Source organism: Oncorhynchus nerka, linkage group LG1, assembly GCF_034236695.1.
Source record: "Oncorhynchus nerka isolate Pitt River linkage group LG1, Oner_Uvic_2.0, whole genome shotgun sequence".
Taxonomy (NCBI): Eukaryota; Metazoa; Chordata; class Actinopteri; order Salmoniformes; family Salmonidae; genus Oncorhynchus; species Oncorhynchus nerka.
Window position 1 is genome coordinate 14,032,892 of NC_088396.1, and position 243,793 is coordinate 14,276,684.

The following is a 243,793-nucleotide window of genomic DNA, read 5'->3' on the forward strand; positions in this document are numbered from 1 at the left end:
GCTGTGAACTGGCAAAAATGAAGCAAAGCAGTGTGACACATGGAATAAGCAAATGTACAGTCAATAACACAATATAAAAATCTATATACAGTGTGTGCAAATGTAGTAAGATTAGTGAGGTAAGGCAATAAATAGGCCATAGTGGCAAAATAATTACAATTTAGCATTAACACTGGAGTGATAGATGTGCAGAAGATGATGTGCAAGTAGAGATACTGGGGTGCAAAGGAGCAAAAAATTAATAACAATATAGGGATTAGGTAGTTGGGAGGGCTATTACAAATGGGCTGTGTACAGGTGCAATGATCGATAAACTGCTCTGACAGCTGATGCTTAAAGTTAGTGAGGGAGATATGAGTCTCCAGCTTCAGTGATTTTTGCAATTCGCTCCAGTCATTGGCAGCAGAGAACTGGAAGGAAAGGTGTAGTTGGCTTTGGGGATGACCTGTGAAATATACCTGATGGTGCGTGTGCTACGGTTGGGTGTTGTTATGGTGACCAGTGAGTCGAGATAAGGTGTGGAATTACCTAGCGTATAGATGTATGGATGACCTGGAGCCAGTGGGTTTGGCAACGAATATGAAGCGAGGGACAGCCGACTAGAGCATACAGGTCGCAGTGGTGGGTAGTATATGGGGCTTTGGTGACAAAACAGATGGCACTGTGATAGACTGCATCCAATTTGCTGAGTAGAGTGTTGGAGGCTATTTTGTAAATGACATCACCGAAGTCAAGGATCGGTAGGATAGTCAGTTTTACGAGGGTATGTTTAGCAGCAAAGGTGAAGGAGGCTTTGTTGCGAAATAGGAAGCCGATTCTAGATTTAATTTTGGATTAGAGATGCTTAATGTGAGTCTGGAAGGAGAGTTTACAGTCTAACCAGGCACCTAGGTATTTGTAGTTGTCCATATATTCTAAGTCAGAACCGTCCAGAGTGGTGATGCTAGATGGGCGGGTGTAAGCAGCAATCGGTTGAAGAGCATGCATCTAGTTTTACTTGCATTTAAGAGCAGTTGGAGGCAGTGTTGAATAGCATTGAAGCTCGTCTGGAGGTTTGTTAACAGTGTCCAAAGTGCCAGAAGTATACAGAATGGTGTTGTCTGCTACAACACAGACACCATATAGTCCTTTGAGGAATCTACCCATCTTGAGGCATACAAAAATTGTGTGTTCACTACTCGATAAAAAAGGGGAAACCTAGTTTGTTTTTCTCCTCGTTGATTTTTCTTCTGTGGTTTTTATTTGATGGTTGGCAACCAACTTTAAGGTGCATTACCGCCACCAACTGGACTTGAGTGTTGACCTCGTTCATCTTTCAATCACCCACGTGGATATATGCTCCTTAAATCCAGTGAGGATATGGGAGAAGCAGTTTGGATGAACTTAATGAGTAACATATGTGTACATTTATTTTGCAATGCTCACGCACCCAACGCGGGCTGTCTGGTCAGCATGTAAGAGAACAACTGGAGCCTACCACAACAATCACTTCCACATCCCCTCATTGGCAGTACCACTGCTTCTCATTGTGAACCTCCAGAACTCACAGACTCAGCACAAGAGGTCAGTAACTAGACCTAGTACAACTCCTACACCTGCACTGACTAGACCTCCCCAAGATCCTCACATCCTAGCCCCAGAGCACCAGTGCCAGCAGAGCCATTCTGGGAAACTGCTATTTCCTGGCATTTCCATCAGAAAGCAAGTGCCTTGAAAAGTCTGTCAAGCAACAAATTAAATGGGGCCAAAGATATTATAATTCACACAGGTAATAATGATTTGATGGCAATGGGAGGACATGTAACCCCTGCAATGCAGCAAGTGGCAGCCAGAGCTGCCGAAAGATTTCCTAACACCAAAATCACTATGTCCACCCTATTGCCACATGGCGATGTGCCCTTCCACATTATTCAGAGCAAGAGCTATGTAGAGGCTTTGCTCTCTTGAACAATGTTTACCTAGCGAACCACCATGACCCCCCCCCAGCTGATGTACAACCTAGTACACTAGTACAAGCAGGGAGGCAAGGTGTTTGCTATGAAAGTGAAAGAAACTGCGCTAGGAAAAAGTAAATTATAACATTTTTAAATAAGAGGAACCCTTCCATATATCCTCCAAGATCCCGACCACTAGCTCCCACCCAGAGAGACCAGCACCATCCTACACCACATCCAGAGGCCAGCTCTACCCTGCACCACCAGGCCCTATGCAGAGAGGCCAGCTCCACCCTACACCATCAGGCCCTAACCAGAGAGACCAGCTCCACCCTGCACCACCAGGCCCCTTCCAGAGAGGCCAGGTCCACCCTACACCACCAGGCCCTATCCAGAGAGGCCAGCTCCACCCTACACCACCAGGCCCTATCCAGAGAGGCCAGCTCCACCTTACACCATCGGGCCCCACTCAGAAGAGGCCAGCTCCACCCTACACCAGCAGGCCCTATCCAGAGAGGCCAGGTCCACCCTACACCATCGGGCCCCATCCAGAAGAGGCCCAGCTCCACCCTACACCACCCTGAACCATCGGGCCCCTTCCAGAGTGGGCAGCACCCCCCACCCCCTCCCATGCTAACAGGACAACACCCCAATCAGAAGAGACCAACAGTCAAACAAGACAGCTATGCAGAAGTGACATGAATAGAGCACCCTACTGCAGCCGAGCTAAACCAGATAAGGCATCTGCTGAACATAATATGCTAAAAATCTGTAATTATCAGAAATAGAATGATTAGAAATACAACCTATTTACATTAAGAGTTCAGTTTTATATAAACTACCCAGGAAAGGGTTCATATACAGTAAGTAGATTCAGAAACTAAATTCATCAGATTAGTAATTTGCTAATCTTAAATAATATTAATATATTACCCATTACTGAGACTCACTTAGACAGCACATTTGATGTTACAGGAATACAAGGATATGACATCTATAGAAAAGACAAGAATGTCTACAGGGGAGGTGTTGCTGTATATATATATATATATATATATATATATACATATATATATATACAGTTTGTCACAGCCGTTGAATGAAGTGGACCAAGGTGCATCGTGGTGAGCGTACGTGTTCTCTTTACTAAAAGCAAGACGCAGAACAAAACAATAAACACTACAAAAACAAACCGTGAAGCTAAAGGCTATGTTCCATAAACAGTCAACTTCCCACAAACACAGGTGGGAAAAAGGGCAGCCTAAGTATGGTTCTCAATCAGAGACAACGATAGACAGCTGTCTCTGATTGAGAAACCTACCCAGCCAAAACATAGAACTACACAACAAAGAACATAGAATACCCACCCCAACTCACACCCTGACCAAACCAAAATAGAGACATAAAAAGGACAGCAAAAATCTGATTTTGTCACTTGTAACATGTTGTTTGGACAGTCAGTATTCCAAAATTTGAAAAACAAACCCGATTTGAGCATTAAGGCCTGCAGTGTGAACAACGCTTAAGAAATGCTAGCAACCTTGACTAAATTCAAACAGGATTTTGTTTTAGGATGTGGTTTGACGTCGATGTCTCCTCTGTGTGTTTGCCTGGGAAAAGAGTTAGCCAAATGATTTCGCCAATTAGCTTCAGCCGGCTGGTGCCTGCCCAGGGTTGAGAAGCTTACTTTCAAAATGTAATCTGTTACGGTTACAGGTTACCTGACCAAAATTGTAATCAGTAACATATATTTTGGATTAAGGTAATCAGACTACTTTCAGTTACTTTTAGATTACTTTCCCCCTAAGAAACATTAGAAGAAGATAAATCAATGTTAGAATTTACATAGGTGGCCATAAATGGATTTTGCATTTTACTTTATGGGTTGGTTTTATGTGGGTTTCTTCTAAACCGTTGCTTTCTACTTCAATACAGATACTAATACTATTAGGCTATATCTTTACATTAAAAACCAAAGTTTGTCAGATTTCTAGTCATTCCAATTAATCGAATAACCCTTGATCTTCAAGAATAGGACTTGTAAATATGGAGAGAAAAAAATTATCTGAGCATGACTGGCCTCCCAAGTGGCGCAGCGGTCTAAAGCACTGCATTGCTTACTACAGACCCTGGTTTGTTCCCAGGCTGTCACAGCTGGCTGTAATTGGGAGTCCCATAAGGTGGTGCACAATTGTCCCAGCATTGTTAAGGTAGGGGGTAGGATGTCATTGTAAATAAGAATTTGTTCTTAACTGACTTACCTAGGTAAATAAAGGTTCATGAAAAAAGGACTTCTCTGTTGTTTATTTTGTTATTGTCATGGGGGACTGATTGGGCTAATTGCTTTGAGTTGAAAAATAAATGCTGCTCTCATGGAATGGAATGCTTTGAGCACTACTATTTGCATGTGAAAGATGGATGCCACATGCTGCATTTGCTATAGGCCTGTTTTTTAAATTTCTGTTGGTGACACTTTGATATCTTGATCATTTGCAGCTGTTTAAGTCTATCAAAAGTCTGTGAGTTTGAGCCTTTGTGCATTAAACCTATGGACAATAAAATCCCCACTCGTGGTCTTCTTAAATTTAAACTTGTTTTTGACAGTATGTGGAGCACAATACCATGGAGGCGTTTAGAAGGGAGGAACTCCCTCAAACTTCTATTCCATAGGCTGGGATCCGCACTATGCAGCTTTTGTAAAAACAATGATTCATAAGCAGCTTAAACTTCTTCAATTCAACCATTATCAGGTTAAAATACACAAACAAATTGTGAACAGCCATCCACACAAACCACAATCCATCAGGCGCAAATGGCTAAATGAGAAAGCAGCAGTGTGATTCACATCATTGCGTTATGTAAATATCAATAATAAGTGATTTAGGGTTAGGGTTAGATAGCGGGAACCCGGTTACCGAGATTTACTGGGATTTACCGCCAAAACCAGTCCCTTTTCCCGGGATAAATAACTGTGAGAAACTGGTAAATTATAATAAATGATTTATATGAACAGCATGACGTGAAATGGAACTGTTCCATTATATGTGATGTCTAAATCTGGCCTCTCTAAGGCCTCTCTGCATGATGAATCATCAACGCACAGGGTGGGGACAGACAGCCCATCTCAGTATGGAGCACAGTTCACAATGCATGTAGACCTATCATCTCATCATGGTAACTTTATTTCTTGTGACCGGTAGGCCTGCATTTGCTGCAGCATAGTCTATGCTACAGTAATATGAAGACTGAATGTGTGTCTAATTTACCCCTCTCCAGCTGGCTTTTGGGGGTCACCTTATTTTTTTATTGTAAAGATTATTATCTTTTTAATTGCAGCTGCAGTATTAAAACAGCCTATCACTCGAATATTGCTGCTTTAAATCAGTGCACGAGCGAGCGCTCTCTTGCACTCTCCATTCATACTGCATCCAAAATAGATAATCTTGTTGTAGATTGATATATAGCCCTAAATATAGATGTCCTAGCCTACCTCTTTCAGGTAAAACGTTCAATTCAGTATTAGCCTTATATTTAGCGAATTTATGATGGGTTATGCATAATAAGCTTCTAACTTTTAGCCTCTGTCTCTTGAGCAATGCACACGCACATGTGCTCAGCTGCCCTCTTCTTAAAAAATGCTGCTTAGCTCTTGGAGTCCCATGCAGGACATTTGTTTTGTACTTATACCAATAGACTATTCGAAGAGGGATGTAAGCTTTTGTGTGTTGAATGCTAAATACAGCAGCCAATAGAACTCACGGGTAGTTTGAAAGAAGAGTCAATGCGCAATGGCGGTAGGTTTAAGTAGTTATTTATTCAGACCCATAATGATTCAATCTTCTTGAAGAGAAGTAAAAGCCTTCTGCATCTAATTCTAGTCCTATATTATTCAAGGATGTCATTAGAATTATAAAGATAAGGACAACTAATCTTATTTCATTTAGCCTAACTGCTGAAAGCGAGGAAGGAATGAAGCAACAATAGAGAGAGAAAGCGGATGTAGGCTAATAACATTATGGGAAATATTATGAAAGGTATATATGTGTCAGTCTACTATTTCTACAAAAATGTAAATAACATTTGTTAGCCGAAACTTGTAACTTTGTAGGCCGCATGTGCTGCTCCAGAATCGCATGTTCTCTCCCTGCTTTATCATGTTTTGAACAATGTGTAAAATTCCAGTACATATAGTGCAGTATAATACAATACAGCATAGTAATACAGTTCACATTAAAACATTATATTCCCCTGGAGATAGTTAAATGTATTTAATCAAGAGACCATATACAGTAGCTAGCTACATCTATGGGCTTTTATGTTTTTCTATCATGCGTAATGTGCAGTACCCTATATCATATAGGTAGAATTGCGTTGTTTGTAACTTATTTTTTTACTTATTTTGTACATAATGTTGCTGCTACCGTCTCTTGTGACCAAAATAACTTCTGGACATCAGGACAGCGATTACTCACCAAGAACTGGTAGAAGCTTTTTCCTTTAACGAGTCCGACCAGTCCGATGTGAAGGATATACTGCTTTCCCGGGAATAGGCCCAAATCCCCGTCATTTGCATGAAGAGAAGACGGAGAAACAGGGGGCGGAGGTCGGGCTGCCTTCTGAGAATTCCACTGCCTTCCATTCTATTAGCAAACATACAATTATTGAAAAATAAAATCACTGACCTATGAACAAGATTAAACTACCAACGGGACATTAAAAACTGTACTATCTTATGTTTCACTGAGTCGTGGCTTAACAACGACATGAACAACATACAGCTGGCGTGTTTTACACTGTATCGGCAGGATACAGAGACGGTGCTCCTAGTGGCCAGGGACTTTAATGCAGGGAAACTTACGTCTTACCAAATTTCCACCAGCATGTTAAATGTGCAAACAGAGTGGGAAAAAACTCCACCTTTACTCCACACACGGAGACACGTACAAAGCTCTCCCTCACCCTTAATTTGGCAAATCTGACAAATTCTATCCTCCTGATTCCTGCTTACAAGCAAAAACTTAAGCAGGAAGCACCAGTGACTCGGTCAATAAAAAAGTGAAGCTGATTCTAAGCTACAGGACAGCTTTGCTAGCACAGACTGGAATATGTTCCGGGATTCTTTTGATGGCATTGAGGAGTATATCACATCAGTCACTGGCTTCATCAATAAGTGCATTGACGACGTCGTCCCCACGACGTCCAGAAGCCATGGATTACAGGCAACATCCGCACTGAGCTAAAGGGTAGAGCTGCTGCTTTCAAGGAGCGGGAGTCTAACCCCTAAGCTTATAAGAAATCCCGCTATGCCCTCCAACGAACCATCAAACAGGCAAAGTGTCAATACAGGGCTAAGATCGAATCGTACTACACTGGCTCTGACACTTGTCGGATGTGGCAGGGCTCGCAAACTATTACAGACTATAAAGGGAAGCAGAGGCGAGAGCTGCCAAGTGACACGCGCCTACCAGACGAGCTAAATTAATTCTATGCTCACTTTGAGCAAGTAACACTGAAACATGCATGAGAGCATCAGTTGTTCCGGACGACTGTGTGATCACGCTCTCCACAGCCGACGTGAGTAAGACCATTCAACAGGTCAACATTCACAAGGCCGCAGGGCCAGATGTATTACCAGGACCTGTACTCCGAGCATGTACTAAGCCAACTGGCAAGTGTCTTCACTGACATTTTCAACCTCTCCCTGTCTGAGTCTGTAATACCAACATGTTTCAAGCAGACCACCATAGTCCCTGTGCCCAAGAACACTAAGGTAACCTGCCTAAATGACTACCACCCCGTAGCACTCACGTCTGTAGCCATAAAGTGCTTTGAAAGGTTGTTCATGGCTCACATCAACACCATTATCCCAGAAACCCTAGACCCACTCCAATTTGAATACCGCCCTGACAGATCCACAGATGATGTAATCTCTGTTGCACTCGACACTGCCCTTTCCCACCTGGACAAAAGGAACACCTATGTGAGAATGTTATTCATTGACTACAGCTCAGCGTTCAACACCCTTGTGCACTCAAAGCTCATCACTAAGCTAAGGACCCTGGCACTAAACACTTCCCTTTGGAAATGGATCCCAGGTGGTAAGGGTAGGTAACAACACATCCGCCACGCTGATCCTCAGGGGCCCCTCAGGGGTGTGTGCTCAGTCCCGACTATTTGCATTGCCCCCCCCCTTTACACTGCTGCTACTCTCTGTTATTGTCTAGGCATAGTCACTTTAATAACTCTACCTAGATGTACATATTAACTCAATTACCTTGTCTAACCGATGCCCCTGCACATTGTCTCTGTACCGGTACCCCCTGTATATAGCCACGCTGTTGTTATTTTACTGCTGCTCTTTATTTAATTATTAGTTACATTTATTTCTTATTCTTGTCTTTTTGTAGGTATTTCTTAATACATTTTTTAAAACTGCATTGTTGTTTAGGGCTTGTAAGTAAGCATTTCACTGTAAGGTCTACACCTGTTGTAACATTTGATTTGATATCTAGGTTATTGGATAATGGCACAGTCATTTGGGATTTTTGGGGTTTGGGCTCATTAAATGTCTTTAATGTAGGGCTCAGAAAATGTATATGGCTCATCAGGCTCAGGTAGCATCAGGCTTGATTTAAAAAAAAATCAAAGCTCTAATCAAATCCAGACATAGGCCTATTTACAGTACATGCTTTACAATGCTCTTGAATGACACTTCCGGTTTTGGCAGGAAATACCGGGTTAGGCGGGAGAAAAGTGATTTATTCTCGGGAGGGAACATTTGTGAAATACATACATATCGCTCATAGGCTACACCACTGCTGTCGTCATTACCTCCAAGCGTTTATTCAAATTGAATAAATAATCTTTGGATCCCAACAGCAGTCGCACCATTGGAAGACATAGCTTGAACTGTAGCCTACACAATCTTATTTGTGCTCTTTTCCCAGGATCCATCAAATGCATTTGGTGTGTCATCATAGTGGTCTCTGACTTGTGGTCAGACTCCCTTAGGCAGAACAAACTTAAACTTGTGCCTTTTTTCAATGCTGATTTCAATGTCAGAAAACAAAAAGGTGTCAACAACAACAAAATCTTAAACATCCTTTCTGAACTTAAAAGTAATCCTAGAAGTAATCAACTAGTTTTTCAAAAGTATCTGCAATCTGATTACAATATTTTGGCTGCTGATGTAACAGATTGCAGTTACAGTTTTCTTTTAATCAGTACTCCCAACCCTGTGTGCAACTGTGACAAAATTGGTTTGACTTTGGATAGACTATCCCCGGAGCTAGTTAGGAACCTTCAACACAATGTAAATTAGACAATATTTTCATGTTGCACACCTTTTAGTTTTCTTATTAAATGCTTTCAATATTTGTATATGAATTTCTACCATTTAAAGTTAGTTTTAGGTTTTTAAGCATTGCAATTTGAAGCTATTGGAAGTTTTACATATTGTCCCATGTACTGTGTAAATTACCGATGGTCCCTACCTAGCACCATAGGGATATCCAAAGTAAACCAAAATGTATCATGGACATTACGATTGGGTCACGTGCATCTGCACTCTGAATTGATGATTACTTGTCTGCTGCCAGCTGTGGGCATGTGGGCAGGATTGAAACAAACCCAACCTTCATTTACGTTGTGATGCAGTCATGACCACAAGTCTCACAAAACTTTTGGACTGTTTTGGACAAGACTGACTTTATGATCAAGATTATCATATCTACACGTTGTAGTCCATTTTGAAAGTAGAATCAAAGTTTCTGACTCATATCGAAATGAGAAGCATGTCAAGCAAACACACTTTGGGGCAATTTTAGGGGCAATTGCTCTTATAGACTAACTACTAGTGAGAACCTAAAGTCAAGGCTGGCATATTAACATCTTTGGCAAATAGTGATTTTTGCATGATTTCCTTTGCAGGAAAGCAATATTCTGCAGATTAAGTTGTCACGTCACTCAGAGCAGAAACTGTGTTTGCTTGGCATTTCCGGAGTGATTGTCATAATGTTGACATTTCCAGGAAGATTAATATTTGCATAATATCTTGATAGCATACATTTGTCAACAACCTTCGAGCTGTGATGTGTTATTGCACAGGAAATCATTTGGCCATGATGTACATTTCCCCACTCACATTTGAGCCATGCTCATTTAGACAAACATTCAGCTCATGATATCTTGACTTGGGTCCGTGGGTAGGCTAATGCATATTAGCGAAATTGAGCTTGAAAAACAATAAACAAAGGGCTCTATAAAATGCCACTCATGAATACCAATGTTACACCACAAGCCTGGACAATAAATATAAACTACAGTATTTCTATATGCATTCTGTATTATGTGTCTAGATCTTGTTCACTTCCCTGAATTGAGACACTAGAAGCATGTTGTGTCCAATGCCTTTTATGATGCTTTGTACTTGCTCTTACTCATGTCCAACACTCATCTTCAACCCTACTGAGCCAGCCATCTGTAATAGAATACCAATAATGGGTTTAGTTTCACTTTGGCAGTACTGTCCCTGAAGATAACATAGCAATTAATGTGCAGGAAGAGAGAGAACCAGGGATTCCGTTCTCTCCTCATCCGAAAGCTGTCAGCTTCTGACAGATGTCGTTTACGCCAATTACATTTCAAAAGAGAATTTATTGCGCTCATTTGCAACGGCATCTGTAGTTGTTTGTGTACGGTAGGATGTTTTTCCCCTCCTCAGAATAGGGGAACCATAACCATTCTCAGACATGGTACATGGGCATTTACTGCAGCAGCTGCTGTCTCCCATACACCAGGGTCAATACATTCCTGTCATGGTAGGTTCACTCCAGAGGATTGACTGATTAGCATAGTTTGATGGAGTTCTGAAACCAGGGTTTGTCTCCTGATTTTCCATATTTTAGATAACAAGTAATACAAGTTTGGCAGGCATCACCTGGGCTGACACCTCAGAACAAATTAGTTTGTCGTGACATAACTGTGTTTTAGGAATCATTTGCAAGGCTAGTAGCTAGGCTTGCAAAAAACTCCCCTATCTTTATTTAAATTTGATCTGTTCCCTCTTTTCAGAAATAGCAATTATGGGGACAGCCGGAGAACCTAAGAGCAGATTAACTGAAAGTAGAAAGAAAAGTCTCTATTAATCTAATTCATAAGTAACTACACCATCCTCTTTCTAAAACGAACACCTCCTAGCTAATGATTACCACTATCTCAGTGTGTCAGCAACTCAGCCTGCCTCAGACATGAAAGGCTTGGCTAGATTGATCTGAATAACTTTACCTCCCCAACGAGGTAAATTCCTTGCCATTCTTCCGCCCTAGGCAAGACCAGAAAATGACAAACCTTCAAAACTAGAGTGGTAAGCAAAATTATGTTGAAAAGACATCTATCTACAAGACGTATTTTCCAGATGTTGAAATCATGTTCATTTTCGGTGCTGAATGAAAGTTGAAAATACATATTTTCCGGATGTTGAAAATACTATTTTCCAGACGTTGAAATCAGGCTCATTTTTGGTTCTGAATGAAAGTTGAAAATAAGTCATTTATGGTCATCTTAAGGCCAAATCAAGGCTGGTCCAAACCGGATAAAATCTGAACCGAACATAGTGTTGCCTGAAATTGAATTTTATGAATGCCCATCCAATATGTGGTAAGCCTACTGTTTGTAAAACTCCATAAAAAGACGTCCAATCCGGACAGCGCTCCAAAAGACATTGGCTCATGCTTACTGGCGTGTAGCCTACCATGTCAACCCGCAATGTAATTTTATGAATACCCATCCACGTGGTAGGCCCGCAGTTTGTAAAACAGGTCATTGCATTGGCTTTGTTATTTCTGATTCTTGTGACTAATCAATTTGGAAGTTTAAGCTCTGCATATCAGCTACCCAAATTTATCAGGAGTTTTCATTAGCCTATTTGCAATATGTTTACATGGCGCACGTGAATTGCAGAAGTATTTTCTTTTTCGCTATGATCAGCTTGTCAGAAATTGACAGATACAAACTTGAAACCACTGATCGTGACAATGGGGTGAAACTCCAGAACAACAGTTGTGATTGTCCATTCCATATTGTCAATTTTACTTTGACCTGTCCTGTTTTTAGGATATGTCAATCTTGGTGGGGCAAACGTTTTTAAAAAATGTGGGGGATGCATGCCAGCAAAGCCACAACACGACACTAAACAATACATTAATTGCACTATAATGGTGACAAGCAGTGCCCGCAAACTGGTAGGGACTACATAAAGCTGTCCCAACAGTAGAGCTTTATTTTCAGCACCATGGAGTGATTCCTTACCACTTCTACACCTGGCTATCATCGTAGACTTGTCTGGCAGCGAAACACTTAATTCAGCCTCATTTACTGCCTTTAAAAAAAGCATAGATGATATGGCTGACTTGCTTAAACAAATGTAGTTTCTACTGAACATGCTCGTTCTTACAGTATTCTCACTGTACACCAAGTCAGAAACGTAGGATAAATAAAGGGGGCATATATTCTTTGCATATACTGCAAAGAATGAAAGCTCTTACAATATTCAATGGTTACATTTCTCTAAAACAGGCTATAGGCTACATGTGCACCACCAAGTCAGAATAGTAGACCAAATTAGGAGGGGGAAAGGGACCAAATTGTTATGGTGAGGCACATGTGCTACTAACAGCTTACTACACAACATACACTTATAGTATTACTTTCTTAGCTACAGTACAGTATACATATCTCCCTGACATATTACAAAATGTATGCAGACTCACCTTGTTGTGTTGTGCTCACTTGAACAGGAAGGTGACACGGCGGTCCTTTGTGGGCAAATTTTGTCATCAAAGTCTGGCATTCTCTGGATTTGTGGTGCTATCAAAACAACTGGGAACTCGGAAAAAACACGGTTGAATCATGATGTCAGTGATTTTCAGGTCAGAGCTCTAGAAAGAGGCCAAAGTTCCCGACTTGGAATTCCAAGTTGGATCATCGTATTTTCCCAGCCGGGAGCTAGTTTTTTTCCTGAGTTTCCAGTTGTCTTGAACTCACTGGCATCTGAGATTTCCCAGTTCCGAGTTTCCAGTTGTTTTGAATGCGACAGAAGTCATGCTGGATTGACAGCCAATGTTGAATGTTTATGCTTTTAAGCTTGGAAAGGAGACCCTTAAACCCAGACTTGGACCACACACCCACTCAACTGAAAAGTAGACTAGTGATTGCTTTTCAATGCTTACAGTTAACCACTGATTCCTTCCAAACCACTCATTGTTGAATTTGCGATTTCCAACTTGTTGTGTAATATTTGTGTCCAATGGCCGATGAGCACCGATACGTTTTATCTATAATTTCTCTTAAGAATGTCTCTTCATATGACAAGGATTGAAAAGGATTTGCCAGTAAATTGTCTTGATTCATGATGATGAATGCTAGCTTGCTAGCTAAGATTTTGGATCAGTCCAATCAAAGCTACTGTAGATATAACATGATTTGACAATTTTATCTGTGGCCAATGAATTTGAGCCTTCTTGGATGGGGACTTCTAATGTAAATCTATGCCAGCATCCAAGGGGCTTGACTTTGAGCTCTACCCATAGACCATGAGTGACAGAACACTGAGCCAATCACAGCGCAACTAGAGAACTTGACCAATCCATATTTTTCACTGGCTGCCCCACCACCACAGAAAGCACTGAGCTAGGCTGAAACACCTGCATTTTGGAGCTGCCTTACTCAATAAAGCAAAAAAAGAGACCATAACTCTAAGATTATTTTGTTTTACATTATTTGCAAACTGATATGTGCCTGGGCTTACCTCCGCTGTACCCACACCCCACCATACCCCTGTCTGCGCATTATGCCCTGAATATATTCTACCATGCCCAGAAATCTGCTCCTTTTATTCTTTGTCCCCAACGCTCTAGGCGACCAGTTTTGATAGCCTTTAGCCGCACCCTCATACTACTCCACCTGCATGTCCCCAGGCACCCTCATTTGTTGACTACTGTGATCGAAAAAGCCTTGGTTTCATGCATGTCAACATCAGAAGCCTCCTCCCTAAGTTTGTTTTACTCACTGCTTTAGCACACTCTGCTAACCCTGATGTCCTTGCCGTGTCTGAATCCTGGCTCAGGAAGGCCACCAAAAATTCTGAGATTTCCATACCCAACTATAACATTTTCCGTCAAGATAGAACTGCCAAAGGGGGAGGAGTTGCAGTCTACTGCAGAGATAGCCTGCAAAGTAATGTCATACTTTCCAGGTCCATACCCAAACAGTTCGAACTACTAATTTAAAAAATTACTCTCTCCAGAAATAAGTATCTGTTACCGCCTGCTACCGACCCCCCTCAGCTCCCAGCTGTGCCCTGGACACCATTTGTGAATTGATTGCCCCCCATCTAGCTTCAGAGTTTGTTCTGTTAGGTGACCTAAACTGGGATATGCTTAACACCCCGACAGTCCTACAATCTAAGCTAGATGCCCTCAATCTCACACAAATCATCAAGGAACCCACCAGGTACAACCCTAAATCTGTAAACAATGGCACCCTCATAGACGTCATCCTGACCAACTGGCCCTCCAAATACACCTCTGCTGTCTTCAACCAGGATCTCAGCAATCACTGCCTCATTGCCTGTATCCGCTACGAATCCGCAGTCAAACGACCACCCCTCATCACTGTCAAACGCTCCCTAAAACACTTCTGTGAGCAGGCCTTTCTAATCGACCTGGCCCAGGTATCCTGGAAGAACATTGACCTCATCCCGTCAGTTGAGGATGCCTGGTCATTCTTTAAAAGTAACTTCCTCACCATTTTAGATAAGCATGCTCCGTTCAAAAAATGCAAAACTAAGAACAGATATAGCCCTTGGTTCACTCCAGACCTGACTGCCCTCGACCAGCACAAAAACATCCTGTGGCGGACTGCAATAGCATCGAATAGTCCCCGCGATATGCAACTGTTCAGGGAAGTCAGGAATACACACAGTCAGTCAGGAAAGCAAAGGCCAGCTTCTTCAAGCAGAAATTTGCATCCTGTAGCTCTAACTCCAAAACCTTCTGTGACACTGTGAAGTCCATGGAGAACAAGAGCACCTCCTCCCAGCTGCCCACTGCACTGAGGCTAGGTAACATGGTCACCACCGCAGCTACTCGCCCAAGCCTCTCCAGGTTCTCCTTTACCCAAATCCAGATAGCAGATGTTCTGAAAGAGCTGCAAAACCTGGACCCAGCTGGGCTTGACAATCTGGACCCTCTATTTCTGAAACTATCCGCCGCCATTGTCGCAACCCCTATTACCAGCCTGTTCAACCTCTCTTTCATATCGTCTGAGATCCCCAAGGATTGGAAAGCTGCCGCAGTCATCCCCCTCTTCAAAGGGGGAGACACCCTGGACCCAAACTGTTACATACCTATATCCATCCTGCCCTGCCTATCTAAGGTCTTCGAAAGCCAAGTCAACAAACAGATCACTGACCATCTCGAATCCCACCGTACCTTCTCCGCTGTGCAATCTGGTTTCCGAGCCGGTCACGGGTGCACCTCAGCCACGCTCAAGGTACTAAACGATATCTTAACCACCATCGATAGAAGACAGTACTGTGCAGCCGTCTTCATCGACCTTGCCAGGGCTTTCGACTCTGTCAATCACCATATTCTTATCGGCAGACTCAGTAGCCTCGGTTTTTCTGATGACTGCCTTGCCTGGTTCACCAATTACTTTGCAGACAGAGTTCAGTGTGTCAAATCGGAGGGCATGCTGTCCGATGCTCTGGCAGTCTCTATGGGGGTTCCACAGGGTTCAATTCTCGGGCCGACTCTTTTCCCTGTATATAACAATGATGTTGCTCTTGCTGCGGGCGATTCCCTGATCCACCTCTACGCAGACGACACCATTCTGTATACTTCCGGCCCGTCCTTGGACACTGTGCTATCTAACCTCCAAACGAGCTTCAATGCCATACAACACTCCTTCCGTGGCCTCCAACTGCTCTTAAACGCTAGTAAAACCAAATGCATGCTTTTCAACCGTTCGCTGCCTGCACCCGCACGCCCGACTAGCATGACCACCCTGGATGGTTCCGACCTAGAATATGTGGACATCTATAAGTACCTAGGTGTCTGGCTAGACTGTAAACTCTCCTTCCAGACTCATATCAAACATCTCCAATCTAAAATCAAATCTAGAGTCGGCTTTCTATTCCGCAACAAAGCCTCCTTCACTCACGCTGCCAAGCTTACCCTAGTAAAACTGACTATCCTACCGATCCTCGACTTCGGCGATGTCATCTACAAAATAGCTATCAACACTCTACTCATCTAACTGGATGCAGTTTATCACAGTGCCATCCGTTTTGTTACTAAAGCACCTTATATACCACCCACCACTGCGACCTGTATGCTCTAGTCGGCTGGCCCTCGCTACATATTCATCGCCAGACCCACTGGCTCCAGGTCATCTACAAGTCCATGCTAGGTAAAGCTCCGCCTTATCTCAGTTCACTGGTCACGATGGCAACACCCACCCGTAGCACGCCCTCCAGCAGGTGTATCTCACTGATCATCCCTAAAGCCAACACCTCATTTGGCCGCCTTTCGTTCCAGTTCTCTGCTGCCTGTGACTGGAACGAATTGCAAAAATCGCTGAAGATGGAGACTTTTATCTCCCTCACCAACTTCAAACATCTGCTATCTGAGCAGCTAAACGATCGCTGCAGTTGTACATAGTCTATCGGTAAATAGCCCACCCAATTTTTACCTACCTCATCCCCATACTGTTTATATTTATTTACTTTTCTGCTTTTTTGCACACCAATATCTCTACCTGTACATGACCATCTGATCATTTATCACTCCAGTGTTAATCTGCAAAATTGTAATTATTCGCCTACCTCCTCATGCCTTTTGCACACAATGTATATAGACTCTCTTTTTTTCTACAGTGTTATTGACTTGTTAATTGTTTACTCCATGTGTAACTCTGTGTTGTCTGTTCACACTGCTATGCTTTATCTTGGCCAGGTCGCAGTTGCAAATGAGAACTTGTTCTCAACTAGCCTACCTGGTTAAATAAAGGTTAAATAAAATAAAAAAAAATATTAATCCCAAAATAACATGCAAAACAGGCACCAAAAAAATATATATATATATATTTTTGCTAAACAGGTGGTGCTCAAAACAGCCTGAATGACTGGTCGCCAATGGAGATGTGTCTTAGTCAGTTTTGCTCAGAAAATGCCTCCCTCAACAATCTGTCGCCTAATCCTGTAATTTACCATGCGCTAGTATACACGAACTGTAAATCAAATCAAATCAAATCAAATTTTATTTGTCACATACACATGGTTAGCAGATGTTAATGCGAGTGTAGCGAAATGCTTGTGCTTCTAGTTCCGACAATGCAGTGATAACCAACAAGTAATCTAACTAACCATTCCAAAACTACTGTCTTATACACAGTGTAAGGGGATAAGGAATATGTACATAAGGATATATGAATGAGTGATGGTACAGAGCAGCATAGAGTAGATGGTATCGAGTACAGTATATACATATGAGATGAGTATGTAGACAAAGTAAACAAAGTGGCATAGTTAAAGTGGCTAGTGACATAAGGATGCAGTCAATGATCTAGAGTACAGTATATACGTATGCATATGAGATGAATAATGTAGGGTAAGTAACATTATATAAGGTAGCATTGTTTAAAGTGGCTAGTGATATATTTACATAATTTCCCATCAATTCCCATTATTAAAGTGGCTGGAGTTGGGTCAGTGTCAATGACAGTGTGTTGGCAGCAGCCACTCAATGTTAGTGGTGGTTGTTTAACAGTCTGATGGCCTTGAGATAGAAGCTGTTTTTCAGTCTCTCGGTCCCAGCTTTGATGCACCTGTACTGACCTCGCCTTCTGGATGATAGCGGGGTGAACAGGCAGTGGTTCGGGTGGTTGATGTCCTTGATGATCTTTATGGCCTTCCTGTAACATCGGGTGGTGTAGGTGTCCTGGAGGGCAGGTAGTTTGCCCCCGGTGATGCGTTGTGCAGACCTCACTACCCTCTGGAGAGCCTTACGGTTGAGGGCGGAGCAGTTGCCGTACCAGGCGGTGATACAGCCTGCCAGGATGCTCTCGATTGTGCATCTGTAGAAGTTTGTGAGTGCTTTTGGTGACAAGCCGAATTTCTTCAGCCTCCTGAGGTTGAAGAGGCGCTGCTGCGCCTTCTTCACGACGCTGTCAGAGTGAGTGGACCAATTCAGTTTGTCTGTGATGTGTATGCCGAGGAACTTAAAACTTGCTACCCTCTCCACTACTGATCCATCGATGTGGATAGGGGGGTGTTCCCTCTGCTTTTTCCTGAAGTCCACAATCATCTCCTTAGTTTTGTTGACGTTGAGTGTGAGGTTATTTTCCTGACACCACACTCCGAGGGCCCTCACCTCCTCCCTGTAGGCCGTCTCGTCGTTGTTGGTAATCAAGCCTACCACTGTTGTGTCGCCCGCAAACTTGATGATTGAGTTGGAGGCGTGCATGGCCACGCAGTCGTGGGTGAACAGGGAGTACAGGAGAGGGCTCAGAACGCACCCTTGTGGGGCCCCCGTGTTGAGGATCAGCGGGGAGGAGATGTTGTTGCCTACCCTCACTACCCTCACCTATACACGAACTGTAATGAGCGGGCAGGCCGTGAGTCTGGCCTCATTTAGACATCCATCATCAGCGATGGGATAGAGCATAAAATGAACAACCGCCACCCACCAAATGCTGTTAAGAATGTCTATTTTAACCAGCCACATTGGGGGTGGTCAATTTATAGGGCTCTAGCAAGCGTTACATTCACTAATGAAAATAGTCACAAGTCAAGTATGAACACGTGCGGTTACGGTTAGAAAAGTATTTCTGCTGTTTTGTTTTTTAACTACTAATCGCAAAAAGAAATATGAATCCTATATCCCACCTTACGTAGGAAGACTGTCTAGCAAGTGAGTGGTGTGCACAGAGTGGTGCTGATGATAGATTCATTTTTGGAGGCACTGCTCACAGGAAAGAAAGTTGGTCGAATTTAGTCTAAAGTCTACAAAGTGAGACTTTGTCCTCGTGTTTCTTGGCAATTCACACTGCCTTCGGGAAGTATTCAGACCCTTTCACTTTTAGCACATTGTGTTACGTTACAACGTTCTTCTAAAATGGATTAAATAAAAAAATTAACAAATCTGTCAACACACAATACCCCATAATGACAAAGTGAAAACAGCACCTTTGCCAATGATTACAGCCTCGAGTCGTCCTGGATATGACGCTACAAGCTTGGCACACCTGTATTAGTGGAGTTTCTCCCATTCTTCTCTGCATATCCTCTCAAACTCTGTCAGGTTGTTTCATCAGACCAGAGAATCTTGTTCTTATGGTCTGAGAGTCCTTTAGTTGCCTTTTGGCAAATTCCAAGCTGGCTGTTATGTGCCTTTTACTAAGGAGTGGCTTCCGTCTGGCCACTCTACCATAAAGGTCTGATTGGTGGAGGGCTGCAGAGATTCTCCCATCTCAACAGAGGAACTCTGGAGCTCTGTCAGAGTGACCATTGGGTTCTTGGTCAGAGTGGCCATCGGGTTCTTCGTCACCTCCCTGACCAAGGTCCTTCTCCCCCGGTTGCTCAGTTTGGCCGTGTGTCCAGCACTAAGAAGAGGTGGTTCCAAACTTCTTCCATTTAAGAATGATGAAGGCCACTCTGTTCTTGGGGACCTTCAATGCTGTGGACGTTTTTTCGTAACCTTCCCTAAATCTGTCCCTCGACACAATCCTTTCTCGGGGCTCTACAAACAATTCCCTTGATCTCATGACTGGGTTTTTGCTCTGACATGCACTGTCAACTGTGGGACCTTATATAGACAGGTGTGTGCCTTTCCAAATCATGTCCAATCAATTGAATTTACCACAGGTGGACTTCAACCAAGTTTTAGAAACATCTCAAGGACATCTCAATGAAAACAAGATGCACTTGAGCTCAATTCTGAGTCTCATAGCGAAGGTCCTGAATACTTATGTATTCAGTTTTTTTTTTATTTGATAAATTTGCTAACATTTCTAAAAACCTGTTTTCTCTTTGTCATTATGGGGTATTGTATGTAGATTGATGAGGAAATGTTTTATTTGATCCATTTTAGAATAAGGCTGTAACGTAACAAAATGTGCTAAAAGTGAAGGGGTCTGAATACTTTCCGAATGCATTGTATATTTTCATCTACCTGCCAGAGTGGCTGGTGGACCAAACAGTTAAATAACATCCTGAGAACATGTTTTGATAAGACTTTTAATAGCACTGCTAGCTTAGTTTGGGTTAAGTGTTTTGAACTCTAAGCACATATAGAAATTAATTTGCTTGGGCATTAATCATGCAAACACAATGTGTTTTTATTGTGACACGGCATCAGTGATATTAGAACCTAGGATCTTCTGTTCCCTATCCATGAAATGAGTCTACTGCACCACCAGGATGGAGCTAGCATGCCATGTTTTTTAACTCATACAAAGTTGTTAATTTTAGTCTATTCAAAAAGACCCCATTTCAAAAGAAACAAGCACTCATTAAGATCAGGTGTGGCCAATTAGTGGGCACGGCCAACACACCTGAACACACTTAACAAGATAGAGGATAGAGAGAGTTTTGTTGATGCTGAGTATAGAATGTACAATATATGTGTTTAAATAACATTCTGAGAATGTTCTTCAAACATAACTGATGTTTTTTTGTGGTATTTATGGAAAGTTTTCTAAATGTTCTGAGAACATGACTTTAAACAGAATCATGAGGAAATCTGCAAAAAAGTACTGAAATTCCCACAGAAGTACGTTGTATAACATTTTCTGAACAATTTGAGAACATTACTTTAAATAGAACCAAGGGGAAATCTGTAGGAAACGTTATGCTGAAGTACTGAAATTCCCACCTAAGAAACATATGGTTCTCAGAACGTTATGTGTTAGCTGGGTAATGTCTTCACATATAACCATCTGTCATCATCCTGTTGTAATTATAGAAATGTAGTTATTATGGCGTACAGTGCTTGTCTCTTCATTAAGTTGAGCAGTGCATGGTGGGTAATTGCACAGTGCACTAGTAATGATGAAAAACTTAGCTGTTCATTTCTCTAGCATGCTGTTGTTTTCCCTTGGAGTAATATGCTACAGTTCCCTGCAGTGGTCTGGGCTTCCTCTTGTCAAGCCAGTGGTGCATTACGCTGAAACAATACTCTACATAGGCCTACACTGCTACACGCAGCCTTCACCAGAGTCCTGTTATTTTAAAGTAAGATCAAATTAAAGTATGATATGTGCCACATAAATGTTCACTTGTGGTAAGGCCATTCAGGGCAGACAGAAGAGAGAGGTGGAGTGGAGAGGTGTACTGTCAAGGTGAGCTCTACTATTAATAAATAGGATGTCCATGACGCCTTCTCTTTTGGCTCAGTGCATTTTTGGACACATTAGGCCCTGGGGGAGGAGAACAAAGATCAGTGGGCAGCAGCACAAGTGTTGGCTTCATCCCGGCAGGGATCCAAGCTCTGTGTTTGGAAACAGGTCTTCACAGAGCAGCTCAACCCTGGTGGAAGGAGAACAGCAGATACAATATGTCACAGGCATCTGATACCAGAGGGTTAGGTGGGTTGATAAAGGGTTTATAGGTTCTCTTAAGCCAGAAGCATACCACCCTGCATCCCACTGCTGGCTTGCTTCTGAAGCTAAGCAGGGTTGGTCCTGGTCAGTCCTTGGATGGGAGACCAGATTCTGTTGGAAGTGGTTTTGGAGGGTCAGTATGAGGCACTCTTTTCTAACAAAAAAAATAATATCCCATTTTCCCAGGGCAGTGATTGGGGACATTGCTCTGTGTAGGGTGCTGTCTTTCGGGTGGGACGTTAAACAGGTGTCCTGACTCTCTGTGGTCACTAAAGATCCCATGGCACTTATCTTAAGTGTAGGGGTGTTAACCCCAGGTGTCCTGGCTAAATTCCCAATCTGGCTCGTTCTTCCCCACTCCACTGTAACTATTCCCCAGGTTGTTGCTGTAAATGAGAATGTGTTCTTAGTCAAGTTACCGGGTAAAATCAAAAGGTCTGGGAGTTAGGATCTTTGACTCATCTCTCCAGACAGACAGAGCGGTCTCCAGCACACAGCTCGACACCACCACCTGTCCCACGGTGCAGCCTGAGAGATGAGCCTTATTGTTTCAGACGTGCCTAATGATTTATTTACAGCCTCTGCTGTGCCATGCTTAAAATTAGCAACAACAGCTTTCCCACCAAGTGGGCCTTGATAGGATCTGCATGTTCTGCCTAGCATCGGGGCTGAATAAGTGATGCTGCTGGGGAGGGAATTTAATAGCCCCACTCATTCCACAGGATCCTATCTGTGGGTCCTTTGTAGTTGTGTGTAGAAGCTTATATATTAAGAGGATTAAGATTTATTCACAGTGGTGCATCGAAGAACTAACTGACAGACTTTGATTTAAGCCAAGCCATGCCCCTGCTCTGGGTGTATTTTGAAATATGTCAATAAAAAGGGCAAGTATGTCCAATACTGTAGACTTATCTGTTATGCACTGCAGTCAGATGGTACCTGATCCCCAAACTGTTCAGACATGTTTTTATGTTTCACTCTTGAATAACTTTGAAGACCTGACTTATGCAAGGTGACCCTAAAGAACAGACCTTCTGATAGGTGTGTTTCTGGGCATGCTCGGCCAATTAAATCTTCTCTAGATGTTGTGTCCAACTATTAGATTGCTGAGGCTGTGAATTGGCTGCTGTACTCGGCTCTTAAGTGAACATATTCAATTATATTATATTATAGTCTCTCTTTGTGTGGTTGGTCTTAGCCTCCTGCTGCTTGTCAGCATGGGTAGTGGAGGTGGTTCAACATAAGTAACCTGATACCTGAAGATGAGTTACCTTGGCTGAGACCTAGGCTTTAACTCGATGTGCTAACCTGGTCTCAGTATTTTATTACTCTTCCTGGGATCCACACAAAGCATAAAACATGACATAATAGAAAACATTGATAGACAATAACAGTTCAAGGACTGAACTATACAAATATATACAGTACACAGTTAATGTCGGAAGTTTACATACACTTAGGTTGGAGTCAGTAAAACTCGTTTTTCAACCACTCCACAAATTTCTTGTTAACAAACTATAGTTTTGGCAAGTCGGTGAGGACATCTACTTTGTGCATGACACAAGTCATTTTTCCAACAATTGTTTACAGACAGATTATTTCACTTATAATTCACTGTATCACAATTCCAGTGGGTCAGAAGTTTACATACACGAAGTTGACTGTGCCTTTAAACAGCTTGGAAAATTCCAGAAAATTATGTCATGGCTTTAGAAGCTTCTGATAGGCTAATTGATATAATTTGAGTCAATTGGAGGTGTACCTGTGGATGTTTTTCAAGGCCTACCTTCAAACTCAGTGCCTCTTTGCTTGATGTCATGGGAAAATCAAAAGAAATCAGCAAAGACCTCAGAAAAAAAGATGTAGACCTCCACAAGTCTGATTCATTCTTTCCAAATGCCTGAAGGTACCACGTTCATCTGTACAAACAATAGTACCCAAGTATAAACACCATGGGACCACGCAACCATCATACCGCTCAAGAAGGAGACGCGTTCTGTCTCCTAGAGATGAACGTACTTTGGTGCGAAAAGTGCAAATCAATCCCAGAACAACAGCAAAGCACCTTGTGAAGATGCTGGAGGAAACAGGTACAACATTATCTATATCCACAGTAAAATGAGTCCTATATTGACATAACCTGAAAGGCCGCTCAGCAAGGAAGAAGCCACTGCTCCAAAAATCGCCATAAAAAAGCCAGACTACGGTTTGCAACTGCACATGGGGACAAAGATCGTACTGTTTGGCCAGAATGACCATCGTTATGTTTAGAGGAAAAAGGGGGAGGCTTGCAAGCAGAAGAACACGATCCCAACCATGAAGCACAGGGGTGGCAGCATCATGTTGTGGGGGTGCTTTTCTGCAGTAGGGACTGGTGCACTTCACAAAATAGATGGCAACATGAGGCAGGAAAATTACGTGGATATTTTGAAGCAACATCTCAAGACATCAGTCAGGAAGTTAAAGCTTGGTGGCAAATGAGTCTTCCAAATGGAAAATGACCCCGATCATACTTCCAAAGTTGTGGCGAAATGGCCTAAGGACAACAAAGTCAAGTTATTGGAGTGGCCATCACAAAGCCCTGACCTCAGTCCTATAGAAAATGTGTGGGCAGAACTTTAAAAGCATGTGCGAGGAAGGAGGCCAACAAACCTGACTCAGTTACACCAGCTCTGTCAGGAGGAATGGGCCAAAATTCCCCCAACTTATTGTGGGAAGCTTGTGGAAGGTTACTGAAATGTTTGACCCAAGTTAAACAATTTAAAGGCAATGCTACCAAATACTAATTGAGTGTATGTACACTTCTGACCCACTGGGAATGTGATGAAAGAAATAAAATATGAAATAAATAATTCTCTCTACTATTACTCTGACATTTCACATTCATAAAATAAAGTGGTGATCCTAACTGACCTTTAGCAGGGAATTTTTACTAGGATTAAATGACAGGAATTGTGAAAAACGGAGTATAAATGTATTTGGCTAAGGTGTATGTAAACTTCCGACTTCAACTGTATATTTTTATTTTTTTAAGTTCCCACTGACAGTTACACTCATTGGTGACAGTTACCCAAACATCAGTACATACACATCTACCTAAGAGTTATTTAGGTGAGAAAGGGGAGAAGCGTTGTGCTGTTGCATTTGTTTTTAAAGCTAATTCTGCTGTTTACTTGAGTAATTTCAGATCTGTTCATGGCTCTGTATAATACCATGACTTGCCTTGAATTCATTCTGGATTTGGGGACTGTCTTGAGTCACGCAGATGGTTAGGTTGGTGCTTGTGACTCCCATCACCGAGTTGATGTGTATCAGCAGCTGGGGTGGCTGAAGGGAGGAGAAGGTCACTGACAGGAGTGTAAGTGTGGTGGAGATATTTGAAACCAGGTCAGTAAGTTACACATTTCCTCCCTTGGTTTCCTTTTCCATTTAGAGGTTCTAGTTGACCTTACACTTGCTAATTGATACGGTTGTCCTGTTTTTGCACTTCATTATACAGAAACATACAAGCAGTGGTTGAAATGCGCCGGTGCTCACGTGTAGAGTACATAAAACTGGCACCTCATATTTTTTACTACTTGAGTACCGTCATTTATAGAATACTGGCTCTAAAATAGGAACCAACCCTGGTGGGGTAGAATCACAGTGAGTATCGGTACCTTTTCCATTACGCTTCAAGCAGTGCTTAAGTCACATAACAAGCATGTTGATGGGTTTGTTATTAGTTCAGACTAATAGCCGTTGTTATGGCAGGCCTTTGAGCATGAATATTGTACCATAAAAGAGGGGTTCCATTCTGGAGTGTACCAGCCTCAACTGAACGCTGACTAATTCACCTCAGGGCTTTACAGTAGAGGTGGCAGAGATGCAGCACAGCGGAGTGCCAAGCTTTTAAACTGTCATAAACTCTCCTCCAAGATGAATATTGCCTGTGAGACTTGAATTATCTCTGTGTGGAATAATGTAACAGTGATTCCAATTTTATGAGCTTGTTTTTCTCAGTCTTTTGCGATCAATTTCATTTAGCTTTATGTGGCTTCGCTAGTTTAATTGCCTGGTATATTTTCCCTCGTGTTTTCCGTGCTGTAAGCATAAAATATGTAAATTATAATATTTCCCTAATATAAAAGTGATAGAGCAACAAATAAGAAAGGAGGGTTTATTTTTGAAGACAGTGATATTGATCATTTGATTCACATCGTATCTGAATGTCATTAGTTTTGCATCCCTTCCTCTGAGTGCATGGTAGAGGTCTTCTCGGGTCCACAAAGTTGGACCCATACCTGAACTGACCCGGACCCAAACAGATCTGATCATTTAAACAAAGGGGGATCTGGACCCGAACGGACCAGATAACAATCAAACCCGATTGGACCCGAGTGACAGAAATTATTCTTATCAGCAAAGTTGCTCTTCTGTTTAATGAACAGGTGGGTTGGTTCTTCAGCAACAAAACTGACATATGCGCAACTATGGGGCAATCTGCTTAGATTGTTGACAACATGTAAGCTATAGTTCGTCTCCAATATTTATTGAAAACACACATTTGCACAGTGAGCACATGTTGTCTTTCAAATATGTCATTACAGTTGGTGGTTAGCTGGCTAGAGAATCTTTATCATATTAGCATTGACATGAAATCCGTCAAAACACCCTCAAAACAAGAGATGGTATCAAGAACAAGATGAAACGAGCTGAAACGAGCCACTTGCTATTCTCCACATGGCAGCTTCTCGTCATTCTTGCTGGCAATCTGGCCTTCCAGAATCACAACAACATGCTGTCTTCTGCCCCATGAAAGCGTGTACATCGTTTTCATGACGTTGTCAGCTAATATGTTGGCTAGGCCTTCTATTAGTCAATAGATTCACCTTATTAGCGTCAAATAAATCTGCTATAGGATATGCAGGCCGTGGTCTGTTAGTCAGCTGGGTCTATCAGCTGTAGTTACATAGACCCAAAACCCGATGACGATTAAACAGGACCCTACCCGGACACAAGGGAAAAGTTTGGATCCTGGGTCGGGTCTCGGGTATTCGGGTTCGTGTGGACCCTTGAAAACCTCTAGTGCATGGAGAGGGCGAACAGAGAGATCATCATCTTACCCAGGTGTGTAGTGTAATATGACACAGTGGAACATGGAGCGAGATGTCATTTGAAACATTATGCATATTTTTCGAGATGTCCATGTACACTCAAGAAAACACAAACCACTACCTGCTCTATTGATACCCTTAAACTTCACGTTTCGGAAGTTTGATGACAAATAACCTGCCGTCCAGTCCATTGTCAGAACGTACAACACACTGACAGATGCACAGAGATAAAGCTACCATCATCATTTCATGACTGCTGAAAGTTCAAATTTGCAGCTCAACGCACCAGTCAGCTGTGTCACTTTCTTCAGAACCACGTTCAGCTGTCTGACAAAAATGTATTCCACACCAAAGCCATTTGTCACACCAGGAACAATAGATTTCACAAGGTCTGTCTATTGGAACATTTGTAGACTGTGATGGAATAGGCTGTGGAATCAGTTCTATTCTGACCCCTTGACTTTTTCCTCATTTTGATACCTTTCCACATTTTGTTGCTGAGCTCAGTTTTCGAGTCTCATAGCAAAGGGTCTGAACACTTATGTAAATAAGGTATTTCGGTTTTTTATTTTGAATACATTTGCATTATGGGATATTGTGTGTAGATTGATGAGGAAAACAATTAATTGAATCAATTTAAGAATAAGGCTGTACATAACAAAATTTGGGAAAAGGGAAGGGGTCTGAATATTTTCAAAATGCACTGTATGTGACGCAGCACGAGATTTTCGGGGACCACCTTTGCCTTGTGGGCCCTACTTTCAGAACTACTGGCTAAAAAGTGTACAAAAGTACCAGAGAATCTCCTTAAAACTCACCACATGCTGTGCTGCACCTTGTCAACTTCCATATAGTTTTTTATCACATCTCTTCTCTGCCAGGCTGTTTCGCCATCGATATTTCATACCAGTAATCATCCAATTATGTGTTATCATGAGAAAACACAGAGCCATGTAATCATGCCAGTAGTCTTATCAACACAAAATATATTCAAACTTCTGAAGAAGAATTATAAATACTGTAGGAATCCAACCCTGAGAAAGACCTTCATACATCATGTTGTATCGGGAGAGCTGGTATAAGGCTTTGATGTGTAAATGTAAAGCAACAGCCAGGCTCACGTGGAATTATGATACACAATGATAGAGTGGAGGACAGAGAAATAGCTGGGTAACATACTCACGAAAACAGGTCCTGTGTATAATGGACAGTCTGGTTCGATCGACAAAAGTACTTGGACTCGTCTTTCAGGTTAAGAAAGAACTGTTTCTGTCGGTCCATTGGGGGAAAAAAAAGGCGATTGTGAGAAGAAAGGTGTTGAAGAAAGATTTAGGTGCAACCTTTCCCTGTAATGTGTGTATCTGTTAATAGAATCTGGCACCTATTAGAGAGAGACGTGGTTATTGCAAAAACATTTGAAAGTTGTGTCCATAAATCTGCATGGGGCTATAAATCAAGTAATGACTTGTTGTGTACAGAGGAACTGTATAATAGCCCTTCTTACAAACCAGCGTTCAAAACACTCCACCTGCAGCCTGGGAGAAAGGCATGTCACTTTGTGATGAATGGTCCCCTTTGTACTGCACTCCTAACACAGATTTACCCCTTGTTGTAAAATAAATCTTGATAAATTGAGTCTATTTTCATTGCTTTGACTAATTATTTCACAATGTTGCTTGAGTCTGTGAGGTGTCGCCTACCGGCTCCATTCCAGCTCAGTGTGGTTAAAGCGCCTGCAGCAATGTGTGTGTCTGTGTCTAAACAGGAAAGAGTTGTCTTTTTCTTATAGTGTCCTCTCTGACAGACAGTCAGCCGCCTGGTCCAGTCATATAGCAGACATTATGATTGGCTCTCTGCGTGACATCCAGCATTATGGAGATGGATTGGAGTAATAAACTCTGGCTGGCTGCCCACGCTACACAACAGAGACTAATACACCGACACAGACCGGACAAATATACAGCGGCAGAAAACATACCAATGCATACAAACAGGGGAAAATGCAATGCCAGAGAATCTACTATACAAGCTGTTCTGTTATTCGTTTTATTCCCTGCAAAGTCGTATTGATTCCTGAAATGGTGATGGATGCAACATTGTCCATGTTTTGGATGACTTGAAATGCTATAATGAAAACCCCTGTTAAGAAATCTCGAATGAGATGACAGACTCTGATCTACCAGCAGATCTATCTGGCTCAGATCTGGTTGAAGAAATACTATTGCCACAGGAATTGGCATAAGTTTTGCTAGGTTTTCACAGTCCAGAAAGTTCTTCCATGGTCATTTCCCAAAAAATGCTGGTAAGGCACATTTACTTACTTTTTCCATTTTGGCCCCCAGTCTCCAAACACTTAGGAGAGTCAATGACTGAGCCATGAATGTAAAAGAGCAACCTTTTATTGCCACTTTACTTAATCAACTTAAAATGGCAATGTGTCACCGGTAGGCATTGCTTAGTGAAGTGCAGTGGCGCTGGAACACATAATTACACTGTAGGACTGTTAAAGTGAGTCTTTAAGAGCTGTTCGGATCATTCTGTATAAGTGCTGCTGGGTAGTCTCTCTCAGATTCATGCTCCCTAGCTTACCCCCTTTTTGCTGTTGACTTTCAGCATGCTGCCATGGCAACTAACAGCCTCTGTCTCTCAATCAAGCTGGATTTGATTTTAAACATTCTAAATGTGTATAGATCCCTTCAATTGTAGAAATGATGTGTGTATTCAAAAACACTCTATCGTGGCTAATATTATGAACACAATGTAATTTGCCTGCTGAGTCATGTGCATCACGCTTGGAAGTTGGCATGAGTATGGGCTGTAGTCACTCAGGCTCTCTACATCTGCGAGCAAGGAACTATATCATGGCTGGACTACTAATGCGACCCTGCACAGTTCAGCCTGAGATGCATTGGATTTTACTCTCATTGAATTAGGTCTAGTGTTACACATTGTAGTGCCATCTTACTGTAACTAAGCAAATCGATCTGTGAATTATTACCTAATTGAAAAGACAATAGTTTTGCTGTTGCAACTAGTCACTGACAGCAGATTCAGGGACAATTCAATGATTTTTAATGCACAGGGGCCGAATGTATATGGGAATTTTTGAAACCTAACTTTAAAAATGGTTCAGTGTGTGGGTGTGTGTCGGGGAGCAGGCAGACCTTGTGCTACTGGGATGTCTTTGTCCAGAACATTCTTTGCGTTAACTTTTCAGGTTGACGAGAGATGAGATGTACTTCTATGTTTTATAGCCAAGAAAGAATGGAATTTTCAAGATGAAAATAATTGGGTCCGTAACTACATGTGAAGACACCGAGGTCCAGACCTCTGACATGTTTCATAATAAAATATGTATACTGTATATTGTATACATTAAAGAAAATCAATTACGGGTCAACATCTAAATATTGCTTCCAGAGTTGACCAAAGCTCAGAACGCTTATATTCTTGATCTGACTAATCGCCTATTTGCAAACGATTGGAATCGTGAACAGTGGTTTGTTGGTTATGTTCACCTGCGTCCCCTGGATTTGCCTCCCGGACGTGAAACAAACTACCCGTCTGCTCAAGTGGAAACGCTGCTGACAGTGTGTTTGCGAGATGCCGGGCAGAAGGCAATTCTAAAACCTCCCCGCGACTCCTGACGTGTCTATCCCCCAAACAAACAAAAACCGCGCGCTCAACTGGTAATACAGTAAATACACTACATGGCCAACAGTGTGTGGACACCTGTTTGTCAAATATCTCATTCCAAAATCATGGGCATTAATATGGAGTTGGTCCCCCTTTGCTGCTATAACAGCTTCCATTCTGTCACAAGAGCATTTGTGAGGTCGGGCACTGATGATAGGCGGTTAGGCCTGGCCCGCAGTTGGCAATCCAATGCATCCCAAAGATATTCGATGGGGTTGTGGTCAGGGCTCTGTCCAGGCCAGTCAAGTTCTTCCACACTGATCTTGAATAACCATTTCTGTGTGGACCTCGCTTTGTGCATGAGGGCATTGTCATGTTGAAACAGGAAAGGGCCTTCTCCAAACTGTTGCCACAAAGTTGGAAACACAGAATAGTCTACAATGTCATTGTATGCTGTAGCGTTAAGATTTCCCTTCACTGGAACTAAGGGGCCATGAAACAACCAACAAACAAAGCCCCAGAATATTATTACTCCTCCACCAAACTGTACAGGTGGCAATATGCATTCGGGCAGGTAGCATTCTCCTGACATCTGCCAAAGCCAGATTCATACGTCGGACCTCCAGATGGTGAAGCATGATTCATCAATTCAGAGAACGCGTTTCCACTGCTCCAGAGTCTAATGGCGGCAAGCTTTACATCACTCTAGCCAAAGCTTGGCATTGCTCATGTTGATCTTAGGCTTGAGTGCGGCTGTTTGGCCATGGAAAACCATTTCATGAAGCGCCTGACGAAAAGTGCTGAAGTTGCTTCCAGAGGAAGTTTGGAACTCGGTAGTGAGTGTTGCAGCCAAGGACAGAGGATTTTTTTACGCACTACGTGCTTCAGCACTCGACGGTCCCACTCTGTGGGCTTGTGTGACCTACCACATCACGGCTGAGCCATTGTTACACATAGACATTTCCACTTCACAATAACAGCACTTACAGTTGACCAGGGCAGCTCTAGCAGGGCAGAAATTTGACGAACTGACTTGTTGAAAAGGTGGTATTCTATGACTGTGCCATGTTAAAACTCACTGAGCTCTTCAGTAAGGCCGTTCTACTGTCAATGTTTGTCTATGGAGATTGCATGGCTGTGTGCTCAATTGTATACAGCTGTCAGCAACGGGTGTGGCTGAAATAGCCAAATCCACTAATTTGAAGGGTTGTCTACATACTTTTGTATATATAGTGTATGTCAGTCAGATAGCAAGCTGCCAGCAGAAACTTATATTACAGTAATGTTGAAGGACTCTAGTATTAGGCTACTCATTCAGCAAGAAGGATGAAGAAGGATGAAGTAAGAAGCTAACGTTATACGGAGCTTACCTCAGCAGGAGCAAAACATTGGCTACTAATTCTCATAATAACTTTTAATTACAGAGAGTAGGCTACTGAGAGACAGTAAAGTGGCGCTCAGTGGTGAGACTGAGGCAGGCTGCAATGCATGCAGGAGGAAGCAGAGATTCTGAAAATCAACCTGCAATAGAGAATTATGGGAAATATTATAATACTGGGCGTGGTTTTGAGCAAAGATACATTTGTAATTTTACTCAACAAGCTAGTTCAAATTCAGCTCACTTTGAGCGGAGTTTGTTGAGTAAACAAACGTTAACACACAGGCTCAAATTCTTGTCCTTTTGAAGTCCACTCAACTCGCAGAATAACGCTGATTAAGCAAGTGGTTCAGTTGTCTTTTTAAACATTGAAGGTCACTTTATTCAATAAATAGGATGTATGGAATGGAAGCAGGCTGAAGAACTCAGTTAATAGAATAGTGTCTCCACAGAGAAATGACACATTTGCAACACACTGTGCCTTAGACTGATGCTTTGTTACTGCTAGCTTTCTCAATCTCAAGAAAATCATCAGCAGACAGCTAGACAAAAGGAAATCAGGGGGACAGAGGGAGATTCAGGGTGTATTTTTCACAGTGGAAGAAGAGAATGAGAAATGATTTAGGGAAAAGAATGGAGGTGCAGTAATGACTTTGTGATGGAGGGATAGTGAGGATAAGGCCGATATAGAATAGAAAGATTGAGATTGAGGGGTTTTTCTGACGGTCATGGCTGCCAAAAAAGGAAATATATACTGTCTGGGGTTCTACCAGTGGTGTGACCAATTAGAAACAAATTGTCTTTAACAGACAGGGAGGACAAGGAGTATATTGAAGAGCATGCACAGTACATTATATGTGAACACACTCCATCCACTGGTTTTAGTCAACGTCACTATCTACTGATATGAATCAGCGTTTATTCTCACAAGAGGCTAAAGTTGACCATCATTTTGATGTGAATTCTAAAATAAGTTTGGAATGTTTTTACAGTACCTATTGTACTTTCTACATGGAATCGGTTGTTTTACAGTTTGAAAACAGTTTAAACCAGTTTTCACAGACTTGCTTTAGTAGAATAAAATATATTTCTAATTGTGTGATAAAGCTGTTGATTCCCGGTGCCTATGATAGAATACTGCAATACCAACGACTGTAAAGGAGCACACTACCAGTAATTGGATACTATGAAAAAGGGGGTAAAATTCAAACAAATAAAAGAGAGCACACCACAATCTCACCATCTTCCACCATCTTGTGTGTTTTATTTTATTCCTCATGTAAATCTGCATTGTTGAGGAAGGGCTTGTGAGCAAGCATTTCACGGTAAAGTTGATTCGATTTAAAAAATGTTATTTAGTTAGGTCAATATGTTTGTCTGGTAGGCTGGACTCTGTTTTATAGGCAGAAATACTCAAGATGTCAGAATACCTATCACACAGGTTTGGATCTGCCTGAATTAAGCCAACCTGTGACCAACCTGTGGTTCTAAAGCATTGATAACACCTTGATATGCTATCACTTATGACTCCCAGTGTGGGTTGGAAAAAATATCACAAATGTAAGATCAATAACCTAAGATAAACCCTTATGCGCTATAGCACCAACCACCTGTTCTAAATGCATAGATACAAAAGGACACCACAGTCTAGTACCTCCACACCGTCTAGACATCTCTGAATTGTCCCAAAATATGAGGGTGTTATACAGTACATGGATGTGAGATTTCAGTAGGCTCAGTAATAGCACCATGATAGCAGTCTATTATTCCCCCCATAGATGATAGCATTTCCTCTCCAGGAGAAAATCTTATTACTGAGCGATGTTCCCCTTCACCAGCATATCTGTGTCATAGAGTGCAGTCAGACCGAGCACTGCCAAAACCAGAGCTGCTCTGGACCCGGGGAGACAGAGAGCTCACACATTCAGTACCTCTGTTCTACTTGTCATATTATTTTCCACCAACCTGTCTTATCTTTAAAGGGACGTTTGTCCATGCAAGTTTAATGTGGAGGATTAGTGTGGACACATGGTGGACTGAGATAAATCTGTTCTCAAACAGTAGGTATAGGCCAGACATTTAAATTGATTCCATAAATGTGGAGCCCTGTAGTAAGCTGTTGTAGTAGCTTCTTCTACATGCAGCTCTATACAGCGCATTCAGAAAGTATTCAGACCCCTTTTTCCTCATTTTGTTACATTACAGCCTTATTCTAAAATGGATTACAAATTTTTAAAATCCCTCATCAATCTTCACACAATACCTCATAATGACAAAGCAAAAACAGGTTTTTAGAAATGTGTTATTAACATAATTATTCAGACCCTTTGCTATGAGACTCCAAAATGAGCTCAGGTGCATCCTGTTTCTATTGATCATCCTTGAGATGTTTCTACAACTTGATTGGCATCCACCTGGGGTAAATTAAATTGATTGGACATGATTTGGAAAGGCACACACCTGTCTATATATGGTTGACAGTGCATGTCAGAACAAAACAAAGCCATGAGGTCGAAGGAATTATCCGTAGAGCTCCGAGACAGGATTGTGCCGAGGCACAGATCTGGGGAAGGGCACCAAAACATTTCTGCAGCAATGAAGGTCCCCAAGAACACAGTGGCCTCCATCATTCTTAAATGGAAGAAGTTTGGAACCACCAAGACTCTTCCTAGAGCTGGCTGCTCCCAGCCAAACTGAGCAATCGGGGGAGAAGGTGCCTTGGTCAGGGAGGTGACCAAGAACCCGATGATCACTCTGACAGAGCTCCAGAGTTCCTCTGTTGAGATGGGAGAACCTTCCAGAGGGACAACCACCTCAGCAGCGTTCCACCAAACAGACCTTTATGGTAGAGTGGCCAGATGGAAGACACTCCTCAGTAAAAGGCACATGACAGCCCACTTGGAGTTTGCCAAAAGACACCTAAAGGACTCTCAGACCATGAGAAACAAGATTCTCTGGTCTGATGAAACCAAGATTGAACTCTTTGGCCTGAATGCCTAGCGTCGCTTCTTGAGGAAACCTGGCACCATCCCTACGGTGAAGCATGGTGGTGGCAGCATCATGCTGTGGGGATGTTTTTTATTGGCAGGGACTGGGAGACTAGTCAGGATCGAGGGAAAGATGAACTGAGAAAAGTACAGAGAGATCCTTGATGAAAACCTGCTCCAGAGCGCTCAGGACCTCAGACTGGGGTGAAGGTTTACCTTCCAAGAGGTCTAACCTTCCAAGAGGTCTAACATCTCTGGAGAAAACTGAAAAAAGCTGCGCAGCGACGCTCCTCGTCCAACCTGACAGATCTTGAGAGGATCTACAGAGAATAATGGGAGAAACTCCCAAGAAGATTTGAGGCTGTAATCACTGCTAAAGGTGCTTCAACAAAGTACTGAGTAAAGGGTCTGAATAAGTAGCAAGTCGCCGAATGGTTAGAGCGTTGGGCCAGTAACCGAAAGGTTGCTAGATCGAATCCCCAAGCTGACAAGGTAAAAATCTGTTGTTCTGCCTCTGAACAAGGCAGTTAATCCACTGTTCCTAGGCCTTAACTGACTTGCCTAGTTAAATAAAGGTTCAAATAAATGCATTTATTATATATAGATCTTTCTTCATACATTTGCAAACATTTCTAAAAACCTGTTTTTGCTTTGTCATTATGGGGTATTGTGTGTAGATTGATGAGAAAAGATAAACAATTTCATACATTTTAGAATAAGGCTGTAACGTCAAGGGGTCTGAATACTTTCCGAATGCACTGTAGATGCTGTTGACTTACACTGTAGTCATTTAATTAGTTTGATTCCAAATGGGCTTTTTAACCCCAGGTTTTGATTCCATGGAGAATAACCAAAGAAGCAAATTGTGAGGGGCTCATTCTGGAGCATTTGCTGTCATCAATAGCATGCAGAGATGTGTCCTCAGCTCACTGCAGTGTCATTCAACAGGTGCTTGCCAAGGTCGCTTATCATATGCAGGAGCATAACAAAGAGCCTGTAATGTCTCTGTCTGAGTTAAAGATTTACATTAAGGATTACACAAACAAGCAGTTTGATGTAAACACCTTCCTTATACCACCTCAGTGCAGCTCTGAAGTAATGAACAGTTATGTCAGGAGATCTTTGTTCTGGTTCTTTTTTTTCTCTCTCCCTTTTGCTTTTTGATGGATACAAAATAGACCAGACAAAATCATTAAAACGCTATGCTTGGATAAATGGAGCTTGTAAAAGGTTTTTTTAGTGACAGGTGGACAAAAATATAAAGTCAGATCAATTATGTTTATTCTGCTTTCTCTTTTGTTGCTTCCGTGTCCCCAGTATAGTACAGTACTCTAATAATGATATGTCCTTTTAATGTGCCACGTTCATTGTCACTACTTTAATACGCCTCTGTGCTGCAGATTTCATTTCAGAATGTGCATCTCAGTTATTGTTATAGCTACCATAGCCATTAAGTATCCTATCTGGTCTTGTTAAATAGATAGTCCATTATGTTAATTAGATTGAAATTGGAAATGTGTGCAGCAGAGTCTTACCATTTACTACCTCTGGCCCGTCATTGCAGTGTTTTCTAAAGCATAAGGGTCTATAAAGTGGGTAGCTGTACAGTATGCCAAGTATGCTGTGTGTAGCCAAAGCACTAGCAACATGCACTTTGTTAGCACAAGCAACATGCACTTTGTTTTTGTCTGTAATAGACAGTAATTGCCCAATTATTCCATTCCAGAGATTTCTAAATGTATCACTACCACTAATTAATAAGTATATTATCTTTATTACTGTACCAACAATATGTAGTGTCATTTTTTTGTGTGTTTGGTGAAGGTATTACAGGCTTGGTGTCAGAGTTATATTAATACACTGAATGGGGATGCCCTCTTTCTAGGACCTATAGGGGAAGATTATGGCACTTTGTGGTTGGCAGCATTTAGCCATTTCCTAAAAGCATTAGTCTGAGTCTAAGGCCTTGTGTGAGAGACAATAATTACATCAGATTACCGTACAATCTGAGTAGATTCTCTCACAGGACTTCTGATACTTTTCAATTATCCAAAATATCAAAATACTTTTTCAATGTCACCCGAGCTGGGTTTTTGAACAGCTGAGAACTCATACAATTCTGTATTAGCATTTTATTTTATGGTGCACCCTACTCTGTGAAAGCTAAGCTTAGTCTAGAGGCAGTACAAAGATAACTCTTATCAAAAGCTGTTGGTTGTAACTGCTGAGTCCTGATTTTAGAGAAACTCTAACACTACTTGATAAAACTTTGTATTATTTTATTTAGCAGACGGGTGTGCTTGCTGAACCTATTAAGATCTATCTTTTTGTTCTGGCGTTAACATGTTATTTATCTTTTTTTCAGATGTAAATGGAGAAGCACAAGTGTCAAGAAGAAAAACAGGACATCTGCACAGTTTCAAACCGGATTTTCATTAAAAGGCAAACAACGACATCCCATCACTTTCCTCTAAAACAATCCATTACTGACAATTAATGTCAAGCAGCACATCAGTGCAGCATTATGCTGCCTTGCTGGAAGGAACACTGCTAATGGAAAGAAAGCCTTTTAAGATTCAATACATTAAATACAAATAAATGCACCAGAATGCCTTCAAAAGTCTCATGCTTGTACGTGTTGACGGTCGTTTGCTGGGCAAGTGCTCTTTGGTACTTGGGTATATCCCGGCCGACATCCTCCTATGTCAGTGGGCAGATGTCTTTGCCGATCCGGAAGACTGTGAAAACCCTTAAGAACACTACGTTCAGCAACATCCGGACGCGAACGCTGAACCCACACGCCTTCGACTTTGTCATCAACGAGCCTAAGAAATGTGAGAGCAACACGCCCTTCCTGGTCATCCTGATCAGCACCACACACAAAGAGTTCGATGCCCGTCAGGCCATCCGGGAGACCTGGGGCGATGAGAGCACCTACAGCGACATCCGCATCATCACCCTCTTCCTGCTGGGCCGCAACACGGACGCCGTCCTCAACCAGATGGTGGAACAGGAGAGCCAGATCTTCCACGACATTGTGGTGGAGGACTTCATAGACTCGTACCACAACCTCACCCTCAAGACCCTGATGGGCATGCGCTGGGTGGCCACCTTCTGCTCCCAGGCCCAGTACGTCATGAAGACAGACAGTGACATTTTCGTCAACATGGACAATCTGGTCTACAAGCTTCTGAAGCCCACCACCAAGCCCAAGAGGAGGTACTTCACGGGCTACGTCATCAACGGCGGTCCCATCAGAGACATGCGCAGTAAGTGGTACATGCCCAGAGACCTGTACCCCGAGGCTAAGTACCCCCCCTTCTGCTCGGGCACAGGGTACGTGTTCTCAGTGGACGTGGCTGAGCTGATCTATAAGACCTCTCTGCACACCAGACTGCTCCACCTGGAGGATGTGTACGTGGGACTGTGTCTGAGGAAGCTGGGCATCCACCCCTATCAGAACAGTGGCTTCAATCACTGGAAAATGGCCTACAGCCTGTGTAGGTACCGTCGTGTTATCACTGTCCACCAGATTTCACCGGAAGAAATGCACCGGATCTGGAACGACATGTCCAGCAAGAAACACCTCCGATGCTAGCACCTGGGGACAACTTGGACCCTTCTTCTGTTTTTTTGTTGTTTTTTTACCTCTCAACCTGGTGTTCTAACAAAGTTGTTTTAATTTTCTGACAACATTAGTTCTCTATAGGCTACTAGTATACTTCTACTGAATCCAATGTAGCTGTTGGGTGCATGAGGCTTGTAAAGTGCATGTTCTCATTCAAATACACACTAAGATAGTGTTGTTACCAGTCATCTCTGGTCTAGAGCTGTAGACTTCAACAACTCATTTTGATTAACATTTACTCTGTACATTTACAAGTGAAACCAGAGAGGTATTATTGAAAGACAAAATGCTGTATATGTCAGTGCAAGTGTCTATCTACTTCCTGACAAGTTCTCATGCTGTTTTGGGGATGGTACTTCCTTACAGCAGGAGAAAGCCTCCCCCACACCATGTCTCATCCCTCCTACCAGGCTTATGGATGGTCAACAGTTGTAGGCTACACCATAGTAAATACACATTGAAATAGAAAATAATGCTGCAACAATGACAACAACAATATCTATATTCTGCAAACGTAGAACAAGTTGGAATGTTAATTGGTCTTTTCTATTGTTGCGATTTAATAAAAAATGAATACATCTCTACTGGATGTACTTTATCACTATTGGTAGTGATGTTCACTATTCACTATTGTTCAAAACTACATGTGTGGGTCAAACAGATGTTTTAAATGTGATCCCCCCCCCCCCCCGGATATCTTTGTTTACATATTGGTGTAAATGTAACTGCCTCTTCATCTGGGAAGAGACAGGAAAATGCTTTTTACATTTAGATGTCATTGATCATTTCTACTCAAATTATTTTCTTACAGTGTACTTGAAGTATTTCATGGTGTCATGCTACCTGCTTCTGATAAAACTGGCTACTATTACTGTAGGTCGGATTCACGACCACGACCAAGTATCAACAGACGTTACATATCATCTTGTGCACGTGACAATTTACATAGTAACTTTTATCTAAATTCCCAAGTGAATCTATTATAATGTGTTATTTGGCATATCTTTACTGAATCACTGCTATTGAAATAATGGGAAATAATTCCATTTTCTGGAACTTGGGATAGCTGTTATGGCCCAAATGTCATTTTCAAATGTTTATTATAATTTTTTAAGTATTTAGTATTATAAGCTATTGTGACATTTGACTGTGAAAGTATAAAGATATATCCCGAAGGAGGTTGTTGTGTTATAAAGTATGTTTTTTTACATAAAAAAATAAGTAATGAAACCTATTCAATGCCCTGTATACTTGGTGACCCTTAAGAGAAAGGGGATACCTACTCAATTGCACAATTGAATACATTCAACTGAAATGTGTCTTCTGCATTTCACCCTACCACTCTGAATCAGAGAGGTGTGTTAATCGACATCATCGGCGCCCAGTTGTTGTTGGGGGTTAACTGCCTTGCAAAAGGGTAGAATCGCAGATTTTCGCCACCATGAGGGTTCAAACCAGCAACCTTTTGGTTAGTGGCCCAATGCTCTTAACCACTAGGCTATCTGCCACATTCATGTTGATTACATTTGTTTAGAGGTTAGATTTGTTGAATTAATGCTGCTTGTATGGATTTTCATGTTCATCTAATTTTATATTAATCAACAAACTCGAGTACCATACACAAAATTGACATCCAGCAGAAAATATTTTCATAGTTTCATGTGAAAGAGGGCATTTGTAACATTTAGGATTTTCAGTGGATCTAGGCAGTTCAATTCACCTTAGGTATCTTCCAAACATCAACATGCCAAATACTGCATGTAATAAATGGAGACACTATTTGGCTGAAAGGACACCTTTTACATACATACTTGGGAGAATTGACCTTGACAAGGTTGCTTAACCTGTTCTAATTCACATGAGCACATTGTAATGTTAACATTTACAGTTTAGTAATTTAGCAGACACTTATCGAGAGCGACTTACAAGAGCAATTTACATTAAGTGGCAGATTTTTCACCTCGTTGGCTCGGGGTTCGCGACCCAACGCTCTTCTTAACCACTAAACTACCTGCCACCCATGTTTTGTATTATGACACTCCGCTTTGTACAGAATGACTTCAGTTAGGTAACGTTTATGAAAATCAACACCAAATCAACTCAACACAGCTTTAGTTTTAATAATAGCAATTCATTTGTTGCTCCTCTGCAGAAATGTTTTTAATCAGCCGATTACAGAACAAAGATAATATGCGTAAATGGTACAACTACTGTACATAGAAAACACAATAACTTACCTATTGAAATAAAGTATTTAGAACAAGTTAATATTTGTTTACCACTTTCAATACTTTAGAAAATAATTTAGAGCTACTGTACTTGTTTTGGACAAATGAATGGCTCATCAACATTTCAATCATTTCCTTTGGGTTTCGTTTGCGGATGCATTGTTATACAGTACATTTCAGAGAATAATATGTCGGAAAAAACATCTTGTAGTGCAGTAAGTCAGAGCAAGAAACTGAGTTTTTCAAGATTTTATCAATTAATTTGGCTTCGGGAAAACACATTAACTGAAGCATATTACAGAATTAAGGTTTGGGTTATGGTTCAAATCACCATTATGTAATGACAAAGAATACAGGTTAAATTCTCATTACAATTCATAACACAAGTCTCCCAGGGCTAAGCATTGTTTTGTCAGGTGCATATAATCTGCCCCAAAAGTGCATTGTAGCTTGTCCTTAACTATTGACTTGAGAAAATACTACCATTGAGTTGTATCACTGCTGGAATATAGGCATGTATGTTTGTGAAATGGTCCAAACAAACAAAGTTCTGCTGTTCGCGGTCTCACACATTACCTACGTTCTTAGGCACAGATCAATGAACAAGGCACCTCTAGCATTTTTAAGCATCAACACTGTCTTATGAAGAAGCAGCACATTTTACACGTCAGCAGGCTTCCATCACTTTCACCGAAAATGGGTCCCATAAATGTATTGGTTTACTATCATCTATACACAGTACAGTTAATTCCTTTTAAAACATTCATTATGTTTATCACGAAAATGTGCTTTTTTTTCTCCGTCAATAAAATAAATCGTACATTCTGAACAGGGACTACAATACAGACCGCTGAGGAACATTTCTTTATCTCAAATGAGTGGTCTGAAATGGAAGTTGAAGAATATATTTTTCACTGTGAAAACACAACAGTGAGAAACAAATAAAAGGCATTCTCAATGTAATAAATAATAGTAAGAGTTTCGCTGAAAGCAGAGGTACCATGATAAAAAAAACAACAACTCCTAAGCCACTTTGTTTTATCCTCAGCTACTACCGCCTGTGTACATCTTTAGTTTCCTGGGCTGAATCCTGGTCCGTCCGCTCGTCTGGCCTGGGTGGGGGTTCTTGGCGGTGGAATGTCGTCGGGGAGGGGGGGCTAGCTGAACTGTGACAGAGCTGGGCATCAGGGCAGGGAGGGGAGAATGGAAGAAAGGGAGAAAGGGGTGTGTCTGGTGCTTCTCGGTCTGTCTGTCTGTCTGCTCTGACCCACCTCCTCCATCTCAACCGCTTTGGCCATGATGAGGGGGGCATCAGCTAACACTCAGCTGGGCGAAGCCGATCAGCTTCACGTCATCTGCGATCTCCGTGTCATCACAGCCAGAAACCTGATGGAGGAACAGATTAAAAGGGTTGGCTGGGGACCATAAGATCCTATCAGCCACCTACACAGCAAGATTACCAGACATAATCCAACACCCAGTGAACAGCTGTACCCTAACAATAAGGATCGGTTTTGTCACTGATCCTACTTTAAGTAGTAAGCTACTGTTTAACGGATTCATATAATTTGCGACGTGTTTGGTCTTAAATCCTTTACAGCCAAGAAAAAAAGTTGAGCACAGATTTGTCCTCTCGTAACAGGGCACGAGAGCACGGTAGAGGAATTACAGTCCTTCAAAAGATGAAACGCCAAGGAAACATTTATGGAGAGAGCTTTCGCAGATATCGAGTATTTTTCCCTACAGCCAAGGTAGAACAATGTTATTCATCCATTTAATAATAGAACACGCCTCATATCCTCAGAGATGGCGTCTTAACAGCCCTTTCAATTACTACATCAAGTTATTTCCCATTACTGTTGTGACTAGAACCATGTCTCTAGACATCATGTGGAACAAACGACGCAAAACGCACAACGATCATTTGCCTTCAGGTATTCATTTCATCGATTAATTAATAATAGTATGATGCGACAGCTTTCCACTGTGACTGGTTGCAGAGCAACCCACAGCACTCTTCTGTGTTATGTGCGTTGTACTGAAAAATAATGGTCTTTGTTAAAAGCTCTATGACCATGTGGCACAGGTCTCTGTTGCGTTTAATTAGGACGATATAGGCAGTCCTTTAAAACAAGGCTTTTTATATGTACAGGACTTCTAAAAAGATGGTTTCAGCAGGCATGCCTTTCTTTTTTTAAGAAACACATACAGTGCCTTGCGAAAGTATTCGGCCCCCTTGAACTTTGCAACCTTTTGACACATTTCAGGCTTCAAACATAAAGATATAAAACTGTATTTTTTTGTGAAGAATCAACAAGTGGGACACAATCATGAAGTGGAACGACATTTATTGGATATTTCAAACTTTTTTAACAAATCAAAAACTGAAAAATTGGGCGTGCAAAATTATTCAGCCCCTTTACTTTCAGTGCAGCAAACTCTCTCCAGAAGTTCAGTGAGGATCTCTGAATGATCCAATGTTGACCTAAATGACTAATGATGATAAATACAATCCACCTGTGTGTAATCAAGTCTCCGTATAAATGCACCTGCACTGTGATAGTCTCAGAGGTCCGTTAAAAGCGCAGAGAGCATCATGAAGAACAAGGAACACACCAGGCAGGTCCGAGATACTGTTGTGAAGAAGTTTAAAGCCGGATTTGGATACAAAAAGATTTCCCAAGCTTTAAACATCCCAAGGAGCACTGTGCAAGCGATAATATTGAAATGGAAGGAGTATCAGACCACTGCAAATCTACCAAGACCTGGCCGTCCCTCTAAACTTTCAGCTCATACAAGGAGAAGACTGATCAGAGATGCAGCCAAGAGGCCCATGATCACTCTGGATGAACTACAGAGATCTACAGCTGAGGTGGGAGACTCTGTCCATAGGACAACAATCAGTCGTATATTGCACAAATCTGGCCTTTATGGAAGAGTGGCAAGAAGAAAGCCATTTCTTAAAGATATCCATAAAAAGTGTTGTTTAAAGTTTGCCACAAGCCACCTGGGAGACACACCAAACATGTGTAAGAAGGTGCTCTGGTCAGATGAAACCAAAATTGAACTTTTTGGCAACAATGCAAAACATAATGTTTGGCGTAAAAGCAACACAGCTCATCACCCTGAACACACCATCCCCACTGTCAAACATGGTGGTGGCAGCATCATGGTTTGGGCCTGCTTTTCTTCAGCAGGGACAGGGAAGATGGTTAAAATTGATGGGAAGATGGATGGAGCCAAATACAGGACCATTCTGGAAGAAAACCTGATGGAGTCTGCAAAAGACCTGAGACTGGGACGGAGATTTGTCTTCCAACAAGACAATGATCCAAAACATAAAGCAAAATCTACAATGGAATGGTTCAAAAATAAACATATCCAGGTGTTAGAATGGCCAAGTCAAAGTCCAGACCTGAATCCAATCGAGAATCTGTGGAAAGAACTGAAAACTGCTGTTCACAAATGCTCTCCATCCAACCTCACTGAGCTCGAGCTGTTTTGCAAGGAGGAATGGGGAAAAAATTCAGTCTCTCGATGTGCAAAACTGATAGAGACATACCCCAAGCGACTTACAGCTGTAATCGCAGCAAAAGGTGGCGCTACAAAGTATTAACTTAAGGAGGCTGAATCATTTTGCACGCCCAATTTTTCAGTTTTTGATTTGTTAAAAAAGTTTGAAATATCCAATAAATGTCGTTCCACTTCATGATTGTGTCCCACTTGTTGTTGATTCGTCACAAAAAAAGACAGTTTTATATCTTTATGTTTGAAGCAAATGTGGCAAAAGGTCGCAAAGTTCAAGGGGGCCGAATACTTTCGCAAGGCACTGTAATTACTTTGTCCGCACTTGCGTCACTGGCACTGATTACTCCACTAAAGGCCTCCAAAAAACTAGAGAAAAGCCCTGATGAAATACAAGTTGTATTTTATCGACAGGTTCACTTGAGAGTGAGAGTTTCTACTGCTAAATTCTAAACTAATTATGCTCCTATGCCTGCCCCACAAGTAGACCTTATTACTGGCAACATGCATTCAGATTGCATTCAGATTGGTTTGAGTGGAGTCCCTGTGAGCCAATCGATATCCCTTTTTCACTTCACTATCCCCCCTGGAAGTGGTACAGTGTGAGTCAGTGGCCCAATATCTGCCTGCCTCCAGCAATTTACAGCAGAGCATGGAGAGGGGCTCTGTCTCTCCCGGGCGTCTGTGGCTGCAGCTGTCTGTGTAGAGGCCGCAAACATAATTCAGTGTTTCTGGTCGATATTTGGAGTTGAGTGGCTCTGTGTGACTTTGTGCCGCCTGGACTAGAGCAGTGTGTTAACAAATAGAAGTGGGAAAGTGCTCTGGCCAATATATATATATACACACCCGGGCCAGGCCCCAGCCAGCAGCACAGTCTGCCTGCTGCCCCACTAAGTCCTCTGATGCAGTTCTGCACTCCAGAGAGTCTCCAGCGACATTCACCATCTGCCGATAAGACATGGCAGAAAGGGCGGACAGTGATGTACTGTGACCCACCGCACAGATGTTGTTTACCTCATCCGCGCCATTTAAAAGGGCGCTAGAAAATAGCCCTAACACTACGGCAAACCACCCGGGATTGTCATTAATTGCTTCCTTTTAATTATTCTCCGTAGAGAAATTGAATTGTTTTGCTCGGTGTGGATCAATGTAAATCCCATCGCGCCGTGCACGGGGGGGAAGCATACGTGCAGATTAGGAGCGTCACCCATCAGTTACCCCACTTAAAAGGACAAAGCCAGTGCTGCGACACGCCTGTCATCACAGATTTCTCCCATTCTCTAGCACCACCGCTCATTTGGGATTTGAACGGTGTGTCTATTTCCAGACATCACAACCCTAGAGCATTGTCCTTTAACATACATATTATGACAGTACATTTTCTCAAGTCAATCCGTCGGTGTGATGTAACGTTGTGTGTTTTTTTGGGGGGAAGCATCCCGCTCTTATTTCGCATAGCTATCTTGAGACATGAGGTGGTGTGACATTTACCGTCTGGGTACTCACCAGTTTAAAGGTCAACACTTTGTAGGTGGTCGGGTCATCTACAATCTTCTGAAGGTTAGCCGCAACTGCAAGGTAATGTTATATATATAAAGAATGCACGCGTTAATAGTGTTGTTACAATGTCACATCAGATAATCACAGATCACATTCATTAATCAAGACCGTATGGAGCTGCTCTTATGCTTCATATTGACTTTGAGAGGGATATGATTATTTTGAAAATACCAGACCGGGGTCAAATACATTTGTCAAATCCGTTCCTAAATACTTTAACTGTGCTTGATTTTGTTTGCCCAGTAAAATAGCCCCAGACGTACAAACTCCAAGCTAAATCAAGCACACCTCACGCGGAAAATACACCCTAAGCCCCGCAGTATAACAGAAAAACAAGGATGAGACATTTACCGGCAGCAACATCGTGACCATTGACAAGACCAGCTGAGAACAGTTCCTGGGAAACCCCAGTAGCCGTGTCTACGGAGAGACACACAGTATTACAACCAGGTGAGAAGTAAACATGTGACCAACGGTACTACAGTACACTTCAATACCAAATACAATAACGGGCGCTAATAACAACATTATAACACGAGCTTCTTCACTTTGTGCAGCTTTTACCTCGGCCAGGAGTGAACTCAAAGCGGATGTCATTCAGCTCCTTCCTGGAGTTCCTAAGAAGAGAGATGAGAAGCTGATTAGTATAAGATGTGCCACGTGTAAGATGTGCCCAACAGGCTGTCCTCCATAGGAACAGACAGGAGGTCCAGGACCTAGTTAGTCTGGTCCCAGATCTGTTTGTGCTTTAAGACAACGATGGCATGACAATAGTCAGATGAGTTGGCTACTACAGCGCAAACAAATCTGGGACCAGGCCAAGACTCCCTGAACGGTCTATTTCATTTAGACTGTCTGAGAAAGGCTCCTGACAAGCGGACCCCAAGGAATAGTGGAATGGAAAAAGACAGCCTGGCTGCCACATCCACACTTTAACACTACAAGTCTCTAGGCTTAACACACTGGGTCATGTTAAGCAGATCAGATTTTCTTACTAACTGCTTAAGTCAGTGTTACTACTAGCTACTCTAATATCATCCTGTATTTACTGACAACACAGTTGGTGAAGAATTAGTGTGGAAATGTTCATCTTTGCATGTGTCTTGTGCATATGAAATAGGCAGCATTGTAAGCTCAATAAATACATGCTTTTATGATGCATTGTAAGTCTTGTGTAGGGTTCCAAAGAACAGCTGACTGATGGCTACAGTAAACGCCATGTTTATAGTGCATCGGCCAAACCCTCACTCTGCTCTGTGTACCAGTGGGGCATATACAGTATACAGCCTTTTGCGGTGACAACATGTATGTAGAAGTTCTCTCTGCACAGACAATAGAAGGCTAACATGAGTATGCAAAATATATATATATATATATGTATGTATATATATATCAGCAGGAAGAGAGTCCATTACAGAGAATCTCAATGGGTTCCATGAAGTAGATATTGTAACTGTGCTAATGCAATCACGTACTTGCGGCTGTGGAAGATTGACAGATTTGGAAATTTGATTTGGATTTGAAGTGTTCTTGCAGTGGAATGACCAGAATAAGGAAATACATATTTCCAGCAATATCTCATGCCCATTTGAATCACTATGGTTACATGTACTATGTTTAAAATCCCGCAAACAGTGTAATTATTGTTGTCCGTCGAAATACAAAAGTAGTCCGAACATATTTTAAATGACCGTTAATGACAAACATGTTCACAAGCCTCATTTGAATTAAACCATAATTACATTTTCACAAGGACTTTAAGTCATTTGGTAAAGCTAAAATGAGTTATAATTAATAAAAGCATGTCTGAGTTATACTACTGCCTGAAGTGTTTCCACAATCTCAATGTCCTTGACCTTTTTATATAGTTCTGGTTTAGGAGAAGAAAACAGATGAATTCCTACATGAATGCAATCTGGGGGATTTTCATATTTGTCACCTGTACATGATTGATCCTTTACGGAGGTCAGATGAAGTGTCGGAACGCAGCTGAAACAGGGAATATTGAAGCTCAGTTGCAATTGTATTATTGGTCTTATGTAAAACGTGTAGAATCTTTTCTTCTTCCAGAGGGTGATAGAAGCAAAACAGCAGAAGGTTGGCTGAGGATAATGGTGTAAAAAGGGCTTTAGTAGTTCCGCATTTTAATGTAGGGCTCACATATGTCTCAGAACTACCGCAGCCTATTCATTTATACAGCTTTCTTATGCAGCAAATTCAATCCAGCAAGACAAGACAATGCCTCTCCTAAGAAAATGCATGATAGGCCACATTAAGTGAAAGTCCATCCGCATGTCTACCCTATGTTAATTTTACGCTGTGCAACCCCGGGTAAATTCTCTCTAACATTTCCATTAATACAGTACATGGTGAATTTAGTCCTAAAAACTACTCCCTACACAGTGGCTGATGGGTGTGATTAAGATGCATAAATCACATCCATCTAAGCCCACCTGCTAGCCCCCGATTCACATTTCACAGGACATGTTGCATGTAAGTAACATGCTCCGATACATCATTGAGGGCTGATTTAGTTCTGAGAGAGAGAGCGAGAAAGAGAGAGAGAGCGAGAGAGAGAGAGGATTTCCATCAGCTGCCTGTGAGTCAACTTTACTCGTCCAATTCTGCAGATTCGCAGCTAGAGAGAGGAAGTCAGGGGCGAAACCTGAACTTAGCAGATGGATGTAGGATGCCTGCAATCTCTCCATTTCAGCCACGGACAGTGTGAGAGCATGCTGTAAAGGGATGCTGTAACCACACCTGTGTCAGAGGGCCTGAGCCCGGCGTCTCTATTTGCCTCCTTAGTCCTGCTCCAGAGAGATGGGCAGCAGATGCCTGGAAAGTCTCTGTCAGCTTATATTGTGGGAGGTAAATAAACCGCACACACAGATTGAGAAACAGTTTAGAAGTTTTCTTTTTTCTTTTAAAACTTCAGTATTCCAGAGTCTTGCTACCAGTGTTAAGATTTTCCTAAATAACTGTGTAAAGTTTTAAGTTTCATGTTTTATCAGCACAGGGACAGAATAAGACCATGATTTTGCTCAGTCATCTTCAAATCCCAGCATACCACAACCTCCAAATGAATCACCAGAGATGCCAGTGGGCACTAGCAAGCATTAGGGAGATAGGAGTGTTTACTCGGTAAAGCATGAACTACAATAACTCTTGGGTGTATAGAGGGGTGTTCTATCTGCTAAAACAGATTTCCCCTGGTAGGCAATGGGAGCTCAGGCAAACACTTGACTGGCAAACACTGGGACTAAGGACTTTCTCAGACTAAAAGAGAAGTGACAAGTTCGCAAGTTTACATTACAGTAACAGGCCTAGCCGAGGGTACTTTCGCGAAATCTCTAGGCAATCTCTCATAGTGAAAAAAGGCTCTGAGAGAAACTGCCAGTCTCAGGTCCCTTGAGTACCTCAGGTAATGTTAGTCTAAAGAAGACATTAACACTTCTGAACTGCACTCTGTAACTGAAGCTGTTTACTGTCTGTCCTGACCAGAATTATGATTGGTATGTTGGGGAAAGTTAGGTGTAAAGCTCTGAGTATTTACCGCAGTTCAAGACCGAGGCCAGGTAAAACAGACGGTCTGTTGTGTATCGACTACACAAGAGTCCTCTAAATCCTGTGTAGCAGTGACAGGGGGGTCATTTCTTAACACACCAACAAACACAATCAATACACACAACTGGGGGTAAACTGGGGAGTGTTTGGAGTCCGATGAAAAGTACTTCAGCGCTTTAGCCTAGAAAATGCCTACATGAATGGGCCCACAATGTGAGAGGAGACAGTGTTAATGTGCCAGTAATTCATTTGGGATGGATTGTGCTGGCATGTAATTTTGCGTTCTCATATTTTGGCTTCCTGGAGAAGGAAAGTATAGCTCATAGTTCTCTCTATATATATGACTCATTGAAAGGGGTTTAATTGAGCAATAAGGCCTGAGGGGGTGTGGTATATGGCCAATATACCATGGCAAAGGGCTGTTCTTATGCACAGCGCAATGCAGAGTGCCTGGATACAGGCCTTAACTGAGTTATATTGGCCATATACCACAAACTTCTGCGGTGCCTTATTGCCGTTATCAACTGGTTACCAATGTAATTAGAGCAGTAAAAATAAATGTTTTGTCATACCCGTGGTATGTGGTCTGATATAACACAGCTGTCAGCCAATCAGCATTCAGGGCTCGAACCACCCGGTTTATAATTCAGTTTAAACACTACAAAGCACAATAGCCACATATGCCTGGAGCACTGTTGGTTCATTGGTTGACTTCTGTCCTCCCATCATTACATATACAGTGCAATCAATCAGCAAAACAATTGCCAGTGAAGATGACGTGTCAAATGTACAAAATAACATTTTTCAACACCCAGGTCATTCAAAAATGTCCTGTTGTTCTTATTGTCTTTTCATTTCAGGTTCCTGACGGTTCAAGTCCCTCAGTGTGTCTGAGATCCTTTTTCTGTTTCAGACATACATCAACATCCCATCTGAATACAGTTCTCTAAAGAGCCTTCATCAACGGGTTCACAATAGCATAAATCCTTTTCTAATCAGCCTTAACACCCTCATCAGTTTTGGGAAGAGAATTGATTGTGCTGTGTTGTTCTTTCAGATGCAATTAAGTTTTCCAATTAGCTTTTTATTTTTCCCAAGAGAGCCACCACCCCAATACCACCAGAACTCTGTTCATGATTTTAGTCTTCGGCGAGGCAATTGTTGAATTAAACCATAATTACGTTTTAATCTGCATTGATTATCGTGATTACAAAGCGGAAAACTTTGGAAAAGCAACAAGATAAATCTTATAATCATTGTATGGAGGAGTATTAGTAACATGCTGCAGATCAATCACAGATTAAAATATTAAGATGTATCCATAAGAGAGTGATTACTGTAATGCCATTGTGACTGGAGACTTCTACTCTGCCCCCACCCCAACAACATTCATCACTGTTGCAGTTGTCATTATTATTTTATTATTAAAACGTGTGTTGTTTTTATTTCACTCTGTTCATGCTGCTGCTTCCCCTATGGTCATTCCACCCCAACCCCTCAACAGTCTTTATCCTGCCTCTACCCCAATGGATATGCATCACTGCTACAGTTGTTATGATATATATAGTGCTATTTCTATTTCAGTCTTTTTATGACAAATGTTCATTATTTCACTTCACTTAGTCCTGCATGTAGGAAGCCTAAGATTCCCCACTGTACCCTGCAATCCCACCTGCAACCCTGTATTAAACACGCTGGATCTCGTTCCCCATCTGTTTTCCCACAACACAAATGGGATTTGAATGGAAATTAACTCCAGTGACGTCACTTGTCCTCCCATTATGTTAACTAGATAGCAAGCAAAGACTTGAGTAAGAATTGTAAGAATTCCCAAGCTCCGTTGGGATACCCTATAAAATACGCAAAATAACATTCATTTCTGTGATTCCTTTGCTCCCCCTAACATGCATATTCAGTAACCTCAGCATGTTTTCTACACTTAGCCCTTTGTACTTCTTCCTCTCTCAAACTCTTGACTTTTCTTCAGTTTAGCCTTAATCCTGCTGTCAAGCGCTCAATAAATCCAGACTTAAAGAATCTGTCCTCACAAGTATGGTTGCATCACAAATAGCACGCTTCAAAAGTAGCGCACTAGGGAATAGGGTGCCATTTACCTCCCTGCACTGTATCTGCTAATAAGGACCTACTGTTTGTCACACATATATGAAGCCAGTAAATGTGACCAGTGACCATGTCATCTCCTGATCCTCTGGGGACCGTGTACCAGCAGACCTCTTTAGGCTGGTGTATTACAAACTGTAGTGACACGGAGGTTTTCTGTCACGTGAAACGAGACGATGAGTGCACATGATAGTGTTATAATGTAACGCCGTTGTATCACTGCCCAGATTACAGCACATTCACAGAGCTGTGAAATGTGACCAATATTATTCACCCCTGTACAAAGGTACTGTATCTTCCCAGCGTATCGAATGTAATGTAATGCTCTGTCAAGTGCTTCCAGGACTACTTTTACAGTTTGTGGACTAAACAGGGCTATAGAGAAACCTCTATGCAAATACATCGACGTCGTATTTCTCCATAATGCGTGTCAAAACCGATTGCAATAGAGCCCCATTCATTATCGCTCTATGGGAGATTGGGAGTTGCATTTGAGTTTATCTGAAGTCCTTCGGGCTAAAAGAGGGCTTGAAATTGAGAGGCCTGATAAATGAGCTGCTCTCTGTTGGCTGCTGCCAGACAGGGGCTGGCTGTTTCAGCACGGATCAGAGGTGTGGATCTTGTCAGTTGACTTTTGAATTAATCTACCAAGACACGTCACTGAAATCCATTTGCTGTGGAGAGGCTGCCCTCAGCGCAGAGCAGGATAGGTTTAATACATAACACATACAACTAGCCACTTTATCTCTCTGAGTTTGGGCTGATTCTACAGTACATCGCTCCCCATACGCGGCAAAGAAAAACAGGCTCAAACGCCTGCAATGAATGGAACTCTGGTCACTGAGAAATAGCTACAGCCCCACTGCTCACAGAAGCGTCCATTTATTTACATGTCAGGGTTAGAATAATTACACTTCTCTCGTAGCCAACCCTCTAGTTGGCCTGCTGGTGTGCAGTGGAGGGGAAGGCTTTGTGTTGCGCAGGGGGCCTGGGGAGGCCACTTCAGATGCTGACTTATCTCATCGACCCAGAGTCTACTCTGCACCCAGCGCGGCATTCGGCCCATCAGGGAGCAGAAGGCAGACTTTAAAATGTCCAGAAACATTTCATTCTCTATGTCTGGGGCAGACATCTTAACGCGCACGCGCACAGTTTTGCACATTTGCATTGCATATTCTGCTTTTAGACAATGGGTTTAAATCTGCTTCCATTTTGCTGAGGGGGAACTAAAAAGGATCTCAATTCAATGCAATAAATATAAGCTACGTTCTTCTTGGGAAAGGATTTGAGTGCTTAGAGGAGTGTTGAGGCCAAATCAACACTAATTATCATATCATAAAAAAGACCACATATATAAACAGTGATAAGTCTGAGCCGAAATCTAATCCTAAACCTATTCCATATTGGTCACAAGTCTTGCTACAGCCTTTAATTGTGTTCTAGCAATAGGTCTTTAACCTGGCCAGGTCAGTGTTGGTAAGTCTGGTGGCAGCGCAGGTCATTAGCAGGTCATTAACAGCCCTCTAATTCAGGGATGGGCAACTGGTGACCCGCGGATCTATTCCCCCCCACCCCCCCAACAAAATATATACACTATACAAAACATTAAGAACACCTTGCTCTTTCCATGACAGACTGACCAGGTGAATCCAGGTAAACGGATTAATTCATTTGTTAAATCCACTTCAATCAATGTAGATGAAGGGGAGGAGACAGGTTAAAGAAGCCTTGAGACAATTGAGACTCAGAGGGTGAATGTGCAAGACAAAAAATGTAAGTGCCTTTGAACGGGGTATAGCACACCGGTTTGTGGTTTGTGTCAAGAACTACAACGCTGCTGGATTTTTCATGCTCAACAGTTTCGTGTGTATCAACAATGTATCAATGTATCAATCAACAATCTAGCCAACTTTACACAACTGTGGGAAGCATTGGAGTCAAATTGGGCCAGAATCTCTGTGGAGCGCTTTCAACACCTTGTACAGTCCATTCCCTGACGAATTGAGGCTGTTCTGAAAGCAAAAGAGGGAGCTGCTGCTCAATATTCCTAATGTTTGGTATACTCAGTACTGAACAAAAATATAAACACAACATATAAAGCGTTGGTCACATGTTCTATGAGCCAAAACATTTTTTTTGAAGATGAAATGTTCTATATGCACAAAAAACGTATTTCTCTCAATGCACAAATGTGTTTACATCCCTGTTAATGAGCATTTCTCCTTTGCCAAGATAATCCATCCCCCTGACAGGTATGGCATATCAAGAAGCTGATTAAACAGCATACTCATTACACAGGTGCACCTTGTGCTGGGGACAATAAAAGGCCACTCACTCTATGTGCAGTTTTGACTAACAGCACAGTACCACAGATGCTTCAAGTTTTTAGGGAGAGTGTTTTGGCATGCTGACTGCAGGAATGTCCACCAGAGCGGTTGCCAGAGAATATAACATTCATTTCTCTACCATAAGCTGCCTCCAATGTCGTTTTAGAGAATTTGGCAGTAAGTCCAACCTGCCTCACAACCGCAGACCACGTGTAACCACACCACACCAGCCCAGGACATCCACATCTGGCTTCTTCACCTGCGGGATCGTCTGAGGGGGGGTGGAGGGTGCTGAGGAGTATTTCTGTCTGTAATAAAGCCCTTTTGTGGGGAAAAACAAATTATATTTGGCTGAGTCTGGCTTCCCAGTGGGTAGGCCTGGCTGCCAAGTGGGTGGGCCTATGCCCTCCAAGGACTACCCATGGCTACACCCCTGCCTAGTCGTGAAATCCATAGATTAGGGCCTAATGAATGTATTTCAATTGACTCCAACTCAGTAAAATCTTTGAAATTGTTGTTCGGTATATATATAAACTCAACAAAAAAAGAAATGTCCTCTCACTGTCAACTGCGTTTATTTTCAGCAAACTTGACATGTGTAAATATTTGTAATAACATAACAAGAATCAACAACTGAGACATAAACTGAACAAGTTCCAGAGACATGTGACTAACAGAAATGGAATAATGTGTCCCTGAACAAATGGAGGGTCAAAATTAAAAGTAAGTCAGTATCTGGTGTGGCCACCAGCTGCATTAAGTACTGCAGTGCATTTCCTCCTCATGGACTGCACCATTTGCCAGTTCTTGCTGTGAAATGTTACCCCACTCTTCCATCAAGGCACCTGCAAGTTCCCAGACATTTCTGGGGGGAACGGGCCCTAGCCCTCACCCTCCGATTCAAAAGGTCCCAAACGTGCTCAATAGATTGAGATCCGGGCTCTTCGCTGGCCATGGCAGAACACTGACATTCCTGTCTTGCAGGATATCAGGCACAGAATGAGCAGTATGGCTGGTGGCATTGTCATGCTGGAGGGTCATGTCAGAATGAGCCTGCAGGAAGGGTACCACATGAGGGAGGAGGATGTCTTCCCTGTAATGCACAGCGTTGAGATTGCCTGCAATGACAACAAGCTCAGTCCGATGATGCTGTGACACACCACCCCAGACCATGACGGACCCTCCACCTCCAAATTGATCCCGCTCCAGAGTACAGGCCTCGGAGTAACACTCATTCCTTCGACGATAAACGCAAATCCGACCATCACCCCTGGTGAGACAAAACTACGACTTCAGTGAAGAGCACTTTTTGCCAGTCCTGTCTGGTCCAGCGACAGTGGATTTGTGCCCATAGGCAGCATTGTTGCCGGTGATGTCTGGTGAGGACCTGCCTTACTACAACAGGCCTACAAGCCCTCAGTCCAGCCTCTCGCAGCCTATTGCAAACAGTCTGAGCACTGATTGAGGGATTGTGCATTCCTGGTGTAACTCAAGCAGTTATTGTTGCCATCCTGTACCTGTCCCGCAGGTGTGATGTTTGGATGTACTGATCCTGTGCAGGTGTTTTTACATGTGGTCTGCCACTGCGAGGACGATCAGCAGTTTCTCTCTTGTTAGGTCAGTCACTGATAGTCAATGAAATAGCTCATTTCAGCAAAATTAATTTAGATTGCTAAATTAGTTTAGCAGCCAGCTATCTAAACTTTTTATCATGGTTTTATTACCGGCCAGGGTCCCCCATTGATTTGATTTTAGTAATTCTCACTCCCATATCATAGTCAAAACTGTAAACATTCTCTCCGCCCTATGGCAAAATGTGTATAATTGCAGGAAAATAGTTCTGGGGGGGGGATGTGACTACGCAGACCTGCCAGCAACTGCAGCCCCTCATGATGAATTCAGAATTTTTTTGTGGCCCCCACCCCCATCAAAGTTGTCCATCCCTGCTCTAATTCAATCCCTGAGAACACAGATATGCAGAGCGGAGCAAATGGAGAGTCAATGGAGTGTAACACTCTCCTCCCTCCAACACAACCGCTCAGCCAGATTAGAGAGAAACGGCCCTTGGTTCTGTCAGATGATCCCATTAGAGGGCCAAGACATCATTAGGTCATCATTAGGTCTATTAGCAGCAGGACAAATTCAAACTCTGCTTACCTTAGCCTTAGGACCATATTCAGAGCAACTTGAATATAGGGCCCTGTGTTCTTCTCAAACGGTTGCACCTATAAGTAAAGAGTAAGTCTGGTGAGTCAATAAAGCCAGCAAGTCCTCAATATCTCCTGGAGTATAGAACATATATATATGTATCTTGCACTATGCTGAAATTATTAAACTACAAAACCAACAGAAGTATACATGAATTAATTCACACAAAATACATTCAATATCTACAGTGTATATACTTCTATTGATGAACTCTGACAAGATTATTCTGTTTATGAGGAGGCACAATCAGTAAAAAAACATTTTTTATTTAACCTCTATTTAACTAGGCAAGCCAGTTAAGAATAAATGTGTATTTACAATGACGGCCTACACCGGCCAAACCATAACCCCGGGCGACGTGGGCCAATTGTGTGCCACCCTATGAGACTCCCAATCACTGCCGGTTGGGATACAGCCCAGGATCGTATCAGGGTCTGTAGTGATGCCTCTAGCACTGAGATGCAGTGCCTTAGACCGCTGCGCCACCCGGGACCCTTGACGCTGACTAGATCCTGACTCAACAAAGTAAGAACCGCAGTAGCACTTATGGCCTCTATCATTGTCGGACACGGGGGATGAACCTCAAACTACTCTGGCTCATTTCTGAAATGACAATGGCCAGTGAGAGAATGACACGGGGCCTTTTAGATGACTTTAGAGCTGGCAGTATCAGCAGGATGTCCATTTACTCAGAGTTATTACCTGCTGAAAGGGCCCCTCCAGGAGCCACTGGGAGACTGGCACATACTCACACATAATCAGTGGGGCATCAAGGTCACTGAATCATGACAAATTAACGTCTGCCTCTGCTGCTGGTGGTGATGATACTGAAACCCTCACCTGGGGATGCTGAATGGATAGCCCTTCAATGGGAACACTATTGGCATTCTCCTCATCCTGTGGCACAAAATGAAAGGCATTTAGTAAACTATATATTTTTGTGTGCTATGGAAAGGGTGTTTAGTGGGTGAACATTGTTAAGAATAGCAAATATTTGCCCAAGATCAAGGTCATGGTCAAGGTCATTGCTCAACTCAGTCAGCAAATAGAGAAGAGTCAATAGAAAACAATTAATATGTAAAACATTTTGTTGTTTTGTTTATGAACATTCAAAAAGAGAAAGCATCTACAGTTGAAGTCGGAAGTTTACATACACCTTACCTAAATTCATTTAAACTCAGTTTTCCACAATTCCTGACATTTAATTCAAGTAAAAATTCCCTGTCTCAGGTCAGTTAGGATCACCACTTTATTTTAAGAAAGTGAAATGTCAGAATAATAGTAGAGAGAATTATTTATTTCAGCTTTTATTTCTTTCATCACATTCCCAGTGGTTCAGAAGTTAACATACACTCAATTAATATTTGGTAGCATTGCTTTTAAATTGTTTACCTTGGGTCAAACGTTTCAGGTAGCCTTTCACAAGCTTCCAACAATGAGTTGGGTGAATTTTGGCCCATTCCTCCTGACAGAGCTGGTGTAACTGAGTCAGGTTTGTAGGCCTCCTTGCTCGCACACGCTTTTTCAGTTCTGCCCACAAATGTTCTATGGGATTGGGGTCAAGGCTTTGTGATGGCCACTCCAATACCTTGACTTTGTTGTCCTTAAGCCATTTTGCCACAACTTTGGAAGTATGCTTGGGGTCTATGTCCATTTGGAAAACCCATTTGCAACCAAGCTTTAACTTCCTGACTGATGTCTTGAGATGTTGCTTCAATATATCCACAATATTGTCCTGCCTCATGATGCCATCTATTTTGTGAAGTGCACCAGTCCCTCCTGCAGCAAAGCACCCCCACAACATGATGCTGCCACCCCTGTACTTCACGGTTGGGATGGTGTTCTTCAGCTTGCAAGCCTCCCCCTATTTCCTCCAAACATAAGGATGGTCATTATGGCCAAACAGTTATATTTTTGTTTGATCAGACCAGAGGAGAAAAAAAAGTACGATCTTTGTCCCTATGTGCAGTTGCAAACTGTAGTCTGGCTTTTTTGCGGCTGTTTTGGAGCAGTGGCTTCTTCCTTGCTGAGCTGCCTTTCAGGTGATGTCGATATAGGACTTGTTTTACTGTGGATATAGATACTTTTGTACCCGTTTCCTCCAGCATCTTCACAAGGTCCTTTGCTGTTGTTCTGGGATTGATTTGCACTTTTCACACCAAAGTACGTTCATCTCTAGGAGACAGAACGCGTCTCCTTCCTGAGCGATATGACGGCTGCGTGGTCCCATGGCGTACTATAGTTAGTACAGATGAACATGGTACCCTCAGGCGTTTGGAAATTGCTCCCAAGGATGAACCAGACTTGAGGAAGTCTACAATTTTTTTCTGAGGTCTTGGCTGATTTCTTTAGATTTTCCCATGATATTAAGCAAAGAGGCACTGAGTTTGAAGGTAGGCCTTGAAATACATCCACAGGTAAACCTCCAATTGACTCAAGTTATGTCAATTAGCCTATCAGAAGCTTCTAAAGCCATGACATCATTTTCTGGAATTTTCCAAGCTGTTTAAAGGCACAGTCAACTTAGTGTATGTAAACTTCTGACCCACTGGAATTGTGATACAGTGAATTAGAAGTGAAATAATCTTACTTGTGTCATGCACAATGTAGATGTCCTAGCCGACTTGCCAAAACTAACGTTTGTTAACAAGAAGTTGTGGAGTGGATGAAAAACGAGTTTTAATGACTCCAACCTAAGTTTATGTAAACTTTCGACTTCAACTGTATATACGTTCGACCTTGCTAAAAATCCATGAGTCAGAGAAACTGTGGGGTAAGATGTACTAGGTTTATTTGAGATTTCATAACGGATACATAACCTGCTCCCTGTTGAGGCAGACAATTAGATTTTCCAATGAAGCCCTTTGTAAAGTAATCAAATTACACAGAAACAGACAGAGGCAAAGTAAGTCAATTATTCTAGTCAATGTGCAGGTTTACACACAACAATCTGACTTCACCCACATTACACCTAAGCGTCTGTCTCTATGATATTAAAAATACTTTAACAATGACATATCATGTACTCCATATTTGTTTATAGAACAGAAAAGAGCTAACTTACATCTTCGCCCTCGTCTTCGTTGTCCTCTCTGAGCCTTCGCGACTGGAAGGTAATATCAAACACAAACAATATTATATTCTCAGTCTTGACAAATCTAAATACGACTGGCAGATGTAGAGCTCAAACACCTAAGAACACAATAGTGTAGTGTAGCGTAGAGGAGAAAAACAAACAATTAAAACTGACCCAAGTAGAATATCATTATCAGCATTTTATTTGTTGTATCTTTGCTTTGTGTAATTTTCCCTGTAAGAGACATCAGGTAAGGCATCTTGTCAAAGAACCTTTTGATATTTGATCATAGCTGGCTCCCCGCTCCATCCTCAGCCCCCTACAGCTATCTTCAAACCCTTACCAATTACCTTTAGCGACATGTCACAGGCCCCTCTCTGAAACAAAGCTTGCTCGCTGCATTCACAGAAATACATTCAGCTAGAGAATGACTGTAGAAAGGCAAAACAAAAAGGAAGGATCAAGCTAACCAAAGTGCAGGTAAAAAGCATAGAGAATTGCCCTCAACATTAGTTGTTGCTTTTTCCCCCAGCCCCTGTGGCCAAGTTTTGATGTGCATCTCTTGTCATGGTCTCACCTACCCTGCCTTGATTGACAGCAGCCTTGCCCTCCTCACTCCCTACATCGAGCTCGTCATCGCTCCACTCCCAGTCTCCGTCCTCCATCTTGTGCAGGTGGCCGCTGGACCCTGGAACTCTCCTCACCTAAGCCAAACACAGCACAACCGTTTAGACATCCCATCAAACACATTTAGTAGCCCACACACCTTCTAATGTTCTCTCAGTAATGTTAAAACCAACACAACATTAAATGGCATTTACTTGGCCTATATGAGCTGATGAGTTTTTTGAAATATTTCATAAAATGCGCAGGTGGATACCAGTAAGCATTTCACAAACACTTAAGCTCGGATTCCTCTCAGAGAGTTTCTAAGGTCTACAAAATGGCTGCTATGAGCTAGCAGAGAACAAAAGAACAAAATAAAACAAAAATGAAACGAAGAAAAGGAAACACACACAACTCCTTAAGCAGCTAACTCTGGATGAATCTAAGTGGAAGCCCCAGCATTCTAGGGCTAAGTCAAAGAACATGTACCCTTCTGATGGCATCAAGTTCTTTCGCTGAACCTGACACAGAGCCCATGCTCCTGGAATTCTGCTCTGGCTCCTTGAGCAAAAAGAAAAGCATCAGTCCACTGTGTGTGGATGCATGTAACAGTTCAGTGGCCTGTATGTCTCTTTACACACAAACACGGTACCGTCAAGCTGCCAAAGCATGTGAACAACTACATTTAGTATTTAATATTAATAGGAACATTTATGAGCATGCACACTTAGAGAAATGCACAAAGGGAAAATATGGGATGAAGGAGTACATACAGGCAAATTACAGGAGCAATCTATAAATGCTCTGAATCGATACTGTATCCTCTGTGTACTGGCGTAGCAAATCAATCTCAGTATTATATCAGTATTATTTTCCAACTTTCAATTACGTAACACATCAATGACTGCTGCATCGCACCGTAATCTTTGATCAATACCTCCTGCAGGTCGCCCTATGAAGAGATCAACTAAGGAGCAGGGCTGCCCTCTTCTGGCCAATGAACAACTGCATTAATTCTGTCATTTGCCTAGAGATACATGTCTAGAATATTGCTATTGTGTATTAACTCTGGTTGAATTAATACACCTGCAGAGGAGGTGGGAGTCTCCGGGAGGAAGGGAGATAGACAGAATGAGGAAGGTAGGCCGGATGGGAGGGAGAGTGAGGGAGAGGGTAGTAGACAGACAGACTGAGTAAGGGGGTCAAAGGGGAGAGAGTCTGATCTGGTCGGTGATGTGGACAGGTTACAGAGTACTGAGATGACCATGTTTCTGCAAGGATGCCTCTCTGTGCAGGCTAGCCTGTGTCTGCTGAGTGGATCATGTGGGTGATTCTCCATAGGTCAGAACAGTACACCAACAGTTCTAGTGGTGAAACAGGACCAGAAGACAGACAGGATCGGAGGATCAGGGTTGGCTGCAGAGGGTATCATGATTACATCGCAGCCTCAGAATGGAATACTAATCATTCTACAATCAACCATAATCTCTCATTAAAGCTGCAATATGTAACTTTTTGGGAAACCCGACCAAATTCACATAGAAATGTGAGTTATCGATCTGTCATTCTCATTGAAAGCAAGTCTAATATGTGGTAGATCTGTTGTTCTATGTGAGCTATTTCTACGCTTCCCATCTTTTACTTTTGATTTTGTACACCAGCTGCAAACAGCTGAAAATACAATCTTTTTGGTTAGGGAAAATATATTTAACAGCGGTTTAGATGGTACATTGATTCTCTACAATATACTTGCTTGTTTTGTCACATATACTGAAATTAGGCAACTATTAGAATTTTACCAACCAGGAAATGGCAGAGCGATTTCTGCATAGTGCACCTTTAAACCATGTTTACCAAATTAGTCAACCCACCCACACACGATCTGAATGATTGTGACTGTTCTGACCAGCATACTGTTCTCCCCTCTGTCTGACAACTCTGTCACGAGTCACTTCCATCTCTATTGACATTATGCTCTGCTAAATGACTTGGTCATGCGACACCTCCACAATCCCCCATGTCCTCCAGTCACCCATGTCCTGCAGTCACCCATGCCATGTCAGTGAATTTCCATCCAACTCGATCACCCTGGCCTTTTTGCCTTCTGGCAATAGGGTCTTCGCACCCATTACTTCAGTAATCCACATGTAGGACGATGGCGATCCAATATCAACCTTTCCTGCCACACTGATGCACTCATGCCCAGTTCACTGTGACCGCAAGGCAAACTGAGCATGCAAATGGTATGTTTAAGTGCACCTCCCCGTTACCTAACCACTCACATTAAATTCCATTTGTCTTTGTCCGCCACTTGCAGTGAGCGTCTGAGCAACGTTACGGACCACTAATGCAAGAGTTGTAAGCACATCTATTCTGCATGACTGATATTGCTCCAGGAGTGGCCCATATTTGCAGCCTCACAGAACAGTTTGATCACAAAGTGAATGACGTGTTGATCAGTAAGAGAGAGAGGGAGAGGACACTCAATGTCTGTTGACTGGCGGAGTGTGCTGCCAACCCCTATCATCTTACCATACTTTGTTCAGTCAATATTGGGTCTGCTTTACTGGGAAGGATGTTTGTTTAGACATTACCCTTTTGGCTCTCTGGGTTATGTTCGGGGCTCTGCATAGCAGCTTTTCGATCAGATATTCTCTGTTCTGCAGATGAAAATCACAACCCATGTTAAGCAAATCTACATACAAATTCTTTAAGCCTCAAAAAAACAATAAAGAACAGGTCAAATCCTGGAGGTAAAATCATACCTTGGCTTTCTGGAAAAATTTACATTTCAAAAGTTCTGCTGCTGTAGGCCTGAAGAGAAGGAAAATACATGGAGATATAAGAACACATTCCAATCATTGGCCTAGAACTGAATGTACAATTCCTCGAATCTGTCTGTGTGAGAATAGATATTCTTGGGTGGGTGGGTATGAGTGAGCCCACTAAACATGAAGACTATATTTCAGGACTCTCCTGAAATGTGTCTGACATTCTACAGAGACTCGATCAACTCCCAAGGCCATCAGATTTACTTCATCATCAACCAGTGACAGACTCTACAGATTTAGAGAATAGGCTTAATGCAGTTCACAGAATGGCAGACATGTACAAACCTCTTGGCAGGCTCCTTCTGAAGGCACAGGGTTATTAGCTTCCTAAACGATTTCCCATATTTTTTCAGCATCTCTTTGTCCTCCACACCCGTGTCTAGGGTGGGAGGATCGTTCTGTAAGGTCAGCATTAAGACCTGGGAAGAGAAGAGGAAGGGTCAAAGACATTCAAGTGTTCTCTCAGAGGTTACATAGACATTGGGTAGTAATTTGCCTTTTCATGGTTCATTAGTTAAGATGTAGGCCTATTTCGCTTCCTGTCTGGGATCTAGATATGCAGTGATCAGGCTCACCTTCATGGGTGGGTATCGGTGGTAAGGTGCAGACCCTGTGGCCAACTCTATGGCAGTGATTCCAAAACTCCAAATGTCTGCTTTGAAGTCATAGCCTCGTACCTGTGGACATGGCAGAGCTACTGTTAGTGTTGTACAGTCTAGGTGAAAACAGATAGTAGATGTTACTAAAACTGGCCACAAGATAGTCTCACCTGTTCCATCACCTCAGGGGCCATCCAACATGGTGTGCCCACAAAAGTCTTCCGTACTTTGTTTCTGGTCATATCTCCTCCAGTGGCCAAAAAGGCACTAACTCCAAAATCTAGGAAGAAATATGGATAATTCAGATGACATGTATGGATGTAAATGTTATACCTCATTAACATCTGATAGAAAGGGATAATAATGTTATGCGGTATTTGCTCAAATATACTCAAACGACTAAGAGGTCTTTCACAAGTATTTCATGTTATACACCTTATACAAACTGTGCACACTCCAGCTCTTCAGTTGCATTCGTGTTAGAATGGTTCTCCTTGCTGTGTTTGTAGGCTAAAGGTCGTCCAAGTACATGAAAGACTGTAGGCCTCCAGTGATTTATGTTGGGGGACCTGTTTGACTACCTTTATGTTATTCAGTATAAATGGGTCGTTCCACCAATTCGGTGCACTTTGAGATGTGTAACTTTGTGGGGAAAACAATGTCACCTAATTGTAGCATTCTGTCATAAAGAGCACATGCTAAACTTAATAAAAAACTTGTTTTCCCATCTCAAGAGGTTAAATTACAAAAGATACTATAGTAAGTGTATATTAAGTGCCAAATAAAGTAACAGGGTTGACTGTAACATGCTTGAATGCAAGCTTCACAAAACAAATTGAATAGTTCAAACTTTTCTAGCCAAGTTATTATTGATCCACCAGTTTTCCACCACAAAACTCAAAAAATGGCAAAAAAAAGAGTGCTTTTAAGCTATGATTTTACTGTTAGATGTTCATAGCCTCTTTTGAAAGAAGTATTTAAAAGGAATAGTTTTACCATATTAAAACAACAGTTCAGTTCATGTAACAGGGTTGACCTTAAAATGAGGGACAGGTTTTGACCTTGAAATGAATCAATAGTCATATGAAATAAAAATCATCTTCAGAAATTACTTTGTCAGAGCAACACAATAACTATGGCCTTACAATGTTGGTGAAAACCTGCAGAAATGTTGGGGTTAGGAGGATTAAAATATTCCTAGAATTCACCGAGGCGGGTAATGTCAACATGCTGAAATTTGGCACTTTAGCAAGACTTTATATTAAAAATCTGATTTATTGAATTCTCCATGTGGTCTATATTAAAAGCTACATCATTGAATATAACAGGGTCAAAATTGGTGCTCAATTTAAAAAAAAATATATATAAAAAGGATGAAAACGGCACTCATTCTGTGGAAAGACCCAAATATTGTCAACCCCATGTTGTAGAAATACAAGAAATGTCTGTTTCGTGCAGAACATACTGAGTTTAACTAAATGCACTTATGAACTGGTACAGTTGAAGTTGGAAGTTTACATACACCTTAGCCAAATACATTTAAACTCAGTTTTTCACAATTCCTCTTTAAGGTCAGTTAGGATTACCACTTTATTTTCAGAAAGTGAAATGTCAGAATAATAGTAGAGAGAATGATTCACTTCAGCTTTTATTTCTGTCATCACATTCCCAGTGGGTCAGAAGTTTACATACACTCAATTAGTATTTGGCAGCATTGCCTTTAAATTGTTTAACTTGGAACAAATGTTTCAGGTGGCTTTCCACAAGTTTCCCACAATATCTTGGGTGAATTTTGGCCCATTCCTCCTGACAGAGCTGGTGTAACTGAGTCAGGTTTATAGGCCTCCTTGCTCGCACATGCTTTTTCAGTTCAGCCCACAAATGTTCTACAGGATTGAGGTCAGGGCTTTGTGATGACCACTCCAATACCTTGACTTTGTTGTCCATAAGCCATTTTGCCACAACTTTGGAAGTATGCCTGGGGGGTCACTATCCATTTGGAAGACCCATTTGCGACCATGCCTTAACTTCCTGACAGATGTCTTGAGATGTTGCTTCAATATATCCACATAATTTTCCTGCCTCATGATGCCATTTATTTTGTGAAGTGCACCAGTCCCTCCAACAGCAAAGCACCCCCACAACATGATGCTGCCACCCCCGTGCTTCACGGTTGGGATGGTGTTCTTCGGCTTGCAAGCAATCCCCTTTTTCCTCCAAACATAACGATGGTCATTATGGCCAAACAGTTATATTTTTGTTTCATCAGACCAGAGGATATTTCTCCAAAAAGTATGATCTTCGTCCCCATGTGCAGTTGCAAACCTTAGTCTGGCTTTTTTATGGCGGTTTTGGAGCAGTGGCTTCTTCCTTGCTGAGCGGCCTTTCAGGTTATGTCGATATAGGACTTGTTTTACTGTGGATACTTTTGTACCTGTTTCCTCCAGCATCTTCACAAGGTCCTTTGCTTTTGTTCTGGGATTGATTTGCACTTTTCACACCAAAGTACATTCATCTCTAGGAGACAGAACGCGTCTCCTTCCTGAGCGGTATGGCGGCTGCGTGGTCCCATGGTGTTTATACTTGCATACTATTGTTTGTACAGATGAACATGGTACCTTCAGGCATTTGGAAATTGCTACCAAGGATGAACCAGACTTGTGGAGGTCTATAAAAAAATTCTGAGATCTTGGCTGATTTCTTTTCAATTTCCCATGATGTCAAGCGAAGAGGCACTGAGTTTGAAGGTATGCTTTGAAATACATCCACAGGTACACCTCCAATTGACTCAAATGATGTCAATTGGCCTATCAGAAGCTTCTAAAGCCATGACATCATTTTCTGGAATTTTCCAAGCTGTTTAAAGGCACAGTCAACTTAGTGTATGTAAACTTCTGACCCACAGTGAATTATAAGTGAAATAATCTGTCTGTAAACAATTGTTGGAAAAAATACTTTGTTTCATGCACAAAGTAGATGTCCTAATCGACTTGCCAACAATAAATTTGTGGAGTGGTTGAAAAACAAGCTTTAATGACTCCAACCTAAGTGTATGTAAACTTCCGACTTCAACTGTATATCTACATTCATGTTGTATTCCTAGCAAATAAATAAAACACTTATAAAATACTAACTTTTTAATCTCAATATTTTGAGTGGGGCTGAAAGGTCTTCAGGACAGGAAAGAGAAACACGCAGTCAATATGTAAACTACTGCGTATTCGCTAGCTTCAAAAATATATGAATCTTTGCCATTTTACAAGTATATTCCTACTTTTGATTGGTGAAGTCTGGCATTATGTTGATTAGGCTGTTGAATTAACTGAATGTGTGGAAGCATCATTCAAAAAGTACTATCTTTGTGGCAGTCAGTGAGCTGTGAGAATACAATTTAACAGGTGAAGATGAGGTGAGGGAGTGACATTACTCACACACCTGCAATCTGAACAGATCCATCCTCTCCCAACAGAATGTTCCCAGCCTTCACATCCCTGAGGTCACACACACACAGCAAAAACACCCCAGTCAGGCCCAAACAGTATCTATCGACCTAAGTGGAGCAGGATCAATTGCATCCATGTGTACAAATTAGTTTTGCAGCCTACTGTCATTTGGAACACTGCCCAAGGGGGTAATAGTGGTTTACTTCTTTATGCCCTTGACATCCAGGCAAGTTCAAAGAACACAATCTGTCAATACATTACATTGAAACGGTAGATAATGTCATCACAATTTAACTAATACCATGTAACTCTTAGATTAATACTATGTAACTTTTAAATACACTCTTTTAAGGAAGACCCTGTGCAAAGAATTAATGTTTAAAACTCCAGACAGTAGAGGCTCCTCCGAGGAGGGAGGGGAGGATCATCCTCCTCAGTGAATTTCATAAAAATAAAAATAGTTAAACATTAAAAAAGTTACTTTTTTTAGATAAAACTATACTAAATATATTCAGGTCACCAAATAATTGATTAAAACACAAGGTTTTGCAGTGAAGGTCCACAGTAGCCTCAACAGCCCTCTGTAGGGTAGAACCATGGTGTAGCCGGAGGACAGCTAGCTTCTGTCCTCCTCTGTGTACATTGACTTAAATACAAAACTCAGGAGGCTCATGGTTCTCACCGCCTTCCATAGACTTGCGGAGGATGTCCTCCAACCTATCAGAGCTCTTGCAGCATGAACTGACATGTTGTCCACCCAATCAAAGAATCAGACAATTAATCTAGTACTGAAAGCATAAGCTACAGCTAGCTAGCAATGCAGTGCATTACACATTGTGAGTAGTTGAGTCAAAGAGAGAGAAAGACAATAGTTGAACAGTTTTGAACAAATTAATATTTTTAAAAATGAAGGACAAGCGAGAGAGAGAGAGAGAGAGAGAGAGAGAGAGAGACTTATATTTTGTTGTATTTTTTTCAGTTTCACTTACTTAGCTAGGCAATGCAGCTAGTTTAGCCTACTCAAACACCCGGATCAAATAGAGTGGAAAGCTATGTTAGCTAGCTGGCTATGGCTATCCAACTCTGGAACTCTTTCAAGTTAAGGTAAGCTTTTGGTTGTATTAATTTATTGCCACAGCGGCCCGCCGGTGTAACTGCTACACTGGTTGCTGCTGACTGTACACTGCGCTGCATGATTGTAGGGGGTTTACTAATGTGTTAGTTCTTGCTGCTATGTTGACTATGACGTTAATATGGTGACAATGATGTAGGCTGTGTGTAGCGGTTAGCGGTTATGATATGAAGGTTTGGCTTGGAAGGGTTTTTTCGCCTGGTCACAGAAAACTGATGTGTTGTGCACTGAAGTCCACAAGCAAAGGGAAAAGGTGAGAGGAGAACATGTAGTTTCGGAGAAAGAATAAAACTATCAAAGGGATCATGATTTTTTTATGTGGCTGCTATGAAAGTGAACTGTGTTTGAGTGTGATCAGGGGTGTATTCATTCCGGCGATTCTGTTGGAAAAACGTTTCTTAAACGGATTAACATACTGGAATTTGTCCAACATAACCTCTCGTTTGCAACTGTTGGACATATGATTACCCCCTAGATCAGCTAGATGCAGGCAGGAGTGTGCAAGGCAGTATTGAATGTGTCAATGTCTGTCACCTTGATTACTCAAATTTAGGGCTGACCCCATTTAGTCGACTGGTGGATAGGCGGAGAATTTTTTAATTGAGCAGACCGAGATTTTTTTAGTCTAGCATTCTAAAAAATATTTTTGGGCACATGAGACACCCGTCTGACTCACGGGGATGGCACACCAGTATCACCAGTAGAACATTTACCGTTAATTTCCATAATTTCTAATCTACAATGTTAGTTTTGTTATGGTCAATTCTGTTAATGCATTAAATATATTATTATTACAGTCTTTTACCGTTCTCATTGTCAGAGTGGACATGTTGTTTGCTGACCGCACAACCTAGGCTACACTTGTGAGAAACAAGTTTTGTTTTTTTCATTCCATTTAGGAGTTGTCAATTTGTTAATTGTGGTTTGTTTTGTAGCGCTCCTGTAAATGTTGAGTAAGGACACGCACCTGATTATACATAGAAGTAGGCCTAGGCTACCTGGCCTGCGCGCAAATGCAGGCCTATAAATGTACACATTTGGGGATCTGGTAGTATTTCTGATTGTCTTAACTCACCACCACTGTGGAACTTAATTTTTTCTTCACCTCAAACACCAAGTAAACAAAGTCTGTTTTTACATCCATTGAGAATGACAATAGTTCCTCAATGTAGCCTATTTCAAAATTCTTTCCAGCGCTCTTTTGATATCCGCTCAGCGTGAAAGGGGGGGAAAAATGTCATGATCAGGTGGAGGAAACATCATAAAATAGGCCTACCTGATTACTTCTTATCCCTTGTGCAAATATCCTACAGCTATGTCTTTCTGGGGCTCACTGGATCTGGAAACTCTTGAGGTCCCAGAATATTTGATACAATGTTGCAAGTTTAAGCTTCAGGCTGGACCCAAGTTAATAGCTTATACAATGTTTCTAGTTCCTTGCAGACAGGCTATGAGTAGCCAATGTGATTAATAGGATATTCATTTTTATCAGTATATTTTCTAACTGCAGGCTGCAATGTTTTTATTTGTTGGCTTTATGTAGGCTAATTTGACATAGTTGGCAATGGCAATATAAGTTACTTTTAGAATTGTTATTAACCATATGATAATGATTTTGAGATACATAGACTTTATTATAAATTAAACTTGCCCACGAAAATGTGCATATAAAAATCATAACTGGCACACAGATCGGTAGAAATGGTAAGATAAATTGGCACTCCAGATGGAAAAGGTTGCCGACCCCTGGTGTAGCCTATTAGGAGCGTAACAGCAGGAGTGTAACAGCAGAATCTGTGAATGCCAGCAGAAGCAGGAGGAAGAGGGTCGGGAACAGGTTTCTTTTTCTTCTGGTTAGGCTATCTTGATCTCTGTCTCTCTCGAGTCATTTGTGTGTCTTATTATTTAATCCCAGTGTGCTTAAAGCATCAGACAAGCTCAGTAGCATACATACAGTATAGTTGATTTTATTAAAACACATAGGGTGTGTCTATGTAGGGAAAGATACACATTTCAAAATGTCTACCAATCAATTGGTCGAAAGAACAGACGACTTTAGATCTAACAAGATTTTTTTTAGTCGGGGACAGCCCTACTAAAATGTCTCTCGACCTGTGCACCTATGTTGTAAACTTTCATTAATAGCCTAGGTTGTAGCAACCTCATGATAGGTATAGGGGAAAAATGTGAGTATCATATTGTAGCCTAAACCTATCGATGTTACGATGAGCTGGGTGAAGGGAATATGAATGACAGTCATCAAATATGCTGTAATAGAAATAAGGCTATGCTCATAAAAATAATAATCGTCCTCCCTTTTCTTAAACGGCACCGACCATCACTGACTCCAGGGTATCTTACCTGTGAATCTGTCCGTTTCTATGCAGGTAGTCCAGCCCCTCAAGGACCTCTTTTAGTATGGTTGCAATGATGAGCTCATCTAGAACTCCATTTTTGTGCTCTCCTCTGCTAAAGGTATGCTTTATTATATCCAACATGGATCCTAAAAAGAGGAAGCAGACAGACAAACAGTGCCCACAATGCCCAATGCTGATATGTCAATTTCTACATAAGATCCTTCCATGTCAACTGTTCTATTGACCCCATTCTATGTTAAGCAAGTTTGTTACAATGTTCGATATTCTTCCCAGCCATATACTGTACCTGGTGTGATAACACTTCACTTTTAATGCCACTGCACATAGGTCTACAGTAAACTGATCAAAAGGATGGACAATTGCTCGTTACATGTCGTGATGTTGAAATTGTATGAGATCAATGTCATGACTTTGCAGTTCTATTTTGCTAGGTTGGTGAAGGTCAACGCTTACCTCCACTCAGAAGTTTCATGACTAACCAAAGTTCATCCTTTACCACAAATGAGGTGTAGTAGGTGACAACATTTGGATGGTTGCATTGGCTCATGGCTTGAATTTCTTTCTATTGTATGAGAGGAAAGAGGCTCATATGAGAAACAAATTAAAGTTAACATCTTTTGACAACCTTTCTTATAACAAGGATTGTTCATAGGTCATTTGCGTCTCTAAAAATGAAGTGAACAAACACTGTAACTTATGGCTAATTTATTTTTCAAATGGACACTTGAGTGTAGCACAGCCCTCCTACTCAGCCTCTAATAGACATACACAAGAGAGAACAGCAAAGTCGAATTACAGCCCAATCAGGAAAGTATGGGCCAGAGAGAGCCTGAGGCACTGTGGTCACACACAATGAAAATATAGCCTTTATTTATTGTTGCTCTCACCAATAGCTCATCCATGCTGGTCTGGCATTTTTCCAAGTTGATTCTCTTTATGGCCACGCGTTCCTGTCTGGGGGTGCAGAGGGCAGCCTGCACTACGGCTGTGGCCCCACTGCCTGGTATCACAGACAAATAGAGGTGCAATTATAAAACAGGGCAGGAGACAGTACAGTAACATTAAATGTGACCAAGGTGAACAGCATAAGAGATCATTGAAACATGCAGTATCATTGTGTGTCTGTTCGGAATATTCAATGTTTTTTGTGACATTTAAATAATAACTAATGTATGTTCCATGACAGTTCAGAACAGAATTGAACAAATACAGTATGTGCAAACATATTTTCCAATGACATGTTAATTCCTCTGCATAACAGTCAGTGTATCCAAAGACAAAGCTGTGAAGAGGGGTTTATTTAAGAACCAGGCCATGCTAAGCTATAGTTGTCTTGTACTAAGAATGTGACACAGTACACACCATGCCAACTGCCGGTGACAGATAAGATGAGAGGAGATGGGACTGCTCAACAGTTGATTATAAGCACAAAAAAAGATGACTGACTAGCCACAGCAGCTCGTGGTTGTAGTGCTATCCCTTATCAGCACTGATATGGCTTTCTTTAGCTGTCAGTGTCAGCTCAAATGTCTCTCACCGTTCACAGGTGCCAAAATTCTTAAATGAGCAGAAAACGTTGAGCATTTGGGGAATTACTGTGAATAACTGCATTATAGGCCTACCAAACGAGGTCTGGCGTTATTAGCAGTAGGGGAAGTGGAGAGTGACACTCAGTATTGTTACAATGTAACCGGTTCTATAACTCCTTGATGTAACCTAATAGAAGTGAAAATAAACCTTGATGACCTATGAAACTTGACTGACCTGCTGAAACAATAAACTAAACATTCTTATCCACTGTAATGTTTCATCTATGGATTACAAAATAAAGACGATACATTGCTTACAGTGAGGCAAAGCAACATCTTAAAATGTATATCATTATTTTTTACAACTATACATTAATTATAATACATTGACAGAAGGCGGCTTATAAATTATGTCTATAGGCTATTTGCCTTTCCTTTTCCAGAGACAATTAAATCATCTGTGACAACATTCTTACAAAGTAGACCATTTTTTGCATAGCCTAATACCCATCATAATCATAATAGGCATAATAACGTTGGACTGTTATTAAAACTGAATGTTACTCGTGTTTATTTTGTTTCGTGTAGCCTAACAGTAGATCCTCTTACTAACTTCAGAGTGGCATGCAATTCAATATCCCTTCTCTATCGAAGGATAACATGCCATTCCCGTGAGGACTGCATCCATGCATAGGCTCATCTATTTCAATATTAGCCTACTGGACATGTGCCATAAATGAGCATCGTTCAGGGTTGCATTAAAAACGCATTTACATTAAATTCCTATCCATACGAATACAACTTTACAATGAGTATAAATATCTCTCAATATGATGAAATAAGTGGTTTCGTCTTACAAGAGCAAGCGGATAGAGGTTGTTATTAACATCCGCAATGCAAAGCATTAAAGAGACGCCGTTCAATATGAAAAAGCCGGTAGGCCCTCGTCGTCATTCACCGCTGATAACCGCCCGAGCCATATCCATGATAAAACATTATATCATTACACTATAGAAATGTAGCCTACTAACCTATGACTTCCTGTAACTCGTACGACTCCCTGGTAATTGGCCAGCTCGTTGTCAGCACTGGTTGCGGATTCTGGACAGGAGCCGGAGATTCGCCTTGCTCCGCCATGATGCTACTGCTGCTGAGCTAGCTACTTAGCGACCACAGACTGTAAAATGTGCATTCACTCCCGACTACAGAAGTGTCAGTTGCTGCAGAGCGTTACTACGGTTAGTGCTATCCTGAATCCTTGGGACGTCCCTAAACCCTAACCTTAACCCCTACCCTAACCCTAACCATACGAATGGCCCTTACCATTACCATTACCATTACCATAACCCTTACCAAACCTTAACCCTACCTTAACTCGTACATTAAGCGTTTAAAACGTCAACTTCAACAGGGTGACGTCAGAGTTGGGACGTCCCAATGATCCCATTTAGACTTTTCCGCATTACTACCGCTTGCGATGAAAACATCAGGAAAATAAAGGGCCACATTCATTGTGCAACTTTCACCACAACGGCAATGTGTCATTTGACTTTATTATAACCCATTATATTAAAATGTCTACCCTATATGGTTTTAAACAACAACCAATAGGCTAAATATTAAAATAAATTATGTTCATATTTAAGATTGCCTATTCTATTTCTCTAGATTATTCGTTTAATAGGCTGAATTCAAATAATCATGCTGAAAAAAAACACTTGAAATGTTGTGATAGGCCTATTAAAGTTGCAATTTTAAAAACAAATGTAAATTCCAACTCTGAAAGTTGTCTTTGTTAGTTGCCAAATCAAATATAATCAAATGAATTGCCTATTATTTGATTAATAAATAAATTAAACTTAACTTGAACAAATGAATTCGTTTTAGGCCTATGGCGTTGGTTACAGTTTAGCCTGGATATTTTGAATGACGCAGTGATGAACTGTCGTTGTGGTGAAAGTTGCACAATGAATGTGGCCCTTTATTTTGTATATTACATTGTACCCTGTATGATAAAAGTTGCTACAAAGTATCACAGGGCGCAAAAAAAAAAAAAAAATCCACTAGATGGCAATATTACACCTTCAATCATATACCAACATTTGTGAGGCCCTACAATACATAATGCCTATTAGGTGTCTCTTGGTGAAAGTACATTACTGATTACAACAATATAAAAAGGTGTCCTTTTATTAAATTAATACATTCACATTCTGTATTTACACAAATATATTAATTTCTAATCTCTTGTGGAAAGATTCGTCTGCCTAGGCTACAATTACGTGAGACTAGTTCTGGGTAAACCGAGATTGATTAATTAATTAATGCTATAATTTCCTCGACAAAAACATTATACAGGAGCTCTTCTGCTATGTGCTGGTAAGTAGGGTGGCATGATTGACTAAGTATTCATGTTGATACAGTGCGTTTTCCATGTATTTATTTTTTGCTTTCAATGGCTATGGGACATTTGCCTAACCAAAATGTGTCAGGAACAGTCAGGACAGGAAGTCGGGAACATATTATTCAATAAGTATTTCAGACTAACAACAATGTAATCGTATTATTCTGCATTCTATTGAGGAGAAAAAATATCAACAGTCAAGGTACACTCAGCCTATTCCATAAATTAAGCTAAAATCTTAATTTAAGATACATTGCTATTGCCATACACCACTTATGCGTGAATACCTTTGTATAGTGACTGCATGTGTGACATTTCAATGCACCAATCACTTGCGGAGGAGTAGATGCCTGATTCATTCTACTTCCCTACACTGGAAAGAGCGAGGGAGAAAATAGACCAGTGTGTTGTGGACAACAGCGTGAGCATCAACAGTAGATCGGAGGTTCGCATCATAATAAAAGTCCGTCATTGAAACTGACGCAAACGGATAAAAATAATGGAATCATGCCACAATTTAAACAAGTTTGGAATGTTGTTAAATAAATTCAACAAAAGACAATTATTAGTTCATTTTAAAAATCAGTTGATTGCACTCTGGACGTATTTGAATTCAGAATTGCATTGGAGGCATACTTAAATGTACAGCCTAACCTATTTTTATTTTTATTTTTTATTTCACCTTTATTTAACCAGGTAGGCTAGTTGAGAACAAGTTCTCATTTGCAACTGCGACCTGGCCAAGATAAAGCATAGCAGTGTGAACAGACAACACAGAGTTACACATGGAGTAAACAATTAACAAGTCAATAACACAGTAGAAAAAAAGGGGGAGTCTATATACAATGTGTGCAAAAGGCATGAGGAGGTAGGCGAATAATTACAATATTGCAGATTAACACTGGAGTGATAAATGATCAGATGATCATGTACAGGTAGAGATATTGGTGTGCAAAAGAGCAGAAAAGTAAATAAATAAAAACTGTGGGGATGAGGTAGGTGAAAATGGGTGGGCTGTTTACCAATAGATTATGTACAGCTGCAGCGATCGGTTAGCTGCTCAGATAGCAGATGTTTGAAGTTGGTGAGGGAGATAAAAGTCTCCAACTTCAGCGATTTTTGCAATTGTTCCAGTCACAGGCAGCAGAGTACTGGAACGAAAGGCGGCCGAATGAGGTGTTGGCTTTAGGGATGATCAGTGAGATACACCTGCTGGAGCGCGTGCTACGGATGGGTGTTGCCATCGTGACCAGTGAACTGAGATAAGGCGGAGCTTTACCTAGCATGGCCTTGTAGATGACCTGGAGCCAGTGGGTCTGGCGACGAATATGTAGCGAGGGCCAGCCGACTAGAGCATACAAGTCGCAGTGGTGGGTAGTATAAGGTGCTTTAGTGACAAAACGGATGGCACTGTGATAAACTGCATCCAGTTTGCTGAGTAGAGTGTTGGAAGCAATTTTGTAGATGACATCGCCGAAGTCGAGGATCGGTAGGATAGTCAGTTTTACTAGGGTAAGCTTGGCAGCGTGAGTGAAGGAGGCTTTGTTGCGGAATAGAAAGCCGACTCTTGATTTGATTTTCGATTGGAGATGTTTGATATGGGTCTGGAAGGAGAGTTTGCAGTCTAGCCAGACACCTAGGTACTTATAGGTGTCCACATATTCAAGGTCGGAACCATCCAGTGTGGTGATGCTAGTCGGGCATGCGGGTGCAGGCAGCGATCGGTTGAAAAGCATGCATTTGGTTTTACTAGCGTTTAAGAGCAGTTGGAGGCCACGGAAGGAGTGTTGTATGGCATTGAAGCTCGTTTGGAGGTTAGATAGCACAGTGTCCAATGACGGGCCGAAAGTATATAGAATGGTGTCGTCTGCGTAGAGGTGGATCAGGGAATCGCCCGCAGCAAGAGCAACATCATTGATATATACAGAGAAAAGAGTCGGCCCGAGAATTGAACCCTGTGACACCCCCATAGAGACTGCCAGAGGACCGGACAGCATGCCCTCCGATTTGACACACTGAACTCTGTCTGCAAAGTAATTGGTGAACCAGGCAAGGCAGTCATCCGAAAAACCGAGACTACTGAGTCTTCCGATAAGAATATGGTGATTGACAGAGTCGAAAGCCTTGGCAAGGTCGATGAAGACGGCTGCACAGTACTGTCTTTTATCGATGGCGGTTATGATGTCGTTTAGTACCTTGAGTGTGGCTGAGGTGCACCCGTGACCGGCTCGGAAACCAGATTGCACAGCGGAGAAGGTACGGTGGGATTCGAGATGGTCAGTGACCTGTTTGTTGACCTGGCTTTCGAAGACCTTAGATAGGCAGGGCAGAATGGATATAGGTCTGTAACAGTTTGGGTCCAGGGTATCTCCCCCTTTGAAGAGGGGGATGACTGCGGCAGCTTTCCAATCCTTGGGGATCTCAGACGATATGAAAGAGAGGTTGAACAGGCTGGTAATAGGGGTTGCGACAATGGCGGCGGATAGTTTCAGAAATAGAGGGTCCAGATTGTCAAGCCCAGCTGATTTATACGGGTCCAGGTTTTGCAGCTCTTTCAGAACATCTGCTATCTGGATTTGGGTAAAGGAGAACCTGGAGAGGCTTGGGCGAGGAGCTGCGGGGGGGCCGGAGCTGTTGGCCGAGGTAGGAGTAGCCAGGCGGAAGGCATGGCCAGCCGTTGAGAAATGCTTGTTGAAGTTTTCGATAATCATGGATTTGTCGGATTTGTAATGGGATTGTGCACCCATTAAATGGGGTATCAGCCTACTCAGTGACACTCACAGAACACAACAATGTAGAGTTTACACAAATATTAGCGTCTTAGCTCTTATTGCCGGACTTTGATTGTGGGAAATCACCTCTCCATTCGGTTTATTGTGTGCATGTATACTGGACATTAATATTGCACTGTACAGCCTAACCTATGGATTGTACTTCCATGAAATGCGGTACCAGCCTACTCAGTGACACTCACAGAGCACAACCATGTGGAATTTACTAAGATGCTAATACTGTATCTGCTAATACTGTATTCACTATTTTAATATGTTGGTAACCCGAGTATGTTGGTAACCCTCGAAGCAGGTGTTTGAAGGATATATTGGCACGTGTGTTGTTCATCTCGGGCCAGCAAACCATGCCAATATATCCTCCAAACACCGGCATTGAGGGTTACCAACATATTCGGGTTACGAGGGTTACCAACATAAACATTCCATGTTTAGCATTATCTAGTCCAATTGTTGCATGATTCCACTATTTTTACCTGTTTCATGTTTCAATAGAGGACTTTTATTTTGAAGGCAACCCGCTTTCACTATTGTTGCTCACACTAATGTCGTTCACGACACACACGTGGGAAATAGACGGGCGGCGCGTACACTGATCCCATCACACTAAAAACCTGGGAAGATCGAGCGTGAGACTGCTGCAACTACGCAATAGGCCATTGATATCGCATTCATTTCTGGTCCATTGGTAAAGTGGACAACGCGTACACAATACAAGGAAATGGCTGGTATTTTGGCATGGTTTTGGAACGAGAGATTTTGGCTCCCTCACAATGTAACCTGGGCTGATTTAAAAAACACAGATGAGGCAACCTTCCCGCAAGCCGAGGATTTGTATGTGGCTTGTCCTTTAGCCTTCTGCATCTTTATGATTCGACTGGTTTTCGAAAGGTGGGTGCATTCAGAAGTGATAACCTTATGTTGGTATAACTGGAGATGATGTTGGATTCGTTTAATTGACATGTAGCCTAAAGAAAGCCTGTTTTAAAAAAACATTGTCTCGGGTAGGCTAATGAAGCATGTATCGCTCACACTGAATTTCTAGACAATGACATGCACATGATGCGATGTATCAAGGTAACATTGTAACGTTAGCTTCACTATAGGCCTGTCTGTTACATTGTAACAAAGCTTCTTCTATATATTAATAATATGTCAGAGCAAAAGAGCTGCATTTGGATATTAATTGTTTTCTCCATAATAAGATGCATGCTGGCCTTGCATCCAAGTTGCAAGTTGCAGCTGTCAATAAGAGGCAAGGACATTATTCGAGTCATGCTCGTATAATGTAGCCTACTATTGACCTTGCAAGGGTCTGTGCTGCATATGTCGTGATGGTGATCAGTGTTGAGCTTCGTGTTATTGTTGAAAGCCTGCCTATCCCATTTGTACATAGCCTACCAGGCTAAGTGTTGACGCTAGACCGGTACACCACTCATACACATGGGATGCTCTGTACAATATAGACCACAGACATCAGTAGGAAACAGACAGATCCCCTCAGCAGTGTCTCAACATTGCCTAATACTAGACTCTTTATATCGGCTCATCATGATATAGCATGTAGGTGTCTGATTTAGATGTGTGTGCATTCGTCAGTAGGCTACAGTTGAACTATATTTTAGTGTAGGCTACATACATGTCACTGATTGGCTGCTGTCACCGCCACCACCGTGACACCTCACTAGCCAGCCCACCACTCCTTCTGTAATCATTCACAATGGAACTTTTTCTTGGAAATATGTGTGCTGTATACGTCTTCATGGGACAGTTGAGAGGCTTGTTGTTAAATGTAAATGTCTTTGATTACGGATGATATGACCTAATAAAATATGGTCGCACTAATAGGCCAAACAAAATAGTGAAGACTGTGGTTCCTGCTGTGAAGTGTTTCTAGACCGAGATGTTTGCTTTTTAGTGGTAGATTATACACGCAGCTTGCTTATGCCTACACGAGCCTCACATGTACTATTATCGGACAAGGGTATCTATGATACTATTTGCTACTACTACACGTTGTTTTACTGGATTAGTGTCCATTGAATCTGCCAACAACTGCTGTTGCTCTTATGTTCCCTCTCACTGAAGACAACACTACCTCTGTAGGATTCTAAATGACATTTATACTGAGTCAGTGTTCAGATTTTCTGATTGCTGACAACACACTTCATTTGCAGAGTAAGGACTTTTTAATGAATAGACCACTACACTGCTAATATCTCTCTCTCACTCTCTATCTCTTGTTGTCTGTCTCTCTCAGCTGTCTGAACATGGACATTTTATCTTGATCTTGGCGTACACTTTCGGCAGATTAATCTTCCATAACCCTTTGTCCATTAATGTGACTGTTAGTCAATCATATAGCTCCATGATGCCATCTTTCATTTATACAGTTGTCAAATTTAGCCAAATTCTTATATTGTGAATATAACGATGCACACTGACATAATAATTTAGCAATTCACACATTGTACTTATAGTTGGATAAGATTTTTAACCATTAAGATTTATTTTTAACAACCTGTTGTCAATATTGTCAATGTGTCTGCCACGATTGTCCCCATTTACCACCAGCAAAAACACTTTTCTGAGTAACAACAATTAGTTGATGATGATACAGTACCCACTGTGAGAATATTCTGATATTGTTTTTTTTTAATTCTTTGTAGGTTTATTGCCAGACCATGTGCCTTGGGTCTCAAGATACAAGCCAATGGACCACAGAAAGCCCAGCCCAATGCCATTTTGGAGAAGGTGTTCACTGCTATCACCAAGGTAAATAAAATTAAAAATAGTTCCTGTGTTTCCATCTTTTGTTTGCATTTTTTAGTGCTGATAACATACTGCATATTAAAATCTGTCTCTTGGCTAAAGGCATTGGATTCAGTTTGAGTCTAGAAAGCCAGACATCATGTTTGAAAGTATTTGTACCTCGTTCTATTGATGCACCATGGTTATTATTAGCTCAGAAAGGGATGAAGGTCCTTTAACAAATGCTCAGATTCACATACTGAGAAACTTGGCAGACTATCTCCACACAAGGTAGACATCCTCAGTCATAGTGCATCCTCAGAGATGGAAACGAAGGTGTGTCTTCTCAGCTTCTTTTCAGGTGATCACAGTTTCACTTAGTGATGGGGGGGGGGGGGGGGGGACCGATAGTTACATATCGGGATATTATTTTTGACTATGTATCATATCGTTTTGATAATACCTCAATATTATTTTTGCGCTAGTTGGCTGTAGTTGCACCAAAACTCATAGCTTGTTCTTCATCTTCTTTTTAAATATGGAGCCAATTTGTTTTCAGCACTTTTATTTCCATGCCTGATCAAGACTTGTTTACTCATGACTCTCTCTTTTCCCTCTGAAGCAGACATATGGTGAGCAATATGTTTGGAACACGGAATCGCAATAAAATCGTAGTATCGAATCGCAATACATATCGTATCGGCACCTAAGTATTGTGATAATGTCGTATTGTGAGGTCCCTGGCAATTCCCCAGCCCTAGTTTCACTACCCCATAGTGCATCATGCTGATGAAATGTTGAGACATTGATTGCCTTTTGATTTCAGCGAATATCAAGACTGTTTTAACTTCCGACAATAATGACAGCCTTGTTAACAGTCAGGTGTCTGGATCATGTGTTTCCTAGCACCCAGATGAGAAGAGGTTGGAGGGCCTGTCCAAACAGCTGGACTGGGATGTGCGGACCATCCAGCGCTGGTTCCGACAGCGCAGGAACCAGGAGAAGCCCAGCACGTTGGCTCGCTTTTGTGAGAGCATGTAAGAGGTCTCGACAGCTTCAGAATGCCACGTATTATCACTAATATAAACCCATACAGTCTGTGACAAAGTATTTGCCATTTTCTCTACTTCTGCATATTTTTGATACCGAATGTAATCAGATCTTCAACCAAAAAGGATTGCAGTGTTTGATTTTCGCCAGGCATAATGGGACCTATGTTGTCCAAATACAGGAAGCGTTTGGTTGCAGTCATTGCAGCTAAAGCTGGCACAACCAGTTATTGAGTGTACGGGGGCAATTCGTTTTTCACACAGGGGAATTGTTTTTTGGGGGTTGAAGATCGGATAACATTCAGTATCTAAAATAGAGCAAATCAGAAAGGGGGCCAATACTTTTTTTTTTACGGCACTGTATGTGCACATTTGTTCAGTGGAAACAGATTTAAGGGGTTGGATACCTAGAGTTTCCTGTCTGGAGGGATATCTACTAGATGAACAAGCCTGTCAGATTGGGCTCATGCCTGACACCAGTGTAGCCAGGCTGGCAGTGGGAGAAGCAGCGAGGCACAGAGTGGGTCTCTGATGCCCTGGGGCTGCTCACTCAAGGAGCTCACTGTTAAAGGGACTCACTGCTTTGACAATTGGCACAGTCATTATTTGATCTTCAAAGAGAAATATCAAATTCAGTTTGTCAGAGTGAAAACACCATGATTCAGTTACTTTGGCGGAATAACAAAAGAAAGACGTCTCACGAAAGCATAGCCTCTATGTAACTAGAGCAAATCTGTTTTCTCAATATTTCCTGCTAAAATTAAATCAAGGAAGCCCCTACATTTGAAATATATGCAGTGTTGTGTCTGTCGGCAGAGTGGAGTGGACAGACTCAATATGGATTGGACGCCTGATTGGTTTCTCTGTTGTCTCAGTAGCTTGCAATTCCCTAAACTGAACCAGCCACATTCATCTCAGCAGCAATCCTACTGTAATTAGGGCCTTGTATACAGCTGTTTGGGTTTGATAGGACACTATGTTCTCAGACATTTCAGGATGGCCAAAGGTGAGGCCACTGTTCCCTTTTTCATTATGCTAACAAAGAGAGATCCATTTAGACTGGAGACAGCAGAGTCCAACGACACGGCACACCGTTATTTATTTTGCAGCTAGTTATATCGGGTCTGTCTGGTCCCCAGTCCCCAGTGGGGCAGGGGCTTTGTTTTAGACCACAGTGCTGGTAGTCTGAACCGATCTGCCTCCATCCCTCCATGGTCCTCAGTGGTTCAATTCTGTCAAGAGGGGGAAAAAACAAAGGTAGTAGATTCTAATCCGCTGAGGTATAAAAGACAAAGCTCATAGTTGTGTTTGGTGAGATGGAATGTCAGGAACTTCCTAATACAGACATTTTGAGGGACATAAATATTTGCATTAATTTGTGACAATATTTATGGTAAAGCAGCGAGGATCAATGTGACAACTCACTCTGCAGCTTTCTGCTCTATGTTGACCACCGAACACAATGGAACCGGGCCGTGATTGATAACGTCTAAGCGTATCGTCATGTTTTAAAACGACAGGACCATGTACCATCTGGTATGCGGTCACCAGCAAAAACGATATTTAGAGAAAGTAGTTGTGAGTCATAGTAATTGTACATAAATGGCACCAGGCCCGGTCCTGTCCGTGGTGCCGCCCTAGGGGAGACAAATTGCCGTGTAGAATATAGTGTCAGACTATTTGAATAGAGATCATGCATGATTTTCTTTTTTTTTCTTTTTTCAAGTATCTGTCTCATAACATTTCCATGAGAATCATCTCCAGTTTTGTAGGCTTCAGAAAAACCACATAGGCTATGACTCTTTCTACTATAGGCTACATGATTTATGTTAACTTGAGCATTGTTGGAGCGCTGCATCTCTCCAACAGCACCCTGGAGAGGCACACTGGGCATGGACAAGATACATATTTTGCACCCCTGACTTTGGCAAAGTAGGCACTGCTTATCATGGGGCGGCATCAGCGGTCACCTAAATAGCCCAAGTGATATACTGTATATACGTTTGAATTGCTTTTGGGTGGAATTATGTGCGTCTTGGTCAGTTTAGCTTTCTAATGGTAGGGCCTGCCCTGAATAGCACACTCTTTTACAGTGTTTGACTAACCAGTTGCCAAGCAACCATCTTCTTGACCTATCATTAGGTAAATGAGTCCACCTCATTTGTTTTTACAATTACTCAAGCAGCACAGAGAGCAAAATAACTTGTGGCTTGATTATTTGAATTCCATGAATGACGGCCTTTCTTCTCATTCAAATGTAAAAATATGTTCTGTTTGTAACCAGAGCACAGGTAAGGTCTCTATGTACTGTGATCACTGACATTTGATGCGTCAGAAAAAGGACTTAACATGGATTTACTGTAGTGTATTAATCATTACATAGGCTACCATGTTGTGTTTTCTGTCTTTGGCTGTCAAAAAGACTTACAAGAAGTAAGGCCAGCTAAAGCTACCCACACTAAAACCACCTGGATGTAAGCAAAACTCCCAGTGTCACAGCATGATCAGCATTTGTAAAATTCCCCCTCTGAGGCCAGTCAGTGACAGAGTATGTGAGCGGAGCTTGCCCAATTTGACTGGAGCGTGGAGCGAAATCCCCGAAGGCTGGCGCGTCGGCCTTCTTGCCCGTTCCAATTTAGCTCCAGTAGTGCTCACTTCACGAGCTCAGGGCGTGCCCGGCCCAGCATGCGTCTGTAGTCTCCTTGTGTGCTGCTATAGCCACTTACTTTAGCTACTGTCATGGAGTTCGCTAAATATTTTCATAAAGAAACTGATAAAACACACAAGTGCAAAATCAAGGTGACTTAAAAAGATGAGGAGCAAGAGAGGGCGTGCGGTGATGTAGTGTCCACAACTAAAGAATTATTGTGGAATCTGAAAAAAAACAAATATCCAAAAGCATGATATGTACTCACTACGTGCACATGCCTACAGAAAGGAATGAGATTGGTAGCTAATTAAGTGTGTCATGGTAGCAAAGTATTTATAAACAAAAAATCTGATCTCTTAAAAGTTTCCTTCACTTATGTTATATTATCTATACAATAGGCCATAATTGATTTTGGCCCAATAGGCCTGGCATATTCCAACTTTCAAGGAGCTTTCTGTTTTGATTGGGTTATTTTTGCAGAAAAACCTTTAGGCCTACCTATAGAATAAAATATATACATTACAACTCTGCATCCAAAAAAAGGTGTTTAGGGTATTCTCTGCTGCTGACCTGCTCTCCAGGCACTATCACATGAGCCTGAAGCTACAGACTCTGGCCAAATTTGTGTTTCTAAAAATGTATTCAAAGGCACCGTAGACTCATTTAATTTGTATTTTATTCCAAGTAAGTCACAGCCCATTTGTGCAATTTATAGACTATAATGATTTAATAAAACAAAATGTTGTTTAAATGCTGAGCGCTTAATGTCCCTAACTCCCTACCAGCCTAGTGTGTCACACTCGCAAATGCTTCACAATGTATTACTTTGTAGGCTACAACCTCAAAATAATATAGCCTAAATAAATCATTTTCGTTCCTTCTTAGGAACGAAAAGTGTTTATATGCTGTTTCATATAACATGTAGCCTATTTGAAATGATAAGCGCTTCTTACATTCATCTTTTCATGTTTATTAAAATACTTTTCATTCAAGTCACATGGTTTGGTTCCAATACTTCAAAACCAAATTGTAGATCCAGGTAGTCACAAAAATGGATGGGTGTTGGTTAAATAGTGATTTTTAATGAAAGGGGTGAATTTGGATATGCAGATTTTTTTTTTTCCCTGTGAGCTCGGAGCATTTTTTTTTTTTGCGCAATCAGTGGGATTCCCGGCCTGTCAACTCCGCTCACATACTCTGAGTCAGTGACTATTCGGTTCATACAACATCCCTGTCGCATCATGCTAGTCAGAGTTGGAACTTCCTGTCTCTGATACATGATGAGTATTCCTGTATACTGCTGTGACTGTGTTGAAACCAGAGTACACCTGCAGCTGACAGGCTGTTTCACCCGTGAGAGGCCATATTAATGGAATGACTCAGTCTTGAATTATTGATGCAATTTGTCATCGTTACGGACCAGAACAAAAGAATCAGTCTTAGTCAAGTGTTTCTTTAAATAATTCATTTTTTTGTGAGAAAAATAAAAAGAATCTCATTACGAAACCCGTCTTGTAATCTGACAAGGACGTGTGTTAGTTATTGGCTAGCTCTCAGCTCGTTCTCAGTGCAGTAATTAGTTGATTGTTTTGGGCTGTGCAGCAACAGCGTGGCTTTGATCTCTGAAGTGTCAACTGGAAATGTCTCCGTCTCTGCTCTGCCGAGAGCTGTAGAAGCCCACGATCACAGGAGACCCTTTCCTATTCCATCAATTTGCAGCAGTCGTGGGTACGTGCTGGCTTATGTAAGACCAGAGGTTGGGACTGGGAGTGCCTGCCTCCCTCTGCCATGCAGCAGTGCGGTGGCGTCCGGGCTCCAGTGGAAGTGACTCACCCTGGAATGCAGACTCTGGGATGTGAGAGCCCTGGCGCTCTGGCCACTTCTCTGACAGGCTAGCAGGTCTCAGGACAGGCTAGCGTGTACTGTAACATAGTTCTAGAATATAACCTAGTCTCTGCCAGTGGTTGAATTCACCCTTGGTATTCTTCTGTTGGGTTGAAAACTGAGTAGCTGATCAAGATGACGCACGTGTCCACAGGCCTTTCCTTTCCGAAAGCTATTTTAATTTCCTTCTGTGACTTTTTAAAATGATTTCGAATATGATACGTCTACTGTGTTCACCACTAATTGGTCTAAGAAGTAAAAGCTCTGTATATGAAAACCATCAGTGACTCAGTGCTTACAATGAAAGGAACTGTAGTCCGATGAATAGGGGAAAATAAGAGACTGTTTGTTGAGACGTGCAAGTGCGATTTGAGTGCTGTGTGCTGTCACGGTATTGAACAAAGAGCCTGGACAGACGGTGGCTTTCTTGGCTGTCCTTGGATTGACCTCCCTCACAGGAGCTCAAACATGGCCTCTCGTTGACATTCCACAGAGGATGCATCCAAACCCATAATTGTGTTACTGACTGACGCTCTGTCCTTTGTTTTCTTCACAGGTGGAGATTTACATTTTACCTCTATATATTTACATACGGAGTGCGTTTCCTTAAAAAGGTGAGTGGGCTACTTCCCAAAATCATTTCATTGATGAATGCCGACATCTTTGTTCAGCACTTTCCGTATTGAGGACACGTTCTTCAAAGAGGAGCTATAACAGAACCTTGCACTCAAGGATGTGTGGATGCGGTTAGATTTGATGCACCGTGCTGTGCAAGAAGTACCAACTGAAAAAGGATGCACCTCTCAAGTACTCCAACCAGTGATCACTGGAAAATAATTGATAGATTTGCTCTCTGCACAGTATTTATTATGCAGATATTAGTGTCTGTGAGCACATTATCAGTTGAGAAACTAGTCCCTGTCAACTACCACCTTCAGTCTAATGCTGTTGTTACTCTATGTTGATATATAGAGGAAATAATTGGAAATCACATCCTCATTACTCTCTGAGGGTATCACTTGTCTTTTCATGTGTCTGTCTGACTCTGTGCTATTGTGTAATGTACTGAGGCCAGAAGACTATTGAGTGTCTATAGTAATTGAATGCTGCTGATGCTGCCATTAATTTAGAATAATGATTAAGGGTGAATAAGAGACATTGCTGCGATGAGAATGTCTCATTGCAACAGCTTGCATGACGAAGCACTTTGTGGAATGAGTTCATTCCCTTCAGCTGAGCCTAGTGAGTCTCCCGGAGGGTATTAATAGCACAGGTCTACAGGGGAGGAGATGCAAACTCAACTGACTTCCCTATAAGTCGCCGTTTCTGTTTGATATAAGTCTCAGTGTGACGCAAAACTCGCCAGAACGGCTGTATTTCTCCCTGCTTGAACGGCAATAGCTCAGATATACAGTACCAGTCAAAAGGTTGGACACATTTACTCATTCAAGGGTTTTCCTTTATCTTTACTATTTTCTACATTGTATAATAATAGTGAACACATCAAAACTATTAAATAACACATTTGGAATAACCCAAAAAGTATTATATATTTAATATTTGAGATTCTTCAAACTAGCCACCCTTTGCCTTAATGACAGCTTTGCACACTCTTAGCATTCTCTCAACCAGCTTCATGAGGTAGCCAGCTGGAGTGCTTTTTCAACAGTCTTGAAGGAGTTCCCACATATGCTGAGCACTTGTTGGCTGCTTTTCCTTCACTCTGCGGTCCAACTCATCCCAAACCATCTCAATTAGGTTGAGGTTGTGTGATTGTGGAGGCCAGGTCATTTGAAGCAACACTCCATCACTCTCCTTCTTGGTCAAATAGCCCTTACACAGCCTGGAGGTGTGTTTTGGGTCATTTGTCCTGTTGAAAAACTAATGATAGTCCCACTAAGCATAAACCAGATGGGATGGCGTATCGCTGCAGAATGCTGTGGTAGCCATGCTGGTTAAGTGTGCCTTAAATTCTAAATAAATCACAAGTGTCACCAGCAAAGCACCCCCACACCATCACATCTCCTCCTCCATGCTTCACGGTGGGAACCACACATGCGGTGATCATCCGTTCACATACTCTGCATCTCAAAAAGACACTGACCAAAGGACAGATTTCCACAGTCTAATGTCCATTGCTCATGTTTCTTGGCCCAAGCAAGTCTATTCTTCTTATTGGTGTCCTTTAGTAGTGGTTTCTTTGCAGCAATTTGATCATGAAGGCCCCATTTCACGCAGTCTCCTCTGAACAGTTGATGTTGAGATGTCTGTTACTTGAACTCTGTGAAGCATTTATTTGGGCTGCAATCTGAGGTGCAGTTAAATGCAGATTTCTGAAGCTGGTAACTCTAATGAACTTATCATCTGCAGCAGAGGTAACTCTGGGCCTTCCTTTCCTGTTGCGGTCCTTATGAGAGCCAGTTTCATCATAGCGCTTGATGGTTTTTGCGACTGCACTTGAAGAAACTTTACAAGTTCTTGACATTTTCCAGATTTACCTGACCCTCAAGTCTTAAAGTAATGATGGACTGTCGTTCCTCTTTGCTTATTTGAGCTGTTCTTGCCATAATATGGACTTGGTATTTTACCAAATAGGGCTATCTTGTGTATACCAACCCTACCTTGTCACAACAGAACTGATTGACTCAAATGCCTTTTAACAAGGCACACCTCTTAATTGAAATGCATTCCAGGTAACTACCTCATGATGCTGGTTGAGAGAATGCCAAGAGTGTGCAATGCTGTCATCAAGGCAAAGGGTGTCTACTTTGAAGAATCTCAAATATAAAATATATTTTGATTTGTTAAAAAAAAATAGGTTACTACATGATTCCATGTGTGTTTTTTAATGGTTTTAATGTCTTCACTGTTATTCTACAATGTAGAAAATAGTAAAAAATAAAGAAAAACCCTTGAATGAGTATCTGTGTCCAAACTTTTGACTGGCACTGTGCATGAAGACAGAACATTGCTAAATGATGCACAAAAATGATAAAACATTCAACATGGGTGAACCTTTCCTTCAAGTCTCTGTCTTACCAAGGTGAACCTTTAACTGTGTCCTAGCCCTTATCATCTCTCCTAAACTCAAAGTTGATATAGTATGGGTGATGATTGAGTGACGACTCTGTAATGTAGCTCGGTTAGCTTACTGGTCCTATTCTGTATTTCTTTCCACCAGACAACTCTTGCTATGTTCCACCCTAATGTAAGAGTGTGAGTTTGCATGTCAACTAAAGCGGAGTTAGCATTTGTAAGTAGGTTACATTTTGTTATGGTCAGGAATCATCTCTCGTTGAAGGCAAACGTCTCCTGTGAGAGATAATGATGATAAGCAGCTCATTACCCTGCCTCTGTAGTCTAGGTCTCTCTTGTGGCAAGACATAAGACAGTCTTAACCACATCCCCCAGGTCTCTAGAGCATTCATCATGTGGCCTGGGACCAGAATGAACATTCGCAGTCATCCCCAGGCTAACACGCCTGCGATTTACTTTGCACTACTAGCGTACAGCAAACGCTTGCTTTGATTCAATTAAGTTTCCCTTTGATGAAAATGCAATCTGACACGGCTACGGTCCCAAGGTTATTGATGTGCTGGATCTTCATCAAACATTTAGTGTTGAGCCAGAGGCAGCATAGCATTCAGGTGTCGGGATCAATAGCACTTTATGAATGTAAATCCACTTTTAATTTGGGAACAGCATAACGGCACATTAATATTCTGTCCGTGTGTCGTCTCTGTAGACCACATGGCTATGGAACACAAGAGAGTGCTGGTATAACTACCCTTATCAGGTAAATCTCCCATGTTTTCTCTGTTTTTCCATTTGTGCTAAGCGACTTCTTCGCACTTGTAACAGTTATTGTATTTGAAAGGGCTGTTATGCCTAGGTTTGAGATAGCTTTCGTGATCTCTGTGTGTCTTTTTCACAGCCACTGACGGTGGACATCCACTATTACTATATACTGGAGCTGTCGTTCTACCTGTCCCTGCTCTTCTCCCAGTTCACAGATATCAGGAGGAAGGTAAGGATACCAGTTAAGTCAATACATTAATAGGAATGATATATTTGACTGTTTGTTTATCACATTGCTTCCTCCATAGATATGTGTGCATATGATTTAACAGCCATTTCCTTTCAACCAAGGTAATTATGTTAATAATAATAATGCCAAATAAAATGAATAATAGTTATCTTTAACAATAAAGACAATATTAAGTCAAGGAAAAGACTTCACAACTGGTTTTAGAACATTCAGACACCAAAATGTGTTTATTCTCCATTATAATCCTTTCTATTGTGCACCTCCAGCTTTGATTTACAGAGTAGTAATTTCGGAGGGAAGTGCTAATTAATGTTTGTCTGCACTTGCATTCAGGCCTCCCCCGATTTGTCTGTTCCATGACTTAGCTCTATTTAATCTATGTCCCTGGAAGTGGTGCATTTGCCTTGATGTGGTCTAGTCTCTGTTCTGTGAAATCACAGGTCACTGAGAGGAGGAGATGGATTAGCATTTGCTCCAAACTTTTATGAGTAGAATTTTCTGCCAGCCATTCTAAATTGTTTTCCCCTCATTTGTTTTGGAGTGAGTCCTATTTCAGTATTCAGTTCCTAGAATCTGCCAATTTTCATCACATTTCACCTTTATTTATTTTTTCATTTCAGTATAATGTTTGTTGTTTTAGCCACTGATCAAAACTGTCATTAAAAATGTAAAATATTAAATTAATTGTTTCATATTGAATACGAATGGTTTCATGTTGCTGTTGATATCAGCGTGTGTTTTAGCCCTGGTTTATCTGAGGTGATTTTGTTAGTAGCTCATGGTGGTTATATCACCTTTGTAGCCTAGCTTCCCTCTCCACTTCATCTTGAACGATGGTTAAACACTAATTGAGGGTCAAATAAACAGCTGGGATGACATCAGGCCCAGTTTGCTCACTCACGCTTAATGGCCAGACTAAAGATCAATAACCCATGGAGCACGCGCGCACAGCCACTATGGAAGAGAGTGCTGCAGAATTGCTGAATATGCAGACAGACATATATCTGTTCACATATTTAAGACACTCACGTACACTGCATATACCAAACATTAGGAACACCTTCCTAGTATCTCCTTTTGCCCTAAGAACAGACTAATTCATCTGGGGCTTGGGCTCTACAAGGTGTCGAAAGTGTTCCACAGTTGTGTCAAGTTGGCTAGATGTCCTTTGGGTGGTTGACCATTCTTGATACACACGGGAAACTGTTGAGCGTGGTAAAACCCAGCAACGTTGCAGTTCTTGACACAAACCGATACGCCTGGCATCTACTACCATACCCCGTTCAAAGGCACTTAAATCTTTTATCTTGCCATTCACCCTCTGAAAGGCACACATACACAATCCATTTCTCAATTGTCTCAAGCCTTCATCTACACTGATTTGAAGTGGATTTAACAAATGATATCAATAAGGGATCATAGCTTTTACCTGGATTCACCTGGTCAGTCTATGTCATGGAAATAGTTTTTAATGTTTTGTATAGTCCGTGTATACTCTTTCTAACACATCGCATACTCAAGCTGTAATACTTATTTTACAGGTCAGGGCTCCTCCATGTTTGAGCTGTCAATATTGTCTCTGCTTACTTTTCAATGAGCTATGCTATGCTATCTTCTTTAACACTGTTGAGAGGTGTCAAGAACAAAGGTTACAATATGGGGGGGGTGTAATTGAAAACACAGCATGTGTATAAGCTTTACGATTTGAATCATCAATCAACCTTTTCAGTATTTTTTCAAATCAGCATCAACAGCCATTCGTTGACATTAACACGTGTCATTGTTTATGGTCTCTTCCAGAGTTCTTGTTGTTCACAGCCAATCTGCATGCTTCCCACCCCAGACATGTGCCTGACTCTTCCTCCTCTCTCTGCCCCACCCCGTCCACTCCACAGCACACCTAACACTCACTCAATCGCAAACTCACAGCTGTCCCATGATGCCATAGTATTTATGCCCTCACCTCTCATCTCCGTGTTGACTGTTGGCATGTTGTCTGTTTTTGTTTCTCCTTCCAGTTTTTTCATGCACAAAACCACGCATTGAGGAGGTCCTCTGCACCCCCCTGCCAATTCCAGTATGTTCCCTGCACTCTATTTTTGCCATGCTTCCATTCTGCATTTCACACCACTGCTCCTCCTCCTCCTCATCCTCCTGCGCTGGGCCAGTTGCTCTGCTGTTGTCCTGCTGTACTGATTCCCTTCAACCTCGTGGTGGACAAGGGAGGCTCTCCCATGTCATCCACATCCTCCCACAGCCTCACTCATCATGACATTGCAACCAGGCTAGCTTGAAATAGATTAGACTGATCTAAACAGGCTGATCTAGACTGACTAAAGGCAACTTTTTTAGTTGTAGTACATATAGACTCCCCTCTATTTTAGTACTTTTTCGTCTAGACGTGATTCTCACACTCAATAAAGTGTCAGTCTGACGTACAGTGCTGTGAACAAGTATTTGCCCCCTTTCTGATTTTCTCTACTTTTGCATATTTTTGATACTGAACGGTATCAGATCTTCAACCAAAACCTAATATTAGATAAAGGGAACCTGAGTGCACAAATAACACAACAGTTACATACTTACTTCATTTATTTCATGAACAAAGTTATGCAACACCCAATGCCCCCGTGTGAAAAAGTCATTGCCTGGTTTTCGCCAGGCATAATGGGACCCATGTCGCCCAACAAGTTATACTTTTCACTCATCTGTCCATTGAACATTCCTCCAAGAGTCTTAATGATCATCCAGGTGCGTTTTGGCCAATTTTTAGTCAACATTTTTGTATGAGATGGTTCCCATTATGCCTGGTGAAAACCAAACACTGCATTCCACAGTAAGAAACTCATACCAACGGTCAAGCATTGTGATTGTTTCAGGATGCTTTGCTGCCTCAGGACCTGGACGACTTGCCATCATTGAAGGAACCATGCATTCTGTTCTGTATCAGAGAATTCTACAGGAGAATGTCAGGCCATCCGTCTGTGAGCTGAAGCTGAAACGCAGCTGGGTCATGCAGCAAGACAATGATCCAAAACACACAAGCAAGTCTACATCAGAATTTTTTTTAAAGTCAATGTCCAGACCTAATCCCAATTGAGATGATGTGGCAGGACTTAAAACGAGCAGTTCATATGCTTGACAAGCCACAAATGTCGCTGAGTTAAAGCAGTTCTGCATTGAAGAGTGGGCCAATATTCCTACACAGCGATGTGAGAGACTGATCAACAACTACAGGAAGCGTTTGGTTGGAGTCATGCAGCTAAAGGTGACACAACCAGTTATTGAGTGTTGGGGGGCAATTACTTTTTCACACAGGGGCATTGGGTGTTGCATAACTTTTCAAATAAATATGTATAAATTGTCTTTGTTATTTGTAAACTCAGGTTCCCTTTATCTAATATTAGGTTTTGGTTGAAGATCTGATAACATTCGGTATCAGAAATATGCACAAATTGAAGAAATCTGAAAGGGGGCAAATACTTGTTCATGGCACTGTAGATGAGACATGAAGGTGAGTCCTGCATTCAGAGAAACAACAGAATTGTTGACACAAATCAAAAGCAGATGGGAGGGATGTTGAATTGCACAGCAAATGTTCTGATTAGTGTGCAGCCAGAAAGTGTACAAGGGGCTGAGGAGTCCACTTACCCCTGTGAACACAAGGAATACAGCTGCAGTCATACTCTCTGCATGACGCAGAGGATTTCATAAAACCCATATGCTCTACAAGTCCCCTTGCTATGAGTCACATGGTGGAGAGCTGTGAATGCTTTCTCTCTCTGCCATTGTGTGACATGACTATGACGCATGTGTGTGTGTGTGTGTGTGTGTCCACACAGGACTTCCTGATCATGTTTCTGCACCACCTGGCGACAATCACCCTCATCACCTTCTCCTACGTCAACAACATGGCTAGAGTGGGCACGCTGGTCATGTGTCTCCACGACGCCGCCGACGTCCTGATGGAGGTGAGTAGAGACACGGGACTCGTTCAGCGAGGCACAACGTTGTGGAACGTTCAGATGGAAATATGTTTTGTAGAACAAACATGTCATTTCTTTTCGATACTTTTCTGTCTGCAGAAAAGTTCCAAAACGTTTGGCTACTGAACGTGGCCCTGAAGTGTGTTCTTCACACCCCACGGACATGGGGGAGGCTCCTGTGGTCTTTTGTGGTTGTTTTAGAATCGCACAGTAGCTATCAGGGGAAATCGGCCATCTGTAGATTTTAACTATGTACTGCTAAAAAAATTATTTCGGTGTATAAAAAAAGATGCGGTGGATGATAAAAAGCTATGTTTATTTTTGTATTGTGCGTTATGCCATTTGTAATAATTTTTCAGGTGAACATGCATCTGTGACGTCTGTTTCAGGTTGCCAAAATGGCCAACTATGCCAAGTGCCAGAGACTTTGCAACCTCCTGTTTGTCATGTTTGCCATGGTCTTCATCAGCTCCAGGTTGGGTGCCTATCCTGTCTGGTAAGGATGCTTTGTCTCTACCTCGAATGGATGCATCCCAAATGGCACCCTATTCCCTATTAGCCACTGGTCAAAAGTAGTGCACTATGTTGGGAATAGGGTGTCTTTTGGGACGCAGATTGGCGTCATTATGAAAAAATACAGCTCAATTGAAATGATGGGCTCGAGTGTCTGTGTGCGGTCAGTTAACACATCACTTTTTCTGAGAATGTTTGTTTATATGCATCTTATCTGTCTCTGTGTGCAGGAGGCATGAATGTACTGTAGATCTCAGAATACTGACACTCCAAATGGGCTTTGCAATTTTTCCATGAAGGTTTTCATTTTATACAGGTCTTGGTGAGTTTTGTTGCTTTGTAGTAGTTACTGTGGATACTACAGTGACAATATGGACATACAGTGCCTTCGGGAAAGTATTCAGACCTCTTGACTTTTTCCACATTTTGTTACGTTACAGCCTTGTTCTAAAATTGAATAAATCATTTTATTTCCTCATCAATCTACACACAATACCTCATAATGACAAAGCAAAAACCGTGTTTTAGAACATTTTCCTAATTCATAAAAAATGTAAAATAAAAAAAATATTACATTTACATAAGTATTCAGGCCCTTTACTCAGTACTTTGTTGAAGTAACTTTGGCAGCGATTACAGCATCAAGTCTTGGGTATGACGCTACAAGCTTGGCACACCTGTATTTGGGAAGTTTCACCCATTCTCTGCAGATACTCTCATGCTCTGTCATGTTGCATGGGGAGCGTCGCTGCACAGCTATTTTCAGGTCTCTTCAGAAATGTTTGAACGGGTTCAAGTCCGGGCTCTGGCTGGGCCACTCAAGGACATCCAGAGACTTGTCCCAAAGCCACTCCTGCGTTGTCTTGGCTGTGTGCTTAGGGCCGTTGCCCTGTTGGAAGGTGAACATTCGCCCCAGTCTGAGGTCTGGAGCGCTCTGGAGTAGGTTTTCATCAAGGATCTCTCTGTACTTTTCTCCGTTCATCTTTCCCTCGATGCTGACTAGTCTCCCAGTCCCTGCCACTGAAAAACATCCCCACAGCATGATGCTGCCACCACCATGCTTCACCATAGGGATGGTTCCAGATTTCCTCCAGACGTGACACTTGGCATTCAGACCAAAGAGACAGAGTCCTTTAGGTGCCTTTTGGCAAACTCCAGGTGGGCTGTCATATGCCTTTTACAGAGGGGTGGCTTCCGTCTGGCCACTCTACCATAAAGGCATGATTGGTGGTGCTCAAGAGAGGAACTCTGGAGCTCTATCAGAGTGACCATCGGGTTCTTGGTCACCTCCCTGACCAAGGCCCTTCTCCCCCGATTGCTCAGTTTGGCTGAGCGGCCAGCTCTAGTAAGAGTCATGGTGGTTCCAAACATATTCCATTTAAGAATGATGGAGTCCACTGTGTTCTTGGATACCTTCTTCAATGCTGCAGAAATGTTTTTGTACCCTTCCCCAGATCTGTACCTCGACACAATCCTGTCTCTGAGCTCTATAGACAATTCCTTCGTCCTCGTGGCTTGGTTTTTGCACTGGCATGCACTGTCAACTGTGGGACCTTATATAGACAGGTGTGTGCCTTTCTAAATCATGTCCAATCAATTGAATTTACCACAGGTGGACTCCAATCAAGTTGTAGAAACATCTCAAAGATGATCAATGGAAACAGGAAGCACCTGAGCTCAATTTTCGAGTCTCATAGCAAAGGGTCTGAATACCTTTGTAAATAAGGTATTTTTGTTTTTTATTTTTAATACATTTGCAAAAAATTCTAAACTTGTCTTCGCTTTGTCAGTATGGGGTATTGTGTGTAGATTGCTGAAATTTCTATTTATTTAATCCATTTTAGAATAAGGCTGTAATGTAACAAAATGTGGAAAAAGTCAACTTTCCGAAAGCACTATCTTCTCCAGTAAAGAGAGAGCGGATACAAAATGAGAGACGGGCCATTATTTTTAGATCAATTATTTGAGATACATTTTAGACTGGCGTCTAAAATGACACATTTTAATTTACGTGTCGGAAAACATAATTTTACTTCCTCTTTGTAACGGTTCTCTTCTCCTGGTGAAGGAGAGTCGGACCAAAATGCAGCGTGTAGATTGCGATCCATGTTTATTTAACAAACGTAACACGAATCTATATTAAACACTACAAAACAATAACGTAACGAAAACCGAAACAGCCTAATACTGGTGCACATACACACAGAACAAGGACATCAAGACACTAAGGACAATCACCCACGAAACACTCAAAGAATATGGCTGCCTAAATATGGTTCCCAATCAGAGACAACGATAAACACCTGCCTCTGATTGAGAACCACTTCAGACAGCCATAGACCTAACTAGAACACCCCACTAAGCTACAATCCCAATACATACACACCACATACAAAAACCCATGCCACACCCTGGCCTGACCAAATAAATGAAGATAAACACAAAATACTTAGACCAGGGCGTGACAGAACCCCCCCCCTAAGGTGCGGACTCCCGAACGCACCTCAAAACACTAGGGAGGGTCCGGGTGGGCGTCTGTCCATGGTGGCGGCTCCGGCGCGGGACATGGACCCCACTCACTCAATGTCTTAGTCCCCTCTCCTCGCGTCCTTGGATAGTCCACCCTCGCCGCCAACCATGGTCTAGTAGTCCTCACCCAGAACCCCACTGGACTGAGGGGCAGATCGGGACTGAGGGGCAGATCGGGAGTGAGAGGAAGCTCGGGAGTGAGAGGAAGCTCAGGCACGTTGATGGATCTACCAGATCCTGGCTGGCTGGTGGTTTCGGCAGATCCTGGCTGACTGGCAGATCCTGGCGGATCCTGGCGGATCTGGCAGATCCTGGCTGACTGGCGGATCCTGGCCGACTGGCAGTTCTGGCAGATCCCGGCTGACTGGCGGATCTGGAAGAGTCTGGTTGACTGGTGGATCTGTAAGAGTCTGGTTGACTGGCGGATCTGGAAGAGTCTGGTTGACTGGCGGATCTGGAAGAGTCTGGTTGACTGGCGGATCTGGAAGAGTCTGGCTGACTGGCGGATCTGGAAGAGTCTGGCTGACTGGCGGATCTGGAAGAGTCTGGCTGACTGGCGGATCTGGAAGAGTCTGGCTGACTGGCGGATCTGGAAGAGTCTGGCTGACTGGCGGATCTGGAAGAGTCTGGCTGACTGGCGGATCTGGAAGAGTCTGGCTGACTGGCGGATCTGGAAGAGTCTGGCTGACTGGCGGATCTGGAAGAGTCTGGCTGACTGGCGGATCTGGAAGAGTCTGGCTGACTGGCGGATCTGGAAGAGTCTGGCTGACTGGCGGATCTGGAAGAGTCTGGCTGACTGGCGGATCTGGAAGAGTCTGGCTGACTGGCGGATCTGGAAGAGTCTGGCAGACTGGCGGATCTAGAAGAGTCTGGCTGACTGGCGGATCCTGGCAGACTGAAAGATCTGGCTGCTCCATGCTGACTGGCGGCTCTGGCTGCTCCACGCTGACTGGCGGCTCTGGCTGCTCCATGTAGGCTGACAGCTCTGGCGGCTTCTTACAGACTGGCAGCTCTGGCGGCTCCGTGCAGACTGGCAGCTCCTTGCAGACTGACAGCTCCTTACAGACTGGCAGCTCCTTGCAGACTGGCAGCTCCTTGCAGACTGGCAGCTCTGGCTGCTCCATGTAGACTGACAGCTCTGGCTGCTCCATGCAGACTGACAGCTCTGGCTGCTTCATGCAGACTGGCAGCTCTGGCTGCTTCATGCAGACTGGCTTCTTGCAGACTGACAGCTCTGGCTGCTCCATGCAGACTGACAGCTCTGGCTGCTCCATGCAGACTGACAGCTCTGGCTGCTCCATGCAGACTGACAGCTCTGGCTGCTTCATGCAGACTGACATCTCTGGCTGCTTCATGCAGACTGACAGCTCTGGCTGCTTCATGCAGACTGGCAGCTCTGGCTGCTTCATGCAGACTGGAAGCTCTGGCTGCTTCATGCAGACTGGCAGCTCTGGCTGCTTCATGCAGACTGGCAGCTCTGGCTGCTTCATGCAGACTGGCAGCTCTGGCTGCTTCATGCAGACTGGCAGGTCTGGCTGCTCCATGCAGACTGACAGCTCTGGCTGCTCCATGCAGACTGACAGCTCTGGCTGCTTCATGCAGACTGGAAGCTCTGGCTGCTTCATGCAGACTGGCAGCTCTGGCTGCTTCATGCAGACTGGCAGCTCTGGCTGCTTCATGCAGACTGGCAGCTCTGGCTGCTTCATGCAGACTGGCAGGTCTGGCTGCTCCATGCAGACTGACAGCTCTGGCTGCTCCATGCAGACTGACAGCTCTGGCTGCTCCATGCAGACTGACATCTCTGGCTGCTCCATGCAGACTGGCAGCTCTGGCTGCTCCATGCAGACTGGCAGCTCTGGCTGCTTCATGCAGGCTGGCAGCTCTGGCTGCTTCATGCAGGCTGGCAGCTCTGGCTGCTTCATGCAGGCTGGCAGCTCTGGCTGCGCTGAACAGGCAGGAGACTCCAGCAGCGCAGTAGAGGAGGAAGGCTCTGGCTGCGCTGAACAGGCGGGAGACTCCAGCAGCGCAGTAGAGGAGGAAGGCTCTGGCTGCGCTGAACAGGCGGGAGACTCCAGCAGCGCAGGAGAGGAGAAAGGCTCCGACAGCGCTGGAGAGGCGAGGCGCACTGTAGGCCTGATGCGTGGTGCTGGTACTGGTGGTACTAGACCGAGGACACGCACAGGAAGCCTGGTGCGGGGAGCTGCTACCGGAGGGCTGGGGTGTGGAGGTGGTACTGGATAGACCGGACCGTGCAGGCGCACTGGAGCTCTTGAGCACCGAGCCTGCCCAACCTTACCTGGCTCGATGCCCACTCTAGCCCGGCCGATACGAGGAGCTGGAATATACCGCACCGGGCTATGCACCCGCACTGGGGACACCGTACGCACCATTGCATAACACAGTGCCTGCCCGGTCTCTCTAGCCCCCCGGTAAACACAGGGAGTTTGCGCAGGTCTCCTACCTGGCGTAGCCCTACTCCCTGTGAGCCACCCCCCCAAGAAAATTTTGGGGCTGACTCTCGGGCTTCCGTCCGCGCCGCCGTGCTTGCTTCGCCAACCTCATTCTCCTGTAACCTTCCGCGCACTGCTCCATCGAATCCCAGGCGGGCTCCGGCACTGTCCCTGGGTCGACCGCCCACCTGTCTATCTCCTCCCAAGAAGTATAGTCCATACTGTACTCCTCTTTGGGCTGCTCCTGTTGCCTCTTCTCCTGCTGCACCTTTGGGCGGCTACACTCCCCTGGTTTAGCCCAGGGTCCTCTCCGGTCGAGGATTTCCTCCCATGTCCAGAAATCCTTCTTACGCATCTCCTCTTTGGGCTGCTCCTGCCTGTTGACACGCTGCTTGGTCCGTTTGTGGTGGGTGATTCTGTAACGGTTCTCTTGTGGTGAAGGAGAGTCGGACCAAAATGCAGCGTGTAGATTGCGATCCATGTTTATTTAACAAACGTAACACGAATCTATATTAAACACTACAAAACAATAATGTAACGAAAACCGAAACAGCCTAATACTGGTGCACATACACACAGCACAAGGACATCAAGACACTAAGGACAATCACCCACGAAACACTCAAAGAATATGGCTGCCTAAATATGGTTCCCAATCAGAGACAACGATAAACACCTGCCTCTGATTGAGAACCACTTCAGACAGCCATAGACCTAACTAGAACACCCCACTAAGCTACAATCCCAATACATACACACCACATACAAAAACCCATGCCACACCCTGGCCTGACCAAATAAATGAAGATAAACACAAAATACTTCGACCAGGGCGTGACCCTCTTGATGTTATTATGGTCTGTCTTTTGGTATCAATACCAGCTGGTTTTGCATTTTCACATTGGACTTCCAATTTAGATGGATGAATTTGTATTGTACTGGGATGTTTTTGATGTCATCAGTGACGGGACATCCTACCTTGAGAGAGAGAAGCAGTAGAAAACCAGTCGAAGTCCTTGAATACGTGCTCACCATCTTACTGTGTGATGTCCTTGTCACACTCGCAACAGTAACGTCGATGTAAGAAGGCAAAAGGGACATGATTTACTATCCTGCTCTGAGACGACACCCCCAAAACATTATCACCCTAAAAATATATTTCCTTTGAGACCACACTTGAGGATAGAGCTGTTGATAACCAGGTCCAAATGACAAATGACTCTCTCTTCTGGAAATATTAAACCATAAACCTCTACTGTGCAGTGCTCTCGCTGTCTAAAGGTTTCTTTTGAATTGTGCAAGTAAATCCTTTAGAAATGTCTTATTCAGTGATTTCCTCTTCTTTTTTTCCCCTCCTTGTCATGTGGGTTATACAGTATATCACAGTGCAGGCAGAGTGCACCACAAGGCCAGAAAGCTGTTGCCATGGCTTCAGTATCAGCATGATTCATACCATGTAGAATTTTTGGTCCAGCAATATCTCTACCTTCACTGAAATAGCTCAATTATATCAAGCAATACTTTGTGTGCTACCTCACTAATTTGGTGTACAGCGCATTCGGGAAGTATTCAGACCCCTTGACTTTTTCCAAATTTTGCTACGTTACAGGCTTATTCTAAAAATGCATTAAATAAATCCTCATCGATCTACTCACAATACCCCTTAACGACAAATGGAAAACAGGCTATGAGACTAGAAAATTGAGCTCCGGTGCATCCTGTTTCTATTGATCATCCCTGAGATGTTTCTACAACTTGGTTGGAGTCCACCTGTGGTACATTCAATTGATTGGACATGATTTGGAAAGGCACACACCTGTCTATATAAGGTCCCACAGTCGACAGTGCATGTCAGAGCAAAAACCAAGCCATCGGTCATTATGGGATGGATTTGTGTGTGGATTGAGGAGAATTTTATTTTCATGTTATTTTCATCCATTTTAGAAGTCATGGGGTCTGAATACTTTCCAAATGCACTGTATGTATTCCATCGGACACGTGAATGAAGGGCGTCACACGTTTAAAGTAGGTCTAGTAGTGTGTACAGTATATTACAGATTGACTTCATAAAGTAAATGCACATTCTCTGCTAGAACCCTTTCCACACAGTGTAGCAGTGAGAAAGTTACAGTTCTGTCTGTATGTGCCGGGTGATGATTATCCTTGGCTGTTACGAGTGTGTGTGTCTGTGATGTGGAGGATGGAGAGTGGCTAGGGGCTGAAGGCTCTGAGCGTTAGCGTCTTATGTCGTCCCTGAGGGTCTCTCTCAGCCACCTGCCTATTCCTCCACCCTACCTTTTTTTAGAGCACCAATAACACTTGAATTCTCTTCTGTTCACCTAGCATTCTAAGGGCTGTCTCTTTACACAAATGATTTGGTGACAGCTGCCTCAGGTTTCCTGACGTGTACTTCAGTTGACAGGTTTTTGTTGATGTCAAAGAGAGAGAGACTCATATTAAAATCCAAGTCTATTACCCAATTCCCAATAGTGTACTTCCGGCGCCGACTGAGATGGCCGCCTCGCTTCGCGTTCCTAGGAAACTATGCAGTTTTTTGTTTTTTTACGTGTTATTTCTTACATTAGTACCCCAGGTCATCTTAGGTTTCATTACATACAGTCGAGAAGAACTACTGAATATAAGATCAGCGTCAACTCACCATCAGTACGACCAAGAATATGTTTTCCGCGACGCGGATCCTGTGTTCTGCCTTACAAACAGGACAACGGAATGGATCGCATGCAGCGACCCAAGGAAACGACTCCGAAAAAGAGGGAAACGAGGCGGTGTTCTGGTCAGACTCCGAAAAAGGGCACATCGCGCACCACTCCCCAGCATTCTTCTTGCCAATGTCCAGTCTCTTGACAACAAGGTTGACGAAATCCGAGCAAGGGTAGCATTCCAGAGGGACATCAGAGACTGCAACGTTCTCTGCTTCACGGAAACATGGCTTACTGGGAAGACGCTATCCGATGCGGTGCAGCCAACGGGTTTCTCCACGCATCGCGCGGACAGAAACAAACATCTTTCTGGTAAGAAGAGTGGCGGGGGCGTATGCCTCATGACTAACGAGACATGGTGTGATGAAGGAAACATACAGGAACTCAAATCCTTCTGTTCACCTGATTTAGAATTCCTCACAATCAAATGTAGACCGCATTATCTTCCAAGAGAATTCTCTTCGATTATAATCACAGCCGTATATATCCCCCCCAAGCAGACACATCGATGGCTCTGAACGAACTTTATTTAACTCTTTGCAAACTGGAAACCATTTATCCGGAGGCTGCATTCATTGTAGCTGGGGATTTTAACAAAGCTAATCTGAAAACAAGACTCCCTAAAATTTTATCAGCATATCGATTGCGCAACCAGGGGTGGTAAAACCTTGGATCATTGTTACTCTAACTTCCGCGACGCATATAAGGCCCTGCCCCGCCCCCCTTTCGGGAAAGCTGACCACGACTCCATTTTGCTGATCCCTGCCTACAGGCAGAAACTAAAACAAGAGGCTCCCACGCTGAGGTCTGTCCAACGCTGGTCAGACCAAGCTGACTCCACACTCCAAGACTGCTTCCATCACGTGGACTGGGACATGTTTTGTATTGCGTCAGATGAAAATATTGACGAATACGCTGATTCGGTGTGCGAGTTCATTAGAACGTGCGTCGAAGATGTCGTTCCCATAGCAACGATAAAAACATTCCCAAACCAGAAACCGTGGATTGATGGCAGCATTCGCGTGAAACTGAAAGCGCGAACCACTGCTTTTAATCAGGGAAAGGTGTCTGGTAACATGTCCGAATATAAACAATGCAGCTATTCCCTCCGCAAGGCTATTAAACAAGCTAAGCGTCAGTACAGAGACAAAGTGGAATCTCAATTCAATGGCTCAGACACAAGAGGCATGTGGCAGGGTCTACAGTCAATCACGGACTACAAGAAGAAACCCAGCCCAGTCACGGACCAGGATGTCTTGCTGCAACGAAAACATGCGGTCTCTCCTTCACTGCAGCCGAGGTGAGTAAGACATTTAAACGTGTTAACCCTCGCAAGGCTGCAGGCCCAGACGGCATTCCCCAGCCGCGCCCTCAGAGCATGCGCAGACCAGCTGGCCGGTGTGTTTACGGACATATTCAATCAATCCCTATACCAGTCTGCTGTTCCCACATGCTTCAAGAGGGCCACCATTGTTCCTGTTCCCAAGAAAGCTAAGGTAACTGAGCTAAACGACTACCGCCCCGTAGCACTCACTTCCGTCATCATGAAGTGCTTTGAGAGACTAGTCAAGGACCATATCACCTCCACCCTACCTGACACCCTAGACCCACTCCAATTTGCTTACCGCCCAAATAGGTCCACAGACGATGCAATCTCAACCACACTGCACACTGCCCTAACCCACCTGGACAAGAGGAATACCTATGTGAGAATGCTGTTCATCGACTACAGCTCGGCATTCAACACCATAGTACCCTCCAAGCTCGTCATCAAGCTCGAGACCCTGGGTCTCGACCCCGCCCTGTGCAACTGGGTACTGGACTTCCTGACGGGCCGCCCCCAGGTGGTGAGGGTAGGCAACAACATCTCCTCCCCTCTGATCCTCAACACGGGGGCCCCACAAGGGTGCGTTCTGAGCCCTCTCCTGTACTCCCTGTTCACCCACGACTGCGTGGCCACGCACGCCTCCAACTCAATCATCAAGTTTGCGGACGACACAACAGTGGTAGGCTTGATTACCAACAACGACGAGACGGCCTACAGGGAGGAGGTGAGGGCCCTCGGAGTGTGGTGTCAACAAAACTAAGGAGATGATTGTGGACTTCAGGAAACAGCAGAGGGAACACCCCCCTATCCACATCGATGGAACAGTAGTGGAGAGGGTAGCAAGTTTTAAGTTCCTCGGCATACACATCACAGACAAACTGAATTCGCCTCCCTGCGGACCTGACATCCTTTCACTTCCTCCTCTCTACATTTTCCTCTTCTCTCTCTGCTGCTAAAGCCACTTTCTACCACTCTAAATTCCAAGCATCTGCCTCTAACCCTAGGAAGCTCTTTGCAACCTTCTCCTCCCTCCTGAATCCTCCTCCCCCTCCCCCCCCCTCCTCCCTCTCTGCAGATGACTTCGTCAACCATTTTGAAAAGAAGGTCGACGACATCCGATCCTCGTTTGCTAAGTCAAACGACACCGCTGGTTCTGCTCACACTGCCCTACCCTGTGCTCTGACCTCTTTCTCCCCTCTCTCTCCAGATGAAATCTCGCGTCTTGTGACGGCCGGCCGCCCAACAACCTGCCCGCTTGACCCTATCCCCTCCTCTCTTCTCCAGACCATTTCCGGAGACCTTCTCCCTTACCTCACCTCGCTCATCAACTCATCCCTGACCGCTGGCTACGTCCCTTCCGTCTTCAAGAGAGCGAGAGTTGCACCCCTTCTGAAAAAACCTACACTCGATCCCTCCGATGTCAACAACTACAGACCAGTATCCCTTCTTTCTTTTCTCTCCAAAACTCTTGAACGTGCCGTCCTTGGCCAGCTCTCCCGCTTTCTCTCTCAGAATGACCTTCTTGATCCAAATCAGTCAGGTTTCAAGACTAGTCATTCAACTGAGACTGCTCTTCTCTGTATCACGGAGGCGCTCCGCACTGCTAAAGCTAACTCTCTCTCCTCTGCTCTCATCCTTCTAGACCTATCGGCTGCCTTCGATACTGTGAACCATCAGATCCTCCTCTCCACCCTCTCCGAGTTGGGCATCTCCGGCGCGGCCCACGCTTGGATTGCGTCCTACCTGACATGTCGCTCCTACCAGGTGGCGTGGCGAGAATCCGTCTCCACACCACGTGCTCTCACCGCTGGTGTCCCCCAGGGCTCTGTTCTAGGCCCTCTCCTATTCTCGCTATACACCAAGTCACTTGGCTCTGTCATAACCTCACATGGTCTCTCCTATCATTGCTATGCAGACGACACACAATTAATCTTCTCCTTTCCCCCTTCTGATGACCAGGTGGCGAATCGCATCTCTGCATGTCTGGCAGACATATCAGTGTGGATGACGGATCACCACCTCAAGCTGAACCTCGGCAAGACGGAGCTGCTCTTCCTCCCGGGGAAGGACTGCCCGTTCCATGATCTCACCATCACGGTTGACAACTCCATTGTGTCCTCCTCCCAGAGCGCTAAGAACCTTGGCGTGATCCTGGACAACACCCTGTCGTTCTCAACTAACATCAAGGCGGTGGCCCGTTCCTGTAGGTTCATGCTCTACAACATCCGCAGAGTACGACCCTGCCTCACACAGGAAGCGGCGCAGGTCCTAATCCAGGCACTTGTCATCTCCCGTCTGGATTACTGCAACTCGCTGTTGGCTGGGCTCCCTGCCTGTGCCATTAAACCCCTACAACTCATCCAGAACGCCGCAGCCCGTCTGGTGTTCAACCTTCCCAAGTTCTCTCACGTCACCCCGCTCTTCCGCTCTCTCCATTGGCTTCCAGTTGAAGCTCGCATCCGCTACAAGACCATGGTGCTTGCCTACGGAGCTGTGAGGGGAACGGCACCTCAGTACCTCCAGGCTCTGATCAGGCCCTACACCCAAACAATGGCACTGCGTTCATCCACCTCTGACCTGCTCGCCTCCCTACCACTGAGGAAGTACAGTTCCCGCTCAGCCCAGTCAAAACTGTTCGCTGCTCTGGCCCCCCAATGGTGGAACAAACTCCCTCACGACGCCAGGACAGCGGAGTCAATCACCACCTTCCGGAGACACCTGAAACCCCACCTCTTTAAGGAATACCTAGGATAGGATAAAGTAATCCCTCTCACCTCCCCCCCCCCTTAAAAGATTTAGATGCACTACTGTTCCACTGGATGTCATAAGGTGAATGCACCAATTTGTAAGTCGCTCTGGATAAGAGCGTCTGCTAAATGACTTAAATGTAAATGTAAATGGTCCACTCACACTGACAGCGTCGTGAAGAAGGCGCAGCAGCGCCTCTTCAACCTCAGGAGGCTGAAGAAATTCGGCTTGTCACCAAAAGCACTCACAAACTTCTACAGATGCACAATCGAGAGCATCCTGGCGGGCTGTATCACCGCCTGGTACGGCAACTGCTCCGCCCTCAACCGTAAGGCTCTCCAGAGGGTAGTGAGGTCTGCACAACGCATCACCGGGGCAAACTACCTGCCCTCCAGGACACCTACACCACCCGATGTTACAGGAAGGCCATAAAGATCATCAAGGACATCAACCACCCAAACCACTGCCTGTTCACCCCGCTATCATCCAGAAGGCGAGGTCAGTACAGGTGCATCAAAGCTGGGACCGAGAGACTGAAAAACAGCTTCTATCTCAAGGCCATCAGACTGTTAAACAGCCACCACTAACATTGAGTGGCTGCTGCCAACACACTGTCATTGACACTGACCCAACTCCAGCCACTTTAATAATGGGAATTGATGGGAAATGATGTAAATATAGCACTAGCCACTTTAAACAATGCTACCTTATATAATGTTACTTACCCTACATTATTCATCTCATATGCATACGTATATACTGTACTCTACATCATCGACTGCATCCTTATGTAATACATGTATCACTAGCCACTTTAACTATGCCACTTTGTTTACTTTGTCTACATACTCATCTCATATGTATATACTGTACTCGATACCATCTACTGTATGCTGCTCTGTACCATCACTCATTCATATATCCTTATGTACATATTCCTTATCCCCTTACACTGTGTATAAGACAGTAGTTTTGGAATTGTTAGTTAGATTACTTGTTGGTTATCACTGCATTGTCGGAACTAGAAGCACAAGCATTTCGCTACACTCGCATTAACATCTGCTAACCATGTGTATGTGACAAATAAAATTTCATTTGATTTGATAGAGATGTTGTCTCTTCAGGAATAAATTGATCAACTCATTACTACATCCTGTAGCTATGAGCTACACTGAATACTGAATGTATTTTGTGTGGTTCACTTATCAAATAAATTGCCTAACCCCCCCCCCCCTTTCTCTGGTAGGATTTTAAACACTACCTTGTTTGAGAGCTGGGAGATCGTGGGGCCATACCCCTCCTGGTGGGTGTTCAACTTGCTGCTGATCCTGCTGCAGTTCCTGCACTCCTTCTGGTCCTACCTCATAGTGAAGATAGCCTGCCGAGCCATCTCTAGAGGAAAGGTGAGAGACAAGTCAGAGGTCCCTCCTCTCGGACCTTCTCCTCCAATGGCTTTTAAGAAAGAGGCGAGAAGAGAGGACGTGAGGAGTCAAGGACATGCAATTAAGTTTCTCCCTCAGGTCACATTGTTAGGGTCCCAAATGGCACTCTAGTCCCTATGTAGTGCACTACTTTTGATCAGTAGGGTGGAATTTGGGAGGCAGACATTGTCATACAGTAATGTTTTGCGAGAGGACCATCTTTACGTAGTTAAAGTAATTCTCATTACACATAGAATTTAGTACTACCGTGTTACTTTTTGTAATTGTAGATGCAAAGCATTGGGAAACTCTTCACCCTCAAGCTGTAATGTACTGTACCACAGGAGCTAATCACTAAACTGTTTTGTTGTCAATAGCCTTCATTGATTTTACTTTTCTATCCCTTATGCTAACCTTTCCACCAAGGTGGGGAAGTGGAATCCTTTACATGTAAGTAGTAGAATAGAAAGCGATGTATTTGTGTATTATTGTCACATGCTATCTCACTAACAAATCACAAATCACAATTACAGATTGTTACAGACTGACCCACAAGCCATCCCTTTTTGTTTTTGACGTTTTCATCTTATTTGTAAAATGGGGAAACCAATAGCAATGGTTGTACTTCCTCTGTCATGACATAAGATTGTATATGAGCTGTTCTGACAGCCCCTGCAACTCTCCGCAGGTGTCGAAAGACGACCGCAGTGACATTGAATCCAGCTCTGACGAGGACAACGGTCCTCCGCCCGCTCCTGTTCAGAAGCACTACAACAGCACCACCAACGGGACCAATAAAGCCCACGGGACCAACGGGTACTTGTCAGCAGGGGCCCCGTGTCCAGACGAACACTGACTGCCACTATGAGACATTTATAAGCACTGGAGCAAAGCTGCAAACACCATTCATAGATACTACATGTGTGTGACATGAACAACATTGCCTGTCTGGTACTGGAAGTACTTAATAGAAATCTGTGAATGCAGTTCCGTTTTCTGTTTGATTATTTCCATGTTTCCCGTCTCATTTTATTCTCTTTCTCTATATTTGCATCAAACTGCACTCAGTGAAATATCAAAGCACTCCTGTTGGTACAGCCCACTCTCTGTTTAGCCAATGAATGAAAGCATTCCACTATTATGGTGAAAGCATGCTGTTTTAAAAGTAGTCTTGACTGGCATACTGGGGGGTGGTTAATTATGTTAGTGTCTTTGTTCTTTTTTTTTTATGGATATGTTGACAATAATTTGAAAACATGTCTCGAACTACTTTGTCAGTGTTAAGGTTAGTTAATTATGGACCAATCCATAATGCTTATCAGTCCACTATTCCATCAACAGGTAGACACATTACAGTATGAGTCTTTTCACTTGCAAAATGCTAAACACCTGGATTTGCTTTCAATGCTGCAATACCAACACATGCCAAAACTGTTACTGAATTTGTTTTGCTCACAAAGGAATAGTAATGTGGTCCCACAACAATGCATTATGGGAAATACAAACATTCTCCTTCCATAAGCTGTAAATGAGATGTCAGTAAAATAATCATGTATGTGTGTGTAAAAATAGGGCCATGCTATATTTTAAATTAAAGCATTTTGTTATAAGTATTCTTCAATATTTCTGGTAAGTATTTTTATTAAATGTTCATGGCCCTCTTGGAAGACCGATATAAGGTATTAAGCGATGACTCAATTATAACCCATGACGATATTAAAGATTGCAAGTCAGAAAGTATGTTTGTCGATCTGATTCATTTCAATTAGCAGATAGTTGCTTGTCACAAGGATAAGTATGTACACAGTAATATTGGTAGATTACATTGACTATGAATGTAAAAATATTTTAAAAATCTACCTCTTGAAACTTTGATAACCACTCAAGGTTAAGCGGATAATGAATTGCATCTCATAAATTAATCATGACTGAATCCTTGCCATTAATATTCATTCAACAATACTTCTGGTACAATGCCATTGTTTTAAAAAGAAATGTGTCATTCATCTTGCTCATCCAGTCTCATACTTTATCATTGAAATATAACTAGGTAGTGTATATTCAACTTTAAAGTAGCATTTGTTTTTTTCAGAGAAATAGCTCTTCAGGTGCCCATGTCATTTCTCTATTTCCTTGTATTGACAAATATGAATTATCCAAGGACACATGCATAGACTAGGAAGTGTATTATGTAAGTCTAATGCAGTATCATCTTTATGCTGAGCATTGTGGCAATGTATTTACCACCGTCTCTTCTTGATGTGAAGCGATTACATAATACTTTATTGGCAGTATTATAAACGCCTGGGTTTACTCTGCCTGCGAGAAAGGGAACGTTTTGAAGAGGTGAGGGACTGTACGTTATTTACACTGAACAAAAATATAAACGCAACATGTAAAGTATTGGTCCCATGTTTCATGAGCTGAAAAATCCAAGAAATGTTCAATACGCACAATTTTTTTTTTGTATTTCTCTCAAATGTTGTGCACACATTTGTTTACACCCAACCAACCTCACAACAGCAGACCACGTCTATGGCGTCGTGCGGTCGAGCGGGTGGCTGATGTGAACATAGTGCCCCGTGGTGGCGGTGGGGTCATGGTACGGGCAGGCATAAACTAAGTACAACGAACACCATTGCATTTTAACGATGGCAATTTGAATGCACAAAAATACGGTGACGAGCTCCCGAGGCGCATTGACATTGAGAGACCCATTTTTTAAAAAGATATCTGTAAACCAACAGATGCATATCTGTTCTCCCAGTCATGTGAAATCCATAGATTAGGGCCTCATTTATTTATTTCAATTGACTGATTTCCTAGCATGAACTGTAACTCAGGAAAATCAATTAAATAGTAGCATGTTGCGTTTATATTTGTGTTCATTATATGAGGGATACATGGTGAAAATCGGACTTCTTTGAAATGAAAATGGGTGGCCCTCCCTTCCCCATATATTTTTACACGCTTGTAAAATAAAATAATAACAATTAAAACATAAAGTGGATAGCAGAGAACATGCCTACAATTTACCCTCACTCTTAAGACAGACCAGAGCCATAGATATGCAGTTTCAAAATTAACAAACAAAATAGGTATGTGTAGCTCACCACATGACCTTCAAACCAGACTGGCCAACTCCTGTTTCTAAAAGTCCATTCAAAGGCACTATAGCCTAATAACGCATTTTTTGTTTTTGTATTATTTAATTAAAAGTAATAACATTTTTATTTCATTTTATACAGCCTACATGCAAAATGTATAGGCCATAAATTATTTTTGTATTTTACAATATCCATCTTGTCTCATCGCTGCAACTACCCAACTACCCGTGAGGCAAATCGAGTTATGCGTCCTCCAAATCATGACCCAAACCGCACTTATTAACACCCACCCGCATAACCTGGAAGCCAACCGCACCAATGTGTCGGAGGAAACACTGTTCAACTGACAACCGGTGTCAGCCTGCAGGCTGCCTGGCCGCCACAAGGAGGCGCTAGAGTGCGAAGAGACAAGTAAAGCTAAACCCTCGCCTAACCCGGACGACACTGGGCCCATTCTGCACCGCCCTATGAGACTCCCGATATAAAACCAGTTGTGACACAGCCCAGGAACGAACCCGGGTCTGTAGTGACGCCTCTAGCACATTGATGCAGTGCCTTTGACCGCTGCGCCACTCTGTAGGCCCCACAATTGATTACTTAAATGGTAGGCTATAGCCTGAAAGTAATAATATAATAATACACTTAGGCTACCTTGCTTGCTCCTGACTGATTTAGAGTTAGTATGTTTAAAACCAGTTGAGCTGACAGCCATTGTGCACATGTTTCACTGTGGTTTTAGTCAATCTAGCAAGAGGGCAATATTTATTAACGTAGTAGTGATTCCCCACCCTAGAAAGCTATGACCTTTGGCTTTCACCTGAAATGGTTTATTTAGGTCTGAGAAATAAATAAAAAACGTTTCAACCAATATGATCTAGTACATGATAAAGGTAGAATAAAACTTATACAAATATAACGGTATGATAAAAAAACAAATGTGAATGACTACGCCTTTTCATGCTTTATTATATGTCCATATACATACCCAAAATATTTCACCGTCTTTATTACCTTACCAAATATACTGTATCATGACATTAGTGATAGTCCAAATCTGTACAATTTGTGACATCTAAACAACATTTGAGCCATTTAAACAGCGTGCGTCTGTTACGCGGAGTGGAACAGGGGAACCCAAGAGCAGACTCAGACGAGGTAACTGGGATGAAGTAATCAAGGTATTTATTGGAGCAGGGGAAGATGGAGTGCAGGTCAGGGGAAGCTCGGGCGTTTGCTGGAGACCAGGTGCGGAGGCTGAGGCTGGAGCGAGAGGAATGGAGAAAGGGTAAGCAGGTCCAGGGGGCAATCAAAGGGAATAGTAGAGTAGGGGATCCAGGACAGAGTAACAGGATGACGAGACGTGGGACTGGAGACAGGGACCAGAGTCAGAGTGGGCAGAACTGTAGCGGAGTGGAAAATAGCATCAGGCAGGGTAACCGGATCTGAATAGTAACAAAAGCTAGACGCGTAGACTGACTGAGCAGAGATTACGATCTGGCAGTGTGGAAGAGGCAGGACTGAGTATTTGTAGAGGTCTTGATTATGGAGCGGGTTGCAGCTGGTGGGGATCTGCTCTGACTCCAGCACACCTGTCTCCACCCAAACAATCACACACACACACAGGGGGAGAGGGAGAGAGCACAGGGGAAGTGGCGGCAGGTTAGAGAGCCACCGGATGGGCACTAGAGGGCGTGGCAGGAGCAGATGTGACAGCATCCATACTTTAGACAAGAGAGAACGGCTATGTAAAGGGCTGAATTTTGTCGTTCTGAGCATATACAATGTGTCTGCTTCCGATGTAAAACAAATGTTTGACATCCACACAAAATGACTTAACTTATTTCAGGAAGTGTGTAGGTCGCATTCTTTATCGTAGAGCTATAATCTGATTGTTCGCGACAAATTCAGCGATTGCTCTGCCATGTCTGTAAGGTGAAGCAGTTGAGCTGAATACCTTTTTTTCTAAGGCCCGCCCCTTTGACATAACTTTGCACTAGTGATATAAATGGATGCAATGATGCAGCTGACCAACAGAGGGAGGCAAATACACGTTTATTCGACAGAGGACCTTGACATGGTCCTAGGAAGGATAGCTGCCTTCTGACTTATAAAACGGTGGGAAATCAATTAAATAAGTCATGTAAACATTTACATATTTTCTTAAGTAATTCTAGTGCCCAATTTTGGGGAGGAAGTTTTAACCTGTTGAAATATCAAATGTCAATTGATAGTGAGAGAATCACACATTATTTCCCAAGCAAAGACATTTTTTTGCCTCCTATAAAAGGTTGCAGCGTAGCCTCTGAATATCATAGAGACAAACCAAAGTTATACCATATGCATCAGTGTCACGTCTTTTCCCGGAATTGTACAGCTTATTTCTAGCATTGCTTACTAAAGCGACATTATAGATCGCTTTAAGTAATCAGTTCCATTAAATGTTTTAAAAATCTTAAGCTAACATGGGGTAGGCCTATGCTTTTAGCCTTTACCTTTAACAAAAGCCACAATACCCTTACACGCCCCCTCAATTCGAGCCCTGGTTTTAACTTAACACGCCAAGCTCTTCACTGACACTGATATACAGTGTCTAAGGAGTGCATGGTGACTGATGTAATTGGCTGAGAAAATCTATGGATAGTAGACTATAGTTTAGTCTGTCAAACAGGTAGGCCTTCCTCTTATTTCTTGAATAGGGCGGGAATAGGCCCCAAAACAAAGCCCTCTTGTTATTAGTAACCTAAAGTCAAATTAAAATGAAGCCTCCTCTACTTTCAGCACCCATGCGCTGTCCATATCCGTGCCTGCTACATCATAGTAATGTAAGTTAAGTATATTACTCGAATAGGGCTGTTGTGAGGTCAATAACTCTGATACATAGCGTCATTATGGACAACGAAACGTATTGTTTTTATTCAAATGAATTATAGCAGTAGCAAGCTTACCTCCGTTCCTCCTTTTCATCTTTGCGCTCTCCCTCTCAAACTGAACAGGACATCAGTTGTCCTAGTCCGCACGCACATATATTGCATTTCTTCAGGCACACATCGAGATACTATAAAAAGCAACTAATTCCCAAACCCTCCTGAGCAATATGACATTTTTTTTTTATTTTATTTTTTTTTAAATTTTACCTTTATTTAACCAGGCAAGTCAGTTAAGAACAAATTCTTATTTTCAATGACGGCCTAGGAACAGTGGGTTAACTGCCTGTTCAGGGGCAGAACGACAGATTTGTACCTTGTCAGCTCGGGGGTTTGAACTCGCAACCTTCCGGTTATTAGTCCAACGCTCTAACCACTAGGCTACGCTGCCGCCCCATTTAATCAATGAAAAATTGCATGACCCTCCCCTGGACTAAATCAAAAATACCAAACTCTCCCCATGACTGAAATTTAAAATTAAATCAAATTAAAATAAAAAAAAGGGGTTTCATGAATTTTGAATAACTTTGGAAAAATGAAGCAATTTGTTGACATGAACTATCATTTGAACTCCCTTGCACAAAGTGACAGTGGATGGTTGCGGACATAAATGGTTAAATATTCCAATGGAATTTTCCTTGTGCACTGGTTATATGAGCGCAGGTGATTTCCGCATGAATGACTTTAGGAGGAGCGTGTTCAAAGTGCAAAGTCAATAAACCCTCTTAGACTGAAAATGGCGGACCCTGTGAGCACCTGTGCTGTGAGTACTAACTCTTAACTCTTTTCAAAGATTACTTTTAGTCAAAAGTACAAATAAAATCATTACTTCTCCTTTATAAGTTTGTACCATAGGTCGAAACGTTAATGGCTTTTCTTCATAGCTGTGTGTATCACTGTTACTAGAAATAGCCAGTTTGACAACACCATGACTTGTTGAATGTGTTATAGTACAACCTGTTGTACCAAGATCTGAAGAAGTTCTCAAAAAATGGGGAGCATTTCTGTAAGGAGCTCATGACAGTATTTCAGCAAAGGTATGGTCAATGTCAACTCCTTGAGAATATCGTTTAGTGAGGTCATTTATTTGAAATTGTTATTATGCTATCTAGGATTGGGAAAGTAAAACCCTTTTCAACCTGGACTGCACATATTTCTATTTCATAAAATGTCCAATCATTTAAATGTATGGACTATACCAACTCGGTCATTCACAATTGCATGCTAAGGTCCTAACTTCTGGATTGATTTTTAATTAGCTGTAGTTACTGTTTCACCTCAGTGTGACAAAAGTAGCATCCCTTGATGACACTTATTTGTGACTAGGGCTGAGCTGGAGAACAGTTATGCCAAGGGACTTCAGAAGCTTGCTGGAAAACTCATGAAGGCATCCAAAGGAATGAATGACAAGTGAGTTGGCTCTATCTTCACATTTCTATCACGCAATCTGTAATGCTTCAGCAATCCAGATTGAATAGAGGCCATTACTGTAGTATTCTAAACTCTCTGGATGTTGTTTTTATTGCCATGAAGTTCCACATACCGAGCATGGTGCCATGTATCTGATGACATGTATTCTACAGCAGACACACACAGGTATTACAGGCATGACTTTATGACGTTTTTAATCATATTATGACCTTATCTGTAGCAGAGATGTTGCTTGGATATTTTCTATGACTGAGTCTGAGGAATGATACTATTATGGTTTGTTTTTCAGAGCACTAGGAAGTGCTTTTCAGGCAGAGGCAATTTTAGAAATTCGACAAGTCATTGAGGAGCACAACAAGAGGAAGAGACCTGTGAGTAATTTGGATAATTTATTCCTACCAACACATCATTCTACACAATTATACATTGAGACATATTGTTTTTTATCCCTTTCTTGAATAGCTTGATAATGTTGTTGAAAGAAATGCTAAACTTGTTGTGACGAACTGGAGTGAACAAATCAAGGTAAGTCTTCCTTAAATTCTTGTTTGGTAAATAGTGTTTGGTTGATTACATCATTCAAAGAAAATGATTGATTAAGAATATTGTTCAAACATTTTCCCTCACAGATGAAGAAGAAATTGGTTGGATTGACAAGAGAGCATGAGGCCCTGTTCAACTTTGTTGAAAAGAATACACACATTTGCACAGAAAAAGAAAAACAGAAGGTACTGCACTGCAATATTTACTGTAATACTGTCATTGAGAAGGAAAACAGAAGGTACTGCACTGCAATATTTACTGTAATACTGTCATTGTCACCTTTTGATATGTACGATTAGGAAACCGTTGAAATTCTCAATGTAATAAAGTTCAAAAAGATGCCATTTCCAACCCCTGAATAAGATTAGGATGATGACTTGTTCTGTCGTTAACTAGATGCTGACCAGACTGACAAAGTCTGCTGAGGCCCAGACCAGAACAGATGAGGAGTACTTCACCATCAACATGGATGGCCATGAAATCAGACTGAAGTGGGAAAACACACTGAAAAACTGCTACCAGGTTCTAACCAATCCCCACAGTACATTTCCTCCAAAATCATTTTTATTTTAAAGATATGTACCTTCTCTGACTGTACTGTTGATCTGAAGAGAAGGGGTCAAGACAGGTCACCCAAGAAGTTTCGATGTGCAGAGTTCAGTTGTATTGCACGTCTCCTCTCATGCTGATGTTTGGTTAGACCAATTTAGAGATAGTCAGGTTTGACTGTTGCAGCATCCATATCGTGTGCCTTATAGTGATACAGTAACTTCATCATTTCAGATAATCCAGGAGGTTGAGAAACAGCGGATAGAAGTTCTGTGCAACATATTGAGTAAATACAACCTCCACATGGCAAGCTTCAGACACACCCTTGTACATGTGAGCGTTCTCCCCAAAATTACTCTTAATTACAACCCTGTGACAAAAATGGTATCGTTGATTTCTCTTCTATTACTTACAGAGACAGAAACAAATAGAACAAGCCATCCAGAAAGTTGATGTGGAAAAGGATATCCAAAATCTGGTGGAGGAGACCAGTGTAACAGCAGAGGATAACAAGGCTAAGTTTCTGATGACTGATTATTTTGTAAGGGTCCATTTTGTTCACATAATTGTACAGTACATTTGTATCTGTAAATACATCTGGTATTAGTTTGATTTTGACCTAAGACATTATACTGTGCCTGACCCTCAATGACTTATGTTAAGGAGGAGGACAGTAAGTCATTGATGGAAAAAGACAGGAGAAGAGATGCCATCAAGTCCAAACTCCAGCGGCTGGGGGACAGTATCGCAAAAACAAAGAAAGACTGTGAAGGTAAGTGTTGAAAAATGAAGCATAGAATTTGACTGGAAATAATACATTTCTGAGTGACACCTTTTCGTTTCATGTCTTCCAACATCCTATTAATAATAGGTCTTGAGAGACTGGTGAAGACTTACTCTGAAAACCCATCGTTCTCAAACAAAAAGAACCTGGAAGAAACGGAACAGTTGATTGATGAGGTTTGTTTTTCATACAGCAATAGATCCATTTTGAAAATATTATTTGATATTTTTCTGTATACATTTCCTAGCATTGTGTTAAATGCATTTTCCCTATTGGATGTCTACAGACCACTCTGAAACTGAACCTTCTTGAAGCAACTCATTGCAAACTCTCCAGCACATTGGCTGAATTGGAGGGAAAACCTAAGACTTTGCATCGATTCAGTGCCAGTATAACAACATGGAAAGAAAAAGTAGGTCCATAATCAAAGTGCATTTTTCCAGGCTTTGCACAAGTTCATTGTAGCCTAGATTAATTTACTCACATACAGTTTACTGTTTAATCCATATTGTGCATGTTCAATTAGATTCAGACAGCACAAACACATCATGGCATATCCTTTTTGATGACACAAAATAGATCAACGTAAGTATGTGTGTATGTTACTATACATCCTAACCAGATTACGATTTGTTTTCCAAGGATTGCGAGCACAGTATTGTTCAGCTGTCCCGTCCAGTCAAAATCAAAAAGACACCGTTCAGATCACGTTTGAGGAGCTCCATCATTTACAAAGGACCCCCTCAGAGTGTGACATCAGCAGAGGCCTCATCAGTAGAAGTAAACCAAGTCTACACTGCTGTCATCCAAGATACTGCAGCCCCAGGGGAATGTGGCTCTGTCAATGGAGCCATGTCATTGACTGATGACAAGGAAGGAGAAGGTGACACCCATTCACATATATATAATTACAAAGATATACCATTCTGATCTTGCCTATGCGTCATAACAAGATTTGTAAGTCGCTCTGGATAAGAGCGTCTGCTAAATGACTTAAATGTAAATGTAAATGTAAGAAACACTAATACATAGAAACTTCTCCTTAAGGTGCAGAGTGGTGTAGCATTGGGAAATGCAGAGCTGTTTACGATTTCACATCAGACAGAGATGATGAGTTGAATATGAAAGAAGGTAATGGACAATAAAAACAGATATGGGAAAAAAAATATGAAATCCATGACTATACTTACAAAATAATTTGTTACAGGAGACCTTCTTGACATCTATCAAAAAGAAGACAGCGGTTGGTGGTATGGGATATTGAATGGACAGATAGGCCATTTTCCATCAACCTACATTGAGGAGCTGCCCATGTTAAGTGTTGTAGAAACATCAGATGTATGAGTCAGTGTTGGCGCAAATGGACAGGGTAAAGCATTTATCCTGTTACAAGATTAAACTAATAAGTCAATCAACTGTGGGGGGGTGTGTGTACAAAAAGCGTTTATTTAATTAAACCAATTCCAAAATGCCTGATCAAATCTTTGGGCCACTGAAGAACCCCACCAACTTGAAAATTGCAACCTAGCCTTTTAAAACGGACGTCATATAATAAAAACATTAATATTACAAACAATGTTGGAGACAAAACACACAGGATGTGACTAAAATATGTTAAAATATAAACAGATCCACATTTTTTTTTTTAACTATTCAGGTTTTAGAGCGAGAAATTCTCTCCGGACATTTGCAAGGAAGGCAGAGAAGTTGTTGGTCTCCTGGAGTCTCTGCTCCAAGTGAGCCATGCAGTCCAGTGGTGGGTCACTAGACACAACTGTGGACCAAAAATATGGTTATGTGACATTTCCAACCATTCATGATAACACTCCTAGTTTCCAAAACCATTTGTTACTGTTCTGTTCTATTTACTGTACTCACTCTGGTATAATCCTCCTTCGCTGATCCTCAGCATGAAGGTGTATACACATTCCGAGTCTTTTTGGTTGATGTCTCGGAAGATAAACTGCAATTTCTCTCCTTGAATAAAATAATAACAATTCCTTTTAATTCTGTGGTTTAACACTTGGTCAACACTAAAATGTTCAAACGGTAAAATATTACTGCCATTGCCAACAGACTTATTCCAGATTTACCGTGAATTTTTCTAATTTCCAATCCCAGCCGACTCTGAAACACCTGCTTGGCTTTGTTAAGATTTTTCAGTCTGTCCTTGTTGGCTTTGTTTTGGGACACAATCACTTAAAAGAAAGGGAAAAACAAGGGGACATGTTTGTTTTGGATACTAATCTATTTTAGAACAATGAATAGATGTTTGCGAAGGACAAAATCTATTTTCCATTTACTGAAAATAGCCTACATTCTTTTTTCTTGGCTTGTTCCACTCGGATCATCTCAATCTTTTCAATGATCTTGCTTTTCTGTTCGTTCTTCCCTTCCACTTCAGACAGTCTCTTCGCAATGGCATTTCTCTTCTCCACCAATGAGACATTTTTATTTTCCAAGTCTGGGGGTAGGGGGGACATGGTCTTCAATAATAAAGTATGAGTAGGCCAGTGCCAAGGTTAAGGTCAAACACTTCACAGGATGTCATGTCCGGCACAATCTTACCTGTTTTGTATGAGTCTATCGTTTCAAATATTATTTCATCATCCTTGGATTTCTTTGAACACGTATCTGCAGAAAGAGAAGGGAGATTATTATAGCTGTGAATAGACACATTTTAAGCATCCTTGACTCAGTAATCATGACGACAGCATCCAACTCATACCGAGAACAGATCTGACGGTCTTTCGGTGGGTTTGAACCCAATCCACGCCGGTCTCCGTCATCTCGGCCGTTCCCTGAAAAAGCATTTTGTTGCGAATGTCTTCCATTGTGCTACTAAACCAATTCCCAATGTTTGCATCTGTAATGCAGTTCATGATGATCTAGGTGACGGAAATACAAAACACTGATTAGGTCAGTCAACATTTTGGCAAAATACAGGATGGTTTGTTAAACGGGCAATCTGCAATTCAAAAAACAACGTGACACCACTCCACTGTTTTGGTAAACCGCTGAGGGATGGGGCTGGATTTGTTTTACCACTTCCAAATTCATAGGCAGAACTATGCATACATACAAGGGCTAACAATTTTTTGAGGCTATACACAGTGTGTTCCCAAAGTAGTTTATATTTTGGGGTTCTAATGGAGTTGAATTAAGTTGAATTAAGCTCAAGGCATGTATAGGTTATATTCTTCAAGAATCAAATCAAAGTTTATTTGTCACATGCACCGAATACAACAGTGAAATGCTAACTTACAAGCACTTAACCAACAATGCAGGTTTAAGAAAAATAAGTGTTAAGTAAAATACAGACAAGTAAAACAAAAAATGTATAACAAATAATTAAAGAGAAGCAGTAAAATAATAATAGCGAGGCTATATACGGAGTCAATGCACCGGTTAGTCAAAGTAATGTGTACATGTAGGTAGAATTAAAGTGACTATGCATAGATAATAAACAGAGTAGCAGCAGCGTAAAAGAGGTGGGGGGGAAGCAATGCAAATAGTCTGGGTAGCTATTTGATTAGCTGTTCAGGAGTCTTATGGCTTGGGGGTAGAAGCCGTTTGGACCTAGACATGGCACTTCGGTACCGCTTGCCAGTCTATGACTAGGGTGGCTTGGGTCTTCAACAATTTTTAGAGCCTTCCTCTGACAACGCCTGGTGTAGAGGTCCTGGATGGCAGGAAGCTTGGTCCCAGTGATGTACTGGGTTGTACGCACTACCCTCTGCAGTGCCTTGCGGTCAGAGGCTGAGCAGTTGGCATACCAGGCAGTGATGCAACCAGTCAGGATACTCTCGATGGTGCAGCTGCAGAATTTGAGGATCTCAGGACACATGCCCAATCTTTTCAGTCTCCTGAGGAGAAATAGCCTTTGTCGTGCCCTCTTCACAACTTTCTTGGTGTGCTTGGACCATGTTAGCTTGTTGGTGATGTGGACACCAAGGAACTTGAAGCCCTCAACCTGCTCCACTACAGCCTGTCGATGAGAATGGGGCGGTGCTCGGTCCTCCATCTCCTTTGTCTTGATCACGTTGAGGGAGAGGTTGTTGTCCCGGCACCACACGGCCAGGTCTCTGACCTTTTCCCTAAAGGCTGTCTCATCGTGTCGGTGATCCGGTCTACCACTGCTGTGTCATCAGCTAACTTGATGGTGTTGGAGTCGTGCTGGCCATGCAGTCATGAGTGAACAAGGAGTACAGGAGGGGGCTGAGCACGCACCCGAGGGACCCCAGTGTTGAGGATCATTGTGGCTGATGTGTTGTTCCCTACCTGGGGGCGACCCGTCAGGAAGTCCAGGATTCAGTTGCAGAGGGAGGTGTTCAGTCCCAGGGTCCTTAGCTTAGTGATGAGCTTTGAGGCCACTAGGGTGTTGAACGCTGAGCTGTAGTCAATGAATAGCATTCTCTGATAGGTGTTCCTTTTGTCCAGGTAGGAAAGGGCATTAGAAGGTTTAGCCCACATTTCCCTAGGTGTCTATGAATATTAGAAGGTTTAGCCCACATTTCCCTAGGTGTCTATGAATATTAGAAGGTTTAGCCCACATTTCCCTAGGTGTCTATGAATATTAGAAGGTTAAGCCCACATTTCCCTAGGTGTCTATGAATATTAGAAGGTTTAGCCCACATTTCCCTAGGTGTCTATGAATATTAGAGGTCAGCCCACATTTCCCCAGCACCGCATCCCTCAGCTGTCAATCTCAAAAATGTCGTGTCTGCCATTTCCAGAATGTAGTTTTAAACAGAAACTCACGGTTGACCACTGTTTGTGACAAGGATTTCCCTAAAAACAGGCCAATGGATACAGCTACGACCGGAAGTTACTTTTTCGTAGGATAATTTACGCAGCAGGTTAGGTTAAGGTTGGGAAAGGGGTTTGCGAAAATGCTCTCTAAATTCTTAAGAAAGGTATCTTCGTTGCTGTATCGAAATGGCGTGTTTTTAGTAAATATCATGTGACGTTAGTTATTGCCATAAAACAACACGGCTCATGACCAAACGGGGCCATTGCGATTCATGTAAACATATTTGTGACTATATTAAATACTATGACAACCGATTATCAAATAAGGTGAATTTTGTTTACTTACCTTGGCAATTTTCGGACGATCCTCGACCAAAGCTTTCGGCAGCTGTTCGCTGTTGTTTTCAAAATTCCGCGCTCACGGAAACAAGGATGGGCCTGTGACGCCACACCGGAAATTGAGTTTTTATCCACATTTAAAGTAGTAATTTAAGAAATAAACTCCTGCGATAAAAATTACAATATACCGTGTTTATATAATGTACGATATTTTTCACTTATGTTCCGCCTAAAACCATATTAAAATAAAAAGGATATCAGACACGTTTTTCCTGGTCTCCCACAATGCAAAGTTTTATTCAGTCTCTTGAATTTGCGCCAGGCTGTGATGAATCGATGTCTGTCACTCTGTTTAAATAAATAAAACATGTTAACATTTATTTAATTAGGAAAGTAATTTAAGAACAAATTCTTATTTACAATGACCCTGGCCAAACCCGGACGACGCAGGGCCAATTGTGCGCCGCCCTATGGAACTCACGGCTGGATGTGATACAGCCTGGACTCGTATCAGGGACTGTAGTGGCGCCTCTTGCACTGAGATGCAGTGCCTTTAGACCACTGGGCCACTCGGGAGCGCATTAAAAAATAAATCGACCTCTGTAGGGCAGGCAAAGCCTGTATCAACATTATCAAGAAAAAAAGTTTATATCAAATCAAATGTTATTATTATTGGTCACGTACACATATTTCGCAATGTTACATTTCGCAGATGTTACCTCGAGTGTAGCGAAATGCTTATGTTCCTAGCTATGCAGTAATAGCTCCCTAGCAATACAAAAAAACTACACGCAAATCCCAAAATTAAAAAGAAAGAAATTAAGAAATGTTTGAACAAGCAGTGCCAGAGTCCGAAATATATATATGTATATGATGGTGTGCATAGACATTATAGACAGTATATGGATAGAAAAGCAGTAGTTATATAGGATGAGCATTTACTAGAATACAGTATGTAGTGTGTAAAACAGTATGTAAACATTATTCAAGTGTTCAATGACTATGTACATAGGGCAGCAGTCTTTAAGGTGCAGGGTTTAGTAGCAGGATAGTAACAGTGACTAAAGTTCAGGGCAGGGTACTTGGCAGAAGCTGGCTAGTGGTGACTACTTAACAGTCTGATGACCTGGAGATAGAAGCTCTTTTTCACTCTCTCGGTCCCAGCTTTGATGCACCAATGCTGCTTCCTCCTAGACGGTAGCAGGGAAAAAGGCAGTGGCTTGGTTGGTTAAGGTCATATCTGCATCAACATACATGTTAAGAAATCATGGTTTATTTTTTTATTTAACCTTTATTTAACTAGGCAAGTCCGTTAAGAACAAATTCTTATTCATAATGACGGCCTACCAAAACGCAAAAGGCCTCCTTTGGGGACGGGGGATTAAAAATAAAAATATAGGACAAAACACACATCACGACAAGAGAGACACCACAACACTACATAAAGAGAAACCTAAGACAACAACATAGCAGCAGCTCAACATGGTAGCAGCACAATACATGGTACAAACATTATTTGTCACAGACAACAGCACAAAGGCAAGAAGGTGGAGACAACAATACATCACACAAAGCAGCCACAACTGTCAGTAAGTGTGTCCATGATTGAGTCTATGAATGAAGAGATGGAGATAAAACTGTCCAGTTTGAGTGTTTTTTGCAGCTCATTCCAGTCACTAGCTGCAGCAAACTGAAAAGAGGAGCGACCCAGGGATGTGTGTGCTTTGGGGACCTTAACATAATGTGACTGGTTTATCATAGTACCAGCTATGTCCCTGGAGGTTGACTGTAAAAAAGGGCCTGTTAACTATTTTCCATTTTCATTAGGTATCCCAGTGCTTTTATTGGAGCGTCTGGTTGATATTTTTTCAGTTGGTAAAAATAAGAGCAACATTTTTACTTTTGGGCACCCGAGCCAAAAAGTGTTTGATCTATTTCAGACCTCATTCCGGATTCAACTGGTCAACTACTCGATTAGTTAATTGGGTGTGACAGTTCAGAGCTACAAAATAATTGTGAAATTACCACTTATCTTAGGGTTATGGTTAGAATCCAAAATTACTTTTAATAATAAACAATAATAATAATACATCTAGTAATGTTTTACTTTACTATTAGAAACCCATTGTTGTTGCAATGTTCAATTAACCCACCAGAGAATCACTGAATGGGAAAATTATGTAATAAATCAGTAAATGGATCCCGGTAGTTCGACTTGTGCATTTGCGGGAGAACACTATCCTCAGAGGTGGATAGAATGGCTGATATTTAACCAATACAAGTAATAGCCTGTGGAAAATGTACACACAATCGTCCTGTAAATACTTTGTGTAACATGCCTTCAATGCTGCCTGAGGAAGACTCTACAGTATAAGTTTAAATGTGTTGCAGTTGTGCATCCTGATGTACAATGCTGCTCTGTTCCTATGTATTCTTTTGTAAATATTTTCTGTTAATAATTCACAAAAGTTTATTGCAGCGTTTAATTCACTCGTTGCCGTAGCAGTTGAATGATTTATGACGGTATTTCAAAGACATCTCTCTGTCTGTCTGTCTGTCTGTCTGTCTGTCTGTCTGTCTGTCTGTCTGTCTGTCTGTGTCTCTCTCTCTCTCTCTCTCTCTGTGTCTGTGTCTCTCTCTCTCTCTCACCTTCTCACTCACTCTCTAACTCACTCTCTAACTCACTCACACACACTCGGTGCTGTAGTTATGGCCGAGGGAGCAGCTGTTCCTGTTGTTCCAGATAGACCTCATCCACAGCAGTGCGGTGCTGGTGATCCAGCACCTCCAAAGCAACTACAGTTCCTTGACTTAATGACCTCTGTGGATGACCCTCGTCACATATTTTCTCTCGATTTCCCTCTGTGGTTCCAACTTAGCCAGATTGTCTGCACCAAGATGATATTTTGGGCAGTTATTGGAGACTGTTTCCACCTAATTTTTTACACTTGTGCTGCCATAAATAGTAAAGGAGGGAGAGAATGCATGCAAGTTATGTAACAGTATCCTTATAGATGCTTATAAAATCATCATTTATTTTCTGTTTAGGGGACACGTCTTGTTATATAAATGTTAATCTGACTGTCTCTTGTTTATAGGATTCTGTTTGGCCAGTGGCCATACTAGTGGGTGCAGGAAACTGTCTTTTACCGGAATAATTCACTTCCTCAGCTGTAGCAGTTCCACATTACCTGTGAAACAGGAACAGGTCAGTGAAATTTCCAGTCTGTCAATCATTACGATAATAAATTCTAGAGATTGAAGGAAACTCAATCATTACATTTTCAGTTATTAGATAGTTCTAAGTAATGGCTTACAAAATGGCACAACTGTCTGAAATATTGTTGTGTGAACTTGAATTTTATCTTCGTGAATGTCCTGCTTGTATGATAGATAAACAGTGTTTATTTGTATTTATACGATGGGTGGGTCTAAACCTGAATGCTGATTGGTTAAAAGCGTATTCCAGCTGGTGTCTATTCCACAAGTTACCACCGGCGAAATCTATGAATGCCTGTTTACTCTGTTCCATCTGACTCCGCAATCCACTGTCTCATCAGCCCAGCCAAGCAATTTATTATCTTGATCTCCACTATAAAAAGCATCTAGATGTTACGGTAAATGAGTGAAGAGGTGTGGAGTCAGGCGCAGAGAGCAAAAGATGTGGGAAAAACAACACGCTTTAATGTCCCGGAAACATAACATGTACAAAAGTGGAAACACAAATGAACAGAAATATAAACGGACAGCGTGAAACCCAAATGCCAACAAAAATACACTCAAACAACAAAACAGACGAACAAGCCCGCACGAAACAGAAGCGGGCTGAACAGACTATATATAACCCTACCTAACAACCAAACAAGAAACAGGTGCTACCAATTAGACAGAACTAAAGGAACACAGAACAACGGATCGGTGATAGCTAGTAGACCGGCGACGACGACCGCCGAGCGCCACCCGAACAAGAAGGGGAGTCACCTTCGGTAATATTCGTGACACTAGACATTATCTCACATTACTTTTAGACTAACATTTAGTTTTCAACAGCGGAGATTTGTATAAACCTTGCTGTCAGTCTCTCCGACATTTGCAAAACTGTTTTCAATATTCAAATTTGATCTCCAGCTGTCCCATAGTAATGAACGTGAAGGGGTCGGAATGAGACAGACAGGCAGGCAGCGTTTCTCAGCCAGTCGAAATCATGAATTGTTTCAATCATTTTTATGGATATATACAAAGAAATGTCAATTGAAAAAAGGTACAACGAAACACAGTGCAGCTAGTTTGCAGTCTTTACAGCTTAGAAAAATGCAAATGCAGATACTGTTGTTATTCTGGCTGCACTGTTTGACGTGACTGTAAGTTAGCCGTAGTTGGCTAGCTAGCAAGCAAGGGATAAGAAACGTTGCCAGCCAGTATGGAACATTTAGAACAAACGACTGGGTCGTTTCCATTTCCAAAATGTTGGTAACCCGTTGTATAAAAGTGATAATGCCCTCGAAGCCAGTGTTTGGAGGATATTGACTTCGTCTCGGGCCTAACAAACACCCGTGCCAATATTTCCTCCAAACACCAGCTTCTCAGACATTATCACTTAAAGGCAGTCCTCCCAGTCATGCCATGAGCTCTTCGATTGTCTGGTATATAATGATCACATCAGCACTCAACTTTACCAGAGGCCTTTATGGCAGCTCAACTCTGGGATGCCAGAGGTAGGCACATCTATAAGCATGTTATTTTTATATTGCCTTGTGAAAGAACGTACACTGTGTGTATAAAACTCATGCTCTTTCTATGACGTAGACTCACTAGGTGAATCCAGGTGAAAGCCACAATCCCTTATTGAGGTCACTTGTTCAATCCACTTCAATCAGTGTAAATGAAGGGGAGGAGACAAGTTATAGAATGATTTTTAAGCCTAGACAATTGAGACATGGATTGTGTATGTCTCCTGTATATATTGAGATTTAAATGGTTTTTAGAGTGAAGTACATCGAAAAAATCAAGAGAAAACTGCAAGACTCAATTAGAAGACAAAACAAGGAACAAACCAAAAAGACAGGCTTTTGAAGAAGTAACTATTTTTCATAAAATTGTACAGTTATCTTAGCTAGCTGAATTGCTAGCTGAATTGTTTACTTGTTGCTAAGCAGTTGCTAGGGACTCTCCTGGAAGAAGCTAGCTAGCTTACAAAGAATAACAACAAAAAATATCTAGTTAACAGAAGAAAGGAAGACAAAATAAGGACAGAAGAAAAAGGAAAAGAAAAAGGACAACAAAGTGAAACCTCTAAAGAAACAAGAGACCATAATACAAGAAACAGCACTATAGAGAGATAGAACAACAACAACGCAGCCACTGCCAGCTAGCCTACTTCAGCAGTACTGTATCATTTGAATTATTTTAGTCAATAAGATTCCTGCTACGTAAGCTTAACTTTCTGAACATTCGAGACGTGTAGTCCATTTGTCATTCCAATCTCCTTTGCATTAGCGTAGCCTCTTCTGTAGCCTGTCAACTATGTGTCTGTCTATCCCTGTTCTCTCCTCTCTGCACAGACCATACAAACGCTCCACACCGCGTGGCCGCGGCCACTCTAATCTGGTGGTCCCAGCGCGCACGACCCACGTGGAGTTCCAGGTCTCCGGTAGCCTCTGGAACTGCCGATCTGCGGCCAACAAGGCAGAGTTCATCTCAGCCTATGCCTCCCTCCAGTCCTCGACTTCTTGGCACTGACGGAAACATGGATCACCACAGATAACACTGCTACTCCTACTGCTCTCTCTTCGTCCGCCCACGTGTTCTCGCACACCCCGAGAGCTTCTGGTCAGCGGGTGGTGGCACCGGCTCTGATCCTCATCTCTCCCAAGTGGTCATTCTCTCTTTCTCCCCTTACCCATCTGTCTATCGCCTCCTTTGAATTCCATGCTGTCACAGTTACCAGCCCTTTCAGGCTTAACATCCTTATCATTTATCGCCCTCCAGGTTCCCTCGGAGAGATTCATCAATGAGCTTGATGCCTTGATAAGCTCCTTTCCTGAGGATGGCTCACCTCTCACAGTTCTGGGCGACTTTAACCTCCCCACGTCTACCTTTGACTCATTCCTCTCTGCCTCCTTCTTTCCACTCCTCTCCTCTTTTGACCTCACCCTCTCACCTTCCCCCTCTACTCACAAGGCAGGCAATACGCTCGACCTCATCTTTACTAGATGCTGTTCTTCCACTAACCTCACTGCAACTCCCCTCCAAGTCTCCGACCACTACCTTGTATCCTTTTCCCTCTTGCTCTCATCCAACACTTCCCACACTGCCCCTACTCGGATGGTATCCGCGCCATGTCCCAATCTTCGCTCTCTCTCCCCCGCTACTCTCTCCTCTTCCATCCTATCATCTCTTCCTCTGCTCAAACCTTCTCCAACCTATCTCCTGATTCTGCCTCCTCAACCCTCCTCTCCTCCGTTTCTGCATCCCTTGATTCTCTATGTCCCCTATCCTCCAGGCCGGCTCGGTCCTCCCCTCCTGCTCCGTGGCTCGACGACTCATTGCGAGCTCACAGAACAGGGCTCCGGGCAGCCGAGCGGAAATGGAGGAAAACTCGCCTCCCTGCGGACCTGGCATCCTTTCACTCCCTCCTCTCTACATTTTCCTCTTCTGTCTCTGCTGCTAAAGCCACTTTCTACCACTCTAAAGTCCAAGCATCTGCCTCTAACCCTAGGAAGCTCTTTGCCACCTTCTCCTCCCTCCTGAATCCTCCTCCCCTCCCCCTCCTCCCTCTCTGCAGATGACTTCGTCAACCATTTTGAAAAGAAGGTCGACGACATCCGATCCTCGTTTGCTATGTCAAACGACACCGCTGGTTCTGCTCACACTGCCCTACCCTGTGCTCTGACCTCTTTCTCCCCTCTCTCTCCAGATGAAATCTCGCGTCTTGTGACGGCCGGCCGCCCAACAACCTGCCCGCTTGACCCTATTCCCTCCTCTCTTCTCCAGACCATTTCCGGAGACCTTCTCCCTTACCTCACCTCGCTCATCAACTCATCCCTGACCGCTGGCTACGTCCCTTCTGTCTTCAAGAGAGCGAGAGTTGCACCCCTTCTGAAAAAACCTACACTCGATCCCTCCGATGTCAACAACTACAGACCAGTATCCCTTCTTTCTTTTCTCTCCAAAACTCTTGAACGTGCCGTCCTTGGCCAGCTCTCCCGCTATCTCTCTCAGAATGACCTTCTTGATCCAAATCAGTCAGGTTTCAAGACTAGTCATTCAACTGAGACTGCTCTTCTCTGTATCACGGAGGCCCTCCGCACTGCTAAAGCTAACTCTCTCTCCTCTGCTCTCATCCTTCTAGACCTATCGGCTGCCTTCGATACTGTGAACCATCAGATCCTCCTCTCCACCCTCTCCGAGTTGGGCATCTCCCGGCGCGGCCCACGCTTGGATTGCGTCCTACCTGACAGGTCGCTCCTACCAGGTGGCGTGGCGAGAATCTGTCTCCTCACCACGCGCTCTCACCACTGGCGTCCCCAGGGCTCTGTTCTAGGCCCTCTCCTATTCTCGCTATACACCAAGTCACTTGGCTCTGTCATAACCTCACATGGTCTCTCCTATCATTGCTATGCAGACGACACACAATTAATTTTCTCCTTTCCCCCTTCTGATGACCAGGTGGCGAATCGCATCTCTGCATGTCTGGCAGACATATCAGTGTGGATGACGGATCACCACCTCAAGCTGAACCTCGGCAAGACGGAGCTGCTCTTCCTCCCGGGGAAGGACTGCCCGTTCCATGATCTCGCCATCACGGTTGACAACTCCATTGTGTCCTCCTCCCAGAGCGCTAAAACCTTGGCGTGATCCTGGACAACACCCTGTCGTTCTCAACTAACATCAAGGCGGTGGCCCGTTCTTGTAGGTTCATGCTCTACAACATCCGCAGAGTACGACCCTGCCTCACACAGGAAGCAGCGCAGGTCCTAATCCAGGCACTTGTCATCTCCGTCTGGATTACTGCAACTCGCTGTTGGCTGGGCTCCCTGCCTGTGCCATTAAACCCCTACAACTCATCCAGAACGCCGCAGCCCGTCTGGTGTTCAACCTTCCCAAGTTCTCTCACGTCACCCCGCTCCTCCGCTCTCTCCACTGGCTTCCAGTTGAAGCTCGCATCTGCTACAAGACCATGGTGCTTGCCTACGGAGCTGTGAGGGGAACGGCACCTCAGTACCTCCAGGCTCTGATCAGGCCCTACACCCAAACAAGGGCACTGCGTTCATCCACCTCTGGCCTGCTCGCCTCCCTACCACTGAGGAAGTACAGTTCCCGCGCAGCCCAGTCAAAACTGTTCGCTGCTCTGGCCCCCCAATGGTGGAACAAACTCCCTCACGACGCCAGGACAGCGGAGTCAATCACCACCTTCCGGAGACACCTGAAACCCCACCTCTTTCAGGAATACCTAGGATAGGATAAAGTAATCCTTCTCACCCCCTTAAAAGATTTAGATGCACTATTGTAAAGTGGCTGTTCCACTGGATGTCTTAAGGTGAACGCACCAATTTGTAAGTCGCTCTGGATAAGAGCGTCTGCTAAATGACTTAAATGTAAAATGTAAATGTGTGCCATTAAGAGAGTGGAAGGGTATAATGTTTTTTACACTCATTGTATATGGCCATAGAGATCAATTAGGTATACTCAGCCTTGTCTAAGCGTAGTAAGTTGGTGGTCTGTGGATATCCCTATAGTGGTGTGGGGGCTGTGGTTTGGGTGGGGTTATAGCCTGCCTGGTTGGCCCTGTCTGGGGGTATTGTCGGACAGGGCCACAGTGTCCCCTGACCCACCCCTGTCTCAGTCTCCAGTATCTATGCTGCAATAGTCTATGTGCCGGGGGGCTAGGGTCAGTCTGTTATATCTGGTGTAATTATCCTGTCTTATCTGGTGTCCTGTGTGAATTTAAGTATGCTCCCTCTAATTCTCTCTCTCTCCCTCCCCTCCCAGAGGACCTGAGCCCTAGGATCATACCTCAGGACTACCTAGCTTGATGACTCCTGGCTGTCCATAGTCCACCTGGTTGTACTGCTGCTCCAGTTTCAACTGTTCTGCCTGCGGCTAGGGAACCCTGACCTGTTCATCGGACGTACTGTTTTCAACTCTCTCTCTCTCTACCGCACCTGCTGTTTCGACCTCTGAATGCTCAGCTATGAAAAGACAACTCACATTTACTCCCGAGGTACTGACCTGTTGCACCCTCTATCACCCCTGTGATTATTATTTGACCCTGCTGGTCATCTATGAACATTTGATCATCTTGAAAAACAATCTGGCCTTAAATGGCCATAATCACCCCCCGGCACAGCCAGAAGAGGCTCTGAAGCCATCCCTCAGAGCCTGGTTCCTCTCTAGGTTTCTTCCCAGGTTCTTGCCTTTCTAGGGAGTATTTCCTAGCCACCGTGCTTCTGCATCTGGATTTCTTGCTTTTTGGGGTTTTAGGCTGGGTTTCTGTATAAGCACTTTGTAACATCTGCTAATGTGAAAAGTGCTTTATAAATACATTTGATTGACTAATCTCTTGGCAATTGGAGTTTGTGGAGTACATTGTTTGTGAAAGATCCTGGTTCTACTTTAGGCCTACTTATACCAAACAGTATGTACAATGACCTGGTAGTTTGTGAAGGGCGCGTCAGCACTTAGTACACAATTGTGTTCGGCATTTCAAGACGGCAGATTCATGATAAACTACAGCTTCATCCAGAGGTCACATAAGAAATATTTCAGGGAGAATTCAGACTCCAGAGAATTGTACCTTATACATACAATTCATCCTTCATGTATTCTGTTAGATATCCATCAAGTAGATGGTTCAATGTCTTTTTTTTCATCAAGGAAAAGGACAGAAATAAATTAGATGCAACAAAGGGCAACAGAAAAAAACATTGCCTGACGTTATCCGTCGTTTAGGGTTGCAGCACACCCTATCAGCATTACACTATCACTTTCTCAAGGACGACACTAGTTACGTTCCCCAGTGTACGTAGCTTTCCTTTCAAAGAACTGCATTTTTAAACTGATGGATCTGTATGAATGAAATAAAATGAATCATCCGTTCTGAAATGGATTTTTTTATTTGACAAAAGATCAAGCATCAAACACTAAACATTCAGTTTGTCAAAGGTTAATAAGAGAAAATATATTTTTCTGTAAACAAATTAATGCAAATAAATATTTAAATCTGCGACAGATCATATGATTCATACCAATAATTGTAACCTTCTTGAGCAAAAACATACATTGGACTACAAATTACTTCAATGAATTACTTTAAAGGTTCCATCTGTTTTGCAAAAATAAAACCTAATTGATCTCTATGGCCATATACAACGAGAGTAAAAAACATTATGCCCTTCCACCCTCTTAACGGCACACATGCACAATCCATGTCTCAATTGTCTAAAGGCTTAAAAATCCTTCTTTAACCTGACTCCTCCCCTTCATCTACACTGATTGAAGTGGATTTAACAGGTGACATCAATAAAGGATTATAGCTTTCACCTGGATTCACCTGGTCAGTCTACGACATGGAAAGAGCATGTGTTCCTAATGTTTTGTACACTCAGTGTATAATATCATATAAAAAAACTCAAGAGACATTAAGTAAATAAATAGTATATCAAGCAAATATAGCCTTTCCCCCCCCCCCCCATGGACTTTTATGTTTTTTTCCATAGTTACTCTTTCAAAAATGTCACATTTATGCACTTTGGTTAGTGACAAACTCCATTTCCTCATAAAGCATCCCCTCTATAGAAAATGTGCATCTACTCAGGTTTAGCTGATCGGAGCCCCTGTTGTGACTAGTTTGTAGTAGGCAGCCCTCTTAGCCATGAGCTCCTCATGTGTCCCCCTTTCTATGACAGCACCTTGGGACATGACGGCTATGATATCTGCCGTCTGGATGGTAGACAGTCTGTGGGCAATGACAATGCAGGTGCGTCCACGTCTGGCCTCATCCAAAGCCGCCTGCACTGTCTGTAGTTGGAAAACACAATGTTAAAAATAAGTTCAGTTGAGTGTGTTTGTTTTCATCATAAGGACATCCTATATTCTCTCTGATGTAATACAGTACATGGCATGCTAAGAAAATATCTAAGCAAATGCATCATTGTGCTGTGGATAGAGTGATTCATCTGATAGAAAGGATAATCAAGAGGTGATATATATATATATATATATATATATATACTGAACAAAAATAAAATTGCAACATGTAAAGTGTCTCATGAGCTGAAATAAAAGATCCCAGAAATCTTCCATATGCACAGAAAGTGTATTTCTCTCAAATGTTGTGCAAAAATTAGTTGACATCCCTTTTAGTGAGCATTTCTCCTTTGCCAAGATTATCCATCCATCCACCTTACATGTGTGGCAATGTGCAATTTTGTCACACAACACAATGCCACAGACATCTCAAGTTGAGGGAGCGTGCAATTGCTAAACTGATTGCAGGAAGGTCCACCAGAGCTGTTGCCAGATAATTTAGTGTTCATTTCTCCACCAGTGGCCTCCTCCAATGTTGTTTTAGAGAATTTGGCAGTACATCCAACCGGACTCACAACTGCTGACCACGTGTAACCATGCCAGCCCATGACCTCCAAATCCGGCTTCTTCACCTGCGGAATTGTATGAGACCAGCCACCCGGGCAGCTGATGAAACTGTGGGTTTGCACAACCGAAGAATTTCTGCACAAACTGTCAGAAACCCAGAAGCTCGTCTGCTCGCTCGTCTTCCTCACCAGGGTCTTGACCTGACTGCATTTGGCATCGTAACCGACTTCAGTGGGCAAATGCTCACCTTCGATGGCCACTAGAATGCTGGAAAAGTGTGCTCTTCACAGATTAATCTCGGTTTCAACTGTACCGGGCAGATGGCAGACAGTGTGTATGGTGTTGTGGGTGAGCGGTTTGCTGATGTCAACGTTGTGAACATAGTGCCCCAAGGTGGCGGTGGGGTTATGGTATGGGCAGGCATAAACTATGGACAACGAACACAATTGCATTTTATCGATGGAAATTTCAATGCACGAGATCCCATGACAATACCATGACGAGATCCTGAGACCCATTGTCGTGCCATCCATCTGCCGCCATTACCTTATGTTTCAGCATGATAATGCACGGCCCCATGTTGCAAGGATCTGTACACAATTCTGACTCACCAGACATGTCACCCATTTAGCATGTTTGAGATAGTCTGGATCGATGTGTATGACAGCGTGCTCCAGTTCCTACCCATATCCAACAACTTTGCACAGCCATTGAAGATGAGTAGGAAAACATTCCAGAATCAACAGACTGATCAACTCTATGCGAAAGGAGATGTGACATGCTGCATGAGGCAAATGGTTGTCACACCAGATACGGACTGGTTTTCTCATCCACGCCCCCTACCTTTTTTTTAGGTATATGTGACCAACAGATGCATATCTGTATTCCTAGTAATGTGAAATCCATAAATTAGGGCCTAATGAATGTATTTAAATGTATGTTTATGAACTGTAACTCAATAAAACCTTTGCAATTGTGGCATGTTGCGTTTATATTTTTGTTCAGTGTACATTGGTCTGGTCTATGGGTACCTTTTCACTCTCTGTGTCCAACGCAGAGGTGGCCTCATCCAGAAGCAGGATCTTAGGGTTCCTGACTATTGCCCGAGCGATGGCGATGCGTTGTTTTTGCCCTCTGGAGAGCTGGGAGCCCTGGGCGCCAACCGGAGTCTCATATTTCTGCCAGAGTCAAAGATAACACAGGAATGTCTAGTACACTACTTACAATATGAAGAGAACAGTACCAGGAAGAAAATATCATGTTCCACCACAATAACATGTTTCATTGTTTGACATTCTTCACAGTATAAAGGGTAGTGGGATGGTATGACATAGAAGTATTACAAAGATAGTACAATTTCAGTTCCTTTACTCACATCTGGCAGAGTCATCACAAAGTCATGGAGATAAGCCTTCTTTGCAGCATCAACAATCTCCTCCATGCTCATCCTCCTGGTGTTATCACCATACTGTATGTTTTCAGCAATACTGCAGTCAAACAGCACGGGCTCTTGGGAGACGATGCCAATCTGAGCCCTCAGGAAGGGCACGTTGACAGTGTGTGATGGACGGCCATCGATCAACTGAAATGGGAACAAGGAAGTGTTTATTTTAATTACAAAGAATAGTAATAGACTATGGCAGGCAGTGTGGGTATACTTGATAAATTGTACCTGTGATTCCATCTACACTGAGCGTACAAAACATTAAGAACACCTGCTCTTTCCATGACATAGGCTGACCAGGTGAATCCAGGTGAAAGCTATGTCACTTCAATCAGTGTAGATGAAGGGGAGGAGACAGGTTAAAGAAGGATTTTTAAGGCTTTTTAAGGCTTGAGGCAATTGAGACATGGATTGTGTATGTGTGCCATTCAGATGGTGAATGTGCAAGACAAAAAATGTAAGTGCCTTTGAACGGGGTATAGTAGTAGGTGCCAGGCGCACAGGTTTGTGTGAAGAACTGCAACGCTACTGGGTTTTCCACACTCAACAGTTTCCTGTGTGTATCAAGGTGTTCCTAATGTTCGATATACTCAGTGTACATGGCAGATAAGGTAAAGCACAGGAGGTTGGTGGAACCTTAATTGGGGTGGACGGGCTTGTGGTAACGGCTGGAGCGGAATTAGTGGAATGGTATCAAATACATCAAACACATGGTTTCCATTTTATTTATTTTTTTACGCCATTTCATTTGCTCCGCTCAAGCCATTGTTATGAGCCATCCTCCCATCAGCAGCCTCCACTGAGGTCATGGAAATGAAGTTGGGTCTGCTCTGGGGACTCACCACTCTGCCCTCATCTGGATCATAGAACCTCTCCAACAGCTGCACACTAGTGCTCTTCCCGCAGCCGCTACAGCCCACAAAGGCCAGGGTCTGGCCCGGTTTCACAGACACCAGTAGTCCATTTAGCACCTGGATGTCAGGCCGGGTTGGGTATGTGAACTTGCAGTTGATGAATTCTAACTCCCCTTTGAAATCATCCTGGAAAGAGGGCATTATTACACACCAACATGTTTGATCATTTTCCACTTGTACTAAAAATGTCTGATTGAATAAACAATCATGTTTTTCTCACCCATTTCTCCCCGTCTATCTGACTCATGTTGATTTTGGGGACTCGGTCCAACAGTTTAAAGAACTGGGCAGCTGCAATCTTGGCTTTGGCATAATCTGGGGTGAATGAGGAAGCTTTTCCCAGTGCCGTCCCACTGATCACAATGGCAGAGATCACTCTGGGGATATGCACAACACATTGGCATTTGCTTGACAACACAGTAGGCTTTTAGGACAGTTTACAGCTTAAATGGGTATGGTTTTGAAAATGTACAGTAAACATGATGATGACCTACATGCAGTATTGTCATTCGCAGGTTTTCTGTACGTCACTGGAAATACTACACGCACAACATTCAGAAAAAACAAACAAATGTACCTGAAGACCACCAGGTAGTGTAATCCTTCAGAGCTGACCAGATAGCCTCCATATCTAAAGGAGGCGGCGTACGCCATAAAGATAACACACTGGGCAAAGGCAAAACAGATGCCGTAGATGTTTGCCTTCTTCTTGGCAGACTTATACGGAGCCTCCAGCTGCTGTTCATAGGCCTCCACAAATGTGCTCTCCTTGCACAGCCCTGCGATGGTCCTGATGTTGGCTAGAGCCTCGCTGGACACCTGTGCGAGAGAAGGCAGATTGTCAAGTCTCTAAATCACTATACAGTGAATAGCACTCTCTGGACCAGCGGCCTCGGACGAGGTCCGTTCATTTGACAGAAATGTTCTAACAACCCATTTAGGGACCATTATTGAATTATCTTTAAATCAAACCAAATGCTTACTTACAAGCCCTTAACCAACAATGCAGTTTTAAGAAAAATAAGTGTTAAGTAAAATACAGACAAGTAAAACATTTTTTCAAAAGTAACAAATAGTTAAAGAGCAGCAGTAAAATAACAATATTGAGGCTATATACAAGGGGTACCAGTACAGAGTCAGTGTCCGGGGGCACAGGTTAGTCGAGGTAATTCAGGCAATATGTACATGTAGATAGAGTTAAAGTGACTATGCATAGATAATAAACAGAGAGTAGCAGCAGCGTAAAAGGGGGGGGGGATGCATATATTCTGGGTAGCCATTTGACTAGCAGCTCAGGAGTCTTATGGCTTGGGGGTAGAAGCTGTTAAGAATCTTTTTGGACCTAGACTTAGCGCGGTACTGACGGTACTGCTTGCCGTGCGGTAGCAGAGAGAACAGTCTATGACTGCCAATTTTTAGTGCCTTCCTGTGACACCACCTGGTATAGAGGTTCTGGATGGCAGGTAGCTTGGCCCCAGTCAGAATGCTCTTGATGGTGCAGCTGTAGAACCTTTTGAGGATCTGAGGACCCATGCTAAATTTTTTCAGTTTCCTGAGGGGGAATAGGCTTTGTCATGCATTCTTCACGACTGTGTTGGTGTGTTTGGACCATGATCATTTGTTGGTGATGTGGACACCAAGGAACTTGATGCGCTCAACCTGCTCCACTACTGCCCCATCGATGAGAATGGGGGCATGCTCGGTCCTCCTTTTCCTGTAGTCCACAATAATCTCCTTTCTCTTGATCATGTTGAGGGAGAGGTTGTTGTCCTGGCACCACATGGCCAGCTCTCTGACCTCCTCCCTATAGGCTGTCTCATCATTGTCGGTGATCAGGCCTACCACTGTTGTGTCATCTGCAAACTTAATGATGGTATTGGAATCGTGCCTAGCCATGCAGTCATGAGTGGACAGGGAGTACAGGAGGGGACTGAGCACACACCCCTGAAGGGCCCCCGTTTTGAGGATCAGCACGGCGGATGTGTTGTTACCTACCCTTACCACCTGGGAGTGGCCCATCAGAAATCCAGGAATCAGTTGCAGAGGGAGGTGTTTAGTCCCAGGGTCCTTAGCTTAGTGATGAGCTCTGAGGGCACTATGGTGTTGAACGATGAGCTGTCAATGAATTGAATTCTCACGTAGATGTTCCTTTTGTCCAGGTGGAAAAGGGAAGTGTGGAGTGCAATAGAGATATGCAAATTGGAGTGGGTCTAGGGTTTCTGGGATAATGGTGTTGAAAAGCACTTCATGGATACAGACGTGAGTGTTACGAGTCGCTAGTCATTTAGGAAGGTTACCTTGGTGTTCTTGGACACAGGGACTATGGTGGTCTGCTTGAAACATGTTGGTATTACAGACTCAGTCAGGGACAGATTGAAAATGTCATTGAAGACACTTGCCAGTAGACATCCTGGTAATCCATCTGGCCCTGCGGCCTTGTGTATATTGACCTGTTTAAAGGTCTTTCTCACATTGGCTACGGAGAGCGTGATCACACAGTTGTCCGGAACAGATGATGCTCTCATGCATGTTTCAGTGTTACTTGCCTTGAAGAGAGCATATAATTAATTGATCTTGTCTGGTAGGCTTGTGTCACTGCGTAGCTCGTGGTTGTGCTTCTCTTTGTAGTCTGTAATAGTTTTCATGCCCTGCCACATCCGACAAGCGTTGAGCCGGTGTAGTATAATTCAATCTTAGTCCTGTACTGACGCTTTGCCGGTTTGATGGTTCGTCACAGGGCATAGCGGGATCTCTTATAAGCTTCCCGAGGGGCTCAGTGGTCTAAGGCACTTTATCTCAGTGCTTGAGGCGGCACTACAGACACCCTAGTTCAAATCCAGGCTGTATCACAACCGGCCATGATTGGGAGTCCCATAGGGCAGCACACAATTGGCCCAGTGTCGTCCCGGTTTGGCTGGTGTAGACTGTCATTGTAAACAAGACTTTATTTTTAACTGACTTGCCTGGTTAAATAAAGATTAAATATATATATTTTTTCAGTCCCACTCTTTGAAAGCGGCAGCTCTACCCTTTAGCTCAGTGCATATGTTGCCTGTAATCCATGGCTTCTGGTTTGGGTATGTACATACTGTCACGCACTGATCTGTTTCACCTCTCCTTGTGGTTGTCTCCACCCCCTCCAGGTGTCGCTTATTTTCCCCAGTGTATTTATCCCTGTGTTTCCTGTCTCTCTGTGCCAGTTTGTCTTGTATTTTTGTCAAGTCAACCAGAGTGGTTTTCACCATACTCCTTTTGCTATTCTCTTTTTGGGTCTGCCTACCCATGTCAGAGACGCAAACTCGGTCTCAACCTTTAAGTCTTTACTGAAGACTCATCTCTTCAGTGGGTCATATGATTGAGTGTAGTCTGGCCCAGGAGTGGGAAGGTGAACGGAAAGGCTCTGGAGCAACGAACCGCCCTTGCTGTCTCTGCCTGGCCGGTTCCCCTCTTTCCACTGGATTTCTCTGCCTCTTACCCTATTACAGGGGCTGAGTCACTGGCTTACTGAGGCTCTCTCATGCCGTCCCTGGAAGGGGTGCGTCACCTGAGTGGGTTGATTCACTGATGTGGTCATCCTGTCTGGGTTGGCGCCCCCCCCTTGGGTTGTGCCATGGCAGAGATCTTTGTGGGCTATACTCAGCCTTGTCTCAGGACGGTAAGTTGGTGGTTGAAGATATCCCTCTAGTGGTGTGGGGGCTGTGCTTTGGCAAAGTGGGTGGGGTTATATCCTTCCTGTTTGGCCCTGTCTGGGGGTGTCCTCGGATGGGGCCACAGTGTCTCCTGACCCCTCCTGTCTCAGCCTCCAGTATTTATGCTGCAGTAGTTTGTGTCGGGGGACTAGGGTCAGTTTGTTATATCTGGAGTACTTCTCCTGCCCTATTCGGTGTCCTGTGTGAATCTAAGTGCGCGTTCTCTAATTCTCTCCTTCTCTCTCCCGGAGGACCTGAGCCCTAGGACCATGCCCCAGGACTACCTGACATGATGACTCCTTGCTGTCCCCAGTCCACCTGACCGTGCTGCTGCTCCAGTTTCAACTGTTCTGCCTTATTATTATTCGACCATGCTGGTCATTTATGAACATTTGAACATCTTGGCCATGTTCTGTTATAATCTCCACCCGGCACAGCCAGAAGAGGACTGGCCACCCCACATAGCCTGGTTCCTCTCTAGGTTTCTTCCTAGGTTTTGGCCTTTCTAGGGAGTTTTTCCTAGCCACCGTGCTTCTACACCTGCATTGCTTGCTGTTTGGGGTTTTAGGCTGGGTTTCTGTACAGCACTTTGAGATACCAGCTGATGTACGAAGGGCTATATAAATACATTTGATTTGATTTTGATTTGATAGTCTTCCCGGTTTTGACCCCTGCCTGACTCTGGACTACTTTCCTGTCTGCCTGATCATCCTGCCTGCCCTCTGACCTTGATTCTGCCAGCCCTTTGGTACCTTTGAACTCTGAACTGGTTTTGACCCTTTTTCCTGTCCACGACATTCTCTTGCCTTACCCTATTGGATTATTAAATATTGTAAGACTCCAACCATCTGCCTCCTGTGTCTGCATCTGGGTCTCGCCTTGTGTCATGATACATAGAGTCACTGTGGGGACGGCGTCATTGATGCACTTATTGATGAAGCCAGTGACTGATGTGATGTACTCCTCCTCAATGCCATCGGAAAAATCCCAGAACATATTCCAGTCCTGTAGCTTAGCATTTGCTTCAGCTGACCACTTTTTTATTGACCGAGTCACTGGTGCTTCCTGCTTTAGTTTTTGCTTGTAAACAGAAATATAATTATGGTCAGATTTGACAAATGGAGGGCGAGGGAAAGCTTTGTACGCGTCTCTGTGTGTGGAGTAAAGGTGGTCTAGAGTGTTTTTCCCCTCTGAGTGCACATTTAACATACTGGTGGAAATGAGGTAAAATGGATTTTAGTTTCCCTGCATTAAAATCTCCGGCCACTAGGAGTGCCGACTCTCCACTAGGAGCGTTTTCCTGTTTGCTTATGGCTGTATACAGCTCATTGAGTGCGGTTTTAGTGCCAGCATCGGTTTGTGGTGTTACCGATAATGGAGTGTTTAACTCACCTGTCCTGCTGCTTCCATTGCCTTCTTATCCTCGTTTGCAAAACCTGTCAGCATTTTGGCTTGGAAGACCCCTGACAAGCCAATAAGTGGTAAAAAGCAAACCACTACCAAGCTTAACTTCCAGCTAAAGGAGAACGCAATGATGAAAGACGCTCCGATGTTGGTCAAGGAGTTCACAATCATCCCAATCTGCGATCCAGTTGCCTGCAGTGAAAATACTATTAATTCTCCAAGCTCATTTCATAAACAGAAATATATACAGTGTGGCACAAGGAAATATTTCAAAACTACCCCTTTGGATCATCTCATAATTTGTTAGAAATGGTTCTAATGGGTACCACGGTATGTGTCCCTGACACTCACCCCCTGGACCATGGAGGCGTCGGTGGCCAGCCTGGTGGTGAGAGCTCCAGGGCTGTTCCTGGGGTCATCAAACCAGCCTACCTCCTGTTTCAACATGGCCTGGAAGCCCACCTTCCTTAGCCTGCGGGTCAGGAGCTCCCCAGACTTCCCAAATGCATAGCCCTTAAACAGAACAACAGTGTTCACACACATTACTAGGGCCAATCGTCTGAATCACAGGAGGCTGCTGAGGGGAGAATGGCTCATAAGAATGGCCGGAACGGAGCAAATGGAAAGGCATCAAACATCTGAAAACCATGTATTTGGCACCATTCCACTCATACCGCTCCGGGTCATTACCACAAGCCCGTTCTCCCCAATTAAGGTGCCACCAACCCCCTGTGGTCTGAATGTTAGCATCTTGCGATGGAATGTAACAGCTTGATGTGCAGTACAATATAGCCACCTGTAAGAACTGAGAGAAGAAACTTGTCACCGCCACAGCGCAGAACAGGATACATATTCCATTGATCTGCGCTCTCTGTTCATCCAAGTCACGTATAGAGAACGTCTGCAAATCAAAACAGCGATATGGATAGAATGAAATACATGTAATGGAACAGCAACACCTATAAGTAATCACTACCAGCCCAGTTAATAAGAAACTACATTATAAACATAGGCTTGATATGTACATAATCCATAGCCTCTCACCCCAAGGATCTGGCTGAATAAAATAGCATAGATTGGATTGACGGAGCCGTTGATGGCAGCTCCTATAGATCCCAATAGCATGTAGGGCCACTCTGACTTGTTGTACTTCAGGATTCGAGCCACTGGTGCTGGCTCCACACGTTCCTCTGCTTCCTCCTTGGAATGCTGTGGGAATATACTGTATGAGGGACACTCATTTCTCGCAGAAATTAGAAGCAGGGGAAATTGAATGCAGTGCATTAATACAAAACTGATAATACAAGGCTGCTTATAGAATGACCTCAATACCTTTGACCTTTGAGGTTCCATCTCGTTTTCCATTATGGCAAGGAATTTGTCTGATTTAATTCGGATACTGCCAGTTATGGCATCAGGGATGAGTTCGTTTGACAGCTGGGTGTGAGATCGCAGGCGAAGAGATTGCCTTTAGGAGAAAGAGTGAATTACAAAGGCTTTACAAATGAGCTTTGCTGAATCATTGTTAATCATAAGCAGTGTCACAAGCCTGTTCTGACACGTCCTTTAGTTTTACCTCAACCCAGATTCGTAGCTTCCTCGACTGAAACTCTGAAGGATTTCTTCCTCAATGGTTTCATTGTCCGGACCTAAAATTGAAAATGAACATGATATTTTTATCCATACAGATAGAGTCTATCAAACGTGAACAATGAATCATTAGGGAATTGCTCTTTATGTCAGACCTACCTGTGTTTGTTTTGACACTGGGCATGTCATTTCCTTGGTTCTGAAGGGTAACGAGAGTAAAGTAGACCCCCTTCTTTTCTAGAAGATCATTGTGTGTACCGCTTTCCACTGCCCTTCCGTGCTCAAAGCCAATAATGACATCAGCATTGCGGATAGTGGAGAGGCGGTGGGCGATGGTAATGGTTGTCCTGCCCATCCGAGCCTTCAATCACAAGACATGATCCGTTTTGTAGTTGAAGTAAACATTACAACATGGGAAGACCATGATTTAAAATTGGAACAAATATTCAAAGCACTGACTTTGTGGTGATATCATGATTGATCCATTTCGTCTAGGAGTCACCCACCTTGTCAAGCGCCTCTTGTACAATGGCCTCACTCTCGTTGTCCAGAGCCGAGGTAGCCATGTCCAGCAGCAGGATCCTGGGGTTGCGGATCAGAGCTCGGGCAATAGCGATCCTCTGCTTCTGTCCTCCACTCATCTGACCACCACCCTCACCCACCAGCGTGTCAAACCTCTGTATAACCACAGACAAACATTTTCTCATTTTGAAGTTTCAATGTGTTTCTTGTATGAGACAGTATCAGAGTGATGCACCATATTTATTTGCTAAAGGTGTTGCCTGTGGTACCTGCGGGAGGTCCATGATAAAGTTATAGGCGTTAGCCTCCTTGGTGGCCTGGATGATGTCGTCCATGGTGACCCCGGGTCGCCCGTAGCAGATGTTGTCAGCGATAGTCGTGGCGAACAGCACCGGCTCCTGCTCTACTATACCAATCAGAGAGCGAAGCCACTGGATGTTCAGGCTGCGGATGTCATGGCCATCCAAAGTCAACTATAAATGAGAAGCATTATGTGCATCAAACACAATAGCATCTTGTCCTGGGCTTTAGTCATGTGTCTTGTGTCCCAACCATATTGCTGTAATAATGTGATAGGAAACATAGGTGCATCTTCTGAGCCTTATTACCATTCCTTCCTTGGGGTTGTAGAATCGCTGAAAGAGTTGAACTGTGGTGCTCTTCCCTGATCCGCTTGGCCCAACAAAAGCTGTGGTTTCTCCTGCTCTGATCAGCATGCTCAAAGAATCTAAAATCTAAGTGAACAGATGGTGGTTGTACATTGAGATATCTTTTGGGGATGATTTGAAGTTAAAGAAAGTGAGCGAAGAGTGTTTACCTTCACATCTGGCCTAGAGGGGTAGTTAAATGTGACGTTGTGGAATTCAATGTCACCCGTGACCTTGTCTAGTTTGTGGCCCTTCTCTGAGAAACAATCAATTTCTGGCTCCTGAAAGGGAACAGATTTTTAAAACTGAAATGTAATTGTTCTTAGTTCATATATTTCCAAAAATTCTGGCCTTACTCGGTCAATGGTATCGAAGATGGTCTTGGCTGCAGCTCGACCTGAGGCGAAGGCTTCCAGGCATGGTGAGGCCTGACCCAGGTTCATAGCTGCCATGAGAACTCCAAAGAATACCTGGAGGCAAAAATACAAAGACATCCGTACATTTTCACCACGTATTGGATACATATTTATTGGTTGATCATGTGAGTTGCCATACCTGGATGAGAGTACCAGGGGATAGCTCTTTGGTTTCGATGACCAGTTTTGAGCCATACCAGAATGCCAAAGCATAGCAGAGGAAGATGATACACCACAGGTATCCTTGAAACACTCCAATGATCGTCCCCTTTTTCACACCCCAGTTCTGAGCCTCAATAAGGTTTTTGTCATACCTGTTCAAATGTGAAATGCATATTTATAACACAAGTCAGCAGGGAAGGGAATGTTAATTTGACCAGTGTCTCACAGCAAGAAAATGATGCTGCGGCAACAGGAAATGTGAATTATTGTGTGCATTATAATTAATGGACATTTTTGTAAGGGTTGTTTTAAAGTGGAAATTACTTTTTGAAACCTTCAATACACTACAAGTTTGCATTTCCTGCTACGCAGCATATTTTCTGCAACAGGGTGATTAAATTAAGATCCCACATCTGTACAGTATTTCAAGTTACCTTTCAACCTCCTTGTCCTCCCCTCCAAAGGCTGCCACTGTTCTGATGGATGACAGTACCTCATCAGCTACTGACCCTGCCTTGGCATAAGCCTGGAGCTCCCGACCTGTCAGTCTGGCAACAGCCTGAGGAGTGAATGAGTGGAGATGACAGACTGGTTTGTCTGGTTTATCTATAGTACCTTTCACACATCACAACATCACAGAGAATACAGAGGTGGTGTGAGACCTCGCTAACAGACTCAGAAGCTGTTACAACAGAATGAGTGATCACCATCAAATAAAGTGATTTAATACATTGACTTCAACCCATCTCACCATGGCCATTAGTCCAGCAGCAAGTCCTATTAGTGGGCTTACTGCGATGACCACCAGGGTCAACTTCCATCCTCCGATGAACCCCACCATGAAGCCGAAGATGAAAGTGGAGATCCTCTCAATGAAGATAGACACCTGGTCAGCTATCGCATTGTTGATCTTGTTGATGTCGCTGAGGTGAGAGAACAAGTTCAATCACACAATTGTTGTGGTCCAGTTAGAATGTGTCAAACCCAAAATGTAAGGGTTATTTATAGAAACATCTTCCAAACATGCCCTTAATCATTCACACATCTCTGTAGAAAACAATCCATGGGTTTCGGTCTTACTCTGATATCCTGGTGTTTAATTCTCCAACTGAATTGCAGTCAAACCAGCCTATCTCCATTCGCATCACCTTCCTAAAGTAAGTCTTCCTGATTCTCTGGATCTGTCTGGCAGCAGCAGACACCCAGAGGGCAATCTACACAGAGCAGGATTGAATGCATGTTTAGAAATACCGGTTATAGATTAAGAAGGTTAAGAAGGATGCAAGACTCAATGGAGAGAAAGCACTTTGAGCAGGAAGTTTAACCCACTTACTTGGAAATAACTAACAATCAAGACTCCTAATCCAATACCAACATAGTAATATGCAAACATGGTCATCTGTGCTTCAATATCCACCCTGTAAAAAAAATGGATGCTTAGCTATAGCATGGACAGTAATGTGAATAGATCGACATAGAAAACCTTGACGCATGAGTCAAATATAGTCCACAATAGAAAAGTGTCAACTCACCCACAGAAGACCGTTGTGTTCTCTGCTATTTCAAATATGGAGCCATTGATCCAGGTGATGGTGTTGTTAATGCAGGTTTTGTTGGGGTCTGCCAGTTCTTGGACCTCTAGCTCGTATGCCACGAAGGTGTTCGTCATCATGCCATACACCAAGAGCATGAGAGGGGAGGCTGCCCCGTGGACTAGTGCACATAAGCCCCCCACTACCATCATCAGTGTGTCCTTCCATGTTGCAAATCGAAACTGGATCAAATAGATAGGTTACATCCTTTTTTTTCTTCCAATAAAAGGAAATATAATATTGTGCAATCATAGCAAAAACAGTCATTATTAATCACAATTCATAACAATTCATAATATCTTAAGGATAAAAAATAAATACCAGTTGAAAGAATCCAACATCCAAGAGCTTTTCTTTTTTCTTTCCATCTCTGCAATCCAAATAATCAAATGAGAAAAGCTGTTGCATGGTAATGATCAAAGTTGATCTGATACTTTCATGACGATAGAAGTGTATAGCGGTATGATAGATATTATGCGAAGAAGAACCCAGTTACAATTGGAAGAGTTTTGTGAAAAGTACCCGTATAGGAAAAAAGTGTTGAAGAGAATAAACAAGATGTGGTCAAATTTAATTGGTGAGATTCATTCAACTGTGAATGAGGGCAATAATGCAAGGAATGGAATGTCGTTTACTTGAGTAGGAATCAAATGTCGTTATTTGGAAAGTAAATAAGAAGAAAAAATAAGCTACTGTTATTTCAATTCCAATCAAAAACAGAAACTTACCCTTTTTCATTCTCTGTTCAAAAAGAAAAGTCAAAGTTCAATTGAAACTTGAAGAAGAGATCTACAAAATGATGTCATTTCTTACTGGGGCATAATCATGTTAATCATGTTAATCATGTTAACATTATGGTATTTGTGGTATAACAGGAATAAATGGGACACTTACCTTCTTCTTCTCTGTCTGGTTTTGTACGGCAATATTCTCTGTCTGTGTCCTCCTGTAGAGAAGTGACCTTTTTCAAGTAAATAGGATCCTTCATTTTTGTAGCTTTAACTCTGACAGGCACGTCCTCGCTGGGTCTAATGGGAGAGAAGGGTCATTTTAGCTCACAGTCTTCTTCACGAACATCCGCAAAAATACATTCACAGTCTGGAGTGAACTGTCTGTACTGCCATCCAAATGTAACTTCTATGGTAACACATTTTGTGGGCTAAAATTTCTAACAAAAAAATCTTATCTCTGTAATTCAATGTTGTGTTGTCTATTTGTCATGACTATAGACGGTACAATACTGGGAATCAGGACTTTTGGACTATGAAGGACTTGACAAGTAGTCGTATCCTTGACAACACCATTAGAGCCGTATAATAAGTCATCTGTTACATAATATGGACAAAACATTTGATCATTGAAAGTCATATTATTGAATAGAAAAACCATAGAATGAATGGGATCTGTAAGAAAAAACATTGTTTAAAAGGAGCTACCCTGACGAATTCTGAAATGTTTAAAATATATATATATAAATATGTAAATTACAGTACATGGATGTAAAAACTAACACACACAGAAAATATCAGTTTAGAGAGTTACTAACAAGTTCAACACATGCATGACTAATTTCTTATCAGAATAAAGAGCATTATTACCATAATACACAAGAAAATGCAAACAAAATAATATGTAGAACATAGATATAGAAATATCCAACATATCTACCATGAAGATCCACTTCAGCTACGCAGAATAATCATTTCTCATATATGCTTTCCTCCCTATCTTACTATAGAATGAAGAGCAAACTATAGCATACCTGTTTTGTCTTCCTGTCAAGGACTCCTCTGATATCCTAGCCATTTGGTCACTATCAACAATAAAGAATCCCTCCTACCAGAGGAAATTCCTATCTTATTCTCAGTCTACGCCTTTCTCACTATCTCCCCTTCCATTAGACTGATAAGAGTTCAATCAGCATTATGTCTCTAACTAATGATCTTTTGTGAGGCAAAGGTACATTCATCCAATCAATGAGTCAATATAAGTTAATGCGTTTAACCATGCATTGATTAATATGCGCATTACTCCACACCTGTCTGACAATTTGTTCTCTTAGAAAGATTCAGGTGTGCAGTATGTGCTGTATTTTTATAAATACATTTAAATACACTTGAATACTGAAGTACATGGCTTGCATCAAATTCACCAAATATCTGAATTACATGTTTAAATATGCCTCTTGAATAATATGGAAGGAATGTTCAATGAGATGGAAAAGATGAATGCAGTAAACGTAAATTATATCAAGATTATTTCTATGTAAGTCAACAGTTGGATTGTTGAAAGAACTTATGTTCCAGTGATAGGTGTGGATCACCTGGATGTCAACAGCAGAACGTCGTAAAAGTATTGTACTGACTGACCTAAGGTCGTTAGTCTGTACAGCTAATTCCCCCAGAGCCACCATGATAACATTCATTAATAACAGAATCACACCATAGAATCACACCATGGGTAGTAAAATGAGTGTAATGACCTATTGGCCATTGGTCTCTAGAGCTGATTCCCACAGAGAATATATAGTGCAACATCCATCAATCAGAGATACAGTGGGGAGAACAAGTATTTGATACATTGCCGATTTTGCAGGTTTTCCCACTTACAAAGCATGTAGAGGTCTGTAATTTTTTATCATAGGTACACTTCAACTGTGAGAGACAGAATCTAAAACAAAAATCCAGAAAATCACATTGTATGATTTTTAAGTAATTTATTTGCATTTTATTGCATGACATAAGTATTTGATACATCAGAAAAGCATAACTTAATATTTAGTACAGAAACATTTGTTTGCAATTACAGAGATTATACGTTTCCTGTGGTTCTTGACCAGGTTTGTAGTTCTTGTAGTTATTGACCACTCCTCCATACAGACCATCTCCAGATCCTTCAAGTTTCGGGGTTGTTGCTGGGCAATACGGACTTTCAGCTCCCTCCAAAGATTTTCTATTGGGTTCAGGTCTGGAGACTGGCTAGGCCACTCCAGGACCTTGAGATGCTTCTTACGGAGCCACTCCTTAGTTGCCCTGGCTGTGTGTTTCAGGTCGTTGTTATGCTGGAAGACCCAGCCACGACCCATCTTCAATGCTCTTACTGAGGGAAGGAGGTTGTTGGCCAAGATCTCGTGATACATGGACCATCCATCCTCCCCTCAATACGGTGCAGTCGTCCTGTCCCCTTTGCAGAAAAGCATCCCCAAAGAATGATGTTTCCACCTCCATGCTTCACAGTTGGGATGGTGTTCTTGGGGTTGTACTCATCCTTCTTCTTCCTCCAAACACAGCGAGTGGAGTTTAGACCAAAAAGCTGTATTTTTGTCTCATCAGACCACATGACCTTCTCCCATTCATCCTCTGGATCATCCAGATGGTCATTGGCAAACTTCAGACGGGCCTGGACATGCGCTGGCTTGAGCAGGGGGACCTTGCTTGCGCTGCAGGATTTTAATCCATGACGGCGTAGTGTGTTACTAATGGTTTTCCTTGAGACTGTCGTCCCAGCTCTCTTCAGGTCATTGACAGGTCCTGCCGTGTAGTTCTGGGCTGATTCCTCACCTGCATCATGATCATTGATGCCCCACGAGGTGAGATCTTGCATGGAGCCCCAGACCGCGGGTGATTGATCGTCATCTTGAACTTCTTCCATTTTCTAATAATTGCACCAATAGTTGTTGCCTTCTCACCAAGCTGCTTGCCTATTGTCCTGTAGCCCATCCCAGCCTTGAGCAGGTATACAATTGTATCCCTGATGTCCTTACACAGCTCTCTGGTCTTGGCCATTGTGGAGAGGTTGGAGTCTGTTTGATTGAGTGTGTGGACAGGTGTCTTTTATACAGATTTGTAAGTAGGAAAACCTGCAAAATCGGCAGTGTATCAAATACTTGTTCTCCCCACTGTACATAGATACAATCAGAGATACATAACTCCCCAACCTTGGACCAAATTAGGCTAATGTTAGATTAATTTAGTTCTTATGTGTTCATTAACCAATTCAATTAAAACACTCTGTCCGTTTCTAAGAAGTTGTAAGGTTCTTGTTTGCATAAAATGGACAGAGACCAGCAACCAAAATTAGCCAATAGCGTTTATTCTCGCGAGCGCTGGTCATAATACCATGTACATTGGTTTATATACCTCACATTTTATCATAAATGTCCCTCCTCCTCTCAGATACAATGGCAATATAGTTCACAAGCCTTCTCACATTGTCTCCCACCTGTTAAACAATCTACTACAAGCCCAAGGTCTCTCCACTCCCTGGGTGGGGACAGAATGTCCTGTAAGGAACACAGTATTCCAGCCGGTCCGACGATAGTTCCATTAGTTTCTAACAAGGAACAGAAAGTCCTTGTTCTAACTCTTGACTAAAACTACTAGTTATAGTTTTACGTTAAATGTATACATCATTTAGTCATTATTCATAAAAATCCCATAACAGCTAATGAGTGTCAGATCATAATGTGAATGCATGGAGTTCACTTCTTAGTAAAAGGGCTCGTGAGCACCAACATGTGAAGTTCATATGAGCATGTCAAATTGGGTGTCAAATTATATTTTTGAGAAATTAAGGCATATATGTATTTTTCAACCATTTTCCATCCTAATAATTAGGAATAAGCAAAGGCTTTGATTTCTGGTCAAACAGATGGAAAAGTTTTTTTTAGAAAACATCTAGCAGAAAAGGTCTTAAAAGGTATTAGAAATACATCAAAACACAATAATGTTGAAGTAAATACCCCTGCCAACTAATATCAACACTTATATTTAGTTCTGGAGGAATGTTTCTGCTTTCTGTTAGTTTAAGAAACATTGCCTTGTGAGTTGAGATTCTGTGTTTTTTCACATGTTCAGTGAAAAATGGTTAAAAGTAGTCCTTGTGCATAGAGTTATATGGTTTGTTAAACTTTGAAATCAATGGTTTTTGTTTGGCATTCATTTTAAGTGTCAGCGCAATTCCGTTTCCGTGGAATTGCCCATGTGTCAATAGTTGAATGCCATAGGATATGCCATAGGGGTTGGCGATAAGACCAGGACTAGGCTAAGGGGTGATTTTTAGATTCTAATATTAAAAATGAGAAGATCGCTTTGAATCTAAACATTGTCAATAAAGGTGATAACTTGGAGCATATTCAGTTAATGGGCCTTTTTGTTATTTTCAAGTATACTTCATTAGCCCAACAACTACATTTTTAAGGATGTGCCTATGACCACAAACCTTTCAACAGGCAAGAGTACACTTATCATTTCTTTGTTATAAATTATCCTAATATCTGACCAAACTCAGGTCTTTACAAAAGTCTGAATGGTTTGAGGTCAATAGCCGCGATGGCAGCTGTCAGGATAGACAGGAATTTGTATTGCTTTAGAGACGGTTATTAATTACCATCTGTAACTGATGATGAGTCATATCAAGTGGGATCTTGAGAGGGTTTGTTTGAGATGGCCTGTAATAAAAACAGGACTGGTCATTGTGAGTCATTCCACTGGGTGTCTCACAATGTAGCAAGAGTGACGACCCTGAATGAATAAGGGTAGTGTTGCAAGATAGATCTATGATAATCATAGGCTATCATTATAGACAGATACCATCATGAAAACATCCTATACCAGCATACCCACCACACCTGAATGGTAGGCCAGTAGACTTGGTGCAGTAGGTGAACATTTCAACACTGTCATGTTTACACTTCATTAGTGTTTACATATATATATTTCACTCATCCACATAAATAGGTTGCAAATCGAACATTTGAAATGAACGACTGGTTTTCAGCTGTGGTTGAAGAGTAGTTACAGCTTTTATAACGTCCAGCAGATGGAGTACGTCGACCGTCCATAAAAAAATGGTTAAATAAAGTTTCTTCACACACCGGAAGGTGAAGAACACAGAGAAAATTATTTTAGGACAAGGCATACAGTCACTGATGTTAAACTATTACCAGCCACTCAACAAGCGTACTTAGGGGAGCGCAATTCTGTCGCCTGGGGTAAGTTTCCAGTGTTTCTTTGCCATGTCTGAGAAAGGATATTAATCAAGCAGTTCAGTTTTTGATGAACATTAAATGTTAGGACAAACGTTAGTCGAGCTGATAAAGTTGCAGTTCGCTGAACAAGTGATTCGAGTCACTCGTGTATCATCTTTCTAAGAATGGGCTAACTGCCTAGACGTGTTTATTGAAAAATGTGATGAAATATAACGAGGTGATTTAAAAAAAAAAATCTGAGTCTGAATCTGATTAATGTTCATATTTTATGCGTAGGTGTTGGAGGTCATTGCTGTCAAGTTTTATTTATATATTTTTTGTTTTTGTTTTGTTTTATGTTGTTGTATGCAACAGGGGCTAGTAATGTAGATGTGGTATGAAGATTTCAGCCATTTATCCGAATAATTTTTGCTCAATATATACTATCAGATAACCCATAGTGGTCAAAGATCATTCATGGTTAAAATGGTAAACAGGAGATCTTATCATTCGTTTAGATGTTATGTAGACAGTTTATGGTTTTGTTGAACCAGGGAATAGGGCAGGCTAATCAGTTTGGAGGTATAAAACTTTGTGATAATGCATCATCTTTTGTAGCCAAGTTGATTTAACCATCAAGTTTCCTCTAATTCCATGCCTCACTTCATGTTCTAATGGCCATGTCATCAGACTGTCTACTATATATTTCACTTTGAAATATTCTGTAATTACTGTAGGCAAGTTGTCCTTTGTCCTGGGCACATTCTTGTTTTTTCCAAGCACTACACAGCTGATTCAAATGATCAAACTATCATCAAGCTTCAATGATTTGAATCAGGTGTGTAGTGCAAAGTCAAAAACAAAATTGTCACTCATTTGCGTCCCAGGGAACAGGATTAAGAAACACTGCTCTAGCTGTAGGATAGTCACTAAGCAGAACTTTCAGTTGCTCACCGGAGAAATGTAAATAGACCTTGAACACTTTAACAAATGTTGTAGTGCAAACAACACAGCAGATATGAATTTGCTTCTAAAATCCAATTAAAATGAATGGAAATATATGGTTTGCAAAATAGTATCCTACAAGATTCTGCTGTTTTTGCCATTGGACTGATTGCATTGATTTTTCTACTGGTTTGTGCTCCTTGGTAAAATAGAAGATAATATGATATGCTCCCAATGAACCTTCAATTACATATCTTTGCAAAGATAAAATGTTTATTTTTAATATGATAAAATATTATGTTTACCTGAATGAACCTCTTTCCTCTCAGAAATGTTCCTGTACATTATTGGACTGGTGGCTTTTTGGTTTGTGTTCCGCTGGTACAGGGAACTCGCAAGAGTACCCAATAAAGGAGAGAAATATGTCTACATCACTGGCTGTGACTCTGGGTTCGGGAACCTTCTGGCCAGACACCTGGACAAGCTGGGCTTCTGTGTGATCGCAGCCTGCTACACTGAGAAGGGGGAGGATGAGCTGAAGAAGGTCTCTTCTGAACGATTGAACACAGTCCACCTGGATGTCATCAGCACTGACAGTGTCAACAAAGCAACAGCATTCATCAAAACCTTGGTTGGGGAGAAGGGTGTGTGTCTTTTGAAGTCCAATTTAGCCAAATGTTGCAACTTTTTTGTAATACTTGGATATTTTGGTATTCAAAATATCCAAGTATCTAGACTGACTGTTGGTCTACTCAATAATTATAATTACTATGTGTCAGATTAAACTTTTGCTATGGAATTTCTAACCACAAACATCCTAAAGGTCCAATGCAGCTGTTATCTCTATCAAATACTTTCTGGGTAAGAATTAAGTACCTTACTCTGATTTGTAATTCAAATAGTCAAAAAGAAACAACTTGCTTCTTTCTCAAGGAAGATTTTTGCTAGGACTGTCTGGGAGTGGCCTGAGTGGGGAGAACTGAAAACTAGCTGTTATTGGTAGACTGGTTTGGATGTCACCGGACAGGCCACTAAAACAGTATGACATTTCTTGCAATCTTTTCAAACAGCTCTTACACTAAAAGGGCATTATCATAATGTTTATAATTTCACAGTATTATTCCAACCTCAGTGTGGAAAAATATACAGTTGAAGTCGGAAGTATACATGCACCAAATACATTTAAACTCAGTTTTTCACAATTCCTGACATTTAATCCTAGTAAAAAATCCCTGTCTTAGGTCAGTTAGGATCACCACTTTATTTTACGGATGTGAAATGTCAGAATAATAGTAGAGCATTATATATTTCAGCTTTGATGTCTTTCATCACATTCCCAGTGGGTTAGAAGTTTACATACACTCAATTAGTATTTGGTAGCATTGTCTTGAAATTGTTTCTCGGGTCAAATGTTTCGGGTAGCCTTCCACAAGCTTCCCACAATAAGTTGGGTGAATTTTGGCCCATTCCTCCAGACAGAGCTGGTGTAACTGAGTCAGGTTTGTAGGCTTCTTTGCTCGCGTACGCTTTTTGTTCTGCCCACAAATCTTCTATAGGATTGCGGTCAGGGCTTTGTGATGGCCACTCCAATACCTTGACTTTGTTGTCCTTAAGCCATTTTGCCACAACTTTGGAAGTATGCTTGAGGTCATTGTCCATTTGGAAGACTCATTTGCGACCAAGCTTTAACTTCCTGGCTGATATCTTGAGATGTTGCTTCAATATGTCCACATAATTTGAATGCCTCAGGATGCCATCTATTTTGTGAAGTGCACCTGTCCCTCCTGCAGCAAAGCACCCCCACAACATGATGCAATGGCTTCTTCCTTGCTGAGCGGCCTTTCAGGTTATGTCAATATAGGACTCGTTTTACTGTGAATATAGATACTTTTATACCTGTTTCCTCCAGCATCTTCACAAGGTCCTTTGCTGTTGTTCTGGGATTGATTTGCACTTTTCACACCAAAGTACGTTCATCTCTAGGAGACAACGCGTCTCCTTCCTGAGCGGTATGATGGCTGCGTGGTCCCATGGTGTTTATACTTGCATACTATTGTTTGTACAGATGAATGTGGTACCTTCAGGCGTTTGGAAATTGCTCCCAAGGATGAACCAGACTTGTAGAGGTCTTGATTCTTCCAAGAAATTTGTGGAGTGGTTGAAAAACTAGTTTTAATGTCTCCAACCTAAGTGTATGTAAACTTCTGACTTCAACTGTACATATAAAACACAGGAAAATCATGTGTTTGACTGCACTGGGCCTTTTTAAGTTAACATTTCTCACTGTAAGATACCTCACTCCCATATGTGACAACTGGCATGTAAGCACTTGTTGACATTTGTAAGCATGGAATGTTTTCCTCCATCCTTCATTGTGACTACAACCTGTGTCCTGCTGTGTGTGTGATTTTGTTTGTACAATATGGTCTGCCTTAATATTTTTTTCAGGTCTGTGGGCTGTGGTGAACAATGCTGGAGTCTCTGTACCATCAGGTCCCTGTGACTGGATGACCGTCGACGACTACAAGTCCATGTTGGATGTTAACCTTATTGGAGTCATTGGTGTGACTCTGAGTGTCCTGCCCCTCATCAAGAAGGCCAGGGGCAGGGTGGTGAATGTGGCCAGCGTGTTTGGGAGGATAAGTGCCTTTGGGGGTCCCTACTGTGTGTCAAAATATGGAGTGGAGGCTTTCAATGACAGTCTACGGTGCGAGGCCTGGCCTTTTGTCTAAGAATATACTGTATCAGGTTTATTTGAATGAGTTCGAGAATTATAGCAAACTGAATAGTGATGCTCAGAGCATTATTCTCTATGGCTCTGAGTTTATATGGATACTGTATTGCAGACATGTTTTAATGTTTGTTGTCGCACATTTTCTGTTTTTGAATTCCAGGATGAACATGTCAGCGTTTGGAGTTAAAGTCCTGTGTCTTGAACCAGGATTTTTCAAAACAAGTGTGACTGATCTAAATCTCCTGAGAAAGAATGTAAAGACATTGTGGGATAATCTGTCTGAAGAAATCAAAGATCAATATGGACATGATTACCCAGAGAGAGGTACTGTAAAAAATATATTGTTTACATATATTTTTTTAAACAAACAAATATACACATGAACCTGTGCATGCTGCTGTAGTGTGATTGACGCAAATAGGTTCATCAAAACCTGTGTGACAGAATGACAAGCACTCCAAGAACGGGCTGACAGGGATTGCCCAGGGCAAATGAACTGGGCAAGTTAAGTCTGCCTTTGACGTCAGCTTGTTAATGGAGGTAATACCTTTCTTCCAGCAAATGTGACATTGGAGAAGAATGTTGCGACGTTGCTGGATGGGGACCTGATGAAGGTTGTGAGCTGCATGGAGCACGCCATCTCTGCTCTCCACCCTCGGACACGCTACTCGCCTGGCTGGGATGCCAAGTTCTTATGGTTGCCAATGTCCTACCTGCCAACTTGGATCGCTGACAAAATGCTCTTAAAAGATATGGCCAAACCAACAGGATCTATTCTTTAATGTTAATGGTTGTCTGACCAAAAGTAAGAACAAATCTTTATTTACACCCATGGGACAGCAAGAAAAATTCCATTTTTTTCCGATGAGAAAAAAGTATTGCATTTGATTCAACCAATGAATGAAAAATGAACAAACTTAAACAGAGTTGAGATTTACGTTTTGTCTAATCACATTTTGTATTTGTATGGTGTTTCACTGATCTGATAATAAAATTGAATGGAAAGAGTTTGTGGTTTAGAGGATGTTTTCATTGTGTCCACTTGATACATACAGTAAATTATATTCTGTCTCTAGACCATAAATCCAAACTCTAGTCTAGCTCTACTTGGGCTGTGTTTCTGTAGAAGCACTTTGTGACATCTGCTGATGTAAATATGTATAAATACATTGGGTAGCTATAAGCTAATCAAATTTCATTGAAGGATACAACCAATAGTTGTTTCCCAGGTTACTAAGGGGAGATGGTTGCTGCTGATTATAGTATTATGTGCATTCTACTTTACCTGCTCTGGCTCCCTTCTCATTCATTGGTCTTGAACAACGTCACACTTACACTGCTCTGCTCAATGATACTGTGTGACTTTGCAGAATGGAGTGCACCTTCAAAAGAAAAACATGAGTGACCTAGCCCTAGAGGCAATCAGATGAAAGAGGATGCATTTACCAGGACTATTATGGTCATGTAAACCATTGAAGGTCAATGGGACATATTACACAATCAAGCAGCACAGACCTTCGACACGGCTCCCATTCTGTAGCCCCTCGTAAAGTCTTCTTATAGTAGCCACTGGGAAGCACGTAGGTTGGACTGCGGAACAAACTCCATTCTGCTTTTTTTTATATATACTGGATGAGAACGCCAAACTTGCAAGTAGCCATGGTAGGTCCAATGTATAATTTACATTACAGAAGATGTTGTATAGGATGCAAAATGTCCCTAAATTCCTGGATTTTTCAGAAATCCTAGAATTTGTGGAAACTAACAAGAATTTTGTAACCCTAATTCCATGCAAGTGTAAGCAGTAATAATGTTCCTTTTAATGGTCAATTGTGAACAAATTGAATTCAACACAACATACTTATTGCATTTGTGAATATATGTTTATATATAATTGTGTGGGTATATATTATACATTTTTACATAAACATAACACTGCCAGAAATAAATTACCTTTAACCTTGTTGACAACAGTGTGTGGACTTGTACATTATTTACTTTACAACAGTGTTTATGTACACATTTAGGAGAGACCAGGAGGCCATCTGGTGGTTAGATAAGCGCTATTACAGTTGTTTGCCATTATACTGCTATGATCGAATAGTGTCATGATGAGAAAACCAAATAGACCTAGCCTACTGTATGATTTTATAGCAAATTCTTCCTATCAAAAAACAAAAGCTTCCTAATCAAATGTTTACTCTCATTGGATATACCTGTGACTTGCTACCATTAATTTCAACTGTGGAATCAGAAATAATTATTGAAAAAATAGGGTTGTAGAATTTAGAAGAATTGTAGAATTTTCTATTCAGCCACGTTCTCTCAAACCAGAAATACGCTTTTAGGTATTATCTTTCAACCTGCCAGACATGTATACTATGTCAAATGAAAAGCTGTGAGCTGCTTGCAGCCAAGTTTGCTTATGACCAGGTGACTGCTGTGATTATGGCAAACTAATTATATAATCCTTCAGGTGTGTACCAGTTCTGTAAGCAAGATAGACAAGGAGTATGGCGATGGAGGACACAGACAAACAACTGCATATGAAAATAAATGGAATAATTATACTGTAGGCCTACTCTAAACCCGAAGCTATTGTCTTAATTTGAAACCTCATATGATTTAATATGGTTCTTTAGAGCCTATTCCTCTTTATCAATATAGTTATGCTGTTTGTATTATACTGGCAAACATGTCAACTTTTCAAATGAATGAGTAATTGGAATACGAATGGATGAAGACTCAGCTTTCTCTGGTGTAAGTGTTTTGAAGGAAAGACTAGATGATAATATGTTATTGAAAAGGTACCATTATATAACGGAAATGTGACTCCCTACAGGTCTTTCCTGTGGTGTCTGAAGAGAATATTCTATTAGACTTTTTTCAGGTGAGATTGATACAGTTCCTTATCTTTAATAACTTTATAACATTACTTTCTTTATTACAATGCTTGATTGATTATGCAAGAAATAATGTTGTCATTTTATGCGTGTCTGTTTTAGGCACACTTGGCTCTATCCTGCATACTCATTTCAGTTACAGCCATAACCATCGCCTGGTTTATTAGAGATTCTTTCAAAGTTGAAGATTTTGACCAGAAACATGTCTTTATCACGGGCTGTGATAGCGGATTTGGAAATTTGGTGGCAAGGCAGCTTGACCAAAAGGGGTTTCATGTAATAGCCGCATGTCTCACGGAGAAAGGTGAATCGGAATTGAAGGCTGCGGCCTCTCCCAGACTGAAGACAGTTCTGTTCAATGTTACCGACAGTCCGAGCATCGAGAGTGCGGTGGAGTTTGTGCGCGCCGAGGTTGGAGAGCGAGGTAAGTGAGGAAGGCAGCATGGGGGTAGATAGGGTGCCAGTCAGAGTCGAGCACCGGGCGAGATAAAAATGAGATAGGGGTGCTTGACTAACCGAAACTGACCCATACATCTGCATATTTTCAAACCACCATCACCTTGAGAGCTGCTGAGGAAACATCTAGAAAGCCTACCGTAACATTATCTAGACACAGTGATGAGAACATTGACAAACGTTTGTTAGTCACCAGACAAGTTTACTCTGAATCACATAAATGGTCTATGTGATTTGAATTAGATGCCAAATTGGAATATTCTTGCTTTAAACACTAAACACTAAAACATATTGATTTATGGCTATCCCAAGCTTTGAAATATTACTACTGCACTTACTGTAGCCCAACCCATTTAGAATGAAATATTTGGTGCAAGATCCACAATCATGTCATGCATCCTTTACCTCTTTCCACAAGCAGATTAGTGAATGGAATATTTAAGACACCTTTGCTTCACATATCCAGCCCTGGTTAAATATGAATTAATTGCCTTTTGACATTCCCAGAATTCATCTAGCTATTGATAGGACACATATTGCAGTAGGGGGCATCACTCTAGGATTACATGTAGTAGAAAAGAGTGTGTGTTACACTGCAACTGTTCTGTAGAGTAACGGTAGTATCTCTTTCTACCCACATTTCTCATCATATAAGAGTACTCTAATACTTGATAATGCTGTATCACATGTCGTTATTGTAGGAAATCTCCTTCCCTCTCTCTATCACAGGTCTCTGGGGGCTGATCAACAACGCTGGGAGGTCCACACCTATAGGCCCCACTGAATGGATGCAGTTGGAGGACTTCAAGAAAGTTCTAGATGTGAATTTAATAGGTCTGATTGACGTGACCCTGAAGTTCCTCCCACTCTTAAAGAAGGCTCAAGGAAGGGTGGTCAATGTTGCCAGTATTCTGGGGAGGCTTGCCCTCAACGGAGGAGGCTACTGCCTATCTAAGTATGGTGTGGAGGCCTTCTCTGACAGCCTTAGGTACTGTGGCATTGTTTTACAGTATAATGAACTCAGTAAACTCGAGATTGATTTCCAAGCATTCTATTACGGAACTGTAACTGTGCGACGCTGTGCAGCGTAGATTCGCACCACAGAGTTATTCATAGATTTAAGCATCTTAGTGTATTAGCTAGATAACGACTAAGCTGCTTGCTCTTATGTTCAGGCGGGATATGCAGCATTTTGGTGTAAAAGTGAGTATCATTGAGCCTGGTTTCTTCAAGACGGGTGTGACCAGGCTGGACCTCATTGAAGCAGACCTGCAGAGACTGTGGAACCGTCTCCCTGAGGAGGTCAAGCACTCATATGGACCCAAATTCTTTGACGAATGTGAGTAAATACTGTGTACTGTATTTTTTTTTTAAATGGTTGAGTCATGTCATTACAATGCTGAAACGTTCATGTCTGATTCTCATCCATTTCCTGTGGTCTATTACAGATGTAAAAGCTCAGGATTTCTCCATGGGTCTCCTGTGCAGCTCAGACATCTCCAAGGTGACCAGTTGCATGCAGCATGCTCTTACAGCCCGCCACCCGCGGACCCGCTACTCACCTGGTTGGGATGCTAAACTCATCTGGATCCCCCTGTCCTACCTCCCTGCATTCATAGCAGACTTCACAGTCGCTGTTCTACTTCCTGTCCCCAAAGACGACAGAAAGAGCCATGCAAACCAAGTGGGTGTGGCAAACACATGAGCCACTGGACTCTTTCCTTCATCAATCACGTCTATGATACGTTTTAGATTGATTTATATTCATGATTTGCATTTCAAGGATGTTGATACTACACCGGATAAAAATATAAGTGCAACATGTAAGGTGTTGGTCCAATGTTTCATGAGTTGAAATAAATCCCCAACATTTGCCATACACACAAAAAAGCTTATTTCTCTCTATTTGTTGTGCGCAAATTTGTTTACATCCCTGTTAGTGAGCATTTCTCCATTGCTAAAATAATCCATCCACCTGACAGGTGTGGTATATCAAGAAGCTTATTAAACAGCACGATCATTACACAGGGGCACCTTGTGCTGGGGACAATAAGTGCTGTTATTCTGAAGTGGAAATGTCTAGGAACAACATCGGCTCAGCTGCAAAGTTGTAGGCCACACAAGCTCACAGAATAGAACATTGCCTCTGGAAGCAACGTCAGCACTGTTCATCGGGAGCTTCTTGAAATGTGTTTCCTTGGCCGAGCAGCCGCACACAAGCCTAAGATCACCATGCGCAATGACAAGCATCGGCTGGAGTGGTGTAAAGCTTGCCGCCATTGGACTCTGGAGCAGTGGAAACGAGTTCTCTGGGGTGATGAATCACGCTTCACTATCTGGCAGTCGGATAGACAAATCTGGGTTTGGTGGATGCCAGGATAACGCTACCTGCCCCAATGCATAGTGCCAACTGTAAAGTTTGGTAGAGGAGGAATAATGTTTTGGGGCTGTTTTCATGGTTCGGGCTAGGCCCCTTAGTTCCAGTGAAGGGTATTCTTATTTTTTTGTACATTAAAATAACATCAAATTGATCAGACACACAGTGTAGACATTGTTAATGCTGTAAATGACTATTGTAGGTGGAAGCGCCTGATTTTTTATGGATTATCTACATAGGCGTACAGAGGCCCATTATTAGCAACCATCACTCCTGTGTTCCAATGGCACTTTGTGTTAGCTTATACAAGTTTATCATTTTAAAAGGGTAATTGATCATTAGAAAACCCTTTTGCAATTATGTTAGCACAGCTGAAAACTGTTGTTCTGATTAAATAAGTTAGAAAACTGGCCTTCTTTAGACTAGTTGAGTATCTGGAGCATCAGCATTTTTGGGTTTGATTACAGGCTTAAAATGGCCAGAAACAAAAACCTTCTGAAACTCATCATTCTATTCGTGTTCTGAGAAATTAAGGCTAGAAATTGCCAATAAGCTGAAGATTTCGTACAACGTTGTGTACTACTCCCTTCACAGAACAACGCAAACGGGCTCTAACCAGAATAGAAAGTGGAGTGGGAGGCCCCGGTGCACAACTGAGCAAGAGGACAAGTACATTAGAGTGTCTATTTTGAGAAACAGATGCCTCACAAGTCCTCAACTGGCAGCTTCATTAAATAATACTTGCAAAACACCAGTCTCAATGTCAACAGTGAAGAGGCGACTCCGGGATGCTGGCCTTCTGTACCTCTGTCCACTGTCTGTGTTCTTTTACCCATGTTAATCTTTTCTTTTTATTGGCCAGTCGAAGATATGGCTTTTTCTTTGCAACTCTGCCTAGAAGGCCAGCATCCCGGAGTTGCCTCTTCACTGTTGACATTGAGACTGGTGTTTTGCGGGCACTGCGGTGACGATCAGCCTGCGACTTCTACCGGAGGATGACGCATTGGAGACGGGTGTGTGCTGTGTTCCATACCTCCTCAGCATGCCGGAACCAATCGTCGACCACAAGAGCCTCAATCCGACTCCGTTGCCAGGTTGCCAGGGCCGGCTCAAAGCCTAGAACACACTGAAAGAGTGAGAGGTTAGGTGAGGAGTGACGGAGGGAGTTTTGTGCGTATTCTTCCCAAGGCAGAAACGCAGCCCACTCCCCCGTCCGGTCCTGACAGTACCTACAAAAGTACCTACCCAGTTCCTGATTTACCCTTTCCACCTGCCCATTTGATTGGAGACGGTACCCAGAGGTGATGCTGACCGTGTCAGTGATGCTGACAGTCATTCCATGAAGGCCTTCCAGACACGGGAGGTGAACTGAGGACTACGGTCAGACGTCATGTCCTCTGGGATCCTGTAAGTGCCAGAAGGTGTGAGAGAAGAGAGCCTCTGCGGTCTGCATGGCTGCAGTGAGACCAGGCAGAGGAATCAAATGACAGGCTTTGGAAAACTAGTCCACAATGACCAGGGTGGTGGTGTGCCCCTTCGAGGGGGGAAGGTCTGTGACAAAGTCCACGGAGAGATGGGACCAGGGTCATTGTAGAACCGGAAGTGGGTGGAGTTTGCCATAGGGGAGGTGTCTCAGTGTTTTGCTCTGTGTGCAAGTGGATCAGGAAGAGACGTAAACCCGGACGTCCTGGGCCATGGTGGGCCACCAGTACAGAGACAGTTGATAGTACTGGCTATACCCGGGTTCCCCGACACAGGTGCTGTGTGTGCCCAGGCGAGGAGACGGTCCCGCACATTAGAGGGCACATAGGTATGCCCCTATGGGCAGTGGGCAGGTGAGGGTTCCTGTCACAGGTCTCGACCGATGTCGCGTCCACATTCTACACGACAGGAGTCACAATGCGGAACAGGGGAATAATGGGTGTCACTTTCTCCCTCCGATCCCTTGTGGCATGCACCCGGGACAACACATCGCCCTTGACGTTCTTAGATCCCGGCCGGTAGGAGAGGGTAAAGTCAAACCTGGCGAAGAATAGGGCCCACATGGCCTGATGCGGTTTCAGCCTCTTCGCTGCTTGAATATACTCTAGGTTCCGGTGGTCCGTCCGAACAAGGAATTGGTGTTGAGCACACTCCAGCCAGTGCCACCATGTTTTCAGCACCTTCTTGACGGCCAGCAACTCCCGATCCCCCACTTTGTAATTCTGTTCTGTGGGAGACAGCTTCCGTAAGTAGAATGCGCATGGATGGAGCTTAGGTGGCAATCCAGTCCGTTGGGAGAGAACAGCCCCTACTCCAACCTCGGAGGTGTCCACCTCCACGATGAAGGGCAGTGACGGGTCAGGACAAGCCAGAACAGGTGCGTTCGTAAAACGTTCCTTGAGCGCACGGAAGTCTTCGTTGGCCTCCTCAGTCCATCGCAGTTGTCTAGGACCTCCCTTCAGGAGGGAGGCAAGAGGGGCCACCACTGTGCTGAAACCCCCAATGAAGGGCCTGAAATAGTTGGCAAAACCTAGGAAGCGCTGCACTGCCATTATGTTGGCTGGAACAGGCCACAACCGTACTGCACTGACCCTTTGCTCTTCCATCTCCACTCCCGCAGTAGATATGCTAGAGCCCAGTAAGGAGACCACCTGCTGGAAGAAAAGGCACTTCTCCGCCTTGGCGTACAGGTGGTGCCCTATCAACCTCTCCAAAATGGACCTGACATGAGAAACATGTTGCTCACGTGTAGTGGAGTACACCAAGATGTTGTCTATATACACCACTACACAGCAACCCACATGTCTCTAAACACCTCGTTAATGAAGGATGAAACACAGAGGGTGCATTTGTCAGGCCGTAGGCATGTAGTACTGGTTCTGAAGGCGGTCTTCCATTCATCCACCTCTCTGATGCGCTCCAGGTTGTAGGCACTGCGTAAATCCAATTTGGTAAAGTACTGAGCACCGTGCATCTGTTCGATCACAGTGGGTATGAGAGGCAGGGGATAACTGGATTTAACAGTTGCCTTATTCAGTGTCTGGTAATCAATACTGGGGCGGAGCAATCTGTCCTTCTTCATGAAAAAGAAGCTGGAGGAGGCCGGAGAGGTGGACGGATGGAGGAATCCTTGGGCCAGCGCCTCCTGGACGTAGACCTCCATGGCTTCGGTCTGTGCATGCGAGAGAGGGTAGATTGGCCCCCACAAGGAGGGTAAAACCAGGCAGTAGGTCGAAAGTGCAGGCCCATAGGCGAGGAGTGGGCAGGCACGTGGCACGAGTTTTCGAAGAAGCCACCTGTAGGTCCCAGGATTCCTCCAGGAAAAGGGACGTGGGTGGCCTGGTCCAGACTTTCCATGGAGGTGGCACAGAGAGACACTTCCTGACACTCCTGCGACCAACCCAACAACCTCCTCTTTGTCCACGATATACTGAGGTTATGCAACTGTAACCAGGGTAAAAATAAAACTACAGGGTGTGCAGGAGATTCTAAGATGATGAAAGTGATGCGTTCATGGTGGTTTTGAGAAACTGTGAGGAAAATGGGAATCGTGGTCTGGCACACCAGTCCGGTTCCTAATGGGGATGGTTGTCTAGGGCATGGACTGGGATAAGGGGTTGTGACGGAACTAGAGGAATGCATATTGATAAGGCCACTGACCGGTCTAGGAAATTGCCTGCAGAAGCTGAGGCCAGTAGCGCAGGACTCAGTGGGGAGCCAGGACAGTCTAGGAAGGTGACAGGAAGGAGGACGAGCTGGGTGGACAGAGAGAAGCAAGGCACGTCCACGCCTTCCTGGGAAGGTGCAGGAGAGCTCCCCGGCCTGTCGCTTCCTCGCCTGGTTCTCCTCCAGGGGTGGTCCGACTCCCCGCAATAGGAGTAGAGACCCTGTTGACGGCTGCGTTGACATCCCTCTGGGGGAAGGTGTGTCTTTCCCATCCCCATGGGCTCAGCCTCGCTGGAGGTTCCTGGGAGAGACCCGAGCCCCCGGGATGGATGACGATGGGCACGCAGGAAATGATCCAGGCAGATGGCCATGGCGATGAGCTGGTCCAACGTGAGGTCCTCATCGAGACAGGCCAGCTCGGTCTGGACGTCCGCCTGTAGCCCGCTGTGAAAACCGTCAACAAGGCCTGGTCGCTCCAGCCAGTGGACGCAGACACTGTCCAGAAATCCAGAGCGTACACAGACGCTGTCCTGGACCCCTGATGTAGACAGGTCCTCTGTAGGATGGTCGCAAACAGCACAGAAGAGTTGGGTGAAGCGCTCATAGGACTGCATTTCTGGACCGTCCCTCTCCCAGACGGCGTGCGCCCACTCCAGAACCCTGCCTGTCAGCACCGAGCTCACCAAGGCCACCTTGTCCTTCTCGGAGGCCGTCCCGGCATGACGGGCAAGGTGGAGGTCACACTGCAGGAGAAACCCCCTACAATGACCTGGGGTGCCGTCAAACCACTCCGGGAGGGGCAGGTGGACATTACTGATTGGACCAGGTGATGTCGATGGTGGTGGGGTGGCTGGAACGACCATGGGGAGCTGGGAAGTTGGTGGTGTAGCATGCACCTGGCGTACGGTCCGGAGCACCTCGTCCATGGCAGTCCAGGCATGAGTCGTGGTATAGGAGTGTCTGATGCGTCCTGTTTTCGTGGGTCAGTCATTCTGTCACAAGTGTAGAGAGGAGTAGGCAGGAGGCAATCACAGGTTTAGAACTACTGAGTTTATTAAAGCACTATATATTTAAAAGCGAAGCGAAACCCAAAGTGCAAAATAATAAAGTACTCAGGAAATAGTAGGAGAGATTCCTCTCAGGAAAACAAGCAACATTTACAATGACCGACAAAGACAAATGACAGAGGGAGTATACCTACAGTGATAGAGTGGGGATTGGAACCAGGTGTGTGTAATGATTACGAGACAAGTCCGGGGTTGACGAGTGAAGGGAGTTTGCCAGCAGCAGGTTCGGCAGCAGCTAGAAGGCCGGCGACGCCGGACAGGAGGGGGAGCCAAAGCGAAGGTTGGTGTGGCACATACAATGTGCTTCCAATTTAGTGGCAACAATTTGGGGAAGGTCCTTTCCTGAGTCAGCATGACAATGCCTCCGCACACAAAGCGAGGTCCATACAGAAATGGTTTGTCGAGATCGGTGTGGAAGAACTTGACTGGCCTGCACAGAGCCCTGACCTCAACCCCATCGAACACCAGGCTTAAGAAATGTTACAACATCTAAAGGAAAGCCTTCCCAGAAGAGTGGAGGCTGTTATTGCAGCAAAGGGGGACCGACTCCATATTAATGCCCATGATTTTGGAATGAGCTGTTCAACGAGCAGGTGTCCACATACCTTTGGTCATGTAGTGTATGAACTGTAAATCAGTAATATCTTTGAAATTGTTGCATGTTGCATTGTTCAGTAAAATAGATACTCAATTATGTACACTATCAGTCAAACGTTTTAGAACACCTATTCATTCAAGTTTTTCCTTTATTTTGTACTATTTTCTACATTGTAGAATAATAGTGAAGACATCAAAACTATGAAATAACACATATGGAATCATGTAGTAACCAAAAAAGTGTTTTAAAAAATCAAAATATATTTTAGATTCTTCAAATAGCGAGCCTTTACCTTGATGACAGCTTTGCACAATCTTGGCATTCTCTCAACCAGCTTCATGAGGTAGTCACCTGGAATGCATTTCAATTAGCAGGTGTGCCTTGTTAAATGTTAATTTGTGGAATTTCTTTCCTTCTTAATGCGTTTGAGCCAATCAGTTGTGTTGTGACAAGGTAGGGGGATACAGAAGATAGCTCTATTTGGTAAAAGACCAAGTCCATATTATGGCAAGAACAGCTCAAATAAGCAAAGAGAAACGACAGTCCATCATTACTTTAAGACATGAAGGTCAGTCAATACAGAACGTTTCAATAACTTTGAAAGTTTCAAGAACCACCAAGCGCTATGATGAAACTTGCTCTCATGAGGACGGCCACAGGAATGGAAGACCTGGAGTTACCTCTGCTGCAGAGGATCAGTTCATTAGAGTTACCAGCCTTATAAATTGCAGCCCAAATAAATGCTTCACAGAGTTCAAGTAACAGACACATCTCAACATCAACTGTTCAGAGGAGACTGTGTGAATCAGGCTGTCATGGTTGAATTGCTGCAAATAAAACACTACTAAAGGACAGCAATAAGAAGAAGAGACTTGCTTGGGCCAAGAAACACGAGCAATGGAAATTGGAGATTTTTGGATCCAACCTCTGTGTCTTTGTGAGACGCGGTGTTGGGGAAAGGATGATCTCTGCATGTGTATTCCCCACCGTAAAGCATGGAGGAGGTGTTATGGTGTGGGGTTGCTTTTCTGGTGACACTGTCTGTGATTCATTTTGAATTCAAGGCACACATAACCAGCATGGCTACCACAGCATTCTGCAGCGATACGCCATCCCATCTGGTTTGGGCTTAGTGGGACTATCATTTATTTTTCAACAGGACAATGACCCAACACACCTGCAGGCTGTGTAAGGGTATTTTATCAAGAAGGGGTGTGATGGAGTGCTGCATCAGATGACCTGGTCTCCACAATCCCCCAACCTCAACCCAATTGAGATGGCTCGGGATGAGTCGAACCTCAGAGTGAAGGAAAAGCAGCCAACAAGTGCTCAGCATATGTGGGATCTCCTTCAAGACTGTTGGAAAAGCATTCCAGGTGAAGCTGGTTGAGAGAATGCCAAGAGTGTGCAAAGCTGTCATCAAGCTATTTGAAGAATCTCAAATATAAAATATATTTTGATTTGTTTAACACTTTTGGTTACTATATGATTCCATATGTGTTATTTCATAGTGTTGATGTCTTCACTATTCATCTACAATGTAGAAAATAGGAAAAAAATAAAGAGAAACCCTTGAATGAGTAAGTGTTTTAAAACTTTTGACCGGTAGTGTATGTAGTGAATAATTCATGAATATTGAAATGAAATGTTCCCGAGGTGCCAAGAAAATATATATTACTGTGTTAATCACAATGTAGTTTAAGGTAAGAAAAACAGACTATTGAGATTGTAAAAAATTTAAAAAAAACATTTATTCATTTTACATCTAAGCAGCATAAATTTCGTCTCCCACTTTGCTAGCTAGAAAACCATTTGAGCATATTTAGAATGATCATTGATACAGTCTTTATTTGTCATTTTCATCACAATATAAAACAATCAATCTAAGAGCACAGGATGTATAACCCATGTTTAGAAAATGACAGTCAGATTCCTAATTTCTTCAAATTCTGTATCTCCAGATGCTCTTGGACTTTACCAGCTCCAGAGTCACTAGAGATGTCCAAAATTTTACATCTTCACACATTAAAATCATTGGCATATTCAAGTATTGTTCCAAATTAATTTTAAAAAGAGGCCATCGTTATTCATTAAAAAGTCTTACCTAAATATGATAGTTTTGATTTATATATGCCAAAAAAAGTCAGGGAATTGTTTTTACAAGTTTGAACGTAAGTACCATGTAAATATGCTTAGCATACTAATTCTTCGAGATATTCAGAATTTTGATAGTTTTCTTTTTACAGCATCTATAGATTTAGAATAGCTAAGGTAATTGGATCAGTTTGTGTTTGTTTTGCTCCCTGAAATGAGGTATATAAAAACATGCAAGATAAAATGCATACATCTTCAGTTTGGTTCAGTGGCAAAAATAGTTAGTTATCCTTTCAAAACATTGTCCTAATGCGATATATCTACTGTACATTCACAATGCACTTCACCTGTTATGTTACCTGTTACTTTGTTTATGAAGCACTATCGATAAGTTCATCTACTTCCAACAGCCAGAGAATATTATCGACAAAAATCTTACTCTTCAAATTTACAAATGTACAACATATTTATAACATTTCTATCAGCAGCTTCAGTGCAAAGATATACATATATTACATCACAATAAAAAAAAAATCAGGAAACAAGAATTGGCATCAGAAATATCCGAAGGCATAGTCACGACAGACCTCTTTTCTGTATGCTAAAGAAACGTTTGTCTAATTTCTTTTCTCAAAACAATCTTCGTTTTTTTTTATTTTTAATTTTTTTTTTTACACAGGCTGCATATAAAAATAGATTCTGTGCAAAGGAGAGTGTGTCTTTGATTCCCATCTGTGGGAAACGGGACTACACATCGCTGTCCTCTTTAACAAGGTTCGCTGTGTCTCGGAAAGTGTCCTCAGTTGGTGAGTAGGTGCTGGGACGATCCCTCTTGAAGGGTTTGGCAGTTGGGGAAAAGGGAGAGGGGTCAGTGGAGGAACTGTCCTCATTGCTTCCTACTGCTTTTTCATTCTGCATCTGAAAAACAACAAAGGGATGACTAGCAGAAAACAGGCCAACACAACCCCAAGGCCTCTTAACCTACAAGTTTGCCATTTTCTACTGTAGAACAGGAATAGGAGCTGCTTGGGTGGCAGTATTGGCCTTACCTCTGAGTAGGTAGGGTTTTCAAAAGTTGTGCTTGGCTTAAATTTTCTTTTGAAGAAGCTCCACCTGGACTCCTGTCAATGTAGGACACAATTGGAGTAAATTACAATATAATCCCTTACATTTAACTAATGATACAAGTACAGGGCGGGAGAGTCACCTGAACAGGCTTGGCTCTGGCTGTGGAACTGTCCACGGTGCACACAATCTGATCTGTATGGTACGCTGGGTTCGCAAGGTTCTTCTCTATCTGCTCACCACTAACAGTAACAGTCACCTGTTAGGAGTAAAACAGCGCAGAGCAATTGGTGCTGCTTTAACAATGATGTCAATCCCAACCTGCCCTAGGAATGTTCATGCAACAGTGTTGCCTTTGCGCACCTGTGTGGCGTGGATGACAGCAGGCTCACTAGACGATCCAGCCGCTGCAGTGCCATACAGAGGGTTCTCAAATGTGATTGGCTGCCTCCCCGCTTCCACGGCAAAGTTGTCATCCTGAAAGAGAGACAGTGTTATTTGATTTGATTTTATTAGGATCTCCGATCCTTCTCGCCTCTCCTCTTCAGATGAAGATGAGGATATATATGTATACAGTATATCTCCCTACTCTTCTACGTTTGCACACACTGTACATAGATTTTTATTGTGTTATTGACTGTACGTTTGTTTATGTGTAACTCTGTGTTGTTAATTTTGTCGCACTGCTTTGCTTTATCTTGGCCAGGTCGCAGTTGTAAATGAGAACTTGTTCTCAACAGGCCTACCTGGTTAAATAAAGGTGAAATAAAATAAAAATGTAAATAAACTCCCAGTAATTTCTTGGGTAAAACACCAACGTTTCGGCATCACTGTGCCTTCTTTAGGGTAGTATACACATACATACATACTGTATATATATATATATATATACACACACACACACACGTATATATATATATAGTGTTTGACTCTCAATTTATTTTCATAGCTTAAAATAATGTACAAGGGAAAGATTTACAGAGGTCCAAAAGGCCAAAGTCAATCGGGGTCTCCCAGGCCTAACACAGGATTAAAATGCTGACAGTACAGTCTGAAGGTACAGTGACACCACTAAGTGCTAATCCAACACAATCCAGTGCTTACCAACTGCATGGCCCTGTCAATGAATGAAACCCCGATGGGTGGAGGTCCCAGATCCATGGTGACATTGTCACCCGAACGAAACGTCACCCCGTTCCCAGTGTCACCCGATTTCACCAGACTGCTTAGGCTGGAAAAGAGAGACGGTAGAAAAATAGTTTACAATTTCCAGGGTAACAATTCTCATATGAAGCTCTGGTTTTAAAACGACACAACAGAGGCACGCACAGATGGGTGAGATCAGGTCAAAGCTGAGATCCTACCTGGGTAGTTTGGGCATGGATGGGATTAAGGAGCCAGTTCGTTTGTAGTTGAGGAAAACCCCAACAGCCAACGCTCCAGTGATGAGGATGATAATCACTGCTAAAAGTACGGCAACTGCTGAAGACAGAGATATCAGCAGCAATGTTTATTCCAGAACATTTCTACTCATCATTTGTAAGTGTCCAGATAAACATGTACATATCAGTAGTCCGAAACTAAAACAATTTCTCACTTATTGCTGGTAAATTACATGCAGAACATTTCATTTCATTCTGCATCTGAAAAACAACAACGGGATGACTAGCAGAAAGCAGGCCAACACAACCCCAGGGCCTCTTAACCTACACGTAGCAATAAGAAGCAAACCTCAAAAAGTTAGAAGGAATAGAAACATATGTTCTGCATGTTTGCCATTTTCTACTGTAGAACAGTAGACTTATTACTTAGCTGACATTCTCCCAATTGAAGTTAAAAGGTTATAGAGTCACTTTACAGGAGAGAAAAACACCTTTAGTGCTTAACCAATCTCAAGGTCACAATCTAATTTGACCTTGATCTAACTAGGCAAGTGAGTTAAGAACAAATTCTTATTTTCAATGACGGCCTAGGAACAGTGGGTTAACTGACTTGTTCAGGGGCAGAACGACAGATTTTTACTTTGTCAGCTCGGGGATTCGATCTTGCAACCTTTCGGTTATTAGTCCAACTGCTCTAACCACTAGGCTACCTGCCGCCCCAGTTGTGAGGCAACGGTTTCCAGAAAAATGATGTAATTTGTCTCTGACCAATGTTGTATAAGTATTCTACTGTGAACCATTGATCAGTGGAAACTTTTTTTTATGAAGACTGGCATATTGGACTGACTTGTTTGGGGAGAAATCATATAGATATTCTACTTCTTATCTCATATTATAATATACCTGTTCCTGCAGGGGCACCCCTGGACTTTCCCATCTCACAGTAACTCCCTGCATAGCCATATGGACACCTGGAATATAAAATGCAAAAAAAACAATGTTTCTTCCTGCTGGAACGAAACACTCCTATGGCTTGTGGCTGTGGTGTTACATGTTATAATAATATGACAACGAATCTACTTCCTGACACCAGCTGCTGAACTCACTTGCACTTAGGCAGGCCCCCTTCGTCAGTGTAGCAGGTCCCTCCGTTCATGCATCTGCATGCAAGGGGCATTAAGACTGGAGCCTCAATGGCTGCAGGAGTGAAAGCCACGCACAAAGTCACCACAACGTCACCACAATGTCACCACAACAATATCAAAGCAGCCATGCCTGCATGGAGTATGATTCCAATGATAAATGATGGTGCAGCCAACATGGCAGGGAGGTGATGTGATTTAATGACCATACCTGCGTCACATTCGTTGGGGTTGAAGCCGACCAGGGACGAGCCTTGAGGGCAGGTGCAGGTGTAGCCTCCAGGCCGCAGCAGACACAGGTGACTGCACATGTTCTTACAGGGGTTGGGTACTGATAGGGGGAAGAGATCAGTGACTACCTTACACTCACCAGACAGGAGAAAACTACGGTGTGTATGTTTAGACTTGAAAAACTCTAACCTGAACGGTTGTGTCTGTGCTCCTGGTAGATGCGGACTTGAGTCAGCCAGGGGTTGATGGTCAGCACCTTCACTTTGTCCCCCTTCCCAAACTTATCCGTCTTCCAGACTTCACCCCGCTCCTTGGTTGTCCAGTACACATGGCCCTCAAAGACATCCAGGCTGTAGGGATTACCAATATCTGAAGCAGAAAATGACCATACTCAATTAGCCATAGTTCCATAAGACCTAGTCTATTGAAGTCCCATTGAGGTCAGAATACCTCTTTTACAAGAGAGACTTTGTCCTGGACATGTGGTCTGATTGAATCAGTCACTTTTAAGGGAGTTAATAATGTAGATTTTACAAAGACTATAACATCACGATGTTAGCAACATCTAAGAAAGGTCTCAGTGGGTTCGGACCTCCAGACATGATGATCTTCCTCTCGGTACCGTCCGGCTTCATGGACTCTATGATGTTCTCTTTGGAGTCACACCAGTAGATCCTGTCTCCATTCAGGTAGTCCAGAGCCAGTCCAGTGGGCCAGCCTAGGTCCTCATCCAACAGAACCTGCCTATGCTGTCCGTCCATCCAAGCAGACTCAATCCTGGGTCTCCTGCCCCAGTCTGTCCAGTACATGAGTCTAGGGAATGCACAGACACATAAAACAGTCCCTGTTAACTAATGTTTTTGACTACTTTGAAATCTATATACTGTCGATCACTCGACATTGCTGTTATAGCTGAGAGGATCCAGTGTATTAGCTTATGGTGAACACTGACACACACACACACACACACACACACACACACACACACACACACACACACACACACACACACACACACACACACACACACACACACACTCATTCTTCTTTGGAACAAACAGAAAGCCTGTAGTTGATCACTTCCGTACCCGAGTGCTGGGTTGACAACAATAGCAGCTGGCTGGTCCAGGTCAGTATGGATCAACCACTTCCTGTAGCGACCATCTAACTTTGCCACTTCAATTCGATTGGTCCCTGCGTCTGTCCAGTAAATGTGGCTGAGAAACAGAAGGTAGATGTTAGATTGTATTCAACCCAAAAGGTATTTTCAAAAAACGAAAATAGTAAGCAATGAGTGAGGTCTTGTACCCTCCGATCCAGTCCACAGCGATGCCATCAGGGTTGGCAATGTATCTCAGGTTCAGATCCAACTCCTTCACTGGGTTATTGCCGTTGTCATTGAAAGTGGTCATGTAGGCCCGCTTGATAGAGCCAAACTGAGAGCCTCGGCCCAGAACTGTCCAGTACACAATACCTAAAAGCACAACAGGGTCATATTCATAAGCACACATCATAGCAAAATGTTTGCAATGGAAAATGCAAACAGGTGTTTCTCATTTAACAAGTTCAGGTAGTCCCTCCCTGTTTTGACCCATTTGCTTCTGTTTGGTTCCTAATGAAGTGGAGTAAACATTAAAACCTCCCCAGTCACTGTATCACTCCCATAGTGCTCTTCACATAAGCCCAAGAGAACTGCCTAGTTAACTAGTTGAGCTGAAGGTCTTACTGAGTCCGATGCCCTCTGGATCCCACTGGTAGTCCAGAGCCTGGATGTGCTCCATGTTGTCCACGTAGTCTGAATACTGCTCTGAGGACAGGTTGAAGCAACGAATCCGCACATTGTCGGGCAGAAGCAGCACTGGTGGGTATCCTGAAATGGAGAATGGAGAATATGGTAACTTCCTGAACAATCAGGACTAACAGATCGGAGACAGAGGTTACGTTCCAAATGGCACCATCTTCCCTGCTGTAGCAAACTGGCTCAAATGAAGATCCTACATCTGTATGGGCCCTGGTCAAAAGGAGTGCACTACAAAAGGGAATAGGGTGCATTTAGGATGCAGACAAAATGACTTGTCCAGCTAAGCTCTTACCCTCAGCAGCACACTCCATGCCATGCTGCTCGCTGACTGAGCGGAAGCCCTGGGCACAGAAGCACTCGTAACTGCCCTTGGAGTTCTGACACTCCTGTGGACATGTCCCGTAGACCTCACACTCGTCCACGTCTGATCACAAACACGAAAAACAGGAAAAACACAGAGAAAATACCAAAATATTACTAATAGCGTAAGAAGAGGAAAGAATAGATCATCAAAGATTGTGATGTTGTTACAGAGTGGTGTTTTCTTCTACAGTCGTGGCCAAAAGTTTTGAGAATGACACAAATATACATTTTCACACAGTCTGCTGCCTCAGGTGGTATGATGGCAATTTGCATATACTCCGGAATGTTATGAAGAGTGATCAGATGAATTGCAATTAATTGCAAAGTCCCTCTTTGCCATGCAAATGAACTGAATCCCCCAAAAACATTTCCACTGCATTTCAGCCCTGCCACAAAAGGACCAGCTGACATCATGTCAGTAATTCTCTCATGAACACAGGTGTGAGTGTTGACGAGGACAAGGCTGGAGATCACTCTGTCATGTTGATTGAGTTTGAATAACAGCCTGGAAGCTTCAAAAGGAGGATGGTGCTTGGAATCATTGTTCTTCCTCTGTCAAACATGGTTACCTGCAAGGAAACACATGCCGTCATCATTGCTTGGCACAAAAAGGGCTTCACAGGCAAGGATATTGCTGCCAGTAAGATTGCACCTAAATCAACCATTTATCGGATCATCAAGAACTTCAAGGAGAGCGGTTCAATTGTTGTGAAGAAGGCTTCAGGGCACCCAAGAAAGTCCAGCAAGTGCCAGGACCGTCTCCTAAAGTTGATTCAGCTGAGGGATCGGGGTACCACCAGTACAGAGCTTGCTCAGGAATGGCAGCAGGCAGGTGTGAGTGCATCTGCACACACAGTGAGGCGAAGACTTTTGGAGGATGGCTTGGTGTCAAGAAGGGCAGCAAAGAAGCCACTTCTCTCTAGGAAAAACATCAGGGACAGACTGATATTCTGCAAAAGGTACAGGGGTCGGACTGCTGAGGACTGGGGTAAAGTAATTTTCTCTGATAAATCCCCTTTCCGATTGTTTGGGGCATCCGGAAAAAAGCTTGTCCGGAGAAGACAAGGTGAGCGCTACCATCAGTCCTGTGTCATGCCAACAGTAAAGCATCCTGAGACCATTCATGTGTGGGGTTGCTTCTCAGCCAAGGGAGTGGGCTCACTCACAATTTTAACTAAGAACACAGCCATGAATAAAGAATGGTACCAACACATCCTCAGAGAGCAACTTTTTCCAACCATCCAGGAACAGTTTGGTGAAGAACAATGCCTTTTCCAGCAAGATGGAGCACCTTGACATAAGGCAAAAGTGATAACTAAGTGGCTCGGGGAACAAAACATCATTTATTTGGGTCCATGGCCAGGAAACTCCTCAGACTTTAATCCCGTTGAGAACTTGTGGTCAATCCTCAAGAGACGGGTGGACAAACAAAAACCCACAAATTCTAACGAACTCCAAGCATTGATTATGCAAGAATGGGCTGCCATCAGTGGCCCAGAAGTTAATTGACAGCATGCCAGGGCGGATTGCAGAGGTCTTGAAAAAGAAGGGTCAACACTGCAAATATTGACTCTTTGCATCAACTTCATGTAATCAGTAAAAGCCTTTGACACTTATGAAATGCTTGTAATTATACTCAAGTATTCCATAGTAACATCTGACAAAAATATCTAAAGACACTGAAGCAGCAAACTTTGTGGAAATTAATATTTGTGTCATTCTCAAAACTTTTGGCCACGACTGTACACTCAGGTGGTTCTGCTGCTTCCTGTACCTTCACATGTGTTCCTATCTGTCTGTCTGGGTTTGTATCCAGGCTTGCAGGAGCAGAGGAAGCCTCCGTCTGTCAGATCTGTGCAGTTATGCTCACAGATGTTGTCACTGCAGGAGCGCCCACTGCCAATGTCTGGGCAGAGCACGTACACGTGTCACATTATGAGGGTCGACGTTTACTTTCACTTAAGTATTATACAAACAGCCATATGGCTTAGCATAAGATAAAGGTTTGTGATGATTGAGATGTAGAGTGAAGACTGTGGTAAATGAGTTGGGTGGGTTACTCACTGCAGCCCAGCTCGTCAGAATGGTCTCCACAGTCATCATAGTCGTCACAGGCATACTGCAGTGGGATGCACTGGCCATTACTGCATTTGTACTCATCCGCTGAACATGGCCCAAGTGTGGGGGTCTGGCCTGTGACAAACACAACATGTCAAGATGTCAATCCTCATGTTAAGATGTCAATAATTTTAGAGAGTAAAAGACATTGACACAAATTGGACAATCAATTTTGGTATTATTACATAATGATGTTTCATTTAACCTTTATTTAACTAGGCAAGTCAGTTAAGAACATATTCTTATTTTACTATGACGGCCTACCCCGGCCAAACTCTACCCTAACCCGGACGACGCCGGTCCAATTATGCGCCGCCCAATGGAACTCCCGATCACGGCCGGTTGTGATACAGCCCGTGATCGAACCAGGGTCTGTAGTGATGCCTCTAGCACTAAGATGCAGTGCGGTAGACCGCTGCGCCATTCGGGAGCCCTAAATGATGAGCTACATTTACTCCAAACTCCCACGGAGACGGGACAATATAGGCCGGTTTCCTGGACACAGATTAAGCCTAATTTTGGACTAAAAAGCTTTTTCAATGGAGATTCTTCATTGAGTATGCTTTTTAGTCCAGGACTAGGCTTAATAATCAGTGTCTGGGAAACCTGCCCTACATAACACTACTGTAACGTGTGATTGGCGTGTACTTACAGTGCTCCTCTTTCTCGTCAGTGCCGTCCCCACAGTCGTCCACAGAGTTGCAGAGCTCATGGCTGTAGATGCACCGGTTGTTGTCACAGCGGAAACGGAAGGGCGCGTCACACGGGATGTCCACTAGGGAGACAAGACCAGAACATGAACTCAATGTCATTTCTCACTGTCAAAGAATAAAGACCATCACATTCAACAATGTAACAATTTAAGGGACAGTGTGACTCTTTAAGGAACAGTGTAACTATTTAACCCTATTCTCAACCGGCTGGTAGAGCATGTTTTGACAAAGGATTTGGAAATAAAACAAATCTTTACTTGAACTTGATTGGTCAACTCCCCCAGCCCTCCTGCATTCATCTTAAGATAGCTAGGGTGGGACAACCACATACCAAAGTCATAGTAAGTAGATTTGTCCTCTATAAAGTAGCTATCAGCAAAGTCAGAGCTAATAAGGGGGGAAAGTCAAGTGAGAGTGTTAGTTACGACAGGCAGCACTTAAAGTAGATGGCCTTAGCTAGCAAAAAGACAGTACTAGACGACAACAGATTAAGACAACAATTATACTTATCACTCCTGGAGATATCAGGAGTCCTCTAGCTATAGAATTAAGCAGGAATATTAAAATAAATTGTTCAAATGTAAAAAAGGCCTGATTAGCAGGAATTTAGTAAACAATTATTTTGCTCAACCAGGCGGTTGATATGTCAGTAAAAAGTATGGTGGACTCAGAATAGGGTATATTAAAATATATATATATATATATACTTATTATGGTGACAAATATAATTGAATTGTTGACAACACACTATGTATTAGGCTATATAAATTGGTTAAACTACATTTCATGACCCATGGGGTCAATTAATCAATACTCAGACGTAAGGTCGCCTATAAATTAATACCTATAATAGTAATAAAAACGGCACTTTGTCATATATTAACTCAAAATGTAGTCCGAACAAGTGGGAAATATGGTGGAAAAATTTTAAGAAAAACATTTTGACGGAAATTGCAATACACACCACCTGAAAAAGCATTCATTACAATGTAATTGGACACTCATGCTTGGACATACACAATTACCAATTTACCAACCTATAAAAGCCATTGAACCAGACCTAAAGTGCATTTGGTAATATTGTTGAGATGAGTAAAAATGCTATGCAAATTGACATTCTAATATGGCATTGCGGGTATGACCTTATTTTGACTTCTCAACCGCCTGGTAGAGCTCTGTAATTTCCAAAATAAACATAAAGATAAAAATAAAAAAACTTTCGGAATTTCTAATTTGAGTTGTCAGTAATAGGAATTGAAGGGTAAATAATTGTTTCAAAAAGTTTTTCAAGAAGAGACAGTAATAGGGTTAAGGAACAGTGCGACCATTTACGGAACACTTGCAACCATTTAAGGAACAGCGTAACAATTACAGTAACAGGGTAACCATTTAAAGGAACAGTGTAACCATTTAAAGGAACAGTGTAAACATTTAAAGGAACAGTGTAACCATTTAAAGGAACAGTGTAACCATTTAAAGAACAGCGTAACAATTAAAGTAACAGGGTAACCATTTAAAGGAACAGTGTAACCATTTAAAGGAACAGTGTGACCATTTAAAGAACAGCGTAACAATTAAAGTAACAGGGTAACCATTTAAAGGAACAGTGTAACCATTTAAAGGAACAGTGTAACCATTTAAAGGAACAGTGTAATCATTTAAAGGAACAGTGTAACCATTTAAAGGAACAGTGTAACCATTTAAAGGAACAGTGTAACCATTTAAAGTAACAGGGTAACCATTTAAAGGAACAGTGTAACCATTTAATGGAATAGTGTAACCATTTAAAGAACAGCGTAACAATTAAAGTAACAGGGTAACCATTTAAAGGAACAGTGTAACCATTTAAAGGAACAGTGTAACCATTTAAAGAACAGCGTAACAATTAAAGTAACAGGGTAACCATTTAAAGGAACAGTGTAACCATTTAAAGGAACAGTGTAACCATTTAAAGGAACAGTGTAACCATTTAAAGGAACAGTGTAACCATTTAAAGTGACAGGGTAACCATTTAAAGGAACAGTGTAACCATTTAATGGAATAGTGTAACCATTTAAAGAACAGCGTAACAATTAAAGTAACAGGGTAACCATTTAAAGGAACAGTGTAACCATTTAAAGGAACAGTGTAACCATTTAAAGGAACATTGTAACCATTTAAAGGACAGTGTAATCATTGAAGGTGCATTAGCCTTACAGCAGAGATGGAGCTCCTCATCTGAATTGTCTCCACAGTCGTTGTCTCCGTCACATTTCCAGTAGGGCTGCACACACACATGGTTCCTACACTCAAATAGGAACGGTGGGCAAAAAGTGCCATTGGGATAACGGGTTGCTGCAAATGAAAGATAAATGGACCATTACAAATCAAATTCACAGTTGTAACTTTAATTTTGATAACTGTAGAGGGTGCTGTAGTAACATAATGATTGTTCTGGACACAATGTGTTTTGTTCATCTGAAAAGATAGGAGCCCAGTGAGTAAAACTGGTTGAAAAGACGAGTTTTGTCGTTGAAATTATGTCTTTTTTATCCAGTTTTGCTCACTGGGAGCGTTGTATTTGACATCAGCCCATAGACACATCTATGATAATATCTAACACTTACGACATGATATCTCATCAGTGTAGTCCATGCAGTCGGCGTTGCCGTCACATTTGAAGCGGTCGGCGATGCAGTGGCCACTGCCACACTGGAAGTAGCCCATGTGACAGATCCGCAGCTCTGCAGCACAGCCATGCCAGCACAACTCATAATTAATAGGTATTAATGAACCCATTCGAATTCAAATTCACTTTTGGAATACAAATTCTATTTCAGTTGGCACTAATATCACTCATTTACAGTCATGCCAAGTACTGATGTATCTCAGATTCTGACCTTGTGTTCATGACTACTATAAATAAACATCTAGAATGGACTTGAATTCACAATCTGACCAGTATAATTGGCAACGGAAGAAGGAATGTCATGTCTTTCATTATGCAAAGTCAATTCGTCCGGGTGGTCCTTTCTGTGTATCCCGTTCCTCAAAAAGGTGAAGTTTTAGTGCCTCTTTGCTTAGCGCTGTATTCCCTCACACATGAATAAGCCAAGCCAGCGGCAAAACAAAGATCCTCCACTCACCACAGTCCCTTTCATCCGAGTTGTCCTCACAGTCGTTGTCATGGTCACAGACCCAGCGGTCGGGAATGCAGTGCAGATTATCGCAGCGAAACTCGCTCTCGGAGCACACACGCGGGCCTGGGGGGGAGGGGGGGACACAGAGAGGGGAACTAAAGAATTATCACCGCACACGAGAATACTAAATTAGTCGTCATTGCCACAGTCCTAACAAACACGATGTAGACACAGCTGACAGAGGGTGTCCGAGTATTACTACATTATTCTGTGATTGTTTGCTATTTTCCATACAAACCAGACACTACATTGATAAATACTGTAGTTCTATTCCCTCAATTGGGTTATTGCAAAAGCTGTGACTTGTTTTGTACATTATCAAATGATCTCAAAGACCCCGAACAATCATGTCAGTCATTTTTCTGTGGTGAGTTCACGATGGAATTCACTGGAGGTGTTCTCTCACTACGCATAACCCCTACAGCTACAAGGGGAGTGGCAGCAAAAAAACACCAGAGCAAATTTCATCACACAACACAGTGATTTTCCGCGAGACATTAGTTGTTCATTGAAGCATAGATATTATCCTCATTAGCCGGCATGTTCTCAGACTTGTTTAAATTCTCCAGAGCCGAGGTGGCCGACTCCCTCACTCCCCTCCGTCTGACATGCTGAGGACAAGCTGTTTCGCTAGCAGCTGATAAGCCCGCCCCACATAACACTGCTTCGAAGACAGGAGTGTTGTCTTTTGCAAGAGCACTTTGTTATCTTAACAGGTCCATTCTTTGCCATCAACACCCCTATTTCATCTGGGTGACTCACTGTGTCTGAGCTACAATGGAATACCCCATTAGAATTGCTCAGAGACTCACCAAAACCAGGACTATATAAGTATCCAGTTGTCTGAGTTAGCCCATAACTGCTAAGCAGACACATAGAGCCGGTTGCACCAGTTGGACTTTAAAAGGTTGGGCTTAAAAGGACGAGATAGAGTTACGACCTAGTTATGCTCAACTTCTGCAACCAGCCCATGAAGGCTCAGTGTAGAGGTCCCAATGCGAGCCAGCCAGGCAATCTAAGGTTCAGGTGTTAAGTATACTGAAGAAAAAATATAAACGCAACATACACATTTCAAAGATTCGACTGAGTTACAGTTCATATGAGGAAATCAGTTAATAAATTCATTAGGCCCTAACTCATGGATTTCCCATGACTGGGAATTCAGATATACATCTGTTGGTCAAAGTTACTGTACCTTAAAAGAAATGGGACATTACAATGGGCCTCAGGATCTTGTCACAGTATATCTGTGCATTCAAATTGCCATCGATAAAATGCAATTGTGTTCGTTGTCCATAGCTTATGCCTGCCCATACCATAACTCCACCGCCACCATGGGGCACTCTGTTCACAATGTTGACATCAGCAAACCGCTCGCCCATATGACACCATACACGTGGTGTGCTGTTGTGCGGTCGGTAGGAAAGTACTGCCAAATTCTCTAAAATGACATTGGAGGTGGCTTATGGTAGAGAAATTAACATTCAATTCTCTGGTGGACATTCCTGCAGTCTGCATGCCAATTGCATGCTCCCTCAACACTTGAGACATTTGTGGCATTGTCTTGGTGACAAAACTGCACATTTTAAAGTGGCCTTTTACTGTCCCCTGCACAAGGTGTACCTGTATAATGATCATTGTCACACCCTGACCTTAGAGATCCTTATCATTCTCTTTGTTTGGTTAGGTCAGGGTGTGACTCGGGTGGGAACGTCTATGTCTTCTATTTCTTCGTTTTTGGCCATGTGTGGTTCCCAATCAGAGGCAGCTGTCTATCGTTGTCTCTGATTGGGGTCATATATAAGTTGTAATTTTCCTGTTGGGTTTTGTGGGATCTTGTTTTCTGTTTAGTGTCTGTACCTGACAGAACTGTGCACTGTCGTTTTCACTTCGGTGAAAACGTCTTCTTTTTTGTGTGTGTGTTTTTTGAAAATAAAATATCATGAACACTTTCCACGCTGCACTTTGGTCCACTCCTTTCGACGAGAGCCGTTACAATCATGCTGTTTAACCAGCTACTTGATATGCCACACATGCAGGTGGAAGGATTATCTTGGCAAAGGATAAATGTTCACTAACAGGGATGTAAACAAATTTGTGCACAACAATTTAGAGCAATAAGCTTTGTGTAAGTATGGAACATTTCTGGGATCTTTGTTTTCAGCTCATGAAACATGGGACCAACACTTTACATGTTGCGTTTATATTTTTTGTTCAGTGTAGATACAGTACTAGATAGTTAATGGTGGTTAGATGTACTGTAGAACTCACTGCAGGCACGCTCATCCGAGCTGTCCCCACAGTCGTTGTCCCCGTCACACCTCCAGCGCAGAGGGACACACTGGTGGTTGTCACAGCGGAAGTCCCCCAGAGGGTCACAGGTCACCTCCTCTGAAACACACACATGGATATGAGATAAGAAACAAAAGACGACACATTTACACTTCAGCTAATCCTTCTTATTGTTCTTACCATTCTTCTCCTTCTTAACATTCTTATTGTTCTTACCATTCTTATCCTTATTATCCTTCTCATCATTCTTATCGTTCTTATCATTCTTATTGTTCTTACCATTCTTCTCCTTATTATCCCTCTCATCATTCTTATCCTTCTTATTGTTCTTATCCTTTAGTTTTATCTTTAATGTTTTTCGGCCAAACATTGCACTTGGCGCAAACACATATGGTTGATTTTTTTACTTGCTGAAAAATCAATGGTTCATTACAGCGATGTTACTTCTCCTCTTTCGACCAAATTACAAGACTGTTATGATGTTACTAGGCAGAGTAGCCTAGTGGTTAGAGCGTTGGACTAGTAACCGAAAGGTTGCAAGTTCAAATCCCCGAGCTGACAAGGTACAAATCTGTCGTTCTGCCCCTGAACAGGCAGTTAACCCACTGTTCCTAGGCCGTCATTGAAAATAAGAATTAGTTCTTAACTGACTTGCCTAGTAAAATAAATTTAAATTACAGCTACAACCAACCATTGGTACTACAAGACACTGTCAGACTAATGAGAAATTCTTCAACACTGTGCCTCCTACTATTTAATATAGCGTCGATGATAACTACTAGACCACAGTGCTGAACTGAGAGGTGCCCTCTGGTTTTTTAATTAAAGCAGAGCTCATCATGCAGAGGGGAGGGCAGCATGTCTGAAGTGGGTGAGCTCTGAGCTATGCCAGGTCTATAGGAGAGGACAGGAGAGGAGGAGAGCAGAGCTGCGCTGTCTCTACCACACAGCGCCGGAGGTTTGAAAGATAGTGGATCCAGGCCCTCCTTGCTCTTCACCTGGCCCGGCCGCTGGCTGCATTCTCTAACAGAGATTAGCACGGATCTCCCCTCTAGCGCGGGGATGGCACTAATGGAGTGAGGGCCTCTGATAAGAGACGGGAGGGCCAGGGCTGCTGCTGTGTGGATCGGGGCGCAGCACAAAGAGCGCAGTGTGAACCTTGCCCCATTACACATGCACACGTAGACACACGCACACTCTCTCACACACACAGGCCATAAATCCAGAGCGTTCTCTCACGGGGAGGTGAATAGAGCAGGCGGTGAGTACCTCTCCATCACTACCTCCTGCTGTCACACTATGTAATGTTCCCGCTAACAACCCTTCATTCACTCTCAACACACATTGTTACCTCATACAAAGACTCTTTTATTCAGCACGGTGGGTTTGCACCATTGGTCGATTTATGTCAGGACGCTGGTGTTTCTGTGGACTCACCGCAGCCCTGCTCATCACTGTTGTCCCTGCAGTCGTTGTGACCGTTGCACACAGACCACAGTGGCACACAGCGGTAGTTGGTCCTGCAGTCAAACTGGGTGTGGTTGTCACAGCGATAAGACGGCCCCACTGTGAAAAGACCACGTCAGGGAAGTCAATAACAAAGACAAAGTCTTTCAATCATATCTGGCGGGAGCAAACGGCTATCAATTGTGATTTCTCCACAGTTTAGGATGAACAGATCTCAATAGGCTCACTGTAGCAATCCCACCCAATCCCTATAGTTAACCGGGCGTGATTTCACCACGTGATTCTCTGTGTTGGGCGCGTCACTCACTGCACTCTTCCAGAGGCTCGTCGGAGTTGTCGCCACAGTCGTCGTCCACGTCACACATCCAGTTCTGGGGGATGCAGCGTCCGTTACGGCACTTGGACTGTCCGGGCCGGCAGGTCCTGCTGGAGCAGTGAGTGGGCTCCTCATCAGAGCCGTCGCCACAGTCGTCCTCCCCGTCACACTGCCACGCCTCTGGGATGCACCTCTTACTGGTGCACTGCCACTGGTGGGTCTCGCACTGATGATTGGCTGAACAGACAAACGGTCAATTCAGTTGAAACACTCTACTGAAGTACATTAATCCATCCCTGGTATTTAACGACAAAGATCACAACTCATGGGAAATCAACCATTGGAATAACAATGTTATCAAACAATTACAAAGACTGTGTCATGTGTTCTCTGAAAACAGAAATGACAGAGCTAAATGCCACCCACCACACAGCACAGGATCTTCATCAGAGCCATCATGGCAGTCCTGGTTGCTGTTGCACAGGAAGTGGGGGCTGGTGCAGTTTCCATCGTTGCACTGGAACTGGCCCAGTTGGCAGTGGCGACTGGGGCAGGTGGAGGGCTCATCAGAGCCGTCTCTGCAGTCCCTCTGGCCATCACACTTCCACCAGATGGGGATGCAGCTGTGGAGGGGAGGAAGGGCAATACTGTTCAGGGCTCACCAATGCCACAATTGTATAAAACAAAGAGAATGTGTGTATCGCAGTAGAACTCTGAGGTGAACTCCCACTCACCGCTCATTATCCGCACATCTGTACTGGGTGCTGGTGCACATGGGCAGGCAGCGAGCCACCCCCCCAAGCTGTAAAGTCAGGAAGTGGTCGGGGCATTCACAGGTGTGACCCCGCCCCCCGTCGCGGAGCAGACACAGGTGGGAGCAGCCTCCATTGTTCACTGCACAGGGGTTGGTCACTGGGGGGGAGAGACGGGGTCAGGGAATCAGTCAGGCATTCAATGCAGCTGGGCAAACACAGGCCCGGCATTGTGTCAATGTAAACACTTGAATGGATCTAACAGGCAGGAAACGTCAGGATAATGAAGTGATAGCAATCTGAGTGTGAAGGAATGGATGTTGATCCAAGAGAAGAGGAGACTCAGATTACTGTCTCCTAGACTGAGACTGACCTATGGGCTGCCTATAGGGATGGCACACGTGGATGTCGAAGGGTCTGTGTGTGGTGTTGACCAGAGACTGGCGGCCGGATCCGTCATATTTGTTGCCTTTCTCCACTGTACGGGTGTTCCAGTCAGTCCAGTACACAGTCTCCTCAAACACAGTCAGGGCAAACGGATGGGGCAGTATCCCGTCATACACGGTGTGTCTGTGATGTCCCTCCAGGTCTGAGAACCTGAGGAGAAGAGGAGTAGGATTACAGGTGTCCTTTAGGCATTTCGGGAACAAAGCAAGACTGCATGGCAATATGAAGCAGGGTCTTACTCAATGTAGTTGAGATGGGCATCCGACCAGTAGAGCTTGTCATTGCTGTAGTCGATAGTGACCCCATTGGGCCACTCGATCTTAGTGGTGATGATTGCGGTCTTGTTGGTGCCGTCCATTCCAACACGGCCTATGAAGGCTTTGTCCCCCCAATCTGTCCAGTAGACATATCTGACAGGGATCAAATGGATTGAGATTATTGGCTTATCGAATGAATCAAGAATAAATGAACCATTCCTCATTTTGTAATGGTTAGTGATTAGATTTACTCACCCATATTTGGGATGGAGAACGAGCGCCCTGGGGTTTTCAAAGCAGTAGGTGTTATTGGCGTCCACACAGTGTTCAGCCAGTTTCTTCACAAAGCGTCCGTCCAGTTCGGACACTTTGAGACAGTCCAGGAAACTGTCCGCCCAGTAGAGTTTCCTGGCCACCCAGTCGACCGCCAGGCCCTCTCCATGGAGCACCCCGTTCACCACCACTTCCCTGTTACTGCCGTTATAGAACATCCGCTCAATCACCCTGCGACTCACATCAATCCAATAGAACCTCTTGTCCACGCGGTCAAAGTCCATGGCCACCACGCTGGTCAGGCCCTGCAGGATGAGGGAGTAGGCCTCTCCGTCCGTGGACAGGTTACGAAGATAGTAGCGGTTACTGAAGATGAGGTAGGGCGTAATGTTGCTGTTCTGACGACAGCTGTGGCCGTCCGGTTCCCGCAGGAACCCGGGGGCACATTTACACATGTAGGAGCCCACCGTGTTCTCACACACCTGACTACACACGCTGGGCGTCTCCGCACACTCGTTGACGTCGTCGCAGGTCTTGTTGTCGGACATGAGGCGGTAGCCGGGGCGACAGGTGCAGATGAAGCTGGTGGGTGTGTCAGTGCAGTTGTGGTCACAGTGGTGCATAGAGGGGTTGGTGCATTCATTTATTCCTGCATCCAGGACAAGAGAGAACACGCATTAGAGGAGATTGCCTATAAATCCAACACCACACTGCTGCTCTGCTGTGATACTAAATGGCTATATGGACATTGTAGTTTATGTTTTTATATTTTATATAACTTAATATGTTTTATTGCTTATATATCATGCACTCACCACAGCCCTTCTCGTCACTGTTGTCTGAGCAGTCGTCGATACGGTCACATACGTTGACGATCGGGACACAGTGTCCGTTGTCACACCTGAACTGCCCGGGGGGGCACGTAGGCGGTGGCATGCGGCACAGGTGGTCAAGCTCATCGGACTCGTCCCCGCAGTCGTTGTCCCCGTCACATATGAAGTCGCGGGACACACAGCGTCCGTTCTGACAGGTGAACTGGTGCTGCTGACACGGCTGGTAGGTGCAGCCCTGCTCGTCGCTGCTGTCTCCACAGTCATTCCTCCGGTCACACCTGCCATCAAACACATCAGTCACTCAGTGTGCTTCCCTGTACACCAGGGGGTGCTGCTGCCCAGTCCACACACTCACACTGTAGTCTCATCATCTACTGAACAGTGTGACTCAGTCAAGACATCTGACAAATGTCATTGTTATGTCTCCGTCAAGTCCGCGTTGCCAAACCTGTAGGAGCTGCGTATGCAGAGGCCGTTGCTGCAGGTGAACTCGTTGACGCCACACGATCTGCGCGTGCAGTTCTGATGCTCGTCCAACGCGTCCGCACAGTCCGCATCGCCGTCACACACCCAATCACGTGGGATGCACTTCCGCTGTGGCGCTTGGTTGTTCACACAGGTAAACTCCAAAGCTGAGCATGTGCGGTTGTCTAACAAAACAGAGGGGGGGGGGGCAAGATAAATGACGCCAAATTAGAGACGTTTCAAGATTATGAAGACTCCCGAGACTGGACCTGAAATTTCTCGCGGTCCAAACATTCCTAAGTGTATTTCAGGACCTCTAGCCGTGACTTCGGTTTCCTATCCATCTAATGTGATTGAGCCCTATTGTTTGAAGTGAGACTCCTGCTGAGGCCCGTGGTGCGCTGAAGCCATGCGCTCCAGGCTCCTTATTGTCAGAGCCCACATTGGTGAGGGATGACATAATAGTTTAGTTCCACCCTGAGCCTGGGAGCAGCGACAGACACAAAGTAATGAGTGAGGCAGGGGAAATCAGGAATGTGAGCTCCTTGGACTCTGGCCGGAGACCTTCAACAAGAGCCAGTATCCACCCCCCACAAACCCAGCATGTATCCTGATCCCTCAGTGTCTGACTCCTGACAGAGAGAGAGAGAGATAGAGAGAGAGAGAGAGAGAGAGAGAGAGAGAGAGAGAGAGAGACAGAGAGACAGAGAGAGAGGAGGTAGAGGAGAGGAATTCACACTCACCACAGTTGTGTCTCTGGTCCTCGTCACTCATGTCTCCACAATCATTGTCCCCGTCGCAGATCCAGGAGGAAGCGATGCACCTGCCGTCGTCACAGGGGAACTGGTCAGTGTTGCAGGTTCTCACCAGGGTGGCTGCAGGGAATCAAAGGTCAAAGCAAACCATGTGAAAACTGATTACAATTAGAATACTATTGTCCTCTAAATACAAATATGTCAGTCACTTAAAACTTCCCTTTACATGTTCTGATTGACTTCAACTAGTAAAGACAACAGGTAATGCATACCGGAACCAAAATTAAGCAAGTGAAGCTATCAAAATAGTCACGGCATCTCCTCCACATTCCAATCTATGGTGTTCTATTGAAACACCAGATAAAGTGAGGCTGTGTAATTACCCTGGGACAAAAGGAAGAGGAAAGGAAGAGAGGAAAGATAGCGAGGAAAGAAAGAGAGGAAATGAAGGGAGGAAAGGGTAGGGGCTGTGTTTGTCAGAGGAGACTAGTGGGCGTTAGTATGGAGGAATGTGGCAGACAGTGGGAGGCCGGACTGACTGACTGACCACATCACTAACAAAGGCATACACTACTGACACATCACCAACAGCACACACACACGCACGCACACACACGGAAAATAAACCAATCATTCACGACTGTCAACTCAGGAGAACAAATGAATAATGACTCCATTCTGAGAACCTAGTTGAATCTCTCTTGCTTAGCGTAGTGAGTGAAGGAGAGCTGTGGTACGTACTACAGGAGGAGGGCTCATCGGAGCCGTCAGCACAGTCGGTACCCCCATCACAGTACCAATGGGCTGGGATACAGCGGCCACTGGAGCAGCGGAACTCGTTCTGGGCACACGTGGAGGTGGCTGGAAGGGGAGAAACAGACATGGTAAGGTCATTTAGGGGTCACTCTCCTCTCAAAACCCAGTTATTGTGCTTCCAAAAGGGCACACTATTCCCTATATAGTGCACTATATAAGGGCATAGGGGGCCATTTCGGACGCACCTTTACTGTACAGAACAGGCCTGGGGGACTCACCACAGTGTGTAGGGCTCTCGTCACTCATATCCCCACAGTCATTGTCCCCGTCACACAGGTAGGAGCGGGGGATGCAGATGTTGGTGGATGTACACTTAGTGTGTTCTGGCTGACATGTTCGCTCCGCTGAGATACATGACAAGAAGAGGATTGGTGTTATTGTTGAGTATATATATTTTAGTATACAGTGCCAGTCAAAGGTTTGGACACAGCTACTCATTCAAGGGATTTTCTTCATTTTTACTATTTTCTACATTGTAGAATAATTGTGGAGATATCAATACTATGAAATAACACATATGGAATCATGTAGTAACCAAAAAAGTGTCAAACAAATGTTATATTTGGATTCTTCAAAGTAGCCACCCTTTGCCTTGATTATAGCTTTGTACACTCTTGACGTTCTCTCAACCAGCTTCATGAGGTAGTCACCTGGAATGCATTTCAATGAACAGGTGTGCCTTGTTAAAAGTACATTTTTTAAATGTTTTTCCTTCTTAATGCGTTTAGGCCAATCAGTTGTGTTGTGACAAGGTAGGGTTGGTATAAAGAAGATAGCCCTATTTGGTCCATATTATGAGAAGAACAGCTCAAATAAGCAAAGGGAAACGACAGTCCATCATTACTTCGAGACATGAAGGTCAGTGCAATCTGGAAAATTTCTTCAAGTGCAGTTACAAAAACCATCAAGCGCTATGATGAAACTGGCTCTCATGAGGACCGCCACAGGAAAGGAAGACCTGGAGTTACCTCTGCTGCAGAGGATAAGTGTCACACCCCGATCTGTTTCACCTGGCTTGTGCTTGTCTCCACCCCCCTCCAGGTATCGCCCATTCTCCCTATTATCCTCTGTGCATACCTGTGTTTTCTGATAGTACGAACTGGCCATGACTGACCCAGCAGACACAGACCAGCTCCGCAACGCCGTTTCCTCCCAAGGAGCCACCACTGGGAGACACAATGAGTTACTTCGAAGTCTTTTAGAAGGGTTGAATACATTGCTGGAGCAATTTGGTGGATTGTCTGTTAGGCAGCCAGCCACGACAGTAACCTTCCAGCACCTCAGTAACCGCTCTGTCAGCAGTGCATCTCTCCAGGCCTCCCCGGCTTCCCGAGAACCCTGCTTACCTCCTCCGGAACGCTTCGCTGGAGAATCAGGAATCTGTCGGACATTTCTCTCCCAGTGTTCCCTCATCTTCGAGCTGCAGCCCTCGTCCTTTTCTCGGACCGCTCAAAGATAGCATACCTCATAACGCTGATGTCCGGGAGGGCCCTCGCCTGGGCTAGGGCAGTGTGGGAACAACATTTCTCCGTTATCCCGGAGAGAGGCTGCCCAGAAGTTACTCCAGCTTCGTCAAGACTCCCGCAGTGTGGCAGACTATGCTGTTGATTTCCGCACGTTGGCTGCTGAAAGTGCCTGGAACCCAGGAATCCCTGTTCGACATGTTCCTCCACGGATTATCGGAGGAGGTAAAAGACGAGCTTGCAGCCTGGGAGCTGCCTATGGATCTCGAGTCGCTCATTGCCTTGACCATCTGGATCGATGGGCGGCTATGGGAACGTAGGAGGGAAAGGAGATCTGATTCCAGTCCCACTCATTTACACAAGGATCCCACCTCGCCTCTGAGGAATCCTGGAAGTCCCTGGCATCTACGTTTCAGAGAGAATCCAAGGTTACCTGAGTTCCCCCAAGAGTCTCCGAGGTCTGCAGACTCGCCTCTTCCGGAGCCGATGCAACTCGGCAGAGCTAGGTTGTCTCCAGCCGAACGTTTACGCCGACTTAACACCAAGAATTGTCTGTACATGTCTACCTGTCCATTAAAAGACCAGGCTCATCAGTAGGTATGAGTAATCTGGGGCCGATGAGAGTTTCATGGACACTACCCTGGTGTCAGAGCTGGGCATCCCCACTCAGCCCCTCTGGTGCAGATAAGGGAAAGTGACGAGTGGAAGACAGCCTTCAACACAGCTAGCGGACTCTACGAATACCTGGTGATGCCATTCGATCTGACCAACGCTCCTGCTGTGTTCCAGGCCCTGGTTAACGACGTTCTCTACGACATGTTGAACCGGTTCGTGTTCATCTACCTCGACGACATCCTCGTCTTTTACCGTTCAGCTCAAGAACACGTTCTCTAAGGCCGACAAATCCTCAAGCGTCTCCTGGAAAACAAGCTTTTTGTGAAAACAGAAAAATGCGAATTCCATCGCTCCACCATCTCCTTCCTTGGATACATCATTGCTGCTGGGAATGTGCAGATGGATCCCGGAAAGGTGAGAGCCATGGTGGATTGGCCCCAACCCACATCCAGAGTGCAGCTGCAACGCTTCCTGGCATTTGGCAATTTCTATCGCCGTTTTATCTGGGGTTACAGCACCCTGGCTTTCCCCTAATCCGCACTCACCCCTCCCAAGGTCCATTTCACGTGGTCCCCAGTTGCTGACAGGGCGCTCCTGGACCTTAAGCACAGCTTCACCACAGCTCCTATATTAATCCACCTGGATCCATCCCTTCAGTTTGTGGTGGAGGTTGATGCTTCAGATGTCAGAGTCGGGGCTGTTCTGTCCCAGTGTTTTGCTCTGGACCTTAATCTACATCCCTGTGCCTTCTTCTCCCATCGTATTAACACCACAGAGAGGAATTACGATGTGGGAAATCGAGAACTACTAACAGTGAAGATGGCGTTGGACGAGTGGAGGCACTGGTTAGATGGGGCAGAACATCCATTCATTGTGTGGACGGATCACAAGAACCTGGAATATCTCCGCACCGCCAAGCGTCTCAACTTCAGGCAAGCTCGATGGGCCCAGTTTTTCACACGTTTTAATTTTACCATCTCCTACAGCCCAGTGTCCAAAAATGTTAAGCTATATGCGCTTTCACGCCGCTATAGCCTCGCTGCTACACTCTCAGACCCTGAGACAATCCTTCCTACCTCGTGTCTGGCTGCTGCACTCATCTGGGGGCTGGCTAACCAGATGTTTGTCCCACACGTTGCCGCTCCCTGGATCCTGGAATGGGCTCATTCCTCCAGGCTTGCCTGTCACCCTGGCTCCCGTCGGACCCTGACCTTTGTTCGACACCGCTTTTGGTGGCCTACCATGGTCCCTGACGTCTCCGCGTTCGTCGCCGCCTGCACTGTGTAATAAGACTCCTCGGCAAGCTCCTGTTGGCATCCTTCAACCACTTCCTGTCCCTCACCGTCTCTGGTCACATGTATCTCTGGACTTCATCACTGGTCTCCCTCTGATGACAACACCCCTATCCTTGCGGTGGTGGACATGTTTTCCAAAGCCGGCTATTTCATTCCCCTCCCTAAGCTACCCTCAGCCAAGGAGACGGCCCAGCACATGGTGCAGCATGTCCTCCGGATCCATGAACTTAAACTGGACATGGTCTCCGACCATGGTCCTCAGTTCTTGTCGTGGTTCTGGAAGCCATTCTGCATACTCATTGGGTCGTCAGCCAGCCTGTCTTCGCTGCCTCGTTTGCGCCAACCCCACCACCTGGAGGCAGCAACTCATGTGTGTGGAATACGCCTGCAAAACCCTCCCTTGCTCAGCCACTGTTGCCGTATCTGGAAGAGAGCCCGGTCCGCTTTCCTCAAGACCACCTTCAGGTATCGACGACAAGTAGACCGCCACCGGACCCCGGCTATCGTCTTGACCAGAAGGTCCACTTGGGTTCCTGCATACTTTCCCCCTGTTTCATCAGACCTTTCCCCATCTCTAATATTCTTAGCCCCTCTGCTGTTCGTCTTCTGTTGCCCGCACCCTCCGTATACATCACACTTTTCATGTATCAAGGATTAAACGTCTGTCTCACAGGCCTCTGTCTCCTCTTTCCTCTTTTCCGTACTCCTGTTCTCTTTAGTCCCTGTTTTCTAGTTCTTCCGGTTTTGACCATTCTGCCTGCCCTGACACTGAGTCTGCCCTGATTTACCAACCTCTGCCTGCGATTGACCTGTTTTTTTGTAAATAAACTTCTGTGATTCGAACTGTCTGCAACTGGGTCTTGTCCTGAGTTCTGATAATAAGTTTGTTGGAGTTAGCAGCCTCAGAAATCGGCAAATAACTGCACCTCTGATTTCAGCTCAAATAAATGCTTCACACAGTTCAAGTAACAGACACATCTCAATATCAACTGTTCAGAGGAGACTGCGTGAATGAGGCCTTCATGGTCAAATTGCTGCAAAGAAACTACTACTAAAGGGCACCAATTAGAAGAAGAGACTTGCTTGGTTCAAGAAATACAAGCAAAGGACAGTTGACCAGTGGACATCTGTCTTTTGGTCTGATGAGTCCAAATTTGAGATTATTGGTTCCAACCGCTGTGTCTTTGTGAGACTCAGAGTAGGTGAACGGATGATCTCTGCATGTGTGGTTCCCACCATATGTCACGACTTCCTTCGAAGTTGGTGCTTCTCCTTGTTCGGGCGGCGTTCGGCGGTCGTTGCCACCGGCTTTGAAGCTGCCACCGAGCCACGTTTCTTTTTCCATTTGTTATGTCTTGATTGTACACACCTGGTTCCCATTATGTTATTATTATTTCCCTATTTAACCCTCTGGTTCTCATTGTGTTTTGTGCGTGATTGTTCCTGGTTTTGTGTTAGTCATTGTTAGGGTTTGTTATCCCTGGGTGGATTTATTGGCTGATTCTTTTTCAGAGTAAAGTACGTTATTTTACTCAGTTCTGTGTCCTGCGCCTGACTCCGTCCTCACCTCTACACAACTGACACTTGACACCGTAAAGAATGGAGGAGGAGGTGTGATGTCGTGGGGGTGCTTTGCAGGTGACACTGTCAGTGATTTATTTAGAACTCAAGGCACACATAACCAGCATGGCTACCACAGCATTCTGCAGCGATACGGCATCTGGTTTGCACTTAGTGGGACTATCATTTGTTTTTCAACAGGACCCAAAACACACATTCAGGCTGTTTAAGGGCTATTTGACCAGAAGGAGAGTGATGGAGCGCTGCATCAGAATACCTGGCCTCCACAATCACCCAACCTCAACCTAACTGAGATGGTTCGGGATGAGTTGGACCGCAGAGCGAAGGAAAAGCAGCCAATAAGTGTGGGAACTCCTTCAAGACTGTGGGAAAAGTATTCCAGGTGACTACCTCATGAAGTTGGTTGAGAGAATGCCAAGAGTGTGCAAAGCTGTCATCAAGGTAAAGGGTGGCTACTTTGAAGAATGATTTGTTTTTAGATTTGTAAAACACTTGTTTTAGTAACTACATTATTCCATGTGTTATTTCATAGTTTTGATGTCTTCACTATTATTCTACAATGTAGAAAATAGTCCAAAGAAAAAGAAAAACTTGAATGAGTAGGTGTGTCCAAACTTTTGACTGGTACTGTATATTTTAGTGACTTTTACAACACAAAAACATATCTAATCTTCGTGAACTAATCTTTTTTACTTTAGATTTGTAACCAAGTTTTGTTTTGAGGACTTACGGCAGTTTTGTTCGTCCGAGGTGCCGTTGTCATAACAGTTGTTGATGCCATTGCAGATGTAGTCCTTGGCGATGCAGCGTCCGTTGTTGCATGGGAACTCAGTGTTGGGGTCGCACGGACTGAACAGGCAGCCTACCTCATCACTGTTATCCCCACAGTCGTTGTAGTGGTCACAGCGGTAGTGGTAGGGCACACAGCGACCATTCCCACAAGTGAACACAGTGGGCTCGCAGGTGTGGAAGGCTGTCAATCAAACCAGATGCAACATTATCAGAGCTCTAGCCAATGGACAGGGAGAGCAAGTGAAGATGGACAGGGTGTACAATATAGAGGCGGGCTTTACCTGACAAGGCAATAAATGCGGCTGCCATTTGCACTTGGACTGCATGTAAGATGTAAGTACATGTTTTCATTAGTTTAGGATGGGGTCAGTAGAAAAAAACAAGCAGCACTAAATAGCTACAATAGATTAGTGAACTGCAAGCATACACACCGGAAGTTTGGAAATCATTCTTGGATCCTGTAAAATGTTTGTTGCAGTGAGAAACAGAAGGCTGGTTAGAGGCAGCATGTTAAAAACAGTTAAGAGTAGTTCAGAGAGTGAAGGACAGAGCAGGTGCAGTGATAAATCAATCATAATTAGCTGTAATCACAACCACATTCAAGACATGCAAAATCATCACATTGCAAGATATTTCTAAATAGACGAGACAAACAAATATGATTTGAGAAAACAGGCACTACTTGTGGCCACTGAGCACCATACCACAGACTCTCTCCAGTTCGTCGCTTCCGTCCCCACAGTCATTGTCATTGTCACACGTCCACTGAGCACGGATACAGCGTCCATTCATACAGGTGAACTGGCCTTCCTGGCAGCGGGTCCCGTTGTCAGGGATACAGTGCTTGTTGTCGGCCAGGTACCAGCGACCCTCTGAGGGACACTGACACTCAGCACCCTGGGGCCCTGCGGAGAGGGACAGGGGGACAGGCATCAGACGGATGGGGGGGTATGACAGACAGGCGTACCACAGCCCAACTCACATGATCCCAAAACAACATTGCAACACCAAAACAATAGGATGCTAGAGAAGATCACATTTTCAATGGAAGTTTGGTCCAACTCCGACATTTAGCTCAGAAACTACAGCCTGCTTCTATTTGATCAGAAAACTTGAGGATTAAAACAGGGCCTAACTTCTAGTACCTGGGGTACAGATGTGACTGCAGCCTCCGTTGAACTGCTGACATGGGCTGTTGCACTGTTGCTGCTTGTTGCTGGCCAGCACATGGACGTCCATAGGCCTGGATGGAAGGTTCTGGGTCATCACCCTCTGGTCAGACCCATCGTGCTTGTTAGCCCGGTAGATACTGCGTGTGTTCCAGTCAGTCCAGTAGATGTACTGGCCATACATGGTCATGGCGAAAGGGTAAATGGCTGTGCTGACGATGACCTCCCGATTGGCCCCGGTGAGAGAGCAGCGCTCAATCTTCTGTCTGATAACCAAAACCAGCACATATCTTTAGCATCAACATGAAAGGACAACGAATGACTTGTGAGAAGAAGGTAGCTTTATAAGAGGGTCTTACAGGCTGGCGTCTGCCCAGTACAGTCTCTGCTCTTCATAGTCCAGGGTCAGCCCATTGGGCCACACCAGACTACTGTTTACAATCTCTGCCCTGAAGTTCCCTCCCAATGTAGAACGTTCAATCTTCGCATTCGTCCCCCAGTCTGTCCAGTACATATATCTGTGTGGCATGGAAGAAGACAAGTTTTCCCATTGTTAATCAATGATTGCACAGTGCACATTCAACACATGCTGAATATGTGATACTGAGTGAGTGCTCTTGTTATCACAACAGAAGGAGTGAAACGGTATTAGCATTCTTGGCATTTCTGGCAAGTCTTACCCCCTGCAGGGATCCAGCATTATGGCTCTAGGCCGAGGAACATGAGCGATGATGGATCTCTGTGTCCCGTCCACTGCCATGGAGCTGATAGTCTGGTTGATGTAGTCACTGTAGTAAATCCTTTTGTTGATCCAGTCATAGGCAATACCATCAGGAGCTCCAAGATCTGCATGGACACAAAAAACAACACATAATGTAGAAAAGTACTGCAATAAGCAAATAGCACAAAAAAGGTGAAACCAGATCATTAATTACAGTATGATTTTGTAACATAACAAAACAAATCTAGCTGTTAAGTGTCTTACCTGAAGCCACCACTACTGGAGGTGAGGGAGGAGATGAAAGACTGATGAAGCTAATCTTGCTGCTCCCAGCCCCTGAGCTCTGGGTGAAGTAGATCCTATTGTCTGTGCGGTCAAAGTCCAGGGCCACAGAGGTGCCGGGCACGTTGACCACAGGGAAGGGCAGTCCGTGGTCGTCCGTGTCCAAATGCAGGCTCTGCACCGTACTCTCCGTTGTAAAGATGAGGTAATCATCCCGCGACACCACACAGCCCTCGTTGTCCGTCCCCAGGTTGCCAAAGGCACAGCCACACTTCTTGGTCTGGTTCCCGGGGAGGGCGAAGCAGAAGTGGGCACAGCCTCCATTGGTCTCCAGGCAGGGATTGTTGTTGAGCTGCTGGGCCGAGCTGGGCTGGATACGCTGGTCGTAGATGGTCACGTCTCTCAGCATGTTGATGTTGTCTCTGATGACTGTAGGCTGCTCTGTACTGCCAGGCTCCTTACTGGCCTGGAACACCTTCTTCAGGTTCCTGTCCACCCAGATGATGCTAGTCTCAAACACAGTGATGCCATATGGAGTCGGGTAACGACTCCCAAACCGGACTACCTCTGTCTCGCCCCCCTGAGGGTTGACCCGGGCTATCATATCCAGAGAGTCATCCACCCAGTAGAGATATCCAGTCTGGTAGTCCAGAGCCAGACCTCGCGGGGTTATAATCCCAGACGACACCAGCACAGTGCGGTTGGTCCCGTCCAGCAGAGCTCGCTCAATCTTGGGGTTCTGTCCGTAATCTGCCCAGAACAGGTATCTGTTTTTAGGGTCCACCACGATGTGGCGTGGCATGTCCACTTGAGTCTTCAACAGCACACGTCGGAAAGTGGTGTTCAAGCGCAGAACCTCCACATAGGTCTCCGTCAGGAAAGCATTCGTGAAATAGAGGTTTCCTGAAAAGCCAAATTGACATATATAAGTGAAAGGGTAATGGGGATTAGATGATGTAGGAAAGGCCTGTGGTCATGTAGTTCTTATTGAGTGGTTGCGTAAGGACAGGGTAAGCCTGCTAATTTGCATAGTCACCAGGAGCTGGTTTCCCACACCCAGATTAAGCCTATTTCTGGACAGCAAAAGGAGAAATAGGCTTATATATAGTCTGGGTCCGGGAAACCGGCATTTGTTTAGTATAACCATCATTTAAATCCTTATTGGCCACAGTACCAAGATAAGTAGCATTCTCCTGTCCATTATACTCATTTCTTTCCAGTCAACTGACTGTTATATAAACCAGCCTGCTCTCTGGAGTCAGGCCCTGTGTTGAAGCCTCTTACGCTGTATCCATGGATACCTACTACTGGCTGAGCTTTACTTCCTCTACCTGCTGTAGGGCCCATAGAGAATGACAAAGGCCTCTAGTGGCCAAAAGGCCGTTTTAGCATAGGCAGTGCCATTGTGAGCTTCTACAATGCTTCCGCCATTTTAAAGTAGTCAAAGTAGTCAACTGGGCAGGGGTTCCAATGGGTTGTGCCTACCTGGCAAAATAATGTCACGATTATTTGTATCAATCCAGTGGCCATTTGTTTTGCACTCTGCAATCACACAAGCGCTACAGAAACACAGCTAACCAAACAATGGTCTCTGACTGGTGCACAGTTTAATTAAAGGGTAACTACACCCCAAATTCTAAACATCTTAGATATTTCCCAGAACTTAAAGGTGGTCTCCGGATGTTGTTAAAGGATTGTTGTGGACTTAAATCATCAAATGTAGGATGTTTTTCTATTAACAAAGTGTGATTTTGAATAAACCCCCCCCCCCCCCCAAAAAAAAACTGGGAAAAACGGAAACCTGGAAAAACAAAATGGAGAAAAGGGAATTTGGGGAAAAACAAAACAGAATCAGGCAAAAAATAAAACAGATTTTATAGAGCCCTACTACTGGCATAATTGAAAAACTTTTCATTTGAGCTCTCTGAACATGCCTACCTGCAGCCCAGTCCACGGCGATACCTCGTATCCCGTTGCGTCCGATTCCAGACGTGACCACACTGTCGAAACCTGCTCCGTCAGACTTGATCCGGCGGATTCCATTCTGAGATGTCACGGTGCTGCTGAAGTCACACCAGTAGAGGAACCCAGAGGGCATGTGGACGTCCACATGCAAAGCATTGCGGCCTGCACGACACAACCAGAGATGTAAGACACAAACACTTCAGTGGTTGCTTCAATGTCACACTGTCACATCAGGGTATATTGTCTGAGAACCAAACAAAGTATTGTTTCCTTGGTATCATGTAGCATTCATAAAGCATCCATAAAGCCTCCACATGCATGACATAAAGAGTTGCCCTGCAGCAGGAGTTTTATATCTGAACAACACCTACCTCTCCCAGCCACTGGCACCATGGCCTCAGAGTGGTCAGCCCCCTCCAGACTGAAGCCTTTAAGGGCAGATAACATGGAGATGACCACGTAGGACTGGTATGAAGCACAGGTTCTGTTGTCAGCGCTCAGCTTGAAGCCCGTAGCACAGGCACAGGTATACAGGCCTCCGGGCCGCGGTAGACACAGGTGCTCACACAGCCCCATGTTGTTGCTGCAGCCGTTGGATGTACCAGCCGAGGCTGCAGAGGCAAAGACCACATGGTGGATTAGGACATCATTCATATACAACAGGAGTCTGGCCAAATAGAACTAGAAATGTATTAAGAATTCCCGAAACAACTTCTAGGTCTTGGATCGCAAGCGCAACGCCAGGGACGTTTCAAAATGAGACTAAACTATTACAAATGACATTACTGGAACTGAAAGTAACCTGCGTCTCATTTCTTAATCATCATTGGAAGAATCTGATGACAACACCACTTTGATACATTGTTGTCAAATCAGGCTCACGGCTCCTAGAAAACATGTCACTCACAGTATCTGCTCTGTTTTAGGGGATAAAGGAACACGGCTTGTTCCCGTACACAATGCCCAGTGTTCCTAATAAAGGACGAGGAACTGGTCAACTAATAATCCACTCTGTCACCCTAGTAATTACCCAGCAGCTATCAAAAACAACGAAGCAATAACATAATTCAGCAATGCTATTTCTTTACCACAAAAAAACAGAGCAGACAGAATACGTATGTTTGCATACTGATCAAACACTCAACACAATAAAAAAAACTCCAATAAACTGGTAATCCTGATGCTTCCAACAAGTTAATGGTTCTTATTTAATTAACCAACGCTTAGGTCTCCATCCAGATCAATGGAGGGGGGTTCATATTTGCTTGGCTGTGTACCATCAGGTCCCTCAGATACTCACTCTCCCTGTAGTGCACCTTCAGTACTCTCAGTCCAGACACGTTGTCCCGCAGCACCACCTTGTTCGCACCGGTGGCCTTGTCCACGCGCTCTATCACCTCAAAGTCCCGGTCGGTGAAGTACAGGAAGCTCTCATGAACAGCAACACCCCAGGGATGGGACAAGCCTGTCACTATAGTGATGCGATTGGTCCCGTCTGGGTCACCACGCTCAATCTATGGGGTTTTATTAATATCAAGACTGCCATTAATAACATGTCAAATATATGGATAATAGGCATTGAGGTGGACTACATAAGTGGTATATTGTTAAGAGTCAGACACAGGAATCATAGGGCACCCTATTCCCCATATAGTGCACTTGAATCGACCAGAGCCCTATGGGCCCTTGTCAAAAGTAGTGTACTATGTAGGGAATAGGGTGGCATTTGTGACACAGGCAGTGGTTAAGGTAGTGACGGCGGCCCACCATTCCGGCGCCTGTGACAGCCCAGTACAGCTTGTTCTCACTGATGTCCACAGTGATGAACTCCACCTGATCCAGGTTGTTGGTGAACAGGGTGACAGGATTGGAGCCGTCCATGTCTGCGGCCGCCACCTTGGCAGGGATGCCGCTCTCTGTGCCCTGGTCTGTCCAGTACAGTTTCCTTACAGAGAGACACACGGCTATGAATACAGCCCCTCGGCATCTCCATCACCTCATATGAGAACCTCTACAACAGATTCAATCCATGTGTGAGATGAAGCGAGAATTGTGTATCTCAATTATGTCATTAAAGAAAAAAAGGAATGTCCGCAACTCTGGTAAACTTCCGTGGTGATTTAAGGAGACGCACAAAACAGACAACGTTTTGATCCAACTGTTTTGTGCTTCTGATTCTGAGTTGCGGACATTCCTTTTTCTTTGATACGTTCTTCTGTCCTGCAGCTGATAAGTTGGATTTGCATATTCCCCCCCCCTTTTTTTATTATGTCATTACATAATATGCTAACAATGAATAGGTAATAGGTGTACATATTCCCAGGTGGTGGCTTGTTGGAGTGGATTGTGTTGTGTGGTATTCAGTAACAGTGGTAAGTCTTTCTCTGGGGGTGGAGCAAATGGCAGGCAGGCAGATAGGGCTCAGTGACTGTGGAGATGAGCAGCCGTGCCAGAGCAGTGTTAAAAATGGGCTTACCCGCGTGCTGGGTCCACAGCGATGCCAACCGGAGTGCCTGCGCCAGTCGGGGAGCCATTATTGGTGATGAGAGTCTTTCTGTACTGCATCTCCCCTCTCAGCCTCAAAACCTGACAAAACACGCACATACTGTATCAGATATACCCCTGAGATAACGACTTTATTTGTCTAAATACGATGATCACGATCAGCACCGTTCATTTTCCAGAATAACTGCATTGCTTTCTACAGGAGCGTAGAGAGTATGGATGTTTCAGCTCACCTCAATCGACTGGCTGGCTGGGTTGGTGTAGTACAGGTTCTCTGTCATCCAGTCCAGGGCCAGGCCCACAGGGGAACCCAGGATGGCTGCCGGGGCAAACTCTGTCCTGTTGGTACCGTCCGACTTCACCCTGTGGATCTCGCCCTACAGAGGAGTAGGGACAGGGGTTGGTCAGAGCCTAGGGACAGTAGAGTAGTCTCACTTCGGGTCTCTGTTGGTGTGGACAGTGTGAACACTTACCGGGTGCTCCACCCAATAGATGGTCTGCTCAGTGTTGTCAAAGTCCACATCGTATCCATTCTGAAGTCCAGCAACAGGCACCATGGCATCGTTGCTCTTGACGTCCGGGTTCAAGGGAATGCCGTATATGACGCTATCTCTTACCACCACCAAGAAAGGATCCTCAACTGCAGGAAAACAAAACTATTCATCACCAAACGGCTCCAAACGGACATGTCTATAGCCTATATAGCTGATTGAATGTTTTAAAACAGAAACAAATACTACAATTTGGTATCACCATACTTTCTTCCTAAGACCTCTTAATGTTGAAAGATGGTTGAAAGAGGGGGTTCAGATGGGCTGGTGAAAGTTTGTTCCACAGCCCTGATTTGCTTTGTCATCAGAGATTAGAATCAATGGATAGCTCGGGGGCATTTTCATTCTTGGGTAATTCACCTCTCAGGGGAGAATGCGTTCTGCATGGCTAGAAAAAGCTGAAGCCCTGCAACCTGATATGGGTTAAGCTGTTGACCTAAAGAGGACTCTCTGGACTTCACATTAAAGGTCCCTTGTCTTATTGAAACCTTAGCCACACTTTTATGATCCTAAATATTTACTTCTGGAAAGGGATTTTACAACAGAATTTAAATGGGATACTGTTGACAAGTCCCTAGCCTCTAAAATATGAGTCTGGCGCTCTAGGAGCTGGATAGACCCCCTTAAAATATATTTGCAAAGAGCAGCTCTGTATGTAGGCTCGAGAAGGATTTACTGCAATTCCTACTCCATTAATAAAAGCTTTATGAGTTATGAATGTTACAATCTATCTGTTCCATCTGACCTGACTTCCTTTTTAATCAAACTGTGAGTGATGAGCGTTTCCCTCAGGTTGGCATGGAGCCTACCTCTGGCACAGGTGATTTGGTCTGCAGCCAGGGTCCAGCCTGAGGGGCAGGCACAGGAGTAGAAGCTGGGCCCCACGGCCGACAGCAGACAGATATGAGAACAGGGGCTGCTAAAGCAGTGGTTTTCACCTGCACACAGGTCCCATAACACACACACACACACACACACAAGAAAAAAAGTCAACAATGTTCAGACACCTCTGGTTTCATTCTGAAATGTCATTTCAAATACAATGACAAAACTGTACTGTGGCAATACCAGCTTATGATATCACCATGCCAAATATGTATTTTCAGTTGGCCTACCATATACTACTGCATGTCCTTGTCCTACCTGCGGGCTGCCTGGCCGGGTGTACCGCCACCAGGCCCATGGGCTGAGGAAGGTTGTAGAGCATCACTGTCTGGTTCCCCCCGTGCCACTTATGGGCTCGGATAACGCGGTTGATGTATCTGTCAGTCCAATACACAAAATCCTCAAAAATGGTAATTGCGTGGGGATGTTGCAGTACCTTTTTATTGAGGGCAGCAAAAGACAAGAAGTGCATTTTATTGATATTAACCCACACAAAAGGAGGAAATAAGCACATTTGAATAAAAATTATATGATGTATGTAATGTTCTCCTAGCTTAAAAACGGTATCATTAACATCTACACTGAACAAAAATATAAACGCAACATGCAACAATTTCAAAGATTTTACTGTTCATTCATTCACTGCCGTGAAAAAGTATCTGCCCAGACTTTTTTTCCGGCATATTTTTTTACACTGAATGTTATCAGCTCACCAACCAAAACCTAATGTTATATAAAAGGGACCCCGAGTGAACAAATAACACAAAAAATGTATACACATTTCATTTATTTATTTAAAAAACGTCATGCAAAACCAATGCCCCCGTGTGAAAAAGTAAATCGCACCCTTAAACTCAATTACTGGTTACACCATCTTTAGCTGCAATAACTGGTTACACCATCTTTAGCTACAATTACTGGTTACACCATCTTTAGCTGCAATAACTGGTTACACCATCTTTAGCTGCAATAACTGGTTACACCATCTTTAGCTGCAATAACTGGTTACACCATCTTTAGCTGCAATAACTGGTTACACCATCTTTAGCTGCAATAACTGGTTACACCATCTTTAGCTGCAATAACTGCAATCGAACACTTCTTGTAGTTATCAATTAGTTTCTCATTGCGCCGGGGAGGAATTTTGGCCCACTCCTTCGTGCAGAGCAGCTTCAACTCAGTGACAATTGTGGGTTTTCCAGCATGACCTGCTCGTTTCAGGTCCTGCCATCTGAATGGGGTTTAGGTCTAGACTTAGACTAGACCATTACAAAACGTTCAATTTCTTGTTCTTCAACCATTCTGATGTAGACTTGCTTGTGTGTTTTGGATCATTGTCTTGCTGCATGACCCAGCTGCGCTTCAGTTTCAGCTCACAGACGGATGGCCTGACATTCTCCTGTAGAATTCTCTGATACAGAACATAATGCATGGTTCCTTCAATGATGGCATGGCGTCCAGGTCCTGATGCAGCAAAGCATCCCCAAACCATGACACTACCACCACCATGCTTGACCGCTGGTATGAGGTTCTTACTGTGGAATACAGTGTTTGGTTTTCGCCAGGTATAACGTGGCCCATGTCAGCCAAAGAGTTCTACTTTTGACTCATCGGTCCATAGAACATTGTTTCAGAACGCTTGAGGATCATCCAGGTGCTTTTTGGCAAACTTAAGACGAGCATTCATGTTCGTCTTAGTGAGCAATGGTTTCCGCCTTGCTACTCCGCCATGAATCCCATTTTTGCCCAGTGTCTTTCTGATGGTGGAATCATGAACATTGACCTTAGCCGAGGCGAGAGAGGCCTGGAGATCCCCGAATGTTGTTCTAGGGTTCTTTGCAGAGGTGTGGACTCGAGTCACATGACTTGGACTCGAGTCTGACTTGAGTCACAAATTTCATGACTTGAGACTCAACTTGATAGAAAATAAAACAACTTCAGACTTGACTTCGATTTGGAGTCTCAAGACTTGGGAATCAACTAATATTTGAGACTGATGACATCTGCCCACATTTTGTTACGTTTTGTCACTCGTTTTGTGGCACAGAGTCTCCGTGGATTAGGCGCACGCAGCCAGAGACAGTATCGCACTTGCCCCCCAAAAATATATATTAGCTAGTGAAACGCACACTCGGCCCTCTGATTGGATCAGCAAACTGTCAATCAATACAGGTCGAGTGAGCTACAGTAGCGTAGTGAGAACGTTTTGCGGGATCGAGAGTGTGAAACTGAATGAGAAAAATACATTTACAAAATCTGTGGTGTAAAGTACTTAAGTAAAAATACTTTAAAGTACTACTTAAGTAGTGTTTTGGGGGTATCTGTACTTTACTATACTATTTCTTTCACATTTACTCCACTACATTCCTGAAGAAAATAATGTACTTTATACTCCATACATTTGCCCTGACACCCTAAAGTATTCGTTACATTTTGAAGCAGGACAGGAATCTTGTCCAATCCACGCCCGTATCAAGAAGAAATCCCTGGTCATCTCTACTGTATCTGATCTTACTTTGATGTTTAAAAAAAATCTTATTCTACCTTTAGTTAACTAGGCAAGTCAGTTAAGAAAAAATTCTTATTTACAATGACGGCCTACACCGGCCAAACCCGGACGGCGTTGGGCCAATTGTGCGCCGCCCTATGGGACTCCCAATCCCGGCCGGTTGTGATACAGCCTGGAATTGACCAAGGGTGTCTGTAGTGATGCCTCAAGTACTGAGATGCAGTGCCTTAAACCGCTGTGCCACTTTTGATGCTTTAGTATATTTTAGCAATTACATTTACTTTTGATACTTAAGTATATTTCAAACCAAATACCTTTTTACTTGAGTCATTTTCTATTAAGGTATCTTTACTTTTACTGGAGAATGAAAATTGGGTACTTTTTAAAATATTTTTTATATTTTATATTTATACCTTTGCTTATTCAATTTGGTCATTAACATAGGCCTACCTAGGGGGTAGGCCCCCCCTAGCGGCGCCACACGGCGTACCACCTGGGCGAGCCTGACGGGCCGGCTGAGGCATGGGAGCTGGTTGAGCCGGCTGAGGCATGTCGTGGGAGCCTGCTGAGCCAACCGAGGCTTGTGAGCCTCTCGAGCCAGCTGAGGCATGGGAGCCTGGCGAGCCAGCTGAGGCATCCCTGGTTGCTTCGGCAGCGGCACACGGACCCGACATCACCAACAAAAACAAAAAAACAAAAACTCCCTGATGCTTCAAATTGTGGAGTCAGCATTCTGTAAGGACAGACGCTGGGAGACGAGAAGCAAGTACAGGGAGTGAATATTTAATGAAAAAACAGAAAGGTACCAAAACACGAACAGCGTCTGGACAAGGGGCACATAATGACATTAATGCTGACTAGGGAAAGAAACTGAGGAAGTGACAGATATAGGGGAGGTAATTAATAACGTGATGAAGGCCAGGTGAGTCCGATGAAGCGCGGATGCGCGTAACAATGGTGACAGGTGTGCGTAATGATAAGCAGCCTGGCGACCTCGAGCACCCGAGAGCGTGAGCGGGAGCAGACGTGACAACAAATTGTTTGGTGATCAAGAATATTAACTGTTTACTTTTCATGGTCACCTGCAATGGGGCATCAAGCAACAATTACTAGCATGGGCCTACTGGTCATTTGGTATGTCAAAATTGCTTGAAATGTATAATTGAGTTATGAACCTTGCATTTGTTAATTATTAGATAATCAAAATGTGTTGTAGACAAAATAATGAATAGGGCTGTCTGGTAGCCTCAATAAATAGACATAGATTTTGTGACCTTGGGACTATAAGGTTCTGAGATTAGTGAGCATCAGTTTTCACATCCCAGAACTGTTTTGTAGTGAATTATTTTTTCATAACCCAATAAGGTCCTCACCTAAAAAAGTACCTAAAGTACCTACAAACACTGTCTGCCATCTGCATGGTACAGTTGAAACCGGGATTCATCCGTGAAGAGCACACTTCTCCAGCGTGCCAGTGGGCATCGAAGGTGAGCATTTGCTCACCTTCGATGTGAGCATTTGAAGTCGTGTTACGCCGCCGAACTGCAGTCAGGTCAAGACCCTGGTGAGGACAACGAGCACGTTGATGAACTTCCCTGAGACGGTTTCTGGTAGTTTGTACAGAAATTCTTCAGTTGTGCAAACCCACAGTTTCGTCAGCTGTCTGGGTGGCTGGTCTCAGACGATCACACAGGTGAAGAAGCCGGATGTGGAGGTCCTAGGCTGGTGTGGATACACATGGTCTGCGGTTGTGAGGCCGGTTGGACGTACTGCCAAATTCTCTAAAGCGATTTTGTAGGCAGCTTTTGGTAGAGAAATGAACATTACATTCTCTGGCAACAGCTGTGGTGGACTTTCCTGCAGTCACCATGCCAATTGCGCGCTCCATCAAAATTTGAGACATCTGTGGCACCGTGTTGTGTGACAGAACTGTACATTTTAGAGTGGCCTTTTATTGTCCCCAGCACCTGTGTAATGACCATGCTGTTTAATAAGCTTCTTGATATGCCACACCTGTCAGGTGGATGGATTATCTTGGCAATGGAGAAATGCTCACGAACAGGGTTGTAAACCAATTTGAAAGAAATAACAGGGTTGTAAACAGACATTTGAGAGAAATACACTTTTCGTGTGCATGGAACATTTCTGGGATCTTTTATTTCAGCTCATGAAACATGGGACCAACACTTTACATGTTGCAGTCATATTTTTGTTCATTATGTATCAATGATTTGATATATATGTAAATAAAGAAAAAATATTTGCTTACCAGATCACTGGCCAGAACTTGTTTCCTGTTTTTGCCATTGTAATCACAGTAGTCAATAAAATCCAGGTAGGCATCCGCGAAGTAGAGCAGATTGTTGGGATAGTCAATGGTTAGGCCGTTGGGCCAGTACAGTTTGCTGCTTATGATGGTTGTCCTCATCTTCCCGTCCATACTGGCCTTCTCAATGCGAGGGTTCCTCCCCCAGTCTGTCCAGAACATGAGGTGAGCACTGCACAGTAGATGAACTGTTATAGTTACAGTCAATTACGCTGTTTTCATTCATTACATTTTGAATTTCCACTGTGTACTCTACTCTCTAAAGATGAGCCTCACCTGTCCCTTGGGTCCAGCACAATGGCTCTGGGATTGGTCACATTCTCACTGACCAAGACAGTCCTGTGGGTGCCATCCAGTTTGGACACCTCAATGGTCTCCAGAACATAGTCAGTCCAGTATAGGTTCCTGCCCACCCAGTCCACTGCCAGGCTCTCTGTTACTGTCACTCCACTGTCAAAAACCTGTCAAATCAACACACATATGTTTAAGTTATTGGAGTTCATTCATTACCCTAGAGAATGTAGAAAACACAGCATTTCTTTTGTGGGAAATGGAAGGGCATTCGGTACTCACCACAGCCCTGTCGCTGCCATTTTTGTGAGCGCTCCATATTCTGTCCTGGCTGGTGTCAGACCAGTACACACGGTCAGTCACTGAGTCAAAGTCCAGCGCCACAATGTTTCGTCCATCCCGGACCAGCGAGCGGACCACATTGGGTTGAGTGGTTATGTCATCAGACACAATCTGATTTCGGCTGGCGACTAAAAGAAAAGCCTCGCGTGAACCTGTAAACAAAAATTACTCTCTTTTCACCTGTGCATTATAATTCAAACAAGACTTCACATCAGCTGTATACAATTCTTCCTTAAAACTACGAAACAAGATAAGTTGAGCTCCTAAGATATCTACAGCAGGGAATCAATGCAGCCCTGTTGGGAATAATGGCAGATTGAATTACAGAGATTTTCAACTGGTTATCTTTGAGGTAGACGGGCTCATGTCAGGCACACTGCTCATAAACAAGCCCTTTGTTGTTGATTATGTCCTAATTACCCGGAGAGAGAGTCAGTGAGTGACATATATGTTATTTGTCTTATCTGGGGAAATCAGAGTAGAGTGGGGAGAGAATGAAGAAGAGAGAGAGTGCATCCGCCCGGTGGTCTGGTGCCAACACCGGCTCCCTTCAGACCATTCATGTCCTGTCCTGTCCAGCCACTGGGCAGTTTATCATGTCTGTGTGGGCCAATCAGATGCACTGTATATCCATCTCTGCCTGTCATCTAGGAGACTGAATTTAATCCACAGTGGGAGGATGTGTCTTATTTTGAAATTAGACCAATTATGTTTAGAGGAAACATAACTGAGTATGTTGTGGACTAAATGGATTGGTCAAATCTATATGATGGATTGGTATGACAATGTACGTAAATAGTTTCTAAGAGCACCAAATGGTAATGTGGCGGATGCCAATTCAACCCCCCCCGCACACACACATCCTCCTCCTGACCTGAGACCTTGCATGCGCGTTGGTCAGCCTCCAGAGTGTATCCGTCGGAGCAGTGACAGCGAAAGGAGCCTCTCTCGTTGAAGCAATGCTGGCTACACAGGCCAGGGGGGCTACACTCGTCTACGTCATCGCACGTCTTCGAGTCGTTACTCAGCTGGTAGCCCATGGGACACGTGCACTGGGCCCCAAACGGCCCCTGAATGCAGCCGTGGGTGCAACCTGCGTTGTTGTCAGTGCAGCTCTCTTGGTCTAGGACGGTAAAAAGAGGAGAGTCAATAAGAGATAGCTGCTCAATTAATCACAGTGCTACAAATAGCGCGTTCTACCCTAGAGAATATTTTGTGAATTTCGTCAAAACACACCATTAGTACATTCTGAAACACATTTTCTACACGTGTAACTACAGACAAGAATTTCCCTTTATCCTCCAATTGTGTTTTGCACCATTCTACCCATATTGAGTTGGTTAGTGTGGATGGCAGGTTTTGGGATGAATCAAAGCTACACGCGTGAGGTTTGTACCAATGATTGAGGTTGTTCCTACCTGGCAAGGGCTCGTCTGAAAGCAGTGAGGAAGGCAAGAAGGAAGGAAATCATAGATCACTTTTAAGTTAATACAGAACAAATCAACACATGCATGATTTGAACACAAGATTCCACACATAACACAAATTCCTCACAAACATTAACGCACTCAATTGGTTGTGACCAGAAATGCCGTGCAAAATATGTCAAGATTTCAAGTGACCAGTGAAACTAGACAATTACAATGGAAAATTTACAGAGAGTGCACTTCATTTTCGTAACATGACACTATTAGCATGCTGGCCTAAAAGGCAGAGAGAGATGGTGACTTACTGCAGAGCGGAGACTCGTCTGCACCATTGGGGCAGTCGGGATTGTTGTCACACACCCTGCTGATGTTGACACACATGCTGTGGCCCGGGCACTGCCACTGCCAGCTAGGGCAGCGGAAAGGTGGCGTGGGGCAGTCTCTCTCGTCACTCATGTCCCTACAGTCGTTGTCGCCGTCGCAGAGCCACCGTTGGTACACACAGTTGCCGTTGTCACAGCGGAACAGGGTGGTGGGGCAGGTGCGGGGGGGACAGACGTGGTGCTCGTCTGAGCCGTCCTCACAGTCCGGGTGACCGTCACACTCCCAGGTGGAGGGGATACAGCTGCCGTCGGACTGGCACTGGAACTCACTCTCATGGTGGCACATCCCTGGGGGTCTGGTGGCTGGGCAGAGCAGGAGAAGGCAAGGTCAGACAGTGTGAAGTTCAGGAGGAAGCCTCAACAGAACCTCGGCGATGATGTCACTTCACTGAGTGTAATGCTCAAACTGCTGTGCTCTGAGACCCGTTGGTTGATCAACTCTGCATGTAGAAACTGATCCTTGTATTTTCTTCTTGTGACTCAAAACATTGAGTTGGTACACTTGCAACAGCCATTGCATTCTACTCTGTATCAAAACCCACTATTTGGACATTCTAGAACACACGTGACTACAGACCCAAAAAATTGTTGTGTTTTGCAACATGCTAACCGTATTCAGAGGGTTAGTGTGGTTGGCAGGTATTGGGATGAATCAAAGCTACACACGTGAGGTTTAACCAATGATTGAGGCTGTTCCTACCTGGTAAAGGCTCACGATCATCTGATAGCAGTGTGGAAGGCAAGAAAGGAGAGTATATAAACTGATCATTACATTTTCTTGTAACTTAAAAAAAAAAAAAAAAGAGGTTGAATACTTACGACAGCCAGACTCATCTGAGTGATCGCTACAGTCAAAGACCCCATCACAGCGGTAGTAGGAGTTGATACACTGATGTCCATTAGAACACTTGAACTCATAGAGAGTGCAGTTGTAAACTGACAAAACAACAACAAAGGTTGCCGTTTAGAACACGCAAAGTCATTGCGTGTAACTGTTTAATACACATGGAATAAATCAATGGGATAAGAGGCTAACGTATGCTTGTGTTCACGGTGTATTCAATTGACTTGAAATTGTGTGACACTTGTTTGTTGGCGCTGTCCAACTATGCAAGTTCCTAAATACAGTACAGTGCGGAAATAACACAGAGAGACTCACTGCAGCCCTGTTCGTCAGCCCCATCCATACAGTCTCTGTCACCGTCACACACATAGCTGGGGCCTATACAGCGGTGGTCTGGGCACTGGAACTGTTCCGGGTGGCATGTACCACTGAGGTCTGCCAACACAGAGAGACCAATGGAGCTAACAGTTAAATGCAACACATGACTGACTGACAGTCATTCTCAAAAAGACACTCAATAACAGAGGTATTACTCCTATGGTAAATAAAAGTGGTCCTTGACTCGGAGACTCACTGCAGTTGGCCTCGTCCGAGCCGTCTCCACAGTCGTTGTCCGTGTCACACAGCCAGATGTGTGGGATACAGCGGTTGTTGGCACAGGTGAACTGGTTGTCCGCGCAGGTGCCAGGGGTCTGGGTGGGGCAGTCCCGCTCGTCACTGCTGTCAAAGCAGTCGTTGTGCCCGTCACAGTGCCATCCACTGGGCACACAGTGCTGGTTGGCACAGGTGAATGCCCTGGGTGAGCAGGTGGTATCTGAGAAAGAAAAGTAAGGATTCATGAAACGTCATTTTTTTAACTACTTTTTAACACCGTAACAAGCCATTCTAAGTATACTAAAAGTATACAAAATATACGTATAAGTATATTAAACATTATTACTAATGCCCCAATAAAGTGCCTTGAATGACAAACAGTTAGTATGCTCCATTGAAACGTAATACAATGCATTACTATGAGCTCCGCCACAGTTGGCCTCATCACTGTTGTCATGGCAATCGTCAACGCCGTCGCATCTGTAGTTCTGAGGGACACATTTCCCGTTGGTGCAGGAGAAGGAGTTGGCACCGCACTGCAGCGTGGGGGGCTCGTTGGAAGGGTCCTCTACACACGTCTGCTGGCTGGGCGCCAGCTTCATGCCATACGGACAGCCACACACCCTCTGCGAGTCCGGCGCCGGGAAGCAGAAATGGCTGCAGTCTCCATTAGGATTAGTATTCCTATTGCAGGAGTTGGAACCTGAGAGGGGTAGCAAATGAATCCAGTGATGGCCACAGAGTTATCCTCCATCACATAAACACTGCAGCAGGGGGTGGGGTGGGGGGATGACAGAGTTTCTCACCGGTCTGGGAGTTGTAGTTGAAAGATTTGACGTGCATGATGTGGCTGATTCCCCGCCTGATGATGACCATCTCTCCCCCGTCAGTCTTGCGCACACGCACGATCCCACCCAGGCGCCAGTCAGTGAAATATGCATAACCTGGATGGGCCAAGCAGGAATGCTCATGAAACTTGAGACCCGGCGTTGGGAATGCCAGGGCACAACCTATGACATTAGCGGTTTTATCTCTTATCATCACTGAACTAATGTTTGAGATGACACGGTAATTGCTCTCTCTAATGATCATCAATCAAGCTGGATGGACGAGTAGTAATGAAATTCTAACGATGAAGGCTTCTATACAGTAACAAGGTCGCTTTAATGCAACTGATGGAACCGTGTTGCATTCCATTCTTCGTGAATTTAAAGAGGAGAAAATTGAATCACCTCCAAAAATGGTGAGACCAAAAGGATGTGAGATCTGAGTGATGCGCTCCAAAGACAGCCTGTTCTGTCCATCAAAGGTGCTGTGTTCGATCTTATCAAAGAAGGCATCCACCCAGTACAGGCGCATGGAGCTGGGGGGGGAGACAGGACGAGTAGGACAGACAGATATTCTTAAACACTGTTGCACAAACATATTGTCAAGAGGAGGATTAGGGAAGATCAGTCTGATAAGAGGCTTAATGAGATCTTACAGACGTCGGATCTTAATTTGATCACTCTTTTGTCGCTGAGAATTTTGCTGGACAGCAGGAAATGCAGATGAGCTCCGTGATGAACATAAATTCACTAAAAACCACACTAACATACAGTTATATTAACAGTATTCCACTTTTCATGCAGCCTCACTTTGACCAGCTAATAGCTTACAATGCACATAGTGTCACAATTTCAAACCTAAGTCAAACCTATGCATCGGATTTGTTATGAATGAAACTGCTATTTATTTATTTTTTGACGGAGTGCAACTGGAAGATGAAGAATGGCGTATTGTGAGGCCATTCCTTTGGTCCTGCTAGGCTCTGGGACCATTGGCTCACCTCCAGTCGATAGCCAGGCCGTTGGGCCAGCCAAGAGTAGTGTTCACAATCGACAGGGCATGTGACCCATCACACCAGGCCCTCATAATCTTCGCTGGACGGTACCAGTCGGTCCAGAAAATATACCTGCCAAATAAAAACATACACATTAACCAACACTCACACTTATATGGAAAAAGATCATAGTGTCTTTTTCACCTCAACCGAAGTAGACTCTGGCTTTAGGTCCACTTCAAAATCTTTTATGAAGTGAGAAATATAGACCGTTTATTTCAGAGCTCCCCAGGGCTTTTTCCGTTTAAGCCAAGTTCTTAGTGTTCACTACAATACCAGCCTTCATGCAGCACTAATCTAGGCTGTTGGACTCAGAGGCCTTATGACTTTGAAGCTATTGGAAATGTCCCACTAGCACTAAATAAAGAGTCCTTTTATCAGGTTTGGGATTTAAAGTGCGAACAATCTGTGAATGGGTCGGTACCTCTCGCATTATACTAGGTGTGACTAGACACAACTGCTCAGTTTGCTCATGCTTTTTTTTCATGTTCTTAAGAGGCAGGGATCCAGGATGAAAACATGGGCCTCCGAGCCCTGCTGGGTCTGGCTAATGCCCTCACTAAATTGTGCATGCCCAGGACATTGGAGTACTTGACCGATTTCACACACTGTCTTTGTCTCCCTTTGACATCCTATGGTCCTTTAAATGAATCTCAAACATATATAATCCGATCAGCATTTATATTAATGAACTGAATAGAATCAAACACTGGGATATTATGCTGTAAAAAGCATGTATTCATCGGTAAAGTCAGCATTCTTCAAGCATCAACAAAGATATATAACCCTATCATATATCTGCTCTCCCTGCCTCTCTTGTTTTTGTTGCAACATTAAGGCTGGAAGTGGCGCCAGGCCTCTCCCCTGACACCCCCCCCCCCTCCCTTGAGGTCCAGCCCAGCTGTATTTACCCAATCACAGGGTGTACCACGATGGACCGTGGGTTGTTCAGGTTGCGTATGATGGCTCTCCTGGACTGATCGGCCACCTTCATGACTGAAATGCTCCTGAAGCGCGGGTCCGTCCAGTAGAGGTTCTTTGAAATCCAGTCGTAAGCCAAGTCCTCCACGCCGTCCACTCTATTGGCAGCTAGCACCTCCCTGCCTGTGCAGATCAAAGCGGTGACACCGCCATTTCATACGGAGATGAAAGAGGAACACATTTAAGTAAATAGACTGTCAGCTTGCATTTGTGCTATGTAGGCCTGACAGAGAAAACTAGGGCTGGTCAACCCTATGTTGCAAAAACAACACCACTGATCAGTACAGATTGTGGTTTCATTTTCTACTGTCATTTCTTTACCACATTAGTAACTTATTTTACATGGAAGTTGGAAGATAAATATTGAATCTTCGACAACTTGTATTAATTATGTTCCCAGTGTTTGTTTTATCACATTCTGGAGCCTGACTTTGAGCTGTTACGTGATAGTTTCACTGCTGTCCATGCTCCTGCCCGTTCCCTCCCTCCCTCCCTCTCCCCTCCCTCCCCCACTGCACTACACGGCTCCATAAGGCACTCCCCTAACTGCCGGTATAAGCTTGGCTGGATCACATGCTTGAGCTCTCTGCTTGAAAGGATATATGTGGGGATGTAACCATGGTTACAAAAAAGTATTCCTCACATTCTAAAAATGAAAAAAAAAAAAAAAACATTCAGTAATAATGAACTACAAATTCAGTTATGAAAATATATTTAACAGAAAATTCGGTGTTTGATTCTAATATACAGTATCGAGTCATCAATCCAATCAAATAAATGTAGGCCGCTCTCACCGGTGCCATCCACTTTCTGCTTGTAGATGATGTCTTTGGCCGTGTCTGAGAAGAAGATGGCATCGTCCTCTGCGCTGAAGTCCACCCCAACGAAGTAGGAGGGCGTTCCAGTGACAGGAAGGATGACATCCTCCTGAGAGGACAGATTGAAGGGGATGCCTCGGACAGCCAGCTGGCTGGAGAAGAGAAGGAACTGCCTCACCGCTAGCGAGTGAGAAGAAGACATCCACCATGAACCTCCAGATCTTCTACCTCATATGTCACACCACATGGGCACTCACAGTATAAAGGACACAGCACATTGAAGTGTACCAAGTCCAATGTTAATAGGGAAAAAAACTAAACAAGGTTTGTGTGTTGGCCTTACCAACACATCTCTTGCCGTCAGCATGCAGGTCGTAGCCCAAGCGACACCTGCAGCGGTAGCCCAGCCCTTGGTTGTCTGACCTATGGCTTAGAATACAGATCTGCTCACAGCCGTCCCTGTCTACCCCGCAAGGGTTAGCCACTGTGAACACAACACAAACGCTCAGCCACTGACAGAACATACAGAAGTGGGGCAGATCAGCGGAGTGGTTGTACCAAGTGACGTGCTTACCATACGGTTGTCTCAGTTGGTGTACCACTTGCACTCCGTGTGGGGTCTGAGATGTGGTGTAGACCACCTGAGGGTTTGTGTCACTGAACTTATTGGCTTTCATCACGGCCATCTTGGTCCAGTCAGTGAAATACACAGTGTGCTCAAACAGACTGATGCCAAAGGGATGGGGGATCACAGCACCTCCATGGACCACTGTTTTCCTGAAAGGTGGAGAGAATACCCTGAGCAGACTGTACATTTACCATTGTGATAGACAGGGAAACGGCATTGTTTTGACTTCTTACATTTGGTCTCTCCAGACATTTGGCCAAAAAACATCACATTTGAGCCCTTTCATAAGGAACATATCTGGTATGCTTACCTATGAAGCCCATCATATGTGGTGGTTTCAATATAGTCGTAGCGGCTGTCGACCCAGTAGACTCGCTTAGCATCAATATCCAGTGTGATCCCTGCTGGCCAGCCCAATTTAGTCCTGATGATCCCATAGCGATTGGTGCCATCCATGTAAGCCCGCTCCAAACCTGGCTCTCCATTCAGAGAGTCCCAGTCTGAGAAGAACAGGAACCTGTGAAGAAAATGTGTTTTGGCACAGATTAGGTACGGGTTAACAGTACAGTAGGTTGCCTAAAAATTGTCAAAGACTCCAGCCACCTAAGCCACAGACTGTTCTCTCTGCTACCGCATGGCAAGTAGTACCCGTGCACCAAGTCGGGAACCAACAGGACCCTGAACAGCTTCTACCCTCAAGCCACAAGACAAGAACGATAAATAGCTAATGAAATGGCTACCCAGACTACCTGCATGGACCCTTTCTTGCACTAACTCTCTTGCACTGACTCTATGCACACACACACTGGACTCTACCAAAATATACTTAATTACACTTACACCCTAACATACACACACACAATACAGTTGAAGTCGGAAGTTTACATACACTTAGGTTGGAGTCATTAAAACTCGTTTTTCAACCACTCCACAGAGATGTCTTGTAAGCAAACTATGGTTTTGGCAAGTCGGTTAGGACATCTACTTCGTGCATGACACAAGTCATTTTTCCAACAATTGTTTACAGACAGATTATTTCACTTATAATTCACTGTATCACAATTCCAGTGGGTCAGAAGTTTACATACACTAAGTTGACTGTGCCTTTAAACAGCTTGGAAAATTCCAGAAAATTATGTCATGGCTTTAGAATGTCATGGCTTTTTCTGGCTTTTTCTGATAGGCTAATTGACATCATTTGAGTCAATTGGAGGTGTACCTGTGGATGTATTTCAAGGTTTATCTTCAAACTCAGTGCCTCTTCGTTTGACATCATGGGAAAATCAAAAGAAATCAGCCAAGACCTCAGAAATGTTTTTGTAGACCTTCACAAGTCTGGTTCATCCTTGGGAGCAATTTCCAAACGCCTGAAGGTACCACGTTCATCTGTACAAACAATAGTACGCAAGTTTAAACTCCATGGGACCACGCAGCCATCATACCGCTCAGGAAGGAGACACGTTCTGCCTCCTAGAGATGAACGTACTTTGGTGCGAAAAGTGCAAATCAATCCCAGAACAACAGCAAATTACCTTGTGAAGATGCTGGAGGAAACAGGTACAAAAGTATCTATATCCACAGTAAAACAAGTCCTATATCGACATAACCTGAAAGGCAGCTCAGCAAGGAAGAAGCCACTGCTCCAAAACCACCATAAAAAAAGCCAGACTACGGTTTGCAACTGCACGTGGAACAAAGACCTAATACAGAGAATTTTTACTCTGATTAAATGTCAGAAATTGTGGAAAAACTGAGTTTAAATGTATTTGGCTGAGGTGTATGTAAGCTTCCGACTTCAACTGTACCTACGCCCACACAAACAAAACATGCACACAAATGCATACTGACGCCACAATCTCACACACTCACACACCTCGTACCCCTGCATATCGACTGGTACTGGTAATCCCTGTATATATAGCCATGTTATTTTCTACTCCCTAAATACACTGAGTGTACAAAACATTAGGAACACCTTCCTAATATTGAGTTGCACCCCCTTTTGCCCTCAGAACAGACTCAATTTGTCTTGGCATGGACAAGGTGTCCACAGGGATGCTGGCCCATGTTGTCTCCAATGCTTCTCATAGTTGTGTCAAGTTGGCAGGATGTCCTTTGGGTGATGGCCCATTCTTGATACACACGGGAAACTGTTGAGCGTGAAAACCCCCAGCAGCGTTGCAGTTCTTGACACAAACCGGTACACCTGGCACCTACTACCATACCCTGTTCAAAGGCACTTAAATCTTTCAAGGCAATCCATGTCTGAATTGTCTCAAAGCTTAAAAGTCCTTCTTTTAACCTGTCTCCTCCCCTCATCTACACTGATTAAAGTGAATTTAACAAGTGACATCAATAAGGGATCATAGCTTTCACTTGGATTCACCTGGTCAGTCTGTCATGGAAAGAGCAGGTGTTCTTAATGTTTTGTTCACTCGGTGTATAGCCATGTTATTTTTAGTCTTTATTTTTTCCACTGTGTCCTCATTTCACCATTTACATTTTTTATTTGATTTTTTAAAATCTTATTTTGAACTCTGCATTGTTGAAAAAGTACCCGTAAGCAAGCATTTCACTGTTCGTCTGCACCTACGTGTAGACTACGAAGCTTGTCTACGAAGCATGTGACAAATACAATTAGATTTGATTCATGTACTGGATGCAATATTGAACATCGGTGAACTGGATCCCATAGCAGCAAAGTTATCCATCCTTTTAGCTATAAAACGACCAGGACTGCAACTCAACAAAAGGTGATACATAAGCGGATTTCCTTTTTTAATTGAATTTGAAACAGACACATCCTCCACTGTCTTTGTTCCCGGTCTTACAGGAGGGCCAGCCCTAAATCCCACCGAGGTAGAACAAGTGTGTACGTTTAGCCTCACTTCCCAATTCACCTGTAGCCACCTGGCCCAGGCTCCACTCTGGAACCACACTATTGGATTACAATGAGGCTCATCACTTTTAATACTGCTCACTAATCCGCCAGGAAAATCTGCGAATCGAACACACTCATTACTCCCTACCGGTACAGCATGAGAGAGAGACAGATAGATAGAGGGATGGAGGATAGAGGAGGTCCCCTCGACTCACCCCACAGTTGGGTCCACGGCCAGCCCTCTGGGGTTTCCCAGATTCTCTGCGATCAGCGTCACCCGGTTATTCCCGTCAAAGTCCACCATGTCAATCCGGTTGACGCTGGCCTCCACCACATACAGCTTATTGTTCACCCAGTCCACGGCTAGGTTCTCTGGGTAGTCAACTGATACATTTAAAATCACCTGCATATTGGAACCGTCCATATCCACCGAAAACACCTGGCCACAAAAGAAAGCATTGTTGCTAAGAGATTAGCTCTTTGGTGGTTAAGGCTCCGGAAATTCACTGAGATATAAAATTAAAAAGAGACAGTCCGAAAAACAGGGATATGTCACCATAATACCTCAATATGAGAAGGAAATTACTGTCATTAAGGCTGGGCTTTGGTTGCTTGTCTGACTTCCATCTTGTCTGTCTAGTAGCATTTGAGCGGTGCTGTCGGATAGTATTGTGAAACCTCTACCCTACTGATTCCAAGATGGCACCAGTTTTTCAGGCTTGAAGCCTTGGCACCTCAGAAGGGATAGTGCTCTTTACAGCTCTGGCTCGTTTGAAACAAGACCCAGACGTCTAAAAAGCAGGATTTTCAGCTGACCTGTTTAAAGAGAAACTGAATATGTGGAAGTAGCCTGCTAGTTTAACCTTCCTAGTACGTTCACATGGCCTGTTTGTGGTCCCCCCAATTTAAATACGCTGACATTCCGCCATGGAGGTGACTGATCTACACAGATACCCCACTGCTGGTATGTCCCTGCTTTTCAGCCTCATGGCTGGGGTTCAAACCATACAGAAGCCAAGATGCTGAACAAAGCCCTTTGAGCTGGCCAAAGAATGCATATAACAGGGTGGACTCGGTGAAAACAAATACTGCACGATTACTTTGAACACGATCGGGTTACAAAAATTACACTGAGCTATGCGAACATCGTACCAGCATATCAGACAGTTTTCCAGATTAGACATTTTGGATTCCATTTCCAACCTACTTCCCCTTCATTATGACCCAGCCATTTGGGAGCCGGCAGGTCTACCATTTGTACAGTATTAACAGTGCCGGTATCTTAACAGATCTGACAAAGTATTCCCTCTCCTTTGAGGGGGGTACAGGTTCCTGTACAACTCAAGCATTTCCTCAAACAATAAGCCTTTCTATCCTGTGGACTGTAACTACGGTCCACTGTACATGTAATTCTAACGATGCACTGATGCCTTAACAGGGCCACAGGAACCACTCATGTGAAGTATTTTAATGCCAGTATTACCTTGTTTTGAATAGTATCCGTCCAGAAGACTCTATTGAGGAGGTAGTGGAAGTCCACCCCGACAGGGACTCCTCTGTTCTGGGAATGGACCAGGGTGCGAGAGCTGTGTCCATGGATGTCACCAATCAGCAGGTCTTGGCCATTGGAGAACACCAGCGAGGCTACGCTAGCTACAGACAGTAGGCAAGGCAATCCGTAAGACAACATGCTCAAACATTTCATCATCTCGTATAAACACCTGTCATATGCTGTTTAAGCAGTTGTTTTTTGACTGTATATACTGTATAATCATTCATTCATTTACTCAGCAGTGGAAAACAGAAAATAAATAAAAATACATTTTAGTCTGTCAGTTTTGAAGCCATACTATTGGGTTGATTCAAATCTTATAATTTGAATACCTTTAGTAAGATTTTTCATTTGATGTCATTTTTAGAAACCCAAATGGTCAAAATAATTTGATCTGTATTATTAACACAGCAAATCCCTCCTTGCTGCTGGCCTCAAAGTCAGAGGGGTTCCACAGACACAAACGACTGGCAGAAATAACTCAGTGTGCAACAATGCACCAGAAAGCAGAGCAGGCGGACAGAGGCTGGCAGACGGGACACTGGGTTGAGGGGCTGAGGGCCTCTGGCCAGCAGGAATGACTTTGATATGTTGAAGTATATTGAAGCTCAACACTGGCCACTCACTTGAGGTGTTAGCTCTGCAGTATCGGTGCTGCTCCAGGAAATAGCCCTCTCGACAGCTGCAGCGATGGGTTCCCATCCGGTCTTCACAGAGCTGGTCGCAGACGCCCCACATCTGACAGTCGTCAAAGTCTTCACAATAAAATAAGGGAAAAAAACGGAATAATTCAAAGCACACATCCAATATTCTACCTCTAGTAGCCTGCGATTCCAGTTCTTTCAATGTACTGTAACGGAGTGAATTTACCAGTATTTACCAATACAAGAGCGGCTGTTATTGTTGTTGACAGTGTACCCAGAAGGACATGAGCAGGTTCCTCCCTCAGGAGACGCATGACAGCGATGCTCACAGCTCAGAGAAGCACACCTCCAGATACCTGACCATCACAGACAGACACACATGACTCCCGATGTCACTTCTCAAAATGACGTATGTGCGTGAGTGCATGCATTTTAATTAAACGGGTTGTATTGTTACTGACTGCAATTGCGTCCAGCAGTGGTGTTGGCCTCATCCTCTCCATCTGGACATTGGGCTGTCCCATCACACAGTTGGTCCATTGGGATACACAGGCCTGAAGATGGACAGGGCCATTCTCCAGGATAGCACTCGCGTGATACAGAGTCTGCAGAGAGAACAAAGTCATCTTCATTGGCTTGCTTTGAGAAAACAGCAACCATGTGTGAGGTATGCATTGAAGACAGCAGCCTTATTGGAGGATTCTGCAGCCCATTCTCCAAAAACACTCTTCGTGTGAGGAGGAAAAATATATATATATATTTTTTAAACTTTATTTAACCAGGTAAGACCCATTGAGGTTAAAAACCTCTTTTGTGAGGGCGTAGTGACAAGAAGGCAAAAAAAGGGAAATAGCAGCGTGTAAAAATAGAAAGTAAAAAATACAAAATACACACAAAAGCGTCACAAGTTACAGACACGATTCAAGATTAGAAACAACTGCGGCGATAGCAAACAGTGTTGTCGATCAGAGTCTTAAAAACAGGCAAGGACACTAACTCCCGTAACTTTAATATCTTTTGAAGAATTCTAAAGCTCTTTTGGAGGGGTGAGCGATCAAAGAGGGATTTGACTACCACACTTTAAGGAGCACAGAGCCTAGCCCATACCAACCACGGAGACCAGAGGTGAATCAGGTTTCGACAAAGCAGTGTTTCTCACTCCTTCAAGTGTGCTTCTACTGAACCCGCTTACTGTTTCTTTGTCAGGGTTTTGGGTCCAATATTAGAAATGTGTCAAGAAGAAGGGGAGCTGTCACTCTGTAGCATCCATACCACAGCCTTTCTCATCTGCATTGTCTTCACAGTCGTCTTCCCCATCACAAAGCCAGACCTGGTGAACACAGCGACCGCTGGGGCACGTGAAGTAGCTGCCTCTGCAAGCCGGATAGGCTACATGGAGGGAGGGCGAGAGAAGAGAGAGAGAGCGAGAGAGCGAGCGAGCGAGAGAGAAAGAGAGAGAGAGAGAGAGAGAGAGAGAGAGAGAGAGAGAGGAGAGAGAAAAGAGAGAGAGAGAGAGAAGCACATCGAAAAGGTCAGATTAAGTCCAAGTTAGGGGGAGAAACTATCTGGGTGAGAAGTTAAGATTAGAGGTGCAGACTATGAGTTGACAGATAGCAGTAGTGGTGCGAGGAGGGTAGAGGTACGCACTGCAGCTCTGTTCATCACTCCTGTCTCCACAGTCGTCGTCATGGTCACAGACATAGCGTTGAGGGACACACTCTCCGTTTCCGCATTGGAACAGGCCACTGCTGCAGTGCTGTGCTGAATAAAACAGACAGAAAACCCCTTCAGTTACTGTCTGTATGTGTCCGTTTTTCATCTTACCCCTGCTGCACTGACCGGACGAGGGCCTGGTTAAATATGTGGTCATGCGTCACAGCCGTCATACAATTTTGTCAGGCGGCGATTGTCAAGCAGATAACTGCTGGCCTCACGGTAAGTGACCGTTAATTAACATAAACACATTTAGCATCTCCTGGCTTTCACAGACTGATGCAGACCTTTGGAACATCTACATTTTTTTTTAAAAGTCAAATAAATCCACGTAATATAGCCTACACCATAACAATAAATCCATTATTTATTTTAGACAGGTCTATGTAGTCTATTTCAGAAGAACAGAATAGCATTGTCTGAGTTGTCCTCATGTTAGATCCTGATCTGGCTATGCCATATGGCTGTGGGCAACACTAGTTAATTTAGCAGACAAGATTTGCTTAGAATTCCGTGGCATTATTTTATATTGTTTTATCGTATGAAGAACACAAATGAACAAAGCTGAATGAAAATAGAAAGGATATTATCTCCAAATGATTTGAGTGAGCGTGCGCATGCGGCTATTCTGTGTTGAGCGGTTAACAAAGAAACAGGTACTCCTATATGCTTAATTTACAGTTAAGCACCTCCCATTCACATTGCTCTCAGTCACTTGATTGGCCCTTTTTCACAGGCTACAAGTGAAGACAGACACATCGGGGACGCAACTGCTCAAGTCCTTATCTAATTCCCGAGGCGCATATTGAAGATATTGGAAGAACTGTCCACATTTACTTTTCGTTAGTCAACAACATGAGTAAGTCTAACAAACAGCAAAAGCACTAGCCTATGTCAATCTTCTATCCCTCATAGTACAAAAGTTTACCTATTTTATTCTGTGTGAGAAATACATATTCTAAACATAGTCTGGGACAGTTGTGCGATGCGATAGATCCCAAATTAATACAAACCACTAGCATTAAAAAAACTGTTTTAAGCAATGAGCCTAATGCAACCGATGAGAATGTTTAGCTTAAAATGTTGATAAACTATTAGGCTGTTTCTTCACATTATAAGCGCAGCAATGTGCACACGGCAGCAGGCTATAAGAGCAAATGTTCCATTAGCAGGAAAACACCATTCTCAAAAGTGACCACAAATGTGATTATTCATGTAATGCTTTTATTATAAAGGTTCATTTTTATGGTGAAAATGATCTTCCCCAAACTTGAAACTCACAAGTTATTTGGCCACTTTAGTTGTGATACAAACCTTATTAAAACATATAGGCCCATGGGCTAGGCTACATGAGGTGTGCGACTATGATTTGAAAAGTCACCAAAAAAAAGATGCGCTGTTTGCCTTAAGCTGGGCATCATTCACAAGTGATAAGCTAATATTGTCACCCATCACACTATTCTTGATTTAATCTTGTCTTTACATATACAAAATAATATATGTGTGAAATTTGTTTTTAGTTATAATTCACCATTATCATGCACCTGTCTCGAAATAGAGGCAGTGTCACGCCTTGGTCATAGTGTTTTGTGTTTTCGTTATATAGTTGGTCAGGCCAGGGTGTGACATGGGTTATGTGTTGTGTTTCGTATTGGGGTTTGTAATATTTGGGATTGCGGCTGATTAGGGGGTGGTATAGGTTTGGCTGCCTGAGGCGATTCCCAATCAGAGTCAGGTGCTTGTCGTTGTCTCTGATTGGGAACCGTATTTAGACAGCCTCAGTTTCGCTTTGTATTTCGTGGGTGTTTGTACCTGTCTCTGTGTTGTAGTCACCAGATAGGCTGTAATTAGTTTCACGTTCCGTTCTGTTGTTTTTGTATTTAGTTTCAGTTATTTCATGTACCGCGATTCTTTCATTAAAGTCATGAGTAACCTACACGCTGCATTTCGGTCCGACTCTCTTCTTTCAACACACGAACGCCGTTACTGAAACACCCACCACTCACGGACCGAGCAGCGTGTAAACTGGCAGGAGCTAAAGGACGACGTTATGGACAGCAGAGGCAGGGAGTATACGACGTGGGAGGAAATCGACAGGTGGGCGGCCGACCCGGAGAGAGTGCAGGAGCCCGCCTGGGAGTCGCTTCAGCAGTGCGAAGAGGGCTACAGGCGAATGGAGTCAAAAAGGAAAACACGGCGGCGCAGACCGAAACCCGAAAGTCACCCCAAAAAATGTATTGGGGGGGGGCTCAGGGAGAGTATGGCTGAGTCAGGAGATAGACCTGAGCCAACTCTCCTTGTTTATAGTGAGGAGCCAAGGAGGAGACCAGAGCCAGTGTTAGAGGTGAGCGAAGCAGAGACTGTGAAGGAGTTAATGGGGAAAGTGGAGTGGAGAGTAATGAGGGAGTTGCTAGCTTGGTGCTATAGATACAATATTCGTCCGACGGATCGTGTCGGGGATTTGATAGCACCTGAGTTAGCGCTCTATACTCAACCTGAGGTGCGTGTTAGTCGGCTGGTGAAGTTGGTGCCAGCCTCACGCACCAGGCCTCCTGTGCACATCCCTAGCCTTGCACGTCCTGTGCCCACACTGCTCTCAAGATCTCCTGTACGCCTTCACGGTCTAGCCCATCCTGTGCCACCTCCACACTCCAGTCCTCCGGTGGCAGCTCCCCGCACCAGGCTTCCTGTGCGTGTCCTCGATCCTGTAGCACCAGTTCCAGCACCACGCACTAGGCCTCCAGTGCGCCTCGCCTGTTCAGGGCAGCCAGAGCCTGTCTCCTCTCCTGCGCTGCTGGAGTCTCCAGTCTGCCCAGCTCCGCCAGTGCTCCCCGTCTTTTCCCAGCGCCGCCAGTGCTCCCCGTCTGCCCAGCGCCGCCAGTGCTCCCCGTCTGCCCAGCGCCGCCAGTGCTCCCCGTCTGCCCAGCGCCGCCAGTGCTCCCAGTCTGCCCAGCATCGCCAGTCTGCCCAGCGTCGCCAGTCTGCCCAGCGCCGCCAGTCTGCCAGGATCCGCCAGAAGTGCCAGACAACCAGTCTCTTCCAGATCTGCCAGACAACCAGTCTCTTCCAGATCTGCCAGACAACCAGTCTCTTCCAGATCTGCCAGACAACCAGTCTCTTCCAGATCTGCCAGACAACCAGTCTCTTCCAGATCTGCCCGACAACCAGTCTCTTCCAGATCTGCCCGACAACCAGTCTCTTCCAGATCTGCCCGACAACCAGTCTCTTCCAGATCTGCCCGACAACCATTCTCTTCCAGATCTGCCCGACAACCAGTCTCTTCCAGATCTGCCAGACAACCAGTCTCTTCCAGATCTGCCAGACAACCAGAATCTTCCAGTTCCACCAGCCAGCCAGGATTTACCGGAACCTACTACCTGTCTGAGCTTCATCTCAGTACTGAGCTTCCTCTCAGTACTGAGCTTCCTCTCAGTGCTGGGATTCCTCTCAGTACTGGGATTCCTCTCAGTACTGGGATTCCCCTCAGTCCCGGGCTTCCCCTCAGTCCCGGGCTTCCCCTCAGTTCCGAGCTACCTCTGCCCCGAGCTGCCCCTCTGCCCCGAGCTGCCCCTCTATCCCGAGCTGCCCCTCTGTACCGAGATGCACCTCTGTCCCGAGATGCCCCTCTGTCCCGAGATGCCCCTCTGTCCCGAGATGCCCCTCTGTCCCGAGATGCCCCTCAGTCACAAGCTGCTCCTCAGTTATGTGGGGATCTGGGTGAGGACTATTAGGCCATGGTCGGCGGAGAGGGTGGATTACCCCAGGACGCGAAGGGGAGGAACTATTACACTAATGGAGTGGGGTCCACGTCCCGAGCCGGAGCCGCCACCATGGACAGACGCCCACCCGGACCCTCCCTATGGTTTTGAGGTGCGTCCGGGAGTCCGCACCTTAGGGTGGGGGTTCTGTCACGCCTTGGTCATAGTGTTTTGTGTTTTCGTTATATAGTTGGTCAGGCCAGGGTGTGACATGGGTTATGTGTTGTGTTTCGTATTGGGGTTTGTAATATTTGGGATTGCGGCTGATTAGGGGGTGGTATAGGTTTGGCTGCCTGAGGCGATTCCCAATCAGAGTTAGGTGCTTGTCGTTGTCTCTGATTGGGAACCGTATTTAGACAGCCTCAGTTTCGCTTTGTATTTCGTGGGTGTTTGTACCTGTCTCTGTGTTGTAGTCACCAGATAGGCTGTAATTAGTTTCACGTTCCGTTCTGTTGTTTTTGTATTTAGTTTCAGTTATTTCATGTACCGCGATTCTTTCATTAAAGTCATGAGTAACCTACACGCTGCATTTCGGTCCGACTCTCTTCTTTCAACAGACGAACGCCGTTACAGGCAGCGGAACAAAATACATGTAATCTATGCACTTAAATAGAGAATGAAGAACCCTTTTCCCGTGGTTCATTTTCATGCCAGCCAGGTATGCTATACTCCTGTTTTAAAGAGAAGCAATGTGCTTAACATTAGGAAAGCTGAGAAATAAATATAGTAGGCCTAGCCTATAGAAAGCTGATGGGATCCTCCTCTTTTAATAGAGGCCATCACTCTGTTTTCTCACGCAAATACATAGCCTATAGAAATGTTGCGCAACATGAGCTCAAGGGCTCTAATGAAGTGTTTGATTAGATTTGCATTGATGTGATTAGAGGGACAATAGAGTGCGGAGTACCAGGCAGCTAGCAAGCTTGGTAGGCTACTAATGACCATCAGCAGCATCAGAGCTTGGAGAATCATAATTACCGTGACTAAACGGTCACGTGGAATTTGACTGCCGTCACGACTCGTGACCGGCAATGTGGCGGTAATACGGTCCCCGTAACAGCCCTAGTCACGGCCAGAAGTGAACACTTACTGCAGTTCGCCTCGTCTGACCCGTCACGGCAGTCCATGACCTGATCACAGTGCTGGGTCCGGTTATAACAGGCACTGTTGGCACACCTCATCTCTGTACACTCACGGTAGTCTGAGAGGGAAATAAACATGACAAATCATAGTAGACTGACATAGAACAAACCCATATGTGGAATATTCAAAGAACATCGGGAATAAGTATCAAATCATTTCCTCAAAGAGGTGCATAATGCTTTCCCTTTCAAATGTCAAATGTCTCTACTAGTCTTAAACATTTCTCAAACATGAAATTTCTCAAATGTCAGTAGTCTTAACGCATTCCTATATACAGTTCTCAAGTACTCAAGTGCTAACACAACTATGCAATTAGCCAAATGTAACAGTCTGCTGCTAGCAGATCATTAACTTAGCTGCTGCGTTGGCAGCTCTAACCCCCTTTTAATCTCATTAACAGTAGAAAATATACCCTTAAATGCTCCCCCATGAAGTCACGTTGGCAATTCACCTCTGAAATATAAAGCTTTGTACGTAATTATGGCAAACAGGCTCGGCCTGTAAAAAATGCTAAAAGCTAATGGGAGGATAAAACACTTACAGTAAGTTTTCTATTAGCGCCACAAACAGCCTTGCCTTTTTTTCTGCCATTGTGAGATGACCAAAGTGTGCAGTGCTGTGAGTCTAACATTTCGGCACAATAATGGAATAGCAGCTGAACTTCAGCTTGACTAATCCCCAAGGAATCTGCAATCAACCTCTGACAACAAGAAGCATATTGTGGCCATTCTGTCAGTCAGCAAGCCTCTTAATCTTACAAATTGATTAAAATGCCACAGGAGCCTGAGGGAAGAAGGTAAGTAAGCCACACTGGGGAACTTACGGCAGTCTCTCTCGTCAGCCCCGTCGGAGCAGTCGGGCAGCCGGTCACACCTGTACTCCCCTGGGATGCAGGCCCCATTGGTGCAGCTGAACTGCCCACTGGAGCACGTCCTACCAGCTGCAGAGAGATTGAGGAGCAACTTAACCACAAGTGTAGCATTTCTCTAACCCCTTAATTGCCTTTGTCATTGATTTTTGGGTTAACATTTGTGGCACCTGTCACACTGGTGAACATTCTAAATAAAATAGGTTGTACACTGTATGGTCTACACAGTACTTGTGTATTGATTTCCTCTATTGTAGAAAGTGCGAGAACTTACGACAGTGGTGTCTCTCATCTGAGCCGTCCTCACAGTCCTCTTCGTCGTCACAAACCCAGACATCTGGGACACACTCCCCGTCACTCAAGCACTGGAAATGACTCTCATCGCATGTTACAAGGGCTGAGGACACACACAGCACATCCAATATTAGTCTCCACACTCTCAGCAACAACACTCAATACGTAGGTGAAGGTCTAAGTAAGACAACGCCAGTTGATTCTTACACAAGATGCTTATACGAAGCAACGCTTTTGCTGCTCTTTAACAGGGAAACGTGAGTAAATGGGACAAATCCTGTTAAAGTGTAAAGGGAGAGGGTCAGTGTGCAGCCCAGTCCACTGTAAGAGAATAAGTTACTCACGGCAGTCAGCTTCATCAGAATCGTCTACACAGTCTAACGTTCCATCACAATGCCAGTGCTGTGGGATGCATCGGCCTGTCCCACACCGGAACTGCCCCGTCTCACAACCTTCATACAGGAGACACAATATTACTAAAGTTAACTTTCAAAGTTATCTTCATTCCATATTTCAGACCAATTCTCAAATTCTATTTTGTAATACCTTCCGTCCCCAGGTGCATAATTCTTCATGATCTTGATCATGTGTATTTCTAAACTAGGTCAGAAATAAGAAATAATTTCCAGTCCAATTTTCCCTCTCTTCTATAGTTAGCCCAATAAATAGTAGGAACTCTTTGTGTCTCTTATCAAAACATCTAAACCGTGTTGGGTGCGTTTGGGAATGTCTCTTATTGATGAAGCATGGTGTTAACAGCATCGACAGGGACTGGAGATGAGCGTGCCAGCCATCCTCAAAACAGTTACACAACCCTCAGCACACTCATCCCAAGCTTCCTTTTGATGTTCTCACTGAGTGGCATCTGAGGAGATAAGGTACCCCCACTCTACCTTCCCTGACGTTTTCCAGGAGATATCAACTGAAGCAACATAGTTCAGAGGCAGAGCGCCCTGTCAGACCCGTCCGAATTGGAATGTACAATTCTCATTGTCTCTCTCTGACAACCTGATTTATGGTGCATGCTGTTCCTTGTCGGAAATGTAATTGGGATAAATAGTGGTACCAGGTGGTACCGCAACCCTTAAGCCCAAATTCTTTGCTGGGGGAGATGCAAGGTGGTGGTTGGTGGTGCATGTCTGTGGTTGGTGGTCTACAGTGTCTTATCGACTACCTTGAATCACAGTCCCTGCTTGGTCAAATATGTGCCGAAGTGAAGGGTTTGACATTGCGTCAACACCTCAGTTGCAAAACAAACTGAAGACATTGTTCTAGAAACAAACAACACTGAGAAATACAACCAGTAATACAAATACCCCTCTGTTTAATTTCCAATCTATAAATCAAACACTGCCATCCGACCAATCAAATTACACACAAAACACAAACATATATATTTTTAAACAACATTACATTTCCAAACATTGGCGGTAAGATTTTTGGATACTGATTCATGACCGGTTTTCACATAACATAAACGTGTCAATGGGCGATATCCATCGATCATATGTTATGCATGTATTGTGACTCCTAGAAGCAAATATGCAAGTAATCAGCTATTTCCATTGCATCAGCTAGCTGTGCCATCACCAGTCAGCATGTGCTTGGGTTTCTACTAGCACAACCTTTCACGTGGTGCTTCTCTCCCACTCCAGCGATCAACAGACGACTTCAAATTCCAATGGCATAGGAGCATGTTCCATGATAAGGACATTCAAAACAAGAAGACAGTGGTCCATTGCAAACAAAAAGAAACCGACGTGTTGAAAATATAGCTACTGGACAATTTTGTACGAGAAAAATGATTTTCAATCCGGCCAACACCCATCTAGGCCTAACGCTAAACATGAGCTTTCATGAGAAAAGGCACTGAACTAAGCATTGGTATGATGTCATCCTTTGTACTTGTGCTGATAAATTGAAATCTCTTGGGAAACTACTGCCTTTTCCGTCTTCTTCTCATTTAAAATAAACATAAAAACTGATACGGCGTCGGTTGCACAGGTTCTACTGACATTTATCATTTAGCAGGACGTAGAGACACCAGGAGCTATTCAAGGACAAGATGGAATTGTTGGACACTGACATTAAGAGTCTGCCTACTTAATTAAAGAACAAGTCTGGCAAAGCATTTACTAGAGGTCGACCGATTCATCGGAATGGCCGAATAATTAGGGACGATTTCAAGTTTTCATAACAATCGGAAATCGGTATTTTTGGGCACCAATTTGGCCAATTTATTTTTTACACCTTTATTTAATCTTTATTTAACTAGGCAAGTCAGTTAAGAAAACATTCTTATTTTCAATGATGGCCTAGGAACGTTGGGTTAACTGCCTCGTTCAGGGGCAGAACGACAGATTTTCACCTTGTCAGCTCGGGGGATTCAATCTTGCAATCTTACAGTTAACTAGTCCAATGCTCTAACCACCTGATTATATTGCACTGCACGAGGAGACTGCCTGTAACGCGAATGCAATAGAAGCCAAGGAATGTTGTAAGCTAGCATTAAACTTATCTTATGAAAAACAGTCAATCAATCAATCATAATCACTAGTTAACTACACATGGTTGATGATATTACTAGTTTATCTAACGTGTCCTGCGTTGCATATAATCGATGCGGTGCGTATCGTTGCTCCAATGTGTACCTAACCATAAACATCAATGCCTTTCTTAAAATCAATACACAGAAGTATATATTTTTAAACCTGCATATTTAGCTAAAAGAAATCCAGGTTAGCAGGCAATATTAACCAGGTGAAATTGTGTCACTTCTCTTGTGTTCATTGCACGCAGAGTCAGTGTATATGCAACAGTTTGGGCAGCCTAATTTGCCAGAATTGTATGTCATTATGACATAACATTGAAGGTTGTGCAATGTAACAGGAATATTTAGACTGATGGATGCCACCCTTTAGATAAAATACGGAACGGTTCCGTATTTCACTGAAAGAATAAACATCTTGTTTTCGAGATGATACTTCTGCTGTTTATGACTTCAAGCCTATCAACTCCCGAGATTAGGCTGGTGTAACCGATGTGAAATGGCTAGCTAGTTAGCGCGCTAATAGCATTTCAAACGTCACTCGCTCTGAGACTTGGAGTGGTTGTTCCCCTTGCAGAGCCGCGGCTTTTGTGGAGCAATGGGTAACGCTGCTTCGAGGGTGGCTGCTGTCGATGTGTTCCTGGTTCGAGCCCAGGGAGGAGCGAGGAGAGGGACGGAAGCTATACTGTTACACTGGCAATAATAAAGTGCCCAAAAGAACATCCAATAGTCAAAGGTATATGAAATACAAATGGTATAGAGAGAAATAGTCCTATAATTCCTATCATTCTCCAACACTTTGTTTTTGCATTATTTAAACCAAATTGAACATGTTTCATTATTTATTTGAGTCTAAATTGATTTTATTGATGTATTATGTTAAGTTAAAATAAGTGTTCATTCAGAATTGTTGTAATAATACATTTTAAAAATCGGCCGATTAATCGGTATCGGCTTTTTTGGGTTCTCCAATAATCGGTATCAGCGGCGAAAAATCATAATCGGTCGACCTCTAACATTTACCGCCGACAGGTGAAAAAAGAGCACTTCCAATATGACCAGTACTGGACCAAACGCCAAAAGCCAAGGGAAATGTTCCTTCCTCGTCAAACAGACAACCAACTTAACGAATTGACTTGGAAAACCTCAGCCCATTCAGTTGACAAATGTTGTGCGAGCAGGCACTTTATTCAAGGCGAGCCAGAAGTTGATAATCTCTTTCATGTAATGTGCTCTTCAAATATGACTCACTTCCACTTCAGTTGTGGGGTCACGACTGTGCTAAAAGCATTGTGAGGGGCATCTCATATCATGAGGTCTGGTCTCAGATTAATTAGCCGACACCACCAAACTGCTTTTAAACTACGCCAGCCAAAGGGGCTTCATATTTAACTAATTCAGCAGCCAATGGAGAAGCAAGCTTTTTTCCTGCTCAGTTTACTAATGATAAAATTGCTTCCCCATTAGCTCAAAGAGTGCCTTTGTTGGGAGGAAATGATCCGGGAGGTTTCAGCATCATCTGTAACATGCAGGTAAGACAAACGGTGCATACAGTATCGGAGCGGCACAGTGACACCACTGAAAGACATTTGGGTTTATCTCTGTACCCCTGAACAGACATTCAGTGGTCTAATGCTCAATGCCATTATGATCATTATAAGATCAACTCTGAATATGTCATATTTGACAATGTATGGTAGATATCAGACAAATAAAACCATGTTCACTCCTTGCTTGACCCACAAGTAGGATTGCATATCAATGTCCACCAGCTTATCAACATAACAAACCAACATATTTTTCAAAAGAGCAAAATATCAAAAGTGTCTTTAAGCATCAATGGACTTCAAGTTCAGAGGAAGGGCACTCCTGAGGCCTCCTAGCAACAATGGACTTCAAGTTCAGAGGAAGGACACTCCTGAGGCCTCCTAGCAACAATGGACTTCAAGTTCAGAGGAAGGACACTCCTGAGGCCTCCTAGCAACAATGGACTTCAAGTTCAGAGGAAGGACACTCCTGAGGCCTCCTAGCAACAATGGACTTCAAGTTCAGAGGAAGGACTCCTGAGGCCTCCTAGCAACAATGGACTTCAAGTTCAGAGGAAGGACACTCCTGAGGCCTCCTAGCAACAATGGACTTCAAGTTCAGAGGAAGGACACTCCTGAGGCCTCCTAGCAACAATGGACTTCAAGTTCAGAGGAAGGACACTCCTAGCATCAATGGCGATGTTCATAATCCCTGTTCATAATCCCTGTCTGCTATGCATTAGGTTAACAGCTTTCAACAACATTTGCCAAAGGGAAACCAATCTTCTGAGACATTCAAATGAAGCCAGTGTTTCCTGACAGTATCAGTTCTGGGAAAGGTGACTGGCAGACTAAAGTGGACTTTTAAATGAATGTGAGCTGCTCTTACATTCAGCCATAGTTTTTTTTAAGTCATTTGACTAACTATTCCTTCAGGAATAAATTGGTAAATAGTTGTTGTTTTTTAAAGCCAAAATGTAATAACAATGATCAAAATAGGGGCAATTTGACTATGTCAGTCAATTACTTTTAAAATAAAGTTAAGAGAAAAGTGGCCAAAATGATGCAAATAAGCTCTTACGAATGTGCTGTCTAAGGATTGGTACTTTTTCGTTAGTGTCTTTGTTTAGCCTGTTTTGTTTAGTTTGGTGTTTTCTTTTTGTCCCTCCCTCTGACCACATCTTTTGTAATTAGCCATCTTAAACCCACAGCAGGCGAGAACCCCACACTATCCACAGAGAAAGATAAGGGCGCCCTACTACTGCCAAACAAAGAGGAGCAGCAGAGGAATTTTCATTAGAATGAAGCCTGCCAATGCCTCAGACCCCACTGTGAAATCACAATGGCACAATGGAAGAGCCAGCAGGGCTTCAACCTCATAACTGGAAGTGTCACCACGCCAAATGGACTATGGTGAGGGATAGCAGAATGCAGAATACAGTATAGCTTCCTACAAAAAAACACAAGTTTAACTGAATCCCCGCCCCCCCTTTCCCAAAAACATCTCTTTCCAATCATGTGGGGGCCCTGAGAGAGTTGTAGCCTCTTTCATCAAAACCGCCTTGTTTTTGTGCGTCCCCTCACACTCTCTGAATGTGTGTCTAGAAAACGGCTGGCAGCGCGGAGCGCTGGATCCGTCCATGCTGTTAGAGCGAAGTGCTCCTGCTCCATTTCATATGGAAATCAATTCAACAGAATGCAGTCAATTGCTGAACAACTGACTTTGGCTCTTGCTGCCACACACAAAACAGAGAAAAGCCCAAGGGAGTTTGGTATTGGCATGGGTACAAAAGGAGGCAAGAAATAGTGAGTGAGGAATGAAGCTGTACTTCTAATTCTAACTTGAAAAAAACTCGTATAACGTTTTAACACATTTGTAAGGCTAGATTTGAAAAAAAAAGCAACAGAGATGGAGATGTTACACTGCACTTCTGCAGGAGGTCAAATGGTTTTGTTCGCACTGCCTCTGACAAACTGTCACTCAACACAACATGAGCATTGTTAGCCTACCTTGCACCCTATGCATCACATAACAGTCTGGGACCTGGGTTGAGACTGCTGTATAATGGGAAAGGATTAGCCCTTCGTTTGAGTCAACTGTGCTAACTTCTGTTCCCCTTTCCAGTACAGCGTTAACGTTGCTCATGGATTTAGACCGGAAAAGGCCGCAGCATCTTTAAGATTTAGCACACACATGCTGGCCAAGGTTTTCTGTGCCTTGTAAAACTTCAACAGCTACCCGCAAGTGTTTTTTTTGTAGTGCTATAAAACAAAATGAACTAATAATAGGTTAGGCTCAATGAATGTGAGCAACTGAAAACACCTATTTGAGTTAATAGGGGGAAATGTTAATTAGTCAACCCCATATCCCCCTGTACTAGATCACGTTAAATAAATCACGCTTGTTTTTCACAAGATCCTGAATGACCAAGGTTGTTTGGCAAATGATTGAGGTTTGAAAGGCATTTAGCCCCAATATTCAAGCAATTAACCTGCAAAAACATGTTTTGAACGGCCACAATCAAATCCAATTGTATCAGTCACATACACATATTTAGCAGATGTTTTTGCGGGTGTAGCGAAATGCTTGCCACTAAGTCCAGTTCATTTTGTTACATTATTGTAACATTAAATCACCCTACAAGTGTGTCACACTAACCATTATTTCAACACAGGTGTTTTACAACACTTTTAAAGCCTCTTGATAATAAGCCACAAAAGACTGTCTGTCACACATTAAATGATCATCAAGTTGAGCCACATTAGCTTTTTTAAAATTACATTTAACCTTTATTTAACTAGGCAAGTCAGTTTAAGAACAAATTCTTATTTACAATGACGGCCTACCGGGGAACAGTGGGTTAACTGCCTTGTTCAGGGGCAGAATGACAGATTTTTACCTTGTCGGCTTGGGGATTCAATCCAACAACTTGCGGGTTTCTGTCCCAACGCGCTAACCACTAGGCTACCTGCTGCCCCAGCTTTGGAGAAACTTTGACAGGGCAAAAATGAGTGTGAACACTATCCCTGGAGGACCCAGCGGAAATTAGGCTCAATGGATTAGAGAAAGTAACCTGTCCTCCAAGGCCCTTTTTGTCATTTCCTCTCAAACGCATGCTGGATAAATCTGGATTAAATCAACCATTCCTGCCTCAAATTTCTGAGGAGATCAACAAGTGCCATGATGCAAAACTGCAAAAGATGCAGGATGTGCATGAGGCCTGTTGCTAGTCGATGCAGTTAAAACGTGGTATATACTGAAACAGACCACTTTGATTACCTGTTGACTTCGATGTCTTTTTAAACTACGATGACACAAAATATTTTGGTACATCATTGTTCATTTCTAAGGGACAAGCCTCCTAATTACTAACATGAAAACGCTGGCAAAGCCCTGATTTGATTCAATATTATAATTAATTCTGGCGAAGACCATGCTCATAGCCTCAGCTTGTAGAGATCACTTCTATATTATGGACTAAAAAAATGCCACTGGATAATTTCAATTATTACATTTGATTGAGATATGTGTTTTTTTATTTTAATTTTTTATTTATTTTGTCATACTTTCTTATTTTGTATTGCCTTGGAATGTACAGTAGCCTTTATAGTGCAATGCAGCTTTAAAAAAAATAAAGAAGAAACATACAGCCTATTTAGCCTGGGATGGTTCCATGTGAGGTTGTAAGAACTGTCCCCTTGAAGTTTACATACACTCTTTTTGGCCTGTTGTTGCTTAGGTAGAAATAGTCACTTTCAGCAGCAGCAGCAGCTGCAGCGTAATTAGTTGCTTGATTCACACTAAGGAGATTACATACTAAGGGTTGAGCAAAAAGAAAGCAGATTACAATTTGAGCAGTAGGGTATAGGCTACTCTAGTATGCAAGAGACAAAGATAACAGTATTCCAGATCTATCAAACAAGGTGTATGACTAGTTTCTACAACATTTTAAGGAAAATGGGTCCTTGAATTAAGGCTATATAATTAGTTATCATCTATAGAGGTTTGCACTAGGCAAGCCGTTGAGTTCCTCTGAATAAGATTTGTACCAGTAGCTTGCAGTCCACACAGATTGTCTGCAAGTCACATGCTCACTTCTGTTACCTAGCAACGACAAAGCTCAGGCAAAAGTTCTCCAAGAGAGATCTTCAAATCGGTCTGAGGCAGGCTTTGTGCTCAATACAAGCTTTAATAATGTTCAGAGTGGAATAGTTTTGTTAAATAAGTCAAATATTGTAAATTAAATTAATTCTGTATTTATTGGTTGCAAAAAAAACATGTGTAGTGCTGGGGAAATAACTGGCCAAGGAGTTGGTAAGATTTGACTAAATAAATTCAGATTTTTTTATATAGAAAGTGCACATCACTTTATAAAAATATAAATGTATGTTTTGTCACATACACTGAACAGGTGCAGTGAAATGTGTTGTTTTTAAAATTGGCCAAGCATTGTACAAACATGGCTAAATAGCTTGTTTTTGACTTATAGATAGCCAAATTAGATGATTGTTTGTCTATCAACATCTTAGCTGAGTAAAATATGTCTTCAAAAAACAACCCCAATAACTACCAATCAGGCTACTCTACCAGATAGGGGTTATTGGTGTCTATGTACAAGTGGTTGACATGTTCTCATCAAGGGCAGATATAGGCTACACAAACAACTATCAGCAGGTTCACAATGAAGTGATGAGTTTAGGATACTCTTACCTTGTGAATGACAGCGGAAAGTACAGAAAATCAATATAACAACAAGTTTTGCAAGTACTGCTCTCCACATTCTGATGCTGGGTCCCGGCTGGTCCGTCCAGCTCCTCATGAAGCCGGGCAGATGGAGGTGCTCTAGGGACTGAGATGCTGTTGCTTGCCTCTCTCTTTTTTGTCCCGCTAGTTGATGAAAAGGGGCGTACACAAAGCCAGAGACGGTCGCTCCCCCAACCCTGGCCCTGCTGATAAAACCCTTAAACCGCGCGCCCTGGAATCTGCATAATTCCATTGCCCGGGGTGTCTCATCTACACGTGATTTGACATTACGTTGTCCATCAGACAGCTAGGTAGGCCCTAATGGTGGCAACCTTAGTGAAACAATAACGCAGCATTTTGTTGTCTAAACATCTATAATAATTTCTCTCGATGTAAATCAAAACAACATGGGTTAGCCTAAAATAGCCCATTCGCAAATAATTCCCTCGAACCTTTATTTTGTACAATGCTGAATTGAACGATTTATGTCCTAGGTCTTAAACATGTATTTATTTACTGTTTATTTAGTAGCCTATTTGATTAACTCAGCAGCAGGCAAATAAGAAACACAACTGTTGCTCTTCTTCTACCATGCTCACATGAGCTTTCACATCCAGTGAATGATGTCTAAAATGAATAAGACAATTATTTGTCATAAGAGTAAAAATAAACGAATCAAATATAGGTTATGTTGTTGCCAGAGCATTGTTGAATGTTATTTTTTGTTCTGACTGAAAGGACTCAACGTTATTCAGCTTCAGGGTGACCTTGGTGTGTTGGTACGGGAATACACCGGGGTCAAGGCTCGCCTCAATTACATGGGGGGCACTGGGGCAGGATCATCATTTCAAGGCCCAGATCATGATAAATGGCACAAAAAAAAAGCTGTAAAATGAGATGAAATCGACTAATCAATAAATATAGGCCTGCAAATTGGATCAATATTTAATCCTGTAAATGACTGCCTAATAAGCACATACTTTAGGTCTACAAGCAAGGTTTCACCCAATAAGTCAATTGAATGTCCCAAAATGGTTTGATTTGAAATATAAACTGTGCCTCAAGCCTTTCGCTCCTTTTCGTAAAAAAAAGCAGGTTTTGATGTGCTGGGTATCATGCATAGCCTAATACATTTGATTGTTTTTGTACTCCTCGATATCTATCTATTTGTATACATTGCTTTTAAATATTGGTGTTACGGAAATAACGAAGGATTGGGTCTGGGACCATGTTTGCGAGCCACTTTAGATGGGCCTCACGTTTAAATGTGTAGCATGCAAACCCACTTATGAGAGGCGCAGCAGCCCCATCATGTGGTGCAGAGGAGGAGATTCCACCTGCGGCGCACCGTTTAATGTTTCATCTGCAACACTTCCGAACAATGCAACATAGGATTCCCTTTTCCATTTCCCTTGTGCATTTGTGTCGAGCTGTATAATTCCATGGCTCATGTCTTTTGGCACAAGCCAATTAGCCAAATAAATACATACAAAATCAACTACGTTATTATAAATGTAACAATTCTGGTCAAACATGATTAATGTTGGTGTGTGCCACCGCTCACTAAGAAATGGTGCGAGGAAATGTAAAGATGGGAGGGGAGAAAATGGTTTCTGGTAGGCAACTGAAATGACAGTTGCCAGTAGCAACAGCTGAAACTTTGCGGCTCTCCGACAAGACCCGTTGTAAAAGACTCGTTGAAGTAGTAGCGTTAAGTGAACGATACTGATTTACGCATCTCGAAGCTCGTATACCTTTTTCTAACGGCAGTCGACATGGCATCACCCCACAGAAGTCCAAAAGACTTAAGGAAGATGATAAGAGAGACCAAACAGGTAAGAAACGTTACCAGGTTATTATCATTTCAAGAAACGTCGACGTCCGTCTCTGCCAGATACAAGCTACTGTAGCTAGCTAGCTAACGTTAACCATCTAACTTACTCGTCAACATTAGCAGTAAAGCACGCTTTGTTTTGCATTATTTAGACACCTGTGTGTGTGGATATCTGAAGTCCGCATGGCCAATCTTATGGGAATATACGTTTAATTTCCTTCGAATTAAAACAAGATTGCATTGCAATGAATAATGTATAGCTAGCTAATTGACTGACAGACTGATTATCTGCTGTTCGCTTGCTCCAGGTTGCTTGCACTTGCAGACGGCATATGTTTGCTACAATGTTACAAATGATTGGAAGCCAATTGTTTTCTCGTGGAACTTGAGTCTCAGTGGAAGTAAAATGTTGCAATGTTGGTGACAGCAGGGGTGCGAGATTGGAAGGAAACTTTGGTTTGGGGGGGTCAACATAACATTTTGGTTCGTGTAAAATGCATGTGGTGCAACTCTACATGTTAGTTGGGGTTCTTGGATGATCGGCTGGATGTGCCACAGAGAGTAGAGTAGACATGGTCGTCACTAGTTACCACGCCTATTAAAACAATATTCTTCTTAAAATGGGATTTTAAAGGTAGCCTTAACGCGAACCACACGGGTAACCTCATGCCTAACCTTAAATGAAGACCAAAACGCAGATTGTTACGATATAGACTATTTTATTTTCCACCATCATTTGAAAATAAATTCATAAAAAAAATCCTACAATGTGATTTTCTGGATTTTTTTCTCATTTTGTCTGTCATAGTGTACCTATGATGAAAATTACAGGCCTCTCTCATCTTTTTAAGTGGGAGAACTTGCACAATTGGTGGCTGACTAAATACTTTTTTGCCCCACTGTACATTTCACATGACTTATTTTTCTCCTCCAGGACATGGACGATGTCCACAAGTCTTTGGAGAAACTGCGTGGCCTTTCCCTGGAAGAGAGGACCGAGTCAGGGATGCTGCGGTCAAGGATAGACGAGCAATCGAGTTTGATTTGCATTTTGAAACAAAGAGCAGACGACATGCTTCTTCGTTGTCAGGCTCTGGAGAGGATCAACTCTGAGTTAGAAGACCTGAGAGCAGACGTACAGACCGAACTTGACAAGGAAAAGAAGAGATCCATGCAGTTAGAGCAAAGGTTTATGGATCTGGCAGCCAACCATCAGGAGCTGATACATTTCAAGGACGAGTACAAAAGACAGAATGCCAAACTAAAACAGGAGAACGAACGACTTCAGGAAGAGAACGAGAAACTTTTCTCTAAAGACTTACAAGACAAAGAAGCAGTTGTTTTGAAACTAACACAAGAACTGAGAGACCTTGCTGAGCAACATAGAAGTCTTGATAATGAATATCAGTAAGAATGTACCATTTGTTTTTCTATTTAAATTGATGGCTGCATTTAGTGAATGTAGACGGACTTCATCCGATTGTTATAGGAGGAGTGTTATAACGATAGGTATATATTTTTTCCCAACAGGGGAAAAACAACTGGGTTCAAGACCAAACTTAAAGGACTCATGGATCTCCATCATACTAAGGAGGCGTCCTTACAAGGTGAATTGCATGATGCTCAAAGACAGCTGAGCAATGCAGTGGAGATGTGCACAGGTGAGTTTGGCTGTATAATTCTGTTTCCCAAAACAAATATGACCACTTTTCTGACCACTTTTCTGATGTCTCTTGACCAGAACTTGATCAACAGCTTAAAAAAGCAAGAGAAAATGATTCATTGAAAGGGACAGAGATGCAGAAAAAAATTGAGGTCTTGGCCAAGGAAAAAGATAAATTCTTGGATCTCTCGATGCAAAGGGGGAAACTAATACAGGTAATGCATAACATCATTTTTTTAAACAGAATGGCAGTTTTAACTACACATGGAAGCAGTTAATCTAATTCATAATATTTCTGCCTTTTGAAAGGATAAACAGGTGGAAATCCAGCAGTTGGAGACAAAAAGGCAAGAGGTGGAAAAAAACAGGGCTGCTGCAGAAGAAAGGTATATAATGGTTTAAAGGCCCAGTGCAGTCAAAAATGTGATTGCCTGTGTTTATATATATATATATATATATATATCCACACTATGAAGTTATAATACTGTGAAAATTATGATGATGCCCGTTTAGTGTAAGAGCTGTTTTGGTGGGATGGAGTTTTGGCCTGCTTGGTGACATCAACAGGTGGTAAATTAGTTCAAAAGAATAGAACAATAAGAGTGTTCCAAATCTCTCCCCTCTCATGCCATGTGTTGTCTGTTCACACTGCTATGCTTTATCTTGGCCAGGTCGCAGTTGCAAATGAGAACTTGTTCTCAACTAGCCTACCTGGTTAAATAAAGGTGAAAAGAAAAAAAAAATCCCAGACAGTCCTAGTAAAATTCTTGCTAAGAAGCTATTTCTGGTTATTTTTGATGATTTTGATTGAAAACAATCACAGTAAGGTACTTAATTTTTACCCAGAAATGATTTGATATTGAGATTTGTTTTTAACGGCTGCACTGGGCCTTTAAAATGCAGTCCAATAGTGGCACATATAATGTACAGTCTGTATATTAAATATGTCTCTGCTTTAGGTTTGAAAGAGAGGCAGCTGTGGTGAACACTAATTTGAAAGTCAAAGAACTCCAGCATGCTCTTGATCAGTCTGTGAACACTTGCAACAAGCTGAAGAAGGTTAGTTGAAATGTGGAAAAAAACAATGATGTATATAAAACTGGATTGATAATGCTATGTATTGGCGATTGAGAGGCTTTGAAGACACCGGTCGGCCATATTGCACTCCCCAGTCCTCCATAGCAAGGAATCAATGGAATTCTACAGTATTTCAATTAAATGTATCAAGGACAAAATTACATATATTTACGTATTTTTTGTTGTAGTGGGGACAGTACAATTAGTCATCTCTTAAATGTATACTTTAAATAAAATGTTTTTCAATTTGTTTCTATTTTATGTTTATCTCATAAAATATAATTTAAAAGTATCCATTAAGGTGTCTGTAATAGAATACATGTGACAAAAACTAATGTAGACATTAATAAATGCATTTCTATAGCTTCCAAAATATTTTTGTACAATGTTGGGGGAGTGCCAAGATGGAGGCACGGTGTCTTCAACACACCACCGTCTAATTAGTCATCTAGTGTATATATAAATCATTGGGATAAACTGACATTGCAAAAGAGCTGCTATAGAAGTTCTATCATGCTCAATTGTATACAATTATTTCATAGGATTTTGAAGCCTATAAAAACCACAGCACCGACCTACTTGAAAAGGAAAAGGAGTTAAATGCCAACCTGCGCCATATGATTGGCTAAGACTACCTACCATTCCATCCACCCATTCACTGATGTAATAAGATAAGAGTATGAATTTGCTTCTTTCCCAGGCCCACCCATGGCTGTGCCCATGCACAGTCATGTGAAATCCATAGATTATGGCCTAATGAATTACTTTCATTTGACAGATTTCCTTAAATGATCTGTAACCCAGTAAAATCATTGAAATTGTTGCATGTTGAGTTTATGTTTTTGTTCGGTGTATTTACATTGTGTGCACATGCTTCATGTGATAGAAATCTGAACATACTACCTGCGCTTTGAACATTTTGATTAATTATAATTTCTTGTAGATATATTGTTTTGAATTCATTCCTACATAATGACTAACCATGCAGACAACTGGTAGAGAAAGATCAAATGTAATTTTATCCAACATCCAGGCTTGTAGAGGTCCTGAGAGGACCATTTCAAACACAAACACTGAAATGTCCCAGACGGTGGATTTAGAAATTCTTCCGTTTGGTCTCCAGGCAAGTGTGGAGAGAGCGCCTGGGGCTCTGCTGAATGCTTTTAGGGTATTAAACCCTGGCTTAAGAGCTTGCAGAGCCCCGGTGCAGCAGCGTCAGAACCCAACATGGTGAATATGGCTGAAAGTTTAAAAGAGATGGTGCACTGTAACTTTTACAAGGAGGAGCCATGTGATAATTCTGGCTTAGTTTACATCTCTATCACAAGAGGGCAGTACAGGCTTTGTGTGTGTGTGTGTGTGTGTGCTTTTGACCATTGGAACTTTGTTATTTATCAGGCTTGAACTTGAACGTGTTGATGTTACCTGGCTAATTATTCTCATGATAAATTATTGACAACTATATGCAGTTGAAGTCTGAAGTTTACATACACCTTAGCCAAATGTATTTAAACTCAGTTTCCCACAATTCCTGACATTTAATCCCAGTAAAAAATTCCCTGTTTTAGGTCAGTTAGGATCACCACTTAATTTTAAGAATGTGAAATGTCAGAATAATAGTAGAGAGATTTTATTTCAGCTTTTATTTCTTTCATCACATTCCCAGTGGGTCAGAAGTTTAAATACAGTCATGGCCAAAAGTTTTGAGAATGACACAAATGTTAATTTCCACAAAGTTTGCTGCTTCAGTGTCTTTAGATATTTTTGTCAGATGTTATTATGGAATACTGAAATATAATTACAAGCATTTCTTAAGTGTCAAAGGCTTTTATTGACAATTACATGAAGTTGATGCAAAGAGTCAATATTTGCAGTTTTGACCCTTCTTTTTCAAGACCTCTGCAATCTGCCCTGGCATGCTGTCAATTAACTTCTGGGCCACATCCTGACTGATGGCAGCCCATTCTTGAATAATCAAATGCTTGGAGTTTGTGAGAATTTGTGGTTTTTTTTTGTCCACTCGCCTCTTGAGGGTTAACCACACGTTCTCAATGGGATTAAGGTCTGGGGAATTTCCTGGCCATGGACCCAAAATATCAATGTTTTGTTGCCCGAGCCACTTAG

The 243,793-nt window shown here is 43.3% G+C and overlaps 10 protein-coding genes and 1 long non-coding RNA gene across 21 annotated transcripts; 7 read left to right on the top strand and 4 right to left on the bottom strand.

The window, feature by feature from the left end:
* Positions 1-37,061: 37,061 nt before the first annotated feature.
* Positions 37,062-39,477, top strand: b3galt1b (UDP-Gal:betaGlcNAc beta 1,3-galactosyltransferase, polypeptide 1b). Its single transcript, XM_029662269.2, has one exon. It carries the CDS (start codon positions 37,299-37,301, stop codon positions 38,286-38,288), a length of 990 nt encoding a protein of 329 aa, XP_029518129.1. The 5' UTR covers positions 37,062-37,298; the 3' UTR covers positions 38,289-39,477.
* A 983-nt stretch (positions 39,478-40,460) lies between these two features.
* stk39 (serine threonine kinase 39) lies at positions 40,461-72,877 on the bottom strand. Of its 2 annotated transcripts, XM_029686803.2 has the most exons (19): positions 72,477-72,877; positions 70,804-70,916; positions 70,370-70,478; positions 69,900-70,041; positions 66,399-66,454; positions 63,134-63,243; positions 62,940-63,041; positions 62,650-62,783; positions 62,299-62,347; positions 62,128-62,193; positions 60,023-60,094; positions 59,509-59,631; positions 58,916-58,957; positions 56,692-56,748; positions 55,801-55,868; positions 46,196-46,248; positions 45,983-46,051; positions 45,578-45,642; positions 40,461-41,932 (listed from the first exon to the last, which is right to left on the bottom strand). In XM_029686803.2, the coding sequence occupies exons 1-19, from the start codon at positions 72,580-72,582 to the stop codon at positions 41,858-41,860; spliced, it is 1,611 nt and encodes a 536-aa protein (XP_029542663.1). In that variant the 5' UTR covers positions 72,583-72,877; the 3' UTR covers positions 40,461-41,857. The 2 variants fall into 2 exon arrangements, with proteins under 2 accessions (XP_029542663.1, XP_029542739.1); XM_029686879.2 differs by lacking the exon at positions 60,023-60,094 and having other exon boundaries at positions 72,477-72,872.
* A 4,344-nt stretch (positions 72,878-77,221) lies between these two features.
* Positions 77,222-108,454, top strand: cers6 (ceramide synthase 6). 2 transcript variants are annotated; one of them, XM_029686985.2, is made up of 11 exons: positions 77,222-77,529; positions 79,308-79,413; positions 80,296-80,426; positions 85,529-85,586; positions 88,718-88,768; positions 88,907-88,999; positions 92,863-92,991; positions 93,396-93,502; positions 106,540-106,696; positions 107,141-107,164; positions 107,403-108,454. In XM_029686985.2, the coding sequence occupies exons 1-11, from the start codon at positions 77,360-77,362 to the stop codon at positions 107,568-107,570; spliced, it is 1,194 nt and encodes a 397-aa protein (XP_029542845.1). In that variant the 5' UTR covers positions 77,222-77,359; the 3' UTR covers positions 107,571-108,454. The 2 variants fall into 2 exon arrangements, with proteins under 2 accessions (XP_029542845.1, XP_064862422.1); XM_065006350.1 differs by lacking the exon at positions 107,141-107,164.
* Positions 108,455-113,425: 4,971 nt separating this feature from the next.
* nostrin (nitric oxide synthase trafficking) lies at positions 113,426-117,523 on the top strand. Of its 2 annotated transcripts, XM_029687058.2 has the most exons (16): positions 113,426-113,508; positions 113,697-113,782; positions 114,072-114,155; positions 114,279-114,341; positions 114,466-114,547; positions 114,639-114,701; positions 114,806-114,904; positions 115,116-115,241; positions 115,503-115,601; positions 115,684-115,809; positions 115,932-116,040; positions 116,140-116,228; positions 116,339-116,464; positions 116,695-116,935; positions 117,100-117,183; positions 117,260-117,523. In XM_029687058.2, exons 1-16 carry the CDS (start codon positions 113,482-113,484, stop codon positions 117,394-117,396), a joined length of 1,641 nt encoding a protein of 546 aa, XP_029542918.2. In that variant the 5' UTR covers positions 113,426-113,481; the 3' UTR covers positions 117,397-117,523. The 2 variants fall into 2 exon arrangements, with proteins under 2 accessions (XP_029542918.2, XP_029542979.2); XM_029687119.2 differs by lacking the exon at positions 114,639-114,701.
* spc25 (SPC25 component of NDC80 kinetochore complex) lies at positions 117,479-121,258 on the bottom strand. The gene is made up of 7 exons (XM_029687229.2): positions 121,151-121,258; positions 118,781-118,940; positions 118,621-118,686; positions 118,370-118,516; positions 118,146-118,250; positions 117,931-118,029; positions 117,479-117,826 (listed from the first exon to the last, which is right to left on the bottom strand). The coding sequence occupies exons 2-7, from the start codon at positions 118,932-118,934 to the stop codon at positions 117,702-117,704; spliced, it is 696 nt and encodes a 231-aa protein (XP_029543089.1). The 5' UTR covers positions 118,935-118,940; positions 121,151-121,258; the 3' UTR covers positions 117,479-117,701.
* Positions 121,259-123,855: 2,597 nt separating this feature from the next.
* LOC135563633 (uncharacterized) lies at positions 123,856-131,241 on the top strand. Its single transcript, XR_010460421.1, has 2 exons — positions 123,856-124,351; positions 130,135-131,241. It is a non-coding gene; the product is annotated as an uncharacterized LOC135563633 (long non-coding RNA).
* abcb11a (ATP-binding cassette, sub-family B (MDR/TAP), member 11a) lies at positions 131,240-152,412 on the bottom strand. Of its 3 annotated transcripts, none has more exons than XM_029687478.2 (28): positions 152,337-152,412; positions 146,013-146,146; positions 145,847-145,859; positions 145,440-145,488; positions 145,059-145,300; positions 144,860-144,944; positions 144,607-144,740; positions 144,278-144,449; positions 143,961-144,085; positions 143,504-143,678; positions 143,305-143,418; positions 143,119-143,229; positions 142,910-143,035; positions 142,571-142,774; positions 142,286-142,456; positions 141,939-142,140; positions 141,766-141,838; positions 141,522-141,657; positions 141,234-141,398; positions 140,986-141,090; positions 140,541-140,702; positions 140,178-140,381; positions 135,674-135,915; positions 135,317-135,473; positions 135,025-135,222; positions 134,114-134,320; positions 133,770-133,916; positions 131,240-132,162 (listed from the first exon to the last, which is right to left on the bottom strand). In XM_029687478.2, the coding sequence occupies exons 2-28, from the start codon at positions 146,104-146,106 to the stop codon at positions 131,962-131,964; spliced, it is 4,014 nt and encodes a 1,337-aa protein (XP_029543338.1). In that variant the 5' UTR covers positions 146,107-146,146; positions 152,337-152,412; the 3' UTR covers positions 131,240-131,961. The 3 variants fall into 3 exon arrangements, with proteins under 3 accessions (XP_029543338.1, XP_029543165.2, XP_029543249.1); XM_029687305.2 differs by lacking the exon at positions 152,337-152,412 and adding an exon at positions 146,881-146,939; XM_029687389.2 differs by lacking the exon at positions 152,337-152,412 and adding an exon at positions 146,787-146,870.
* On the top strand, positions 151,001-155,773 carry dhrs9 (dehydrogenase/reductase (SDR family) member 9). Its single transcript, XM_029687812.2, has 5 exons — positions 151,001-151,110; positions 152,361-152,675; positions 154,480-154,738; positions 154,926-155,089; positions 155,324-155,773. The coding sequence occupies exons 2-5, from the start codon at positions 152,363-152,365 to the stop codon at positions 155,545-155,547; spliced, it is 960 nt and encodes a 319-aa protein (XP_029543672.1). The 5' UTR covers positions 151,001-151,110; positions 152,361-152,362; the 3' UTR covers positions 155,548-155,773.
* Positions 155,774-155,861: 88 nt separating this feature from the next.
* rdh1 (retinol dehydrogenase 1) lies at positions 155,862-160,014 on the top strand. Of its 2 annotated transcripts, none has more exons than XM_029687606.2 (6): positions 155,862-156,427; positions 157,608-157,655; positions 157,771-158,092; positions 158,854-159,112; positions 159,300-159,463; positions 159,573-160,014. In XM_029687606.2, exons 1-6 carry the CDS (start codon positions 156,398-156,400, stop codon positions 159,827-159,829), a joined length of 1,080 nt encoding a protein of 359 aa, XP_029543466.1. In that variant the 5' UTR covers positions 155,862-156,397; the 3' UTR covers positions 159,830-160,014. The 2 variants fall into 2 exon arrangements, with proteins under 2 accessions (XP_029543466.1, XP_029543554.1); XM_029687694.2 differs by lacking the exon at positions 155,862-156,427 and adding an exon at positions 157,262-157,525.
* A 7,532-nt stretch (positions 160,015-167,546) lies between these two features.
* On the bottom strand, positions 167,547-237,184 carry lrp2a (low density lipoprotein receptor-related protein 2a). 5 transcript variants are annotated; one of them, XM_029688029.2, is made up of 82 exons: positions 237,063-237,184; positions 228,622-228,729; positions 228,258-228,380; positions 227,939-228,055; positions 227,063-227,173; positions 222,149-222,262; positions 221,774-221,890; positions 220,963-221,106; positions 220,738-220,857; positions 220,484-220,612; positions 219,789-219,958; positions 218,521-218,744; positions 215,735-215,941; positions 215,371-215,573; positions 215,140-215,280; positions 214,773-214,976; positions 213,909-214,101; positions 212,944-213,069; positions 212,348-212,478; positions 211,922-212,059; positions 211,534-211,818; positions 211,096-211,335; positions 210,837-210,956; positions 210,497-210,613; positions 210,378-210,398; positions 209,600-209,980; positions 209,286-209,300; positions 208,742-208,990; positions 207,808-208,019; positions 207,511-207,695; positions 207,178-207,406; positions 202,658-202,835; positions 202,324-202,452; positions 201,437-201,603; positions 201,197-201,340; positions 200,935-201,044; positions 200,226-200,403; positions 199,759-199,972; positions 198,830-199,069; positions 198,432-198,620; positions 196,476-197,396; positions 196,171-196,336; positions 195,850-196,008; positions 195,467-195,756; positions 195,026-195,226; positions 194,753-194,779; positions 194,603-194,641; positions 194,260-194,502; positions 188,794-188,919; positions 188,501-188,620; positions 187,748-187,879; positions 186,988-187,189; positions 186,522-186,817; positions 185,689-186,355; positions 185,416-185,586; positions 185,103-185,326; positions 184,712-184,889; positions 184,404-184,600; positions 183,969-184,214; positions 183,632-183,760; positions 182,174-182,293; positions 179,849-179,965; positions 179,330-179,446; positions 178,920-179,057; positions 176,663-176,785; positions 175,957-176,085; positions 175,667-175,798; positions 173,822-173,953; positions 173,455-173,598; positions 173,037-173,202; positions 172,817-172,945; positions 172,321-172,541; positions 171,918-172,097; positions 171,709-171,828; positions 171,462-171,552; positions 171,259-171,326; positions 170,338-170,452; positions 170,078-170,204; positions 169,337-169,450; positions 169,116-169,232; positions 168,958-169,029; positions 167,547-168,826 (listed from the first exon to the last, which is right to left on the bottom strand). In XM_029688029.2, exons 1-82 carry the CDS (start codon positions 237,169-237,171, stop codon positions 168,656-168,658), a joined length of 14,109 nt encoding a protein of 4,702 aa, XP_029543889.1. In that variant the 5' UTR covers positions 237,172-237,184; the 3' UTR covers positions 167,547-168,655. The 5 variants fall into 5 exon arrangements, with proteins under 5 accessions (XP_029543889.1, XP_029543795.1, XP_029543973.1 ...); XM_029687935.2 differs by having other exon boundaries at positions 170,338-170,455; XM_029688113.2 differs by lacking the exon at positions 210,378-210,398 and having other exon boundaries at positions 170,338-170,455.
* Positions 237,185-238,552: 1,368 nt separating this feature from the next.
* Positions 238,553-242,490, top strand: zgc:172182 (coiled-coil domain-containing protein 89). Its single transcript, XM_029662282.2, has 7 exons — positions 238,553-238,930; positions 239,864-240,336; positions 240,460-240,590; positions 240,671-240,807; positions 240,902-240,978; positions 241,552-241,651; positions 242,212-242,490. The coding sequence occupies exons 1-7, from the start codon at positions 238,871-238,873 to the stop codon at positions 242,296-242,298; spliced, it is 1,065 nt and encodes a 354-aa protein (XP_029518142.1). The 5' UTR covers positions 238,553-238,870; the 3' UTR covers positions 242,299-242,490.
* Positions 242,491-243,793: the final 1,303 nt, after the last annotated feature.

Bases quoted from the DNA above. Each gene is read 5' to 3' on its own strand.
- dhrs9 (XM_029687812.2), top strand. From the start codon at position 152,363: ATGTTCCTGTACATTATTGGACTGGTGGCTTTTTGGTTTGTGTTCCGC. The intron at 152,676-154,479 runs GTGTGTGTCTTT...TATTTTTTTCAG, and splicing joins AACCTTGGTTGGGGAGAAGG to GTCTGTGGGCTGTGGTGAAC. The intron at 155,090-155,323 runs GTACTGTAAAAA...CCTTTCTTCCAG, and splicing joins ACATGATTACCCAGAGAGAG to CAAATGTGACATTGGAGAAG.
- spc25 (XM_029687229.2), bottom strand. From the start codon at position 118,934: ATGAACTGCATTACAGATGCAAACATTGGGAATTGGTTTAGTAGCACA. The intron at 118,687-118,780 runs GTATGAGTTGGA...CTCTTTCTGCAG, and splicing joins GACCGTCAGATCTGTTCTCG to ATACGTGTTCAAAGAAATCC. The intron at 118,251-118,369 runs GTAGGCTATTTT...CTTTCTTTTAAG, and splicing joins ACAAGCCAAGAAAAAAGAAT to TGATTGTGTCCCAAAACAAA.
- stk39 (XM_029686803.2), bottom strand. From the start codon at position 72,582: ATGGCGGAGCAAGGCGAATCTCCGGCTCCTGTCCAGAATCCGCAACCA. The intron at 58,958-59,508 runs GTAGGTGAGACC...ATTACCTTCCAG, and splicing joins CTGCTGTCAATCAAGGCAGG to TCGCGAAGGCTCAGAGAGGA. The intron at 46,052-46,195 runs GTAAAAGCTGCA...GTCTCTCCGTAG, and splicing joins TGAGTTCACTCCTGGCCGAG to ACACGGCTACTGGGGTTTCC.
- nostrin (XM_029687058.2), top strand. From the start codon at position 113,482: ATGGCGGACCCTGTGAGCACCTGTGCT. The intron at 113,783-114,071 runs GTATGGTCAATG...ATTTGTGACTAG, and splicing joins ATGACAGTATTTCAGCAAAG to GGCTGAGCTGGAGAACAGTT. The intron at 116,041-116,139 runs GTAAGTGTTGAA...TATTAATAATAG, and splicing joins AACAAAGAAAGACTGTGAAG to GTCTTGAGAGACTGGTGAAG.
- b3galt1b (XM_029662269.2), top strand. From the start codon at position 37,299: ATGCCTTCAAAAGTCTCATGCTTGTACGTGTTGACGGTCGTTTGCTGG.
- cers6 (XM_029686985.2), top strand. From the start codon at position 77,360: ATGGCTGGTATTTTGGCATGGTTTTGGAACGAGAGATTTTGGCTCCCT. The intron at 85,587-88,717 runs GTGAGTGGGCTA...TCGTCTCTGTAG, and splicing joins GAGTGCGTTTCCTTAAAAAG to ACCACATGGCTATGGAACAC. The intron at 107,165-107,402 runs GTAAGTAGTAGA...AACTCTCCGCAG, and splicing joins GGAAGTGGAATCCTTTACAT to GTGTCGAAAGACGACCGCAG.
- zgc:172182 (XM_029662282.2), top strand. From the start codon at position 238,871: ATGGCATCACCCCACAGAAGTCCAAAAGACTTAAGGAAGATGATAAGA. The intron at 240,808-240,901 runs GTAATGCATAAC...GCCTTTTGAAAG, and splicing joins AAAGGGGGAAACTAATACAG to GATAAACAGGTGGAAATCCA. The intron at 240,979-241,551 runs GTATATAATGGT...TCTCTGCTTTAG, and splicing joins AGGGCTGCTGCAGAAGAAAG to GTTTGAAAGAGAGGCAGCTG.
- rdh1 (XM_029687606.2), top strand. From the start codon at position 156,398: ATGAGAACGCCAAACTTGCAAGTAGCCATG. The intron at 156,428-157,607 runs GTAGGTCCAATG...GACTCCCTACAG, and splicing joins CAAACTTGCAAGTAGCCATG to GTCTTTCCTGTGGTGTCTGA. The intron at 157,656-157,770 runs GTGAGATTGATA...TGTCTGTTTTAG, and splicing joins TTCTATTAGACTTTTTTCAG to GCACACTTGGCTCTATCCTG.
- abcb11a (XM_029687305.2), bottom strand. From the start codon at position 146,924: ATGGCTAGGATATCAGAGGAGTCCTTGACAGGAAGACAAAACAG. The intron at 135,474-135,673 runs GTACATTTGTTT...GCATATCCCCAG, and splicing joins CACTACCTGGTGGTCTTCAG to AGTGATCTCTGCCATTGTGA. The intron at 133,917-134,113 runs GTGAGTAAAGGA...TGACTCTGGCAG, and splicing joins TTGTGATGACTCTGCCAGAT to AAATATGAGACTCCGGTTGG.
- lrp2a (XM_029687935.2), bottom strand. From the start codon at position 237,171: ATGAGGAGCTGGACGGACCAGCCGGGACCCAGCATCAGAATGTGGAGA. The intron at 215,574-215,734 runs GTAAGCATACCA...TCCACCTTTCAG, and splicing joins ACATATGATGGGCTTCATAG to GAAAACAGTGGTCCATGGAG. The intron at 194,503-194,602 runs GTAAAGCCCGCC...TTTGATTGACAG, and splicing joins CGCATTTATTGCCTTGTCAG to CCTTCCACACCTGCGAGCCC.